General features: G+C 38.7%; 2 long non-coding RNA genes, 1 other non-coding gene and 1 pseudogene across 4 annotated transcripts; 2 read left to right on the top strand and 2 right to left on the bottom strand.

Moving 5' to 3' along the window:
* Positions 1–52583: 52583 nt before the first annotated feature.
* LOC124901810 (uncharacterized) lies at positions 52584–205469 on the bottom strand. 2 transcript variants are annotated; one of them, XR_007060637.1, is made up of 4 exons: positions 205102–205469; positions 63158–63360; positions 54014–54144; positions 52584–53903 (listed from the first exon to the last, which is right to left on the bottom strand). It is a non-coding gene; the product is annotated as an uncharacterized LOC124901810 (long non-coding RNA). The 2 variants fall into 2 exon arrangements; XR_007060636.1 differs by having other exon boundaries at positions 63274–63360.
* On the bottom strand, positions 120244–164112 carry LOC107986796 (uncharacterized). The gene is made up of 3 exons (XR_001745210.2): positions 163853–164112; positions 155297–155384; positions 120244–120866 (listed from the first exon to the last, which is right to left on the bottom strand). It is a non-coding gene; the product is annotated as an uncharacterized LOC107986796 (long non-coding RNA).
* On the top strand, positions 155404–155495 carry LOC124901845 (uncharacterized; annotated as a pseudogene).
* Positions 205470–209723: 4254 nt separating the features above from the next.
* LOC124900240 (small nucleolar RNA SNORA31) lies at positions 209724–209856 on the top strand. Its single transcript, XR_007060655.1, has one exon. It is a non-coding gene; the product is annotated as a small nucleolar RNA SNORA31 (small nucleolar RNA).
* Positions 209857–288358: the final 78502 nt, after the last annotated feature.

Raw genomic sequence — 288358 nt, 5'->3', positions numbered from 1 at the left:
TACTTTACTGACCATAAAACTCCAGAGCTGGTGATACCTTTTCTAACCACTTCTTTTCTTGCTCTTGGTTGCTTGGCAGCAGGTGATAGATTGTGTTAGTTGCTAGGGTCAAGCTGTTGTCTATAGGAAAAAATAAATCATAACATTTGCAGCAATTATCCCAAGTACAATATCACCATTTAAATTACTGTTTAAACCCTCGTAGCTCAGATTTGTATACATGAGTGGCACCTCTGGATATAGGACTTACAGTGAAAACAATGCCCAGAGCACCAGCAAATGAAGAAATAGAAAAACAGGACTGTGGTAAAAGGGATCAGGGGAAGATGCAAATTCTGTAATTAAAAGAAAACCCACTTTATAGATTTTAGATTTCCTACAATACAGCATATATTATTATGCCACGATATTTTTAATGAGTATTTTTTCCCATCAGCCATAGCGATATAGGAGTTAAAAAGAAATTTAGGCAGATAGTGAGGGTAAGGAAGTCCTGGGTAAGATTTTCCTTTTAATGAAAAACAGCCCCCAAATCATTTTCTTTTCTAATAAAGAGGAGCCTGTAAAATTGAGCTGCAGACACAGACAAGCAAGCTGGAAGCTTGCAAAGGTGAATGCTGGCAGTTGTGCCAATAGACAAAGGCCACCTAGGACTAGGCATGTTCAAAAGGACAGCTCCATCTTCCCTTCTCTTTAACAGCCACATGTACAGTAAGGAGCAGGCAATGTGGCACCAGCCAGGCAACAACCTCATTTGCATAATGATTAGGGTGGGGCAGCCAGCTTCCCCAAGCATTATGTAAACGTCACACCTGGTTCAACCAATCTTTGGGCCCTATATAAATCAGACACTGCCTTCTCAAACCTGTCTGTAAAATCCAGTGCACAACACAGGCCAAAAGTCCCATTTGGGCATCCCTCTCTCTCCCAGGAGTGAGAGCTATTCTCCTTTCTCTTTCTTTTGCCTATTAAAACGTCCACTCTTAAACTCAATCCTTGTGTGTGCCAGAGTCCTTAATTTTCTTGCCATGAGGCAATGAACCTCAGCTATCACCCCAGACAGCAATGTCGCTCAATAACAGATTTGTAGTTAGCTCTGATGATGGTGGTAAGTGGCAGAATAAAAGCAATGACAGAACTGGAGAGCGTTACCCGAATGTACACAGGTCCCCCGATCGTCACGTGTGTGACCTTGGACAAACATTTGCATCTCAGGACTCGCTTCCCCCCATCAACTTGAAATTGGGATGTTAGATTCATAATTGCTCTTGTTCTTTTTAGCTGTATTTGCATATGATTCTCTCACACTAATTTTTTTATGTAATGGATGTGAATAAGTAGATAGTAATGATCTACTGATAAACATTTAATCTCTCTGTGATGTTAGTTTTTAAACTTTTGCTCATATGAACAGTAAGAAGTACATTTTATGCTTAGTATAAACACACATAATCTAATCTGTCATCTATTATAAAACAAATATTTCACAAACCAGCTTTCATTCTTACTGTTTGTGACAAACCCTGATTGTTCTATTACAATTTATTTAATTTAAGAAAATCTTGATTGTAACCAGCTAAACTGATTTCGTTACACCCTAATTTGGGGCAAATTCATTTTGAAGCACATTCTCCTAATGATTAAGATTCAAGCCCATTTGCATGGATATGTGTTCTTTCCTGTAATGACCCTTCCTAACTTTTCATTCTTATCTGCAGAATCTCCTTCATAATATCTCAGGTCTCCAGCTGTGTTCAACAAACATACATGCATGTGCTAACACACACACACACATACATATATGCACATACACAATGCTATTTCTCTGATTTTGCATATAGATGGGATTTCTTCTGTAGCAAATTTTGATAAATGAACATTTCTTAAAGTTCTATTGTTCAGTACATAAAAGTAAAGAAGGCTGGGCGCAGTGGCTCATGCCTGTAATCCCAGCACTTTGGGAGGCTGAGGCAGGTGGAGCACGAGGTCAGGAGATCGAGACCATCCTGGCTAACATGGTGAAACCCTGTCTTTACTAAATATACAAAAAATATTTAGCTGGGCGTGGTGGCGGGTGCCTGTAATCCCAGCTACTCGGGAGGCTGAGGCAGGAGAATGGTGTGAACCCAGGAGGCAGAGCTTGCAGTGAGCCGAGATCGTGCCACTGCACTCCAGCCTGGGCGACAGAGCAAGATTCCGTCTCAGAAAAAAAAAAAAAAAAAAAAAAAAAAAGGTAAAGAAGTTGGGATTAAGCAAAGAAAGCTGAGTTACAAGCTGTTTAGGGAAATTTAAGATTTTTATCCTTTGGGGAAAAAATGGTATTAAGGCACTGCTAAGGTAGTGATTATGTCTGGCTCAAAATTATTAACCCCAACAATATATTGTCAATTGGACTTTTTCATAAGAGTGTTTCCATTCATTAAATTATCTAACTAGGTGAGGTAATGTCATTGAACCATCCTCCAAAACACACACACACACACACACACACACACACACACACACACACACACAACAAAAAACAAAACGACAACAACAAAAAACTTAGAGAAAAATAAGCCAGTGAATAATCTTCACCCCCACCCCCTGTGAGATACTACAGGCCTGAGGGAATGAGAATATGAAGATACAGTTCTGTTTTGGTGAACAGAAAATGAAGAGCACTTATGAATATCTAGGGTGTGGGAGATAGACAGACAGCTGCCATTAGCATTACAACTATCCCCACACAAGTATATCCTAACAGCCACCTCTATTCCATGCTCCTGTACAAGTGTCCATTGTAAACTCATAGGCATGTCAAGCATGGAAGAATGGCAGCTTTTAGGCATGGATAATTGTAAGATTAGGTGACCGTTGCCACTCATATCTGTTCTGTTTGTCCTTTGCTTAATGTAAATGCTATTAAAGAGTATTTAATTCAGTCAATGAAAGAAAAATTGAAATAGACTAAATGTTTAAAGTCAGCCAATAAAGTTAATTACGTAAGACTTTAAAGTGCCTAATTCAGATAACAACATCTCTAAAAAAAATTCTATCTTGAAATGTCCTATAGAGTTTCCCGTTTTAATGAGATTCCTACAGATAGAAGTATTCAGTGCTTTTCCTCAGCTATTTCTGATCCTTACACACATGCTTCCAATGCTGTGTTCATTATATTGAATTGTAATTTACAGAGTAATTTGTGTGTGGCAATCAGGATGACCAACTCCTATTAGACTCCCTTGCATTACACAAAATATAATGTAATAATAATAGTACTTAGTTCTGCATGCAGTTTTACAATTGAATGGCATATAAGAAGGAGTCTACCTATCACTTCCCATGTTTCCATCCTGTAAAGAACTAAGAACATGGAATTTGTGCATGTGGTCTTTCATTGGGAACTTTTAGAGGGAATGTTTTGTTTTGTTTTTGCCATAGAGATGACGAGTGGATCAGAGCTTCCATGAGGCTTAGGACTTTGTGCCTCAATAACAAAAGCTGAGCACATCCTCCATCCTTCATGTCTAATGCCCGGACATGTCTAATGCAGTGCACCGCTGGCATTATCACCTAAGTGCACAACAAGGCAAGACCACCTTTGACAAACTCTCCCTCTCTTCTGCCTGCCACTGAGAGTGTGGGAGAGGCCTGTCCTCACTCTGGTCTTTGTGTCTGCAATAAGAGTGGCTGATCTACTATCTTTCTTTCTCTTCTTATGTAGCTGTTTTATATTTTTGGTGCACTTAGTACTCTGCCTCTCCTTGTGAGCATACCTTTTTATGTGACCCAAGACCTCTGCTTTAGCCCCAGGCCTGGACAAATTTCCTATTTAAGTTGCTTACTGCAGTTATCATGTGCTTGCACAGACAACCCAAATTGTCATCTGTTTTCTATTAGGTTACCAAATACAGGGCCATGCTCATCAGTCAGATCTTTGAGGGGGAAGTGGAACAAGTGAAAAGCCAGACCCCTATCAATTGCCAGCATTTATTTATGTATCTCTGTTCCTTAGAGCAGTGAGCCCTGTTCTAGCCTATCACAGGCATTGCACATAGAATTCCATTAATATCTGTTGTACTGAGTTAAACAGAATGCACAGAGAAAATGTTACTTACCATCTCATCCATAATGCAAATGTTACACCAGCAGTGTTTTTCAATTGCTGCTTATCTCTAATGACTTTCTTAGCTCTGCTACACACTGAGAAGACACAAATCACAAGAAAGGAGGACAAAATCCTGCCATGTAGAGGTGGGTTATTCTCCATTATGTCTGTCCTTGAGAAAACTGTTAGGATCACCATAAAAAGTACATTGTAGAGACTCCAATACACTGTGAATAAAGGAGTTAGAGGAGGTGGATGAGCAGAATCATTGGTGGAGAAATAATTATTTGGCTGATGCAGTGAAATATCTGAGTCCCTCTTTGCTGACCAACAATTGACCTCAGAAAAGTATAGCGTCCCTTCACCTAAGTGTGTGTAGGATGGACTAGAGTGAGGTGGTCCTCGACTCAAATTTAGCTTACATGTTAATGGTTAGTGATGCCAAAATAAAAATTAAGTGGGAAAAGTGAAGCTCATGGGGTTATGCTTCGTGCACTTGTTGTAAAGAATGTTCCTATGGATAATTTTTGCTGAAGAAACAAATCACTCTCTGTAATTCATTGTCAACTAAGGATGTGACTGAGAACAACATAGTTTATCATAATTTTCAATAATAATTAAGGACTTTGATTATTGGAAGAATTTTAACTATCTACATTCATAAATCTTACTGATGAATTTCTTTTAAAAATATCCCTATGTTATTCCAGTAGGTCCAGATTAAACTGACACATGCCTTTTTAAGGTTCCGTGCCTGTTGTATTTGTATGTGTGAATGATGGCTGGTGCGCTGAAAATATGTTCCATGGATCAGTAGTGCCTCCAAATATATTACTGTGTATCTACTGTATTGAAAAAGGTGAAACAATTTCGTTTACATTAGGATGTCTTATTTCTCCAAATGTGAATCTCACTGAGGGCAATAGAGCATGGAGTGAATCCAAAATTCATTTGTCTGGAGAACATTTTACCACAGTACATCCAGTAGCATCTGGAATGGGATAAATGGTATCCCTACCCCCAAAACATATGCCTGTGTCCTAATCCTTGGAACCTGTGAATGTTACCTTATCTGGAATAAAGATTTTCATAGCTGTACTAAAGGTTCTGAAAAATGGGAGATCATCCTGGGTTAACCAATAGGTTCTAATCCAATGACAAATATCTTTGTAAGACAGATACATAGTGGAAACACACCCAGGAAAGGTCACAGAGCAGAGAGATGCACAAGTCAAAGAATGTGAATAGCTGCCAGCAGCTGGGAGAGGGAGAGGAGGGATTGGTCGCCAGAACAGCTGCAGGACATGCATCTCCACCATTAATTAGACTCTGTACTGCTGATGGCAACAATTGGGAGAGAATATACTTCTTTGTTTTAAGCCACACAGTTTGAGGTAATTTGTTACAACAGTCCTAGAAACTGTTATAGCATCTTTGGCAAACATTGCCATAGACATCTTTAAACATAGATACTGATTTTAAAATATGTTCAATATTTAATTTATCTTTAAATAGTTAAATATATTCCTTGATAAATAACATCTTGAAAATAATTCTGCCAGAAATTTTTTCCAGAATGTGTTCCATATTTCCTATGGAATGTGCTGATTCCTATGTTGATTTCTATATGTAATAAAGGTAATTACAGAACTACATATAATTTCTATCCATAACTCTTCTAATAACTGTTTATCTGCATAATATGCCATCCCATAATGGTTATTTATTCTATTTTCTAGAAAAATACAGCAGATACAAAAGACCTTAACGTTCTGGTAATCAGAATATATTTCAGAATGTAGTAGTAGATTAAGGAGAATTGTAATTATTTTTAGCAGAAGGACAACAGTTTAAAAATATCTGCAAATCTTTAAAAAGCTGTCTTTCATAAGTCAGGGGGATCGTTTTTACTCTTTTGCCTATTTGGAAGGGAGCTTCCTTGCTTAAAACACAAATGGAAGTTTTTCATCCTGTGAAAACAATTGCTATCACTTATTGAGTGTCTGTCATGTGACTGGTACTATGTTAGTATTTTACATGTATAAAACACAAAAACATCTGTAAAATGTTACCGTCTTCATTTTCTGATCAGAAGTCAGAACCTCCAAGAAATTAAATCATTTTCCTAAGTTTAAACATCTAGTATATACCCAAGCAGAGACCCAAGATTTTATACAGAATGTTTACAAGTCTGCATTTTTATTCCCTTTCTTATTTGGAAAAGACCTGTATTCTCACACTGAAATTACAGATAGGTTTTAGTGATGACTATTTGCACACAAAATAACAGAAGAAACCAACATATATGGTTTACTCACAGAAAAAAGGATGTTTATAAAATCAAATGTAGGCAGTTGGTAGGCAGTGTGTCACTTCCATGCCTGGGATGTTCTCTGGGTGGAGACAATCTTTATAGGTAGCTGCTCCCACACACTCTGACTATATTAGTTCATTGTTGCTTGGACTTGATATGGGCTTTCTCTATAATAGGGGTGTAATGCACAATAGATGCATTTGACAAAAAATGAAATGCTTCCATCTTTTCTTTAAAAACAAGCAACACATAGGTGACCAACTTTTTTCTGTTTAACATAATATTTAAATAGGAGTCAAAAAGAACTTATCTTTCTCATTTGCAAGCAACTTTTAGGAAATAAGCGATTTCCTGTGGACACATAAAGGGCAATGATCCACTTCTGCCGTCAGTATCCTCTGCTGATTCAAGGCTCCCTCCCATTTGGAATCATCCCATTTTAATAGCTATTGAAGATAAGTTCAAATTCCCCAGCACGCATTTTTCCAATAAAGTGAAAGAAGGAAATATTCTCATTTTCTTTCCATTTAGACAGAGTTTTCATGGCATTTGTGAGACTTTCACCAGGCTGTGCAATAAGTCAATGTTGGCTTCTTAGGTGTTGTTTCCAATGGGCAAAACAGAACAGATAATCCCCAGATCATATAACTTGTGAGGGGTAAGTAAATAAAACATGATGAATGTACTAATTCCACACTGATAGCTCACAGTGGTGCAATTACTCTTATAGTCTTTCCAGAATCCGCAGAATCTTGGGTACACCCTATATTCTGACAACACTACTTAGTTCATTCTGCAAGAATGACTGAATATTTTTTCTTTACTGGCTTTTTTTCACATTGACCTAGTCCATATTATCTGAAATATTCTTATGACTTGAACTCTGTGACACCACACTCCTATGTTTCATTTGCTTCTCTACTTATTACTTCTTATTCTGTTTTACAGATCTATCATCCTTCATCCAGCATTGTAATGGTGAAGTGCCCAAGCACACTCGCCTACATTCTCTCCCTAGGTTATTGTAGCCACATGCCAATGGCCGTCTGTTCAGTGTTGCCTATCATAAGGATGTAGCCTGACATCTTCATCAGAGAAGATAAAGCAATGGTTATTCTACGTGTACTGTTGCCATTTTCACAGTCACTTCAAACTTAACACTTGAATTGAGTTCATTACAGTCCACCACTGTATCATTCTTCCTCACTAACCAACGCCTTCTCCAATGTTCTATCTTAGTAAATAACACCAATACCTATCATACTTAAAGATGTTGGAAATTGGGTGCCAGTGATAACTCTTTCTCCAGCACCCTGTCTCATTTCTAACTGATTAAAAGTATGGTATCACTTCCATTCACCCTCAAAATATCTTGCTAATCTCTTCACGTCTCTCTATATTCATTGCTGTCACTCTAGGGCAACCCATCATACTTTCTTACAATCTTTCTGAACAAGCTTTTTTAAAGTCTGTGTGTCCCTTCATTCATCATTTTTTTCTCCACAGTGCATTAGGAGTGACCTTTAAAAAAATGTAAATTTGATTGAGCATTTTTAAATTTTATTTAAATTCTTCAGTATATACCCTGAAGTCTTTATTTTGCCTTGTAACCAGCATGGTTTGGCCCCTCTTGACATCCAGTCTACATACATTTCTCTTTCACTTACAATGTAGTCTTTGCTTGTTGTATTAAAATTGCCATTTCTTTCACGAATATAACGCTTCTCATCAATCACATCTGAACTCAGTCTCACCATATAAAAGAGGCCTTGTTAGAGTAGATCAGTTTCCCTGTCACTAATCTCATGGTAGCCTGTGCTTCAACTCTATGGCTCTTAAAATTGTTAGTCATTGTATTTGCATGCTTACTTCAGTATTGCTGTATCACACACTCTATCCAAGTTCCATGAATACAGGTAAAATACCTATTTTTGATCAGCATTGTTTTCCCACTGTCTGGGGCAATTTAAATACATACTCAATAACTGTTGAATGAATGAATGAATAAATGAATTCCATCAACAAAAATGGCACTCCTTCCAAGTGAGCTGTTACTCTGGGCACACCCTTCGTTGCTCAACTCCAACACCAGCCTTTTCAAATGCTGCAGGAATATTGTGACAGTGAATAAGTCTCATGAGATTTGATGGTTTTATAAAGGGGAGTTCCCCCTATACAAGCTCTCTTGCCTGCCACCATGTAAGACATGACTTTGTTCCTCCTTTGTCTTCCACTATGTGGAACTGTTAAATTTCTTTCCTTTATAAATCACCCAGGCTCAGATATGTCTTTATTAACTGTGAGAACAGACAGTCTCTCTCCTTTGTTCATTACTGGCAGAATTAATTGCTCTCTCTTACAAGTTCCTAGTAGGCTTTATTGATACCACTCAAGCTTTTTGTGGAACATAACAGGCTATTTATTGGTTTTGTCAAGAGGCTGGTGAAGAAAAGATAGACAGTCTTTACTTTCTGGAAGCCAAAATTAAGGAAATGCCTTTATTGCTGATGCCATGGTGTTTATATTAACCTCCTCCTCACTTTCTCTATCACTATCTCCCCTCATCTCTGTCTCTTTTACTCCATTTGTATCCCCCTGCCTCTCTCTCTCTCCCCGTCTGAACACTCCACATTTAGACAGACAAGTGTCAAGTGGAAGAGAGGGGACATTGAGGACAGATATCCTGAGGAGGCGGAGGTATAAGCCTCAACAAGTAAGAAAATCATTTATTTTACATGGAAGCAGAGCAAAGCAAATAGAAGGAAGTGGAAGGCGTTTTTCAACCCAATGCTTCACCATATTGTTCTTTATATCACTTGGGTATCAGCTTCCATACTCACTGATTCTGGGCTATTTCTCAGGTATATGATTCTTTTCTATATTTTGACATGTGTTATTGTCATTGGTGGAAAAAGATAAAGTCTTTGGAAAAACCTGAGCATCCCTGTAAATTTTAGTTGGCATGAATTTATTTGTGTGTTTGGTGCTACTGCTGATCTTCCATCATGATTTTCAGAGCCTCATAATTCCTCCCCTTGATTCAGAGATGGAAATCTTGGAGGATGAGATACTACCAACCAGTAATTTCCTTCTACCATCACTCCTGCCAGCCCTCCGCATCTAAGTGAGCAGAGCAAGACTTCTAGTATTACCAGTTTGTGTAGGATCTTTATTTCAAAAGAAGACAGGAATAAACAGACTGAATAGGCTGTTATATAAGACTGGATACACAGTATCAAAAACAACAAGGAAAAACAAGACAGAACAAAACTATCCCTATGACATGGACTATAATAGAATGTTTGATAAGTTGACTCCTGTAAGCAAACAAGACTGATTATGCTTTGATTTAAGAAGAAATCTGGGGAGACTTCATGAAATATTTATATCTGGAGTAAGAATATATTCTCTTAACCTTTTATAGTATTAGCATATTATCCCAAAACACGCATTTACCTTTCCCTTACAGGTGTCACTCCTAATCTAGTTGCATTCCTCACAAGATGTTATCTCCCAAACATCAACACGTATCTTGACAAGAAAGTTTCAACTTAATATGGAATAAATAATTCTGCAACTTATTTGTTATTCTTATTTTGGGCAAAGAAAAGAACAAATTCACATATTCATGCAAACGTAAGATTGAATTAGGAAAAATATACAGAGATACATTCTCTCAGACTTCTGCTTCTTTTCAGGATGAAGTACCAGAACAAGACTCTCCCTCCTGCAACAAACAAATATATAACTGGACAAAATATATGAAGCGAGTGTTTTCATGCATTAAATAATAAGCATTTCAAGACGACAGCCCTCAAAGAGAAAGGAACTCACATCATGAGTCCCATGACCACCAGCTTTCTGCTGAGGGAAAATTTACTGACTCTATGGCAAAAAGCAAATCACAGAGATCCTGTTAAACTGAAAATGCAGAGATCAGACTATATTGCAGCTGAAGCAGTTGGAATTTTTGTGGGGCAGCCTGGGGGAGGTATCAAAGAAAAGATCTTTGTAGAAAGCCCCAGAAGCCCATGTGTAGATCCCCTACAAGTTCATGTTAAGGAGGTATGCATATGTGCACACATGCCATGCAAGCCACCCAAGGTATTCCAGATAGCAGGTGCCACCGATTTGAGAAACAGTAAACTTAGGGTAAGGCTGGGCTCATTGTAGATCTCATTAACACCCATAGCAACCATGAGTGACTAAAAAGGTAGTATGGATCATGCCCTACAGCAAAATCTACTCTACACCCACTCTAACAAACCTAAAATAAAGTTTAAAGAGATCTCTTTAACATTTGGAGTTTAAGTCTCTTAAAGTTAGAAAGGCTTGTAAAACACTTGAAGTTTGTACAGATTTTCACAAACCAAGCATAAAAGTTCAAGGTGATTGAATAGTAATTGACTAACTGATCTGATTGCTAAAACAAGAATTTTTTGAGGATGGGTAGCAGGGTTCCAATTATCTACACTTGATTGTGTTACCCAAAATGTTTCACATATTTTTAATCACCAGAATTACAAAGAAAAAAGAAAATGTAACTCATGGTCAAGAAAAAATAATATAAAGCAAACTCTAAACTCTTCATAGATAAACACAAAGTGGTTGCTATAAACGTTTTAAAGAACTATAAGAAAATACAGTTTTAATACGTGAAGACAAAGTCTTATCAGATATACAGAAACTATAAAAAGAATGACACTGCAACTTTTAGAATAGAAAATTACCGTAACTGAAATGAAACAGTTTCTGGATGTTCCCAACAAGAGTTTTGGGATAGATTCAAAATTTCCCTAAGAAAGAAGTCAGTGCACAGTTTGGTTTCCCTGGGAAGAAGACTCTGCTGTGGAGATTAGCTAGCAGGGTCTTTTTATGGAGTGCTCTTAGGACTAATACCCTAAAGAAAGAAGAGAAGGAATCAAGACTGGCAAGAGGGAAAAGTTGAACTGCTATGTGGTGCTATGAAGTCCTCAGCCAATCACATAGGGATCTCTGGAGCTGGGGATGGAATTTCAGAATTCCTCAAGTTGAGGTGATAAGACAGGGCTTTCATATCCCTGTGATCATCAGTTGTTGACTCCTGGCTGTCTTTGGAAGAAGAAATGAGCTTGAGTGAGGCTGTTATCTTCAGCAGAGTCCATTTCTTTCTGTGGAGGGCTTACAGCTGAAGGCTGCCTTTTGCTAGCACTCCCTGAACCTGGATGAGGAAGTCCTGCAGAGGGATCTGTCTGATGGACCATAGTCCCCATCACAGTGGACAATGTGCACCTTCTTACTCACTTCTTTGTGTAAGACCTGGGAGCACACTCCCAAGAATTCTGCAAGCCTTTCTTTCTCTTGGTCATTTATCAGAGGAAGGTCACTGGAAAGAGCTCCAGGCCCTGCCTCTGTATTTGGTGTCAAGGCTGCACTGGATCCTCAGGGTCTTCCTCCTCTAATATCCAATCTAGACTACCTTCACCTTCCACCAGCATCTCTGTTTATCTTGGTGGTTCATCTGGTGATGTGATCTAGATTTTAACCCCTATTCCCCTAGGCATCCAAGCCCCTGGTCACCATGTATTCTTCAGTTAGATAAGGACTTGCCAAGAGAAGCCAAAGTAAACCACCTAGGTGTCGGGTGTACTCCTACCTGCCCTCCAGTAGCTGTCTCCTCCTGAGAGTCAAGATCAACTACACCCCATCATATTACTGACTCTTTTTGCCTACTGGTTCTCTGGCACGAAAAGTCTGAAATGCTTAGACCATGACTTTAGCTTTTAGGTCAAGGGGACTCTTAAGGTCTCCCTGGTAGAGGCAAACCCGCTTTGGTAACAAAAAGCTCTAAGTCTACGGAATACAGAGCTGCAAAGATAAAATGCATAAGTCCCCAAATAAATCACTTGAAGTGATGGTGAGTAGGGAGACTTTTATTTTGATCTCTTGTTTGTTGGATCCATGCATTCTACTTGTTCAGGGAGCAGTGCCATATAGCTGCCACTGATTTAAAGGACATGCTACATTCTCAAAGATAGTGCCCCATTCTGGTAAAACATTGTCTCCTTGCTGGAGCATGAACTGTGCCTTTAAACAGACCATTCAATCATGTTACCAGATGACAGCTGCTGTTATTTGATACAAACAGCTTGGTTTTGTTGTAAATTAACCCTCCTGGCTGCCAGGAGAAGAAGTAGGGACCTGTGATATGTTCATGGTGTCTTTCAAAACAAAGACTTCTCTATCAAGCAATGGAGAGTTCCTGGCCCCACTAGGAAGCACTCTTTTCCTAAGAAGGAGCATGCCACTTTTGCAAAGTCAGAGGATTAAGGAAAACCTGGGGATTCAAAATATTTAGAGCATCAACCCAGATAGGCTCATTCTACATGTCAGGGTCATTGTTTCCCAACAAGGCTCCTGCACTTGGCATGGCATAGCTGCCGTGGTGAGGATTTTTCTTCTTTGAAGCGCAGCTACTTTTCCCACTAAGCTCTAGGTCTGGTCCTCAGCTTTCTCTGCCTTCCAGTTTTAAGAGAGTAGAGTCTCTTTATATGCAATCAGTGAGGCCTTCTGGTCTCCACATTTAGTTTTTAATTATCAATCAATCAATCACTCTCAAGCTTAGCAATAGGCACTCAATCCCACTGCCCTATGGTTACTGTTTACTACATCTCTCTTCAACACCAGGTTGTACCAGCTAATGCAGTTTTTGCCAGTGGTATAACATTGATCCACAGCCAGTGAATGTTTTAGTAATTGTGCTGTTAGCTCCTGCCAGGGCCTCTCTGTGCTCCACCTGCCACCAGTGGAGTTTTTATCGCCAGCTGGTTGGCAGCTGGTCCAACTCCAGAATTCCATTTTAGCCTCTCCTTTATTTGGACCGTTCTTGGCACCAAGTGTCATGGGTTAGGTCCTTCAGGTAGCAAAATCTGAGATTAAAATTAGTGTGCAGTATGCTTATGAGGAAGCATGATTGGGATCACTGCCTTGTGAGAGACAGGAGGCTTTGGCATGGGGAGATAGTGCATTGTGGTGCAGTGGAAAATGACCCAGGACACACCCATGGGGAGTGCTGAGTGAGCCACAGGTGAGTGGTCTGGAGTAGGTGAAGCATCTGGTTCTTGATCTCACGTGTTGATCAGACACTGAATGTAGGCTGCTTGTGAAAGAAATTGTGAGCTTGGAATTGTGCATTCCCAAAAACAGACTGTACCTGAGGACAGTCATCTGGTAACACACCCAGAAGCTGAGGGGAGAACTGGGTGGCACATAACAGCTTTCATCATAAAGCCCTTAAATCCGCTTGAACAGTGTCTAAAATTAAATAGGCATCTCTTATGTGGTAGACATATTGACACTAGCTATGAACACCACATATTGTTTCAATTTTGCACATCCTGAAGTATCAGGCAAGCAAGTAACATGACTTCACTTTGGACTTGCCTTTTTTTTCTTATGAGAATTCCACTAATTTTAGAAGAGTTTATATAGCAAGATGGAGGCACAGACTGGAGGTTATCCAGTACCATCTGCATTTGCATGTTCCAAAATTCCTCTTCAACAGAGAAGAGTGCTAGCAATTTCATCTTTACAATTCATATGTCATGATGTGGGAAAAGTATATCTAGTATATGAAAATTGTTAAGCCACAGTTCATTGTGCTATTAATTGGGAAATACTACTGCTTTTTTAAGTTTACTCGGGTTAGGTTATCATCAGATACTCTTATTCAGTCTTAGACATCGTTAAAAATTATTGTAATAAAACCATCTCTCAATGTTGACTTAAAATTAACAAGCATAAGTTATTACTAACATGTTTGGTAAAACATTTATCTCCAAAATACTAACTTTTAAAGGGAATATATTAAATTTGAACTTTGTATTTAAGATGATTTATTGGATTTTTATGAGTCAGTTTTCTTACCTGTGAAATCTCCTGGGTTCAGTTTAACACTGTGACTGACTTACACAAGGCTTCATCGCAGACTTCCTCCAAAGATGGGGATGTACCAATCCAAGTGATGCTTATAGTCCTATCTTCTAGGAGGCTGAGGCAGGAGGATTGTTTGAGCTTAGGAATTCGAGGCCAGCCTGGGTACCAAAGGGAGATTCTGTCTCTAAAGGCAAACAAACCAACCAAACAATCAATACTAAAAATAACACATCTCCAGTGATAGCGTAAGTTAGTGGGAAAAGAGCCTTCTATTTACCTAATTGCATTTAGAAGGACTGAGTATGCACTTGTTTCAAATTTAACAATGAAGTAAAAAAAAACCCACTTCCTAGTTTCTAATAAAAGCATGACATTAAAATAAACTAAATGTCTGAATTGCTGCTTACAAAGGTTTTAAACCTTTGTAAAATGTTATTTCAAACCTGGTTTATTTTTCCAGCCTTCCCCCTGCCTCCTTTTTGAATAAAAGTAGATTGGCAAAGTTTAGGCACTACTGATGGACAATGGGTTTCTAGGAAATCGTGACTAGAAAACATTTAGGAATACCATTCTAAGTTAACTTTCAGACTTGCTTCAAATGTGAATTGAACCATCAGCAACTGAAGTTATAGAACACTTTGAACTGAAAATAAAGTCAATTAATTGTAAAAAAAAAAAAATGTAAAATTCGATCTTGCATTCCAGGTTGCACTGATTTTCTTTCTTGGTTTCAGATTCCCTGCATGCTAAGTGTGCACAATGAAAATGTTCAGCAAAATAGTCCAGATCGTTACCAACCAAGCCATCCCTTCAGCAGCGGTGAAAAGTGTAGTTAGTTCTCTGGTACGAAACAGTAATATTAACCCAATTACAAACATTTATCACAATGTCAAAACCTGCAAATACCATTTCCTGCTCTTAAGAACTGCAGTGACAAGTAGTACCTAATTTCTTTTGAAAATGACTTTCTGTGATTATAACCTTTGGAGAAGTAAGTGAATTTTGAGGTATCCTAAACATTGAAGAATGTCTTAAACATGAGAACTTCACTATTTGTCTTTGATTTCAAAAGTTCTATCCAAAGCCTGAAAGGTTTGGATAAACTTCCTTTTCCAAGCATTTGTTGAAGTTGGTCATTGTTACTTCAATATCCAAAGCCTTGTATTAAGCTTTTGTTAAAACCTCTTTCAAGTGAACTTTAGAGATTTTCAGTTCCAAGGAACATGGAAGGAAAGGGACACCTATGGGGACTCTCATTAACTGAAAACTCAAGTGTTCAGCACGCCTGGCTATCCTGCAGAAAAGACAACAGGCAAAGATTTCTGAGAAGGACCTCACAATCTCTGTATTCTACATGCATCAACTAACTTCCGTGACACCCAATTGTTCTTATCTATAAACTCCCAACTTTCCTCTTCCTGATGCCAAAGAGCATGTGTCATGTATTCATCACATGGGTATTATTGTGTTAACTCAGTAAGTAATCCAGCCTAAAGGTTAAGCATACAAAGATTTTAGAACCTGAAATTTGAGTTTCAAACATCAGCTCTGCCACTTTTCTTGCCATATATCAATTTTCCTCATCCGTCAAAGGGTAATATGAATGGCTCCTTCCTGAAAGGATGTTACATGATTAATATTTATAAAACACTAACAACAATGAAAATAATATCAACAATATTTATAAGACATTAACAACTACTATAATTGAGTGTAATTTCCAACATTTTACTTTTATAAAAATATTAAACTTTTATTTATTAATTTAAACAATCATGCATGTGATAATATAATTTTGAATATCTTGATGAATATGTGGACACATTAAGCACTTTAAGACTTGAATAATGTCCTCTGCTGTACAAAGTTGGATTCAGACCTATTATCTCACTTTTATAAGTGAAGAAACTACAGACCTGCTGAGTAACTTTAGCCACTAGCTAAAAATGAGGCAACTCTGTAAAGCAATTGGAAAATAGATGAAATAAGTGATTAATAATAGAAACTGACGAAGCCTGAGCAAACAGAGCTTGATGGATGGAAAATAGGCTTTGGAGTGCACCACAACCCTCTATACATCTGGTGAGATGCAGAATGCCCAATTCAAGCCACTTCCAACAGTGACAATGACTAATCAGAAACTGCCATGGTTAAGTACAGGAGAATACTGAGAGATGAAAACTGCATTTCATTTACCATCTCTCTGGAGAGCTGGAAAGAGTATTCGTATTCCACAGTACGTCTTTCAGTCACGCAGCCCTGAGTTACTACCCAGGTTAAAGTTGTAGGGAGGCATACATTGACTAAATATAGGATGCTCTTAAGGCTAGTCAACAATGGGATTTGCTGCCTCCTGAGTTATGGAGCACTCTGTCACTGCAGAAATACACTCAAAGGTTGCACAGCCATTTTTCAGGGGTGATTGAAAGAAATTTTCTGTATTGGGTTCAACTGGGTATTCCCATGGGTCCATGTGAGTGATGAGGTTCTGTGATTCTAAATCTTGTCAAGGTCATGCAGTGATTAAAGACAGGTTATACTTGTAAGAGATGTAACTAGAAAAAAGAGCTGTGCTAGAACAGAAACGTAACTTTTGAAGCTTCCTCAAAGGGGAGGTTTTTCACAGTGCACCTCCTGATATGAGACAGAAAGAAAAATGTCAGCAGAGATGAAGGAAGTCAAATGGGTCCAAGGCACTGGTGTGAGGCACTGAAGACAAACAGCACAGGAAGAAGGGGGCGCACCGAGGTATGCGCCCTGACTTGTAATTAGGACACCTCTTCACATCCTTAAGAGGAAACGCTGGCGGGGAAGAAGGGGATTTGAAACCAGGAGGGAATGCCTGGACAACGCAAGGCTCTCTCTAGATACTAAATATCAACAAACTAAACACAAATAATTATTTATATAGTTTATATATTATATGTATGTACACAAAGGAAACCGTTAAACACAAAATACTTAAGTGAAAAATGCTTAATTGTGCTATCTGAATTGTATATTCAGCAAAATAATTCATTTTAGCTAAAGAAGTCACTGTGATTTTAGCTCAAAACAGATGCACTGATTACAAGGTAAGGAGTTACAGTATTAATAATATTTCAATATACATTAATCACTTACTTTAGGTGGAGCCAATGCTAGGAAGGTGCTTTAAGGGCATTAATTAATCTTCCAATAACTCAATGAACTGGCTGCTATCATTACCCCCATCTGCAGGTGAGGTGCAGCGCTATAGCTAAGCGACGTTCACAAAGGTTTGAAATGGAGAAGTGAAAAGCGAAGCTCCATTGGTCTGATTTGAAATCCCATGCTCTGGGTCATGTTTCAGCACTGTTTCTCCGCTAAGAGTGGTCAGAGAAAAAATAAAATCAGACTCAAGGAGACTGATTCTTATTTAAGGTATTCTCCATGCTTCACGAATCCTGTTCTTCTCTTACCAGTGCCAGTGTCCTCTCGTGTGTCACGTGCCCCCATCTTCAGGCCTCAGCGAAGTTCCCATTTATTCCACGTATCTCCCATACATTCCCTCCAAAAATGGCCTTTCCTTCTTCCAAGTGAAATGGCAAACTATGCATGCAAGTTTGTCAGGAAATGGCAAACTTAGATTTTTGTCTATTATACATGACCTGTTTCTCTAAAGACAATTTAAGCAATTTGGGAGTAGAACGTTGTTTTTAAATATGGTCGGATTACACTGTCTCCAGAAAAAAAAAAATCAAAATTATATTTCAGAGTTTCTGGAACCATTTGAGGACCACTAGACTAAAGAAACCCACCTGAAAATCTGATTCCTAGTGGTTAAATTTGGATAAGGCTGCATGCTATATACCCTTTCTTGAAAATTCACAATAGCATCACATTATAGGTACAGAAATGTTCTACATAATGGAGCCAATTTCTTTTTTTTTTTGTGGGCGGGGGATGGAGTCGTGCTCTGTTGCCGGCCAGAGTGCAGTGACGCGATCTCGGCTCACTGCAACCTCTGCCTCCCGGGTTCAAGCAATTCTCCTGCCTCAGCCTCCCGAGTAGCTGGGACTACAGCCCTGCACCACCGTGCCCAGCTAATTTCTGTATTTTTAGTAGAGATGGGGTTTCACCATCTTGGCCAGGATGGTCTTGATCTCTTGACCTCATGATCTGCCCGCCTCGGCCTCCCAAAATGCTGGGATTACAGGTGTGAGCCACCCCCACCCCAGCCTGCTAATTTTAATATATTTAAATTGTACACACAGTTAAAATGTATTCTCAATGTAATATAATAATTTCCAGAAACATTTGACCTTGAAACCATTCAAAAACTTTTATCTGCTCTCAACATTTTCTAGAGTATGTTTGGATCTTCACTGATAGTAAATATACTCTTAAGTCTAAAAGCAAATGATCTCAGGTTGGTATCAAACCACTAACTGTCACTATCAAATTATAGGGGACTGTGAGATTTTCTCAGGGTATAAATGCTAATCCTCTTCCACTGAACCTTTGAATATCTTCACACAATTTTAAGAACTCATTGATTATAATTTTTCCTATTAATTTCAGAAAAGTAATTGGAATTTCTTCTAATCTTAAATAATCTTTCTGTTTCTAAATGTTGTTATCTCCTCTCATCTTTTTTCCTTGTTAAGATGAAATGTCACATAGAGTCTGCTTCTTTTTACTCTGGTCTCATTGTAATTTGAAAAATTATAGAATCGTAATGTCTATCTTTATTTTACCAGGCATTTCTAGTGTCGTGATATATATGTATTTTTAAATTTCCTATTATATCTTTGCAAGATATATGTGTGTTTCTAAAATAATAATGATTTATTCTCATCATTAGACAAGAATGTTAAAAAGTGATAGAAAAATGAAACATCTAGGTGTTACTCCTTCCACGTGCCATTGTGGGCTTTTCTGTCTCATACGCTAAAACCCTTGATATGGGCTGAATTGTGAAATTCCCTCCCTCAAAGCCCACCTCTGCCAAAATTCCTATGTCAAAATCCTCACTCTCAGTGTGGCTATATTTAGAGAACTGGACTTTTTGGGGGTAAGTGGCTTAAAGTCATAAGGAAGAGGCTCTAATCTGATAGAATCGATGTCCTTATAAGAAAAGGAAAAGGTGATTGCTCACTCTCCATGCACACACCAAGGCGAGGTCACGTGGGACACAGAGAGGAGGCAGCCTCTGTGAGCCCAGAAGAGGGCCCTCTTCAGACCCTGACCATGCTGGCATCCAAATCCCAGATGTCCAGCCCCCTGAACTGTGAGGAAATGAATACCTGTATTGAAACCAGCAATTTGTACTATTTTGTTATGGCAGCCCCTGCGGACAGAAAACCCCCTGTCAGAACCTCTGTGAATGAATCTGTTATCTAGCTTAGAGCTTTCCTGTTTCAGTACTTCCCAGCACTCTTCCACCCAACCCTCTTCCTTTTTCATTTTATCTCCTTGGAGTTCTCAGAATAAAAGACTCTTATATTTTAGGATATTTACTACTAATCAGTATAGGAAAGAGAAAAAATAAAATAAAACAAAATAGATGCACTGTGGAAGCCATCGTCTTCCAGAATCTTTGCAGTTAGTTCTCTTTTCAATTGTAAAGAAACTGTCTCAATCGAGGATGCAAAAAAAAAATAGTTCTTTCTATCCTCATCACCTTATTGAAAAAGATTACCACAATTTCTTCTAAGCATGTTATACTCACTATCCAAATTTAACCTTGTACTCAATGAAAATCAAACGTCTTCTCCCTCCTCATGTCTCAAGTATGAAAATGGAGTTGAAATTAAGGGGAAACAATAGTTTCTTTTCATGTTGTTTTGCTTAGAAGGAAAATTTGCATTTTTGTTCCATCCAAGCAGATTAAGAGCTAGTTAACTAGGCTTGCTCTGCCATGAATGATCCAGTTTAATGATGGTACTATTTTAAAGAAGGCCAAGACTTCTCTCAGAAATTATATTAACTGGTGATGTGCTTAGAGGAAACATTTAAGAAGCAGCAGCCATCTTAGGGAAGGCCCAAGTGTGTCCATTCCCATAGGTGCTGGGGATGGTCACAAGACTAGAACTTCTCAAGGCTCATGTTTGAAGAACCCCTTTTACTCTCTTATAATTCCCAATTTGTTTGCACAACTTGTACTAGTATTTCACAGGATACATTTCATCTGGGCAGTTAGTTAAACTCATAAGGCAAAAGTGTAGCTCATAAAGTTTCCTGGTAAGCAAGTTAGAGCAAAGCAAGTTAGAAGAGCTTAAATATATTGAGTTCATTATCAGTTTATTTGGGGGAGTACCACTCCATTTTCATTAATATACTGCATGTTTGCCTAATTACCAAAACAAAAACCATGAGATTAAGCTTAAAACCATAGAAATAATGACATATTGGAAGAGGAAATAGAAGAGTTTGGGTAGCAAGGACACAGTTGGATGTAAGACTTCACTATATTTGTATTTCTATATGTATGTAATCCCACGGGCTTAAAATAACACATTTATTGCCTTTTCACTGGGCTGCAGGTCAGGTATGTCTTGTATACAGTGGGCCCTGAGGCTGAAGAGACAGCCAGTAAGAAAGGTATGATGTTCCCCTGATAGAGGAAAGAGTAAAAAGGCAAGGCCTCTTCTCTCCCCAACAGTGGCTCATGACACGTCCACTGGCAGATCAATTCACAGAGCCACACCTAACCACAGAGTTGTAGAATTACTGTGTTTCCACAGGGAGAAACTGCAAGTCACACAACAACTGGAGGAGGTATGTGATTATCTCACAATAATGGGGAGTGGAGGAAGACAATCACTGGGAACCATAACAAGATCAGCTGCATAAATCAACCCAGCTATTTATGAAATTATTTGCAAAACCACTCTAAGAAAAGATTAATTCATGGAACTTTCTAACAAAGTATTTTCACCGTATATTCTTACTGTGATGCATTAAAGAATAAATAAAAGAATAAATTTTAAATTTTATTTATTTGGCTTTTTTGTAGAAGTATCACCTATTATAGGTATTATGTAAATGGAGTTAGTAGTCAATGTTGTAAGAAAAACTGTTAAAATTATAACATCATAGAAACAGAGACACTGTTATGTCTCACATTGAACTGAATTGTAAATATCACTATGACCTCAAGATTTGTAAATAAATATAGAAATAGATATAGAGATAGATATACATTAGAGATGTTTCTAGCTCTTCTCTTTGAAATAGCCTGAAGACAATGTCATGTCAGTAGTAATGAGCACACCAGCAATAAACGGTACCCAAATTGGAGCCTATAATACCTTTTCCCAATAAGTTTAATGTAAGCTCCTTTGAGAAATGATTGATTTCCAGTTGGGGGAATAGAATGAGACCCTGGTGTACCTTTTACCACAAAGTAAATGTGCTTTTAAGTAGTAATGGGATAATAGCAAAGAACCTAATATCCAGTTTGAAGGAGCTCTCAACAGAAAATTTATGAAAATTTGAGCATTTAAAAAATACAGTGGATCCAAACTCATTGAATCACTGAAAATCCATGAAAAATCCTGAAAAGAAAGATTAATAACTCTATAATTCAGAAATTCTATTCAATTAATAAGACTAGGGTTAGAGGAGACCTTGGCCAATATAAATTAAACCCACTCAGTTCCTCCTATGCATAATTGTCCAAAAATGCCCTATCTTTGCTCCTAAATAATGTACAAGGTTGTGTCAGAAAAAAATAGTGGAACAATAAAGATTTATTGTGCCACTTTTCCACTTCTCTGTTTTCTAGCCACTATGGGTTAATTAGAGCATACACAAAGTATATTTTGATTTTCCTCTTTGTACCAGAAGGATCTGCCATAGGTTTAATTGTGATTCAATGATAATTAAACACAGATATTTTCCACAGAACTATGAGAACAATGGTTAGTAATAGATATTACTCTGTTTTCATCATTTATTTCTGATAGCTTAAAGCTTCCACAACATTTAACTAAACTTACTACCAGAATATTGAAATCTTATGAGGATTGTCTACATACATATTTAATGAATTACCATAAATATCACCTATAGGACGTTTGGGTTACATTATTCCTAGAAACCGCCTCCTGATAGAGCTTCTCCGGCACCTACTAAATGTATTTTAAGACAAAGGAAACAAACAAAACTTACAACTCACTAAATTAAGATTGACAGCCAAGCTATTGCTAAAACTTACAATTTACCTTATTAATGAGATATTTGAAGATAGACAGAAAAACTAAAGAAAAAGATGTGTGTGCTGTCCCTGTTAGCCTACATAAAGGAACAGCTCCAGCTGAACCCAACGCAGTAAAGAGACAGATTTGACATCGTGTATTCTCTGAAATTGAATCAAAGATGCAGCAGAATACCACAGTAGAAAACTGTGTTTGGATTATGTCTTTTTTGATACAATTTCTTCTTCATTCTAAGGCTGCAAGCCAAACAAACATACGAACGGAGAATTGTTTGTATGGAGGGCAGGGAGAAGGCTGTCCTGGGAACACTGTGTGTTGGGAAATTGAGAGCTGACAGTCAGTGCACAGAAGATGCAGGTACTGAAAGTCAGAGTCTTTGAAACAGTAAAGTGTGGGGTGGAGAACAATGTGGAGTGGCTCATTCAGCTCAATTTTGGCCTTTGTTTGTTTGTTTTTGTTTGTTTTTTTGAAACAGAGTCTCGCTCTGTTGCCCAGGCTGGAGTGGAGTGGTGTGATCTTGGCTCACTGCAACCTCTGCCTCCCGGTTTCAAGCGGTCCTCCTGCCTCAGCCTCCCTAGTAGCTGGGACTACAGGCACCCGCCACCACACACAGCTAATTTTTTGTATTTTTAGTAGAGACAGGGTTTCACCATATTGGCCAGGATGGTCTCGATCTCCTGACTTCGTGATCCCTCGGCCTCCTAAAGTGCTGGGATTACAGGAGTGAAGTTTGGCCTTCTGTAGTGGAGTGTTCTTGTACAATGAAAGATGGAAAGATAAAATCTGCTTTTTCTATATAGACCTCTTTGCAGGTTAAGTTCAGGATGAAAACCCTATTTGTCAGCTAGAAGCACTGGCATGAGATACAGACGGCAGACAGGAGGTTTTCTTCCAGCTGCTCTTTCTGCCAGCAAGCATGACCATAGAGGTGCAACTGTCCAGTAGCAGCAAGGAGTCAGTCTGAGTAAGACAAGACGACTCTTGTAAGGCGAGCGTCAGCAGGGACGTGTGGCTGCGCCAGGGCAGCGGAAGTGGCAGGGCTCCATCCATGCCTCCCTGCCACTTGGTGTGATCCTGAGCACGGAGTGGCTGCCTGCCTCCCACTCTTCTATTCCTTCCAGATGTCTTGTATGGACCTAATTCTGTGAATTGAACCCACTTCCCTTAAAATATATGGAGTTAATTTTGCTTTCTACAGGAATAACTGGCACATTATATGTCAGCATTTTTTGTCTTGCATTGGTTTATGTGAAGATGACAAAAACATTGGTCCTGGAACTATCTTCAGCCTCTGGAAGTGTTTTGAGTTTCCTGTTAAATAAATAAATAAATAAATAACTTCAGACAGAACATGAGGTTTCCAGGGCTCCACCTTCTCAGAAACAACTTGCCCCTGGGTTACATCACCATGGCCGAGCCCGTTAGTCTCAGGAAGGGTTCTGGGGTGGATGGACACCTCCTCTAGCCCAGCCAGAGCTGGTCGGAAACGGTGGCCACCACTGAAAATAAAATATCAGACAGTAGAGATATAAGAGAGCCACAGACGTTTTCTGTTGGGGTAAAACAAAGAAGAGATACATTGTCCTCATTCAGGAATGCATGATAATGGAAAATAACAACTTGAAACTATTAAAATTCACTTTAGAATTAGGTAAAGGGAACAGCTTCTTCACAATCTAGTACGTAACTCCATGTGTGTGTTTGTGTGTGTGTGTGTTATGTTTACGTATGTGTAATTTTTTTTTGTTTTTTTTGAGATGGAGCCTCACTCTGTTGCCCAGGCTGGACTGCAGTGGCGCCATCTCGGCTCACTGCAAGCTCTGCCTCCCTCATTCATGCCGTTCTCCTGCCTCAGCCTCCCGAGAAGCTGGGACTACAGGCTCCCGTCACCACGCCCGGCTAATTTTTTGTAGTTTTAGTAGAGACAGGGTTTCACCACGTTAGCCAGGATGGTCTCGATCTCCTGACCTCATGATCCACCCGCCTCGGCCTCCCAAAGTGCTGCCACCACGCCCCGCCTTTTTTTTTTTTTTTTTTTTTTTTTTTTGAGACGGAGTCTTGCTCTGTCGCCCAGGCTGGAGTGCAGTGGCGCGATCTTGGCTCACTGCAAGCTCTGCCTCCGGGGTTCATGCCTTTCTCCTGCCTCAGCCTCCCGAGTAGCTGGGACTACAGGCGCCTGCCACAACGCCCAGCTAATTTTTTTTGTATTTTTAGTAGAGACAGAGTTTCACTGTGTTAGCCAGGATGGTCTCGATCTCCTGACCTCGTGATCCACCTGCCTCAGCCTCCCAAAGTGCTGGGATTACAGGCGTGAGCCACCGGGCCTGGCCATGTATGTGTAATTTTTTACATAGTGAGAGGTAAGGAAAATAAAACAAACAAAAATCAATAAGTCAATTTGAAATCTGAAGCACAGAAACCATTTTCCCAAACTGGGATTAATGGTTGACTAAATAACCAGGGGACAGAAATCTTGGAGGAAGGAGTGCACCTTTAGGAATCCTTCCTACTAGAGACGTTAATACAGGAGAACCCTGCCCCAAGTCTTAGAAGACATGAACCTCTTTTTTGTTCATTTCCTGGGTTCAATCTTTAACTGGTAAACAGATGAGGTACTTTCTGGTTTCGTAGGACAGGTAGTTTTCGTTCCCTGCCTTCCACAAGTCCTTTTTGTATGTATTTGGGTAAATTATTTGTTATTACCACTTTCTTTCAAGCATCTTCATAAATAGGCTTAAAATCTTCCCTTGCAAGGCCTGTTAGCCAATGGGATTGCTCTAACTCTTCTGTTCCTCGCTTAATGATTTCTGAGATGAGCATGAGTTGCTTTAGACACATGAAACAAGAGTCAGCATTTCTACCTAAATATGCAGTCAGAAACACCACTTGCTCATATTTAAATGCAGATATTAATGGTACCTTTATAATATATTTGTGAATAATTAGCAGATTGCTCGACATAAAATTTATGTTCTATGAATATTAGTTATTTGTATAATAATTGTTGCTGGTTTAATAAAAATCGTTATTTGGGGAGGACTCAAAATAATAATAATAATAATGATCTGCTGAAGAATAATCTGCTGAAGCAGACAGTAGCAGATTTGGGGGTGTACCAATATGAAGAAAGAACATTTGTTTTGTCTTTGAGAATGGTTCTTCCAAGACCTCATGTTTAACAACGAGCCATTGGATCTTGACTAAAGATAGAGATGTCATTTCAAGCCAGATAATATTTCTTCAAAGACTGTGGTATGGCTCAGAGAATTCCATTACTCTCTGTCAAATGGTAAACTTTTAGTATTTTGGTGTTAATGTGGATATTGGTGTATGGCACCAGATTAGCCACCTGATTGTAATCTTCTGCTTTCTCTTTAATATCATTTTCTTAAATTTACATTTTCTCATTAACCTATTTTCAGTTGAGGATGAAAAAGTAGCACACCAAATATTGAAACGAGAAAGTAGTTGGGAACCATAATTTTTGTATAGTCATTGGAGTAAGCCAGGACTCGGTAATGCAATAGCTGAGGAAGGGCATGGTTTTGGCAAGAAATAAAGATCGGAGGGAGTCTAACAGCATGTAGTTGGAAATGCCAGTGGCAAGATAGAACTAAAAGAAGTACATTTGGGGCCAGGTGACGGGAGCTCATGCCTGTAATCCCAGCACTTTGGGAGGCCGAGGAAGGTGGGTCACCTAAAGTCAGCAGTTCAAGACCAGCCTGCCAAAATGGTAAAACCTCGTCTCTACTAAAAATACAAAAAAAAATTAGCCAGGCACAGTGGTGTGCACCTGTAATCCCAGCTACTTGGGAGGTTGAGGCAGGAGAATCACTTGAACCCAGGAGACAGAGGTTGCAGTGAGCTGAGATCATGCAACTGCACTCCAGCCTGGGCAACAAAAGTGTGAGTCCATCTGAAAAAAAAAGAAAAAAGAAGTACATTTGGAAACCATGATACTTATTGGACTTCAAAAGAAGCAGCAGAGCAATTCTGGGCAAAGAATGCTTTAGTTGATAGAATATTTGAGTGTGAACACATGGTAACACAAATAATTTTATGAATTTATGTTTCTGTTAACTCACTAGGTGTTGCTGGATTCTGGAGAATTGATGGGGACAAAATGGCATCTTGCTGTCTCTGAGCCCAGAACAATATCATTATCTCTTCCTTCATTACTCAGAAGTGGGCTGAAATTTGAATCCATCATAATTTCAGTTCATCCCACTAAGTTTCTGACGTGGTTCTCTCCTCTGGCCCCAGCATTGTGAAACAGTGTGGACAATGAGCCTCAACAGCATTATCGATATCTTCATACTAATGAAGATGAATGCTCTGTTGACCCTCTGGGACTTTGGAGAAAGTGAAGAAGTAGGATACTTGTGGGGCAGAGACAGCGAATTTCGTACTACTCTTTTAATGGAAGTGTTGTTGCTAGGAAATGGTTGCCCACCCAGGGCCTACATGTCCTAGTCCGTGCTTCTTTGGTGTGGGGCTGTTTGACAAATTGTCAAAATGGAACATGAACGATGCAAAATGAGTTGCTTCTGGGATGTGCCTTCACCCACTCTTTCCTGTTCTGCTCTCTGGAAGCTCAGGAATTTATGGCACAAGAGGATGGTAGAACCTCAAATGCCTACTTGGAAAAGAAGTGTCTGTTGATCAAGAATATCATTGGCTCACAATAGTGACTTTATTAAGTCAGTAAAAATTTGGGTCTAACCTCACAAATATCCAGACTTTGAAAAATGGATGGCTAATTAAACTATGGAGGTTAAGATGGAACTATACAAATTCCTGCTCGAGAAAGCACGCTCTTTGGATGTTAAAAATTATAAAGTGTATAATTTTCATATGTCCTAAAGTTCCAGACTGCCCAAATGTTTTAATCAGAAAAACACTGTATCAAGAGAGGAAATGATTAGCACTAAAATAAACATGAACACTGAAGCTTCTCTGGATAACACCTAATTATTTTAGGTATTACAAGTTTATTTTTGGATTGCATATTATCAGAAACCAATATTTAATTAGGATACTTATCTTTTTTTTTTAACATGAACAGCTATCACTATACTTGTAAAGCCACCATGTAAATAAACAAAATAATTTGTTATAGAGAACACAACTTTTCTAGGCTTACTCAGCCAAAAGATATGAAGTGAACTAAGTTAGTTGTAATTACTCAAATTTAACTTTCACTCTACAAAACCTCATTGCTCTGAAAAACGCCAGGTGTCACCAAACTGTCTTTAAATATCACCCAAACTGACCTTGCAATTTCAGTCCACTTTATCTAATCCCACGAATTGATGTCACAGGTTGCAAAGCATACATGAAAATGATATTTTTGCCAATGTTTATGTGGACTACTGTCCTGAACGGGTTAAATCCAGAAGTTTTAAGGTGATCTTGCCTTCCTGCTATCTTCACCTAGGTGGTACCAGGGGGCGCATAAAGTAAGAAGAAAGCCTCCATTCCCAGCTCTGAACAGGCCTCAGGCAAGAAATCACTCATGGGCATTTCTGTCTGTCTTGGCTTTTGTCTGCTGTTTGTCTCTGTATATACACAAGTCCCCAGAAGAAGGCCAGCTAAGCAGCATTTGAGTCAGAGTCCATGCTGTACACTTCTAAGACCAAGATGTCCTCTTAGAGCTCCATAAAACCACCTTCACATTGCATTTCAATAAAACGAACACACAGAATCACACTAGCCTCATCTGGTAGATCACACTAGACCCATGAATAGATTTCACAAGACTTTTGGGTGAATTCCCACTTTTAGTTCAGCAACTTGTTTTTCCAGAAATAGTGCTGAGATGATATAGCACTGGATTTGTATCACAAACGTTTAAGTCCTCAGTCATTTTTAAATATGCTCAGTGTAGCGCAAACCATGATGTTGTGTTGGTAAGAATGGCTAGAAGAGCAGGGCAAGAAAAAGTGCCTATGCATTATACTACAGTTAACTCTTGAACAACAGGGTTGGTACTGCATGGATCCGCTTGTACATGGATTTTCTTTCTCTGCCACCTCTGAGATAGTGAGACCAACCTCTCCTCTTCCTCCTCCTCCTCAGCCTACACCATGTGAAGACAAGGAGAATTAAGACTTACTGTGGCCCACTTCCACTTATTGTCTAGTAAATATGTTTTCTGTTCCTTATAACTTTCTTAAGAACATTTTCTTTTCTCTAGATTACTGTATTTTACAAATACAGTATACGATGCATGTAACATTAAAATATTTGTTAATCAACTATTTATATTATCGATAAGGCTTCTTGTCCACAGTAAGCTATTAGTATTTAAGTTCTGGGGAGTCAAAATTATACATGGATTTTAAACAGCGGGGGAGACTGCCACCCCAACACCTCGTGTTGTTCAAAGGCCAACTGCAATTTTGAGAAAATGTCATGTGGACATTTTCTCAAGCAATTTGCTTGAGGATATAAGCAATTTGCTAAAATCTGAAAAACGGAAATTAGTGAAAGGGTGTTAAGGGACTGGGGAGAAGGAGGCATTTCAAGGAAAAGGGCATGGCATTTAAATCCAGCAAGGACTAGTTTTAATAAAATGCTTAAAGTGATAGAGTTACATAATACCAAAATTTTTGGAGATTCTGCCTTGGAAGAAAATAAAAGTACACCAAGTTTTTCTGAAAAATATAAGGTGGTTAAAGAGGACAGTTACTGGTAGAACCTGGTTTGTAACATGAATTATGTCTTGTTCGTTTTGGAAGCAGCTGCCTTCTGAAACTAAATTTCTCTGCGTGTGTAGGTGCACTTATATATGTAACGCCTTTATTACTTCCCACCAAACCTCCTATTTTATGATACGTTGTTCTTGCCAAACACAGACAGATTTTTTTTTCTCAACCATGCTAATTTCTAGGAGCATAGCCCCACATTTGGGGAGAGACTCCTGCAGCTCTGACTGCAGTAAGATTATACAATTGAATAGTGTGCAGCTTAAACAGTATATAAGAGGATATTTTCCATGATATTAAGTAATCTGTGAAGAAAATAAAAGACCTACCGATAGATTCCTGAAAATGGAGTAGACCAATTATTTAAAACAACGTTGACAAACATTAAGCATAATGGAAGTGTTGGATCCATAGAATGTTGCTTAGTTTTTAGTTTTGCATAGTTTGAGATCCAGAGACCTGTGAGATGGGAGTTCTGTGTGGTATTATCTTGCTGTTGATGTTTTTAGACCTCAATCTCAAAGCTACTCTGTAAGATTTAAGACACGTTAACAATAAGCACTTAAATAGTTCCCTAAAGAGTTTCCAGAAGAAAAACATTATTGCTTACTCTAGCATGTATGATGATGCCTGACTCAATGAGTGTAAAAAGTTTATAATTCAATGTTACAATCCAATATTAAGTAACTGATATTTTTTAAATGAAGAATGTACCCATATACTTTATCTCAGATAGTTCTCTTAGTGACCCTGTGAAAAGCCCAGCTAATTCTTAGTCAGCGTTTACAATGTTATCTTTAACATGAGGGAATTGCTACTTAACAACGTAACCACTCAGTGGGTTCCTCTTGCCCCTCCCCAGATGGAGCTGATTTACCAAGGCAGGGGAATTGCAATAAAGAGTTTTACACAGGTAGGGCTAACTAAATAAAAGACTGGAGTTTTATTATCACTTAAATCAGTCTCCCAAGAAATTTGGGGGCTAGAGTTTTTCAAAGGTAGTTTGGAGGAAGTGGTAGGGGTGGCTAGACAATGGGTGCTTGCTGTTGATTGGTTGAACGTGCAATCACAGGGGTGTGGGAAATGGTCCTCCTGTGAGCTAAGTCATTACTGGGTGAGGCCATAAGAGTGGCTGGCGGGTCCAGATAGAGCCATTGGTAGCTAGACATAAAAAAAACCTGAAAAAGTATCTCAAAAAGCCAATCTTAGGTTCTACAATAGCGATGTTATCTGTAGAAGCAACTGGGGAAGCTGCATATCTTGTGATCTCCAGAATAATGGCTGGCAATTACCTATGTCTACACCTTAGCAGAATTCAGCCTCCTCTATCATCCTAGTCTGGTGGTCTCTCATTAGCTTTACAAAGGCAGTTGAGTTTTGGGGAAGTGCTACTATCGTTTAAACTACAAATTGAATGTCTCCCTAAGTTAGCATGCATAAACCCAGGAGTAATTAAGGGCAGCTTGAAGGCTAAAGACAAGATGAGGATTGGCTAGATCAGATCTCCTCCACTGGCATAATTTTTTCACTGATGCAATTTTTGCAAAAGCAGTTTCAAAATCATACTTTATTTTATAAATGTAAATTACTTATACTTGGAGACAGTCTAATCACCTGGCTGACATCATGCTACTTCATCTACTTGGCAGCAGGCAACATAACTATATGCATATTGCCTACAAGGACATTATATGCTTCAACAGATACGCATCAAAAGTTTGTGAGAATACCATCAAATATCTAAAGACATCTAGTCCAGTGGTGCTACTTATAAGAATTATTAATGTCTCGTGAAAACTAGACATTCTTAGTATCAATGAAATAATTCAATGACTCTCCATTTTCATCTCTCATAAAATTATTTACTTAATAGTGAAGTTCCAAGATCAACAGATAAAACTAATTTTAAATTTTGGAATATTCAATTATTCAATATTTAATTATAATACGAAGACTGTTTTGTATTACAATTGCCACCAAATGTAGCAATATTTTGCCAAAGGCATTCAAACCAGAGTGAAAAAATGAGAATGAGACCTGTTGGGTTGCCTTCCTGGGACGTTAGACATTCTTAGTCACAGGATAAGACAGGAGATTGGTAGCACTGATGTCACAAGATACAGGTCATAAAGAGCCTACTGATAAAACAGGTTGTGGTAAAGAAGCTGGCCAAATCCTGCCAAATCCAAGTAGGCAACAAAAGTGACCTCTGGTCATACTCATTGCTCATTATATGCTAATTGCAATCCGTTAGCATGTTAAAAGACACTCCCACTATCACCATGACAGTTTACAAATGTCCAGAAGTTACCTTAGACAGTCTAAAAAGGGGAGGAACCCTCAGCTCCAGAAATTGCCTGCCTCTTGTGGAAAACTCATGAATACTCCACCCCTTGTTTAGCATATTATCAAGAAAAAAACATAAAAATAGCCAACCAGCAGTCCTCAGGAGTGCTCTGCCTATGGAGTAGCCACCCTTTTATTCCTTTACTTTTTTAATAATCTCACTTTCACTTTATTCTTTGGTCACACCTTGAATTCTTTCTTACACAACATCCAAGACCCTCTCTTGGAGTCTGAATCAGGACTTCTTTCTGGTAATAATTTTGTTTCCAAAATCTGAAGTTAATTTTTTGACATAAGTATGAGAATGAGTTACTTCCTTTTGGACACACTGTTAAAATAAACTTCAGTTACCAAATTCACGTTTTGAATATTCAAAGAAGCTTTAGCATGTATATGCATTTGACAAAAATAAGGAAATATGACTAACCTTGGTTTGTTCAAATTAAATTAAATTAATTGTCAGAATAACTTGATTTATAATTTTCTTTATATATTATTATTTATTGATTAATATTCATTAAGTGGAATTCAGGCATTGGCAGAATCACAAGATATTTCTGACCAATGTTTTTATTGAATAAGAAAAGCTATATTTCTGTATTAAAAATGAAGTGAAACAAGAAAACATTCTGAAGACAATAAAGAGTTTTCAAAATAATGTGAATTTGTAGGAATATAATCGATGAGATAAGGAAAGACAGGAGAAGAGAGTAGAGGATTCGATAATGCTTTTCTCCTTGAGGAAAAAGTAGCAGCTGACAGGTTAAAAATTCAGGAAAGGTTTCTAAGTCCCAGGGACCTGCTCAGGCCAAAAAAATAATAATAATAATTCAGGGCCTTCCCAGGCAAGGTGAATATCAAAGGCTTTGTTGGATACCTAAAGAATGGTATCTTTCAAATAAAAGTGACCTGGAAATAGACATGTCCTAACATGTACTGAAATGCATATATAGAATGTTGCAATCTTGAATAAATTAAGATCTGCCTTGCCCTGGCTGCCTACAAGAAGCATAAATAAATACTGCAAAAGTATCCAGGACCTCAGTATATCTCTACAATTTATAAATACTGCATCAATTTTTAAGAAAGCCATACAAGAAGGCAAAAACATCAGGAGGAAAACTGACAATTGAAAATGAATAACAAGGCATAAAAAAATAAAGTTGACAGAAATGGACTTCAGTATTGCAAGATGAATGATATCTGCAAGTATTTAAAACACAATAGGAAGGGTTAAACAAAATGGAAAAAATATATAATTAAAGCTTGTGCATATTAGTATTAAAAATAGTTTACTGTAACTTCCAATTTCTAATTCAACATGTAAAAAGTTTGGAAATCATGACCCCCATCCTCACAAAGAGAAAAATAAAACTAAAATCAACAAATCTTAGATCCATTGGATAATTGATAGCACGGGGCAAATTGCTGCTCCAAAAACTAGAGTGATAGAGGGATACCAAGAATCACAGTTTATTGGGAGCAGGAGCAGATTCCTGCTACTGAAACACAGCAGAGCTGATGAATTGTTGGAGGCTCAGTGTGGATTAGCATGAGAATTAATAACTCTACCAGGAGGGGCACTCTTGAGTGGGGGTCAGCCCAAATTTTGTAAGTTTTACCTGCAGGAGCTCAAAAGGTTCCCATTGTGAAAAATGAATAAAAATCTTCTCATGTTTCCAGCAGGGATAGGAAAAAAGTAACACTTAAAAAAAAAAAAAAAAAAAAAAAAAAAAAAAAAATCACAGTTGTGGCCAGGCGCAGTGGCTCACGCCTGTAATCCCAGCACTTTGAGAGGCCGAGGCGGGCGGATCATGGGGTCAGGAGATCCAGACCATCCTGGTTAACACGGTGAAACCCCGTCTCTACTAAAAATACAAAAAAATTAGCTGGGCGTGGTGGTGGGGGCCTGTAGTCCCAGCTACTCAGGAGGCTGAGGCAGGAGGATGGTGTGAACCCGGGAGGTGGAGCTTGCAGTGAGCCAAGATCGCGCCACTGCACTCCAGCCTGGGTGACAGAGCGAGACTTCGTCTCAAAAAAAAAAAAAAAAAGAAAAAGAAAAAAAAAAGCACAGTTTTTTTATTCTCCTTAGCAAGGTTTGTCCAAAAGAGTAAGAATTTTGCCAGAGCCTAAGAGACTTGGGTGTTACCTAAGCGTGAGTGAGGTAAGAAAATTACCCAGCACCAGGCCCTACCACTCCTTGAAATGAGGAAAGGAAAATAATCAAATCAAGCCTCTTCTACCTTTCCTGTCTTAAAGAGAAAGAGGGCAGAAAAATCTGAGAAGCCATTTGAAAGTCAAACTTAGGGACATACATTCAATAAAACCAATACTTAGTCACAGGTATTCAGAACACTTTCCCTTCCCCCAAAGATGACCACCACATCAACAGATCCTGTTAAATAATAGGGGATTACAGTTATAAGAACTACAAGCCTCAGACGCTATTATTTAGGAACAAATCTCTAGGAAAATCCAAAGACATTAGAGGAGACACCAGTGGAAATTTAACCTCCAACACTACAGCTACAGCAAAGAGTAAACACAGACTAACCCCAGCCAGATAAACAAAACAAACAAACACAAACCCTTATATTAAAGTCCTAACTAAGTCCATTTTATCATGTACATCATATCTAGATTTCAACCAAAAATTATAAGGCATAATAAAAGCAACAAGCATAGTTGTAAACGTCAAAGCAACCACCAGATCCAGATTTACATAAAACATAAATTTTGTAACTATAATACCAGGAATATAAAAATAAAATAACTATAATTAATAGGCTAAGAGCTTTAATGTAAAAAGTGAAAAACTTACAAAAAGAGATGGATAATGTAAGTAGAGAGATTGAAAATCTAAAAAATAAAATGCTAGAAATTAAAAAAAAACTTTAAGAGAAATGAAGAAAGCTTTTGATGGGCTCATTAGTAGAATCGACATGACCAAGGAAAGAATTAAATTTAAAGCCTCTTAAACTAAGAGACAAAGTGAAATAAGAATAATATAAAACTATACAAAATCATCAAGGACTAAGGACAATTACAAAAGGTATAACTTATGAGCTATAGTATGAAATACTAATAGAAAAAAAAGAATAATGAAAAGACCACAATAAATATTTGAAGTAATGATGGATAAGAATATTTAAAAAATGAATGACAGACACTAAACTGCAGATACAGTAAACTCTGAGAACACCAAGTAGAATAAATACCAAAAAATCAACACCTAAGCATATTATATTTAATCTGCAGAACACCAAAGACAAAGAGAAAATCTTGAAAGAAACCAGAAGTAAAAACACCTTACATTTGGAGGAGCAAAGATCAGAATCATATTGAACTTCTCATCAGAAATTATGCAAGCAAGAAGAAAACAGAACAAAATATTGACTGTTGAAAGTAAAACAAACAAAAAACCAACCAAACAAAAAACCTCCCACTATGAAATCCTGTACTGAGTAAAATTATCCCATAAAAATGAAGGAGAAATGAAGAATTTCTCTAACAAAAAAATGTGAGAAAATGCTGGTGGTAGAACAGCAAAAAATGTTAAAAGAAATTATTCTGAAAGAAGTAAAATAATATAGGTAAGAAAGTATAATGAAAGAAAGAGTATAAAGAAGGACTAGATGAAGGTATTAAACTTTTATTTTTCTCATTTTTAATTGCTCTATAGATAATTTATTCAAAATACTAATAGAAACAAAGTACAATTATAGTTTATGGATAAGTGAAATGAATGACTACAACATTTTAAGGGATGGGTGGGAGGAATTAGGAATACTCTGTTGTAAGGACTGCACTGACTATGAAGCAGTAGAGTATTATTTGAAAATGGACTTGGATAAATCACAAATATACATAGCAAACTGTAGGATAATCACTAAGAAAATTGTTTAAAGAATTATAATTGATATGCTCAGAAAGAATACAAAATTGTATTGCATAAAATGCTCAGTTAAAACCAGAGAAAGCAGAAAACATAAATAAAAATGAAAAGTATACAGATTGGGAAGAAATAAATTAAACAGTCTTCTTTTGCAGATCATGCAATTATCTATGTAGAATATCCCAAAGAATTGCTTACCTCCACCAACAAGAAAACATGGAACTAGTAAATTATTATATCAAGATTTCAAAATAAAATGTTAATATACATTAGTTAATTGATTTCCTGTATACCAATAATGAACATCTTGAATTTGCTATTAAAACACAATACCATTTAAATTACCACCCAAAAATAAATAATTATAAATCTAACAAAATATGTACAGAATCTATATGAGGAAAACTACACAATTCTGTTGAAAGAAATCAAAGAAGATTTAAACAAGTACAGAGATACCCCATGTACATGGATAGGAACACTCAATGTGGTCATGCTATCAGTTCTTCCTAACTGGATCTATGGATTCAAAGCAAAGCTAACCAAAATCACAGCAAGTTACTTTGCAGATGTCAACAAACTAATTATAAGCTTATATATAATATTCAGAGTAACCAACACAATAAGTAAAGACAATCTAATATAGAAAGCATAACCTTTTGAACACATGGTGATGGACCACCTAGATATTCATATGCAAAAAAAAAAAAATCTAGACACATTCTATTCCTTTCCCAAAAATTAACTCAAAATGGATCATTGGACTCAAAGTAAAATGCAAAACTATAAAACTTCTAGATGATTACATGATAAAAAATCAGGGTGACTTTGGGCTTGGTAATGACGTTTTAGATATAACAACAACAAAATAAACATAGTCCATGCAAGAAAAACTTGAAAATTCACTTCGTTAAAATGTATAACTTCTCCTCTTTATAAAACAGTGTTAAGAGAATAAAAAGACAAGCCAAAGACTATGGGAAATATTTATAAAATATATATCTGATAAAAGATTGGTATCCAAAATGCAAAACTACTAAAACTCAGCAATAACAAAACAAGCAACCCAATTAACAAGTAGACAAAGTATGTGAACAGAAGCCTCACCAAAGAAGAGATGCAAATGAGAAATAAGCACATAAAACGATTCTCAACATTGTGTGTCATTAGGGAATAGCAAATCAAAACAACCATGAGATGTTACTAAATAGCTATTAAAATAATTAAAATCCCAAATATTGATAGCATTAAATGCTGGTAAATATGTGAAGAAAAGCAACCTTTCATTCATTGCTGGTGGGAAGACAAAACTGTACAGCCAGTTTGGAAGACAGCTGGCATTTTATTACAAAACTAAATGTATTCCTATCACTGTGCACTTAGTTATTTACCCAATAAATATTATTGGTATATATTTATATTGACTTGAAAACTTATTTCCAGTTGAAGGAAGCCAGTCCGAAAATATTTTATACTCTATGATTCCAAATGTATGATGTTCTGGGTAAAGTATAACGTTAGAAACAGTGCTGCATGGGGATCAGTTGTTGCATGGGGATTGGCAGGAGGAAAAACCAAAAAATACGTGAAGCACAAGGGATTTTTAGGACAATGAAACAAATGTGCATAATACTGTAATGGTAGTACATGAGATTGTGCATTTGTCAAAACCCAGAGGACTGTTCAACACCAACAATAAACCCTAATGCAAACTATGGTCTTCAGTTAATAATAACTATATATATTTGTTCACCAATTATAACAACTGCACCATACCAACACAAGATGTCAATTATGGGAGAAACTGTACACAGATTTAGAGAGAATATATGGTAACTTTGTATACTCTACTCAATATTTCTGTAAACCTGAAATTTCTCTTAAAATACAAAAATAGATTACAGGGAGATAGAACAAAAAAATTACTAGATCGAAGCTTGGAGATATAAAAGGATGGACAATACATACGATACTTTAAAGAGTGAAAGAGATACACAGAATGTGAAAAAAAATATGATAATGTATTTGCAATTCAGAACAATTTAAATAATGAGACAGAAGTAATAGGTAATGTGACAACCATTTTAAAATATCCAAAATTTATAAAATTTCAGCAGCCACAAATTCATGACTTAAACATAATATAGAACAACTAACGAACCCTACCAAGACAAAATAAACAAAATAATCTTAAAAATTGTTAAAGATAAGCCATACTAGCTTCTAAGAAGCAACAAAATGGCTAACAGTTGGGTTATGAAGCAAAGCAATGAAACCAGAAGACAATAGAATTTTATATTAAAATAATAAAAGAAAAATAATTTCAAGAACTCGATATTCAGTAAAATACCTTTCAAAAACGAAGGGAAAGTACAAAATATTGAAAAAAAAAAACCAAAACTGATAGAATTCTTCACCAGCAGAATGACATCAAAATAATAATGGGCCGGGCGCGGCGGCTCACGCCTGTAATCCCAGCACTTTGGGAGACCGAGGTGGGCGGATCACGAGGTCAGGAGATCGAGACCATCCTGGCTAACACGGTGAAACCCCTTCTCTACTAACAATATAAAAAATTAGCCGGGCGTGGTGGCCAGCTCCTGTAGTCCCAGCTACTCGGGATGCTGAGGCAGGAGAATGGCGTGAACCTGGGAGGTGGAGCTTGCAGTGAGCCGAGATTGCCCCACTGCACTCCAGCCTGGGCGACAGAGCAAGACTCCGTCTCAAAAAACAAAAAACAAAACAAAAAAATAAAATAATAATAATGACAATGATAATACTAATAGTAATGAAACATTTTAAACAGAAGGAAAATTATACCAAATAGCAGGTTATAGATGCAGTCTGAAATGAAGAACAAATAAAACGTTAAATATGCTACAAATTGAGAGGATAAAACAGTAAACATAATATCTTGTGGAGTTACATAAGTATATAACTTTAACAGAACTAAGAAATAAATCCATAATCATAGAACATTTTGACATGTTTCTTCATAACTGATAGATGAAGCAGTTTAAAAATCATTAAATGTTTATTGTTCAAGATATTAACAAAATGAAAATAAAAATAAAGATTCTCTGTACCAAAAAATGTCCATTAATTTTTACTTTCTAAAAATATTTTCTCCAAATTGCCCTTCTGATGCTTCATAAAGCAAATTTCAAAAATTTCAGAAAATTAAAATTAAATAGCAACAAGTTAAATCCAAAGAAAATAGACGGAAGGAAATAATAAAGATAAGAACTGAAATAATAAAGGAGAAAATATGTGTCAATAGGTAAAACAAACAAAAGCCAAAAATCCATTCTTGTAAAGACTGTCATTGTGTTACATATCCTCAATATTAGGAATGAAAAATAGGATATCACTAAAGAGCCTCCAGATACAAAACATGAGAAAAATAATAAACAACTATATATAAATACATTTGAAAGTTTAGGGCCAGCTGCGGTGGCTCACGCCTGTAATCCTAGCACTTTGGGAGGCCAAAGCGGACAGATCACCTGAGTTCAAGACCAGCCTGGCCAACAATTTTGTTAGCCTGGCTAACAAAAATTAGCCAGGCTGTGGTGGCATGCACCTGTAATCCCAGCTACTCAGAAGGCTGAGGCAGGGAGAATTGCTTGAACCCAGGAGCCAGAGGTTGCAGTGAGCTGAGATCACGCCACTGCACTCCAGCCTGGGTGACAGAGTAATACTCCATCTCAAAAAAGAAAAAAAAAAATTAGATAACATGGAGAAATGTCTTGAAATATTACAAACTGATGTCACAAGAAGAAAATCTCAATAATCCTATATCTATTAAAGAAACACAAAGCTTCACATAATTTTCCTAATATATTTTACCAAGTATTTGGGAAAAAACAATCACCAAACCTAAGCAACGTCCTCCGGAAGTCACCATCACTCTTTGAAAAAGCATTACTAAAAGGTAAATTACTGATCTATCTCCAATGATAAAATTTAAAATAAAATATTTTCAAACTAAATCCATTGATCTGTACAAACATCACAAGCAATTATAATTTATTTTTGAATTGCAAACCTGGTTTCAAATTTAAAAGTTAAACAATTCTATTAATCATATGAGTAGAATGAAGGAGAAAATTCTTGTGCTCATCTCAATAGATTCATGAAAAGCAATTGATTAAATTTATATCAATTTATAATTTTAAAAAATAGCAAAATAGGGAAAAAGGATCTTCCTTATTCTGGTAAAAAGGAATCTAAACATAGCTACAGGAAACAAATGAGGAAATAAAACAAGGTTGCCCACTAACACCACTTTCATTCAATATTTTGCTTCAACAAATGTAAGCTAAATGTGAAAGGCAAATAAAGCACATACGAAATCAAACAGTGGCATGGGATGGGGCCTGACTGGTGTGTGATTCTGCAATTTAGATAGACAGCCGGAAAATGCCACTCAGTGGAAAATAATGAGCTGAGTTTCATTGATGTGGGGAAGTAGCCCATCAAGGCTGTTAAAGGGTTCTAGACACAGGGAACAACAAATGCAAATTCCTTGAAGTGAGAGTGTGCTCTGCAGATTTTCTGAAAACCGTCCATACTGGATGTTTGGAGGACCAGGCTAAAAGTCACAGGCAAATCTAACCATACCAGTAGTCACTTTTGATGGAAATTGTCTAAATAGAACAATTTAAAATAGAGATTTTCAGATTACTGTGAAAAATCAAGACACAACTATATGTTGTCAATAAAAACTCTACATTAAAGAGCCAGTTAAAAGTAAGTGAAAAGTAAGTTAAAAAGTAAAAATCAGTTAAAAGTAAAAGTAAGTTAAAGTTAAAAGTAAGGTGACAGAGAAAGAAATATCATTGACATTAATCAAAAGAAAGCTGGAGTAGCAATATTAATTTCAGACAAACCTATTTCAGAACAAGGAATATTATCAGAGTTAAAATGTAGCATTATACTATGATAAAGTATGCAGTTAATTCTTAAAGGAGATAAAACAATCCTAAACGTATATTCACCTAATGATAGAATGTCAAAATACATGAGGCAAAAACTGATAAAATTTAAAGGAGAAATAAAAAAATTATTATTATAGTTGGAGACCTCAACAACCTTCTGCCCATAACTAACAAATCAAGCAGGTGGAAAATTAGTAAGGATACAGGTTCCCTGAACTGCATTATCAATCAACTTGACGTAGATGACATGTACAGTATTCACCACCCAAAGACAATACACTTTTCTCAAGCTCACGTGGGACATTCAACAAAATAGATCACATTCTGTGTTATTAAAACCACCTTAATATATTTAAGAGAATAAAAATCTCACCAGGTATATTTTCAAGCCACAAAAGTATTAAGTTTTAAAAAATAAGAGAAGGATAGCCAGGTAATTCTGCAATATTTAGAAATTAAACAGGGTTTCCCATGGGTCAAAGAAGGAGTCTCTGAAGATAATTTTTTAAATAAACTAAACCAAAATACAATTTACCAAAATTATGGGTATGTGGACAAAAGCAGCACTTAGTGGAGAATTTATAGCGTTTACATCCCTGCATTAGAGGAAAAAGATGGGCAATAATATGAACAGATCATTCACGAAAGAGGGCATACGGGTGGCAAATAAGAACATGAAATGATGCTCAACATTACTGATCACTAGTCAAACATGAAATAAAACCATAAAGAGATACCACTACCCACCTATGAACTTGCAAAAATTGAGTAGAATGAATATCCCCAGTATTGGGGAGGTTGTAGAGGAACTGAAACTGTCATACAGTGCTCATGGGAATATAAAAGCCCAACCATTTTGGAAAACCATTTGACAGTGTCAAAACATTACATATACAACTATTGTGTGATTAATTCCATCCTTAAGTATTTATCTAATATTAAAAAAGAATATGGTCTATACAGAGAATTTTAGATAAACATTCATAGCAACTTTATTTGTAATATCCCAAAACCCCTAAAACAGCCCAAAATATTCATCACCAGCTAAACTGATAAATTATCATACATTAACACCGTGCAGTACTACTTGGCAACAAAAATGGAAATATGGAGACCCATGAACATAACTATGCTGAGTGAAAGAAGCTAGGTGGAAAAGAGTATATTTTACATGATTATTTTTACTTATAAGTATAAAATGCAAATATACAGTAAAAGAAAGTATATGAGTATGTGCCTGGGGAGGAGGGTATAAGTGAGGCAGAATTACAAAAGAGCATAAGAAATCTTTTGGAACGATGAGTGTGTTCATTTCCTTGAGTGTGGTGATTTTACAGGTGTTCCATATATCAAAACTTATCAAACTCTACACTTTAGAGATATGCATTTTATTGCATGTGAATTATACCCCTATGAAGCTGTTAAAAAGAAAAATAGTTACCTGCATACAGGGTTCCTTTTCTACAGAGGCACACCTCCAGCCTGTGGGTTCAGGCAGGTTGCATTTCCTCATCTCTGAGTCCCATCCTCAGAACTCCACTTCCATCTCAATGGTCTGAGTATCTTCTAACAGCAGTTACATTCTAGTTTTTATTGAGCAATTCTAATATCTCTAGAAGCAGCCTCTGGGTGAAGCAAGCTGCCTGCTTGTTTATGTTACTGCTCTGGTTACAAAGTTTCATGTTTTACCTTTAAATCAACTTAGGAATCTGTTCTTTTTAGTGTGCAATTTTTACAGACTCAATAGTGTTCTGAAATGTATAGAGCAGAAATCAAGCATTATTATTATCCCTGTTTTTACAGAAGGGATTAATTGGAGATTAAGTTAATTAATCAAATATATATATATATCTCCCTAGGGATTTATATATATTGCAAGTTATATATAATGGAATTTTATATATAATAGAACATAGAACCGAAGTTTGAACCAAGATGTTCCAATTTAGGGATCGCATTCAGCATCATCCCCCAACTCAGAAAATGCCTTGGACAGCATGTGTTTAATCTGGGAAACCTTTTTTATGTGGCCACTTCTTTCCTCCTTTATCACCTCAATGGCATGCCTCTCAAGTTCCACTGCATCTTTCATAAAGGGCACCAGAAATAGGACACATATTTGTAGAGGTTACTTTAGAGGTGTGTGATACACTTTTACTTTGGTTTTCAAAGTATTTCTACTGAAGTTAGCATTCTGAAAGGTTTTGACCACTGAAATATTTTGTGCGAAAATAGCCACAATAGTGATTTTCTTTTTTCTTATTTTTGTTCTTCGGCAATAGATTTAAAAAAAAATAGAATTGTACCTACTATCCCAGTATGCAAAACAGAGAATGCATTGGTTTTCTTTCAGCAGAATAGTGTCCAGAACCACCCCCTGGTTGCCTTTTGTTCAAACCACTGAAATGATGTGAAATGCTCCCAAGGCGTCACCTTGGAAACCCCAAGTTACTGGAAGCACTATTTTCAAGCCACTTTTCTCCAATGAGGCCTAGCCTCCTCTCCTGGGTCAGATGTGAAGACTCAGCTCCCCTCTGAGCCCACTGTGGATGACTTTTGCAAATGCCGGAGTTCAAATATTGAGTTTCCATATTGAAGTCCACCTGTGAGGCTTCTGTTTTCTCATAGCCTTTGGTGATATTTCCAAAGAAAACAACAATTTGAGATATTAATTATTTTAAAAGCTACAATCTCCATATTTTGATACAATGCTAGTGCATTTTTATTTCTCTTTTATTCTCTCCCTACCTTCATACTCACTTTATGCCTTTTTAAAAAAAAAACCTGATACATTAAAAAAGAATATCAAGTTTAGGCCAATTAATATAATTGTAGACTTCTAAAGAGTCTTTTCATTTTTTTAAGTTTATTATGTTTTTTGTTTTTTACTGCTGATTTTTATTTAGCACAAAATGACATTTTTATTTGGTGGGGAGGTCCTGCAGTACAGCCCACATAACGACTTGTTAATTTAAAAAAATACTTTTTAATGAAATAGTTGACAGTGGGTTATTAATATATTTAAGTATGTCAATACCACAGCCATAGCAAAAGATACTGAACTGTTTTGCAATTAACCTTTCAACTAGTAGTTCCTCTTACACACACACACACACACACACACACAAAACCCACAGAATTCACACAAATGTTACCCACTATATAGAACAGTAACATTAACGACCGTAATCTTAGGCAAACCAATCTGGAGGTTTTACTATTTACCATTTCCACTCATTTATTTTACTATTTACTTTTATATTTCTTTTACTATTTTCATTCAGTAATATTAAAAGTATACTGAAAAATACTTGTAATTAGATTATTAAAATTTTGCTTGGAATGGTTTCATTAATCCTCTGAAATTCACTTGAATAAGTTGTGTTTTTTATGTTACAGGAAAAAATTCCTGTATTTTTTACGTTTGTTAATTTTATGTATTTTATAATATTGAAGAAAAATATGAGCTCAGTATCTTTAATCAATATTCTGGATAAAAGTTTGGAACTCTAATTGAAAATATTATTATAAATTTTAGGCTTTTTATTGTAACATATACATATATATGCAATAAATATTTTTTCAAATTTTCAAATATATGTTAAAGCATAATAGTAGAAACTGAATAGTTTTGTTATAATATTTTTAACTGTTTCTCTTAATAAATTTCTATGTGTTATCTCACAAACTTAGGTACTTCATATTTTTTCACAAAACTAAGGTTCTCAATATTCCCATTATATTTGAAATAAATTCCCATTTCATTATATTTGAAATTCCCATTATATTTGCAATAAATGGTGATGTCTTTGCTCATTTAAACCTCCATGAATTTTCTCAGCATCAACTAATTTTGACATTTTTGTCCAGAAGCATCAACAACCATACAGCAAATATTATGAGCTATTTCATTAGATATTTATAAGCATTTACCTTTCAGTTAAGCAATAAAAGATTAATTCAATGCCCTGAGGATGTTTTATGTTTTATTGCAAAGATAAATAACTTGCTGAAATTTACACAGCTACTGGGTGTCAGAACTAATGATAAAACATAGGATTCTAAATCCACCTTATTATGTTTTGGGATACATCTGATTAGAAACCAGGACACATACACATTCAAAATAATTTTCTACCCAGTATCCAAAGTAATTGAGTTTAATGCCAATTACGTAGTCAGAAAGAGTGGCGCAGGATTGTTAATTCATTTCTTACCATCCCACACACATACACAAGGTCAAAGCAGCAGCAGCCCTTCTGACCTGACAGGGCCTCCCTCACAAACATTCAGGTACAAGCACTCTTCCTCCTCTCCCGTGGGAACTTAGCAAATACCTGTTCGTATTATGGTCACTGGCTCTTTAGACTTTATGTGGTTCTTTTATAATCAAGTCTGTGATGATATCTGTTAGGAAATACTACCCTACTCAACAACCCCATTTTTCTGTTCTCACTAATAACAATTTGAAAGAATTCCTTGCACTATTTTCCTGGAGTTCACTATACGCAAATTCACCTCAAAAACCCTGGGCAGAATGTCTGATAAGGACATGAATATGAAGACAAATCACATCACAGAATCTTCTTTACTAGCAATTAAAATGAAGACGAAAAAAATTAGTGAAACAGTAAGCAAAACAAGCAAACAAAGCCTGGAAAAATTGGCCAGGTAAGGTGGCTCAGCCTGTAATCCCAGCACTTTGGGACCGAGGTAGGTGGATCACCTGAGCTCAGGAGTTGGAGACCAGCCTGGCCAATATGGTGAAACTCCATCTCTTAAAAATATAAAAATTAGCCGAGCATGGTGGCACACGTCTGTAGTCCCAGGTACTCAGGAGGCTGAGGCAGGAGAATCGCTTGAACCCGGGAGGCGGAGGTTGTAGTGAGCCGAGATTGTGCCACTGCACCCCAGCCTGGGTGATAAAGCAAGACTCCGTCTCAAGGGAAAAAAAAAAAAAAAAGCCTAGAAAAATTAAAAATAAAAAACCTGGCAAAGAGAATGAATAAGTCAGTTATGCCATAGCCACACAATGGAATACTACACAACAATGAAACTTAAAAATCTACAACTATATCCAAAAATATGGGTGAACATCATAAACATATTGTTGAGCAAATGAAGCTAGGCCATCCAAAAATAAACTATGATTCCATTTACATAATGTACAAAAAAGCATTTATATAATGTGGAAACATTCATATGATGTACAACAGAATCTATACTGTATCTGTTGGAGCTGTGACTATCTTTCTGAGATGGTGAAAACTGTCAGAAAGTGAAGGGCACTCCAAAAATGTCCTCTGGGAAGTCAGTAGAGATCTTACTGGATGTTGTTTACATGGGTGAGTTCATAGTATAAAAATTCATTGAGCTGTACACTTGTTATATTACATTTTATACATGTAAGACTTCAACAAAATCCTTTTAAGGTGATTAAGTTAGTTGGGTGGGAGAACACATTATTTGTTTTTGCTTTAAGATTCTCTTGTTTAAATAATTTGTCTATGCAGTAAATTAAAATGTGAGGACAAAAATCTTTCTTGAGCATCCACTAATAAGAGAACAGATCAAATATCATGTACAAAGAAGACAAAGTAGAAAATGAGTGCTCCATTTTCTGCCCTCTCTCTTTCCTTAGATTCTACAAATGATATACCATGAATACTGGACTTTTAAAATATAGGAGAGGAATATCCCTAAAGACATCATCTTATGAAATGGAAAGACACATTCTTCCAAGGGACACCAGGGACATGGCAAGAACACACGCAACTTCATCACTATTTTATTTTGGCCTAGAGATACAACCACATCAATTGGACGACAGCAAACAATTAGAAAGGAGTAAGTCTACTCCTCTCTGCAGATCCTATAGCTGGAAAATCAGAAGAATCAGTGATACCATGAATAAAATATAATTAAAAAGCTTAACGTAATATAAAATTAAATTTTTTTATATACAAAGCTGCAAGAGAGAAAAATAATAACGATAGAAAGAACTCCACCCATAATAGCAATGAATAAATAAAGGAAAAAGAAGAATAGAAATTTAGGAAAAACTTTAAAAACCTATATTAAGGAAAAACTTTATGTATGTTTTTAGGAAAAACTTTAAAAGCCTAGGAGAATTCTAGGACAGTCCTGAAAACCATGAAAGTAGATTTGAAGTGTCTTTTTTCCTTGATAGAATAACACAACATCAGGTACATCTGATACAAATAAGAACCCAAAAATATTTTTGTGGAGTTATAAAGTCTGATTTCAAAGCACACTTCAAAGAATAAATAATAAATTTAGCATAATTTGAACACTAAAAGCAGAAGGAGTGTAATGTATTGAATTGAAACATTCAGTTAAAAAGAAACAAGCATGAGCACATGGTTGTAAGAAGACAGACTGTTACAGCAAATCACCAAGTCCCATTGCCCAACTTTGGTGATCACCAGCTCATGCCAAACTGCTTTTTTATTTTCTTTAATGACATCTAATTCCCTCCTTTCCATATCATGCGAAGCTACTTTCGTAGAAAATTCTCACCTCGGCCAGGTGCAGTGGCGCATGCCTGTTATCTCAGCACACTGGGAGGCTGAGGTGGACAGATCACAAGGTCAAGAAATCGAGATCATCCTGGCCAACATGGTGAAACCCCATCTCTACTAAAAATACAAAAAATTAGCTGGGCATGGTGGTGTGCGCCTATACTCCCAGCTACTCGGGAGGCGGAGACAGGAGAATCACTTGAACCCAAGAGGCATGGTTGCAGTGAGCCAAGATCATGCCACTGCACTCCAGCCTGGCCACAGAGTGAGACTCCATCTCAAAAAGAAAAAAAGAAAAGAAAAAAGAAAATTTTCACCTTATGGGAAGTATAGAGTTAGAAAGCTCCCTTCTTACATGCAATGTGATATGTTTCTAATCTGCAACATCATATAGTAATGGAGACAGGGAGGCTACAAGGTTCGTTGGGTGAAAATGTGCTGTCAGCCGGAGAGTCTCAGATTCTGAATGTATTATGCCACAGACCAGTGCTTAATTACAAGAAGAAACGTTACCTCAATATCACGGATCATGGAGCAAACTGATAACATGCACCTCTTATTGCAACACTGAGAGGTGACAGCGTGCTGGCAGCCCTTGCTCCCTCTCAGCGCCTCCTCAGCCTCAGCGCCCACTCTGGCCACTCTTGAGGAGCTCTTCAGCCTGCCGCTGCACTGTTGGAGCCCCTCTCTTGGCTGGCCGAGGCTGGAGCCAGATCCCTCTGCTTGTGGGAAGTGTGGAGGGAAAGGCGCAGACGGGAACAGAGGCTGCGTGTGACCCTCGTGGGCCAGCACGAGTTTCAGGTGGGCGTGGGCTTGGTGGCCCTGCTCTTGGAGCCCCAGGCTGATTCCGCAGGCCCTGGGCAGTGAGGGGCTTAGCACCTGGGCCAGCAGCTGTGGAGGATGCGCCCAGTCCCCCAGCACTGCCAGCCCGCCCGTGCTGTGCTTGAATTCTTGCTGGGCCTCAGCCCCCTCCACAGGGCAGGGCTCAGGACCTGCAGCCTGCCATGGGCAAGCCCAACCCCCAACCCCGTGGGCTCCTGCACGGCCGAAGGCTCCCTGACGGGCGCCACCCCCTGCTCCACGGCGCCTGGTCCCATCGACCGCCCAAGGGCTGAGGAGTGCGGGCGCATGGCGCGGGAATGACGGGCAGCTCCGCCTGCGGCCCCGGCGCGGGATCCACCAGGCGGAGCCAGCTGGGCTCTTGAGTTGGGTGCGGACTTGGAGAACTTTTATGTCTAGCTAGAGGATTGTATATGCACCAATCAGCACTCTGTGTCTAGCTCGGGGTTTGTGGATGCACCAATCAGCACTCTGTATCTACCTAATCTGGTGGGGACTTGGAGAACTTTTATGTCTAGCTAGAGGATTGTAAATGCACGAATGCACCAATCAGTGCTCTGTGTCTAGCTAATCTGGTGGGGACTTGGAGAACTTTTGTGTCCAGCTAAAGGATTGTAAATGCACCAATCAGCACTCTGTGTCTAGTTCAAGGTTTGTAAACACACCAATCAGTGCTCTGTGTCTAGCTAATCTAGTAGGGACTTGGAGAACTTTTGTGTCTAGCTCAAGGTTTGTTAATGCACCAATCAGCACCCTGTCAAAACGGACCAATCAGCTCTCTGTAAAATGGGCCAATCAGCTCTCTGTAAAATGGACCAATCAGCAGGATGTGGGTGGGGTCAGATAAGGAAATAAAAGCAGGCTGCCCGAGCTAGCAGCAGCAACCTGCTGGGTCCCCATGGATGCTGTGGAAGGTTTGTTCTTTTGCTTTTTTCAATAAATCTTGCTGCTGCTCCCTCTTTGGCTCCGTGCCACCTTTATGAGCTGTAACAATCACTGTGAAGGTCTGTAGCTTCACTCCTGAAGCCAGGAAGGCCACGAACTCACTGGAAGGAATAAATAACTCCAGACGCACCGCCTTTAAGAGCCGTAACACCCACTGCGAAGGTCTGTTGCTTCACTCCTGAAGTCAGCCTGAGACCACGAACCCACCAGGAGGAAGGAACTCTAGACACATCTGAATATCTGAAGGAACAAACTCCAGACACGCCTTCTTTAAGAACTGTAACACTCACCGCGAGGGTCCGCGGCTTCATTCTTGAAGTCAGCGAGACCAAGAACCCACCAATTCCAGACACAACACTATGGAAAAATCCACAAGTGATACTGTCATTTATTGTTAAAAATGATTAACATGAATTTAAACTTTGCAAAACACTGTAATCTGAACTGTGTGCTATTTCACACTAAAACTAGCCAGGATTCATTTAAAATATCAATGTCATGAAAGGCAAAAAAAAAGTGGTGGAGTATAAACTTCATGAAAGGAGACTAAATCGCCACACCATTCACACACAATGAATGAACACTAATCAGATTCCGGTGCCACATAGAAGATAGCTATGGAGGACGGACACTCTGGAACAACTTGGGACATTCAATCATAGACTACTATTTGTGGTATTATTGACTCTATAAATATCTTGGGTGTGACAATAATAGGTGTTTATACAGGAGGACCTTCTTTTACTTGAGAAATACTTGAGATTTAAGTAGTATGTTACCAGCAGTTTTCAACAAAGTATTTCAGCAAAAAAGTGTGTGTGTGTGTGTGTGTGTGTGTGTAAGGAGAGGGAAGAAGACTGAAAAGAGGAAGGGAAATGGAAGGAACAAGGAAAGAAGGAAAGGAAAAATGAAGGAAGAGAGAACTGGGGAAAACAAAGCAAATGGGTCTCTGCACAAAAAGGTAAGAAAGTTAAGAAAAACTTGATCTATTGAAACAAATAACTTCCCATATCAAACAAAAACAAAAGAATTAAAAGGCATGAAAAAGAGTAAAAGATACCTCAGAAGGAAAAAAAAACAGGATTCAACATGTAAGGGTGAGAGGCAGATGAAAAAATGCCATCTGAAGAAGAGAAATACAATTCTAACACAAGCATCAAGTAATAGAAATGCTTAGGATTAAACACATTTAAAAGAAAACAAATGTGGAAGATAAAAGAAACCTGACAAAACAATTGAATTAGATTAAAAAGGAAATTGGGGAAATAAGAATGACTGAGAAGCAAGTAGCATAATTTCAAAACTTCAGAATTAATTGGAAACAAAGAGTAGACCAAGCAAAACCCACAATCTCCTCAACGAAAAAATAATGCCATGGATATAATAGATGTTATTTCTTCTTATTTTTATTTTTTGAGATGGAGTCTGCACTCAGGCTGGAGTGCAATGCAGTGGCATGATCTCGGCTCACTGCAACTTCAGCCTCCCGGGTTCAAGTGATTGCCCTGCCTCAGCCTCCCGAGTAGCTGGGATTACAGGTGCCCACCACCACACCCAGCTAATTTTTGTATTTTTAGTAGAGACAGGGTTTCACCATGTTGGGCAGGCTGTTCTCGAACTCCTGACTTCAAGTGTTCAGGTGATCCACCCGCCTTGGCCTTCCAAAGTGCTGGGATTACAGGTGTGAACCACCGCGTCTGGCAATAGACGTTATTTCTGAAAAGCATATACCACAGATTTAAAATAAATAAATAAAAAGGCTGGGCATGTGGCTCACGCCTGTGATCCCAGCACTTTGGGAGGCCGAGGCGGGCAGATCACGAGGTCAGGAAATCGAGACCATCCTGACTAGCACATTGAAACCCCTTCTCTACCAAAAAAAAAAAAAAAAACAACGAAAAATTAGCCGGGCATGGTGGTGGGTGCCTGTAGTCCCAGCTGCTCTGGAGGCTGAGGCAGGAGAATGGCATGAACCCTGGGGGTGGAAGTTGCAGTGAGCCGAGATCATGCCACTGCACTCCCCTGGGCGACAGAGCGAGGACTCCGTCTCAAAAAACAAACAGAAAGCAGAAGGAGCACCTGGTAGTTCAGAAACAGTAAGTGGACAATCATGACAACTGGAAGCATGGTAAGGAGAAGGACAGGGGTAAGACAGGTGCCTGACTGTGTGTCCTGCAGGGACGGACTCCACTGTGGGCCTGGAAGGGAGGGCTGGGACACTGGGCTCCAGAGCGGAATCCTGAGTGAAGGTTTGGATGGAGAAGCTGCCATGATACCCAAGGGCCAGCCACTCTCAGGAGTTGCAGTGAGTTATTGTGGGGGCCAAAGACAGCCTTAATTTTGAAATTCTAGATTCCAGAACTGGGAGAGAATAACAACTGTTGTTTTAAGCCACCCAGTATGTGGCACTTTGCTATGTAGCCCTAGGAAACATACATGGCAAATATTAAAACATTCCATCATATCGTGTTTAGAAAATGTTTGTTTTGTTTTTTTGTAGAGACAGGGTCTCATTATGTTGCACAAGCTGGTCTCAAACTCCTGGCCTAAACATTCCTCCTTCCTTAGCCTCCCAAAGTGCTGAGATTATGGGCATGAGCCACAGCACCCAGCCTATATAATTGTTTGATACAAAGTTATCTTGTGGCAGTAATAAAATTTGTTAGTTGCACTTGGAATATAATTTTGGAAATCTATTGAAATTTAAAGTTTCCATAACACAGTAATCCCAGAGGTGTGTTTTTATCATAATCCCCGCCTATTTACATGCTTATTAAGTGTCATTATAGCAAAGACTGAAAAGTGCTAAATAATAAATAAACTGATATGTCAAAATATATCATACTATATAGCAGTTCAAAGGCCTGAGTTAGATGTACTTGTACTAAGGAAGTAGGACAGGCAAGCCCCCAAATTGAGGCTTAGCTTGGGAGGTTTCTTGGATTCACCCAGGGAAGAATTCAAGGGCAAACAGGAGGTGGTAGACAACAACCTTGTATTGAAGGTGCCACTCCTTGTGAAGCAGGGCTGACTTGCAAACATTGCAACCAGAGTTAACATATGTGCTCAGCCAGGCACGGCGGCTCATGCCTATAATCCCAGCACTTCAGGAGGCTGAGGAGGGCGGATCATGAGGTCAGGAGTTCCAGACCAGCCTGACCAACAAAAATTAGCTGGGCGTGGTGGCCAGCACCTGTAATCCCAGCTACTCAGGAGGCTGAGGCAGGAGAATCGCTTGAACCTGGGAGGCAGGGGTTGCAGTGAGCTGATATTGCACCAGTGTACTCTAGCCTGGGCGATAGAGCAAGACTCTAAAAAAAAAAAAAAAATGTGTTCTTGGCATCTGTATTTATACCCACTTTTATACCGACTTACAATTACATGCAAATTAAAGGGTGGGTTAATGCAAATTGAGGGGTTGGATTATTCAGAACTTTCTAGGAAATGGGCAGTAACTTCCAGATTATTGACAAGGAAAGGGGTGGTAACTTCCGGGTCATTGCCATGGCATTTCTAAAGTGTCATGGAGCTGGTGGGAGCAATGAGAGCAGCCAGGGCTCACCTTCCTCCCATCTGCTGGTTCCTACTGGTGTCTTCACTTCATCCTGTCTGGACTGGATCTTGTTTTGGTCAGGAGGGTTGGGACAGGAAAACAAGCCTTGCTGACCTCTTACCTCACCAACATGTGTAAAGAAGGTCTCATAAAGATGACAGGACTCTTCAAATGTAATAAAATAGAAATCAAAAAATACTATATATTTGCATGTATGCACTGAAAATAAATAAGAGGAAATGTGGAAGGATAAACATGGAACTGATAATAGTGTCTTCTATAGGGGTGGGAGGGAGAAGGTGAGAGGAAGAGACTTTGGTTGGTCTTCAACAGAACTTATTTTATTCATAATGTTTATATTTTCAAGAACTATATAACCGTGGTTTACCATTTTTAAAATATGCTATTACCATCCTGATGGAAAAATTAGTGAAGAGATAAACAGAAAGCACACGAAATGGGTCACAGAAACTTCAAGGTTAGGATCATTTTCCCGATATGAATACAGTTTTTAAAATAGTTTTTCTTTTTAGTTAATGTTTTAGTTTCCATTTTTATGAACACATAATTTTTGTATAAGGTACATACGATATTTTGTTACAAGTGTAGAATATGTAATGACCAATTCAGGGTCATTGGGCCATCACCTCAATATCTATTATTTGTTTATGTTGGGAACATTCCATATCCACTCCTGTAGCTATTTTGAAATATACAATAAAATTTAACTATAGTCATCCTACTGTGTGGAAAAAGTTTTGAATCCATAGGTGGAATAAGCACACATACTGATCAAGAAATTTTTTTTAATCTGAGTAATAGCCAAGTTATTTAATATTAAAATTACAGAAGTAGAAATAATTCTGTAGGTAACTAGAGCAAAAAGGAAGCCTACATGTAAGACAGAATCACCACTTAGAGTTCTCCTCAGTAATATCTCGTATCAGAAGAGCCAGCCAGATATCGAAGCTAAGTTTGGCACCCAGCTTTTATCCCTAGCCGAAGATATTACCAAACACAATAAAATTCAGGAAGTATAACACTGATGAATGCTCCTTTTAAAAAAAATCCAGTAAAGAAGTCCAATTCAATTAAATAGAATTTCAAATAAAGTTAGCCACTGTCTCAGCTTCCCTCACATTTGTCATTAATAGAATACAAACCAATTCACCATGGTGCCTTTCTTCACTCCTTCATTTTTTCTTTTTTCTGTGTCTATATCTCTCTTTACATGGATCTATATATCTACATATATATATGTATTTATGTCTCCATCTCTGTATACCTCTACCTATATCTAGATAATTGATAGGTAGATATGTTTCTTTTAGGTAGATATGTTTCTTTTATTCTTTACCTTTAAAGTTTTTTCTTCTTTTCTACAATTGGCTATCTTCTGTGTCTCCTTGAAACTTGAAATGTGAACTCCTCCAGTCTCTACTATATTCACATCTTCCTTTCTTCTTACGTAATACAGTCTCCGTATGCTCACTGGTGCCCCCCGCCTTTTTTGTTTGTTTGTTTTCAAATATTTTTGTCCAGATTAGATGACGTTTTAAACATTATCCCTGGGATGAGGAGACATTTGATGGAGTCATCCAAGTCCCTTCAATACGATTTCAATTCATCTTCTTCTGTTAAAATAAATTTAAATTAAATTTAACAGATGCATTACTCGGCTCAGGCTACCATAACATGATACCATAATTGGGGGGGTATAAACAACAAAAATGTATTTTCTCACAATTCTGGAGGCCATAAGTTCAAGGTCAAGGTGCCAGCATGGAAGGGTTTTGGTGAAGGCTCTCTTCTTGGTTTGCAGATGGACACCTCCTTTATGTGTGTCTACACATGGCCTTTCCTCAGTATGTGTGCCTAGACAGAGAGAGATCTATCAATTCTATAAAACCCCACCCTAATTTAATTACCTCCTAAAACCCCCATTCGCTAAATGCAGTTATATTGGTGATTAGGGATTTAACACATAAATTCAGTCCATAGCACTAGATTATATTTAAAATAAATATTTGGGACCAGGAGCAGTAGCTCACGCCTATAATCCCAGCACTTTGGGAGGCTGAGGAGGGTGGATCACCTGAGGTCAGGAGTTCGAGACCATCCTGGCCAACATGACAAAACCCTGTCTCTACTGAAAACACAAAAATTAGCTGGGCGTGGTGACAGGCACCTGTAATCCCAGCTACTCGGAAGTCTGAGACAGGAAAATCACTTGAACCCAGGAGGCAGAGGTTACAGTGAGCGGAGATTGTGCCACTGCACTCCAGCCTAAGGTGACAGAGCAAGACTCTGTCTCAAAAAAATAAATAAATAAATAAAATAAAATGGCTGGGTGCGGTGACTTACGCCTGTAGTCCCGGCACTTTGGGAGGCTGAGGCAGGCGGATCACAAGGTCAGGAGATTGAGACCATCCTGGCTAACACGGTGGAACCCCATCTCTACTAAAAATACAAATAATTAGCCAGGCGTGGTGGCGGGCACATGTGGTACCAGCTACTCGGAAGGCTGAGGCAGGAGAATGGCGTGAACCTGGGAGGCAGAGCTTGCAGTGAGCCGAGATCACGTCACTTCACTCCAGCCTGGACGACAGAGTGAGACTCCGTCTCAAAAAATAAATAAATAAATAAAAATAAAAATAAAATAAATATTTGGTGAGATTTCTTTATATATAACAATATATCTGTCAACCTGTTTCTCTGAAGAGTTTTCCGATTTCTCTGAACGTTTATCCAAATCATTGTAATAAAAGATTTATGGAAAGTTATTCACCAAAAGATAATGATATTCATTTCTGATGGTGAGATTATTTCTACATTGTGTTACTTTTTACTTTCTGCTCTGTATTGATTCAGTTATTTAAAATTAGTAGGTAACATTATGACAAATTTAAAATGTCAATAATATAAAATTATAGCTTGTCAAAATAACCGTATCAATGATACAGAGTTTGCTAATGCAATGTTTCATCAAGTAAAGATGTATTATGTCAATTATGAATTGACTATTTTTGTGTATTAGACTTTGGGAATAATTGATGAAGACCTTGATCCCAGAGAGCATCTAGAAGGTGAGACTGAAAAAGAAAAAAAAAAAAAAAGTAAATTAATACAAAAAAACCCCAGAAACTTTGCTAAGTATAAAGAAAGAAGAAAAAGTAATATTCCATTAGAAGAAAATGGTTTGATAGACTAGAGAGCCAATTGAAATAAAGAGGGTGCTATAAAATTATCCCTTGATGACTCTGTCCAGAAACAGAGGAGGAAAAGGAGGAATGAATGTGGAGTGGACCCCAGGCAAGGCATGGCCTCTGTTAAAATCTTGAGACCCAGAGGAAATCTGAAGGCAAGAGAAATAGCGGAGGTTTGAGATGTTATTAGCCCAAACTATGATAGGTGAGAAACACAAATTTGTATGAATTTTCTAATATCACTTCATGATTTTATAGAATCATTCAGGGAGGAAACTTACAAAATTTTCCTTTAATCATTTTTGACTGATGTAATGAGTCCTCAACCAAGTCAGGCATAGAATCCTGCCAACAATGTGCCTGCCTAAAAATATCCAAGCAGTTGGTGCCTCCTTGCATATATTAACAAAGGCATTGAGAAGTGCAGAAGCTCAGCCTTGCTTCATCCACTATCCTTGGAATGCAAAGGGTAAATGGATGTCTACTCACTTATGAAAACTCATTTATTTCATGATGCATTATAAAATAGAGTTCTTTCCCTTCCTGACAGTTTCTGATTATTAGAATGTAGTTTTATTTTCTTTTTGGAGTTCCAGTCTCCCTGCAAAATAAGAAAGCCCTTGGAGCAGGGTACTTGACCTTCAGAGTCTGTTCTTGGAAGATGTGAAGTTCTAGAAGTGATTAATTTAAAATAGAATTGTGTCTTCTCATACAGCCCTTTGTCTTTGAAATGTTTTCTGGCAATATCTATAAAGAGTAATAAAATTGTTATAGTTTTGCCTTAATGACCTCACTGCTAGACAAAACATCTAAATAGTAATCCAGTGCACAAGACTGACGTATAATGATATTTGTTGCAATGTTATCATATTGGCTCAACAATTATAAATAATGTAATTTACTGACAAGGAATCAATATTGTATATAAAGCATGATCTCAACTTTATAATATATTAATTCTATGTAAATAAATTCATAGAAAGAATAACATTAGGAAATGCATCAAAATGTTGATGTTAATTGTTAGAATTTTATATCATTTTTTCTTTTCAATAGTTGCTTATTGTCCACATTTCAGTAAATAGCATGTGCTATTTAACATTAAGAAATATAAGAGCTTACAAGCAGAATAATTTGCACTAAATATGTAGATACGTTAAAAATAGTATAGGGACTCAGAACCATAAGTGCATACGTTCGGAATAATCCCATTGTGATGGTTAATACTGAGTGTCAAGTTGATTGGATTGAAGGATGCAAAATAGTGTTCCTGCCTGTGTCTGTAAGGGTGTTGGCAAAGGAGATTAACATCTGAGTCAGTGGGTGGGGAAAGGCAGACCCACCCTCAATCTGGGTGGGCACCATCTAATCAGCTGCCAGTGCAGCCAGAATAAAAAGCAGACAGAAGAACTTGAAAAGACTAGACTGGCTTAGCCTCTCAGCCTACATCTCTCTCCAGTGCTGCATGCTTCCTGCCCTCAAACATTGGACAAGTTATTCAGCTTTGGGACTCAGACTGGCTTCCTTTCCCCTCAGCTTGCAGGCAGCCTATTGTGGGACCTTGTGATTGTGTGAGTTAATACTACTTAATAAGCTCCCCTTTATTATATGCATATATAATAATGCATTAGATATATGTAACATATATAGAATATATATAATGAACTATTATATATATCCTATTAGTTCTGTCCCTCTAGAGAACCCTGACTAATACACCTATAGTACAGATTAATTTTGGAACCTACCATTCCATCCAGAGGAAATGAGAAAAAAATAGAAGCCAGAGTTTGTCTATTGGGGAACACAATAAGAGTTTGTTAGCTCCTCATAAAGAAGCAGGTGTTTGACAACACCCAGGGTGTTGGAGCATACACATGTGTGTAATTAGATACAGAACTCCACTGTCAAATTTGAAAAGACAAACTCCTTTTCTGTATACCTTTCTCCATAATCTTGTCTCTATTTAGGTTTAGTGTCTACACCACTGTAACCTTACAGAAGTTGTATTTTCCAGCAGTAAAATTCATTGTTTGTTTGTTTTTTTCTTAAAGGATCCATTCTCATTCTCACCTTATGCTTGTGGTGTTTTCGCACAGATTTCCCTTTAAAATGTAGTCCATGTTATGTTTTGAACATCTTTTGGTGGCCATAACTCTGGGGGACAAATTTTAGCTTCAGCCAATGTGGCATAAAGGTAAAGATGTTCATTTGCTTAAATTTCTGAAGTGCCTGTTCTGCCTGGGGCTGGCTTCCTTCCACTCGCTCAGCCCCTATAAAGGGGGCTCAGGGATTCAGCACTTATAGAGATGCTATCACTTGTTTGGATAACTTTCTTTAGCTCCTAGGAATTTCCAGATGCTTGGTTTTTAAATGGATTGCATGTAAAATACTGCCTGTTTTACTAGGACTCTGCTTACCTGCAATATTTGTTATTGCTACCAATAACAACACACCTCTCTAAAGCATAAAGAGTCTTGTACTCTTTCTCTAGTGACTTTATAAAGATAATATGAGTCATTGGGAATAAGGGAATTAAACATAGCAGAAGCATGTAGTATGAAATTCATGTATGCATCATTCTAGAATAACTACAGATACACGTGAGAAATCGGCATTGTTGCATTTCTAGCTTCAGTAAGGTAGTCAAACAAACTTTTCCTTGGGAAAGAACCTTTAAGCTGTAATGAGCCTCTTCTGTGAACCACACAGTGTATTGGACCCAGACTCTGATATTGGGGAAGTTGATTATTTTTGCATGACAAAAAAAATATTTTCTTTCTGTCTGCAGTTTCCCGGGATCAGAGTGAAAATACAGAGTTCCCATCAATGCTCCGTCCTTGGGCTGGAGTGACTTAGTCTAAAAGGCAGCCAATTCCCATACAACGGGGGGGGGGTAAAAATTGCACTCAGAAATTTCTCCCTCCATTTTTACTGAATTTCTAAGAATATTGGTAGAGATCACAGAGCAAAAGGAGCTGTGAGACTGCCATGGAGGTCAATACCAAAAAGCACAAAATCTCATCTCCTGGTTCCTGTCAGAGACACTGAAGACTGGAGGTAATTTTAAACAGGAATTAATTCATGTGTGGTGAGTTTCCCAATCATGAGATCTAGAGCAGGAATGGAATGCTTCTTCCTCACTTCAAACCTAGAGAAAGTTTTCCAAAAGGAACCAGAACTAGATGAATGTCTTGTGGTACCTGAGAGACTCAGAGCCCGGTTGGGCTCCCCCTAACTACTGAAAAATCTAAAAAAGCAAGATGCTGTGGCTTAGGAGAAAGACTGCAATAGTGGGATGGCCTAATGGCCCTGCCTAAGGGCCTGGAACCTCTCCATCTCGTTGCCTTAACTATATACTTCGCATGCATCACTAGCTGACATGTTTAGATGTATTTATTCACTCATGTACTCTCTCCCTCCTACCAGAATGCAAGCTCCATGAGAACAGGCCTCACTGGCCTTGTTTACTGCTTCGCTCCTCATCTGGACTAGAAACTGACTTTCAGACCTTGTTCCAGAGCAACCCACTGAAGGGACATCTGCATGTTTACTAAAATGGGGACATATGGAGATATATTTTCAGAGCAGTTCCGGGGCTTCTTTGAAGTTTCTGTAGATCAATGTAGGACAAGAGTAACACAAATGTGACCTATTTTATTCTCACTAGAATTTGAAAATACAAGTAAGAAAACTGAGAGTATTAATAAATGTTGTTCTGAGAGAAAAGGCATGGGAATAATGTCTCCTCCATTTGATATGAGAAATTTAAATGATGACATTCTGTATAAAGAAATCTAACATATCCTATCATCATGCTGCCAAAATAATAGCTAAGGCTTATTGTCCTTCAAGCTTGTTGTTCATTAATTTCATTAGACTTCATAGCAAAACTAGAAGGAAGCTACTCTTTTTAAACCCATTTTTTAGAAGATAAACTAATGTAACAGAATTAAGATTAAGTGATTTTCTTAAGATCATAAAGCTAAGTCAAAACAACTTGGCTTATGCAGTCATAACAGCTATAATACCCAGAAAAGCAGAGTGAGGAAAAATTCTTGGTAAGAGAAAAATGTCTCTCTCAGGAGAAGTAATTTACAATCTTTAATTGAAAAAAAACCATTAAAACTTGTTGCAAGTATGTAACCACCTTATATTTTTTAGAATTGCAGTAACATTTTCCTTAAATCATATAACTTAAAAAATATGCCATCTAACTTTAAAAATGTGCTGATTTTATTTAAGTCAATTTGAAATAAGAAAACATTAAAAAGGCAGTTACTATAAAGATGAAATAAAGAAGTCAGAAGTAAAGGTATGTGAGAAAATTGGGTCTTGTCTGATGTATAATGTTCATTTACAAAGCTCAGATCTCAACCACCTTAGAGGGAAGGCAAAAGTAGAAGGATGATTTATGTTTAAAGATAAACGTAGACACATTAAAATTTTAAAGAGTTCATTTGAGCAGACAGCAATTCATGAATTAGGCAGCTCCAGACCACAAGTGGTTTGGGGCTCCTTGGAAAGGGCATGAAAGGAAAGTATATATAAGGTGAACATAGTATCAAGACAAAGAAAACATAACTGGTTACAGTGGAACAGTAGCCTTATTTGGATCATTCCCGTGAAAGGTTCCTAGCTAGAGGTTAGTTGGTGGCTTCAAATTGGTTAAGCTTATATTTCATTATCCCAGACTATGACCATTTACACTGAGCTGGGTTTTGATTTGCTTACGTGAAATCCAGGGCACAGGACACTCCTCAGTCTAATAGCTCCTGTGCCCTGGATTCTGAATTAATTGTTTTAACACGTTTTCATCTCCTCTTCTGATATAGAGTATCCCAAACTAGCTGCACAAAATGGGCTTCCTCTGACATAATGGAGGCATACATTTTTTTTCTTTCATTATTATGTAAAAGAAAATAAGTCAGTGTCTAATAAGGTCCAGATTTCAGCAAATTCAAGTGGCTTTTGGTGCATTCTGAAGACACATAAATCTCCCTAATTTTCAGTTTAGTTTAATATATACTTCCATAAAGGCATTATTCTGTAATGGCCATACAGAGACAACCTGACCCAGCGAAGGGAGGTAGCCCAGCATGCTGCATTAAAAGACCTTCTTAGCTAAATTTGTTCGTGCATCTTCTTAGCACCCAGAATACAGCACTTTTTCTTATTTTAATGGTAATTTAAATTTAAAATGAAATGATACATCCTCTCTCATTTTAAAAACATGTCCCTTTAAATTTTTCAATGGAAATGCCCTAATGAATAAAGAGACATAAGTTAAAAATATGAAAGATGTACATCAATTAACCAGTGAGTGAAATACAGAGGATAAGAGAGTTGCTGGCCAAAAGTCACTAGGGAGTATGTGCAGAGACCCTACCTCCAATGGGTAGCCTGAGGAACATGTTGGACTTCCTCCACCATACCCCAGATATTAACGAGAGGTGTGTGTGGCAAGGTTTTTCAATATCTACTAAGGCTACTGCTAAGCTCTTAAGATGTTTTCTCCTTATTACTAGACTAAATATTTACTCCATATTTATCTCAAATACTAACAACTTTCAATAACATTCTAGCTGAAAGGCTAAATTGTACTGAGAAATTTAACTTGTGTCAGACTTCCAAGGAAGTTACTTTTTTGGTCACAACAAAGCAAAACTGAAATTAAGGAAGCAACACAAAATGTCAGAAGATCACAGATCATGTCAGAAGCCTAAAAGGGAAGTTGTTTAAGGAGAACAATCAATTGCAAGTGGCTTCCTCTGCATCTGATGGCCCTTAGGTTTGCAGTGAGCGTCTACCTGGTCCTCAAACGCCTCGTTGATGAAATGTCAAGTGTCCTCATCAGCGGAGGAGAGCGGTCAGGATGAGTGCATCATCTGCATGGTCCTAGAGTATGTGCTGCAGGCTGAATTTATCTGAAATGCCACATTTTGCAAATGAAGTTTCAAGGATTTATAAAATGGGAGAATGTTCAGCAAATTTGAAAGACTTAAGGGCAATGATAATTCAAAAATGATTAATAATTTATATACTTGGGAATGCATTTTATTATTTTGTTGGTGACCACAAAACACTGTATTCCTGGTCTTCTGCACATGTCCTTAACTCATAAGCAGTAGTTATAACACGGCTATAATGCCACACATTCTTTCCAATTGAGAATATGTAACATATAAATTGCTATTAAATTTTATGGAACTATGCTGTCATTTTTATTAAATAAAAGTTTTCTTATGACTAGGTACATTTTTAAGTAATTGATATTTTGAGGTGTCTTCTAATAGTTCATTCATCAAATGTAATAATTTTATAAAAAGTTGAATGTAATTAAAACTATATGAATTTAAATTCTGATTACAATGATTCAGCTGAAAGACACAATTTATATCTTCTCTGCCAAAAGGAGATAATGATATGATGCTAATCCTTACAGTAACTCTGCCATAGATAAATGCAAATTTCATTTTTATAGTAAGAAGTTTATAATAGCTTTAAAAATCAGTGGTTCATTTGTATTATTTTCTATTTGCCTTCAGGCAACCTTCAGGTGCCAATGTCAATGTAATTTCTTTAACTGTGAAAATTCATTGAAGAAACCATTTATTTATTTATTTATTTATTTATTTATTTATTTATTGAGATGGAGTCTCGCTCTGTCACCCAGGCTGGAGTGCAGTGGTGCATCTCGGCTCACTGCAAGCTCTGCCTCCCAGGTTTTACGCCATTCTCCTGCCTCAGCCTCCCAAGTAGCTGGGACTACAGGCGCCCGCCACCACGCCCGGCTAATTTTTTGTATTTTTTTAGTAGAGGCGGGGTTTCACCATGTTAGCCAGGATGGTCTCGATCTCCTGACCTCGTGATCCATCCGCCTCGGCCTCCCAAAGTGCTGGGATTACAGGCGTGATCCATCGTGCCCAGCCGAAACCATTTATTATAGTTGATGATCGTGATGACAGTGATAATAGCTGCCACTTATTGAAAATGAACTATGTACTAGTTTTCCCATTAAGATTTCTCTACTAACTGCATAATAAATATCTGGAGAAAATTTAAAAACAGAAACAAAAAACATGAAATATATGCCTGGGTCTCCCCTGAGACCAACTGAAAATCGAAGTCGGGAGTGGGCCTTTGATTCTACATTTTAGGTTCTTGGGTGATTGTGCCGCACAGGTGGAGAACACTGAACGTCCTACCCTGAACGTTTTACATGAATTCTCTCACTCAATCTTCAAGTCATCGCGAGTTAGCTCCATTGAATGATTCGAGAAATTAGGCTGCGAAGAGTTTAAATAATGTGCTCAGCTTTTCACACAGTCATTCATATGTGAGGCCTGAATTTGATACAAGTTATTCTAACCAAAAGCTTTGAGAACTACTTCGGTGAGATAGGCAACTGAAGAGGCTTGATTTTTTCCTCCATATTTATATTTATTTTTGGTAATTCACATTCACACTAGATAGAAGATAGCTGAGAGTTACGTAAATGTATACATAAATATGCACATAAAAACTCACAGTACATTCATGAATTAGACAGATAGGTAGAAAATGTCTATAAATAGTATGGAAACTTATTTACTCTGTCTGTGAAAGTACTTATTTTCTCATTTGGAATATGCTTCACTAGAATTACTATAGCCATGGCACCATGTTAAGACTCAACTGACCTCTTTCTTCCTCTCTCTTTTCTTGGATCATTCCCATTAAAAGTTGTTCACCACCACCACCTCTTCCAAACACTTCTTCTCTATGGGTTCTGCTACTCTTCTCAGGGTTTTCTTACCACGTTTTTGGCATCTTCTGTTCAGTCTCCCTGAATGTTCTTTGCCTCTTTTATTTCAGAGTTTCTTGTGGTTTCGTCCTTGACAAACTTTTCAGGTAAAAAGAAAGGATTATTTAGAATTATGGTATTTGACATTAATTTTCAATTTATTAAAGTTAAAAATTTAAAAATATGGGCTCCTCTAGCCTTAAAGTTCAACTTTTGAAATTCATTATACATTGTTTTCATCTGAGGAATAAAGAAAAAAATAGCACCTTTGCTTGTGGTTGCAGTAAGGTTCAATTAACCTAGGTTGAACAGATTAAATTCCCTTTAAACCCTTGTAAAACCAAGTTAATTAAATTTCTTTTAATGTATTGAACTATATGAATTTTTATATTCTTTGTGTTTTCACATGTCTTACAGGGAGAATTTACATGCTTAACAAAAAGTGATCTTCAAAAGCATTTAAACAACTTTTGTAAATACAATATACTAAATTTAGAAATACAGTAAATGACATTATGTCAAACCACAGTACAATAATGCACTTAAGGAAATTGTCTTTTGCTTTGCTGCTTAAAATGAAAGCCTAACTTCTACATTTCCCTTAAACTTTAAGAAAATCTTGTTTTTTTAAAAAAAAAATTTAAGCATAATTACTTACATTAAAATGCACAGATCAAAAGGGCCTATTTCCGTAGAAAGTTTTTGACAAATGTAATATACAACCTACATAAAATATAGGACATTTTCATTACCTCCAGAAAGTTACCTTGTATTAAGATTCTTGAAAAAAAATGAACATTTACTAACCAAACAAACAATATACAGTGATATTAGTATCATGGCTTTGATATACATTGCAAAATCTATACCTAATTATTTAGCTTTCCAAGCTTAAAAAATCACCTACCCTTAGCAGTGTTTCTCAATTCAATGCAGTGTTACCCCACAGGGTTACAGCAGTGTAGGGAGACATTTCTGGTTGTCACAACTGGGAGATGCTACTTGCATCTAGTGAGCGCAGGCCAGGGATGCTGTTAAACATCTTATTATGCAAAGACTATTCCCATTCCCCAATGAAGCATTATCCAACCTAATATATCAGTAATGCTGATATGGAAAAGCGTTGTTCTAAAGGAGGCAGATTCATCATCCCAGACTGCTAAACTGTGTCCAAATCTATCCATGTTATGTTTGCTTATTTAAAAGAGATGTAACCCTATCATATGTCCAGGATATTTCTGCACTAACCAGAAAAACACATATTAAACTCTTTAGATAGTTGACATATCTACAAGGGACTCCTCCCTCTCACCATGAACATACTTATCTGAGATAATTCTGAAAACACATCACCTTTGATCAAGATATACCATAATCAATTGCTTGGTATTATATTTTAAAAATTGTATCACTTGACTCAAGCTTTACCCACAACTCAAAATATATTTTTATGTCTTCCCCTTTTATTGTGAGTAACTTTCAAATATATATTTTGGGTCACAATTCTAAAATCAGTATGATGGCAACTCTCCCAAGATAATTTAATTTATTCTTATTTTTGAGAACCATCTATAATTATATTATTTCTGCTATTACAACCTTTAACTCCTTTAGTATCTTTGTTTTAGTAAAACATACAAGCCAGAAGCATATGTTTCATCGCTGAATGTCAATGTAGCATACACAAAATATACCAATCTATTGATTCTTCCTATGCCTCAAATATCTTCCAAATCGATGCCTCTCTATGCATTTGTCCCCAGTCACCCCCATTTTATTCTAAACCTCAGACTGGTGACTTACTTTCTTATCTTTTCTTTTATTTTATTTTGCTTTTTCTTTCTTTTTCTTCCCCTCTTCCTGTCTCCTTCCTTCCTTCTTTTCTTTTGCTTTTTCTTCCTTTTTCTTCCCCCTTCCTCTCTCCTTCCTTCCTTCCTTCTTTCTCTCTTTCTTTCTCTTTCTTTCTCCTTCTCTTTCCCTCCCTCCCTCCCTTCCTCTCCTTGCTTCCTTCCTTTCTTCCTCCCTCCCTCCCTTTCTCTTTTTCTTTCTTTCTTTGTTTCCCTCCCTCCCTTTCCTTCCTTCCTTCCTCTCTCTTCCTTTCTTCCTTTCTTTCTTTCCTTCTTTCTTTCTTTCTTTTTTCTTCTGTTTTATTTGCATTATTGTATCAAAAATTATATTGTAAAAGTGAAAAATGTTTGTATCTGTCTGGATTCAAAGCCCTCAGTGTTTTCTATCACTGCATGCCGAAACTCTCAAACCTTCATTATCCTAGAGGGGGTAGAATTGTGTTTTTCATACATCTGTAGTATTTAGCTGATATAGGCAGGGCTTGGCTGGATGGCATATGCGGAAAAGGCTACTTTTGCTCATGTATAGTCCGATCAGCTGGTTCACTTTATGCATCAGTGGATGTCTTGTGATCTTCTCTAGGTGGAATTTGTCTAAGGTTGCTCAGCTGGGATGCTTAGCTAGAAAAAATCTATTCCCAGTGATTTTCATCACCTCCTGTCACCAGAAGGTTCATCTCTCTCACAGTTTTGACAGAGGTACAAGAGTATAAGAAGCTTGTAAGACGTGTTGAGGCCTATATTCAGAAACTGGTACTGTTTTTTTTTTTTTGTTTTCATTTCAGTCTATTGTCCAAAGCAAGTATATGCCTGAAAAGCGAAGGAAACTTTTTTATGGGAGCTTGTTATTACACAAAGAACAAAGAGCTTCTGTGTTGGACCCTGTCTGCTTATCTGTCTGCAGGAGTGGCCTGAGTTTTTTCCCAGGTTGTTTTATGTGCTATGGCTGGTCCCAGGGATAGAGAGAGTGGCCACTATGAAGTCATATGGCAAAGGGCATGGACACAGGAACGTAAAGAATCAGTGCCATGCATGCATCTACGCATCTTCCCATTGCTTTTACTGCACATGGCAAATTCCCTCACATGGCTGCTACCACCTGCCCCGAGCTTGCCTCACGTACTGTACCACACTTACTTACAATTATTCCTCCTTTCTCACCTTTCATCCCAGACAAACTTAACTTTCAGCTTTTCAAATTCACCATTCTCTCAACTGAGCCTTTGCACATCCTGGGGTTTAATTATAGTTTGCTTTTGTCTGCATATTCTTCAGTCTTCAGTTTCAGTATTACTTATTTAAGAACACTAGTGCAAATCCCTAGGTTGCTTAAAATTTTCCTTATTTGATTTTTATTGCTCCTTGAATTTTTCTCATGCACTCACTTGTAATTACTTTGCTAATACTTTTATCTCTAGTAGATCATAGGCCTTATGGTTGCAAAAGCTGTGTGTGATTATAACTTTATTACCCAATGGATTAATTTTGTTAAAACTGCCTCCAAACATTTATTATTTTTATAGCCTGTTATAACTCTGTTACTTAATGGGTTTTGCTTATTTGTCTATTTTATGATGAAAATTTGTATCAAGGAAAGGACAAGAAAAGAAAAAGAAATCAATATTTACTGAATGCCTATGGTGTACTGAGCTGTTTTACATTCTATCATATTTGATTGTGAGAGGTATTTAGACTACTGTTTAACTGATTTTGAACTGAAATTTTGAGAGGTTAAATCACCAATGCAAGTAACACAGAATTAACTTGCTGACCTGGAAAGCAACCCAGATGTAAAAGGCTCTTTCCTTTACTGTAATTTTAATTTTCAATGTTATCAGAAGAGCTCGTATTACTCTTCTCTCTTGCTTCCAATATAGAAAACGCAACTTTTCCTTCAATTCTTTCTTTGCATAATTCAATATTATTCTCACACAGTTTATTGATTAGTCAGGTTTTTGCTCTTTTAAAAAAATTATGTTCCTTGGTTACAATTAAATAAAGTTTTTAACCTAACCATAAGAAAAATAGCTTATAAAGTAAATGCAAACAACATTATTTCCGTAGATTAATAAAATTCTCTCAAAATCATTTAAAGGATAAAGAAGAGAATTTGGGTGCCCTCAAATAAAACTCAGGTGATCAATATTCATAAGTCAGCTTATAATCAACTTTTTAAATTAATTTTTTGCCTCAATGGTATTTGCTTAATTGAAAATGACATGTTTCACAATCTCAAAAGAAGAAATATTATATTAGTCAAGAGACACCAATTACTATTAAAAAATTACTGCATGGATTAAGCAGGGAACACGTTTCTTCCTCAGTTAAGATTAATGGGTGAAATTATAGCTATGCAGCTTCCAAGTGGCAAATTCAGGAACTAGAGCTCCTTCTATCCTGTGACCACCATTTTTTAGCCCTTGACCTCTAGCCTCATGAACAAGGAAGAGAGCCTGGGAAACCCCGCTTGGCACTTCAGCATCAAAGTCCATTGGCCAGAATTAGACACATGGACTCATCTCCTTGCAAGTGGACCAGGAAATAAGTGAAACACTAAAATGTGGAATAGTCCTCATAAGTCAGATGACTACATATTGAAACCCAGAAAATTTCTGGAAGCCAGAGTATGTTCCCAAAGTTTGAACTGGGGCATGGATTTTATCATGCTTCTTCAAAATTATCTGGACATGATTTTTCTAAGTTTCCCCAATTATCAGCTAAACTTGGTCTTCACTCGATCACTTACTGTAGTCAACTGACGTGCCCTGTTCCAGTGATCAGGTAAAGGTTTCACTTGGATGAAGCTTAGTGCAGCACTCTTGCACAAGATATCTGTAGACCAGGATGAGGTACAGGTTGTGATATGAGGTCCCCAGAAACTTCTGCTCTCCAATAGTGATGGAGAAGGAAAGGAAAAATCAGTTGGGGAAAACTTAGACTGCAGAAGTGGCCTGCCTGAAAAGTCACAGCAATAGGTAAAAATAAAACAACCTGGGAAAAAACTCAGGCTGCACCTACACACAGATAAGCAGACAGGGTCCAGTACAGAAGCCCTTTGTTCTTTGTATAATTACAGAGCTCCCAAGAAAAAGTTTCCTTCCATTTTCAGGCATATACACGGTGGGCTCCATGTAAACAGGCACAGGGAGGAGGGGTCTTAACTAAAACAAACCCACAGTTATACCTACAAGAGAAGTAGTGCTTTGTGCTTGCCTAGAGACATACCCACAGCTGTATAAGATAAGGGGAGTTGCACAGACAGCTTTACTAATAAAAAGTTACTCAAACAGTTACATGGAGGAGAACAGTTTCTTATAAAAGTTTCTTGCATTCAGCTGTAACCCGGCAATCCACTCGGACTCCCCTCTCTGCTGCAGAGAGCTTTCTTTTTTCACTTATTAAACTTTTGCTCCAACCTCACCCTTGTGTCTGTGTTCCTTAATTTTCTTGGACATAGGACAAGGAACCCCAGGTACTAGCTCAGACAATGAGAAACTGCTACACTAAGGTGCATTGACAAGACAACAATAGCATTGATAACGGAACCATTCCTCCCCAAACACAATCTTTCAGCTACTCATAACATCTCAGCAATAACTATGCAACCAAAGTAGTCCCACTTCTTCAAGGATATTATTGCACATGGCAGTCATTGTAAATTCCCTATCCATACCACCTACCCAAGCAAATTCCTGCTTCTAATTTCCTCATGTATAGGCTTATTATTTATTATAATCTTATATGCTCTAAAGTATTATTGCTATGGGTTTTGGTAAATGGGCATGACAGACTGGAGCAGAGGTATGATGGGTGAGACACGGACAAAGGAATGTCTACCGTAATCTTGCTGGTGACTACAAAGGTTGACTCCTCTAGATACAATGATGTCATATTGACTAAATTAAACACAGTGACAAAATTCTGGCCAGCAAAGGATGAGCTCACTGTCCCAGGCATTCTGACCATCCAGGAAACATCAATCACTCCAGCACACAGGTACAATGAGCTCAATGAGCTCACTGGGATTGAGATTCTCTCTCTCTCTGTCTGTCTCTCTCTCCCTCCCTCCATCCCTCTCTTTTTCAAGCACCCATGGCAGCTGGAACAGCCTCAAGATTTCGGATTTCTTACCGCCTTCAGTGGGCATCAAATGCCTTTCTGAACAATTCTTCACTTACTTGATCTTTAGAAGCAATATTAGAATTTCTACAATATTTAAGTTTGAGTGTCTGTTTTTAATCATTATAGTTGTTATAAGAATTGTATATACTTTTGTTATCTCATAGGATCAACATTCTACAGACTCTTTTTACACTTTCTAAATTGTGAATTAAATCAAAGGTTTGCTCTCTCTTTAACATGTGTCTCTCTTAATGTTATCTTTGGGTGACTTATATGATAAGCCTAAAAAAATCGTAGTTAGTTTTGTTTGCCATTGATTATAAAAATCAATAAGTAAATTATGTTCATCTTTTATGAGTTAGCAGAATTATATATGTCATATACAGTGTTTTTACTATAATATTAAATACATTTTGTTCACATCAACAAAAAAAACATGAGAACTCAAAATGGTTTTATCCGAAATGGCAAATGCTGAAATAACCATTGATATTTTTCATAGGGTTATTAGATTTTTTTAAAAAAAAGTTCTGCCTTTTTTGATTTCAGCAAACAAGTGGCAATGTTTTTTATGCCAAGAAGATCAAATTAGTCTTGGTGGCTGTACTATTAGACATTACCCTTTGTATGAACAACTATGCCAATTGGTTTACTCTTGCAACATGAAGGCCAGGTTCACACCACTATTTGAAGCCTAGAGTGTTTTATATGACTCTAGCAGAGACAAGATCCTGGGAATTTACAGTAGAAAGATTCTTTTTTGTCAGTTGGTCAACTGTTGCTTAATTATGTCATTTAACCAAGTCATTTTTTGGACTTTAGTTCTTTCGGCTGTATTTTCAGTATTGTATTACCGGATAGTTCTTGATATTTTGTGATTATTTATCCTACAACTTTAATAACCTAAAATTTATTAACCTGTAGCCTGTGAGCCCCCAGGTAAGGAGGCTGTGTCTACTTTAACAGTCATAATTGTCTGAAATGGCAGGTAAGCATTCTTATATTCATATAATCGTATTTCTGATGATTAGTGTTAATGCATACAAATGCCATCAGAAAAATAATGTTGGTAGAAATATGGATATTAAAGGCTATTCTGATGAGGTCTGACACTGAAATAATGAGCTGTTTATTTAGAAAATGGAGCAGAGGTGATTCTTCTTATAAAGTGGAAAAGAACTTGGTTGAATTTATTTTCAGTGTTTTGGGGAAAGTAATACAAACAAGGGATAAAATTGTATATTTAGATGAGGGGATTTCTACGCAAACTGTACAAAGAGCAACTGGGCTTCTCCATGCTGTTTCTAGTAAAATGTGAGATAAGAGATTAAAATGAAGAGATATTTAAGCTTAAAGAAAATGTATCTTAAAGATTTGAAAAAGATAAGCCTATTCATATTGCAAAAACCTGAGGAAGACTGTTCAAGAGAAAACCAAGGGTGTGGTTGGACAATCACTCCTAAAAGAGATTATCCATGATGTTAACCAGCCCTATAGGCAGAAGCCAGGAATATAGATGGAATTATTATGCAAGCAGAGATGCAGTCAGTTTGGACCAAAGGCACAGGACTGGACTATAGAGCTCTTCAGCACTGACTATGATTTATTCCTCAAGATAAGGGAAGAGTGACTCTGAAGGTAATTCAGAGATCACCAGGCCCACCAAAGGCCCTGGGAGCAAGGCTGCCTCCACTTTAGTTTCAAAAAGGTTGAGCCATCTCTGTGGTTTCAACAGGTCCGGCTGCTGCCCCAGCCCAGCAAAGCTTGTGGGACAAGACCATCACCCAGCAGGCCCAGAAGTGGGGGCACCAAGCCAGAGAGGGCTACCTTCATGTCTTTAGTTCCAACAGAAGTTGTTTTGCTAGGTCTTGGACTTGCCTGCAGCCTCTCACCCCTTTGTTCCTTTTGATGTATCCCTCTTAGAATGAAAAAGTTTCATTCTAAACTTTTATGCCTGCTCCTCCATCATATTTTGGAAGTGGATAAGTTGTCTAGTTTCACAGGTTCACAGCTGGAGAGAAACTTCCTCAAGATGAATTGTACCTACATTTTCAAACATCTGTGACCTAGATATTTAGATGATACTTTTGACTTTAGAGTTGATGCTAGAATGATTTAAGATATGGGGGACTGTTGGGATGGAATAAATGCAAGACATGAATTTTGGAAAGCCAGGGTGGAGGTATTGGATTGAATGTTTGTGCCCCTCGTAAAATTCATATGTTGAAACCCTAACTCCCTGTGTGGCTGTATTTGGAGATGGCGCCTCTACAGAAGTACTGTAGGTTAAATGAGGTCATGAGGTTGGGGCCCTCCTCTGGTAGGATTATAAGAAAAGACACCAAACATATCTGTTGTTCTCTCTCTCCCTAATGTACCCAGAGGAAAGGCCTTATGATGACAAAGCAGCTGTCTACAGACCAAGAAGAGAGCCCTCACTTTAAATGAAACACACCAGACCTTGATCTGGGATTTCCAGCCTGCAGAACTATGAGAAATAAATTTCTGTCATTTAAGCCACCCAGTCTATGGTATTCTGTTATGGCAGCCTGAGAAGACTACATAGTTATGAAAGAATGGCAAAACTAATTCTAAACACTGGTCATAAACATAGGCATTTCCATATTATGTGATTTAAATGATTTAGAGAGCATTCGTGTTCTAAAATTTCTTGTGCACTTTGGTGCCTAAATGACTTAAATTCCACAAGTAAGAATTATCTCCTTTTGGTTTATTTTCTTCCTTTCTCATAAGCAAATATTTAAGAGGCAAAGCCAAGATTCTAAATATTTTCTAGAGGTGAGGTGACTGGAAGGCTATTGTGAGGGAGAGAAAAGGAGCAGATAGCGTGGTAGAGACTTATTGAAGGTTCCTTACAGCCACTTCACTATCTGCCTTCCCCGACCTTCGAGAGTGGCATGCTGACAAATTAAAACCGCAAGTATCTCTTTATTTTCTGTTTGTCATTACAGTACATCTCACTCTATTGCCAACAGTTTGAATGTGACATAACTGCATTCTAAAATGATAACTCAAACTGGCCTTCAGAAATGCAATTACACAGCTGCTTGTCAACAAAGATTAATATACTACTACATTCCCAATGCAAACACATACCCCATCACCACTGCCACTGCCGCCGTAACACACCTTATGTATAAACCAAGAACGTTGGCTTTAAATATCTCCTAGTAAAATCTGTGTTTGTTAAATGAAGAACCCACATTCCCTATTCCCCAGTGAAAATAATAATTCAGCATTAGTCAAAATAAAATGTTTGATGTTTTATAACAATAAATATTTGCTTCCAGAATCTCTTATTATTTTATCTATTTGTTTTGGGACAAATGAAGACAAACTAATTTCAAACTGGATTAATAAAGTAGAGAAAGCTGTTCAAGTTTAGACTCCATAAGCAAGAGAAAATATTATGATTGCATTGAGGCAATTGTTACATAGAATCTAAAATAATATGCAGAAAGCATAATAAAATCTAGAGATGAAAAGTTTAAAATTCCATCAAAATACAAAGTTGGTTTTTGAGTTTAATAAAAAGGTAGGTAAATAATTTCTACAAATCTTTATACCCAAATTATAGGATATTAGAAATGAATAAAAACACACAACTAAATGTTGATATAAGGGAAAGTTGAAATATTTAGTATGGTTCAAAAAAGAGCTCCTTTTAGGTATGGAAAGTTTGAAGCCTGCTCTTAGATGTATCTCTGTCATTATAAAACCATCTGTTGTGGAAATGTCGTTTGGTTGTAAATAATCTCAGAGAAAACATAAATCTGGTAAGAGGCCTAGCACTGCAGATTCATCATTCTGATTCTATAAACACTTCTTGAATGCCCACTGTGCACAGTTCTGGGCATCTCTGGCAAACTCTGGACCCCTGGCACCAGGTAAAGGGCAGAGCCAAACCCTGCTCCTTTGCCTTCTAAGAAGGCCCATTTTAAAGTGCATAGAGGAAAACATATATTGTTTTAAAGACACTGAGGAAAGTGAAAGGAGTTGTAAAATCTCCCTCTGTAATGCGTTTCAATGTTAATACGGTAAAGTTTTTCTGAAATGAATAGATGAATTCAACCTTGACTGGCAGCTTTCACAGTGCTTTCATTTTGAAAACAATCTAATCCTATAGCCCCAGAGTTACTACCAAATGCAACTTAATACTGTATGTGGCACACAAAATCCATTTTTTATTCTTTTATCTCAGAAGACAAGACATGGAGAAACCTGGCCAAAACACTCTGTGAGAATGCTTCATGTACTCACAGATATTAGAGATAGTATTATGATTACAAAATCATAGCTGTGGATAAAAATTCTTCTGAATCCCAGGGTAGAGAAGAATGACTCATGAAAATAGATGCATTCAAGAGACTCAGTATTATAAACTACTTTGCATTGCTTTATTTTTTTAAGAATGTCTTCCATCACTTTTGGAACAGTAACATTTAATTTTTTGTGATCTTAAAAACTTTTGGTGTAAGAGACTTAATTCAATGGTTCTAAGGTACATGTCATATAATACTGTACTTTGACTCCCTTCTCTGATCCACAATTCCCTCCAGGGGTGACTGCTCTAAGTTGTATATACCGCTTTAAGCTATAAAATCATTATTTTGAGCTCTTTATGCAATAAAACTCAGAGCAGTGCATCCCAGATTATAAATATATTAAAATTCCTGGGCCGTACTTTTGGAGATTCTGATTTAACGGGACTAGAGGTTGGGGGAGGAATCTGAATGTTAAGTTCATCTTTACCCCTCAAGTGTTTCTGAAGCAAGTGGCTTACTGAGCACCTGCTCTAGAAGCACTAACCTATAGGAAACGACAAAAGAATGTTTTTGTTCTTGTTCTTATGAAATGTACACTGAAGTATCATGGAAATGGAGCACACCCCCTCCAAATTTCTCTCAAATGTTTCAGAGAGGGAGAGGGAGGGGTAAGACAAACAGGACAAGACCTAAATGATTGCTGAATCTTAGTAACCCACATATGAGAATTCATTGTATTGTTTTGCAACTTTACGCTAAGTTTTAAATTATATCCAAAATACAAGAAGTCCCTGTTGGGATGGAGTTTGTAATTGATATAGGAAAAAGAGAAGAGGGGAATAGGGGAACTCAGGGTATCTTAGGATTACAGTGTAGAAACTGGAGGGTGGTTACTACTATAGGAGAAACAAAAGCATAAATGTACATTAAATAGCTTTTGTGTGTGCATGTGTGTTCACAGTCATATGTATCTTAATGTGTGTTATATTCCTATATATAATACACACATACGCAAAATTCACGTAATAATGCAATCCTTAAACTCTATTAGATTTGTACTGTAATTACCTTTATCAGATGAGGAGATAAACTCACCATCTTAATTAGTTTTATGCATGTTTTTATGAATATTTATTTTTCATATTTATATATCTTAGTCTTTTCAGGCTGCTATAACAAACTACCCTGGACTACATGGCTTATAAACAGAAATTGATTTCTTTTATTTTTTTTTTTTGAGACAGAGTCTCGCTCTATCGCCCATGCTGGAGTGCAGTGGTGTGACTTCAGCTCACTGCAATCTCCACCTCTCGGGTTCAAGTGATTCTCCTGCCTCAGCCTTCCGAGTAGCTGGGACTACAGGCACGTGCCACCACGCCCAGCTAAATTTTTTGTATTTTTAGTAGAGACAGGGTTTCGCCATGTTGGCCAGGCAGCTCTCAAACTCCTGACCTCAGGTGATCCACCTGCCTGGGCCTCCCAAAGTGCTGGGATTACAGACGTGAGCCATTGTGCCCGGCCCCCAGAAATTGATTTCTTACGGTTCTGGGAGCTGGGAAGGCCAAGGTGAAGTCACCAGCAGATTCAGTATCTGGTGCCTGTCACCTAGTTCACAGAGGGCACCTTCTAGCTCTGCCCTCACATGATGGAAAAGGCAGTGTTTTTTGGCAGCCTCTCGCATAAGGGCAGTAATCTCATTGCTTAGTATCACTTTCAGCCATTTGTTCTTCAAATGTTTATTTCTGTCCCCATCCCTCTATTTTCCCCTTTAAAAATTCAACTATACATGTCTTAGGCTGCTTTAAGTTATTTCATAGCTCACTGATGTTCTCTTCATGTATTTTTCTAGGCTTGTTTTTCCTATGAGGTTCTTTTTGGATAGTTTTTACTGGTATGTCCTCAAGTTCACTAATCTTCTGCAATATCTAATCAGCCATTTATCTCCTCTACTGGATTTTTCATCTCAGACACTGTAGTTTTCATCTAGTATTTTGAAGATACAGTTTTCCCTATATCTTCCATGTCCATTCTTGATGTGTCCAGTCTTTCACTTTCCAAACACATTGAATATAGTCAGATTCACTGCATTAACTGTTTTAATGTCCTAGTCTGCTAATGCTATCATCTTGTCAGCTCTGGGATGGTTTTAATTGATTGGTTTTCTTCTCTTTATGTGTCATATTCCACCAATGATGAGTTATATTTTATGATAGTACCTGATGCAAGTTTTAACTTGCAGGGTGCTGGATATTTTTGTATTCCTACAAATCATCAGAAACTTTGCTCTGATGTACAATTAAGTTCCATGGAAACAATTTCATCTTTCCAAGAATTATTTGGTTGGACCAGAGGAATACGTAGCCTAGGGCTAATTTTGCCTAACTAATGAGACACTTCCTAGTAGCCTACTTTTCACCTTGTTAAGTTTTCCAGTTGGGGACTGGGGAAGAAAACTAATACAGGTCCTGTGAATGCTTTAGGTGTCATTCAATGCAATATTTTCAGATGAATCTTTCTCCAGTCTTGGGTCTTTTCCTAACATGAATATGCTGCCCTGTACTCAGTTTAGGACTCAAGGGTGGTCCTATTCAGGTCACATGTTTTTTCTTCGTACATCTCCCATTTTTGGAGCTTTGTCCTATGAACTCTAGACACCTTTGCCTCCTCAGACTTCCAAGAGTGTCTTCCGAACTTAGAGAGACCACTTGGCTCTCTCTCTGAGTCCCTTCTCCTGTATTGTGACCTGGAGAATATTCTCTGACAGAAAGCTAGGAAAATTTCAGTCCACTTTTTTCTCCCCCTCATTTTTGGGGGATGACTTTCCTTCTTTGCTTAATGTCCAAGTACTTGAAAAACATTGTATCATGTATTTGTCCAGACTTATTGTGTCATTTCAGGTGGGATGAAAATCCAGTGTTATTTCATCTTCGCCAAAAGCGGAACACTCCAGATTATTTTTGAATTTTGAGTTTTGATTTTTTTTGTCTCCCAATATTTTAGTTGGGGACAGAGAATTTTTCTGTACCTTTCAAATTCTATTAAATAGGAAACAAATATCAATCTTTTGAATCCCTTATGTAAATATACAACATTTGTGTCTTCTAAAACCAAGATAAGATATATTAGATTTTGTTTCATTATCACTATCCTTTATCAAAAAAATTGCTTTATATTCCTGTCTACTTTTTTTCCAGTTCCAGAATTACTTTGTTGATTAGAAATTCAGAGCACTCTGCCCTACTCAGAATGTTCCCAATTTGTGAATTTCTTTAAAAATCTGACTTAATTTACATGAGGCATTCTTTTTAATCACTATCTTCAAAATTATCACCATTTTATCACCTTAACCTGGTTTGAGATTTAACCTTCTGCTTATTACTCTTCAGAAATTCTTCAGTAAAATTCTTTTGGTGTACTGCAAATAATTAATACAATTTAAGTTAATAATAAATGTTTCAAAATATTTATTCTCTATATGAATCATACTACTTCCTCAAATTTCAACTTCATCAATGGTATTCTCATTGTCATTCTTTACTCTCGTAACAGCTAAACACATTAATTTGAAGATATTCGAAGGCTACATTTTACCTCCATATTATAATCATTTTGCTTAAAACACTTTCTGTTTAGTCTGTTTTCTCTTTTTCTTCTGTGAAATATTTATATCTCTGTTTGTAAGTATTCACTACAATTTTTTCCCTGTGTTTTATTAAGAACAACAGAAAATTTTCACAAGAGCGTAGGCATATACATTAGAATGACACGAAGGGCATCAATAAAGACAATGGGCTCCATCTTGTGCCAATAACAAAATTTTGTGCAATTTCAATAAGGCAGGACCCTGATGATTCCTGTCTATCAGGAAAAAACTATTTGTTTCAAAAATATGTTTGGGAGGCTGAGGCAGGTGGATCACCTGAGGTCAGGAGATCAAGACCAACTTGGCCAACATGGTGAAACTCTGTCTCTACTAAAAATACAAAAAATTAGCAGCCGGGTGTGGTGGTGGGCACCTGTAATCCCAGCTACCCAGGAGGCTGAGGCAGGAGAACTGCTTGAACCCAGGAGGCGGAGGTTGTAGTGAGCCGGATTGCATCACTGCACTCCAGCCTGGGAGACAGAGTGAGACTCCATCTCAAAAAAAAAAAATTATATATATATATAATATATATATATATATAAAGTATGTATGTTCAATCTACCTTGTAACCTCTATGTTATCACCTTGCCACCATCCATTTAACAAATAATTTAAGTACCTGCTATTAAGTTGGCACAATTCTAAAATACTGATTAAGATACCGATACTTAGCTGATTCCAAAATTCTAATACTTAGCATTAAGACACAAAATGGTCTACTTTAAAACATTTAATATATCTTGAAAGATATAGAGCATTAAAATGAAAAAGGAAAAACGAGCTCCAAAAAATTTTTCCTGCAGGCTTTATTCCAAATCTCCTAGAGATGACTTCTTTAAGGTAGGGTTGCTAGATAAAATATAAGACATTCACTTAAATTTGAATTTTAGATAAATAATACATTATTTTTTGTACCAATATTTCTCAAATATTGCATGGGACACAAACTAAAACAAGCAAGCAAGCATGCATTTGTTATTTAACTTTAAATTGAGCTCATCAATCTGTATTTTTATTTGATAAAGAGAGATAGGGTTATGTAACTTGCCCAAGGTTACAGAGCCAATAAGTGATGGAGCAGAATTCCAACTCAGAAGCCCAGCTTAGTGTCTACACATGCATCCAATGTAGTTTACTGTTTCTCCTTTAGCAGTCGATGGGTGTTATCCCAATGTTATACGATACTCTTTAAAACAACAATCAAATGTATATGTTCAAATCCCTTGTGAGTTCTAAAATTCAACTTCTATTGCTTTACATTATTTTTACAGAGAATTTATATTCATAAGTTTCTAATCATGCCTTTATTTTCTTATATTGGATTTCTACTATCATTACTAGTGTCTTAAAACACTTCTAAGGCTCTGACAGACAGAGCGGAGTACCGAGGCTTGCACTGTGAATTCTAGCTCTAAATCAATGGCAAGAACAAACTGGCAATCCAGAGAGGACCCACAGACCCTCTGAAGGAAGTGGATTGCTTCTGCAGGACCCAGGAGACTTCTCAAATACTTTGAGTGCCCCAACTGCAGAAGTGGAAAAGGGAGATCCTCTCCCAAAGATACCCCCACTGGAGGAACTGAAGGTCTGTTTTCGAGAGAAGTTTCCAATCTTACCTGGACCTAAGTCAATTTAGAAAACCAAGCGAAACATGGGAGTAGAGGAACCAGAAAGAAAGGCTCTAGGAGCTTGCTGGGACCCCAAGCAGCCCATTCCTGCCTAGCACCACAGGGATCCATTGGGAGGGCGGCCAGAGGAGCTGGGGGTAAAACTCCACAGGGAGGAGGAAATCTCCAGATGAACTTCTTAACAATTTGAACTGGGTGAGAAGCTTCCTGGCCAGAACTCAGGGGAAGGCATGAATCCGGTGTGCAGACTCCACAGGCCAGGGAAGAACCAAACCCTTTTCTTTCGCAGATCGGAAAACCAGCCTGGGGCAAGTTCTCAAGCCTGGCTTGCCCACCTGGAAACAGACGTAGGGTGCTGTTAGGGGGAAACAGTGGGCTTGAGACCGGCCCTTTGGTTTGCATGGGAGCTGGGTGAGGCCTGTGACTGCCAGCTTTCCTCCACTTCCCTGACAATCTGCATGACTCAGCAGAGGAAGACATAATCCTTCTAGGTACACAACTCATTGACCTGGGAACCTCACTGCCAACCCCCATAGCGGCTGCAGCAAGACCTGCCCAAGGAGAGTCTGAGTTCAGATATGCCTAGCCCCACCCCCACCTGATGATCCTTCCCTACCCACCCTGGTAGCTGATGACAAAGGGCATATAATTTTGGGAGTTCCATGGTCCCCCCAACCACTGGTTCCTCTCCATACTGTCAAAGCTGATGCTCTCTGGAAAGCACCATCTCCCAGCAGGAGGCCAACCAGCACAAAAGTAGAGCATTAAACCATGAAGGCTAAGAACCCTCACAGAGTCCATTTCAGCCCCCTGCCACCTCCAACGGAACCGGTGATAGTATCCACAGGTGAGAGACCCACAGAGGGTTCACATCACAGGACTCTGTGGAGACAATTCCCAGCATGAGCCCAGAGCCAGGTAGACTTGCTGGGTGACTAGACTCAGAAGAGAGACAACAATCACTGCAGTTCGGCTAACAAAAAGCCACATCCATAGGAAAAGGGGAAGAGTACTACATCAAGGGAACATTCCATGGGACAAAAGATTCTGAACAACAGTCTTCAGCCCTAGACTTTCATTCTGACAGAGGCTACCCAAAAGAATAGGAACCAGAAAACCAACTCTGGTAATATGACAATACAAGGCTATTTAACACCCCCCAACAAATCACACTAGTTCACCAGCAAAGGATCCAAACAAAGAAGAAATTCCCAATTTACCTGAAAAAGAATTCAGGAGGTTAGTTATTAAGCCAATCAGGGAGGCACCAGAGAAAGGTGAAGCCCAATGCAAGGAAATCCAAAAAATGATACTAGAAGTGAAGTGAGAAATACTCAAGGAAATAGATAGCATAACGAAAAAACAATCAAAAATTCAGGAAACATTGGACACACTTATAGAAATGCAAAATGCTTTGGAAAGTCTCAGCTATAGAATTCAACAAGTAGAAGAAAGAAATTCAGAGCTCAAAGACAAGGTGTTCAAATTAACCCAATCCAACAGAGTCAAAGAATAAGAAAATATGAACAAAGCCTCAAAGAAGTCTGGGATTATGTTAAATGACCAAACCTAAAAATAGTTGGTGTTTCTGATGAAAAGAGAAATCTAAAAGTCTGGAAAACATATTTGGGGAAATAATACAGGGAAATTGCCCCAGCCTTGCTACAGACCTAGACATCCAAATACAAAAACCACAAAGAACATCTGGGAAATTCCTTACAAAAAGATCATTGCCTAGGCATGTCGTCGACAGGTTATCTAAAGTTAAAATGAAGGGAAGAATTTTAAGAGCTATGAGACAGGAGCACCAGGTAACCTATAAAGAAAAACCTGCCAAATTAACAACAGATTTCCCAGCAGAAACTCTACAAGCTAGAAGAGATTGGGGCCCTATCCTAAGCCTCCTCAACCAAAACAATTATCAGCCAAGAATTTTGTATCCAGCAAAAATAAGCATCTTATATGAAGGAAAGACACAGTCTTTTTCAGACAAACAAATGCTGAGAGAATTTGACACTAACAAGCCACCGCTACCAGAATTGCTAAAAAGAGCTCTAAATCTTGAAACAAATCCTGAAAACACATCAAAACAAAACCTCTTTAAAGCATAAATCATGCAAGACCTATAAAACAAAACTACAAGTTAAAAAGCAAAAACAACCAAAAAAAAAACAAAAACAAAAAACAAAAAAGCACGGTACACAGGTAACAAATAGCATGATAAATGTAACAGTACCTCACATCTCAATACTTACATTAAACGTAAATGGCCTCAATGCTCCACTTAAAAGATACAGAACTGCAGAATGGATAAGAATTCATCAACCAACTATCTGCTGCCTTCAGGAAACTCACCTAACACATAAGGACTCACATAAACTTAAAATAAAGGGATGGAAAAAGGCATTTCTTGCAAATGGACACCAAAAGCAAACAGGGGAAGCTATTCTTATACCAGACAAAACAAAATTTAAAGCAACAGCAGTTAAAAGAGACAAAGAAGGGGATTATATAATGGTAAAAGGCCTTGTCCCACAGGAAAATATCACAATCCTAAACACATACGCATCTAACACTGAAGCTCCCAAATTTATAAAACAATTACTAATAGACCTAAGAAATGAGATAGACAGCAACATAGTAATAGTGGGGAACTTCAATACTCCAGTGACAGCAATAGACAGGTCATCAAAACCAAAAGTCAACAAAGAAACAATGGATTTAAACTATACCCTGGAACAAATGGACTTAACGGATATATACAGAACATTTCATCCAACAACTGCAGAATACACATTCTATTCAACAGTGCATGAAACTATCTCCAAGATAGACCATATGATAGGTCATAAAATGAGCATCAATACGTTTAAGAAAATTGAAATTATGTCAAGCACTCTGACAGACCACAGTGGAATAAAACTGAAAATAAACTCCGAAAGGAACCTTCAAAACCATGCAAATACATGGAAATTAAATAACCTGTTCCTGAGTGAGCATTGGGTCAAAAACGAAATCAAGATGGAAATTTAAAAATTCTTCAAACTGAACAATAATAATGACACTACCTACCAAAACCTCTGGGATACATCAAAGGTGGTGCTAAAAGGAAATTCTATAGCCCCAAATGCCTCCATCAAAAAGACTGAAAGAGCACGAACTGACATTCTAAGGTCACACTTTAAGGAACTAGAGAAACAAGAACAAACCAAACCCAAACCCAACAGAAGGAAGGAAATAACCAAGATCAGAGCAGAGCTAAATGACATTGAAACAAACAAACAAACCAACAAGATAAATAAAACAAAAAGCTGGTTCTTTTCTTTTTTTATTTTACTTTAAGTTTTAGGGTACATGTGCACAACAGGCAGGTGTTACATATGTATGCATGTGCCATGTTGGTGGTTCTTTGAAAAGATAAATAAAATTTATAGACCATTAGCAACATGAACCAAGGAAAGAAGAGAGAAAATCCAAATAACCTCATTAAGAAATGAAACAGGAGAGATATTACAACTGACACCACTGAAATACAAAAGATAATCCAAGGCTACTATGAACACCCTTACACACATAAACTAGAAAACCTAGAAAAGATGAATGAATTCCTGGAAAAATACAACCCTTCTAGCTTAAATCAGGAAGAATTAGATACCCTGAACAGACCAATAACAAGCAGTGACATTGAAATGGTAATTAAAAAATTACCAACAAAACAAAGTCCAGGACCAGTTGGATTCACAGCAGAATTCTACCAGACATTCAAAGAATTTGTACCAACTCCTTTGACACTATTGCACAAGACGGAGAAAGAAGGAACCCTCCCTAATTCATTCTATGAAGCCAGCATCACCCTGATACCAAAACCAGGAAAGGACATAACCAAAAGAGAAAACTATAGACCAATACCTTTGATGAACATAGATGCTAAAATCCTCAAAATACTAGCTAACTGAATATAACAACATATCAAAAAGATAACCCACCATGATCAAGTGGATTTCATACCAGGGATGCAGGGATGGTTTAACATATGCAAGTCAATAAATGTGATACACCACATAAACAGAATTGAAAACAAAAATCACATGATGATCTCAATAGATGCAGAAAAAGCATTCCACAAAATCCAGTATCGCTTTATGATTAAAACTCTAAACAAAATCGGCATACCTTAATATAATAAAAACCGTCTGTGACAAACCCACAGCCAACATAATACTGAATGCGGAAAAGTTGAAAGCATTCCCTCTGAGAACTGGAACAAGACATGGATGCCCAGACTCACCACTCCTCTTCAGCATAGAACTGGAAGTCCTAGCCAGAGCAATCAGAAAAGAGAAAGAAATAGTGAACATCCAAACTGGTAAAGTGGAAGTCAAACTGTCACTGTTTGCTGATGATATGATCATTTACCTTGAAAACCCCAGAGATTCCTTCAGAAAGCTCCTAAAACTGATAAAAGAATTCAGCAAAGTTTCCAGATACAACATTAATGTACACTAATCAGTAGCTCTTCTATACACCAACAGTGACCAAATGGAGAATCAAATCAAGAACTCAACCCCTTTAACAATAGCTGCAAAAAATAAAATAAAATACTTAGGAATATACATAACCAAAGAGGTGAAATGCCTCTAAAAGGAAAACTACAAAATACTGCTAAAAGAAATCATAGATGAGACAAATAAATGGAAATACATCCCATGCTCATGGATGGGTAGAATCAATATTGTGAAAATAACCACACTGCTGAAAGCAATCTACAAATTCAATGCAGTCTCCATCAAAATACCACCATCATCCTTCACAGAATTAGAAAAAAATAATTCTAAAATTAATATGGATAAAAAAGAGCCGGCATAGCCAAAGCAAGACTAAGCAAAGAGAACAAATCTGGAGGCTTCACACTACCTGATTTCAAACTACACAATAAGGCTATAGTCATCAAAACAGCATGGTACTGGTATAAAAACAGGCACATAGACCAATGGAACAGAATACAGAACCCAGAACTAAACCCAAATACTTAATAGCCAACTGATCTTTGACAAAGCAAACAAAAACATAGACAGAACCCTTTTCAATAAATGGTGCTGGGATAACAAAAACAAAAACATAACCTTTTTCAATAAATGGTGCTGGGATAATTGGCTAGCCACATGTAGCAGAATGAAACTGGATTTTCGTCTCTCACCTTATACAAAAATCAACTCAAGATGATTAAGGACTTAAATCTAAGACATGAAACTATAAAAATTCTAGAAGATAACACTGGAAAAACCCTTCCAGACTTTGGCTTAGGCAAGGATTTCAAGACCAAGAACCCAAAAGCAAATGGAATAAAAACGAAGATAAATAGTTGGAACTTAATTAAACGAAAGAGTTTTTCCATGGCAAAAGGAACAGTTGGCAGAGTAAACAGACAACCCACAGAGTGGGAGAAAATCTTCACAATCTATACGTCTGACAAAGGACTAATATCCAAAATGTATAACCAACTCAAATCAATAAGAAAAAATAAAACAATCCCATCAAAAAGTGGGCAAAGAACATAAATAGACAATTCTCAAAAGAAGATATACAAATGGCTAACAAACATATGAAAAAATGCTCAACATCACTAATGATCAGGGAAATGCAAATCAAAACCAGAATGCAGTATCACCTTACTCCTGCAAGAATGGCCATAATCAAAACATCAAACAACAGTAGATGTTGGCGTGGGAACACTTCTACACTGTGGGAGGGAATGTAAACTAGTACAACCACTATGGAAAACAGTGTGGAGATTCCTTAACCAACTGAAAGTAGAACTACCATTTGAACCAGCAATCCCACCACTGCGTATCTATCCAGAGGAAAAGAAGTCATTATATGAAAAATACTCACACATGCATGTTTTTAACAGTACAATTGGCAATGGCAAAATTGTGGAACCAACACAAATGTCCATCAGTCAACGAGTAGATAAAGTAATTGGTATATTTATACAATGGAATACTACTTAGTCATAAAAAGGAATGAATTAGTGGCATTTGCAATGAGCTGGATGAGATTGGAGACTATTATTCTAAGTGAAGTAACTCAGGAATGGAAAACCAAACACTGTATGCTCTCACTGACATGTGGGAGCTAAGCTATGAGGAAATAAAGGTATAAGAATGATATAATGGACTTTGGAGACTTAGGGGGAAAGAGGGAGGGGGCGAGGGATAAAAGACTACAAATCTGGTGCAGTGTATACTGCTCGGGGTTGATGGGTGCACCAGAATCTCACAAATCACCACTAAAGAACTTATTCATTTAACCAAATACCACCTGTACCCCCAATAACTTATGGAAAAATTAAAAAATAATTTTAAAAAGCACTTTTAAGCAATTGTAACATTCTGGTAACTCTTTTCCAATCAGTGGTGCCAAACTACACTATTATGCCCTCCAGAGAAAGGCCACCAGGAACACACCTACGGCGAGGCAGGTTAGGCTTGGCACTCATTGTAGGGAGACCACACTGGGGTATCTCTGTGAAAGGGAGGAAGAAAGAATCTATTACAAGTTTGAGGTTATGATCAGTTGACTAGAGGAGTCTAGGAAACAGGGAATTGCTTTAGATTGGATGTTGTCATAAAGCGAGGGCAATGGTTGCGTATTTCAATAAATCTTATTTCTCTATAGGGGAAACTGTAATGGGGATAAGGTTGTAACTTGTGAAGGAGTAGCATTCACTCATTTTGGCTAAGAGAGGGGATGTATGGTATTCTGTAGAAGGCATAGTTAACTTGTGTTTATCCTTGATGAGACAAAATTATGAAGTAGCCTTACTCTGTCTCATTTTGTCGTGATCTAAAAGTAACCTTGTCTGAGGTTAGTATTCTGTGAGATTGTTTAAGTGTAATAAAAGAAAAATGACCTCGCTGTGGATGCCAGGTCAGTTTCTGCATTTCAGGAATTGGGATCTTTAAAATATTGGTATTTTTTAAATATACCAATTAAAATACCAATTTTAACATATCAATTTAAAATGTTGATTTTAAAAAATATATCAATTAATATAACAATTTTTTAAATATACCACTATTTTAAAGTTATTGGATACATACCATTAAATTTTTCAGTAGTAAAAAATCATACTTCTATCAACAGATAAGTACTCAATTTAGTGCAGCTTTTTCATGAATGTATGATTTATCAACCTATAACCATGCTCTGGAACTAAACTGTCTATTTAACTAAACTAAACTGTCTATTTAACCTTTCACGTGGGTGTCTAACAAGAACACACCTGGCAAGCCTTAAGCTCAGCTCCTCATCTTCCCTCCCCTCCCCCAGCCCTTGTTACTCCTGCTGTTTTTATTACCAATTCAGGAAAGAGTAACCACATTTTTCACTTGCTTGAGACCAAAGCTTTGGACTTGACCTTTGACCCTGTTCTTTTACTCGTACCCTTCTAATCTCTGCATCCTGTTAGTGCCACTTTAAATTGTACTGGAAGAGGAGCACTGCTCCCTATTTCCACTGCAACCACCTTGTCCAAGACACCAGCCCCTCTCCCGGGGTTAAAGCAATTGCTTTTCCTGCTTTTGTCCTTGCCATCTCATATCCCAATATCTTTACAACAGGTAGGTTGAATCTTTAAGTTTGTAAGTCACATAGACCACTTTATCTCAGTCCCTGTAACCCAAATACAATTGACCCCAAGGACCTACCCAATCTAACCCTCACTTAGCTGTCTTCCTCATCTTCCAGAGTCCACCCCTTTTCCACCACACTTAGCCATGTTAGCTCCTTCCTATTCTTTTGACATTTAAGACTGGCATATTAAAATTATAAGACAATGTAATATAGTATAATATATGTCATGAAATAATGTTATAATAATTATGTTATGAATTATATAACACATTCTATACCATATATTTCCTAATATTTTACATATGCACAGTGATAATATATAATATACTACATACACAGTCATATAACCCATCATGGCATTTTGGTAAATGGACCACATGTAAGACAGTTGTCCCAGAAGATTGTTATAATAGATTTTTTTCCTGTATCTTTTCTATGTTTAGATATGTTTAGATACATACATACTTACTGTTGTGTTTTAGTTGCCTACAGTATTCAGTACAATAATATACTGAACAGGTTTGCAGCCTAGGAGCAATAGATATACCATATAGCCCAGGTGTGCAGTGGACTCTACCATCTAGTTTGTGTAAACACACTCTATGATGTTTTCACAATGACAAAATCACCAGACATGAAATTCATAGGACAAGCTGGAAGTCTGGAAATGCCCACAGGATTTCCATGTAACAATCTTGATGCATAATTCCAGGAAACCTCAGCTTTTGCTCTTTTAGACTTCTACCGATTGGATGAGACCTACTCTCATTATAAAGGACAATCTCCTTTACATAAGGTCAATGATTGCAGTTATTAATCACAACTGCAAAGTTGCTTCACAGCAATATCTAAAGTGGTGTTTGAGTAAAAACCTGGGCATCATAATCTTGCCAAGTTGACATATATGCTTAACCATCACAATTATTCCCTACTGCTCATTTTTAAAATCTACTGTTCCAGGAAAACATGGCAATATCCCTTTAGACAATCTGCAACATTTTTTTTCCTTTATGTTATGGCTCTGTCATTTATCTAGATTCCTAGGTTGGCAGCTCCTTTCCGAGTAAGGATTCTATTCCTGTTGCTGTGTTCCTACTGTTTCTTACTGATTGTGGCTGTTACTTGTGTACCTTACAGCATAAAGTCATCCAGGTGGTGCCATTGTAGCACGTACTGAAGTTCTAGCCCACTATCAAACTCCCTATGTGGAAGTGGGAAAGAATGTTGTATTAGTCAGGGTTCCTTACAGAGACAGAACTAATAGGATAGATGTATATATGAAAGGGAGTTTATTAAGGAGTATTGACTCACAGGATCACAAGGTGAAGTCCCACAATAAGCCATCTGCAAGCTGAGGAACAAGGAAGCCACTTTGAGTCCCAAAACCTCAAAAGTAGGGAAGCTGACAGTGCAGCCTTCAGTCTGTGGCAGAAGGCCTGAGATCCCCTGGCAAACCACTTGCGTAATCCCAAGAGTCCAAACACTGAAGAACTTGGAGTCTGATGTTCGAGGGCAGGAAGCATCCAGCATGGAAGAAAGATAAAGGCCAGAAGACTCAGCAAGTCAGCTTCTCCCACCTTCATCCACCTGCTTTATTCCAGCTGCACTGACAGTTGATTAGATGGTGCCCACCCACATTAAGAGTTGGTCTGCCTCTCCCAGTCCACTGACTCAAATGTTTACTTCCTTTAGCAACACCCTCATAGACACACCCAGGAACAATACTTTGTATCCTTCAATCCAGTTAAGTTGACACTTAATATTAACCATCACAAGTCCACCCCTTGTCAACTTGAGCCCGTACACATCTCCTGAAATCATACATAATTTCCAATTAAAGAAAATAATAGGCCAGGTGTGGTGGCTCACGCCTGTAATCCTAACACTTTGGGAGGCCAAGGTGGGTGGATCACCTGAGGTCAAGAGTTCAAGACCAGCCTGGCCAACATGGTGAAACCCCATTTCTACCAAAAATAAAAAAGTTAGCTGGGCATGATGGTGGGCGCCTGTAATCCCAGCTACTCAGGAGGCTGAGGCAGGAGAATCTCTTGAACTCAGGAGGCGGAGGTTGCAGTGAGCCGAGATCGCGCCACTGCACTTCAGCCTGGGTGACAAGAGTGAAACACCGACTCAATAATAATAAGAAGAATAATAAGATCATAATTAGGCCTAACATAATACAGCTATCCCTTGTGCAACTGGAAGCACACTAATCCTTAACCTAAATGCTATTACATAAAGTTAACAACACTTAAATGCTGATATGAAGTCAATAAATCTTATGTCACATGATAAAGGAAAAAGAAAGAAAATTAAATGAAGATATTTTCTTATTACAAGTATATTCATGCACGAACATATTCCTAACAAAATAAGGAAAAAATACTCATGATAATTATAGTACTCATTTCGGCAGCTGGTCATGTGGTCGTAGCTAGTACTGATGACTACCTTCTTCTACTACCCATTCTGTATTCCCTTTGCCTTCAGCAAGCATCTCAGCAGGTCATGGTTTTTCTCCTGGTGGAGTGACCCAAACCTTCATTCCTGAAGAGTCTGGGCCATTTCTAGTCCTGCCTGGATTGGGCTGTTGTAGTTTCCCATTGACCTTAATCACAAGGCATGGTAATACTAAGAGACACTCTAAGGGATTGCCTGTATTCCACTCATACTCTTCCTCACCTCCACTGTGGAGTAGTAGGCTGATTTTATCTTCATAGTTGAGGTCAGTCACCCCAGCAAACACTGTAACTCCCTTCTTAACCTGTTGACTTAGAGGTAGGAGGAGCCCAAAGTGTCCAGGTGGCAAACTTAACTTCCAGTTTAATTTTATTGTTGTTGTGTCTCCTGGTGGCAGCACTCCTCCTTCTGAAACTAAGACCTCTGGAGCAGCAGAATGTAATGTCACAGGAACAGGAAGCAAAAGTTTTGCCAATGGATCACTAGGGATGATGGTGAGTGGTGCCACTTCTACTTCCACCCCTTGATTCCTGGACCCCTGAATCCTGGTTATGGGAGAAACAGTACGATATATTAGATGCTCATTCAGAGCATACACAGCCTTTTAGAGAACTTTGCCCTAGCCCTGCAAAGTATTGTACCTAATTGGCATTGTAATTGTGACTTCAAAAGGCCATTCCACCATTCTATCAATCCACCTGCTTCCAGATGATGGGGAACATGGTAAGACCAGTGAATTCCATGAGCATGAGCCCACTGCCACACTTCTTAAGCTGTAAAGTGAGTGCTTTGGTCAGCGGCAATGCTGTGTGGAATACTGTGACGGTGGATAAGGTATTCCATGAGTCCATGGATGATAGTGTTGGCAGAAACATTGCCTGCAGGATAGGCAAACCCATTATCTATAGAAAGTGCCTATTCCAGTGAGGACAAACCTCTGCCCTTTCCATTATAGAAGAAGTCCAATATAATCCACCTGCCACCAAGCAGCTGGCTGATCACCCCAAGGAATGGTGCCATATCAAGGGCTTGGTTTTGGTCTGTGCTGCTGGTAAATTGGGCACTCAGCAATAGCCGTAGCCAGGTCAGCCTTGATGAATGTAAGTCCATGTTGCTGAGACCATGCATAACCTCCATCCCTCCCACCATGGCCAATTTGTTCATGCGCCCATTGGGTGATGACAGGGGCAGCTGGGGTAAGAGGCTGAGTGGTGTCCACAGAATGAGTCATCCTATCCACTTGACTATCAAAATCCTCCTCTGCTGAGGTCACCCTTTGGTGAACACTCACAAGGGATACAAATATCTTCACAGTTTTTGACCACTCAGAGAGGTCCATCCACATACCTCTTCCCCGGATTTCCTTGTCACCAATTTTCCAATCATGCTTCTTCCAAGTCCCTGACCATCCAACCAAACCACTGGCTACAGCCCAGAACCAATATATAATCACACATCTGGCCATTTCTCCTTACAAGTGAAGTGCACAACCAGGCACACTGCTCGAAGTTCTGCCCACTGGGAAGATCTTCCTTCACCACTGTCCTTCAAGGATGTCCTAGAAAGGGGCTGTAGTGCTGCAGCTGTCTACTTTTGGGTGGTGTTGACATATTGTGCAGAACCACCTATGAACCAGGCCGTAGTCTTCTCTTCCTCTGTCAATTGATTGTAGGGAACTCCCTATGAGGCCATTGGTGCAGGCTGGTGGAGAGAAGGCAGGGTGGCAGGAGTGGAGGCCATGGGCACTTGAGCCACTTCCTCATGTAACTTACTTGTGCCTTCAGGATCTGCTCAAATCCGATCACGTATATACCACTTCTATTTGATCATGGAAGGCTGCTGTTCATGACCCACTTTGTGGGTAGGTGGGTCAGAAAGCACCCAGTTCATGATAGACAGCTCAGGTCACATGGTGACTTCAGTTTCCACCAAAGCCCAGTAACAGGCCAAGAGCTGTCTCTCAAAAAGGAGAGAAGAGTAGTTATCTTCAGAAGATGGCAGAGCCTTGCTTCAAAATCCTGGGGGCCTCCAGTGTGATTCACACATGAGGGCCTGCCAAAGCCTCCAAGCAGCATCCCTATCTACCACTGACACCTCAAGCACCATTGGATCTGCTGGGTCATGTGGTCTCAGTGGCAGAGCAGCTTGCATGGCAGCCTGGGCCTGTTGCGGAGCCTTCTCCTATTCTGGACCCCACTCAAAACCGGCAGCCTTTTGAGTCACTTGATAAATGGGCCAGAGTAACACACCCAAATAAGGAATGTGTTGCCTCCAAAATCCAAATAGGCCCACTAGGCATTGTGGCTCTTTCTTGGTTGTAGGAGGGGCCAAATTCAGCAACTTACCCTTCAGCTTAGAAGGAATATCTTGACAGGCCCCACACCACTGGACCCCTAGAAATTTCACTGAGGTAAAAGTTCCCTGAATTTTAGTCAGATTTATTTCCCATCCCTTGATATGCAAATGTCTCACCATAAGTCCAGGGTGTTTGCTACTTATTGCTCACTGGATCCAATCAACATAATGTCGTCAATGTGATGGACCAGTGTAATATCTTGTGAAAGGCAAAAGTGATCAAGATCTCTGTGAACAAGATTGTGACACAAAGCCAGAGAGTTTACACACCCCTGAGGTAGGACAGTAAAGGTATATTACTGGCCTCGACAGCTGAAGGCAAATTGCTTCTGGTGGGCCTTATGGACAGGAATGGAAAAAAAGGCATTTGCCAGGTTAATGCCTGCATATCAGGTACCAGGAGATAGGTTATACTCTGGAATGAGGTCAAGTGAAAGTGACGGAGCTCTGTTTTCCTTTCAGGTTTTACTGTAGTGTTTCCAGCAAGTATTTTGTCCTCTGGTTGCCCTTTCTTTGATATAGTAGAAAGAGCATACTCTATATTTTTAATGGTAAACACCTGCCAGTATTTACTAAATTACTGACCTTAGGTGAGTAACTTAAAATTTCTGAGACACAATTTCCCCATGTGTCAGTTGGGAAGAATGATACCTAGCACTGCTGTTTGGATTAAATGGGTTATGATACAGGTTTAAATGGAGACAAACTCACTTCAGGAAGCTGCTAGTCATCATTGCATGTCCAAGTCTCCCAAGGAACCTCAAACCAGATCCTGGCAATCCAAGCAGTGAGTCTAGTAAGGGCAAATGAACTACCCGGGGTTCAAAATCATCTCTCTTCCACAGAGCATGGTTTCAGACAATGCTGAATATGTTTACTTTCTTTATAGTAACGTTTAAATTAACAGTATGGTAAACTGCAGTTGGCTCTTTTCCCATGCAATTGGTTTTTATTTAATCCTTTCCTAATCTTGGTTATGACTTTTGCTAAAAGATTTTCAGGAAATGTCTGGCACATTTGCCACTACTCCATCTCCCTTACAAATACTAGGGAGGGCTCAGTGATTATTGAACTCTTTGACTTAGATCCAAGAACAGGGGCACAGACTCAGAATCCTTCACTACATGACCATTCAGGCAGCCACACCCACACCATCAGCATCCTCATTTTAAATATGTCACATGGATCAATCTCAGAGTTGAATGTAAAATGTTCAGGCAGACTGTGCTATCTCCCTTATAGAGCAGTACTGAGTGTGCACACAATGTGGTGAATACTTATGCAGTACTTAGAATCATGGTGAAGTCCTCCAAAGATGATTCTTAACAACCAAATTGGAAATCTTATGAGTATGATGATAAAAGGCCCTAAACTATGAGAAAAAAAGATTCATTAAAATTTTTTGGAAACAACTTGTTTCAACATAGATATTATATAACACATGAAATTAAAGCATATATCTCATCAAGAATACAGAACAACTATAGGCTGCTTTGTAATCTCCAGTCCTGCTAAGTCAGTGTAGACTTGCTTCCTACAGAGCATAAGGCAGATGTCACTTAGGGGCAGGTCCATTTGCCTGCACATGAAGGTGAAAACTTATATAAATTAATTCCAGGAAACAATATAGTATTAAAGCATTGTTAAATCTTGATCATTTACATAGAAGTGCAGAGCAGGTGTGTGTGATTCAGAGAATTCAGGACACAATTCCTTTGGTTGTAGGGGTATTTTCCAGAGAATTCACTGATGAGCATAATTGGAGGCAATTCTGATTGCACGAACATCACAATAATTTATATGTTAAATATTGTGGATGGTCATTTTATAAGGTTTAAATGAACAAAGCAAATCACTTAGGGTTAAAAGACATCAAGTTCTGACATTTTCTATTAAAAACAAATATTATGGATCTCTTGAACTTATTCCTCCTACTTAACTGCAATTTTCTATCCTTTAACCAACATCTCCCCTCTCCACCCACCCCCATCCCCCTTCCCTCCCAGTCTTTGGTAACCACCATTCTATTGTATGGCATGGTGACTATTGTTAATGATGATACACTGTATTCTTAAATATGCTAACAGCCTGGATGTTAACAGTTATCACCAAAAAGTTGATAACTATGAGAGGTAATGCAAGTGTTAATTAGCTACGTGTAACCATTCCACAATGTGTATCTACTTCAAAACATCATGTTGTAAGTGATAAATACATACAATTTATCTGTCAATTTAAATAAATAAATAGATAAATTTGAAAAAAGCAAATAATATGGTTCTTTACATTTATTTTGTTTTAGATTTATAGTAACTTTTAATCTGTAACTTGTTATATTTCATCAGTCTAGGAAAATTGTTAATGGATATATCTTAAAATATTGTGTCTATCCCTTTTTTTGGTACAGTAGGCTTTTTTTAAGATAGGGTCTTGCACTGTTGCCAGGCTGGAGTATAGTGGCATGATCATGGTTCCCTGCAGCCTCAACCTCCCAGACTCAGGCAATCCTCCTACCTCAGTCTCCCAAGTAGCAGGGACCACAGGTGCACACCACCATGCCCAGATAATTTTTTTTTTTTTTTGTAAAGACAAGTTCTCACTATGTTGCCAGGCTGGTGTTGAACTACTGGGCTCAAGCGATCCTCCTTCCTCAGCCCCACAAAGTGCTGGGATTACAGACATAAGCCACTGCACCTGGTCTCTGTCCCACTTTCTATCTCTGTTAGAGTAGGTGGAGACATAGACGTGAGCAGGAAAGGCAGCCCTGGAAACGCTGCTACACTAGCAATCAGAGAAAAACAATAGTCACATCTTTAGCTGGGTGTGGTGGTGGGTGCATGTAATTCCAGCTACTCGGGAGGCTGAGGCAGGAGAATCAGTTGAACCCAGGAGGTGGAGGTTGCAGTGAGCTGAAATCATGCCACTGCACTCCAGCCTAAGCAACAGAGCAAGACTCTGTCTAAAAAAAAAAAAAAAAAAAAAAAAAAGAACAAAACAAACAAACAAAAAAATTGCTACATCTGGAATCACGATTAGGCTTCTCTGGCTCTAACTGGGACTTACCTGACCCTAACAGAAGAAAGCTTCAATAGGGACTTTCCCCACTAGTGAGCATGCACACTTTTGATTTGGCTTGCACTAAAGCTAACCTATTGCTTATTATATTTGATGCTAATGAGACATACAATGTATGTACTAGCATGTACAGTCACAAGGCATGCATACCCAGTGGACCATCCAAAACATGCTTGTAAGTAACACCTCTTCACACTCCTTTCATAAATAATCTTGTAAGACCTCCATAAAGGGGGTTCCTCAGTGTCAACCCAGTCTGTCTGTTTGTCAGAGCAGCCCACTGTGACTCAGTTTTCAGAGTGTACTGTCACTTTAACAAAACCCTGCTACTGTTTCACTGTGTCTGTGTGTCACTTGGCTGAATTCTTCCCTCTGAGAAGACAAGAACCAAGGACCCTACACTTCCCAGTATCATCTCCACTTATTTGGGGGCTTCAATTGACCCTACACTTCCCAGTATTATCTCCACTTATGTTGGGGCTTCAATTATATATAATATTCATTCATATGCTAAACCTTGGCTCCATGTCTCTTTTGTATTTTACACCTTTGTTTCGCTTTCACTCCACCTTTACTGCCAGTGCTTCAGTTGCCATAATTTTCTTACGACCTGCTCCCTAATTCTATCCAACTCTACCTAATCTGCCCATAATTCTATCTGTGGCATTTATCAAGTTAAGAATTATATCTATAAAGGTAAAAATTATATTTCAGCTTTAGAATTTTACTTCTATTTTTAAATGTATATTCTGCTAAATTTCTCAGTTTTATATTTATTTCCTCACACCTACTAATCACAGTTTTTGAAGTTTATGTCTAATAACTTTGATATCAAAAACCATGATTATATTAATAGTTTCTCCATCTTCTTGTTCTTCTTCTCCTTCTCCTTGTTCTTCTTCATTTTCACACATTTGGTCTTTTTTTGAAAATGTTCCTGATGATCCAACTGAAACAGATACTTTGTATTAAAAAAAGGTGGACAGATAATTGCGTCTGTAGTAATACTTTACTTTCCCAGAGAGGATTCACTTTAATCCAGTAAAGTATGGAACTGATTTAAGGCTACATTGTGGTCTTTATGAGGTAAATTTATGGCTCTAGATTATCATCCTTCAGAAACAACTGGAAATCTGATTTTTTTTTTTAAACCCAGGGCCCTGCCCCTTTGGAGGATGTAGCTGAATTAGTCTAATTACGCTTCTTGCAGGTTTTTGGTCTCTTGACCACTGCTTATGCTAGAAGCTGATACTCATAATACACACTTGGACTGAGTTTATTTAAGCCTGGGTTTCAAGCTTTCATTAACATAGTAAAAGCCAGCCTAACTTTCCTGGAAGTGAAAGCCAAAGTATGATACTCAAGAGATAATTTTTCAGTTGGCATATAAACGTATTAATAATTAATTGGCTTGGAATTTTTATAATTTGCTTAGGGTGCTTAAGGGGCCTGATTATGAGAAACTATAACCTCAAATTATTCACTGCATAATGGTAATACATATTGGGGATTGCATTTTAGAGAGAAAAAGGTTCATGTGATCCTCTCTAATGTGATTATTGAATGAATGTTCTAATAATCCTACACTGTACCTTCAACTGCAAGTGTGGAGGTTGGAGGATGGGGAGAGTAGGGGAGACAGGGTGCTAGAGAACAAGTAGATTGAACCTCCAATTAAACAAACTGAATCGAAACATGGCACACACATACAGCACAATTTGAAAATCTTTTCAAGGGATGTGCTTTATTGGTTTCTCTGCGTTCCCTTGACAAAGAAAGCAGATCATGTGAACTATTTGGGTATTTCCACTGCAATGTAAGGGAAGTGAAGACACCACAGTGAGAAAAGCAGGAGGCAGAGAACTCTCCTAGGCAGATGGGGAGGGTCCCCGGAGAACTTCTGACCACCCAGGTCATTGTGCACAGGGAGCTTGCCTAAACATGCTCACAGTGAAAAATTCCGTCCCTTAACACATGTGCAGTAAGGGAATTAAATCAGTGTAGAGTGGCTCAGACTCAAGAGCCCGCATATGCACTGGAAGGGCAGGATATGCAAGGGAGGAGCCTGGCCTCTTCAGCTCATGTGTGGAAATCCTGGTATGCCACTGTGAGGGAGAGAATCCTTCTCTTTGCTGAGTGCTTTCCTTTTGCTTAATAAATTCTGCCCTCCTCACCCTTCAATGTGTCTGCATGCCTAATTTTTCCTGGTCATGAGACAAGAACCCAGACTTGGACTTAGCTGAACTAAGAAGCAAAAATCCTACATCAACAGGGCAAGGAAGCAACAACATCTCCAGTAGGAATGCCACCAAAAATACTGCAATCAGCCTTGAAGAACCTTGGGGTTATTGGGGAAAAGGTTGTACGGCAGCAGAATCACGTTAGACACAGGAAGGGACAGTCAGCATTATCCTGGTGCAGGACCTATTTGTTTCATACACCTAAATACTCCCATATAAAACAGCCTTCATTACTCTCCTAAGCATTAAGAATTTGAAGAGTTAAGGGAGGGACAGGCTGAAGCCCCAGTAGTGACAATTCCATAGAGTAAAACTCCTTAATTGTATGGCTATGACTTCAAAAAGTGGGGGCATTTTATAAGCCTCATTCTCAGATAATACTTCTGAAATCTACTATATGAAAATCAAAGTTTACTTGTGTTAATATATAATAAGATTGTCTCAAGTACATTAACAACTTATTTTTTAAAAAAATCTTATTTTTCTCATATTTAAAAGCCATTTACTATGCAGCCTATTTTCCTTGTTTTGTGCACATGTGCAGGTGTGTTTTTGTTGATATTTGGTGTCATGGTTAATTTTATGTGTCAACTGGAGCTAGGCCACGGTGCCCAACTATGTAGTCAAGCATTATTCTAAATGCTTTTCTGATGGTGTGTTGGATTAGTTTAACACTTAAGTTGGTGGAAGTTGAATAAGTAGATTACACTCCATAATGTTAGTGGGTCTCACACAATCATTTGAAGACCTGAATAAAACAAAAGACTGACCTCCCTTGAGCAAGAAGGAATTCTCCAGCATTCTGCCTTCATACCTCAACTGCATCATCAGTGCTCCCTGGATCTCCATCCTGCCAACCCCCATCAGATTTTGGAGTCACAAATCCTCCACAATTTCATAAGCCAACTTCTTAAAATAAATCTCTGTCTCTTTCTCTGCCTGTATGTATGTCTCTCACAATGGATACAATATACATGCATACACACACACACACACACACACACACACACACACACACACAGACACCACATTAACCCTCTCCTCTTTAACTTCCTATCCACTATTAATCTACTGAAAACAATGACAAAATTACTGTTTCCTTTCATTCTTCCTCCCCACTCCCTCTACAATAATGTTACAGTGGTTAATAAAGTATTTATTGACATTTTCATTTCAATAGTTAAATATGAGTATATCTTATTTGCTAAATTAAACAATACAGTTTTTCTCCCAGCTTTCAAATGGAGCTATTAGGTTGGTATCTTTGTGGGAATATAAAGAATTTATACCACTACCCATTTTCTTTATGTCATTCTTTGCCAAATGTTATTAGTTACATCTTTTCTTTTTGCCAGGATTATATAATATTTACAATCTGTTTTTCACCCTAATCTTCACATTTATTTTCACCTTAATTCAATAGCTAATTCACCACCATTTTTTTGTGGATAAGTCATTTCCTTTTTGTCTTCATTAATTAATTTTTTAAACAGCTTTACTGAAGTATAACTGGCAAACAATAAACTCCATATATTTAAAATTGTAATTTGTTAAGCTATTTTTTGAAGGTGTCTAATTTATTTTTTTCATGTGCCTGATAGTTGTTGTTTAGTATAAAATCTTTGCCTAGCCTAAGATCACATATATTTTCTCCTATATTTTCTTCTAGGAGATTTATAATTTTAGGTATTCATCTAGGTATACAATGCTTTCTGAGTTAAATATTTTTGTTTGACAATATTTAATTTTAAAATATTTAATGTAAATATTTACATGAAATTAAGTATATATTTTCCTTTTTTATTTTTCAAAAATAGTACAGAATTTTATCCACTTGCCTTCCTCTAATGTTAATGTCTTACATAGTGTGTTGGTTAATTGTAGATGTCAGTTTGGCTAGCTGAAGGGTTATCTAGGTAGCTGGTGAAGCACTATCACTGGGTGTGTCTGTGAAGGTGTTTCTGGAAGAGAAATCAGTGGACTAAAGAAGATCCACCCTCACCAATGTGGGCAGGCACAATACAATCAGCTGAGGTCCCAGATTAAAAAAAAAAAGTCAGGAAAAAAAGGCAAATTCTCTTTGTCTTTTCTGGAGCTGCCCCCCTCTCCTGCCCTTGCACATCAGAACTCCACATTCTCTGGCCTGTGGACTCTGGAACTTGCACCAGTGGGCCCCCAGTTTCTCAGGCCTTCAGCCTCAGCTGAGAGTTACACCATTGTCTCCCCTGGCTCTGAGACTTTCAGACTTAGACTAAGCCACATTATCAGCTTCTCTGGATCTCCAGTTTGTAGATTGCCCATTGTGGGACTTCTCAGCCTCAATAATCATGTGAGCCAATTCCCCTAATAAATTCTTTCTTATATATCTATATCTATGTCTAAACCTATATCCATATCCATATCCATATCCATGTCTATCTCATTGGTTCTTTTTCTTTGAAGAATCTTGACTAATACACATAGCCATAGTATAATTTAAAAAGCTAAGAAATTAACTTGGGTGCAATGCTATTAGTTAAGCTACATATGTGGATTTCACCAATATTTTAAATCATGTAATTTTAAAATATTCTAATAAAATTAATTAAGTGTGGTAAAAACAACATAAAATTTACCAGCTTCACAATTTTTAACTTGACGGTTCAATGTTGTTAAGAATATTTCCATTGCTGTGCAACCAATTTCCAAAAACCTTTTCATCTTGTAAAACTAAATCTATACTCATTAAGGAACATCCCATTTCCCCTCTACCACATTCCCAGCGACAACCATTCTACTTTCTGTTTATATGATTGACTACTCTACATAACTCATATAATAGAATCATACAGTTTCTGTCCTTTTGTATGAGATTATTTCACTTAGCATAATGTCCTCAAGGTTCACCCATGTTGTAGCATATGTCAGGATTTCCATCCTTTTTATGGCTGAATAATATTTCATTGTGTATATACAACACGTTTTGTTTATTCATTCCTCCATAGATTGACATTCGGGTTGTTTTTACCTATTGGCTACTGTGAATAATACTGCAATTAACCTGGGTATGAAAATACCTCTTCAAGATTCTGCTTTCAATTATTTTGGATATATACCAAGAATTGGGATTGCTAGACAACACAGTAATTACAAAAAGACTTTTTTAAGGAACAAACCACATGTTTTCAATTGCAACCTACTTTACATTCTGATTAACAGTACACAAGGATTCCAATTCCTCTATATCCTCATCAACCATCTTTAAAATAGTAACAATGCTAGTAGGTATGAGGTAATATCTCATTGTGGTTTTGATTTGCATTTTATTTGTGATTTTGAGTATTTTTTCATATGCTTGTTAGTCATTAGAAAACATTTTTGGATAAATGTCTATTCAAGTCCTTTGTCCATTTTCTTAATTTACTTGATTGGTTGTTTTGTGTTGTTTATTTGTAAATTTTTGTCTATTTTGGATATTAATCATTATCATATTTGTGAAGTACAAATATTTACTCCCATTTTGAAGGCTGGCTTTTTGCTTTGTTGATTGTGTCCTTTGTTGTGCAGAAGTTTTAAGTTTGACTTAGTCCTATTTGTCTATTTTTGCTTTTGTTACCTGTATTTTTGGTGTCATAGTTAAGAAACTATCATCAAATCCAATGTCATGAAGCTTTGTCCCTGGTGTTTTCTTCTAGGTGTTTTATGATTTAATCTTTGATCCATTTGGAGTTTTTTTTTTTTTGTATATGATGTAAGGTAAGGGCCCAACCATTCTTTTGCCTGTTTTCCCATTATGATTATTCAGTTATCCCATTATAATTTCTTGAAGAGTCTGTCCTTTTGCCATTCGTTGTCCCGGAACCCTTGTCAAACATCATTTTCCCATATATAAGAGGGTTTATTTGGGGACTTCTATTCTATTCCACTGGCCTAGATGTCTGCTTTATATCAATATCATACTATTTTGATAACTTTAGCTTAGTGCTTTTTGATTTTTAAATACATTTTATTTTATTTTAGTAGGCAAATAATAATTATATATATATTTGTGGAGTACAATGTGATGTTTCCATACATTTATACATGGTGGAATGATCAAATCAGGCTAATTAACATATCCATCACCTCACATACTTATCATTTATTTGTGGTGAGAACATTTAAGTTCCACTCTTTTAGCAAATTTTAAATATATAATACATTGTTATTGACTATAGTAACCATGATGCTCAATAGATCATTAGAACTTACACCTCCTATCTAGCAAAAACTTTGTACCCCCGACCATCATTCTCCTTTCTCACCCACCATGCCCCACCACAGCCTCTGTTAACAACAATTCCACTCTCTATGAGTTTAATGTTTCTAGATTTCTTGTGTGAGTAAAGAAGATAAACCCGTGAGTTGAGAAAAATATAGTAGTATTAATGAGCAGTTTGTCATTGTTGACATTTGGGGCTGGTCCTACTGGTTACTCTCAGAAGAACCACAGAGAATGGAGGGATGGGTTAACTGACATGAGTACCCATCAATTCCAGCCTGTTATTGCTTGAAGGTTGCTCCTATGGGTGTTAATTACCCAGCAACTCTGGGCTTTCAAAGAAAAAATCTGTGCAAGATCCCAAGGCAACCTCCCAAGCCCTATGGAAGAGAAGCAGAAATACGCAGGTGATCAATTTATTCTGCTAGAAACTGAAGTGCTGAGAATAGGCTACTTTTTGCAGAAAACTCAGATGTGGGCCAGGTGTACATGTGGTTGTGTGTCAATTGTGTGTGCTACCATACACTTCTGTCCTACTCAGGATTACTCATGCCCACTGTGAATCTACTTTGTTACTACACCTCAAGTTGGTAGCCAACTGTCATCTCTGAAAGTAAGTGTTTAAAATATGAGAATCTGCAAGACATGCCATAGTTTTACCGCTGTGGCTGGTCCTCTGGCTACAGATTATTTCCATCATTTCTCTTCTACTAGTATAACAGGCACTGTCAAATCCTACTTTTTAGCCAGTTTTTCCACTCATTTAGTTTTTTTGTCCAGTTCAAACATACTATCTTGAGAAATATGAGTACCTCATTAACCTGACTTCATCAAGTTCCTGTTGCTCTAAATTCCATTTTACTATTCTCACCTATCATGGGACGAGTAAAAGTTACCCAACTGAATCCCTGGGTTCCACACAAACTCATCCAGTCCCCCATATGTAGCAGTAATCTTAAGTCCTCTGATTATTCCCACTAGGATATAATTTTTGTTTGTTTGTTTTTTTGTTTGTTTGTTTTTTGCTTAGTGGTTTACCAATAAGACCAGGTGTCCACTGTGGTTTTAGAGCTGGTGGAGCACTTACTGTATACTCTTGGAAAAACACCCTCCCTCAGCATAGGCACTTCTAATCATACTCAGCCTAAAAGTGTGGATGGGATAAGAGAAATTCCCCACATGGCTCACTTGGAGTGAAAGTGGAAGGAGTCAATTATCTTTCCACCCTCTTGGTTCCCAAACCAAGGAGACCCTTGAATACTCAAACCCATATAATGGACTTATGTTCAATATATATACTGCATCCTGAAAGAGCACTATACTTCACAAGAAGACATCTTTGGACGGGCATGATGGCTCATGCCTGTAATCCCAGCACTTTAGGAGGCCAAGGCGGGTGGCTCATGAGGTCAGGAGATCGAGACCATCCTGGCTAACACGGTGAAACCCCATCTCTACTAAAAACACAAAAAATCAGCTGGGCGTGGTGACACGCACCTGTAGTCCCAGCTATTCAGGAGGCTGAGGCAAGAGAATCTCTTGAATCAGGGAGGCGGAGGTTGCAGTGAGCTGAGATTGTGTCACTGCACTCCAGCCTGGGTGACAGAGCAAGACTCCATCTCAAAAAAATAAAACAATAAAATAAAGACATCCTCAAGAAGACACCCTCACTGAGACTTGACTACATTTCCACATTTAACCCTGACAGCTGTTTCTGGAGGATGGAAGGAGATTCTATCATCACACTTCCATTGTTCATACCTATGTCACCATAAAATGAGCCCCTCATTCAAAGATAATGTTGTTATTTAATGTCAGTAACGAAGAATGTCTGTAGCTCTTTTAACACTGGTAGAGGTACTACTGACAATAGATAGAATCCCTTATTCACATTAAGAATCAGTTGTATTAGGGGCAAAATATTGCCCTCCCCATGATTGAACAGGTCTGAGGAAACCAACACCTCAAGCATTGTTTTTGGTCTCTTTGAAGTAGGGCACTATATATATAGCTCAGCATTCATCTTGATGGTGTGTTGGATATTCAGCAGAGGCAGTAGCTATGTCAGCCATGTGGAGGAAAAGTCTATGCTGTTAAATTTGCATGTAGACAGAGACTGGCTCACATCCACTGGGAGTATTCTGTGTGATACTTGCTTGTGACTTCTTTGCACTAATGGTTTACGATGAGCATTGGTGTCAGATACAAAGACCCTTACACTTTGTGTGAATTCCAGAGGTCCATCCACACGCCTCTTACTCAGGCAACTTCTTCTCTGATAGTCTAATCTTTCTCCTTCCACGATTTTCACCAAGAAGCCAAGCCATTTACGACTACCATTGATTCTCTATCTGCACCTCAGACCACTTTGTCATCATATTGTATAAAGCTCTACGAGAGCTTGAGTGTATTACCCAAGCTCTGAACACTGAAAGAACGTATCCTTACTGCCTTTAAGGTCATCCATGAACCCAGCCCTAAATAATAAAGAGTCGTGGGATTCTTCCTCAAAGGTATCCAGTTTTCCCTTCATTTGATGGGCTCAGAATCTGAGAGCTGGTTCAGGATAACAAACAGGCCAAGGATCATATATTCCTTATTAGGGAGACTGAAAACGTCACTTTATCTATCAAGTACGGATCTCCTTTGTCATATAAGTCAAGCAATATCCTCATTGACTCACCCATAGGCACACTATCCTATATTAGCTAAATTCAATGATCCTTGCATTTTAATGTTCCCTGAATCATCTTCTGACCTTGATATCCACCAGTTCTTCACTGTTTTTAGGGATAGGTGCCATCTCTTAAAAAGTAGCTTTCTTTGATAGTTTGAGTAGTCTTATCTCCTCTGCTTCTCTGAACCAAACTTTCTCTAAGAGGGCTTCTGCTGCCAATCACCCAGAGACTCTCTCAAAATTGCTATGTATGATTTATATGGCTTCTTGTCAAGTGAGCTTTCACCTTAAAAAGTGTGTGTGTACAGAGACTTTCTGAGATCTTCCACCTCTGGGCTGAGAGGCACTATGTCTCTACTCCCTTTTTGTTTTAATGTTTTATTGTTGTTGTTTCAGTGTATTTCCTTCCTCATAGGTGCTGCTTCTTCTCTGTTTGCCCCATTCCTAAGACAGGACCTGGAACTTTGGAGGAAGCACCTCATCTCTATATTACCAGCACATTTGCTCATTCTTTCTCAGATGGACCATCTTAGCAGGCACCATCTTCTTTGGTACACCCCCTTCCTGGGAGATGTGCCCAATTGCAGCAGGCTTTGAAAGTAATTAAACATATTTTGGAGTGGCTAAATTGTACAGTTCTTTGACTTTTGCTGCAAATGGGATTTGTGGACCTTTCTCCCTCACTCATTCACCTTGTTGCTGTAGTGATGTCCTGGAGGACAGGAAAAATACTGTCTCATATCACATTGCTTGTATAAGAATGTGCAGATTAGGACAATTGAAAAGAGAGAACCAGAACTTCTTGCCTGACTACAAAACTTTAATATAGAGATTTCAAAAGTTGAAATTCTAGGAGTGTATAGGAAACTAGTTTATAATAATAAGCGATTCATATAGTAGACATGAAAACTCTCACTTTATGTGTGCTTGCATGATCTTATTTAAATGGTAATATGCATAGGTATTATAGTTTCACTATCTTGAATTTATTACAGGACACTGCAGCTCATGGAGAAAGGCAACTGACCAGCATTACTCAGTTATTAGTTTGTAGAGCTAGGTTTTGAGTCCCTAGACAACTAGTTCTAAATGTATTATTTTCAATTTTTTTTCTGTTCCCTTCTCCTGTCCTACTACACTATTATGAGAGTTACACACAGAAGTGATTGAAGTCTCACTGACAGAGTAAATGTAGAAGTTGTTTACTACATCCAGCAAGGAGTTTCTCATTGTCGGAAAAGCTGTACTTTAAGCCAAACCAACCAAATGATAAGTTATTATCACAGAGAGTCCAAATGATAAGTTATTATCATAATTTATTTTTTATATGAAAGTCCACAAAAATTCCACATATTTAGATGAAATGATAAAATATACTATTAAAAATTGTGTTAAAAATAAATTAATATTAAACCATAACCAAGCCACAGTTTGGATTTGTGTACCTATCCAAATCTCATGTCAAATTGTAATCCCCAATGTTGGAGGCGGGGCCTGGTGGGAGTTTATTGGATCATGGGGGCAGAGTCCCCCTTTGGTGCTGTTCTTGTGATAGTGAGTGAGTTTTCATAAGATCTGGTTTTTTAAAAGTGTGTGGCACCTCCCCACTCGCTCTCTCTTCCTCCTGCTCAGGCCAAGTAAGACATGCCTGCTTCCCCTTTGACTTCCACCATGACTGTAAGTTTCCTGAGGCCTCTCCAGCCATGCTTCCTGTGCAGCCTACAGAACCATGAGCCAATTAAACCTCTTTTCCATATAAATTACCCAGTCTCAGGTATTTACTTATAGCAGTGTGAGAACAGACTAATACACATCTGAAATATTTGTTAAAGAGGGCGTGGTTTGACATATGTCTGATATTTGTAATCATATCTGAACTGGAAAGAGCTGAATAGTCCAATTAGTGTTTTTAGAAACGTTATGCTTTGCTTTACTCTGGTTTGTATATTCTCACTCATCATATTAGCTTTCTTTGTCCCTTTGCCTCTGTGATGTTAAACCTCGAAGCTACTATCAATCATGTCTTCACCTTTTGCACTTTTCCATTCTTAAGCTTCCAAATGCTATTGGTGTTCATCAGAGCTGAGGTATGAATTGGGTTAAAGAACATTTTACTTCTTCAATATCCATGATCTATTAATTCCTGTCCTCTCTAATCTCTCCACCTCATTTAGAGGATTACAGAGAGTCAATTTGAGCATGACATTGCTTTTTAGTTACGGATTGGAAATCAGGCTTACATTAAAAAGGCTCTTCTTTCATTTGTGGAAAGGTTAAACTACAATTGATAATTCAAAATCAGGTACTTCTGACACCACTGGATTAGAAAATAAGTAGCTCGAAAGGAAATTGAAACAATATTCACTAGATTGCTTGGATAGGTAGATGTGTGTGGAAAATGGCAAGAAAGAGGAGTAATCTTTTTTAATGACTAAAAAGTGCCAAATACTGAACTAGGGAGAAAGAGACAAATAGAAAGACCTTGAATAAATGAGTGAGAGAAACAGACAGAGAAAAGAGAGTTGATGAGGCCGTTCATTTGGCACATGCCCTCAAAATCCATTACCCAAGCTTAAAAAGTATTTCCAAGAATGATTTTATCATTTCATTATTTTCTCTCCACTTTAGCCGAATCTTCATGAACTTTCTCTTAAACCTAGAAGTGCTTGTCCTCTACAACATCGGCCCATCCCCACTGGGGGCTTTTCCAAGTTGGAGCTGCAAAGCTAGCTTCAGCTTGTCTTCCTCCAAGAAGCACGGCTCCATCCTTCTCCAGGCCCCTTAAGGGGCGACCTCCGTGAGCCAGGGCAGGGCTCTATACAAGGGCTGGCACTGGGAGAAGGGCAAAACTTCAGAGGCAACAAATGTACACTAATCAGGCTGGTATCTTTACGTTGCTAGAGAAAGAAGCCTCCTGCAAAATCTAGGTCAATCTTTGTAAGACGGATTTCACTAATCTGAAGCAATGGGAAGTAAGGGGGGATGGAGAAAGGCACAGTGGACAATTGGAGCAGAGGTATGGGGCGTCCAAATGGGGAAGTTAGGCTGGATGTGGTGGCTCACTCCTGTCATCCTAACACTTTGGAAGGCCAAAGTAAGAAGAACACTTGAATCCAGGGGTTTGAGACCAGCCTGGGCAAGGTAGTATGACCTTATCTCTGTAAGCAAGCAAACAAACACAAAATAAAATAAGAAAGTTGCTTTCTATTGTGTAGCCCAAGAGGTAAAATCAGGACTAAATAAGTGAAGAAAATAGGAATCACCTAGACATTAGAAAAGGGAACTAGGGAATGGGTGCGGTTGCAGGGGTTGGGATAAGAACAAAGAATAAGAGAAGACACACAGAGGATGCAAAGGACCATGGTGACAGCAGACTTGGTCAAATCCAGCCACAAGATGGTGGCTAGGTCTTCTTAATGATGGAGGAAGGCTCTCAGCATCTCCATCTCCCCTCCACCTCAGCATCCCTGCTTGAAGTTAGAGGGCTTAGGATAAGACAATCCAGTTGGACATTTTCTCCTACTGCAATGCTTTGCAAATGCACAGTTTGTAAGCAAGGACAGGTTGTAAAATGAGGATCATTGCAAGGCCATTCTCCCCACAGAAATAAGAAAGCTCACAGGGACTGTCTCTAGTAAGGCCTAAGCTTCTTTTTAGGATAATAAGGCATTTGGTCTATAGTCATGACTCATATCCCATTTGGGATTCTCTTACTGCCTTGCCTCACAGGGGTAAGACTTTAAAAGAATTTGATAGCTTGAATGCCCAGGTCATCATGACTTATGTATAGCATCTTAAAAAGGCTGAAAGCAAATTTACAAAGTCTGAAAGGTGGTCAGCATTTCAAGCATGCAAAACCTCTATTGCCAGAGCTCTAAGGAAAGCATAATATTAACCTGTCTGTGCAATACAAGGAGTCATGAATATTTTACAAACTACCGTTACTGTATAAATAAATGTTCATTGAATCGAATGGGAACAGTGGTAATAAATGTTAAGGAAGAAGGTAATGTTTACAGAGTACTAAATTTGGTCCTATGAATTAAACAAAACTCCTCTTGCCTAGCAGGGCAAGGCATCAACATAACCAGGTAGAAATTGTTAAATAAATTAAACAGAATGCTGGACTCCTCCTGTATACTTTTTTCTCTTGCGGAATTAAGGCTACTCATGGGAGAGCATTTGTTTCCCATCTAGGCTTCCTACACCATCATTAAGAGTTTCGGGCAGGATGGCAGCCAGAGGTTGACATGCTCAGGCCACCTTCACATAGCTGCTCTCCTCATTCCATCAATATTTGCTGATGAAGTCTAGATAAAGGGCATTTAACAGCAAGTATTCATATCGAAGAAAGGAGCAGGCCATCAAGAATCTATTCATGGACAGTGAGAAGCAGATGGCTCTGGAAATGAGAGGGTGGCTTGTCTGATGCAGATAGTGATGAATTACATTTGATATTGCCCTGCAAACCCATGCATTCTGAGCATAAGACAGAACCGTAGCCTCTTCTCATGGTTGCTCTTGAGGATAATCCCTTGTATCTCATGGAAAGCGAGTGCAGTGAGAGGCCACATATCCTCTCAACACAAGAATGTAACAATGCCCAGGCTCACCCACGAGAGGCGAAGTCAGTGAACAGAACTGCTTCAGACACCTACACTGACACCAAAATCTCATCCCTGGATAGATGTCCTGGTCTCTGGCCTTCCCATATTCCTCAGTGAGTGGTGGGAAGAGATTTCTAGACTTTGATTCATTTCCAATATTATATTTTAGTTTCAGAGTGGGTCCAGCCCCCAGAAATGCTCAGTTGCTGTCTTCAGATGACTTAGGGAATGGATTGAAGAACATTCTGAACTTATACTGAGTGCATGCTAAAACAGAAGGATGACTGCTATGTCTTTACTGCTTTCGGGCTGGTAGGATGGAAGAAGCACAGCTCGGGCAACAAAGGGAATGTGGGTTTGGGTCCCAATTCAGTGCCCAGTTTTAGTTATGTGATTTGGGGCAAACTATTTTATCTCATGGCATCGGTTTACTCACCGGCAAGGTATATAATTATTCATATCATTATTAATATTGTTAGAATTTTAGAAAGAGAAGTAAAGCATCCAGTGAGTCTCTACCTCCTAGATAACAAGCAGTAAGCCTTCCACCCCATACCACTTTTCCCTTCACCCTTCCCTTTTCTCACCCTCCTTTCTTTGTGACCACTAATAGATCTAACACAAGACAGTGAGACCCCAGGTAAGAAAAAACATGCGGCCAGAGTGCAGATCATCACGTGCCCGAATACTGTTCTCTAAGAATAATCAGGACGTATTGTAATCTAATAAGATCTAACGTACTGAGAAATCCAAACTTTCTTCAACTTTCTGCTTTTTTCTCTCAACAAGACTTCTTTTCAATATATTCTTCAACACATTACTTATCAAACTTTTCCCATTCTCAGGAGACAAGTGTTTTTGAGTGAAGACTCTTTATTTTTAGTCAAATTACCACAACTACCAAAGGTATGATGTTTTTTCAAGTTCTATTGATTCTAAAGAAGTCACAAGAATAACTCGGATTATGTCATGTGTAGTCTAACAATCTCCTTGAAATGTCTACATCCTCATCCCCAGAACCTGGGACTATGTTGGGTTATGTGGCAAAGGCAAACTAAGGTTGCAGATGGAACTGAGATTTCTAATCACGTGACCTTAAGACAGGAAGATAATACTCGCCTCTCCAGGTGGGCTTAATGTACTCACAGGGGTCCTTAAAAGTGGAAGAGACATTCTGAAGAGAATCTCCAGGAGAGAAGGTCACCTCTGGAAGCTGCAAAAAGCCAAGAGGTAGATTCTCAGCTAGAGCCTTCAGAAAGAAATGTACGCTTTCCACACCTGGATCTTTACCCAGTCAGATCCATGGCAGAATCCTGATCTACAGAACTGTAAGAAAATGAATTTGTGTTGTTTCAAGCCACTATGTTTGTAGTAATTTGCAGTAGAAAACTTACACAGAATACAATGTATGAGCAGGAGGTACAGAAAACTTAGAACTACTGTAATGATTTCACGAAATGACATTATTGACTGAGAAATCTTAGTATTTGAGAAAACTATTGATTTTGTGTTGTGCATGCCAACTCAGGTGCTGAGTCTGTTACTGACAGAAGATCTCCATTGACATCACAGTTATTTCTTTCTTTGTCAATAGGCAGCCCGTGCACCCTTTTATGACACATTTCCAATATACAATGAGAAAAATCTTTGTATAGTTATGATTAGAATGAATTACTATTAGGACTAATAAGGCATACATAGAATTATAAAATAATTATAATTTATATTTATATTGAGATGTTTACATTTATATAAGTATATATTATATAATATACTAATAATGCATATTTATATATGACGTTATTCATATTTTAAAGTGGCATAAAATATATAACCATAATTATTTTATATCATAGCCAAAAATATTTGTGGAGAGTACATATTCAGTCGAGGAGGCAAATGAAACTACATCATAGGCAAGTAAACATCCATTATAAGGTAAAAATGAGGCCTACAGTAGGATAACAAATTTTTTTTTTGCTGGATATATTTCCAGAATATTTTAGGCTAAAAAAGAGCATCTTGGCCAGGCGCAGTGGCTCACACCTGTAATCCCAGCACTTTGGGAGGCCGAGGTGGGTGGATCACGAGGTCAGGAGATCAAGACCAGTCTGGTCAACATGGTGAAACCCTGTCCCTACTAAAAATACAAAAATTAGCTGGGTATGGTTGTGTGTGCCTGTAATCCCAGCTATTTGGGAGCCTGAGGCAGGAGAATTGCTTGAACCAGGTAGTCAGAGATTACAGTGAGCCAAGATCGTGCGGCTGCACTCCAGCCTGGCGACAGAGTGAGGCTCCATTGCAAACAAACAAACAAAAAGAACACATCTTCATACATTAAGATACTTTTAGAGAACATGATTAAAAAACTTTGGTTGAGCAATTCTTTGTGGCAGCACATTGCCACAAATTGAAGACTATTAGATAAATTGTTTTAACTTTTCATTTATGGACCACCACAAATCTCTATACACTTCACTTTTTAATCTAAGAGCCTGGATTAAGTAGATAAACCTATGAAAACAGAATACATAAAAAGCTTCAGTTTCATGGTGTGAGTCCAAAATAATAAACCTTCCTAATGTCATCTAAGTGTTCAATCCAAAGTAAAGAGAAGAATCCAGATTTATTTCTGGAAGTAATTCCACTAAGAGTAAAGCCAAGAGTCAATCCTAGAAGAGTGATAGCTGTGCATTTCATTATTGGGTCTTTTTCCATGGAATCCAGACAATCATTTTTAATTTCCCATTAGTATTCAAATACAAACAATATGTATTCATTACATTTAACTCATAAGTTTTCACAGTTGAACATATTAGGGTCAAGATATGTACTTTGAGATGAAAAAAAATTAAGTTTGTATGACTACGCCTTGTATATCAATTGGTAGAAAGTTACCTGGATCATTTGTTTTAATTTACTATTTATCACTATATGAATTGAATGTTTGATGTAGACAATGTCAAAACACAGGATAAACAGCAGAAAAAAGTAGAAAATACTATAATTCTGCAACTGAAATGTAATGAATTTCAATATTTGGATGCATATTGTATGTTTTTGATGTACATCATACTGAAACTTCTACATCTTAACCAATGCAATTAATCATCGGGGTTTTTGTTAGACATTTGGGTTGTTTTTTCTAAAAGAGAAAAGCTATTATAAATAACAGTGTATGTTGGTGGGAGTGTAAATTAGTTCAACCACTGTGGAAGACAGTGTGGTGATTCCTCAAGGATCTAGAACCAGAAATACCATTTGACCCAGCAATCCCTTACTGGGTATACACCCAAAGGATTATAAATCATTCTTTAAAGACACATGCACACATATGTTTATTGCAGCACTGTTTACAAAAGCAAAGACTTGGAACCAACCCAAATGCTCATCAGTGATAGACTAGATAAAGAAAACGTGGCACATACACACCATGGAATACTCTGCAGCCATGAAAAACCACGAGTTCATGTCCTTTGCAGGGACATGGATGAAGCTGGAAACTATCATTCTCAGCAAAATAACACAGGAACAGAAAACCAAACACAGCATGTTCTCACTCATAAGTAGGAGTTGAACAATGAGAACACATGGACACAGGGAGGGGAACATCACACACCGGGACCTGTAGGGGCATGGGGAGCAAGGGGAGGGAGAGCATTAGGACAAAGAGCTAACGCATGTGCGGCTTAAAACCTAGATGAGGCCGGGCGCGGTGGCGCACGCTTGTAATCCCAGCAGTTTGGGAAGCTGAGGTGGGTGGATCACGAGGTCAGGAGATCGAGACCGTGGTTAAACCCCATCTCTACTAAAAATACAAAAAAATTAGCGGGTTGTGGTGGTGGGTGCCTGTAGTCCCAGCTACTTGGGAGGCTGAGGCAGGAGAATGGCGTGAACCTGGGAGGTGCAGGTTGCAGTGAGCCAAGATCGTGCCACTGTACTCCAGCCTGGGCGACAGAGCAAGACTCTGTCTCAAAAAAAAAAAAACCTAGATGGAGTTGATGGGTGCAGCAAACCACCATGGCACATGTATACCTATGTAACTAACCTACATGTTCTGCACATGTATCCCAGAACTTAAAGTAAAATTAAAAATAAATAAATAAATAAACAGCAGTGTAAAAACCTCATTTAGATAAATCTTTGTCATTGGCAAAATGCTTCCATATGACTGGTTTCAAATTTCTAGTGAAACTGCTGAGCCAGAGAAAATATACAATTAAAAATTTTAGCAGGTAAATTCAAGCTATTTTTCACTAGAAATAAGAATGCATATCCAAATATCTGTAAATCAAAGAATAGTAAAATATTAATTTCCCTTTTATGTTGTTTTATTTTGTGAATTGCTTTCTCACATTCCCATGTCCATTTTTCTACTGGGATTTTTCATGCTTTTTGTTAGAAATTTTAATAATTATGTATGTTAATGGATATTGCAAGTGTTTTCTAAGGTATTAAACATATATGTGTTTTGGGTGATTTAAAATATATAATTTGACATCATTATATACAACTGTTAACTAAAATGATAATTCTGATCTTTGCCTTTTTTGTTATTTTTGTGTGTGTGTGTGTGTGTGTGTGTGTGTGTGTGTGTGTGTGTGTGTGTAGAGACAGAGAGAGACAGGGAGATAGAGACAGAGCCTTTAATCAGAGCCAAGCCTGATGAGTAAAACAGACCTACCATCTAGAAACTTATTAATACATTCTACTGGGCCTATTCTTTATTTCTGGACCCTGAAGTCCACTTTGTTTTTTAAGTAATTCAGATATTAGATTTATACAGTTATAAACTTGTCTTTTGAATCATGCATTATTCCTCATTGTCAATATTTTCACAACTCTGCTCAAATATTTACTCTTCAAAATGGATTTTGCAATCATTTTATCAAGAACAAAAAAAACATGCTATTGAAAGTTTGGCTGAAAAAGTAACAATACGGAAAATATAAATTTAAGGAGCATTGACATGTTTGAAATGGTGATGCTTTCTCATAGGAACATAACGTGTCTCTCTTTTAAATCAATCCTCCTTTCAGTCCTTTGCCAAGTTCTATAGTCTTCGTACACTATTGTTTTTGAATACTGTAAGCAGTCCTTCTCTGCATGAAGCAAAACAAATTCATTTAGCAGGAGGAACTTACTACCGAGTGCCCCACACATAGTTACCAAGACCTTCTGTCTTCAGCAGACACCTCCCAAGTATGTCACTGGTCCTGTTGCTGGGACAGGGTCCACTGTGCTCGCATCCTGAGGCTCTGCTGGTTGCCTTCCCCCTTCTGCCTGCAGGATTGGGTCTGCACAATTGCTTGTGTTGCTGCCAATCATCTCCAAATCCCTGAACTCCATTAGTGACCTGCCAGTGAGGGCCTGTCCCATACTCAACCTCCCCTAATCTCTTGGTTCGCCACCCTCTGCAGTCACCACAAGTCAGCAGAAACTTTCTCTCCACCTCTGGTAGTAGTCCTTTCAGAAGGGGGTCCCACAGCAAAGGTGATGCAATTTGTTTCCTTATAACATAAGGTTCCAACCACTGGTAGGGACATGGAGGAGTGGGTAAAAGTTGTTCAGGAATGCATGAAAACAGTTGCCCAGGCCCTGGTGGCCTTTCCCTCTGACAACAAGGCCTGTGGTGCAATCTGTCTCAAAGGGCAGGGTAATGGCCCTCACCCCTGCTGACTGCCTTCCTCCTTTGCTCATATTGTGGCTTGCAGGGAATCATAGTCCATCTTGGTGGTTCCATATTCAGGTTCTACCTCCTGCCCCAGCCAAAGTCCTCTCCCCAGTTTTCTGCCCCAGGGAGCAACCATTGTTAGTTAATGTTCTTCAAAAGATATTCATCACACACACAATCTTCTATGTGAATTTTCATACATAAAATGTTTCCAATCAGATTGTTCTTAGGTTTATATTAGCCTGCTACTCCCCATTTTGTGTTTTGCTATTTTGTGAAAATACAAGTCTCTCAGAGATGATAACTGCATTTAGGTCCATAGGATAAAAAGTGATATCATTTGTAAACTCCTGAATATTGTTTCATGGTATAAATATATTTATTCATCAATCCCATGTTGAGAAGATTTTATGTTCTTTCCGTACTTCACTGCTATAGACAAAGCAACACCTTTAGGGACATGTGCTTTTTTTCCACATTTAAATCCCCATCTATGGGATGCTGTGAAACTGGCCTCCAAAATGATCACTCTGCTCACCCTCCAATCAACAGGCAGTTACTTGTACACCAGGCACTTGAAGATGATTCTCATTAAACCTTTAACTTGGATTTTCCTTATTATGAGTGGTATTGCTGCTGTTTTCATATTTAGTAGGCCATTAAGAATTCCTTTTCTATAAGATGTCAGTTCATATCATTGGCCTATTTTTCTACTAGTATCTTTCTTCTTACTGTCTTACAGCTTATTATTTAGGAGAATTACAATTTTATCTGAGATCAAATATTTAAAAATTTCAGTTTGTTATTTTTGTTTCAACTTTAAAGAGTGATATTGACCAATTATCTCTGTCAGTTGTGTTTTAGTTTCACATTGTAAAATATATTGACATTGGAGTGGTTTGGAGATTTGTGTCATGGTAAGAAAAACATTTCATAATTTTAGTAATGCAAACAAAATCCCATGGTTCTAGTAATTTGTGTGTGCATTTCTTTTTTACTCCACATGATGCTACTTTGAAAGTTTGTATATTATACGTATACGAGATAGCTATTTTTGTTTGTCAAGGAACAAAGATAGTCAATTTTGTATGGTTGACCATAAAACACACACACACACGTTACAGGCCAAATTAGCATCATGTTAAATAGGGTAAAAATGAGACTAAATATGAATGTGCACATATCTATTATTATTTTTCATTGAGCACTTTTTTTTTTTTGAGACGGAGTCTCGCTCTGTCGCCCAGGCTGGAGTGCAGTGGTGCCATCTCGGCTCACTGCAAGCTCCGCCTCCCAGATTCACGCCATTCTACTGCCTCAGCCTCCCGAGTAGCTGGGACTACAGGTGCCCGCCACCACGCCCGGCTGGTTTTTTTGTATTTTTAGTAGAGACAGGGTTTCACCATGTTAGCCAGGATGGTCTCCATCTCCTGACCTCGTGATCAGCCTGCCTTGGCATCCCAAAGTGCTGGGATTACATGCGTGAGCCACCGCGCCTGGTCCGTTGAGCACTTTTAAATAAAAAGTAGGTATTGAATTGACTCAATGCTTTCTCAGCATTGAACATAATCAGATTTTTTTCTTGTTTGATTATGACTATAATGAATAATTTTCTGACATTTTTTATTTTTTTCGTGCTGGTTATAAGCTCCATCTGTTCTTGGCAAATTACTCCCCTGATATTGTGTCCGGAATTGGTGGGTTCTTGGTCTCACTGACTTCAAGAATGAAGCTGCAGACCCTCACGGTGAGAGTTACAGTTCTTAAAGGCGGCATGTCCAGAGTTTGTTCCTTCTGATATTCGGATGTGTTGGGAGTTTCTTCCTTCTGGTGGGGTTCATGGTCTCGCTGGCTCAGGAATGAAGCTGCGGACCTTCGCAGTGAGTGTTACAGCTCTTAAGGCAGAGAGCGTCTGGAGTTGTTCATTCCTCCCAGTGGGTTCGTGGTCTCGCTGGCTTCAGGAGTGAAGCTGCAGACCTTCGCAGTGAGTGTTACAGCTCATAAAGGCAGTGTGGACCCAAAGAGTGAGCAGCACCAAGATTTATTGCAAAGAGCGAAAGAACAAAGCTTCTACAGTGTGGACAGGGACCTGAGCGGGTTGCCACTGCTGGTTCGGGCAGCCTGCTTTTACTCTCTTATCTGGCCCCACCCACATCCTGCTGATTGGTAGAGCCAAGTGGTCTGTTTTGACAGGGAGCTGATTGGTGCGTTTACAATCCCTGAGCTAGACACAAAGGTTCTCCACCTCCCCACCAGATTAGCTAGATACAGAGTGTCCACACAAAGGTTCTCCAAGTCCCCACCAGAGTAGCTAGATACAAAGTGTCGATTGGTGCATTCACAGACCCTGAGCTAGACACAGGGTGCTGACTGGTGTGTTTACAAACCTTGAGCTAGATACAGAGTGCCGATTGGTGTATTTACAATCCCTGAGCTAGACATAAAGGTTCTCCAAGTCCCCACCAGACTCAGGAGCCCAGCTGGCTTCACCCAGTGGGTCCCGCACCTGGGCTGCAGGTGGAGCTGCCTGCCAGTCCTGCGCCGTGCACCCGCACTCCTCAGCCCTTGGGTGATCTCATGGGACTGGGCACTGTGGAGCAGGGGGCAGAGCTCCTTGGGGAGGCTCGGGCGCACAGGAGCCCACGGAGTGGAGGGGAGGCTCAGGCATGGCGGGCTGCAGGTCCCGAGCCCTGCCCCACGGGAAGGCAGCTAAGGCCCAGCAGGAAACTGAACACAGCAGCTGCTGGCCCAGGTGCTAAGCCCCTCACTGCCCTGGGCGGCGGGGCCGGCTGGCGGCTCGCAGCATGGGGTCCGGTAAGCCCAAGCCCACCCGGAACTAGAGCTGGCAGGCAAGCACCGCCGGCAGCCCTGGTTCCCACCTGCGCCTCTCCTTCCACACCTCCCCGCAAGCTGAGGGAGCCGGCTCCAGGCTTGGCCAGCCCAGAAAGGGGCTCCACAGTGCAGCGGCAGGCTGAACTGCTCCTCAGTATGCTGCTTGTTTATGTCTACCAACATTTTATTTGGAATTTTTAATCAATGGTCATAATTAAGATTTTACTACAGTTTTTATGAATTTGAACACTTACGTATTTTGCTTTTCATATCAAAATCATGCCTCTTTCATGAAAACAACTTGGAGCAAAAATGTGGAAGCTATCTCTGCACACTCTAGAGCAGTTTAGAAAGATTAAGGCCGGCCAGGAGCTGTGGCTCACACCTGTAATCCCAGCACTTTGGGAGGCCGAGGTGGGCGGATCTCCTGAGGTAAGGAGTTTGAGACCAGCCTGGCCAACATGGTGAAACTCCGTCTCTACTAAAAATACAAAAATTATCAGGGTGTGGTGGCAGGCACCTGTAATCCCAGCTACTCGGGAGGCTGAGGCAGGAGAATAGCTTGAACCCAGGAGGCGGAGGTTGCAGTGAGCCGAGATTGCACCATTGCACTCCAGCCTGGGGGAAAAGAGCAAGATTTCATCTCAGAAAAAAGAAAGATTACGGCCATGTGGCTCTAATTCATCTGTGAAATGTGGATCTTTTGCATATTTTTTCTTTGATTAAATTATTGCTTTTATTATTAATTTTGATACTTCAGCAGTAGCTTTTGACCATTTTCACTTTGCTAGAAAACTGACCTATTAAACCAGCTTTTGAATTATTTTTGAAAATATATTTCCATTTTCAAAGTGTCAATGTGTCTTATTTGGAGTATTTTGCTTATTTGTACTTAAAAAATATTTTTCTCACTAGTTTCCCTCAGAGTGTATTTTATTTTAATTTTCAAAGAACAAGCTCTCATATTAATATTTATCAGCTTTATTTTTCTAAAATGGCATCCTTATATTCTTCCAGAGGGTGGCACACAGGGTCTGAATTCACAGAACCCACCAATCTCAAGCCTGGTTCTAGAACATGAAATTTTCCCTCTCTTTCTCTGTCTTCTTCACCCCTTCTCTTACTGTCTTTTAAACTATTCCTCTTTAGTATAATTACTGAAATTAATTTAGACTTTTACAAGAGAGCCCAGGAGTTGTCAATTTGGCCTTCAGCCCTAGACGTATCTTTGAAACAAGGAAACAAAAAAGGTCTAACTACTTTACTAGATTGAAAGAACAGTACTCAAATGTATAGGTGAAAGAAAAATTAACATCTCACTAAGATAATCTTGCACATTAACTTCGTCACAACACATTAGAAAAATATCCACATTTATTTTATTCTCTAGGTCAATTTATATTCCTTGAAATTATCGGGTTCCTATAAATCAGAATTACTCTTTTTACAAATCTGTATTATCAATGTTTTTAAAGACAATTTGTGAACATTTGTGATTTGCATCTTCTGTACTTAATGATGTCTCATTTTTCATAGTTCTTGGCAAATATTTGGTAGTTTGTATTTTTCTAGAAGAGTCTTTCAATATGTTATAAGCTAAGGAAGTAGACATAGTACTTTTTAGTTCAATAAAAAATCACTTATTTATATTTACATCTTCTCTTTAAAAAGAGTAGTAATGCAATTCAAATGTTATAAATCCATGAGAACAACAAATATATTTGTATAGGTCTTGCTGTGGATAAAAGGCAGAAAGCAGAGGAAGGAATGGTAATTAGTGAAGCAGGACAGAGGAAGCTTAGGTGAGAATAGATGCATAACAGAGTGCCTGCTGCAGATGAGAAGGAGAGAAGGTGGCTTGCAGAGACGGAGGATTGAGGCTTAGAGAGGTTGTTATAAATGTGTATAAGAATGAGGCAGGACTATAAAAAGCGAGTTCATAGCAACTCAGTATTACACACTGGCATCAACCCTGGCCCTGGCTCCAGCCTACTCAAAGCAGAGTGGATTGCAAGCTTATGATTTACTGCATAGGCAACACATTGAAAGATGTTTCTCTAAAGGAAACAAATCAACTCTTTGGGGGCCAGTCCTAGGAAAGATATTGAGGCACTGGTACCCTAAATCAAAGATTGTCACTCTCAACGAGTTTTTTTTAAAAGCCAGACACTAGTTAAAGGTGATAAAAACAGATTTTATTTAGTGATAACTACTGCAATAGAGGTTAAAGCCCACTGTATGCCTGTAATCTCAGTGACTAGAGAGGCTGAGGTGGAAGCATCACTTGGGCCTGGCAGTTTGAGACCAGCCTAGAAACATAGTGAGACCTTTTCTAAGAAAAAAGCAAAAGAACAAAACAAAGACACAACCCCAAAAAAACCCACTGTAGCCTGAGGTGAATTCTGCCAAAACAAAAGGCAAGAGAGTTTTTAAATGCTATGATATACAAGACAAACAAACAAACAAAAAAACAAAAAAGGCAATGAAGGGCATTATGATGGACTTGATCCCTGAGACTAGCCAATCTGGGTTTGTGATATGGTTTGGCTCAGTGTCCCCACCCAAATCTCATCTGGAATTGTAATCCCCATATGTCAGGGGAGGGACTTGGTGGGAGGTGATTGGATCATGGGGGCAGATTTCCCCCATGCTGTTCTCATGATAGTGAGTGAGTTCTCATGAGAGCTGATGGTTTAAAAGTATGGCACCTCCCCTCTTGCTCTCTCTCTCCTGCTGCCTTCATTCCCTTTTGCCCTCCGTCATGATTTTAAGTTTCCTGAGACCTCCCCAGCCATGTGGAACTATGAGTCAATTAAACCTCTTTTCATCATAATTACTCAGTTTCACATAGTTCTTTGTAGCAGTATGAGAACGGACTAATATAGTTTGCTAATTGGTGCTTTATAGAGGAGAAACAAACATCTCATACCTTCATGACAGGAGGTAGTGATGCAAGTTGGAACAAGGTGACCTCTGAGATTAGGCCCTTCCCCTCCCTCAGGGACTGGGAGAGAGAGTGAGAGCTACTTTTTGAGTGTTTGCATTTCAAAGAGGTGGCTCCCAGGTCCTTGAGGAGACAGTTCTGGGCAGTAGAAGATTTATATCTCCAAGGGGTAGAGAAAGGATTTAGAACTGTAAGCTTTCTAAACTAACTGCTCTGAGAGGTGGTCCAGGGGTTTATCTGGCCATCACTGGGTTTTGGCTAAAACCAACAGTAAATTCTTCTGGCAATGTTGAGGTTTCTCAATTGGGCATTGAAAGGCAGATAGGGTCATCCTGAGGACGTGACCCGAAGCTGCTAGAAGTCATGCTATAGTTTGGTCAGGTCTCTTAGTGTGGCATTTGGGCACAGTCGTTATGTATTAAATGTGAATGGTGACCAACACATTCGAGGAGAGCTGGCAACTGGAAAGAGAAAGATGAGTTAAAAACAATGAGGAGAAAATAGGCTTAGAACAAAATAATGATGCAGATTCAGGGTACAGAGGAGAATTAAGCAACAACACAGTGAAACTAGGCCAAATCAATCTTACAAACCACTCATTGACAACCTTGTAGGCAGACATCTATATATTTATACGAGTACACAAACACATCAATGTGTGTATGTATATATATAAAACAAATCAATTTAATTCAATAGAATACCTTTAAAATAATGTTGAAGATTATTATCTCAAAAAAACAAAATAATGAGGTAAAGATTTAAATATTTAGAAACATTTACACATATAAGAGAATAGAGGAAGAGTCCAAAAGGGAATATCAGTGCTGCCAAGGTCAACAGGCAGCAGATTGCATGGGTACAGTGAATGCCCAGCACATTTAGTGAAACGAAGATCCACAACTAAATCCATCAGTATGAAACTTTAATACATCCTAAAAGCTTTTAGAATGTAAATAAAATATCCTAAGAAGGAATAAAGAGTATTTGAATAAACAGGCTTCTCTTTAGCACTCAGTTCACCAGAGGTTGATTGAAGAAGGCCTTTACATACTGGGGAAAAGTTTCAAACCTAAAAGACTAAAATCATCTCTGAAAATAGAAAATAAATGCAAAGACAGGATAAACAAATTTGCAACTCATCTATTAATTCTAATTAGAGCACACTTATAGAGGAGTCCAGAAAGACTCTTGGGAATGAGAGAAATAAAATGTTCCAACTAATTGAACTTTAATCAGCCCAGAGGTTATGAGGAATGGCAGAGTGCAGTACAGGAAGCCGTTCACATTTGCATCCAGAGTAGTCTCATCTGAAAGTCATGGGGGTCATGACTTTAGGCCTAGAGAAAGGAAAGCATAATCATAGTATGCAATTTGTGTATTAAACCATATTAAGTAGTGATAATTATGTACCAATTGTTTATTTTTAGAATCAATCTGCAAAATCAAATATCGTTATGCTTAGTAATATGAACAGTACAAAAGAAAAGATTCAGAGTTTGGGAGGTGGAGGTGATGGGAAGCATAAGATGATCTAATATGAAATAGAAATTTGGGCTGGGCGCAGTGGCTCATGCCTGTAATCCCAGCACTTTGGGAGGCCAAGGTGGGGGGATCACTTGAGGTCAGCAGTTTGAGACCAGCCTGGCCAACATGGTGAAACCCCATCTTTACTAAAAATACAAAATTAGCTGGGTGTGGTGGCGGGTGCCTGTAATCCCAGCTACTTGGGAGGCTGAGGCGTTAGAATTGCTTGAACCCTGGAGATGGAGGTTGCAGTGAGCAGAGATCGTGCCACTGCCCTCCAGCCTGGGCAACAGAATGAGACTCTGCCTCAAAAAAAAATGAAAATAGAAATTTGTTCTCTGACTTTTCTATTGGGATCTCCTGAAGAGCTAGAAGTATCCTAAATTGTGGAAAGAAAATGATGGTGGAGAGGAGGCTGGAGGAGGTGGTGAGAATGCACAACTCTCACATCAGTGTCTCAGAGATACAGAAATTGTTGTTCTGTGTATTGGCCTCAGCTTTATGAGGTGAAGCCCAGCCGTATTAGGGCATAAGTAGGGCAGCTTTTCATCCATTTTGTTCCATCTGCTGAAGAGTGAAGACGGGGCCAATATTCTGCCATTAGAATAACTGGCAAGTTTATTTTTTAGAGTTTTATTTTCCAAAATTTTCTCTTGATTGGCCTGTTTTATTTGGAAATTGGAAGAGGTTTTATAAAGGCTGTTTGCCAGCTGACATTTTGTACTAGAATTCTTTTGATGGATCTGAATCAGTTGAGAGTGCTGGCCTTTCCAGAGATCTTTTCCTGGCATGAAAGAATTACACTCAAATAACATATTTAACATATTTTTTGCTGCTGAGGTTCTAGATAAAGACACAGTTGCAGACCAGTAGAGAGGTATTATTCATGCATTTCTTCTTTCTACTCTTCTAGAATTTGTCTTATGCTATTAAGACTACTCATTTTCTGTGTTTTTCTTTAATCTTTGCAATTTTGAAAGTAAGCATAAAAATTTGCTACTCAGAAAAGCTACAATATGTTTTGTAAAGTTTTCACACACAGTGTCTATATTATTGTCCAAAAGCTTAGTAATTGGGCTTGAATTTCCTCTTTGATTCAAAACAATTTCAGGAATGTACATTCAAGTTTTCAGCAGTTGCATTTGTTCTTACATTTTTATTAGTAATATGTAGGTTAACCAATTGCTACCTCCACCCATGACTTCTCTAAACATCTCCACCTAGATGCCTGAGTGGCATTTCAGGTTTGATGTGGCTGGAGTAGAACTCTAAATTCCTCTGCCCCTCCACAATCTTTTCCTCTTCCAGTCTTGTCCAAACAGAACTGCAAATGGTACGACAAGCCATTTATCACTCCGAATGCTCATGCCAAAATCATAAACACTATCTTTAATTCTTACTGTGTGTACCTCCAATGTCAAATCCATCAGCCAGTTCCATCTTACCTGTCTGCACTCCTATTATGCCCACTTCTCTCCCTCTACCTCCTTGCTCCACCCATAGCCACCTCTTCCTTGTGCTACTGCATAGTATTGTCATTTGTATTCTCACTTCTATTATTTTGTTCTTATAATAAAATCACACAGCAGCCAGTGTGATCTTAAAATAGAAAACATAGCTTGTCATCCTTTCCATTGTATTTGACATAAAATCCACGCTCTTTGCAATGGAATAAAAGCCTGCACATGAACTGGTGCCTGTGTAATTTGGAGGTCTTGGCTCTTCCCACTGTCTCCCTCATTTACTAAGCTTCTTTCTGTGCATGCACTTCACAAGCTCATTTTGACTTCACGACTACTGGGAGTTCTCTGTGGCTGGAAACTCTGTCCCATTTCTTTGCACACCTGGCTCTCCACACAGAGACATCCCTTCATCACCCAGCATAAATCAGTCCTCCCCATCTCTGCTTAGTCACTTTCTGTCCTAACATCCTATTTTTTTCCTTCTTATATTGTTTCCTACCTTTTGCAACCAAATAAAGTTCATATTATTTAAGGTGTTAATCCCGTTTTAATTATAATATTGGTTACTTCAAATAATATTTAATTGTCTAATGGCAATCTAATATTTAAGTCTGGAATTATTAGCATTTAAAATGCCTAACACAACTCCATTAATAATTTTAGTAATTTATAAAAAGCATTAAATGAGTCTCTTTAAGAAAATACCGATAAAATTGTTCACATATTCTCAAAAACAAATCTTCAAAAAAAAGTAGATCAGGACTATTAAAGCAACTATAAAGACTTGAATGGAAATTTCACTCATCACAAAGATCTACATGGGTAACGCCAAAAACCTTAGACCAGTTTTGCATGGAAAAGTTTCTATTTTAATGGCAGTACTAACAGTATTCTAGGGCAGAAATGATACCCCAGTTACAACAGAGACATAAAGCTGGAGATGGAAAGCTGACAGGCATTGTTTGTTTCTTATTGTTGCCTGTTGCTCCTTGCTTTGAAAATACAAAGCAAAACAAGAAAACAAATATCTCATTCACTTTGGTCCAATTCATGAAATGAAGGCCACAAATTGATTATTCTGACACCATGGCCATCTTAAAAGTGAAGTGTAGAATAAACTGCAACCAAGTGCAACATCTGCATAAAATTAATGGGAAGGAGATGAGCTGTGTGATGGTCAGGAAGCAATCAGAATTTTAGTAGGCACAGAATATCAGGTATGCTTTATTAGGCAATTGGAATGCTGTGTGTGTACATACACACACATACACATACACCTACATAGGGTTTAACTTACACACACACACACACGAGAGAGAGAGAAAGAGAGAGAGAGAGAGAAAGTCTAACTTAAAAATGCAAAGATTAAATCAAATGCCTTATAGTTTGGGTGTTGGCAACTAAAGATCACTTCCCACCCTCATATTAGAGACCCATCCCCAGAAGAAATCCTCTGCCCCAGGATCCAGCTGGCATGAAGAAGTGAGCTGTATGGCAGAGGCGCTCTCCAGGGTGCTGCAGTTGACCCACACATTTTCCTTCTCCACCAATGATTTCATCATCTATCTTTAGCGCACCTCTAGGGGATTTCAAACATCTTTCTACAGTTTCTCATGCCACCAATATAGCAGCGGATGTCAGTATTTTAAGCATTTGTCATTTTAGACAATCTTAGTCTTGACATTTTCTCTTGGTAAGCATGTATTTATCAATAGGCACAGGTATTTTCTCTTAATCTTTGATAAGTAATTTATCAAGGTAATGTAATATGAGAAATGTAGGCATTTGTATTGTATTTTCTCCATAAATTATGTCTGTTGTTGCCCATGGAATCACCACTATCATTTCTGTTCAGTTTCTCACTGGGACTTACTTGGGATATTTTGAAATAAACACAATCAATCAGGCTTTTATTATGCAAGTGCCATAAATGAATACACATATCATGTTTTTAAAAAATTGACTTGGAGGCTGGGTGCAGTGGCTTAGGCCTGTAATCCCAGCAATTTGGGAGGCCCAGGCAGGTGGGTCACCTGAGATCAGGAGTTCAAGACCAGCCTAGCCAACATGGTGAAACTCCATCTATACTAAAAATAGAAAAATTAGCCAGGCGTGGTGGCAGGTGCATGTAATCCCAGCTACTTGGGAGACTGAGGCAGGAGAATGGCTTGAACTCAGAAGGCAGAACTTGGAGTGAGCTGAGATTGTGCCATTGCACTCCAGCCTGGGCAACAAGAATGAAACCCAGTCTCAAAAAACAAAAAACAAAAAACAAAAAACAAAAAGAAAAAGAAAAGAAAAGAAAAAAGAAAACATTGACTTAGAGCAGAACATATATCTTTATGTATTTAATGAAGTACAAATTAAGGCAACAGGCATGTCTGGATGAAGCAAAATCTTTTTTTTTTCTAGCCTGCTGTTAGAAGGGGAAATAAAGCAAAATCTGGACTCACATAGGAACTCTGGTAAAAAAGGTGCTGCAGTAACAGACCACGCTTTAGCAAGGGGATGAACATTACCACTGCAGAGGAGAAAGTTGCCCACATTACACTGTGTGACCAGTGTCAACCTGACCATGGAACTGATATTTTTACCTCCAGAGACAGGTCTCTAAACATTTTGTCACTCTGAACCAGTGTCTTTCAATCTTGTCTACACAGTAGATTTATCTTGGGGTGGTGTGTGTGTGTGTGTGTGTGTGTGTGTTTAATGCCAGTGTCCTATCTTTAAAATTTAATTGTGTCAAAGCCCCATATTGTGAATAGCTTCCCTGTGATTCCAATGTGAAGTCAAGTTTAAGAAGTTGAGAATTATGCTGATTTTTGTGATGGTGAATCAAAAAGAGCCATCCATGCCCACAGACAATGCTTAAGACCTACAGATACTATTCTCAAATTTTGATCCAGTCTTTGGAATCCTGGAGTTGTACTGGTTGCTCCAACAGTCAAAACTTGTACTTCCTGGCTGGGTGCGGTGGTTCACGCCTGTAATCCCAGCACTTTGGGAGGCTGAGGCGGGTGGATCACCTGAGGTCAGGAGTTCTAGACCAGCCTGGCAAACATGGTGAAACCCTGTCTCTACTAAAAATACAAAAATTAGCCAGATGTGGTGGCAAGCACCTGTAGTCCCAGCTACTCAGGAGGCTAAAGCAGGAGAATCACTTGAACCCGGGAGGCAGAGGTTGCAGTGAGCTGAGATTGCACCATCGCACTCCAGCCTGGGGGATGAGAACGAGACTTCATCTCAAAAAAAAACAAAAACAAAAACAAAAACAAAACAAAACAAACAAAAAAAAAACTTGTACTTCCTGAAAAGACACAGACTGGGCTGTCTTAAGCCAGATAACCAGCTTTTAGTCTTTCTCTGCTTGATATAGAAATATTTACCCACATTTATTCTGATGCCACATAATCCAACCCATCACTACTAACTTGACAAGCAAGAGCAGATACACATGGAATCTAGAAGGAACAGGATCAGATATACGTAGCCAGGGGATTTACATGTCAGGAGATAGAAGAGACTGGGCATGGCAGTTGTTCAGGAGGCTCAAAGACCATCTTACGCAGTAATTGGAGCACAGCATTGTTATTTATCATCGTGCACATGTAGTCCAGCGTAGACAGGGAAATCAGAGGCAAAGCTCTGTCTGGAACTGGTTGTACAGGTGAATTCCCCTGGCTCTGGCTTTGGCAAATGGTTTATTTTTTTCAAATGGTTTTTTTTTAGCTTGGGTATGTGAGTGTGCTAGTACAAGACCACTACTCAAAATGATTACCTGATAATTGTGCATGTGTCAATTTAGTTTTGGGCTGTAGTTGTTCTGTTGGATTATGGGAGAAAAAAAATATCAGTTTAGTGAATGGTTGGACTTTAGGCAGAGTGAATCACCCAGGACTGGCTGCAGCCATGGCAGTATGGACCTCTGCTGTCTGGGTAACTAGGGATTGAGATTGTTGTCTAAGGGGATAAAGCACTCTTCTTTATCTTGGAGGCATGTCTTCATTAGTGCTAGGTGCTATGTTTCTGGTAACAGAAGCTGAGTTCCTAGGTCACAGGCCAGAATGAATAGGATTCCTCATTCATCCCCAAGTGCAGCTGGTGACTTTTGTCTGTTTATCTGTTGAAACCTGTTTTGTGGACTTTAGCACTCGTGTGCTAAATTCTTGATTTTCTGGTGCTAGCCACGGCCTTTTTCCATCTTCAAATAAGTCCGTCTCCCTCCCCAGCAGAAAAATAAATTCTGGTTATGACAAAATAATCAACCATAAGGCCTCTTTCTATCCAGGAAATACATGTGTGAGCTAAGAGCATCCTGCCTGGCAATGATAAATGACCCAGGAATTGCATTCATCATAATAGCAATTATGCCAGACTTGCACTGATATTGTATCCAATTTTTAACCCTCATTTAGGATCTATGTCTGACTGAACTTAATACTTTACAGGAGTAACGCTAATTTTTCATTTGACTATAGATGATATTTATTAACAGGTACACTGGTGTTTATTTCAGTGTAAGATCTTGACTCCTGATTTCCTACAATGCAATTTGCTCTCTTGTGCCTCTGGCAAATAGTACCATCCACAACTCCTGGAATCAGATAATAAAATGACCTGTGGGTCAGTGCAGTAAAGACATTTTGACATTGACTGATGTTTTAATAGCTTGTGATGACTTCTTGTGAACAGGATCCCTTGGAAATGGTCTTTCTTCTAGCACTTTCCACTCTTCTTTTTCAGTTTAAGGTAGTGAATTAATGGTGCTTTCACTATTGTTTAACTTTGAGCTTTCCTTTCAGTTAAGTGGTGTTTTATGATGTTTTGCCATAAAGGATATTGTATGAACTATCCCTACAACATTCACAGGGCTTGGAAAGAAAATTTCTCGTTTGGGATTTATTAAAATAAAATCTTCCGAAATGACAAACTATATTAAACCTATTAATTGCCTCCCCTACCATGAACAAAGTTTACTCCTCCCTTAACACAAATTTTATATGCTACACTCCACATGAGATGTTCCACAGGGGGTTCTGGTCTACCTAGAAGAGCTACCCTCTCCCACATGCTTTTATAGCACTCTTGGGGTCTCTCTTGTCTGGGAATTAGGGAATTCGGCATGGACTGGATATTACCTTCCTATTTCTTCCCATCTAGCTCAGTAGCTAGCACTCAGTGAGTGCTCCTGAGCTCCAGCCACCTATAGTTTTCTTTTTCACTTGGATTAAAGCATGTCTAATGTTGAATTACTTACATCATATAAATTTTAAATCAGTAAGATGACTTATATTTTGACTTCAGTATTTATGAAGGTGCATTATTAAACTTTTTAATAACTCAATAAATGACAAAAATACATCAGTATAGGCTGAATTCATTGTATATATAATCTACATGTATAATGAGTATATATTTACTTCAGCATGCTTTCCCTCTAAATATGGAAATATTTATATTATTTTAATTAATTCTTCAATATAACTAGAATTTCAGTAATAGACCATGTTCACTTTTGAGGCTGAATTTTCACATATTTTGATTTTCTCAGATATTAGTCCTGTTGGGCCAGCTTTTCAAAGGGGGCCAGCTGGCTAAGATAATCCTTGTGTCCTTTAAAAAAAAACAGAGTTTAAATTTGTAATTCCAATGATGGCATCAAATTATTTTACCCAATCTATTTGCAACACATAAGTTTACTGACTCTAACACCATTACTTCTCACTTTTAAACTTTTTAAACTCTAATTTTGTCTTCTAGAATGTGTCATTTTTCCAAATATAATTATGTCATTCTGAGTCCCCTCTACTGGAAACCATACTTGGCTGTTTTTCTTTGTAGGACTCTCCCTGGATGTCTTCTTTCTCTATGATCAAATTTCTTGAAAGATGCCATAATCCTGAACCTTTAGCTCCCATAGCTTCCAAGGCTACCTGTCTCCCCAGTGCGTCTCTCATCTGTGCAGAGTCATTCATTTGTGCACACCTGCATGTTTTCATTCTCTAAGTCAGGAATTATGTTAGAACATCTCAATTTTCTTCTTTCTTTCCTTCCTTCCCTTCCTTCCTTCTTTCTTTTTCTTTCTTTCTTTCTTTCTTTCTTTCTTTCTTTCTTTCTTTCTTTCTTTCTTTCTTTCTTTCTTTCTTTCCTTCCTTCTTTCTTTCTTTCTTTCTTTTCTTTCTTTTCCTTCCTTCCTTCCTTCATTTCTTCTTTTCCTTTCTTTTCTTTTTTCTTGCTCCCACCAGGCTGAAGTACAGTGGTGCAATCTCAGCTCACTGCAACCTCCACCTCCCAGATTCAAGCAATTCTCCTGCCTCAGCCTCCTGAGTAGCTGGGACTACAGGTGCATGCCACCACACCCACCTGACTTTTGTATTTTTAATAGAGATGGGGTTTCGCCATGTTGGCCAGGCTGGTCTCGAACTCCTGACTTCAGATGATCCACCTACCTCAGCTTCCCAAAGTGCTGGGATAACAGGTGTGAGCCACTGCACCTGGCAAGAACATCTCAATTTTCAATGATATTTCAGTATTTATTATTAGCCATGTATAAAAAATATTACTCTCTCTGCTTAAGTTCTGTATGTTGGAAATGTTCTAAATTAACTTTTTAATTGTTGATTTCATGATTCTTTTCAAGATAATAAAGGATCTGGCAACTTCCCACTGGTTTACATGGAAGAATAATTTACTTTTCTCTTTCTCATTTAAAGAAAGAATTTTTTTGTTAAGTTTCCAAGGGTTTGGAAGAAAAAGCCTGGGCTCTGACAATAAATTTTCAGGTGCTATTTTCTCCTGAAATATTTGTAGGGATACTTATCATAGTAAAAAAGTGAATGCAATTCCCCTTTGGGAAATACAGCCCAATTCCCTGGGGTCCTGTACATTACAGGTATTAATATGCTCAAGCAATATAAAATGATCTTGAAAACCCAGTGAAATTAAAATGGCTGTATTTTATTTTTATGTGTGTGCAGGGAATGCTTTCTGGCCTACAGAGTTGACACCAATCTCTGTGTGTGTGCTGGTGTGATTTTTCTGTGTGTGTGTGTGTGTATGCATCTTTGTGCAAAAAACAAATATAAACACATTTTCATTTATAACTGTCTGTTCTTGGTGCCCCAGAGGCAGGTGCTCTGGCCTAGAGAAGCCCACTCAGCAGCCATCTCATCTCTCCTGAGTTCTCTCTTTCCTGGCAGTAGCACCAGACCTACTGGCCACCTCAGTTCTTTGCTCCAGTTAAATATGTTGCTGTCCTTTTCCATGACCTTCTCAAAAAATTTGACCTTCAATAAATCATGATTATTACCTACTCAGCCTATCTTCATGGTTGTGTCTATCAAATCTTTTATTCTGCCTTTGCCAACTCATAACAACCACTGGGAAATAAAATTTTTTTATAATTGTCTTTAGCAAGAATTAAAAAATGAGATTCTATTACAATATTAGGACCTCCTTGCCATTACCTTTGCATGGTACTCCCAACGGGGAGCCTGAAAGACACAGGATGAGGTTTTCTGTATTCAGAGTTTATATAAATAACCATGCATTTCAAAAATATCTCCAAATATACTCTTCCAATTAAGTCATATCTTTTGACAAGCTCATCTTTTGAAATTATCACCTTCCTATGAATAATTTAATCAAGTAATCAGATTGTCTAAAACCTAATTTAATTCTACCATGTTCAGTAGGAGCCAGAGGCAGTTCTGGTGCATTGGAAAATTCCTAGAACAGACTCCCCGCACATTCGCAGTAGACTTTCCCAAAGAGGCTCCAAGGTTGAGTCATAGATGAGCTGCCCTTCCTTCTCTAAACTGAGTCACACCAGATTGGATGGGAAGGGACTACAGAGGACACACAGTGAAACAGGTCCCCACCATTCAATTTCTAGAGATGGAGGAGCACAGCCCCTGGGTTTTGCATTTTGCCTCTTGTCTCTTCTTTCTTGTGACACCCAGGCACTCAGGACTTCAGAAATTGAATTGATGTAATCACTCATTCATTCATATTTCCAACCATCCAACAAGCATTAATTGTCACTCTATAGCAGGCTCCCATTTTGTTGCTTAGTGGCCAGGATGCTCTAACTTCAGCATCTGTCTTAGAATTGGCTCATAATTGTTTGAGGAAAAGGATCACCACCTTGCCCTGTTTTCCTGTGTTATTTTCATTTAGATATTTGTCTTGCCAAGAGATACTTTGAGATTTCATTTTTAACTCCTGTTCTTTATTTTAGGGGCATTTTATATTACCTTGATTAATAAGATTTTATATAATATTAACAGTAATACTGTTGCAGTTTTATTTTACCATCCTCATCTCTAAGTTTCAATCTTTTGTATTGGAAATGTGTTGATAATCCAACTAACGAGTGATTAATAGAGACACTGAGGAAATGGAAAAGCGTTGGTTGTGAGAGAGAGAAAGCAGGTCTCCTTGACTTTCTGGTTTCTGATCCAGGTATCTAAGAGGATGGTGATCATGATGAATTTGCTGTGGATATGCTGCATTTAAGGAACCATCCATCAAAAGATGTTAGGCAATTTGTGACAAACTGGGACTCTGGCAAGACCCCTGGACTATAGATGTGGGTTTCTACCTTGCCAAGATTCTTCCTCTCCCCATCTTCTAAAATATCCCTCCCAAACTGCTGCCACAGATGGTTTTTTCATAGATTTTAGGGGGAAGATATAGCCCTGGTTATAATACATCTTAAACATTACATAGTAAACAAAATAATAAGATAAAATTTAAAAATAATAATAGTATTGCATTATAGCACAAATAATAAAATAAATGCCACAAGTCTATATGGGTATAAGTACATGATTAAATACATAAACAAAGAGAGAAAAAAGGACAAATCCTTTTTATAGAAGAATTTCAAATATTAAATGTAAAAGGAAGGAGTGAAAAAGAAAATCACTGTTAGAATGCCACCATAATAATTGCAGCAGATCCACAGATGAATACAAAAATTAGTAGGTAAAGCCTTAAGGAGAAACAAGAAAATAGCATAGCCTCAGAGTGCTTCCCCCCAAATATTTAGTGGCTTTAAGATATGTCTCCAAGTTCTAAGGTCAGGCATAGTTGCTCATGCCTTTAATCCCAGCACTTTGGGAGGCCAAGGCGGGTGGATCACGAAGTCAGGAGATCGAGATCATCCTGGCTAACATGGTGAAACCCTGTCTCTACTAAAAGTACAAAAAATTAGCCAGGCTTGGTGGTACATGCCTATAGTCCCAGCTACTCGGGAGGCTGAGGCAGGAGATTCGCTTGAACTTGGGAGGCAGAGGTTGCAGTGAGCCAAGATCATGCCACTGCACTCCAGCCTGGGCGACAGAGCGAGACTCCATCTCAAAAAAAAAAAAAAAAAAAGAAGATATGTCGCCCAAGTTCTTTAATATTCTTCCTTCTGGGAGGTAGAACTTCATTCCACCCCCGTTGAGTGTGGACTGGACTTAGTGACTCACTTCGAAAACAGAAGACACAGAAAAAGATGAAAATGGTAACTTTGCATGGAGAAACCTGGAAAACATCACCAAATAACCAAGGTTAACCTTACAAGGAATAACTCGTGCTGATATGATGTATCCCATTATATGATTCAATGAGAAGAGCAATTTGATTTTATCTGATATTTGCTCATGATTAGACTGGGATTATATATTTTTTGGAAGAATATCAGATAAAACCAAATTGAATGACATGCTACAAAATATCTGATCCATACTCTGCAAGACTGTCAAGGGCAAGCAGACGTACAGAGTGGACTGAGAAGACATGACAGTGAAATGCAAATCGGTGTCCTGGATTGAATCCTGGAACAGAAAAGGCTTCTTAGTACAAAGACTTATGAATACTTTCTGTAGTTTTGTTAATGGTATTCTACCAATGTTAATTCTTTAATTTTGATAAATCTACCATGGTTATACAAATTATTAACATTAGGGGAAGGGGAGTGAAGAGTAAACAAGGCCTCTCTCTATTATCTTTGCAACTCTTCTGTAAATCTAAAATTATTTCAAATAAAAAGTTTTTAAAATGTTATAGAGTAAGCATTACTCCTGTTGATTATTGTAAGTTCAACAGACATGCAATTTAAGATCCCATAGCACCCATCAAATTAACATATGAAATGAGAGTTAAAGCCTTGCTGTCCCTACAAAAATTAAACCTTACGAAAGTCATTCAAAATCATTTACTCTTTGCTGCTTTTGGAGGAACTGTGATAAACAAACAGACAAGGGGAGGTGAAGTAGGTAATGTAGCAGAAATGGTTGCTTTTGGCACCGCAGACTTCGTTAGGATGAAACAGTTAAAGACACCAGCCACCAGGACCTTAGAATAGCCCTGCTGACACTTATGAGGGTTAATTGGTAGCTGAAACTCTGGTAAGAAGAGAGATGTCTTGTTGACTCTCTTGAGCACTGAGCTGACCCCACCATGCACAGCACTGTGGCTACTTAATCTCATCAGCCTAGAGGAGGCAGCACGGCCTGCTGCATGGGGCAGAGTATGGAGAGAAGGTCAGAGCGTGAAGATCACAGCTTTCGAACTAAACTGCAGGACAACTATAGGCAAGAGATGAGTGTAACAATGGGACTGTGAACAACGATCCAAAACAGAGAAGGCCACATTGGACTTTTGACATCAGAAACACCCAAATCAACTTCTCTCTCAGAAACACAGATACAAAAAGATCAATCCTCACATCTATAGGTAGAAGAAATTCAATGCATGGGAAACATACATAATGTGTTTGTCATGGTTTATGTTATTCTGAAATTCTATGACTATGTACCCTTTGTTTTATTCTTGTCGTGGGTCCATTTTGTCTTTAATGAAAGAATTTCCATTCAGTACTCTATCTCAGTGTCCTCTGTTCAGAGACACTTTAGGTTAATAATAAATTTTCTATGAAAGAAGTTTCATCAACATCTCAGAAGAATGCTTATTATATATATCTCAAATATCTGTCAGATCACCCACAAAAGATGTTCTGAATTAAATTCTTATTCCTAACTCTTGGTGGTCCTGTAGCTAACATAAAATATTTTCCTATTCAGAGGAGCAGAGTGGCTATTTCCTTTCCTTTCCCTTTCTTCTTTCCCCCCTTCTGTTCTTATCTTTTATTTTATTTCCTTCCTTCCTTCCTTCATTTTTCATCTATGAGAAGCTTTATTGTTGTTATTGTGATTATTATATACTGGGAAAAAACAAGTGTTGCAAATGGAAATGAATTCTGGTTTAAAAATTGCTGATTGATACTCAATGAGTTATTCAGCCTTTGGTGTGTGGACTACGTAGGACTTTGAGTAATACACTCTTGATTGTTTAGCTAGAAGTTGAAGATGCAATCATGAAATTGAATCAGTTTGAGCTCTCCTTCTTGTTGGTCTATTTTTATCTTAACATTTTATATGAGAAATAGTTGGAGTGCATCAAAATGAATACGCAGGAGAACATCACAAGTTAAAAACTAGAAGACATTCAAAGCAATTACCCCAGTATGACAATCATGATTGTCTTATAAATAAAAGTTTCTATGATGTCTAATGCCCTTTTCTGACAGAAGGTGAAGTTCATTTATATCCCTGCTTCTTTGCTTCAATATATTCTCAGTAATTCCTATTAACTGACACTAAAGGAGCTTATAAGTTGTTTCATTAGTCACCATTTCCCAGGGTAGAAAAGTGATTAAGACATATGAAATACAGTCATTGATTATGAGGAGGAAAGCTGGATTTGAAATAAAGCCTGGAATTGAAGGACCAGATAAACTGCCTAAGTAGGAGAAAACAGTTCAGACAGAGCTGAACAGGTAAGCCCTAGGAATGTAGACAACTAAAGGCAGAGAGTTTCAACCAAAGAGCAGCACTAGCCTCACTCCACGTAGTTTACAGACACTGGCAGCCCTTTCCGACCCTAGCCTCCTGCATCAGGGCTGCTGCTGCCGTTCTCATTCTTTGTCAGTTACCTACTGCTCTGTTCCTCTCTCTGGCAGTAGGCATTCAATGTGGACACCTGGAGAGATCCCAAGAGAGTCAGGAGAACAAGTATTGTTGTCTCTTTCATTTTGAATGCCACAGAATTACTGGTGGAATACAAAGCAACTCTCAGGAGCACTGCACTTTTCTGTTACATGATTGCTGCCTCTACGCATCCTCTGAGGTGCTCGAGTTAGCCCCCAATTCTCTGGCGTAGACAGATGAAAAGTTGATGAGAACCGACAGGTGAAAATTTACCTGCAGAGCAGGTCATTTCTCTGTCCTGTCACCCTCCTCTTTAAAACTTGGTTGCAATGTTCCATCAGTAGGTAGAAGCCTAGGTTTGTCAGCCGAGTCCCAGAGCCATCATACTCTGTCCCTATGCATACATTCTGTTGTTTTCCTACCTAACATTCACCGCAGTTTCCAGTCTCCACGTCTTTGCTTGTCCTGTGTTTTCTGCCTTCTCCATCACTCTCAGAATTCTAATCATCTGAAATGTTGGAAGTCAACTGTTAGCCTCTTAATCAAAGGCTCCCCTGCACTACTCTCCACAACATAAATAAATGAATGCATTCCTGCTGTCCATTCTCTTTGTCATGATGCCCTGCTGTACATAATTACAGGCACATCATCCATTCTGACCTCTAATATTATAAATTCTTTATTCATTACATCTTAAGCTCTTTAAAAAAAAAGCCACATGTGACTCATCTGTGTAACCTTTTTAGTATTTATCACACTTCTTGACACATAAGCATCTCCTAACATTCATCATGAAAGTCATCACAATGACACTGATAATATTTTACCTTCAAAATGTGTTTTCTCCTATCTGGAATCAAGGAACATATTTTTTCTTTTCCATTGTGTGGAGGAAACAAGAACTGCAAATATGTGCCAGACATAGCAGGATTCTCTGGATGAAGAAGGGGCCAGGCATAATGCCTGCCCTTAAAATGTTCATAGTCTAAGAGCTGGGGCAGACATGCGGCGTGGCCAACACAGTGCCCAGGTGTCAAGGGAGAGATTTGTTCTCAGTGTTTTGGAAACACAAAGAGGAGTTGATTGGTTTTACTGGAGGAAAAGAGGCAACAGGACAAAATATTTTAGGGAAGAAATTATGGGTGCAGATCTGGCCCAACTGAGAAATAAGAAAAGGGAAATCCAGGCAAGAGAAGAGTCCACGCATGGCATGGAGTTGAACTGCAAAGATGATCATAGACCGAGATGACAAAGAGAAATTCCAGTAACAATACAAAGTGGATTGATAACACTGATGTCTCCATACACTGACAGCCACACACATTGACCAACAAAATGACTTGGCATAAGACATTAAAGGAAGGATATCTCACCTTAGATTTGGGTGGACAGAGGTATTTTGGTGGAGGGGGTGGACTTTGAGCAGAGCAGAGTCTCCAGTGACTAATATAAACCAGGTAAGGAAACAGAGGAGAGCCTTATAGAATGGGACTTTGGTTTGACCAAAAACATGGATATAACAGTATATTTAAACACTGCAGAAATAAATTTGGCTAGAACAGAAGATATGGCAAGTGACATTAGGAGATAAGCTTGATAAGACATTGAGAGTTTGAAAATTATCCCAAGATCTTGGATTGTATTCTGTTTAAAAAAATTGAAGGTTTCTGAGGAAGGAAATTATGTGTTAGAAGAGATGTTAGATGAATAGATACACAAAATATGGTAGAAACATAGGATAGAATTATCGTTCAGCATTCAAAAGAAAGGAAGTTCTGACATACATTACAGCATGGATTAACCTTGAGAACATCAGGCCAAGTGAAACAAGCCAGTCACCAAAGGGCAAATACTGTATGATTCCACTTACATAAGGTACCTGGAGTAGTCACCCTCATAGAAATACAAAGTGGAATGCGGTTGCCAGTGGCTGGGGAGGGGGTAATGAGGAACGGCTGCTTCAGGAGCACAGAGTTTTGGTTTTACAAGATGAAAGGAGTTAGGAAGATGGGGGTGGTGATGGTTGCACAGTATTATGGACATAATATCACTGAATTGTGCACTTAATATGGTTGATAAATTGTATATGGATTTTACCACAGTATAAGATAATAATAATAAAGTAACTTATTTTCAGTGAGAACTTGCAGTGGGTAAGTCCTCAGCATCATGTTATTAGCAAGGGTGATGTGATGCCCTGAGGATGGAGGACTGTGGCAGGATCCCATCTTCAGCTCTCTGGGCATCAGTTTTCTTATGACCTGCCCCACAGTGTTGAGAGTTTAATTTTTCAAAAACAAACTTAGGCCGGGCACGGTGGCTCACACCTGTAATCCCAAAACTTTGGGAGGCCAAGGTGGGTGGATCACCTGAGGGCAGGAGTTCGAGACCAGCCTGGCCAACATGGCGAAATACCATCTTTACTAAAAATACAAAAATTTGGCAGGTGTGGTGGTGGGCACTTGTAGTCCCAGCTACTTGGGAGGCTGAGGTAGGAGAATGCTTCGAACCTAGGGGAAGGAGGTTGCAGTGAGCTATGATTGCACAACTGCACTGTAGCCTGGGCAACAGAGTGAGACATGGTCAAACAAAAACACAAACAAACAAGCAAACAAAAAACAAAGAGAAGAAGACATGCTAAATAAGATTAATCCTGAAGCAGTAGGCTTCATTCCATGTTAAATTATAAAAACATTTTAGGGCTGGGCATGGTGGCTCATGCCTGTGATCCCAGCACTTTGAGAGGCTGAGGCGGGTAGATCGCACGGTCAGGAGTTCGAGCCCAGCCTGGCCAACATGGTGAAACCCCATCTCTACTAAAAATACAAAAATTATCTGGGCGTGGAGGTGCACACCTGCTACTCGGGAGGCTGAGGCAGAGGCAGGAGAATCACTTGAACCTAGGAGGCGGAGGTTGCAGTGAGGAAAGATTCACACCATCGCACTCCATCCTGGGTGACAGGGTGAGACTCCGTCTCAAAACAAAACAAAAAAACATTTTGGGTAATGGGTCCTATGGGACAAGTCCTATGCTTGTGTGCCGGAGAGAGTGCACTGAGGAGTAGCGGGGCCTGGCAGGACCAGCAGCATGAGGTGAGGAACGTGTCTGGGCAGATGTGTAAATATTGTGGACGTGCATGTGCCACAGTTCCCCATGCTGTGCCTGCCTGGGCAATAGCAGGGAAACTCTGATGGCGTGGACAACATGTCCCTTGATTGTTTTGTGGGACGACCACAACCCTAAGTAAGCCATTCCTGTCCCACACACTATTGTCAGGAAACTGTAGCATGTGCCAGCATGTGAGGTGAACACACAACGTAAAGGGCATCTCTTTTTTGGCCAGCCTGGCTGTTTCTTGCCCATGTCCCCCTGAAGAGCACTGTCCCCCACAATGCAGCTGCCTCACCAAAGTGCCTGCTGAAGCTCTTACTGTGTACACTGCCATGGGGTACTGGTACGTTGCTGTTCTCAAAATTGACTATAGTGTGCCAAGCTACTAATGTCCACAGGACATCGATGCAGCAAAACTATTGAGGATTTGCTGGAGAAGTGGAGGAGAGTCCATTCTCTGACTTTAATGTCAATTGTTTTCCACTGGCCTTCACACAATGCCTTCTTGTAATATAACATCTCACAATGATTTTTGTGAAAAGTGACCTGAAATTTCTCTCAAAGCCTCTTTCCCTCAAACCCAGGTAAATGTTCACAAGGGTCTTGGCAGGAGGTCCATCTGCTGAGACAGTGCTGGCCTGAGAGCAGCCTTTCCCTTTGATTTTATAGGTCAAATGCACTTGCCTGACTTTTAGTTCCCTTCAGAAGGGTCTTTAAAAATAAGTCTTTGTGCATGCAGACAGACCCTTGCGAGCTTGCACCTCCTCCAGAAGTGCTCAGACATTTGTTCATCCCAGGATGACCCTGGTTGAAATTCAAATTTGGACAATCTCTACCTCTGGTTGAGAGAATAAACACGTATGGCAAAACCTAGAGCTGGAGGTCCCATGAGGAATGACCCATATTTGCTAATGTAAGAAAGCACCCAGTATGTAACCACTGCTATCCACACTTCCACTGACACCATAAGCACAATTGACCTCAACTGCAATATTGTACTTTTAAATATTTATTTAATTTTAATATCTAAGAAACAAGTTAAAATCAAAAGAAAATGGTATGCAATATTGCAGTTGTAACTAAATAATCAACAAGACCCTCTCATTAGACCATTCATCTTGAATAAGCATAAGTGGGCAGCTAGCTAATGTTGCTTAGCCCTGCATATCTGAGGGTAGAAGGATTGAGTGATCTTTTGGTCACCAAAGTGCAAACTGATCTCCAGAAATAATTTAATAAAGGCAATGTTAATAACCTTCAAGTTGGTCTCACTGCAGATTCGTATTTTTAACTGTCTCAGGTGCTGTTACATACTTAACCAGCGATCGTCCCAACAGACTGTCATCCATAATGTAAGGACCACTCTGCAGGACAGTGGCTCTGGTGCTGCCCTGCTCACAGCCCTGAGGCACTGTGGAGCGCTTCCAGGGCTGCCTGGGGAAAGGGGAGGCTGAGCTCACAAGGCAGGATGATTTCACCTGCACTGCGAGTCACTCTCCTATTTTTTCTTATATTTCATTTCTGCAGAAGATTTTTTTAATACAAAAAATGCTGTTTGAACAAAAGTAATGCAATGTTTGTATCTAATAAACGAAGAAAAAACTAGTAAGTTGACATTTGGACACTGTGTCATAGAATAAAAGGCCTTTTGTCAAAAAAGGAAGGAAGGAAGGAAGGAAGGAAGGAAAGAAAGGAAGGAGGGAGGGAAGGAAAGAAGGGAGAGAAAGGAAGAAAAGAAAAGAAAGAAAAGAGAAAAGGAAAGGAAAGAAAAGAAAAAAGAAAAGAAAAGAAAAGAAAAGAAACCAGCAGCCCAAGAGCTCTCTGCTGCAGAGTTAACCTGGAGGACTGCAATCCATGTGCTAGCCCACATGGCCATTCATCGACTCCAGCACTAGGAATAAAAACTTTGTTTTTTCTGATTAATCCATGGGCCATAGGTTTTATGTCATGAGACACCCGTTTAGTTCATTATTAATGACTGTACTTCATTATTTAAAAAAACTTTTTTTATTAGAATTCATTTTTTTTCTTCATCAACTACACTCCCTTATATGTTATAGGGACAAAAACATCCTCCTACAGAACCAAAAGCATCTGTTTTACATCATTTACATCATCCTGTCTAGTATTTTTTTCTTTTTTTAGTGGAAAATAAATTAATTCTTATATGTTTTTGATTTACTGGGGTTTATATTAACAGAAAAAGTCATGCTAGCTATAAAATGTTGCTGTATATGACATTTATAGACCAGTTTATGGCAGAGTTCTTTGTTCCTCTTGTTATTTAATTGGACACATTAGATTCACCATTTTCACACAAGACATTATATAATCAAGGGCCCGGGTGCCATGGCTCACACCTGTAATCCCACCATTTTGGGAGGCCGAGGTGGGCTGATCACCTGAGGTCAGGAGTTCAAGACCAGCTTGGCCAACATGGTGAAACCCCGTCTCTACTAAAAATACAAAAATTAGCTGGGTGTGGTGGTGTGTGCCTGTAATCCCAGCTACTCAGGAGGCTGAGACAGGAGAATCACTTGAAGCCAGGAGGGTGGAGGTTTTAGTCAGCCAAGACTGCACCACTGCACTCCAGCCTGGGCAACAGAGCAAGACACCATCTCAAAAATAATAATTATTATCATCATTGTCAGGCCTCTGAGCCCAAGCCTGCACGTATACATCCAGATGGCCTGAAGCAACTGAAGAATCACAAAAGAAGTGAAAATGGCCAGTTCCTGCATTAACTGATCACATTTTCTTGTGAAATTCCTTCTCCTGGACAATGAATCTCAGAAGCTCCCCACCAAGCACCTTGTGACCCCCACCCCTGCCTGCCAGAGAACCACCCCTTTGACTGTATTTTCCACTACATACACAAATCCTGTAAAACTGCCCCACCCTTATCTGCCTTCACTGACTCTTTTGGGACTCAGCCCACCTGCACCCAGGTGATTAAAAAGCTTTATTGCTCACACAAAGCCTGTTGGTGGTCTCTTCACACAGACATACATGATATTTGGTGCTGTGACTCGGATGGGGGAACCTCCCTTGTGAGATTAATCCGCTGTCCTCCTCCTCTTTGCTCCATGAGAAAGATTCACCTACAACCTTGGGTCCTCACACCAATCAGCCCAAGGAACATTTCACCAATTTTAAATTAGTTAAGTGGCCTCTTTTTACTCTCTTCTCAACCTCTCTCACTATCCCTCAACCTCTTTATCCTTTCAATTTTGCTGCCACCCTTCAATTTCTCTCTTCTCTTAATTTCAGTTCCTTTCCTTTGCTGGTAGAGACAGAGGAGATATGTTTTATCCATGAACCCAAAACTCTGATACTGGTCACGGACTTGGGAAGACAGTCTTCCCTTGGTGTTTAATCACTGTGGGGACACCTGCCTGATTATTCACTCACATTTCAGAGGTGTCTGATCACTGCGGGGACAACTGCCTTGACTCTTCACCTTGATGGCAAGCACCAACCCCCTGGGGGGCAAGTACCACCCCCCCATTCTGTGTCTCTACCCTCTCTTTTCTTTGGGCTTGCCTCCTTCACTATGGGCAAACTTCCACCCTCCATTCCTCCTTCTTCTCCCTTAGCCTGTGTTCTCAAGAGCTTAAAACCTCTTCAAGTCACACCTGATCTAAAACCTAAATGCCTTACTTTCTTCTGCAACACTGCTTCACCCCAATACAAACTCAACAATGGTTCCAAATAGCCAGAAAATGGCACTTTTGATTTCTCCATCCTACAAGACCTAGATAATGCTTGCCATAAAATGGGCAAATGGTCTGAGGTGCCTGATATCCAGGCATTGTTTTACACATCAGTCCCTCTCTAGTCTCTGCTCCCAGTGTGACTCATCCCAAATCTTTCTTATTTCTCTCCTGTCTATTCCTTCAGTATCTACCCCAAGCTCTCAGTCCTTTGAATCCTCCTTTTCTACAGACCCATCTGACCTCTCCCCTCCTCCCCAGGCTGCTCCTCACCAGGCCGAGCCAGGTCCCAATTCTTCCTCAGCCTCCACTCCCCCACCCTATAATCCTTTTATCACCTCCCCTCCTCACACCCGGTCCGGCTTACAGTTTCGTTCAGTGACTAGCCCTCCCTCACCTGCCCAACAATTTCCTTTTAAAGAGGTGGCTGGAGCTGAAGGCACAGTCAAAGTTAATGCTCCTTTTTCTTAATCCGACCTCTCCCAAATCAGTTAGTGTTTAGGCTCTTTTTCATCAAATATAAAAACCCTGCCCAGTTCATAGCCTGTTTGGCAACAACCCTTAGACGCTTTACTGCCCTAGACCCAGAGGGTCCAGAAGGCAGTCTTATTCTCAATATACATTTTATTACCCAGTCTGCTCTGGACATTACAGAAAGCTCCAAAAATTAGACTCCAGCCCTCAAACCCCATAACAGGACTTAATTAACCTCACCTTCAAGGTGTACAGTGATAGAGGAGAGTTGCAATTACTTGCCTCCACTGTGAGACAAACCCCAGCCACATCTCCAGCACACAAGAACTTCAAAACACCTGAACTGCAGTGGCCAGGCATTCCTTCAGGACCTCCTCCCCCAGGATCTTGCTTCAAGTGCTGGAAATCTGGCCACTGGGCCAAGGAATGCCCACAGCCTGGGATTCCTCCTAAGCCATGTCCCATCTGTGTGGGACCCCACTGGAAATCGGACCATCCAACTCACCCAGCAGTCACTCCCAGAGCCCCTGGAACTCTGGCCCAAGGCTCTCTGACTGACTCCTTCCTTCCCAGATCTTTTTGGCTTAGCGGCTGAAGACTGACACTGCCCGATTGCCTCAAAAGCCTCCTGGACCATCATAGATGCTTTGAGTAACTCTTACAGTGGAGGGTAAGTCCATCCCCTTCTTAATTGATACAGGGGCTATCCACTCCATATTACCTTCTTTTCAAGGACCTGTTTCCCTTGCCTCCATAACTGTTGTGGGTATTGACGGCCAGGCTTCTAAACCTCTTAAAACTCCCCAACTCTGGTGCCAACTTGGAAAATATTATTTTATGCACTCCTTTTTAGTTATCCCCACCTGCCCAGCTCCCTTATTAGGTTGAGACATTTTAACTAAATTATCTACTTCCCTGACTATTCCTGGGCTACAGCCACACCTCATTGCTGCCCTTTTCCCCAGTTCAAAGCCTCCTTTGCGTCCTCCCCTTGTGTCTCCCCACCTTAATCCACAAGCATAAGACACCTCTACTCCTACCTTGGCAACTGATCATGCACCCCTTATCATCCCATTAAAACCTAATCACCCTTACCCCACTTAATGCCAATATTCCATCCCACAGCAGGCTTTAAAAAGGTTAAAGCCCATTATCACTCACCTGCTACAACATGGGCTTCTAAAGCCTATAAACTCTCCTTACAATTCCCCTATTTTACCTGTCTAAAAACCAGACAAGTCTTACAGGTTATTTCAGGATCTGCACCTTATCAATAAAGTTGTTTTGCCTATCCACCCCATGGTGCCAAACCCATATACTTTCCTATCCTCAATACCTCCCTCCACAACCCATTATTCTGTTCTAGATCTCAAAGATGCTTTCTTTACTATCCTTTGCACCCTTCATCCCAGCCTCTCTTCACTTTCACTTGGACTGACTCTGACACCCATCAGTCTCAGCAACTTACCTAGGCTGCATTGCTGCAAGGCTTCACGGACAGCCCCCATTACTTCAGTCAAGCCCTTTCTCATGATTTACTTTCTTTCCATCCATCTGCTTCTCACCCTATTGAATATTTTGATGACCTTCTACTATATACCCCTCCTACAAATCTTCCCAACAAGATATCTCCTGCTCCTTCAACATTTATTCTCCAAAGGATATCAGGTACCCACCTCCAAAGCTCAAATTTCTTCCCCATCCATTACCTACCTCGGCATAATTCTTCATGAAAACACACGTGTTCTCCCTGCCGATCGTGTCTGGCTGATCTCTCAAACCCCAACCCCTTCTACAAAGCAACAACTCCTTTCCTTCCTGGGCATGGTTGGATACTTTTGCCTTTAGATACCTGGTTTTACCATCCTGACTAAACCATTATATAAACTCACAAAAGGAAACCTAGCTGACCCCATAGATCCTAAATCCTTTCCCCACTCCTCTTTCCATTCCTTAAAAACAGCTCTAAAAGCTGCTCCCACACTAGCTCTCCCTAACTCATCCCAACCCTTTTTCATTACACACAGCCAAAGTGCAGGGCTGTGCAGTTGGAATTTTTACACAAGAGCTGGGACCATGCCCTGTAGCCTTTCTGTCCAAACAACTTGACCTTACTGTTTTAGGCTGGCCCCCACATTATTTCTGATACCACACCTGACCTCCATAACTGTATCTCTCTGATCCACCACACATTCACTCCATTTCCCCATATTTCCTTTTTCCTGTTCCTCACCCTGATCATACTTGGTTTATTCATGGCAGTTCCACCAGGCCTAATCGCCACTCACTAGCAAAGGCACGCTATGCTATAGTATCTTCCACATCTATCAATCATTGAGGTTACTGCTCTGCCCCACTCCACTACCTCTCATCAAGCCAAACTCACTGCCTTAACTCGAGCCCTTACTCTTGCAAAAGGACTGTGTGTCAATATTTATACTGACTCTAAATATGCCTTCCACATCCCACACCACCATGCTGTTATATAGGCTGAAATAGGTTTCCTCACTATGCAAAGGTCCTCCATCATTAATGCCTCTTTAATAGAAACTCTTCTCAAGTCCGCTTTACTTCCAAAAAAAAAAAGCTGGAGTCATTCACTGCAAAGGCCATCAAAGGGCCCCAGGCCCCATTGCTCAAGGCAACAATTATGCTGATAAGACATCTAAAAAAGCAGCCAGTATTCCTACTTCTGTCCCTCATGGCCAGTTTTTCTCCTTCTCATCAGTCACTTCTATTTACTCTTCCACTGAAGTTTCCATCTATCAGTTCCTCCCCACTCAAGGCAGATGGTTCTTACACCCAAAAAAAAAATCTCCTTCCAGCCTCACAGGCCCATTCTATTCTGTTGAATTTTCATAACCTTGTTCATGTAGGTTACAAGCTGCTAGCCCACCTCTTAAAACCTCTAATTTCCTTTCCATCATGAAAATCTATCCTCAAAAAATCACTTCTCAGTGTTCCATCTGCTATTCTTCTACTCCTCAGGGATTTCTCAGGCCCCCTCCTTTCCCTACACATGAAGCTTGGGGATTTGCCCCTGCCCAGGACTGGCAAATTGACTTTGCTCACATGCCCCAAGTCAGGAAATTAATATACCTCTTGGTCCCAGTAGACACTTTCACTGGATGGGTAGAGGCCTTTCCCATAGGGTCTGAGAAGGCCACTGCAGTCATTTTTTCCCTTCTGTCAGACATAATTCCTAAGTTTGGCCTTCTCACCTCTATACAGACCAATAATGGACCAGCCATTATTAGTCAAATCACCCAAGCAGTTTCTCAGGCTCTTGGTATTCAGTAGAACCTTCATACCCCTTACTGTCCTCAATCTTCAGGAAAGGTAGAACAGACGAATGGTCTTTTAAAGACACACCTCACCAAGCTCAGCCTCCAACTTAAAAAGGACAGGACAGTACTTTTACCTATTGCCCTTCTCAGAATTACAGCCTGCCCTCAAGATGCTACAGGTTACAGTCTATTTCAACTTTTATATAGACGCACTTTCTTGCTCAGCCCCAACCTTGTTCCAGACACCTGCCCTCTGGGCGACTATCTTCCAGTCCTCCAGCAGGCTAGACAGGAAATTTACCAGGCTGCCAATCTTCTCTTGCCTACTCCAGATTCCCAGCCATATGAAGACACCCTAGCTGGATCCCTAGGAGTCTGGGTGCAGGACACATCTTTTAGTACTCTTTCTCATCTTTTCACTTTTCATTTCCAGTTTTGCCTTGCACAAGGTCTCTTCTTCCTCTGTGGCTCCTCTACTTACTTGTGTCTACCTGCTAATTGGACAGGCACATGCACACTAGTTTTCCTTACTCCCAAAATTCAATTTGCAAATGGGACCAGTTTCCTGTTCCCCTCATGACACCAACACTTCACTACTATTTTGTTTTGTTTTTCTTATTATTAATATAAAAAGACAGGAATAGGCCTCAAATTACTCACTGCTGAAAAAGGAGGACTTTGCATATTTCTAAATGAAGAATGTTGTTTTTACCTAAATCAATCTGGCCTGGTATATGACAACATAAAAAAACTCAAGGATAGAGCCCAAAAACTCACCAACCAAGCAAATAATTACACTGAACCCGCTTGGACACTCTAATTGGATGGCCTAGGTCCTCTCAATTCTTAGTCCTTTAATACCTGTTTTTCTTTTTCTCTTATTCAGACCTTGTGTCTATCGTTTATTTTCTCAATTCATACAAAACTGCATCCAGGCCATCACCAGTCATTCTATATGACAAATGCTCCTTCTAACAACCCCACAATGTCACCCCCTACCCCGAAACTTTTCTTCAGTTTAATCTCTCCAACTCTAGGTTCCCACGCCACCCCTCATCCTGCTTGAAGCAGCCCTGAGAAACATCACCCATGATCTCTCCATACCACGCCCAAACATTTTCACTGCCCCAACACTTCACCACTATTTTGTTTTATTTTTCTTATTAATATAAGAACACAGGAATGTCAGGCCTGTGAGCCCAAGCCTGCATGTGTTCATCCAGATGGCCTGAAGCAACTGAAGAATCACAAAAGAAGTGAAAATGGTCAATTCCTGCCTGAACTGATGGCATTTATTTATTTATTTATTTATTTATTTATTTATTTATTTTACTTTAAGTTCTAGGATACATGTGCACGATGTGCAGGTTTGTTACATATGTATACATGTGCCATGTTGGTGTGCTGCACCCATTAACTCATCATTTACATTAGGTATTTCTCCTAATGCTATCCCTCCCCCCTCCCCCCACCCCATGACAGGCCCCGGTGTGTGGTGTTCCCCACCCTGTGTCCAAGTGTTCTCATTGTTCAATTCCCACCTAAGAGTGAGAACATGCAGTGTTTGGTTTTCTGTCCTTGCGATAGTTTGCTCAAAATGATGGTTTCCAGTTTCATCCATGTCCCTACAAAGGACATGAACTCATCCTTTTTCATGGCTGCATGGTATTCCATCGTGTATATGTGCCACATTTTCTTAATCCAGTCTATCATTGTTGGACATTTTGGTTGGTTCCAAGTCTTTGCTATTGTGAATAGTGCCACAATAAACATACTTGTGCATGTGTCTTTACAGTAGCATGATTTATACTCCTTTGGGTATATACCACAGTAATGGGATGTCTGGGTCAAATGGTATTTCTAGTTCTAGATCCTTGAGGAATTGCCACATTGTCTTCCACAATGGTTGAACTAGTTTACACTCCCATCAACAGCATAAAAGTTTTCCTATTTCTCCACATCCTCTCCAGCATCTGTTGTTTCCTTTTTAATGATCACCATTCTAATTGGTGTGAGAAGGTATTTCATTGTGGTTTTGATTTGCGTTTCTCTGATGGCCAGTGATGATGAGCATTTTTTCATGTGTCTGTTGGCTGCATAAATGTCTTCTTTTGAGAAGTGGCTGTTCATATCCTTTGCCCACTTTTTGATGGGATTGTTTGATTTTTTTTCTTGTAAAGTTGTTTAAGTTCTTTGTAGATTCTGGATATTAGCCCTTGGTCAGATGGGTAGATTGCAAAAATTTTCTCCCATTCTGTAGGTTGCCTGTTCACTCTGATGGTAGTTTCTTCTGCGGTGCAGAAGATCTTTAGTTTAATTAGATCCCATTTGTCAATTTTGGCTTTTGTTGCCATTGCTTTTGGTGTTTTAGTCATGAAGTCCTTGCCCATGCCTATGTCCTGAATGGTAATGCCTAGGTTTTCTTCTAGGGTTTTCATGGTTTTAGGTCTAACATTTAAGTCTTTAATCCATCTTGAATTAATTTTTGTATAAAGGGTAAGGAAGGGATCCAGTTTCAGCTTTCTACATATGGCTAGCCAGTTTTCCCAGCACCATTTATTAAATAGGGAATCCTTTCCCCATTTCTTGTTTTTGTCAGGTTTGTCAAAGATCAGACAGTTGTAGATGTGTGGTATTATTTCTTAGGGCTCTGTTCTGTTAAATTGGTCTATATCTCTGTTTTGGTACCAGTACCGTGCTTTTTGGTTACTGTAGCCCTGTAGTATAGTTTGAAGTCAGGTAGCGTGATGCCTCCAGCTTTGTTCTTTTGGCTTAGGATTGACTTGGCAATGCGGGCTCTTTTTTGGTTCCATATGAACTTTAAAGTAGTTTTTTCCAATTCTTTGAAGAAAGTCATTGGTAGCTTGATGAGGATGGCATTGAATCTATAAATTACCTTGGGCAGTATGGCCATTTTCACGATATTGATTCTTCCTACCCATGAGCATGGAATGTTCTTCCATTGTTTGTATCCTCTTTTATGCCATTGAGCAGTGGTTTGTAGTTCTCCTTGAAGAGGTCCTTCATGTCCCTTGTAAGTTGAATTCCCAGGTATTTTATTCTCTTTCAAGCAATTGTGAATAGGAGTTCACTCATGATTTGGCTCTCTGTTTGTCTGTTTTTGGTGTATAGGAATGCTTGTTATTTTTGCACATTGATTTTGTATACTGAGACTTTGCTGAAGTTGCTTATCAGTTTAAGGAGATTTTGGGCTGAGACGTTGGGGTTTTCTAAACATACAATCATGTCATCTGCAAACAGGGACAATTTGACTTCATCTTTTCCTAATAGAATACCCTTTATTTCTTTCTCCTGCCTGATTGCCCTGGCCAGAACTTCCAACACTATGTTGAATAGTAGTAGTGAGAGAGGGCATCCCTGTCTTGTGCCAGTTTTCAAAGGGAATGCTTCCAGTTTTTGCCCATTCAGTATGATATTGGCTGTGGGTTTGTCACAAATAGCTCTTATTATTTTGAGATATGTCCCATCAATACCTAGCTTACTGAGAGTTTTTAGCATGAAGGGCTGTTGAATTTTGTCAAAGGCCTTTTCTGCATCTATTGAGATAATCCTGTGGTTTTTGTTTTTGGTTCTGTTTATATGCTGGATTACATTTATTGATTTGTGTATGTTGAACCAGCCTTGCATCCCAGGGATGAAGCCAACTTGATCATGGTGGATAAGCTTTTTGAGGTGCTGCTGGATTCAGTTTGCCAGTATTTTACTGAGGATTTTTGCACTGATGTTCATCATGGTTATTGGTCTAAAATTCTCTTTGTTTGTTGTGTCTCTGCCAGGCTTTGGTATCAGGATGATGCTGGCCTTATAAAATGAGTTAGGGAGAAATCCCTCTTTTTCTATTGATTGGAATAGCTTCAGAAGGAATGGTACCAGCTCCTCTTTGTACCTCTGGTAGAATTCAGCTGTGAGTCCATCTGGTCCTGGACTCTTTGGTTGGTAAGCTATTAATTATTGCCTCAATTTCAGAGCCTGTTATATGCCTATTCAGGGGATTCAACTTCTTCCTGGCTTAGTCTTGGGAGTGTGTATGTGTCCAGGAATTTATCTATTTCTTTTAGATTTTCTAGTTTATTTGCATAGAGGCATTTTTAGTATTCTCTGATGGTAGTTTGTATTTCTGTGGGATTGGTGGTGATATCCCCTTTATCATTTTTTATTGTGTCTATTTGATTCTTCTTTTATTCTTTATTAGTCTTGCTAGCAGTCTATCTATTTTATTGATCTTTTCAAAAAAACCAGCTCCTGGATTCATTGATTTTTTGAAGGGTTTTTTCTGTCTCTAACTCCTTCAGTTCTGCTCTGATCTTAGTTATTTCTTGTCTTCTGCTAGCTTATGAACGTGTTTGCTCTTGCTTCTCTAGTTCTTTCAAATGTGATGTTAGGGTGTCAATTTTAGATCTTTCCTGCTTTCTCTTGCAGAGAAATGTCTGTGGGCATTTAGTGCTATAAATTTCCCTCTACACACTGCTTTAAATGTGTCCCAGAGATTCTGGTATGTTGTGTCTTTGTTCTCATTGGTTTCAAAGAACATCTTTATTTATGCCTTCATTTCATTATTTACCCAGTAGTCATTCAGGAGCAGGTTGTTCAGTTTCCATGTAGTTGTGTGGTTTTTTTCTTTTTCTTTTTTTTTTGAGACGGAGTCTCTCTCTGACATCCAGGCTGGAGTGCAGTGGCGCAATCTCGGCTCACTGCAGGCTCCGCCTCCTGGGCTCATGACATTCTGCCTCAGCCTCTGGAGTAGCTGGGACTACAGGCGCCCAACACTACGCCCAGCTAATTCTTTTTTTTTTTTTTTTTGTATTTTTAGTAGAGACAGGGTTTCACCACGTTAGCCAGGATGGTCTCCGTCTCCTGACCTCTTGATCTGTCCTCCTCGGCCTCCCAAAGTGCTGGAATGACAGGCGTGAGCCACTGCGCCCTGCCAGTTGTACAGTTTTGAGTGAGTTCCTTCATCCTGAGTTCTAATTTGATTGCACTGTGCTCGGAGAGACAGTTGGTTAAGATTTCTGTTCTTTTACATTCGCTGAGGAGTGCTTTACTTCCAACTATGTGGTCAATTTTGGAATAAGTGCGATGTGGTGCTGAGAAGAATGTGTATTCTGTTGATTTGTGGTGGAGAGTTCTGTAGATGTCTATTAGATCTGCTTGGTGCGGAGCTGAGTTCAAGTCCTGGATATCCTTGTTAACTTTCTGTCTCATTGATCTGTATAATGTTGACAGCGAGGTGTTAAAGTCTCCTGTTATTATTGTGTGGGAGTCTAAGTCTCTTCGTAGGTCTCTAAGGACTTGCTTTATGAATCTGCATCCTCCTGTATTGTCTGCATTTCCAACTGAGGTACCAGGTTCATCTCATTGTGACTGGTTAGACAGTGGGTGCAGCCCAAAGAGTGTGAGCCAAAGCAGGGTGGGGCTTCACCTCACCCAGGAAGCACAAGGGGTGGGGGAATTCCCTTTCCTAGCCAAGGGAAGCCATGACAGAGGGTACCTGGAAAATCGGGACCCTACTGCCCTAATATTGCACTTTTCCAATGGTCTTAGTAAACGGCACACCAGGAGATTATATCCTACACGTGGCTCGGCAGGTCCTACGCCCACAGAGCCTTGCTCACTGCTAGCACAGCAGTCCAAGATCAAACTGCAAGGAGGCAGTGAGGCTGGGGGAGGGGCGCCTACCATTGCTGAGGCTTGGCTAGGTAAACAAAGCAGCCAGGAAGCTTGAACTGGGTGGAGCCCACCGCTGCTCAAGGAGGCCTGCCTGCCTCTGTAGACTCCACCTCTGGGGGCAGGGAATAGCTAAACAAAAGGCAGCAGAAACTTCTGCAGACTTAAACCTCCCTGTCTGACAGCTTTGAAGGGAGCAGTGGTTCTCCCAGCACAGAGTTTGAGATCTGAGAATGGAAAGACTGCCTCCTCAAGTGGGTCCCTCACCCCTGAGTCACCTAACTGGGAGAAACCTCCCAGTAGGGGCCGACTGACACCTCATACAGCTGGATACACCTCATACAGTGGATCTCTCAGCAGAAACTCTACAAACCAGAAGAGAGTGGGGCCAATATTCAACATTCTTAAAGAAAAAATTTTCAACCTGGAATTTCATATCCAGCCAAACTAAGCTTCATAAGTGAAGGAGAAATAAAATCCTTTAGACAAGCAAATGCTGAGAGATTTCATCATCATCAGGCCTGCCTTACAAGAGCTCCTGAAGGAAGCACTAAACATGGAAAGGAACAACCAGTACCAGCCTCTGCAAAAACATGCCAAATTGTAAAGGCCATCGATGCAGGAAGAAACTGCACCAACTAACAAGCAAAATAACCAGCTAACATCATAATGACAGGATCAAATTCACACATAACAGTATTAACCTTAAATGTAAATGGGCTAAATGCCCCAATTAAAAGACACAGACTGCCAAATTGGATTGAGTCAAGACCCATAGTGTGCTGCATTCAGGAGACCCATCTCATGTGCAGAGACACACATAGGCTCAAAATAAAGGGATGGAGGAAGATCTACCAAGCAAATGGAAAACAAAAAAAAAAAGCAGGGGTTGCAATCCTAGTCTCTGATAAAACAGACTTTAAACCAACAAAGATCAAAAGAGACAAAGAAAGCCATTACATAATGCTAAAGGGATCAATTCAACAAGAAGAGCTAACTAAACTGATGACATTATCTCATGAAATTCGTTCTCCTGGACAATGAGTCTCAGAAGCTCCCCACCAAGCACCTTGTGACCCCGTCCTGCCCGCCAGAGAACAACCCCTTGACTATAATTTTCCACTACCTACACAAATCCTATAAAACTGCCCCACCCCTATCTCCCTTTGCTGACTCTCTTTTCAGACTCAGCCAGTCAGCAGCATCATCGTCAAGGGCCCAGGGTTCAGAGGATTAATCATCAGGTGGACTAATTGAAGAAAAGACATGTCCTCCCCTCATGTGATTGTTGGTTCAGTTTTTCTCAGCATCAAACCCACCCTGGTGTATTCTGTGAGGCTGGGTTTGGGTGCCGCAAGCTCCACTTCCCACACCCCCTGCCAACTGACTTCTTGCTGCCTATGGGAGACCTGAGAGGGAGACTCAGAGCTGGGAGAAGGGAAGAAGGCACTTCTTTCCTGTGTCTTAGTTCCTGGCAAGGATACCTCAGTGGCAGATTCCTATGCCTGTTTTTTGACCTTCTGAGTACTTGATGCAAAATGGGTCTCCTTAAAGGTCCAAGCCTCAGCTGTGCAGTCCCCTTGTTGAGTGTTCAGCCTTTCAAAACCTGCGTCTCTATGCCCTGCACTCAACATCTCCTGTGAATAATCTATAATGCCAGTTCTGCTGTCCTGACTAGATCTGGACACACACGGCCTTCAATCTTGGAAAAACAAACTCATAGAAGTTAAATTGTCTAGAGTCTCACAGATAGCAAACAGATTATAGAATTCTAAGGTTGGAATGATCCTCACAGATTATGGAATCATCAATTTATAGATGAGTTTTGCATTGTTTTAAAAGTTAGGCAATTTATACAATATGATTCAGCTACTAAATGGCAGAATTAAAACTAGAGTTGATTTTTTTTGTATATACTTCCATTTGAATTTAATTTTTATGTTCAGAATGCATTGTGGAAGATCCGAAATAACATGCTTTAAATAAAGCTATTGTCAATGAGAGGTAAGTTGAGAGTTTTCAATGGAGAAAAAGGAACCAGTTTCTTTTAATGCCTGTCATTTTGTACATAGAAATTAATTAACTCTCCTAGTCAATTTTCCTTTCAACATGGCCACAACAGACTTTTTTTAGTGCAGAGATACATAGACACATTCTCCAGAATCCCCCAGATGGAAGAGAAGAACTGAAGAGATCAAACTGCATTAAAAATGAATCCATCTCTGTATTGAACTTCTGACAAAATGTTTCCATGTCTCGTCAATTAGACCTCTTGACTGGTGCACTTTTAATGCTTAACATAAGCTCCCTGAAATTCATTGCTCATTAAGCATGTCTAATCACCCCAAAGTCTTGAACAGACAATTCACATGAACAGATTGCCTGTAAGTTTTTGATGTTAAGCACCACTAAACATATGCTTAATGTCTCAACATTTCAAACTAATTCATAATAAGCAACTTTCCATGGTAAAGTTTATATTTTTGACAGGTAAGTTAAATCTTCCTTCTTTGCAGTTCTGCTAATATTTTTGACCTTGAATACTAATAGCAAAATTGACTTAAATCACTATATTATTATTTTTAACAAAAAATGTTTTGTATTGAAAATAAGCTTTTTTTCAGCTTTTTAAAATAAATTCATTTGAGTGTCTTTATTACCTAGTTGAAAGAAAAAAAATAATGCTTTGATTTTCTCAAGAAAAGAAGTACCTCTCATTTTTAATGGATATTTCAGCAGTTTTAGCTCACTTTTAATTTATTTATGTCCAGAAAGCCAAGACATGATTTTTATTTGATGCCATAATTTTCACTTAAAAGGAATACAACTATTGCAAACCAAATTCATGCCAAAATCATAATGAAATTGAGATCATAGTTTTGCTTTCTAATTTTGTTTTGTTTTTATATATGAGAGACTATGTCAGCTTAAAAAACATAATTCAAATATTTGAAATTTCAGATGAAGTAAATTCATTGAAAGATTTCCAGGAGAGAAAAACTGTCATTAGTTTCTGTCTTAGTAATAAAAGCATGCTTATCATGCAAGAAGAAGAAAGTATCAAAATGACTTGAGCCTGAAAGCCCCTGTCAGTGAACAGCCACAAAGGCTTGACTAGAAACTCAATGCAAAATAAAGTAACTCACTGGGTAACTGGTGGTGTTTTCCTTCCCTAAAACGTACAGGATAAGAATATCAGCAACCCCCTTAACAAATCATCACTCTCTCATTCTACCTCTTACATTTTGTCCTCTGAGAAAACAAGTCTTTCATTGGATGACAATTGTACTCTAATTTTAAACACATTCGTGAAGGTCTATGTGGAAGGGCCATAGGATTTTGAGTTCAGGAGCTCTGACTCGGAAGCCACACCACCTGCCTCCTGTGCCTCAGTTTCCACCTTCATGAAAGCAAGATAATAGCGCCTCACTAACGGAAGTGTTGTGAATAGTGAGTTAATATACATAAAACTTAGGATAGTGTCTAACACTACCCCCCAGTCTCTTAAAAAGACTAAATTCTTTCTGAATATTAGCAATTCTATTATTTCATTATTATTCTTATTTTTCTATTTTGTGCAAGATTTCTAAAAGATTGATTTATTCAGTATGAATTTTGTAATCTGGAAAATAAAAACACCTAAGTTTATTTTTCATGAGAATTTTGGGGTGTATTGGGGCATAAAATCTTGGTTAAAGATTATATCTTTTTAGAAAAAAATAGTTACACTTTCTATCCTAAATATGATTTATTCAACATATAATTAGTCACATTGCTGTCTTCCTATCCCAAAGTGTTTAATCTCAGGTCTGGAGTTACTTACTACATGGTCATAATGTTAAGTTATTTCAATGAATATCAATTCTTATTCTGCAAAACAATATTATGGTTCTAATTGTTTTATACAATGTCATGAGTTTCTTTTAAATGTGGGGTGGTGTTCTAAAAATATGTCCAAAACACTGTGGAAATAAGTTATTCAAAATCTAAGCTGTAGCCGGGCGCAGTGGCTTATGCCTATAATTCCAGCACTGTGGGAGGCTGAGGCAATTGGATCACCAGAGGTCAGGAGTTCGAGACCAGCCTGGCCAACATGGCAAAATCCCATCTCTACTAAAAATACAAAAACTCTCTGGGCGTGGTGTCATGCCCCTGTAGTCCCAGCTACTCAGGAGGCTGAGGCAGGAGAGAGAGCTCCTTGAACATGGGAGGCAGAGGTTGCAGTGAGTTGAGACTGCACCACTGCACTCTAACCTGGGGATCAGAGTGAGACTCCATCTCAAAAAAAAGAAAAAAAATCTAAGCTATTAGAACTCATTATTTTCAGCCTTAAAGGAATATAAGTATGGGTTCTGTGTGAGGTGGCAGGCAGCTATACCTTAGGCAGCTGTAACCTTTTTTCTCTGATTATAAGTTAGTCTTCTTCCTTATCTGCATTGTTATCTAACTGTTGTAAAGGACTCAAGGATGCCAGGGAAGACCCCTTTTCATGTCACTGCTGATCGTCATTATAGATGAACTTCTCTCTTACCTTTCTTACATAGACTTCATGGCTACCATATTGTCTTAAGATGGAATATTGATACACCTTTTTAAGTTGAAAAGAAAATAGAAATCACCTGCAAAGAAAAGAAAATGACCCTTTTGTAGTTCATAAGCAGGATGACTGAGTTTTCATGCACTTGTGTGAGATGCGCCTCCCTCAATGTTGGCACATTACCTATCTGATGTGAAAAAAAAAAAGAAGAGGAAAGGAAAATAAAAGAAAGAAAAGGAAAAGGAAAAGGAAAGTAAAAGAGAAATGGAAAGGAAAAAGGAAGAGAAGGGAAGGGAAGCGAAGGAGGAAGGGAAGGGGGAAGGGAAGGGAAAGGGAAAGGGAAAGGGAAAGGGGAAGGGAAGGGAAAGGGGAAGGGAAGGGAAGGGAGAAGGGAAGGGAAGGGGGGAGGAAAGGGAAGGGGGAAAGGAAGGGAGAAGGAAAGGGAGAAGGGAAGTGGGAAGGGAAGGGGAAAAGGAAGGAAAGGGGGAAGGGAAGGGAAGTGGGAAGGGAAGGGGAAAAAGAAGGGAAGCAGGAAGGGAACAGAATGGGGAAGGGAAGGGGGAAGGGAAGGGAGAAGGGAAAGGGGAAGGGAAGGGGAAGGAAAGGGAAGGGAGAAGGGAAAGGGGAAGGGAAGGGGAAAGGAAAAGGGAAGGGGAAAAGAAAGGGAAGGGGAAAGGGAAGGGAAAGGGAAGGGGAAGCAAAGGGAAAATGGAAAGGAAAGGAAAAGGAAAAGGGAAGGAAAAATGAAAGAAGAAGGCCTGGCATGCTGGCTCATGCCTGTAATCCCAGAACTTTGGGAGGCCGAAGTAGGTGGATCACTTGAGGTCAGGAGTTTGAGACCAGCCTGGCCAAAATGGTGAAACCCCATCTCTACTAAAAATAAAAATACAAAAATTACCTGGGCGTGATGACTGGTGCCTGTAATCCCAGCTGCTCAGGAGGCTGAGGCAGGAGAATCATTTGAACCCAGGAGGCAGAGGTTACAGTGAGCCAAGATAATGCCACTACATTGCAGCCTGGGCAATAGAGCAAGATTCCATCTCAAAAAAAAAAAGAAAAGGGAAAAGGAAAAGGAAAGGGAAGCAAAGGAGAGGAGAGGAGAGGAGAGAAAGCCATGGGGAAAAGGAAACAAACTGTAGCTCATTAATTTGCTGTTAACTCTCAAACCATCCTTGCATAGAAAATATTGAAATCCTGTAACATTTGTTTTTTCTGCCTACAAGCAAGAATGTAACTTTTAACTTCAGAGCACGGAACCCCTTTCTCTGTAGTCCATGTGTCCCAAATGGACATTCTCAGCTTTTTGCTTGAATAAACTCTTTAAAAGTAGATTCTGATTTTTAAAAAAACATTTCTGGTTTACAGTGCTATGCTTAATATATTATGTTAAAAAATAAAACTGTATACTAGACAGAAAAGGGAAGAAAGATTAGAAAATTAGGAAGTCTCTTTTAGTATTTCCTAATTACTCACAGAGGTTGGCATTAGGGTGGTAGTAACTGTATAATACCTGCCTTTTAATGGACACTAAAGTCTTTTTCAGTGTGTGTATGACAGGAACACTTAACATGAAGCCTATCCTCTTAACATATTTTTAAGTGTACAGTACGTTATTGTTTACTATAGGTGCAATGTTGTATAGTAGATTTCTAGAGCTTACTCATCTTTCTTAGGGTTCAGAAAAAAATATTCCAAAATATGGCACCTGGGCATACTGAGTATTCTAAGCTGAGGAAATTGAGAAAACCATAGAACCAGAAGGTAATTCTCTGACTTTCTCTCAGCTTTCTCCTTTAAGGCCATGAAAAGAATTCTCTGACCTAGCTTATCTGGAAGTAGATCTTAAGACACTCATTCCCCAGCGATCTCACTGTATACTCAAAAGTCAAGAAGAATCTGGACAAAGAGGCCTTGCTAAGTTCCCTCCAGCTTATTAGTACTAGGTCACATGCCCTTTTTGCAAGAGGGTTGCAAAAATAGTTTATCAATCAGATGTACCCAAACATATTATTTCCAACTCTGTGTGCTGTTACTAACTCAGGTGAAAATCTTGCTAGATTTGCATGTAAATGCTGATTAGTAAGCATTACTCGTGTATTGATTGATCATTTCTGCGTGTGCAAAATATTATTTCTAAAAGAAAAACTGACTGTTGCACCTTTCCTTTTCTAAGATTTTGGGGATACTGGTGGTAGCATAGTTCTATACATCTTGAAACTCTCAGCAGAACAGGGTTTTCTTCCACTTACAGAGACTTCAAAATGAGGAAACAGTATGAAAGTTTTATATTTCAAAGCTACTGACATTCCTTCTTTGCTGCTCAAAAGTGAGGCCCAGAACCCATAGCCTTTGTTTTAGCAGAAACTTTAGAGTCTTTTGATATATAAAGGCAGACACAATACAAGTACAAAGAGAAGAGCTAAATTTCTCTGTATAATAAAGTAAAGAGAATTGACAGCCAACTGAAATAAAGCAAGAGCGAGATTAAGAGGAATGGAGGAGAGTCAGAAATGACCACGAAACATAGAAAGCACAAAGGAACTGGGTAATAGAACCAATTTGATTTAAATTGCAAAGAACAGGGTGACCTTAGGTAATACCTAGGTTATATTAATACAATTGAACGATCTTATCATGATATGTACAGGCTAAGCAAAACTTCCTCTCCATAGACTAAAAAACTGGGAATTGAGACAATTTGTCTTGATGTGGTGAAAGTCATAGGCTCTTGGTCCCCTAAAGTTTCACTACAAATCACTGACATGAAACAGATTGATTACCAGAAGAAAAGGCATACAAATTTATTTAATGTGTATACACAGGAGCCTTCAGAATTAAGACCCAACTTCCCAGTGAGTTACATAATCTTACAAACCATTTTGAGGTCACAAAAAAAGGGGCTTAGATTCTGGTAAAACAGGTCATGGGAGAAGGGAGAAGAGGCTTGGCTAGCAAAGGTGGCCTTGTAATGTAGATGAAGCCTTCCTTAGAGGGAATAGAGGATAAATGTTTCATTTTGGACTTTTAAAGGTGTCAGACTGAATCTCTCCTAGATCCAGGAAAATTATAAAAAGGGAGAGAACTGGCTGCATTAATGCAGATTCCCTACAGATGCAAATTTTCCCCTCAAAAGACAGCTTTGCAGGGCCATTTCTGCCTGCTGCCCAAGTGGCAGCTATGTCAAAATATGTCAAAGAAATGTATTTTGAGGTGAAATATTTTAATTTCTCTCAGTGTTTAGTAGGAATAGGTTCACTAGAAAGTGGCTGGGAGTTAATGCATTTCTTTTCCATTACTTATTCATATATGTGTAATGGCCCAGTGGGTACGTCTTGCCTGTTTCACAGATAAAACTGGTTCACTGAAATAGCGGTATTGCAGTAGAGAAAGGGTTTAATTAGCACAGGGCTAGCCAAGCAGTAGATGGAAGGATATTACTCAAATCAGCCTCAGAGTGCTCAGAGGCTAGAGTTTTTCAAGGATTTTTTGGTAGGCAAGAGGCTAGGGAGTGGAAAATGCTGATTGGTTGAGTTGGGGATGAAACCTCAGGAGCTCAAAGCTGGCCTCTTGCACTGAGTCATTTCCTGGGTAAGAGGTCACAAGACCAGTTGAGCCTATTTCTCGACATGAGTGACCAGTCCAGGTGGCAAAAGCTGGTCTGTCAGAGTGCAAGGTCTGAAAAATACCTCAAGCACCAGTCCTAGGTTTTACAATAGTGATGTTTTCATATTACGGCCTGTGGACATGAGGAAGCAAGCTGTGAGACATCCCAGCCCCACCCCAGGGAAAATTGCTCATGTCTATCCTAATCATTTTCTGCTGTCAGTTTGTAGGTGTGTGTCCTTGGGGAAGAGGTGGACATTGTTCCCAATATTTCTGTTTCTGTAATTGGCTGAGAGCCTGAGGTGTGCATAAAGTTCCTCCCTAGTTGGTGTCCTTTCGACTAACTTTGATTGGGTCAGTTACCAACACCTTATGAAGGCACTGTGTGTTGTCTGTGAGCTCCCAGTCCCGAGTCCTACCACCTCGCTGAGTTTCCATCTACTGAAAATCAGTGTGTTGCTTCTGTGATTGGTGGAAGCAGATGATAGATGGGGGTCTGAAACCAAGATACACCAACAATGTTTTCCTCAAACTGTTAACAACATTATTACAGGTTTTCTTAGTCTAAACCTAAACCCATAACTCCTTTGGGCTGAATCCCTGTCTCTTACATGAATTTATACCATAATTTGAATTTAGGTTACTATCTTTTCAAATAACTTTGATACACCAAGAATTTTCTCTTTTTTTTCTCTCTTTTTTTTTTTTTTTTTTTTTGAGACAGGGTCTCATTCTGCTGGCCAGGCTGGAGTGAAGTGACACAGTCATGGCTCATTGCAACCTCCACCTCCTAGGCTCAAGTGATCCTCCCATTTTAGCCTCCTGAGTAGCTGGGACTACAGGAGTGCACCACCATGCACAGCTAACTTTTCTATTTTTTTGTAGAGACATATGTTGCCCAGGTTGGTCTCAAACTCCTGAACTCAGGTGATCTGTCCACCTCAGCCTCCCAAAGTGCTGAGTTTATAGACATGAGCCATAGTGCCTGGCCAAGAAAATTTTAAATATCACAGTGCTACTCAGGAAAACTTTTGATAAAAATAAAATTGTTCAGAGGAGAGGTCTTTTAGGACAGAATGGGAATAAAATTACATTCATTAATCTGCATTATTTTTATTGAAATGAGGAAACTCCCAAATGAAATTCAGATACCAAAATCACTTTCTTATAAAATTATTTAAGTAAAATAAAGATGTAAAATATTTTAAATTTTTTTTTGGATTAGGCCAAATGACAAGTTGAAATTAGTGGTCTTTAGCCTACTATCCATCCTCCTCAGTCTTATCTGTATCACTTTTCCTCTGTCTCTACCTTTTTTCCAATCCATTTCCTCCTTTCAACACAGCTGGGAATCCCTAAAGTTTAATTGGTCCTTATATTTAAATCCCTTTATAACAGGCCAAGTCCCTCAGGGAGTTTTTCAGCCCTGGTCTCACCCTGGGCTGACATATATAATCACATATAATCTCTGGCTACCAGAGATGATTTTAGATATCACTAGGCAAGAAAGAGAGAGAGAGAGAAATAAGGAAGGAAGGAAGGAAGGAAGGAAGGAAGGAAGGAAGGAAGGAAGGAAGGAAGGAGGGAGAAAGAAAAAGAAAGAGAGAAAAAGAGAAAAGGATGGAAAATCTGAGTGAGAAAATGCTGAGAAATTGCAAAGAAGGTCAGAGAGATTTGGAAAAACTGTAGGTAGTGGCCAATATTTTGGAGGCTACTTTCAAAGTCTTCTTGTACAAATTGACTGGGCACTAATCCAAATGCTTTAGAGGCTTTAAGGATAGGGCCTTTCACAACTTTATAGCAACATCTAATAATAGATCCTGAAGCAAATGTGACCCCGGCTCTTTCTTACTTTTATTGAAAGACCTTAAGTCAGAAATTGGGTATTTAATATGTAAACATATACAGAAATATAAAACAGCCCTGTTGCCAATCTCTTCACAGAACTCTTTCATAGGATTTTACAACAAAGGCCATAAAACAATCAAATAACAACAAAAAACTTCTCAATATACTAATGGCCTTACAAAGACAGCAACTAGATGCTCCAACCCAAGCCATTCAGTACCTGAGGAGAGAAATGCTTGATTCTGTGAATACTGTAACTAAATAAAAAAGAACATTAGCAAAACAATTGTCCTATACTGCTAAAAAACAAAAAGAGAAAAAAAAATGAAGCAGGTAATGATTAATGAAGGTTTATTATCCTCTGAGCAGGAAACAAAGTTCAATTTCATATTTTACCCTTAATTCTTATTACTAAGAGTGCTACACCAGTCTTGCACCATGTTACATTCAGAGCCCTTGACTGTCACCACTGAACTGTCTCTGGGAACCTTTGCTCCTGTGGTCCCATGGCTGCTCTCTTCATAGCTCGGGGTTTACTATGTAGATGGAGTCTCCAAAAGAAATGCTCCACCAATGGCATTTTTGCCATTTAAATGACAATTTAAGATCTCCATGAAATTTGAGATGTTCTGTAGGGGAAAAAATTTATGATTTCAACTTCAGTGCTACCGAAGGCTGAATATTTTATTGTTATAGATCTTTTGACTGCTTTCTTCAGTTGCTCTAGATCAAGAGAATCAGGACTTGACTTTTTCTACAAAATTCAACACTTTACCTGAACAGTGATGCCTCAGAGGCTCACTGAGGCAAAGATTACTAACCAGGACTACCAGGACCTTAAATTCAAATTTATCTGTGACTCTACCTTTAAGTTATACATGGGTGAAATATCATATTCCAAAAATAAAGTGACCACTGAGATTGACTCTTCCTATTTACTCATGTTTTAATACTGTTTCAAAGGAAAATTTACATTTTTTGGGGAAAAATATATTAGATGGGCCATGATTAATTCCAAAGAATTAAATACCTCCATCCTGAGAGATTATAAGCCACTCAAAATTTTTCTTGAATGCTGATCAAGAGACAATTTAGAGATTTTCTAGATTTTGCTGCCTACTGTAGCCAGCAGGTACCCAATTTATTTATAATCACCACATATGAATGGCATTGCAAATTTCTGGGAATTTAACCTCCCCCTAGAGCCTAAATATGGAGAGTATTTGGTGACTTAAAATCAAGTCTTCATGCCGGGTGTGGTGGCTCACACCTGCAATCCCAGCACTTTGGGAGGCTGAGGCAGGCAGATCACAAGATCAGGAGTTCAAGACCAGCCTGAACAGCATGGTGAAACCCCATCCCTACTAAAAATACAAAATTTATCTGGGCATGGTGGCACATGCCTGCAATCCCAGCTACTCAGGAAGCTGAGGCAGGAGAATTGCTTGAACCCGGGAGGCGGAAGTTGCAGTGAGACAAGATTGCGCCACTGCACTCCAGCCTGAGTGACAGAGCGAGACTCCATCTCAAAAATTAAATAAATAAATAAATAAATAAATAAATAAATAAATAAATAAAATCTTCAGTGTCTCCCCACTCTGGACATTTCTAATTATCATAAATCTTTACACTTGTTTGTACATGAGCGATCCGGGCCAAATTTTGGTGTTCTGACTTTTTTCAAAGGAATATTGATAGACTAGATTCTTACTTCAGCCTTTCTTTAGGTCTAGAGGGAATCCTGCTCACCAGGTCTATGCAGCCAGACCCAAGTAAGTGAAGACCTCTACTGACTTAAAGTGTCTTTGACGCTGGTACCTTAGGCTGTGCGATCCTTGTTCACGTTTTTCTGTATTCAGGCTTAGCTCTTAAGGAATTGAATTACTTTATTCTGAGTACATTTCTATCAATTGTGACAACACTTCAAATTGTGATACTCTTCTTCTTTTACCCTAAGAAAGGAAATCTATGACTCTTTTCTCTAACTGAGAATTGACTATCTCAAAAAACTATTAAAAATTCCAGATTTAATCATGCTTGTTGACAGGTCATATCTTAAGACTAAAATGGAAAATTCTTGGGCAGATAAACCTTAACAGATTTCAATTCATTTCTAAATTATAGCCCCAACCTGAGTAAAAGTTGCCCATATGGCAAAACCTATTTCACTCACAACAGAGGACAGCCAAATGAGAAGAGATAAAAGAGTTATAGTAAACACAGATAACAAGTATGACTTTGAAGCAGTCCAAGGTTTTGAAATGCTATGGAAACAAGAGTTTTCAGCCTCAGCAAGAAACAAATTAAAAATGGTCAACATATTAATGAACTGTGGAATGTTCTAATGCTTTTTAAGATGGTAACTATCATAAAAGCCTAGACAAAAAAGGATAGCATTTAGGTAAAAGAAAATGCCCTAGTTTATCTTCTACAAGTAGGAAACTCCTGACCCAACTCCCCAGGATCCCATGATATATTAAGAAGTCAGATATTTGAAGTTCAAGAAGTTATTAGAAAGTACCAGTTATTGACTCTGGAATCTGAAGAGTTATTGGAACTTTTGGTTGAAAGCTATTTGACAATAATTTCTGAAACTTTCCTGAAAGCTACTAGCTTGTGTCAGAGAATCCCAAATCAAACTTGCCAAAGATTCCCCATGAAATATGCCAATCAAGTAATGACAAATTGTCTACTATTGTTGATATTAATGGAAACATTTTACAAAGATTGCTGAAAATGTCTCTGCCTCAAAGCTCATCTATCATTAGCACTTGATAAAACTAAGAAAGTGGGAAGTAAATAAGAGCCTCAGTTGCCTCTACGAACACTTCCACATTTCTTCTTTCTATGGATCTTCATTCTTTTTTTTTTTTTAATTATACTTTAAGTTCTAGGATACATGTGCAGAATGTGCAGGTTTGTTACATAGGTATACACATGCCATGGTGGTTTGCTGCACCCATCAACCCATCATTTATATTAGGTATTTCTCCTAATGCTATCCCTCTCCTAGCCCCCCACCCACCGACAGGCCCCGGTGTGTGATGTTCCCCTCCTTGTGTACATGTGTTCTCATTGTTTAACTTGTTTAACTCTCACAGGTGAGAACATGTGGTGTTTGGTTTTCCGTTCCTGTGTTAGTTTGCTGAGAATGATGGTTTCCAGCTTCATCCATGTCCAAAGGACATGAACTCATTCTTTTTTATGGCTGCATAGTATTCCATGGTGTATATGTGCCACGTTTTCTTTAACAGTTTATCTTGTTGACTTATTCTCAAGGTGGATAGAAGCTTTTCCTTGCTGAAGAGGTACAGCTGTGACACCAGGGAAAAAACAAACATAACAAAAAATTATATTTTATTTCTAACATGGGGATTCCAACCTCTATCTAGTGATATAGCCACTCTTTTGGCTGACACTAGTATTACAGAACTTTTCAAAGCCTTGCCACTTACTCAGAAACTGTTTTCTGCTATGACCCCATCACCCTCAATCCTCAGGGGGAGTACAGACAGCCAAGTCATTTTAAAACTCAAGTGATCAGAATGAGAAGATGATCTAGAACTCTCTGGCTTTGTCAACTAAGAGTGTAATTTCTCGCTCTCAGGACCCTGGAAACAACACTCCAGCCTGCATGAATTTGTTTCAGGTTATCCTGTAAGGTTAGATATTTCTCTCCTGATCTTCAACTCCACCTCATTTCAGTCAGATATGGCAAAGCACTGCAACCAACTGATAGAACATATCAGTATTATTACCAATAAGCACAAGATGTCTTTCCTTTACATCCTCTCAAGAAGTCTTCTGCCCTGAAATCATGTGGAAAAAGACCTTGTTTATTTTTATCCTTAGTACAGTAATTAAATGTGAAGGTGTACCTTCCTGGATTCATGTCTCTAAGGTAAAAAGATATGATGTTATAACCTTCAACACTGGGAGTACCATTTTGTTGTTGTTGTTGTTGTTAGGGAAGGATATATAACTAAAAAGTCTAAGAATACTTCAGAAGCATACAATCTTCAAACAAAGACAGCTTCCAACATATCTTCAGGTCAAGAGGTTCCATGACACAAACAGCTTCCCCCTAAAATCTATAGAACAAGATCTAGACAACTAACTAGAGCCAAAGATTGTCATCTGTGTTTTTCTTGTTTGTTTCTGTTTTTTGTTTTTCATGCTTTTGTTCTTGATTTTCTTAGCTATTTTCTTTAATCTTTACTGAATTAAGGTTTTGGATTGCAAATAAACTTTATGTTTCAACTGTAATCCTTACAAGATCTTTATCCTTCATATTGTTTTTTCCCTTCTTAGTTATTACTTAGTATGAGTTCAAAATTTAACTGCAATTTCCTTGCAGTTTGGTTAAAATAACTAATTAAGATGTGCTTGGCATGATGGCTCATTCCTGTAATCTCAGCACTTTGGGAGGCTGAGGTGGGCAGATCACTTGAGTCCAGGAGATTGAGACCAGCCTGGGTGATATGGGGAAACTCTGTCTCTATGAAAAATACAAAAAAAAAAAAAATCCCCAAACATTAGCCAGGCATGGCGGCATGCACCTGTGGTCCCAGCTACTCAGGAGGCTGAGGTGGGAGGATTACTTGAGCCCGGGAGGTGGAAGTTGCAGTGAGCTGAGATCATGCCATTGTAGACCAAAAAGAAAGAAAGAGAGAGAGAGAGAGAGAGAGAGAGAGAGAGAGAGAGAAAGGAAGGAAGGAAGGAAGGAAGGAAGGAAGGAAGGAAGGAAAGAAAGAAAGAAAGAAAGAAAGAAAGAAAGAAAGAAAGAAAGAAAGAAAGAAAGAAAGAAAGAAAAAGAAAGAAAGAAAGAAAGAAGAAAAGAAAAGAAAAGAAGGAGAAGGAAGGAAGGAAGGAAGGAAATTAGTAATTAAGATGAGTCATGTGGACACATTTTCCTCTAATGCCCAAAAAATTTTTATATTATCAGTGCTTTATAATTAAATATTTGACTTTATCAGTGTATTAGTTGGTTTGAGTTGCCATAACAAAACACCATGGACTATGCAGCTTAAAGAGTTGTATTTCTCATAGTTCTGGGTGTTGGAAAGTCTAAGATCAAGGTTGTGGTCAGCAGTTTCTGATGAGGGCTCTCTTCTTGGCTTGTGAATAGCCACCTTCTCACTGTGTACTCACTTGGCTTTTCCACAGCAGGTGTGAGGAGAGAAAGAAAGAAGATGCTCTCTGGTGTCTCCTCTTATAAGAACATTAGTCTTCTCAGATAAGGGCCCCACACTTATGACCTCATTTAACATTAATTGCCTCATAAAGGCCCTGTCTCCAAATACAGGCATATTTGAGTTAGAGCTTCAACATGTAAACTGATGGAGTAAAGGGAAACAATTCAAATAATCACTGAATAAGCTCATGAATAAAGTAACCATGATGACAGATATGGAAGGTATTTATCAACTCAGAAATTCAGACTTTAACTCACCTAGGCCAACCTGCATATGGTCAATGCTGAGTGCCCAATCTGCCAGCAGCAGAGACCAACACTGAGTCCCATATATAGCACCATGCCCCAGGGTGAGCAGCCCACTATTTGGTGGCAGGTTGACTACACTGGACTATTTCCATCATGAAAGGGACAGTGTTTTCTTCTTATTGAAATAGACACTCTGCATACAGATTTTCCTTCCCTGCATGCAATGCTTTTGCCATGGGCTTATGGAATGCTTTATCCATTGTCATGGTATCCCTATATCATTGCTTATTGATCAAGGAACTCATTTCACAGCAAAAGATGTATGGCAACAGGCACATGCTTACATATTTCAATGATCTTACTATGTTCCCCACCATTCTGAAGCAGCTGGTTTGCTAGAAGGGTGGAACAGTCTTTTGGCTAGTTTGCCCTACTTAGGTGGCAATAACTTGCATGGCTGGAGCAAGCTCCAGAAGGTCGTATATGATCTCAATCAGCTTCCAATATCTGGTGTTGTTTCTCCAGGATTCTCAGGTCCAGTAATGAAGGGGTAGAAATGGGAGTGGTACCACTCACAATTTTCCTGAGTGTCCCACTAGCAAAATTTTGCTTCCTGTTTCTATCTGAGGACAGACCTTATGCTCTGCTATTGGTTTCAAGATCTTAGTTTCAAAGGGAGGAATGTTTCCATCAGGAAAGGCAACAGTGATTCCATTGAGCTGGAAGTTAACACCTTCCCCAGCCACTTTGGGTTCCTTGTGCCTCTGAGCCAAGTAGCAAAGAAGAGAGCTATAGTGCTGGATGGGGTAAATGATGCTGACAAAGGAAAATTCCACAATGGACTCCTATTCCACAATAGAAGTAAGGAACAGAATGTCTGGAATGCAGGACATCCCTAAGAGTATCTCTTAGTATGAGCATGCCTTGTGATTAAGGTCAATAAAATACTACAGCAACCCAATCTAGGCATTTGCACTATTGGCCCACATCCTTCAGATGTGGCTTGTGTCACATCCCCAGATAAAAGAACCATGACTAAATCAAGTGCTTGCTGAAGGCAAAGGTCATATAGAATGGGTCATGGAATGAAAGGTTGCTATAAATACCATGTGACCAGTTCCAGCAATTAGGGCAATAATTATCAGTAGTATTTCCTCTTTACTTTGTTATAAACATGTAGGTGTGTGTATATAATGTTTTTGTTTTCTTTCCAATCATATTTCTTTATCATATGACATAGGATGTATTGAATTCATATCATAGTATTTAAGTACTGTTAACTTTATGCAGTAGTATGTAAGTTATACGATAGCAAGATAAAGAGTAAACATCATGCAAGTGTTTTGCCTTTTCTTCTGGGAGAAGGGTTAGTGAGTTTGGGGATGTGTGCAGAAAGGTTTTGTGCTGTGAAGTAGAATTACAACCTTGTGTTTTCTTCAGTTGGATATTAAGTATGGTTTTAAAAATGCATATGCATGTCACGTTGATGGGTAGCGAACTTGTGATGGTTAATTTTTTGTGTCAAATTGACTAGGCCACAGGTTGACTAAATATTTCATCAAACATTATTCTGGATATTTCTGTGAAGATATTTTGATGAATTTAATATTTAAATCAATAGGCCGAGTAAAGCAGATGGCCCTCCCTAATGGAGGTGAGCCTCATCCGATGAACTGAAGGCCGAAAGGAACGAAAAATTTGACTCTGCCTTGAAAAAAAAGAGGCAGTTCTTTCTACCTGACTGCCTTTGGGCAGGGAAGTGGTTTTATCTCTGAACTCTTAGCTGAAACATCCACTCTTCCTCGCTCTGGTTCACAAGCCTGCCAGCCTTTGGACTGGAACTACACCTTCAGGTCTCCTGGGCCTCCAGCTTGCCGACTGCCAATCCGGGGACTTGATAGCTTACATAATGCTGTAGGCCAATACCTTCTCCTCTGTGTGTGTCCATGTGTTTGTGTGTGTGTGTGTCCACATGTATCCCACTTATTCTGTTTCTCTGGAGAACCCTGAATAACGCAATCAGTAATTGGGCTTAATTTAATTACTAATTCACTTTTTATATGGCAGATAATACCATAGGCCAGATACCCAGAGATCTAAAGCTACCTGTAACATCATATCTAAGGAAAAGTGGTTTCTGGATCCTCCAAAGCAATGCTTAGAAACCATTTCTAGAAATGAGACTCTGCAAAGAGACTTTGAAAGAGCAAGGGTCAGAAGGGGACAGAAAATAAATACCATATATTTAATACTTGACTATGTGTATAGAACTTACAAGGAATGCTCACTATGTAGGTGAATCTTCTGCTTCACTATAAAATCTAAACTTTCATCTATGTTCATCTATTTCATTTTTCTACTTTATGTTCTCTCATCTGACACTTGGGTAACTTTGAGTAACACCATAATTATTAACATTAGAATTTTAAAACTTCATGGTGGATATGGAGGTATTTTTGCCAAGAGAGGTCATTGAAGAGCCCCAATGACTTTACTGAATTTGTGGTGCAAAAGTTACATCTGAATTTGTGGTGCAAAAGTACAAATAAGATCTTTGTACTTCTAACTTGATATGTATCTTTGGGATGGTTTCTGATATCACTCAGGGTACATTTTAGCTTACACTTTCCTCCTTATGGGAAAATAAAGTCACTGGAAAAATTGATGCAAGAAAGGAAAAAAACTGGACCTAATTTTGATCCACACACTTAACCTTTCAAGGAGATTTTCAGATGATGCTCCACTTTTTAAAAAATCACTTGACACTGTAAGAGTCATAGAAAATCAAGACAATCCTAGCTAGCAGAGAAGTTAGACCACAATGTGAGTAGGGCCATAGAAATACCATCTGAGAAGTTAATGAGATTTTATAGGTATTTGTTCAAAATAGAGGATTGCTAGACACCTATCAAGAATCACTCTTCATTTTTAATGGGAAAATGTGTATTTACAATGTTAGTAATTTTTTCAAGATATTTAATATTCCTAGAAAGTTCAAAAAATAAATTCAAAAATTATAAAATTAGTATATTACTCCTATATTTGTTTCTTTGAGCTTTTTGAATTGGGGATGGAATCTTCTTTTGTTTTTTTTTGCCCATTTGTTTAATTTGGAAACTCCAGGCCTATAAATAGGAAGTGGAAGAAAGCTCTGATTATTGCTTCCTTTTTGTATTTGTTGATGTTACTATATCTATGTGTGATATCCAGATTCTTAAATACTGTTGTACAACCATAGATTGGTGAAGTAAGTGAAAAAATGATTACTCAACAAAAACAACAGGAAAATCTAGTGTTTATATCAGCTGAAATTGCCACCACTAGAAACCAGACATACCATAATGGTTTTCCAAACAAAAGTGCTGTCTGTTAGGGCTGCCATAACAAAATACTATGGATTTGGTGTCTCAAACAACAGAAAATTATTTTCTTACTATTATGGAGCCTGACTTAAGCAAGGTGCCATGATGGTTGGTTACAGGGGAGGCCTCTCTTCTGGTTTGTCGATGGCTGACCTCTTATCCTCAGGGCCTCCTCTCTGTGCATGTGTGGAAAGGGAGACAGAGATCCCAGGTGGTTCTCCCTTTTCTATTGGACCTATTGGATTAGAGTCCCATCCTTATGACTTCCCTTAGCCTTTATTACCTCCTGAAAGGTCCTGTCTCCCATTATAGGCATACTGGGAGTTGAAGCTTCAACATAGGAATGTGGAGGGCACAATTCTATTCATAACAAGTATGGATATGAATTGATCAGGTCTCCAGGGACAACAATTCATAAATCAACATAAGCTGAAAAATGACTGAAAGGGAGCATTAAGAACTGAGACCATCTGTGTCAACAGGGCTGAGTTCTAGGAATAATAAGACTTATGTCAACATTTTTTTCCAGAAAGCATGTGTTTATGAAAGAAAAGGATAAACAAATAAGTAACTTTATTATTTGCTTCAGAAATTTTCTGTAGATAAATTTATTGGACAAAACAATTTACCCACCTGAGTAAACCACTCACAAATCAAACAACAGTCTATTTCATAAACTCGTTTCAAGTCTCCCTCAATTCATTACCAAAACACCAGGGGTTTGGTCTCTGTCCTACTGCTCGCCCCACAGAAAACCAGTAACTGAGACAAGTACTGCCAAGGAAGTGGCTTTAATTTGGTGCTACAGCCAAGGAGATGGGCGCTCAGCCTCAAATCCATCTCCCTGATTGACTAAAACTAGGGGTTTGTATAGTAGGGAAGAAATGTAACAAAGTATGAGAAAATAGGAACTAGGGAAGGGCAAGGAAGTAGTCATGATAAATGAGGGCCCCCCACCCCCCACCGCATCTGGTGCAGTGATCTGGTGATTTTTAGTTCTTTGATACTTTTTTGTGAGTCCTGAAGGTTGTTTCCTGATGAAGGAACTCAGATAAAACAAATATAAGTTTCAAGCCTTAAGAAGTGTCCGTTTCTATGTTTATTAAAAAAAACTATCTATAGGACTATCAAATTCAGTGTGCCCAACAATCCTAAACTACTATATCATGAAATTGTTCGAGTTCTAGTTATTAATTCTCTGGACCAAAATACGTGTCTTAAACCACTTTAGCCCAGATGCCCAAAGCCTTACAAATTCTCTATGGTTGACTTTCCACTCCTAAGACCCAGGTTAACTCTCTGTTTAGGTGGTGTCACCCCTTATTGTTTTACTAATGGATTGCCTGGAACTATTTGGGTTGGGGGGAATTCTAATCCTTTAAGAGTATTTTGACATTTTTCCATTATATAGTTTAGTATCTAGTTCAATTAAAATTTCCAAATCATGAGCTTTTCTTCACAGCATATGACAAGAGCATATTGTCATGACAACAACATATCTATCACTATCCATTAGTAGCTTTCAACTCTCTTTTTATGGCCCACAATCCAGAGGATTATGGATACTGTCTGAGATTACTGCACACCAGACAATAAAAAGTTTTTCACTTCGACTTCTCCTCATCCCTCAGTTCAAAATACTTGTAATTCAATCTTGAAATGCTGAACTTGGGAAGTGCATATTGCCATACTATACTTATTTACAGCCAATTGAAAAATCCATAACTTACTTTGAAGTTCAAAGTAATTTATAATGACCTAAATTACAGTTTATTTATAGTTTAAAAAGTAATTAACTTACCAATAGGAGCTGGGCCTCCAACTTCATGCAAAATTAATGAGGAGAAAGTGGGTGGTGGGAGGCTGGATTAGTCAAAATTCCAATTTTACCCTCACCTGCCCTCATGGGGCCTTATCTAATAACACCTCCACTCAGAGGCAAAGAGGTGGTGAGAGTTGGAGTCCCACATTTACCATGAAGGTATCAGTGCAAACAAGCAGGGGAGCTAAACCTCCATCCCACTCATCCACTGAAAGCTGCCATTAATTAAAGCCCCATTTTTGCCTGGGTGGCATCACTGGAGCCCAGTAAAAGATGAGCATAAAGCACCACCCTCAAAGTCTTGGGCAACACCTCAGTAGAGGACTATTTGTCAAAAAATTTTAAGAAAAATGTTTAAAAGATTCAACAGACTATAAAGTTTTATAACATATACAAAAAGTTCAGGATAAAATTGAATAAAATTTATCATTGTATCAAGAATCAGGAAACCACAACTTTAGTGAGAAAAGATAGCCAACGGATGTCAAGAATAAGATGACATATTGGAACCATGTCAAAAGTATTTCAAAGAAGCCATCATGCCAATGGTTAAGTAATCAATTACAAATCTTCTTGAAACAAATAAAAAAAGATGAAATGTCAGCAAAGAAATAGAAGTTATAAAAATTAAATAAATAAAATGGAACTTATATACTAGCCAAAATTTAATTTAAATAATGAAAAAACCTCACAGATGGGGCTAATTGTAGAGTGGAAATGACAAAAAAAGAGAGTCATTAAACTTGAGGACAGATCAATACAATTTACTCAAATTGAACAACACAAAGAAAATAGAGGGGAAAGCCAGGTGCGTTGGCACACGCCTGTAATCCCAGCACTTTGGGAGGCCGAGATGGGCAGATCATGAGGTCAAGAGATGGAGACCATCCTGGCTAACATGGTGAAACCCCGTCTCTACTAAAAATACAAAAAAAATTAGCTGGGCGTGGTGGTGGGCACCTGTAGTCCCAGCTACTCGGGTGGCTGAGGCCAGAGAATGGTGTGAACTCAGGAGGCGGAGCTTGTAGTGAGCCCAGATTGTGCCACTGCACTCCAGCCTGGGCGACAGAGCAAGACTCTGTCTCAAAAAAAAAAAAAAAAAAAAAAGAATACAGAGGGGGAAAATAGTCTCAGGAACCTGTAAAGAATTAATATTCATATCATAAGAATTCAACGAGGAGAAAGAAAATGAGACTATTTTAAAAGTATATAAAGAAATTTTGCAAACATCCCCAATTTGGCAGATGACAAAAATCTGTAGGTTCAAGAGGTTGACTATACCCTGAATAGGATTAACCTAAATAAGTCCATACTAAAAAATCACAATTGATATGCATAAAGTAGACAAATGAAACTCATGAAAGTATTCAGAGAGAAATGAGGCATTACTTATAGGGGAATATTAATTTGTATGACTACTGATTTTTCATCTAAACTATTGAAGCCAAAAGGAAGTAGCACAGTATTTTTCAAATGCTGAAACAAAATTGTAAAGCACAAAGTCAATATTCAGTTGCAGTACCTATCAGGCATTAAGAAGAAATAAATACATTCTCAGACAAAGGAAACTTAGGGGAATTTATAGTTAGCAAACCTACCCTAAATGAAAGGCTAAAGCAAGTTAAACAAACAGAATGCAATGGTAACAGTAGAATTCTTAGATCTTCAGAAATGAAAGAAGAATATGAGAATGTATAAAAATTGGTGCAAAAATATAATAAATGTATCTTTCTCATGATTTATTAAATTATATTTGATGGGTAAATCAAAAACTATACTACTATCTGATGTGGGTCTCTATATATGTAAAGAAAAGATGCAAGAGAGTTATGTTTTACAAATACAGATGATAAAGAGAACTAAATGGAAGTAAATTTTCTACACTTCATATGAAATTGTAAACATAGGTACAATAGGCTATGCTAAATTACACAGATACAATAAAATACCTATCTAAATTGCAGTTCATTTATAGAGTTTAAAGCAACCACTAAGAAAATTATACAAAGCAATAGACTTAAAAAAACATTCTTCATAAGTCAACAAGCGGCTAAAATGTATTTATGCAACTATTGGAAAGTAAAAGAACTTTTTAAAATGTGAAACAGATAATAAAAGAAAACCAACATAATAAGCAATAAAGTGACACACCAAAGCCATATTTTAAGAATTACCTTAAATTTAAATGGTCTAAGTATGCCAGTTAAAAAATATATATGAGCAGAGTAGGTTAAAAAAAGTAGACTGACTTTATGTTGTTTACAAGAAATTCACTTAAAGCACAATGACAGCCCGGGCGCGGCAGTTCACGCCTCTTATCCCAGCACTTTGGGAGGCCGAGACAGGTGGATCACAAGGTCAGGAGACCGAGACCATCCTGGCTAACATGGTGAAACCCCATCTCTACTAAAAATAATTTTTAAAAAATTAGCCAGGTGTGGTGACAGGCACCTGTAGTCCCAGCTACTTGGGAGGCTGAGGCAGGAGAACGGCGTGAACCCGGGAGGCAGAGCTTGCAGTGAGCCGAGATCACGCCTCTGCACTGCAGCCTGGGTGACAGAGCAAGATTCTGTCTCAAAAAAAAAAAAAAATGCACAATGACATAGATAAGTTTAAAGTAAAAAGACAAAGTATACTGTGCAAAAATTAGTTAAAAAATACACAGAAGTGGCTATGTATTTTTTTAAAATTCACAAGAGTGGCCATATTAATATCAAGTACCATAGACTCTGAAACAAAGAAAAGGAGTATAGAAAAAAATTACATGTAATTATAAAAAGATGAAACCAGCAAGAAGGCATAATGAAATCATTCTATTATAAATGTCTTTGCGATGAACTACAGAGCTTCAAAACACTTAAGACAAAACTTGATAGAGATGAAAATAGAAATAGATAAATCCTTAGTTATTGTTGAGGATGTCAACATCTCACTGTCAGCATTTAAAAGCACCAGTATTCAGAAAATCAGCAAGGATATAGAAGCAAACAGCACAATCAACCAATAGGTTTAAACACACTTATAAACCCTCCACACAACCACACCAGAATGCACATTTTTCTCAAAATACATAACATTCACCAAGTTGGACCATATCCTGAACTGTAAAATGAACCTCAATAAATTATGGAAAACTAAAATTGTACTAAGAATGTTCTTTGACCATTATGGAATGAAACTGGAAATCAAACATAAACAAAAAATAAACACTAGAACATTAACAAAAATATAGATCAAAAAGGCAGTCTCAAATACATTTTAAAATATACAAAACTGAATGAAAATAAATATATAGCATATTAAAATATGTATGATACAGATAAAGCATTGTTGAGAAGAAAAGTTACACACCAAATGCTTACATTGCAAAAGAGGACAGTTCTCAAGTTAATAATCTAATTTCCTGCCTCAATAACTTTGAAAAGTAGAAAAAATATGCGCTAAGCAAAGAAAAAAATGGAAATAATAAAGAACAGAAATCAGTGAAATTAAGAAAAGGAAAATAATAAAGAAAACAAATGTACCCAAAAGATCATTTTTAAAAATCAGTAAAATAGATAAAGCTTTAGTAACATTGGCAAAGATTAAAAGAAGACAGAAATAGCTATTTTCGGGAATGAAATGGAGGCTATCACTACATCCTGCAGCTACTGAAAGAATAGTAAGGAAATACTATAAATAACCATATGCTTATAAATTTGACATCTTCAAAAATTTGACATCTTCAAAAATTTGACCAATTTGTCAAAACTCATGAAGTACCAAAACTCAATGAAGATGAAAGAGGCAATCAGCTAAGTAATTGGTCAAGCAATAAAACCACATCTAGTAGAGCCACTGCAATTGGAGTCACCACCTGGTTAAACTCATGATAATACACTGTCATTCTCCAAGACCAATCTGTCTTCTGCACAAGCCAGACAGAAACACTCAGTGGGAATGTAGAGGGAATCACCACCCCTGTGTCTTTCAAGTCCTTGATATGGCACTAATTTCTATCATCCCTCTGAGAATGCACAATTGCTCCTGATTTACTATGTATATTCCTAGGTAGAGGCAGTTCTAGGGGTTTCCACTTGGCCTCTCCCACCATAGTACCCTTCACTTTAGAGGCCAAGAGACCCATGCAAGGGTTCTGCCAGCTGCTAAATATGTCTGCTCCAGTTGTGCATCTAGAACTCGAGAAATGACCACAGGATGAGAATGGCGACCCACTGGACTGGACCCACTGTGAGGTGCACTGGAGCTAAAATTGTACTGATTACCTGCCCCCCTTTCTTTTCCAAAGAGTCACCTCACATTAACAGTAGATAGACATCCTGCGAGGCTGGGAATTTAACTTGCAAGTCTGGGAATTTAATTCATCCAATCACAAGCTGTAGTACTCTATTTGATTTTTCATTAATTTTAATCCTGTAGCTACAGAAGATAATGAGAGGTGACAGCATGCTGGCAGCCCTCGCAGCCCTCGCTTGCTCTCAGCGCCTCCTCGGCCTTGGCGCCCACTCTGGCCGTGCTTGAGGAGCCCTTCAGCCCACCGCTGCACTGTGGGAACCCCGTTCTGGGCTGGCCAAGGCCAGAGCCGGCTCCCTCAGCTTGTGGGAAGGTGTGGAGGGAGAGGTGCGGGCGTGAACCGGGGCTGCAGGCAGCGCTTGCTTGTGGGCCAGCGCGAGTTCTGGGTGGGCGTGGGCTCCGTGGGCCCTGCACTTGGAGCGGCTGACGGCCCGCAAGCCCAGGGAAGTGATGGGCTTAGCACCTGGGCCAGCAGCTGCTGTGCTGGATTTCTCGGTGGGCCTTAGCTGCCTCCCCGCAGGGCAGGGCTTTGGACCTGCAGCCCACCGTGCATGAGCCTCCCACCACCACCACCACCACCACCACCTCCCTGCCCCCACCACCACCCTTCCCACTGCACCCCCCTCCCCGCCACCGTGGGCTCCTGTGTGGCCTGAGCCTCCCCGACGACCACTGCCCCCTGCTCCATGGCGCCCAGTCCCATTAACCGCTCAAGGGCTGAGGAGTGCAGGCGCAGGGCATGGGACTGGCAGGCAGCTCCACCTGTGGCCCTTGTGCGGGATCCACTGGGTGAAGCCAGCTGGGCTCCTGAGTCTGGTGGGGACTTGGAGAATCTTTATGTCTAGCTAAGGGATTGTAAACACACCAATCAGCACCCTGTGTCTAGCTCAGGGTTTGTGAATGCACCAATCGACACTCTGTATCTAGCTACTCTGGTGGGGACTTGGAGAACCTTTATGTCTAGCTCAGGGATTGTAAATACACCAATTGGCAGTCTGTAAATAGCTCAAGGTTTGTAAACACACGAATCAGCACCCTGTGTCTAGCTCAGAGTTTGTGAATGCACCAATCGACACTCTGTATCTAGCTATTCTGATGGGGACTTGGAGAACCTTTGTGTGGACACTCTGTATCTAGCTAATCTGGTGGGAATGTGGAGAACTTTTGTGCCTAGCTCAGGGATTGTAAACACACCAGTCAGCACCCTGTCAAAACAGACTACTCAGCTCTACCAAACAGCAGGATGTGGGTGGGGCCAAATAAGAGAATAAAAGCAGGCTGCTGGAGCCAGCAGTGGCAACCAGCTGGGGTCCCCTTCCACACTGTGGATGCTTTGTTCTTTCGCTCTTTGCAATAAATCTTGCTACTGCTCACTCTTTGGGTCTACGCTGCCTTTATGAGCTGTAACTCTCACCGCAAAGGTCTGCAGCTTCACTCCTGAAGCCAGCGAGACCACGAACTCACCAGGAGGAACGAACAACTCCAGACGCGCTGCCTTAAGAGCTGTAACACTCACCGCGAAGGTCTGCAGCTTCGCTCCTGAGCCAGCGAGACCACGAAGCCCACCAGAAGGAAGAAACTCCGAACACATCCGAACATCAGAAGGAACAAACTCCAGACACGCGGCCTTTAAGAACTGTAACACTCACCACGAGGGTCCGCGGCTTCATTCTGGAAGTCAGTGAGACCAAGAACCCACCAATTCCGGACACAGTAACACTCACCACAAAGGTCTGCAGCTTCACTCCTGAGCCAGCGAGACCACGAACCCACCAGAAGGAAGAAACTCTGAACACATCCGAACATCAGAAGTAACAAACTCTGGACACACCGCCTTTAAGAACTGTAACACTCACCGCGAGGGTCCGCGGCTTCATTCTTGAAGTCAGTGAGACCAAGAACCCACCAATTCCGGACACAATAAGACTCTCAATCAAAACACACCTAGAAGATCTTAGGTTATTTATGTGGCACTTGAGCTGAGAATCTGATTCCTTGAGCTTATCCTTTTCTTTCACCACCTTGTCCAGTAACACTAGGAGCAACCAAGCAATGTCATCATCATTGTATTTCTTAGTTTTGAAAAAAAAATTCGAAAGTATTATAGGCAGAGTCACTTAGCTCTTTGATTCTTTTAATAGTTGATTATTAGAGTGTTCAATGTGGATATTTTAATATCTCTATAAACATTTTATATCATGGACTATTAGTGTTCTCTTCACTATGAGAAATAGAGTTATTGATGCATTTAAATCTAATTAGATTGGAGAGTCAATTCCAGAAACCCCAGAGCCAACTAAGATGCATTTTTACAATTCTGTTTCTTTATAACCACTCTTGGTACCAATATCTGTATTAGTAAGGTTTCTTCACAGAAACATAAATCACACTAGATATATATGTATGTTTTTTTTTTAACTTATAATGGGAATTGGTTCATATGGTGATGCAGGCTGAGAAGTCCCACGATCTGCACGTGTAACGTAGAGAGCCAGGGGAGTCAGTGGTGTAATTTGATGTAAAGTCCAGAGTCTAAGTCTGAAGGACTGGGATTCATGAAAGCTGGTGGTGTAATTCAGTCTGAATCTGAAGGCCAGAGAACCGGAAGTGCCAGTGTCTGAGGCTAGGAGAAGACAGACATTTCAGCTCAAACACAGAGAGTGAATTCACCTTTCCTCCCTGCCTATTACCTCTATTTGAGTCCTCAGCACATCGGATGATGCCTGTCCTCGTTGGTGAGGGCAATCTTCTTTACTTGGTCTATTGCTGGTCAAATGCTAATCTCTTCCGAAAACGCCCTCACAAATACACCCAGAAATAATGTTATACCAACTATCTGGGCATTCCTTAACCCAGTCAGGTTGACACACAGAAATCACCATCACAACAGATTTAAGACATGAAGGGACAATTCACTGAACAGTTTTTACAGATGACAACATTGTTAGTCATCAAAGAAATGCAAATCAAAACAACAATAAAATACCACTGCACATCTATCAGAATGGTAAAATATAAAATAAGGATTAACACCACATGCCAGTTGTAGAGAAACTGGGTCACTTACACATTGCTGTTGGGAATACAACCAGTGTAAAAAAAAATTAGGGTAGTTTTTTGTTTTGTTTTGTTTTTTTGAGACAGAGTCTTCCTCTGTTGCCCAGGCTGGAGTGCAGTGAAGCGAACTCAGCTCACTGCAAGCTCTGCCTCCCAGGTTCACACCATTCTCCTGCCTCAGCCTCCCAAGTAGCTGGGACTACAGGCACCCACCACCACGCCTGGCTAATTTTTTGTTTATTTTTGTATTTTTAGTAGAGATGGGGTTTCACCGTGTTAACCAGGATGGTCTCAATCTCCTGACCTCATGATCCGCCCATCTTGGCCTCCCAAAGTTCTGGAGTGACAGGTGTAAGCCACTGCACCTGGCCAAATTAGGGTAGTTTTTAAGCAAAACTAACCATATGCTTACTATATGTCCCATAAATTTTCGCATCATCTCAGATAAGTGAAAGTTTGTTTTTAAAAATATGTTTATCAATATATATAGCACCTTTTTAAAAAATGGCCAAAACCTGGAAATGAAATGTTTCTCAATGGGTGAATGGTTAAACAAACTGTGGTCCATTAATTCCAAGAAATACTACTCAGAAATAAAATAAACTTCACTTTATATACATAACAACTTGGATGCATCTCAAAGGAATTATTCTGAGTGAAAAGACTGAATATCAAAATGTGACTCATTGTATGATCGCAGTTATATTGAGTTCTCAAAACGACAAAATTATAGAGTAGGAGAACAATTTAGCAGTGAACACAGGCTGGGGAGGAAGGTAGGAAGGGAGACGGATGGGAGAAGACAAGGAGGCAGAAGGGAGCTGTGACTAAAATGGTGGCATTAGAAATCTGTGTGATGGAACTCTGGTGTGTCTTGACTATGTTTGTGGTTACATGAATCTACACACATACAAATGAGTACATGTAAAGGTGGCAAAATTTAAAGGTAAATGGATTTTATTAACATCAATTTCCTGGTTATGATGTACTACATTTTTGCAAGATGTTGTCATTTGGGGAAGTTGAGTGAAAGGCACATAGGATCTTTCTGTATTATTTCCTACAAATACATGTGAATCTACAATTCTTTAAAAAAAAAAAACCTCGGCATTAAATATCAAATCAAAGATTTGACTGGCATCCAGTGTTAAATTCTCAGAATGAGTAAGGCTGTTGAAGAAAGAAGAATTAATTAGATTGTGGCTTTTTTTTTTTTTTTTTTTTTGAGACGAAGTCTCACTCTATTGCTCAGGCTGGAGTTCAGTGATGCAATTTTGACTCACTGCAATGTCTGCCTCCTGGGTTCAAGTGATTCTCCTGACTCAGCCTCTGGAATGAGACTCAGTAGCTGGAATTACAGGTGCCCACCACCATGCCCGGCTAATTTTTGTATTTTTAGTAGAGACGGGGTTTCACCATGTTGGCTAGGCTGGTCTCGAACTCCTGACCTCAGGTGATCTGCCCGCCTTGGCCTCCCAAAGTGCTGGGATTACAGGCACGAGTCACTGCATCTGGCCAGATTGTGGCATCCTTTAGACTTCTATTTCATTAGTCATCAGTTGGTATCCACAGTTATCCCTAACTCCTGGGGAATCTAGGGGGTAGATATTTACCTAGCCATAGTGATACTCTCAACAATAACAACAAAAACTGAGGAGAAAAATCAATTCCATAATTCTCATTAGAAACACTACATTTGACCAATAAACCCTATAGGTTATTCATAAATAAAGCCTATCAAAGCAGCATTAATAATAATAATAAACTAGAGCTCATTAAAGAAAGCAATAGCATTCTAACTACAGTTTTCAGTGATTGTGTGCTACTAATTAGCATGAATTGTGGTAACATAAAACAGTACCTCCCAATGCACCTGATACATTTATTTTATGTATATATATAGTATATATATCATATATATAGACATTTATATATATATATGTGTATATACACAGACATTTGCTTGCAATCATTCAAAGTTTACAGAAAAAAAGCCTACCAGATGGTGGAGTTTAATTTTTAAAAATGTATTTTTATCTTGATAAATTAGATATTTAAAATCCATTTCACAAACTCCCATATAAATTTTAGAAATTATATAAAGTAGGTAAAATACTAGTAAATACTCTCGCAACAGTAAGCAAGCAAACATACAAACAATAAAATTAGAAAATGTTCAGAAAACCTGATGAGACATTTCACCAAAGAGGATATACATAAGTAAACATGAAAATATGTTCACAATCATTTGCTATTTTGAAAAATCAAAATTAAAACAATTTGATGAATTTAAAACATTAAAATTGTATTAGATATCACAACATACCTAATCAGAATGCTAACATATAAAGTATTTTGATCAAAATACCATAATTCTGTCAAGGATGCTGAGAAACTGGATAACCCATATGTTTACAGCCACTCTGAAAGAGTGTATGGTACTTTCTGACAAAGTAAATGAGCAACCCAGAAATTTCCCACTTGGACATTTATCTCAGTGAAATGAAAAATTATATTTATACAAAAACCTGTGCATAATGTTCACAATACCTTTACGTTTAATAACTAAAAGTGGCAACAACTCACATATCCTACAAGATATGATTACTTGTTGAACAGTGGTACATTCATACCACGAAAACCCACTTGGCAATAAAAGCAAGTAACAATTGATAGACAAAAAAACTTAGATGTATCTCAAGGGAATTATGCCAAGTTAAAAATAAGTGCAAATTTCTAAAAGGTTACATACTATGTGATTCTATCTACATAACATTCTAGAAATGACAAAATTATAGACATAGAGAAAAGATTATGGGTTGCCAGGGTTGACGGAAGCATGGGAGACTGTTGATGATGGAAATATTCTGTTTCTTAACTGTGGTAATCAAAGGAATCTACACATTTGATAAAATTGCACAGAACACAGGTACACCAAAACACAAACTACATACACAGAAGTATTTGAAAGATTGGTACAATCTAAAAAAGGCAAGAAAAGTGTTTCAATATCAATTTCCTGTGAGCACTATTGTATTATGGTTTGTGAAATATTACATTAGGAGAAACTGGGTAAAGACTACATGTGATCCCTCAATGTTATTTCTTGTGACCACCTGAATCTACAATTATCTCAAAGTGAAAACCGAGAAGTGAAAAACAATCTTAAAAACTATTTTTAAAAAATCCTCAGCCAGGTGCGGTGGCTCATGCATGTAATCCCAGCACTTTGGGAGGCTGGACGGTGGATCACCTGAGGTCAGGAGTTCGAGACAAGCCTGGCCAACATAGCAACTAAGATACCAAGTATCTCCAAACTCTCAGGCTGCAGCTAAAGCCACATTCTTTTCACTAAAGGCCAGGATTTGATCTAACAATAGCATGACATCTCTCCAAGTGAGATCGAAGGTTTGTCCTAGACCCTGTAGGACATCTATGTACCTATCAGGATCATCTGAAAACTTCCCCAGGTCTTCCCTGATCTGCTTTAAATCAGAGAGGGAGAAGGGGACATGTACCCAGGTTGGGCCAAATTCCTCTCCCCTTACAGCTTGAAGGGGACATAACTGATAGCCCAGGGGGTTTTGTGGTCCTTTGGAGATTTCTTTGCTTATTTCCATCTGGGTGGGGGAGATTAGAGGATTATCATTAATAAGAAGGGGAGCCATAGGGAGGCTAGGATATGGGGGTAAGCTGAGAGGTCCTCCTGTGGGATGTAAATTGCAAGCTTTGCATAGTTGTGTATTCTCCTTCAGTGAAAAGAAAGCTTGTACATAAGGTATTTCATTCCATTTGCCTTCCCTCTTACAGAAAACATCAAGCTGCAGGATAGTATTATAATTTGTACTTCCCTCAGGTGGCCCTTTTTCCCCATCAGAGAGAGAATATTGGGGCCAGGCCATAGTGCAGAAAAAAATGAGCTGCCTGTTTTTCAGGGCTTGCAGGTCAAATTTCTCCCAGTGGCTTAGGATGCATTTCAAGGGTGAGCCTGTTGATGCCTGAGTATATCCCATCTGAAAGACAAAACCGCCCATGATTTTGGTCTGTTTTGCTTCTCCCCCTGCCCAAGAACCCGCAACGCTCCCTGAACCCTGCTGATCAGAAAAGTTGCGCTCACCAACGCAGCAGCAGCAGAAATACCAGTTTTCCTCCCAGACCGCAGGGAGGACTGAGGAAGGTCAGATTTAGTGGCCCTTACTGACGCATTCTCAAAACCCTGCACCCTTGCCTGTCCTCCTAGACCACAAAGAGGACTGAGAAAAATTGGATTTAGTGGCCTTTACCAATGCATTCTTGAAAGCCTGTTAGAATCCTAAGCATTCTCCTGTTAGTACTGGGACCTTATCCATGTCCTACAAAGATGTTATGCCCCAAAAATGAAGTGGAGGGCCATAACCTGAGGGAGGGGAGGGATCTCCAGAGTTGGAAGAGTGACACCTTTTGTCCTCAGTTATATGAATAGGAAGGATATGATATCTGAGGCTCCCCATATCCTAGCTTCAGGAATAGCTTTTGTTAGGCCTGCTTGTCTGAGGAGGGACCCTAAAATTCCAAATAGTCCCCCCTACAATGGGGCTTTGGGCAAAAATTATGTCTTTCTGATTGGTGAGCCCAGGTGCCTAAAGAAGGTAACAGAATCCTGAAGTTTATACTAGAAATCATTCTTATAAGAGAAACTAGAAAAGCACCAGAGACAGGGAGCGGTTTCTAGAAGTGGGGCTAGTCTTGGAGGAGAGAGGCAAGAGGAAGTTTGTCTGGCAGGCATTAGGACCCAGGAGGCAAGGGTCTGGATAGATAGGATAGATGGGAAGTCTCACTTGGGTGACATGCCTTTGAGAGTTCCACTCATGGCCACAGGGTCAACCAACTTATTGTTGGGACCCCGGAGCTGAATGGCTTTCCTCTCTGTCGACTCTCGGCTCAGCCCAAAAGTACAGGAAAAGCAGAAGCTGGTTCCAGGCAAACCAACGCTCCCAACTCTGAAGAGTCGGGGGTTGTTAGAGAGCCCTTTGCCAGAAAGCCTGATACCCATGTCTTTAGTCTGGCAGCCATGCTAGTTGCTTTTAACTGGCAGACAGGTGCCCAGTATTCAGCCCCCAAATTCTAAGGAAAAATAGGACAGAATAGTAAGCAAAAAGGGTCCAGTGATACTCACCACTTGGCGATAGGTGATGGTCCCATTTGGGTCACCAAAATGTGTCCGGAATTGGTGGGTTCTTGGTCTCACTGACTTCAAGAAGGTAGCCACGGACCCTCGCGGTCAGTGTTACAACTCTTAAAGGCAGCATGGACCCAAAGAGTGAGCAGCGGCAAGATTTACCGCAAAGAGCGAAAGAACAAAGCTCCCACAGCATGGAAGAGGACCCAAGCACATTGCTGCTGCTGGCTCAGGTGGCCTGCTTTTATTCCCTTATTTGGCCCCACCCACATCCTGCTGATTGGTCCATTTTGCAGAATGCTGATTGGTCCATTTGATAGAGTGCTGATTGGTCCGTTTGACAGAGTGCTGATTGGTCCATTTTGACAGAGTGCTGATTGGTCCATTTTACAGAGTGCTGATAGGTCTGTTTTGACAGAGTGTGGATTGGTCCATTTACAAACCTTTAGCTAGACACAGAGCACTGACTGGTGCATTTACAATCCTTTAGCTAGACAGAAAAGTTCTCCAAGTCCCCACCCCACTCAGAAGCCCAGCAGGCTTCACCTCTCAACATCCTGCAGAAACATTCCTATGGATTCTCCACACACATGATTACTTGGATTTTTTTTTTTTTTTTGAGATGGAGTTTCGCTCTGTCGCCCAGGCTGGAGTGCAGTGGTGTGATCTCAGCTCACTGCAAGCTCCACCTCCCAGGTTCACACCATTTTTCTGCCTCAGCCTCCCAAGTAGCTGGGACTACAGGCGCCCGCCACCAGGCCTAGCTAATTTTTTGTATTTTTAGTAAAGATGGGGTCTCACCATGTTAGCCAGGATGGTCTCGATCTCCTGACCTTGTGATCCACCCACCTTGGCATCCCAAAGTGCTGGGATTACAGGCATGAGCCAGCACACCTGGCCAATTCCTTGGATTTTATGGTTTGACTTCCCAGATTTGACTGCATTCATACACTCTCCTGCAAAATATGAAGGGCCAGTACTAATCTAAGTTACAAGTTTTTTTAACTACATAGAAGGATTCTGACCAACATTAAGAGTTACTTGTTAACTACATAATATGTCAGTATATTGTCTGACTTCCAATAACTCAAAAACTACAAATTAAAATTTCTGTACTAAAAAGGGTCGTGTCTCCTTGGATTGGAAACAAATAAAATAAAAGTTTGCAAATACTAAATGATACCTGCGTTTGGGAAAGACAAGGTGATTTTATTCTAATATCTGCTTATTTATTTTTAATACCAAAATGTAATAACTGCACATTAGCAAGGATAATTATTTGTTGATTTACTTGAAAAATATGCTACATCCATAAGCAGATATTGGAAAGAATGATGAAGAGCAGTAATTCTCAAAGTTTAGTGCATATTGAAAACCCTTATTTCCCTCTCAAAAATCCTCAGGCCTTTTCACATCCCAGACTAATTACATTTGATTTTCTTGGGGTGAGATCCAGCCATCAGTATTTTTCAAACCGCAATGTGACTGTAAAGTTCAGCAATGTTTTAGAACTACTGAAATAGAGCATGCTGTTTTAAGAAGTGATTTTAATTTCAGAGTAACCAGAAATCAGCTTCTTATTCAAATTAATGAGAAAAGAAAAACAGGTGCCAATTTCTCCTCATTTAAAAAACAAAGGAATGATATCATACTAGAAATGCAAGAGAAGAGTCTTGGCCAGGAATGACCAGTAATTGAAAAACTCAATAAAGCATTAAATGTAATTAATTTCAAAGTTGAGGAGATTGAGACTCTGGATTGGAAAGTGTTATATATGCCAGAGGCTGATATAATTCAATGTTAGTGCCTTTGGGCTTCTGAACTTGTAAGAAGCAGGCTTGCCCAGGCTACTTCTGTAGAAATACAGAGCTCTTTTAATTACTGAAAACCACTCTCTTCTTTGTCTTCTTATTACTGCAATAATATGCCACGAAAGGTTCTGCAAATTTAGATCTTCCTTACCTGAAAGACTCATGGAATAAGTGGAAAAAAATTGTTCTACCGAAAGAAAGGACCAATGCATGTTTTCAGATGCTGATAACAAAAGACAAAGAAACAAAACCAATTCTACAAAATTTATTTTCAAACCAACTTTAAATGTGATTATATGCTTTTGTTCACTTGTCACTAAATTTTTCCTTCGATGTGTTTTTGTTGAAAAAAAAAATCTTGTTTACAATCGTAGGTATCCATACACAAAGAGAAAAACACACAGCCATCTAGTTTGAGATACAGATTAGGAGCCATGTCTTAATTGACTCCTGTATGAGATTCTGCTATTGCTACTTCATGTCCCCAGCAATCGTTTTCTGAAATCAGTGGTAATCATTTTATTTTATTGAGAGTGTTTTTGTAGCTGTAACTGTATTGCTCAGTTTTGCCTGCCCTAGAACTTTAAAAATGAAACTGTAACATATATATTATTCTGTGACTGGTTTCTTCTGTTCAGGGCTGTATTTATGGTGTTTATCCATTGATTCTTTTTGAAATAGTTCATCAATTTGCACTTTTGTGCAGTATTTCATTGTACAAACAGCAAAATTTATTTCCAAATTTTACCATTAATAAATGTACTGCCATTGTTTTTGTCATTATGAAAAATCCTACTTTATACCACACACACACACACACAATTAGACATGGATCATAGACTTAACGGTGAAAGGTCAAAATATTATTTTGAGAGACTACAGAGGATGATATCCTCATGACCTAGAGTTAGAAAAATGTTTATTAAACAGGACATAAAAGTCATAAACTATAAGATATATTAAATATAAATTAAACATAAACATTTCACCATTAAAAAATTAAAGAAAAAATTGATAAATTAGACTACATTTAAACTAATAAGTTTCAAATATTTTTTTCTTTTTCATTACAAGCCACAAGGCTAATAAACTAATAAATTTTGCTCATCAATGGACACCATAAAGACTTTAGCTTTTGGCCAAGAGGGAGCAACTGATGACCCTCTTTCCTGACAAAGAACTACAAAACTGGGAAAAATATTCTATACCTTGATCTGGGTGGAGATAGGTAGGTAGATCATAGATGGATAAGTGGGTAGGTAGGTGGGTGAAGAGAGAGATATGTAGATAGATAGATAGGTAGATAGATAGATAGATATAGGGCCGGGTGTGGTGGCTCACGCCTGTAATCCCAGCACTTTGGGGGGCCGAGGCAGGTGGATCACAAGGTTAAGAGATTGAGACCATCCTGGCTAACACAGTGAAACCCTGTCTCTACTAAAAATACAAAAAATTAGCTGGGCGTGGCAGCGGGTGCCTGTAGTCCCAGCTACTTGGGAGACTGAGGCAGGAGAATAGCGTGAACCTGGGAGGCAGAGCTTGCAGTGAGCCGAGATCATGCCACTGCACTCCAGCCTGGGCGACAGAGAGAGACTCCATCTCAAAAAAAAAAAATAGATAGATAGATAGATAGAAAGATAGAGACACTCCCACCCAACAATGCTAAGTTATTCATTTCACTCTGTGTAAATAATAACTAAATAAAATCTTTTTAACAACAACAAAAAAAATGCTTTTCACTTTTTACCATGAAATGTCATTTTGTTAGAGTATTCTTTATGGAGAGAGATATTCTTTATCAAATTTTAAAAGGTGTCTTCCCTTACTATTTAGCTGCTTTTTTATCATTAAGATATGTTGCACCTCATTAAATGTTTCTTCTGCCTTTGTTCATACCATCATTCCTGCTAATAAGGCAAATTATATACATTTACTTTCAAGTGTTAAGCCAACCTTGCAATCTTGAGGTAAATCTAATTTGGTCTTTATGTTTGATCTTTCTTAACACACTATGGAACTTGGTGTGATACTATTTTATTCAAGATTTTCTTCTCCATGTTCATAAGGGTGATCAGATTGTTATTTTCTTCCTTATGCCTTTGCGAGTTACCATATCAAGAGTATGCCAGTCTCATAAAATGAGTGAGAAAATGTTACCCCATTTTTCTCAAATATAAAATAATTTTGGGAATTTTAATTTACTTGTGTCTTGAATGTTTCATAGAATTGCCCAGAAAATTATTTCAGTTTGAAATAAATTTTTGTGGGAAAATTTTAACAAATTTCTTATTTTTTGAACAAACTACTTTTCAAATTTCTCTTCTTTTTGAGATAATTTTAGTGAGTTTTGAACTTTATTTATTTATTTTTTTGAGATGGAGTCTCGCTCTGTCACCCAGGCTGGAGTGCAGTGGCACCTTGGCTCACTGCAACCTCCACCTCTCTGGTTGAAGCAATTCCCCTGCCTCAGCCTCCTGAGTAGCTGGGATTACATGTGCACGCCAACATGTCTGGCTAATTTTTTAATATTTTTAGTAGAGAGGGAGTTTCACCATGTTGGCCAGACTGGTCTCAAACTCCTACAAACTTAGTATAGCTAAGTTGGTAGCTGTTTCTGTGGAATCTTGAGAAGATGGAAACAACATAGTAGTAAGAAATTTATTAAACACCTGCTAAGCAAGACACACCACAGTTGCACATAAACAGAGATGGCAGAAGCCCATTGAAACATGGACCTTGGAGCCAAATGGACAAGTGTGTGCATTAGGGTTCTTCTACTCACTGTTAGAAGGTAGCCATGGAGAAGTTAATTACAGGCTCTGGTCCCAGTTTCCTCATATATTAAATGAGAATACTACTACTAATACTTACTGTTAAGTCTAGCCTATGTCTGCCCAAGTCTTATCGGTATTAGTGTGCAAAAATTCTTAACATTAGCAATAGTTCCCTAAATTCCATAAATTGTTACCACCTGATTTCAAACTATAGTGCTTCTAAAGGCCCTCAACTTTTACTCTGCCCTTTCTTGGAATGTGCAGGGTTGTATGATATGAGCCAGGAAACAGACTTCTCAAATTCTCTTCTTGCCCTGTCTTTGGTATTTTTTGCCTTTCAGACAGATAAGTTTAGTGCCCAACAACTGCTGCTTAGTGACTGACGTGTCAATTTTAAAATTTGCAACAAGTGCTTATTTTTCAGAGCTGCTGAGGAGGTAAAAAACCTTCAGGGTACAAACAGGGAACTGTGTCCCTGGAGATTCTCATTGTGCTGAAACCGTATGAATTTTCATAGAGAAATGGGAAGAATGTGTCTTTTTTACTTAAATCAATGCAGCCATAACACACCTCTGGGTTTCCCAGAGGCTTTAGATAAACAGATTGTTCAATTATTCTCAGAAGCACCCTCTTTATAGGGCTAGCTTTAGTATCAGGCCCCTGAAAGAGCACACGCTGCCTCCCCTCTCCTTTCCTATATCTCTTAAGATACTAATTAACAGAAAGCCAAACACGACAAAAACAAACATTCTATAGTCAAAAAACCCTAAACAAAATGAATTTCCAACTGGGACTCATACGTGCACTAAAATAAGCCTAAATCACACTTCAGGTTCCAACTTGTACTCTACTGCATAATAGGAACCTTGCAAAAGGAGCACATCAAGTGGCTGACCTAATAAGGGACCCCAATCAATGTTTATTATTAAGGACTTTGGCACGAAATTCAAAACATGAAAGTCAAGTAAAGCCTTTTTTTTCATTTAAGAATTATAGTTGAGGTAGTTTGGAAGAAGACAAGATAGATGGAAATTTGTCAAACTACGCCACCCCAAATGATGTTTGCAATTTCTATTCAATCATTCCCATCCTTCAGGGCATCAATTAAAACCATTTTAATCTATTTTAATTTCAGGTCTGCTTTAATCTACTGTTTATTTACAGAAGTTCAAATGTCACAGGCTCATTGGAAAGCAATCATTTTGTCAAAAATTCATTCAGATTGAGAACATGGAATGATGCTAAATCATTAGTGATAATGTCGTTGGACATTGTTGGAATGTAACTACTGGGACCAGTATAGTGAGTTTTCTCTCCAAAATAACTCATTAGCTTCACACAGAGAGAGCTCTAGTCCTCAGGTTGCAGACTGGACTGTTGACCTCAGCCAGCCGCCTGACAAACATCTGCCATGAGGCATGAAGGCACAGACTGGGAGAGGTCAGCTCCATCCAAACAACTATATGAAAAGTAATTTGCTGCATTTGATTTACAGGTGGCATTGAAGCTTGTTATTTATTATTTTTTGTATTAAAAACATAGAATTTCAGGTCTCTAGTTTATTTAATTCATAGAGGGAAAACACTATAAATGTGGTAGTATGTCTTTCTAAGTAACAAGTTTTGCTGATTTTGATGAAGATTAAAAGTTAAATTTTGGAATAAAATTTTTGCCTCTAATGATAAATCCGCAGACTGTTCTAGACAATATAGGGTATTGGAACAGATTAGAGATCTAACCCTAAAATAAGAAAAAGGAATTTGATATTAGGTAAACAGAGAATACAAATAGCCTCAATGAAGCAGTTGAGCACATGCAGTGGCTGACATTTAATTCATAGTCCACCCCTTATGCTCCACGGACAGGTACACTGCTCTGTGTACTTCTCCACCATCTGCAATGCCCTAGGGGTCCCTGGCTTCAACTCTTAGCTGTGAGGACTGTCTGAAATTTGAAAGGGCTAGCCAGGGTTCCCGTGGAGAGCACATGTATGGTGTGAAGGGCAGTTGTCCAAACGTGTGAATATTTAAATAGAATTAAAGGCATTCAGTCAACGTTGAGCCTGTGTTCTGCCCATATTAATTGTGACAAATAAAGTTGCTTTCTGTTAATTTTGTAAAATAAAATACACTGGAGAAAAATGAGATACATCATCGACTTTGTGACTTATTGCAAATACTCAATAATACCTAATATATAATGCCCACCAAGTACAGCAATGGAATAGCAATTTTCATATATTTTTAAGAATACAAATTGGTAGATGGCTGGCTGCAGTGGCTCCCGCCTGTAATCCCAGCACTTTGGGAGGCCAAGGGGGGAAGATCACAAGGTCAGGAGGTCGAGACCATCCTGGCCAACACAGTGAAACCCCGTCTCTACTAAAAATACAAAAAAAATTAGCTGGGTATGATGGCGGGCACCTGTAGTCCCAGCTACTCGGGAGGGTGAGACAGGAGAATGGAATGAACCCGGGAGGTGGAGCTGGCAGTGAGCCAAGATCCTGCCACTGCACTACAGCCTGGGTGACAGAGCGAGACTACGTCCCCCACCCCACCCCAAAAAAAAAAGTTGTATTCCTATGGCATAAAACAAGAAGAAAAAGTAAGTAGAACACAGAAAATTTCAACATTCTTAAGTAGGTATAATTACTAAATACTTCAAAATGCTTAGGTAGAATATATATGTAATTCTTTGAAATGAAAATGGAATATTTATGAAAGCTGGACACCTAACAAACCAAAAAAAATTTAATAGTTATATCATTAGAAATGCATTCTACAAATCTCAAAAAATAACTATTATTAACCACTCGTAATTATTAATCAATTTTATGTTGTAAGGTTAGCATTTAAATTAAATTGCATTTAATCATAATATTAAATAAATAGCATTAACAATTAGTTAATTAATTAATCTTCAATTAATAATTAATGACAAGAAGGTTTTATTAACTCCTGTGAACCACAATGTTCAGTGGTCATTGGTGAAGCCAAGAACCAAGAATGTAATCATAATCACAATAATAACACATTAGACAATAACAGTAATCACTACCACTATTAGTAATCACTTTAGAATAAGCATCACTACTTATTCTAAAGACCAAAACCTAAACAATTTTGAGAAAAAGTCAAAGACTTAAATATTTTTCCTTAAGAAGGAAGAAAACATGGCCAGGCGAGGTGGTTCACACCTGTAATCCCAGCACTTTGGGAGGCCGAGGCGGATGGACCACTTAAACTGCTATATAATATGGTGGTTTAAGGGTTAGGTTCAGTAATCATGGAGTTTTTTTTTGCTGGTTTGTTTTTAATCCTAGCTCCTTTATTAATTTTGGCAAAAATCTTAATCTTTCTGGGCCTTAAATTTCTATAACTACATAATGGTGACAATAATATATACCTTACTGTGTTATTGCTTTAATTAAATTATATGTTACATAGTGTTCATAACCCAATACTAATAAATAGACGAAATAGGCCAAGTGTAGTCGCTCATGCCTGTAATCCCAGCACTTTAGCAGGCCAAGGAAGGCAGATCACTTGAGGTCAGGAGTTCAAGACCAGCCAAGCCAACATGGTGAAACCCCATCTCTACTAAAAATACAAAAATTAGCCAGGCGGGATGGTGGGCGCCTATAATCCCAGCTACTTGGGAGGCTGAGGCAGGGGAATCGCTTGAGCCTGGGAGGCAGAGGTTGCAGTGAGCCATGATGACACAACTACAAGCCAGCCTGGGTGATAGAGTGAGACTCCCCTCTCACACTAAAGAAAAAAAAGAACGTAAAAGTGAATAGCTTAGTACTTCTTCTTTTTTTTCTTTTTTTTTGAGAGGGAGTCTCGCACTGTCTCCCAGGCTGGAGTGCAGTGGCACTATCTCTGCTCACTGCAAGCTCCGCGTCCCGGGTTCACACCATTCTCCTGCCTCAGCCTCCCCAGTAGCTGGGACTACAGGCGCCCGCCACCACGCCCAGCTAATTTTTTGTATTTTTAGTAGATATGGGGTTTCACCGTGTTAGCCGGGATGGTCTCGATCTCCTGACCTCATGATCCGCCCCCCTCAGCCTCCCAAAGAGCTGGGATTACAGGTGTGAGCCACCGCACCCGGCTATGAATAGATTAATACTTCTAAGCACAGGAAGAACATATTTTAAAAGAAGATTAAGATTGAAGAAATTAGAAAATAAGAAATAAATTAGAAAAATGGGCACAGTGGAATTTATAAAGAAAAGTAAGAAATAGATCCCTTAAAATTTTATCAAATAGATAAGACATAATGAACTTGATAAAAAATAATAACCATAAAGAAACAGATATAAGAAATGTGAAACTGTTCCTTGAGAAGTTAAAATATGAAATAAATTGAAGATTAATTATGAGAAGTGCTATTTATATGGTAAGATATTAAAAAGCCTAAATCTAAAATACATTTTAAAATTGTGGTAGTGTTTTCAAATAATTATGAAGATGTAGTTTTACCTTGGTAAGTAAGCTATTTCAAACTTCAAATTAAGAAACAAAGACCTTGAACATACACAAAGCAAAGCTTCCTATGACATTCTACAAATTAAATATAGCAGTGATTCTAAAATATGATAAACGTGCCACAGAAAGAAAACTACTTGCCAGCAAAATAGCAAAGGAAAATATCAACAACCAATAGAAAGCACTTAATTGAATAAATAATTCATTGTGACCAAAAAGGTCCAAGTTCAGAGATGCAATGATAGTGTTCAAAGGCATTCAGGGGCCACCCTGCACAGGTTGAGTAGGATGGGATAGTGGGACAGTGAACAAAATGGGCCGGTACAATCCCATGACATGGGTAGACAAGGTAGAGAGAAAGAAAGGTGTATTGCAGTTGATACACTTCACACACCAGTACAGGAAATGGGGTTAAGAGACAAAGACCAGTTTTGTGTGAACACTGGGCACTGTTCTGCAGTGTCAGCACGTGATTTTAGGCAAACATGGGTCAATACTTTCCTCAGAATGGTGTGAGACTAGGCACAGAATTTAAAATGTATTCCAGACTCTAACTTGCCATGAATTAGAGCATTTAAATTTAGCTATGCTGAGATGTTCAAAACTTCCTGTGCTTGCTATTTATTTTAAAACCCCAAGTTTTTACAAGCTTTCATAAAGTCTTAAGCTTTTATTTTTACTCAAATATCTTCTCTGCCACCTCTCCACAAGCTGTCCCTTCTGTGGACTCCCACTGTGTTTTGTCATCTGAAAAAAACATTTCACTGAAAACAAAGGAACAGCAACAAGAACACACTCTGTTGTTATAAAGCATGATCTAGGTATGTAGCTTACTGGAAGATTAGGGCATGCATTTTGAATGTTCTCACCACAAATAAATGATACATGTTTGAAGTGGTAACATACTAATTACTCTGATTTGATCATTTCACAATGTGTATGTATATCAAAACATCACATTATATCCCATAAATATGTACAACTATTATGTGTGAATTAAAAATGAAATAAAACTTTAAAGGACTCAGGCATTAAGTAGAAAATTGTTTATTGTCTCTTGTAAGCAGAAAAATCCATGATTATCTAATTGTAACTTGAAAGAATACAAGAAGATATGACAACTCTTCCCAAGTTAAGTTATAGATTTAACACATTTCCAATTAATAGCCTAATGAGATACTGTATGAAAGCTGACAAAATGATTCTAAGACTCATTAAAAAATAAATGAGTAAGACTGCTTAATAGATTCTGGAATAAAACGAATAGTAACAAAGGGATGAAGATCTTACCAGATATTAGAACCCATCATATATCAAAAATATTAAACTTGTAGTGAAGGAACATAAAACTCATAGAAAAAAATCACTGAAACAATGTAAAATATAAACCTAGGATGATATGTGCAGGAAATAGTTTGAATAATTCTTAAACTGAGCAAACAGTTCAAAAAGGAGACAATTAACAGTGTTTGTTCTTCATACAACTGGGTAGCAATACACTTCTAAACTACAGTACAGTACAGAATGTAAAACTTCATCTTCCCTTTATGAAGCTACAGAGTTTGATGTAGTTCATTATTTTACAAGGATGAGCTACATATTGTGGTCCTGGGAAGACAGTCAGAAAAATGTGAATTGTGACCAGTACTGAGCTATCTATCTATTATCTGAAAAAGTAATCGTGATCTACAAAGACCAATAACCAGTATTTGTATTAATTTCCTACTTAATGGAAATAAGGAAATGCAATCAGTTTTCTTGGAGTATTTTAATACCATTTCAGTGACATTAGTCTTTTTGTATATACATTATATCCAGAAATCAATGGATGTGTGCAAAAAGTAATATATGCAGATTTAATCATAGCTTCAAGGCCAACAGTACTCTTTGTTATAAATATGCTTTCACTGGACTTTACATATACTGCATCATTCTTAATATTTACTTTTTTTCCCTCAGGCAATAGCCAAATGGGAAAATATATGCAAATACATACATAATCATCATGCTGTAATTCCTGGCATTAAAATTTTTCTATGTGCAACCAAAGTGAAAAAATGGTGGTGAAAGTTTGTGAATATGAACCCAAAAAATAAAACAGTCAAATTACTGAGGCTGGGCGTGGTGGCTCATGCCTGTAATCCTAGCACTTTGGGAGGCTGAGGCGGGCAGATCACAAGGTTGGGAGTTCGAGACCAGCCTGGCCAAAATGGTGAAACCCTGTCTCTACTAAATATACAAAAATTAGCTGGGCATGGTGGAGGGCGCCTGTAGTCCTAGCTACTCAGAAGGCTGAGGCAGGAAAATCGCTTGAACCTGGGAGGTAGAGGTTGCAGTGAGACAAGATTATGCCACTGCACTCTAGCCTGGGTGACAAAGCGAGACTGTCTTAAAAAAAAAAAATTACTGAGTGCTACAAAATAGTGAGACAATGGGATGAGAGGCCAACAGATGCATGTCTGCTGCCATAAACACATAGCACAGAGACCTCCTAGTTCCACTTCCCACACGTTCACTCACAGGTCATGTAGGCCCTGGTCCTACCTCTCCTCCCACTCTTTGCAGCCTTGCTAATCAGAGAGGATCTATGGAGCACCCGGTCCTATCTCTCTTCCCACTCATTGGAGCCTCTCTAATCAGTCAGAGAGGATCTACACCCCTAAATAAACTTGAGGCAGGAGCCTCTCAGGTCTGTTTTATGCTCGAAGTCAAACCACAATATGCTCTAAGTCAAACCACAACTGAGTCCTTCCAGGGAGACCAAGGTCGTCACATGTTTAAGAACACTGAATAACTGTAATTGCTGAATGTAACATGCATGCCTCTAGGCTCATGGCATTATACTAATCTTGTGCATTTGCCTTATATCATCTCTGTGACATTTCGGTGTCATTTATATCAACCCTCACATAAATTGCATGTGAATCATGAAGGAATGAACTCAAGAAATACAGAAGTGCTGGGCCAGTTGAATACATGTAAGAAGAAAATGGTTTGTAAGAAAGAATGAAAATAGTCAAGGAGTGTTAAGGCAGACAAGATCGCTGCATTTTATCACACAAGAATTTGTTTTGGCAACTCAGTGAAAAGTATCTGGGGTATTAGTGCACATGTGAAAAGAGAATGTAGAAGGTTCTGCCAGCTACCAATTAGATGACACAGGTAGAAATGTTAAACAAAACCACAGGGAGGAAATCAACAACATCTAGACTGTAAGAAATTCTACAGCAATGCTACCTACTGTGGGAAGGACCAGTTTGTTTGGGTACTTAGTTGTAATTTCCAATTCATTTTACATTTCCAGTAATTTAAAATATAAACACACACACACACATAATCACATACTTAAATTGTAAAACAGCTAAAAAAAGGTTTTTAAATCCTAATTCTTTTTTACTGTTATTTTTGAAATTTTACACATAGCAAATTCTAAATATTGCATGGGGATAATGGAACAACAAACTTATATAAAGTTTGAATTGTGCTGTACCATCTAAGAAACAAAAAACAAACACATATGCTAAAAAGTATCAAAAATGCCTTGTATAAAACATATACTATTAACATTGTTTCCCAAAGAAATAATACTAACTTATTATTTCTAATATATATTAATTATATTGATATAATAATATTTTAAAGTATAGATATATATATATTCAATTAGTATTTTTCCAAGGAAAATGTACTGTTTTTTACAGCATTCCTACCTTTTCACTGAAATAGATGTATAAACATTAATCAGAAGTCAAACTATCCCTAGTTGCAGACAATATGATTCTATACCTAGAAAACCTCATAGTCTCAGATCTGATAAACAACTTCAGCGAAGTTTCAGGATACAAAATAAATGTACAAAAATCAGTAGCATTCCTATACACCAACAATAGACAAGCTGAGAGCCAAATCAAGAACACAGTCCCATTCACAATAGCCACAAAAAGAATAAAACACCTAGGAGTACAGCTAACCAGGGAGGTCAAAGATCCTACAATGAGAATTACAAAATACTGCTCAAAAAATCAGAGAAGACAGAAACAAATGGAAAAACATTCCATGCTCATAGGTAGGAAGAATCAATATTAGCAGAATAGCCATGCTTCCCAAAGCAATTTACAGATTCAATGCTATTCCTATTAAACTACCAATGATATTCTGCACAGAATTAGAGAAAATTATTTTAAAATTCACATGCAACCTAAAAAGAGCTCAAATAGCCAAGACGATCCTAAGTAAAAGAACAAAGATAGAGGCATCATGCTACCTGACTTCAAACTATGTGACAAGACTGCAGTAACCAAAACAGCATGGTACTGGTACAAAAACAGACATATGGATCAATGGTACAGAATAGAGAGCCCCGAAATAATGTGGCACCCCTACAACTATCTGATCTTTGACAAACCTGATAGAAAGAACCAATGGGGTGAAAAGGACTCCCTACATAATAAGCAGTGCTGGGATAACTGGCTAGCCATATGCAGAAAGTTGACACTGGACCCCTTCCTTCACCATATACAACAAATCAACTCAAGACAGATTAAATCTTAAATTTAAAACCTACAACTATAAAAACCCTGGAAGATAACCTAGGGTATACCATTCAGGGCATAGAAACAGGCAAAGATTTCACAATGAAGATGCCAAAAGCAGTTGCAAAAAAGCCCCACAAAAATTGACAAGTGTGACCTAATTAAACTTAGGAGCTTCTGCACAGCAAAAGAAACTATCAACAGAGTAAACAGAGTAAACAGACAACCTACAACAGAGTAAACAGAATGCAAGAAAATATTTGCAAACTATGTATCCAACAATGGTCTAATACCCAGCATCTATAAGGAACCTAAACAAATGTACAAGCAAAAAACAAACAACCCCATTAAAAAGTGGGCAAATGACATGAACAAACACTTTTCAAAGGAAGACATACACGGCCAACAGCATATGAAAAAAATGCATGACATCACTGATCATTAAAGAAATGCAAATCAAAACCACAGTGAGATACCCATCTCTGGCTTTAATAATAAGCCAGAATGGTTTTTATTGAACTGTCAAAAAATAACAGATACTGACAAGATTGTGAAGGAAAGAGAATGCTTACACACTGCTAGAGGGAATGTAAATTAGTTCACCCACTGTGGAAAGCATTTTGGCAATTCCTCAAAGAACTTAAAACAGAAATGTCATTTGATATGGCAATCCTTTTATTGGGTATCCATCCAAAGGAATATAAATTATTTTACCATAAAGACACACACACATATATGTTAACTGCAGCACTATTCACAATACCAATGACATGGAAACAACCTGAATGCCCATCAATAGAGCACTGGATAAAGAAAATGTGGTACATATACACTGAGGAATACTATGCAACCATAAAAATGAATGAGATCATGTCCTTTGCAGCAACATGGATGGAGCTGGAGGCCATTATCTTAAGCAAACTAACACAGCAACAGAAAACCAAATATACATGTTCCCACTTATAAGTGGGAGCTAAATGATGAAAACCCATGGACACAAAGAAGGGAACCAAAGACACTGAGTCTTACTTGAGGGTTGAGGGTGGGAGGAGGGAGAAGATAAAAAATCTTCCTATTGGGTATTGGCTTATTACCCAGATGATGACATAATCTATACACCAAAACCCTGTGACACACACTTTACCTACATAACAAACTTGCACATGTACCTGTGAACCTAAAATAAAAGCTAAATGAGATTTTTTTAAATTAAAAATAAACATCAAAAAGATGACTCTAAATTTATGCAGCTGTGTCTATGATATTGTAATTTTGTCTCTTTATTTTTAATCTGTTGAATAAATATCTTGAGATAAATTCCTTTGAGTAAGATTACTAAAAAAATGAAGCAAATTTTTTACTGGAATTTGAGAAATGTTATTTCTATTCTGTTCTCTGAAAGAATGGGAAAATTTTATAATGACAGTAAAGATTTGTCCATTTACCTAGAGTTTGACTAAAAGTGGATTTTATAACACTTTTGAAAACTTAACTAATTAAAGATTTAATAAACATTTATTTTGAAATGTTATGTACAAATTAGTAAGTTAGGTGTTGAGGAAGTGCTGTATCTCCACATAGGTGCATCATCACCATGCCTGTTGATCTCTACTAAATCATTAAATTTGGAAATTCTTAAGGATCGATCTTCGTCTCTCTTCTTTGATCAATGTATAATCTCCTCCAATGCAAACTTACCTGTACACATGGATTCTCTGGCATATATACATACATGGTTGATTCTCTCTCTCTCTTTTCTTTTTTGCAGTAGCTATGTTCTACAGACTTGCTGTAAACACTGAATTAGTGAATGCACTGAATTAGTGATGCGTGGCTTTGAAGGGAAACATGGGGTTAAGTACTTGTGAGCCTCTGATCATAGCATTTCCATCAACCAATCAATACAAAACCTTGTTTTACGTATCTGTTTATGGACAACGTATTTATTATATGCTGTTGATTAATTAGCATGGAACCTGCAGCCAACAGCACTGTAACTCATGCCTTCACTAAGTTTCTCTAACACTTGTATTTTCTTCATAAGGCATATCACAGTCATACTCTGCAGGTATTCTAAATAGCAAAATCACCAACAAAAGCAGAAAATGCAAAAATATGCCACTAAATAGACTGTGACAAGGCCCCTTGCTACCATTATGAGAGCTTAGACAAGAAGGCAGAGCATGGCTTGGTTGCCCTCAGCAGGTAATATCTGTACCAGGAGACACAAGAGCTTTTGCTGCTCTGGGCATGTCCATGAACGACCACAAAAGCACCACGGGTATTGACTTGAGGGGTTACAAGCAAATTTTAGCAAATAGGTAAATTGAAAAATGTGAAATCTGATAATAATGAAGATTGATTATGTTGAAAAAAATAAAAATTCTCTCTACTTCAGATTATCATCTACTGGGTATTTTGTAAGTGTGGAATACTCTGTTGTCTAAAATTAGAATCATGGCTTTCCATCATACACATTTCCATTGTAAGTGACAGGTAACATCCTCCACCCCTCATGGCAAGCAGGAACCTGGCAGTCACCCTTGGTAACTCCTGTGACTGACCCCCACACCTTCGATCACTCCCCAAGGCCAGTTGCTTATACCTCCTAACTACTGCTAGAGATTGTCTGCTCTCCATCACCACTGATGAAACTGATATTCACGCCAAGATGATCTCACCTGGTTACTTGCAATGGCCATATTGACTTTTTCAATTTGTTATCTACCCTGGTAACAGAGTAACATTTTAAAGCCCAAATCAGACATATCACCTACTTTAAACTATTCAGTTTTCCATTGCTTTTCACTGTAAAAAAAAATCATGTCAATAGCATGGATTTTGAAATCATGTACATTTTAAAAAGCATGCAAGTACTTTAGATACAATTGGAGTAGATACAAATCCGATCAGATGCTTGGAGCTGCTATAATCATTATGCAAAAAATGAAAGAAAAACCGAAAAGCACAGCCAAAAATCTGAGGATGACAAAGCAAAAAAATGGATAATTTGGTGTGAATGTGTGTATGTATGTTACTGTGTGTGCTGTAGAGATTTACTGAATTATTCACATGCTACAAAAAGGCACCTAGATTTTCCCTTCCAAGGGCAATAACTGCTTCCTGTTTCTTGATTTCTTTCCAGGAGTATTCTGGGTGGCTATATAAACACATCTTCCTTTTCAGTTGCTGATATGAACATTGTAATACATCTTGCTTTGTTCACTTCATATTCAACTTTTGGAGTTACTCCACCTCAGGATAGTTAGGTCTATTTAATTTTTTTTTAATTGGACACATAGCATTACACAGAATGGCTGACACCATTTATTTTACTAGTTCTTTTTTGTTGTTGCTGTTGTTGTTTTTGAGACAGAGTCTCACCCTGTCTCCAGGCTGGAGTGCAGTGGCGCGATCTCAGCTCACTGCAACCTCCGCCTCCCAGGTTCAAGCGATTCTCCTGCCTCAGCCTTCTGAGTAGCTGGGAATACAGGCACCGGCCACCACACCCAGCAATTTTTGTATTTTTAGTAGAGTTTCACCATGTTGGTCAGGATGGTCTTGACCTCATGATCCACCTGCCTTGGCCTCCCAAAGGGCTGGGATTACAGGAGTGACCCACTGTGCCCTGCGACTAGTCCTTTACTGAAAGACATTTGTATAGTTTACATAATTTTGTCATTACAGACAGCAATGCAGGGAGCATCCTTGTACATATGCTCTCATTTAGCACAGCAAATATACCTGTGGCAATGCTGGATCAATATAGGCATGTGGTTGTTGATTTTGTCAGGTGAACTAAGAATCCTTCTGGAAAAGTCCTGCCAGTGAGCAGCACGGGCTTGTGGTACTGAGTAAGAGTGCCTCAATGCCACGCATTACCTGGCCCACCCCCTACCAAGACTGGCCAACCATAGAAAAAGCATGGCAGCCACGCTGGAAGAGTCAACACAGGCATTAGCTGGAGTCACAACCTCACACCCTGTGAAATTTACAACCTGTCAGCCACTCATGGATCAACTCGGCAATGTCCCGATGGGTCCATGTTTCTAACCTCTCCAGTTTCTTGGACTTGTCCCTCCTGAGGACCCATCCTGGCTTCCAGGGGGCAAATGGACAGGGTCACTTCCAGGATGAAGACTCCACCTAGCTGGCGTCCACTGGGTAGAGTCTGGCTGATGCCCCATCTCTTCCAGGACTTGGTTCTGTAGTCAGGCCACCCTGTGTCTATGTTTCTACATTTCTCTTAGATACTTGATCTTTGGCTTTTTATTTTCCTTGTCCTTGCTTTCTGTCCTTTTCTAGGAAATCTTCATCCACAGATCCTCTTCCTCCAGCTTCGAGTTTGCTGAGCTAGCTGGATCTAAAACTGTTTTGTCTGTATCTCCTTGCTCTATGAAAGAATAACCACTTCATTATTCAAGTCAATGTTAATAGGGGTTTCTGATATTTGCAGTGGCAGCCATCCTGAAACCTAATATCAAGAGTTGGAAAGAGGGTTTTGAAGTAAGTTATCAGCAGACTGAGGTCATGACACCAGGATGATGTTAACCTAAATTAAGCCCTGGGGGAAAGTGGATCCTGATTGAGCCAGTAAGGGTGAGGGATCACATTAAATTCCCTTCCATGTAACAAGGGCCTGCTTCTAGAGCAGTGTGCAAGACACAGGGCTGTGCCCAGTGCTGTGCATTCAAACTTCTGCGAAAAACCAGATTTGAAGAGCAGTTTTCAAAACAACAGCAACAAAGTTAGCTCCAGCGGGGCTGAAAGATTTCCTTCTGTGGAAGGAGTCATGAGATAAAAATGCTTCACAGCTTTGTGGCTGCAAAAAAAGCGCTCACTGATGGCAGAGATGTTAGGACTGAGCAGAGTGGAGACCAGAAGTAAGAAAGGCAGGATTGTTCCGGGGAATCTGGCCCCTGACGCCCTGACCACCCTCATGAGTGGCGACGCTCCCTGACTCTCTGAAAGCAGGGAAGATCTAATAGAATGAATATCTCAAGGAAAGGAAAATTTACAGTTTCCACAGGTCTGGAGATGCAACGTTTCTTGGGTAATGTTCAGGCATTCTCATGGTGTTGAGTTGGAGAATAGTTCTTATAAGAGTCTAGAAGAAAAGGCTTCAATTATTTGTATTATGATTACTAAATGTTATTCATTTATTTTCTGAGGAATAGATGCTTTTAAAAATCCACAGCAGGCACAGCACGGTGGCTCACGCCTGTAATCCCAGCACTTTGGGAGGCCGAGGTGGGCGGATCACGAGGTCAAGAAATCGAGACCATCCTGGCCAACATGGTGAAAGCCTGTCTCTACTAAAAATACAAAAATTAGCTGGGCGTGGTGGCATGTGCCTGTAATCCCAGCTACTTGGGAGGCTGAGATAGGAGAATCACTTGAACCCCAGAGGCGGAGGTTGCTGTGAGCCAAGATCATGCCACTGCTCCCCAGCCTGGTGACAGGGTGAGAATCCATCTCAAAAAAAAAAAAAAGAAAAAGAAAGAAAAAAGGAAAAAAAAATCCACAGCAACACTTATTCTGAAGTATAACTTTAAAAAATGTATGATAATAACCTAAGGCTTTATATTGAAGGAAATTGTCATTTGACCGTAAATTATGGATCATAATTTTATATTTATTATGGGAAGAAAATATAATAACAAGAATATTTACAAAATTTTCTCTAAGTTCTCCACCTTTATACACAGTTTCTTTCTTTTCCTGTTAATATCAATTCACCACTAATATGCAATTTACAGACCTGTAGTCACATTATATGATAAAGGTCGTTAGTACTTTTTTTTCAACTAGCCTTGCAATAAATTACATATTGACAACTGTCCATGATTTCCAAACTTACATCAGGTAACAGGTATAAGATATTAAATCATTTCTTATTCCTCACTCTTCCAAAAATGTGCTTTTAAAACTTCTCTTTCTATAGTGTTTGCCTCTGAGGAATGAATTCTTCATGGAAATTCCAAGATGGAAGTCATTAACTTATCTAATGTGATATAATCTTTCCCAATTAAGTATTCTAACCCTGGCATGACAAATGTGGTCAATTGTTTCAAAACTTTTCCAGCAACAGATGTTACATTTTGAAATATTGGCTAATTAAATTTATGTGAAGGTTTAAACTAATAGGATATGGAAGAAATGATACCTCACTGTCGTTTCAATGTGTAGCTCTTTATGAATGAGGCTGAGTATTTTACATTTGCACTCCATATTTGTATTTCTGTGTCTGTGAAATGTTTGGTCATATCATTTGTATATATTTTTGGTACTGAGTGATAGTGACTTTTACAATTAATTTATAAGACTTCTTAGTATATTAAAAGATTTAAACTTTTGGCTGTGTTATGAACTGCTGATAATTTTTTCATTTTTGCATTTATCTTTTGAATCTGTGTATACATCTATAAATTAGGCTTAGTCAAATTTATCAACCTTTATTCTTCTAATTAGGGCTTGAAGTTTTATTAATATATTTGGAAAGATAAATGTTTTATTGATTTTTTATGTAATGTGTTTCATTTTACAGTAACAAGTCAAAAAAAAAAAAAACCATAAGCAAAGTTAAAAGATAAACTGGGAAAAAATATTTATATCTCATATTACAAACAAAGTACCAATTCCCCCAAACATAGAGATTGCTGTAAAGATTAACATCCCAGGAGAAAAATGAAGCAAGTTCCCAGAACAGGAAACACAAGTGGTCCTTCAACAAATGAAGAGGGGCTCGGCCTATCCTGGTGAGATAAGAACCTGGAAGGTCTAGCCTAGAGTTCCCTTAAAAATCTACGCTAGGGCCGAGTGCGGTGGCTCACACCTTGGGAGGCTGAGGTGGGAGGATCACTTGAGGTCAAGAGTTGGAAACTGGCCTGGGAAACATGGGGTAACCCCTCTCTACTAAAAATACAAAAATTACCCGGGCGTGGTGGCACATTCCTGTAGAAGTCCCAGCTACTCAGGAGGCTGAGACAGGAGAATCACTTGAACCTGGTAGGCGGAGGCTGCAGTGAGCCGAGATCGTGCCACTGCACTCCAGCCTGGGTGACAGAGTTAGACTGCGTCACAAAAAAAAAAAAAAAAATTGTAGACCAGATTGTTTTCACTTCCCGGTTTAGCCCTTGCCAAGGGCCGCCCATGGACTTGGGCCTTTGTGTTTTTGTTGACTATAATCTTGGTGTCCTAACCTGTCAGACGAACATGGTTTTCCCCTGGCGCAAAGTGGGGCTGCGCACTCCTCCCCGTCCTTCCTTCCCGTGGCCCGCAAGACCCGCCGTCCGCATGCAGCCCTGTGGTGCCAGAGGAGGCGCTGCAGCTAAGCACGAACGCGCCCCACGGGAGCGTGCTGTGGGGCCGCGGCCTAAGTAGGGGTTTCAAAGCGGTGGCTGTCAACACTCCTCAGTCCACCTCCGCGAACTTCGCACCTAACCACTGGGGACACTCCAGCACAGGGATGCGGAGGGGGCCTTGGCTGGGGTGGGGCAGGGCCAGGGTTGTGTGTGAAGGAGAAGGCAGGGATGAAGCAGCCGCATCCCAGACCTGCTGTGTCCCACCCCGCCTCTGCACGCCTGCTGGCAGCTCGGGCGCCACGTACCTCAGTTTCTCCCGGAGCCCAGGAGCTGGCTTGGACCGCAGCTCCTGCAGTTCTGGAGGCTGGAGAAGCCTGCGGGCGCTGCAAGCCATCCCAGGAGCCGGCTGGGGGCTGCCGTAGACCATCGGGGGCCAGGATTCCCCGCCAGGTCAGGGAATGCCGGGGCCTCGCAGGGATCTGGCTCTGGGGTCCTTGTGGAGTCCTTGCGTCTAGCGGGGCGCCAGCTCCGCCGAGTACTGGGCGCCTGCGCTCAGCACACTGAGGCTCTGGAGTCCGTCCTGGCCTCGCCGGCATGGAGCTGACCTTCGCGCTAGTGCAGGACCCCAGCATCAGCCGCGGCCTGGCGGGCTAGCGCCTCCTTCCCAGAGTGACAGAGCGCTGCGCCAGGTCCCCGAGCCCGCTCCGCCTGCAGGGCCCAAGCGCTATGTGCATTCCTGTCTCAGGAGGCCTCAGCTGCCTGCTTGCCTTATGAGTTCTTACTACATCAAGGGCTCTTTATGGAACTCCATGTAAACAAAAACTTTCCTGCCAAATTTCATAAAAAAGTGTATTTTCTAACAAGAATAATTTGTGGTTAACTGTGATTTATGACACTATAAAATAGTAACAATAAAAATTAATAAAATTAGTTTTAATTTATTATTTTGTTTGTTTATTTTTGAGACACAGCCTCATTCCGTCACCCAGGCTGGAGTACAGTTGTTCCCAGACCAAACTGAGGGTTGGGCTGCTGTTTCTCGCGGCCCAATAAGGAGAAGCAGATGAGCTGGGAAGAGAGTTTTTATTTCTGCAACTGGTTACAGGGAGAAGGCCTGGAAATTATCGCCAGACCAACTCAAAATCACAAAATTTTCCAGAGCTTATATACCTTCTAAGCTATATGTCTATCTGTAAGTGTGCATTCATCTGAAGACATAAGTGATTAACTTCTGCTGATCTATAATTAAGGTCTGAGTCCTGAGGACCTTCCCCTGGAGCCTCAGTAAATTTACTTAATCTATATGGATCCAGGTGCTGGGGTGATTACCCTTGTCTCCTACTAAATCAGGGAGGTTTGGGGAGTTTCTTCAGACCCCAGACCCCCAATAAACTTGTCTATGGAGGCCTGGGGAATTTCTTCAGACCCACAATACACCTCATTTAATCCTAAATGGGTCCTGTTATGAATTCCTTCGTTATTTTGTCATGGTTTAAGGCCCAGAAAAGGCCTAGGCAAAACACTTGGTGGGCTTTTGTTATATCCCAAGACTTTGTATAAGGGGACTGGCTTTTAATATTTAACTTAACCACTCAGTCAGTACTGAAACAGTTGTTATGGAGGCCTGTGTCAGTGAGACCTGGCCTACCACACTGCAACACTATCTCGGATTACTGCAACCTCTGACTCCCAGGTTCAAGCGACTCTCCTGCCTCAGCCTCCAGAGTGGCTGGGATTACAGGCACCCGCCACCACGCCCGGTTAATTTTTGTAGTATTAGTAGAGACAAGGTTTTGCCATGTTGGCCAGGCTGGTCTCGAACTCCTGATCTCAAGTAATCTGCCTTCCTCAGCCTCCCAAAGCGCTGGAATTACAGGCGTGAGCCACCGCACCTGGCCTGTTTCATTTATTTATTAATATTGGGCTATGAACATTATGTAACATGTAATTTAACTAAAGCAATAACACAGTAAGGTATATATTAGTGTCACCATTACACAGTTATAGAAATTTAAGGCCCAGAAAAACTAAGATTTTTGCCAAATTAATAAAGGAACTAGGATTAAAAACAAACAAGCAAACAAAAAACTACTGGACTGCTGAACCTAACCCTTAAACTGACATTATATAGCACAGCTCTTATTGTGTAATTAAATTTTGTGATATGTTTATGTTTATTGTAGATGTCTAAGGGGAGATACACATTGCAAGTTGGTTCAAACTTATCTGGTAAACACTTTGTTAACAGTATTGAGGAATTTCCATAGAACACACACAGCTGAGTGCCATTGTCATCAGGCACAAAGTGTAGCCAAACATTAATTCACTTAGTAAATATTTACTGAAAGCCAAGAACTGGGATATGGTGATGGCAAAAAGAAATATATTTTTAAATAAAATAGCTTAAGGGATTAAAAAATAAGTGCCATGTTGGCTCAGGAAACAGTTCTTCCATTTGTAGGAGATGTTGAATAATGTATGAGCTGGAGAAATAAAGCCTTGTGAGTTAAGGGGAAATTCATCTGTGACTCTGAAGCAGGGTCTCCATCTAGTCATTACTGGGATTCCCGCTGTCTACCTCTTGTTTCCACCCAGCGCACTGAATACTGAACACCTGCTCTTGTGGCTGGGTAGGGCGGTGTGACCAGTTCTGGTCAGAGGATTGTGAACACAGAGGAACATATTTTCACCAAGCTAAAGCATGTAATTGCTGCTCTGAGACTTTGCATAATTCTGGTCCCACTGCCTAGCCTATGTCCCTAAGTGATTAGGGGCAGAGACTCCTGCTGACCTAGGATGAACCTGTATAAGGATTGTACAGTAACTTTCTGTTATATTAATCAGCCGAAATGTGGGAGTTGTTTGTTTATCTTTACTGTATCTTTACTATTCTGACTGATAAAACCTGCCAGCCTCTAAGAACTTGGGGTTATTGTCAGTTTCATCACTATGCCCTTGCCCTTTTGTAACTCATCCCACTGGTCATCACTGGCCTTTGTCACACGTTTTGGAATACCATGAAAGCAGGGATCATAGAGGAGTATTGTGTTGCTGTGTCCCCAGCATATATATTACATGAAGATTAGCACAATGTAAGTGTAAAATATACATTTATAGATGAATTAATGAATATATAATCCAAAGTGTTACGTACTTTCTTTACTGAATGAAATCACACATCATATAAGGAAATAACTCCTTAGACATTACCAGGACTTAAATTTTGACATAAAATATATAAATAATGGTGTTATATAATCTTACAGTTCTAAATTACACATGCCTTTTGTTTTACCAGACTTTCTGAGAATAAAGCATGAGGCAGGCTCTTCTTAGGATATGACACGGGAGCGGTAAATGCCTTGTGTTGAGGATGTGTTTGAGCGCACTGGTCTGGTAGCTCTGTTCCTGTTGAAATACCATCAGGAACATCAAAATTATCATCTAAATGCCCATGTTCACAACCATAACATTAAACGGTATTTTTCATTATGTATCCCTCCATTTCCATCACACCTTCTTCTCTACTAAAATCAATTTCCCAAACTAAATGTAAACTGCCTCATCCCTGATCCAGATTGAAGGCTGAGGCTGCAGAGCTGTCTACAGCATGTCAGGAGACCTCTGGAATACTAATTGCAGCAGCTCCATCGGAGGAGCACAGGGCTCTGGGCTCTGCGGACGCTCCTTCCCCTAATGTTCCGGGAGAGAGGTCGTGCATGCACCTCACCACAGGTGGGGAAGCAAGGGCATAATGACACCAATTGAAGCTTTCCCAGCTGACACAACACTGCGACAATTTCAGAGTTATGTTATCTCTGTATTAAAAGTCTATCCTCCTCCTATTATTTGGGACAAGCAGGGCAACTTGCCAGTAACTTTGGGCCTGTGGCATGGGCTTTGTGAGGAAAAGGAAAAGCAAGATTGATTGCCTAATGGAAACTCGGGTGGATGCCACAATCCTGCCCACCAGTTGGTCACTTACTTTCCATGGTGAGCACTTCTTTTGGATAAGTAACCCTGCACCTTGTAGATAGGAAAAAAGAAAGACCATACGCTCTTAAACTAGACTCATATCCGAGTTACTCATAGCATATGTTAGCATCATGATTTTGGCTAATCTGTACTGTTTCCTGTGAAGCAAAATAAATAGCTCTAGTCCTAGCTTAGAAAAGGTTACCATTTCCTGTGAAGGGCTTTGAAAATATATTTGTTTTAATATCTATAATTCAATATATCTTGTGAGATTTTCTCTTTTAAACATACAAAAAGATTATTTAAGAAATAACTTTTGCAGGTTAAAATTGTTCTCATTTTGACCAAAGAAAAGTCTGGTTATTTTGAGCCTAAACTAGGAAACACTGTAGATATGTATTTCATTAAGTAATAATTGGCCAATTATGGTTTTAGAAAGGTTACCTCAGTCACTTACTCTTCAGTCAGAGGAGTGTATGCACGTTCCACCATAAGATACATCTGTTAACGTTGTATTTTACTAGAATAGTAAATAAAGAGAAAACTAGCAGTCTTGTAATTTATCCCCCAATGTCCAGATATTTGTGGTGATTCAAAATTCCTCTAAAGACTGAATAAATAATGACACATTACAGGAAGCTAAAGGAGTAATAGGTCATACTGAGTGATCTGATGTCTTCTAGAAAATATATAAAGCAAGCTGCTGTGAAAGTAATATTTTGATTGGGAAAAAAACTTTCTCATTAATTTATTTATTTAGCAAATATTTGTGCATCTTCTGTGTTCATATTTTGCTGGGCCTAGAAGGGAAACACACAGTAGACCCCTTGCTTACTATAAGCTTATGATATCCACAGACACATTATATTCTCTTCATACCACAGGATTTGGTGACAAAAGATAAGTAGCATTAAAAAAAAAAAAACCAGGATGCAGTAAGTTGGAGAGTAAATCCATCTGTTTGGCAGACCTGGAGCAGTTAGTGTCTGCTGCTAAGGTTTCCATTACAGATGTGAGAAAAAAAAGTGTTCTTCTGCTTTCTGTCTGTCTCAGTGGCAACCAAGATTGAATGGGGGATATGAGAGAAGAACATGGTAATACAGGAAAAAACATGGACAGAGAATTTTCACAACTCAGAAATAATCTTGTAACCAGAAAAAGCCCAACTACCGTAACTTACTGTTGAAAAAAAGTTATCATATGTCTTTAGTAATGGTTGTATTTTGAAAAGACATTTAGCTCTGCAATCTCATTCCTTGAGAAAAACATTTATCATATATATATACATATGTATATATTATATATATATAATTTTGTTGCAGGTATGATAAAAAATGCTACAAGGAAGCTTTCAGAATCTTACAATCTAATTAGTATTTGGATGCAACAGTTAAGATTTTAAAAATGGGAAAATATAACTTTCAGAAGCTTTTTTAGTAAGGGTCTCTGTGTGGTCTTGTTTCTAAAGTATATAGATTTTTATTATTTAGATTATAAAGACAAAGTAAAACTTAGCTTATTTGCCCAGATTTGTTTCTTTTCTTGGGGAGAATTTATGATGCTTGAAAGGATCAATAGTTCTTGCAACAAAAATCCCATATTTATCCAGCGAACAGTAACAGAATGTCACAATAAATAAGAAGTGCTACTATAAGGCTCGACCTCCTTCTGCTGCAGAGAGCTGCGGCCAGTGCTTGCCTATGGCAGGATTGAGGAGTAGCTGCATTCTGTGCCTGGTGTCCCTGCTTCTCCAGCTGAGGCTTTTGCTCTCCTAGCTTGCCTTCCTAGGGCACTGCCTGCCCTTACCCTACCGACACACAGAGACACATAGAACGGACTCTCAGAGAGGCTGTACAATGCAGTACGTGATACTCCAGATAGTCCTCCCTTTAGTCTACACTGTGAGCCATGCCCAGCTCCCTATATGACAATACCTTGGAAAACCTCTGACAAGGGCCTACTTACCTGCTCTTCTCAGGGGAGTTCGCATTTGGCAGAAAAATCCTCAAACTTTAAGTTTGTCAGTACTTTATAAAGTACTGAGAAATGGATATCAGTGGGTGATTTTCAGTGAACTGAATAAAGGAAGTACTCAAAAGAATTGCTGTGAGCCAAACTGGACCTCCCTCTGAATGCTGAGGGAGATAAGGTGGGTGGACACCTCCGTGCCTCCTTGCAGGAAAAAGCACATCCTTCTCTTTTTGTCCTCTGAGATATTCCTTTATTCAATGTGACATTTCTGGTGATATGCTATACTTCCTTTTATCTCATAACTCCATAGATATGCACAGAGATTTTAAAATTTGCTCCCTCATCAGTGCTCAAGTAAGTTTTGGAAACTAAATTAGATAAACCGGTTTCTTCACTGCAGGAATGTTCAGAAGACTCAAAAGAATAAAGCACTATGCAAAGGAATTATATTGCTCACGCCTGTAATCCCAGCACTTTGGGAGGCCAAGGCAGGAGGATGACTTGAGGTCAGGAGTTTGAGACCAGCATGGCCAACATGGCGAAACCCTGTCTCCACTAAAAATACAAAAATTGGCCGGGCGTGTTGGCACGTGCCTGTAATCCCAGCTACTCAGGGGGGCTGAGGCAGGAGAATAGCTTGAACTTGAGAGGCGGAGGTTGCAGTGAGCAAATATCGTGTCACTGCACTCCAGTCTGGGCAGCAGAATGAGATTCCATCTCAAAATATATATATGTATATATATATTTTGTATATAATATTTTTTGTATTATACAAAATATATTTTGTATATAAATATATATAAATATATAAATATATATAAATATATAAATATATATAAATATATAAATATATAAATATATATAAATATATAAATATATATAAATATATAAATATATAAATATATATAAATATATAACTATATAAATATATAAATATATATAACTATATAAATATATATAACTATATAAATATATATATAAATATATATAACTATATAAATATATATATTTTTTTCCATCTTCATATTTACTTTTTATGATCTGTGCTGTCTTTGTATTTGCTCACTCACTGATGATGAAAGTGGCAGAAAACACATGGCTCTAAGCAATATCTCTGCCAGCAGGACCTCAGGAGAGCCCTGATCCAAATGCAGATTTTCAAGGGAGGATTCCATGGAATTAAGAAGTGCAGAAAACTGAGAGCTTCCAAGAAAATCACATAGGAGTCCTGAGAACAAACCTCCCTGAATCGTAGGTGACATTCATATTGTAGAGGTGTGTCTGCTGCCTTTCTTGATGATGGTGTCTCTGTTTATTGCAGACTATGGGTTGTTATGGTGATGTACTCTGGAGTAGGCCAGGGAGAATAGAGTAATATGGATAGGGATTTGGGGCTGTGAATACTCACATTTTTGGGTTGGGCTTACGGCAGCACAGTTCACAACCAATTCGCTGATGTAGGAACTATAAACAAAAGAACTTCCGGCTGGGCATGGTGGCTCATGCCTGTAATACCAGCACTTTGGAAGGCCAAGGCCGGCAGATCACCTGAGGTCAGGAGTTTGAGACCAGCCTGCCCAGCATGACGAAACCCGGTCTCTACTAAAAATACAAAAAATTAGCCAGGCATGGTGGTGGGTGCCTGTAATCCCAGCTACTCAGGAGGCTGAGACAGGAGAATCACTTGAACCCGGGAGGCAGAGGTTGCAGTGAGCTGAGATGGCACCATTTCACTCTAGACTGGGTGACAAGAGTGAGACTCCCCGTCTCCAAAAAAAAAAAAAGGAACTTCCTAGAATGATATACACTAGACCACTAGACTGGCTTCTGTCTTCAATTTATCACTTTGTATCCCCAGGGAGGTCCTGATTAGAAAGTCAAACATCCCTCTACTAAGAGTAGAACACTGAACTTCAGGAAATGCAAAACAGGGCCAGAGATTTGGTTTGGCAGATGGGACAGTTTTGCATTTTTCAAATCACAGCACATGAACAACATCACCAGCATAACTCTACTTCCATTCTTTTTTACCTTGACTTGTGTTATGCTGTGTGGTGATTATGTAAATTAAGGACAAGCTAAATTAACATTTGTTGGTGCGAAGGCATTCCACAGGAATAGGCTGAAAGGGCTAATGAATTTCTTGAAATGTTAGAGATGATGATATCTTTGAATTTCAAAAAATTCAATTAAGTTTGACTTTGTTATATTTGGCCATGGACACGAAAAACCTTTAGATACAGTAATCAGAAATAACATCTACTTAACATTTAAATATATACTAGTTTTGATTAGAGGCAATTGAATGTCCTCTAAAAAAAGACCATGAGTATTCATAGGTTCTATAGAGGTTAAACCCACCTAGATAAAGAACATGGCAAATGTAATGTGAATAATTTGTGGCCTGTCCATCAAGAAAAAATAAAATCAAAGCACGATATCACAATTTCATCATCTATATATGCAGAATAAGCACATCTAAATAGAAAGTATTGAAATTTGTTTCATTCTCGATACTAACAAAACTTTTACTAAGCGAAGAATATGAGCAGAACGTAAACTTAACCTATAACTTTGAAAACATCTGTCTAGCTGACTAGCAAGCATGAATTTTATATCATGCAACTGTTCCATGCATGTTAAATGGAAAACAATGTAAATTAACAAGATATGATTTCTTTTTACAAGAAATTCAGTCTGTGAAGTGAATAATACATATTCAATTAATTACAGTACTGGAAGACCTATATGTAGCATGCTTTGTTGGAAAAAAAGAAAATGGGCTCTACCACTTGCTAGTTGAATAGCTTCTCTTATGTTTCCTTTGTTCATCAGCACAATGAGAACATTTTATTTGTTTTAGTCTCAGTAGCTGGGACTAGAGGCACACGCCACCACACACAGCTAATTTTTATGTGTGTGTGTTTTTTTTTAAATATAGAGATGGAGTTTTGCTCTGTTGCCCAGGCCGATCTTAAACTCTTGAACTCAAGCGATCTACCAGCCTTGGCCTCCCAAAGTGCTGGGATTACGTGCATGAGCCACCATGCCTGGCCAAGAATATATTTTAAAGTGTTGATATATAAGTGTAGTTCCAAATACCAATTGCCACTACTTTTACTCGAATAAATGTCGATATGCAAGGATGCTATAGGAGTGCCAATAATAGAATTCCTTATTAGGCAAAGAATTTTGAGGAGCTATATCAAAGAAAGCTTCACAGAGGAGAGGATGTTTAAGCTAAATCAACAAAGATAAAACTAGAAGGAGTTTGCCACATAAGTAAGGATTTGGAGCAGAAAATCTCTTGTATACAAATGAAGAATCACAATTCCTCGGTATTTTCCTATTTTGCTAATTCAAGTTAAGCAAATACATGTGGAAAACCTTCACTAAGCTCTCTAAAGAGGAATGCAGTGAAGAGATGCCTGGCAGCAGTCCGCTTGGCCATGGCTACAGCTGAGCCTAGTAATACCCTGGGAAAAGGAGATGAGCAGGGAGCTGCTCCATATGACCCTTGAGATGCAGCCATGAGGCCAATCTCAGACAAGAAGCAGGAGCCCAGCGGAGGGGTGACTGGAGTAAGGAAAGCCTGTGTGCTGAGCAAATCTTGACCCTAGCTCAGAACTCCAGTTGCCCTTGAACTATAAAGCTATATGGGGGACTTGCTCTCCAGTGGGGGACCACATGCTTATGATCGACTTGGTTGAATGTGATGTGTTATAAAGGCAAAAGATAGCTCTAGCTGTATGTCTGCCTATACAAGAGCTGCTAGTGGTGGGAAGGGGGTTGGGAGAACATGTGTAGATGTCACAAACTCCTTTTCTGAATTCATTTACTTCTTAATTCTGTTTCTTGAAGATGTTTACTTCTTTTAAGATGTATCTTGGATCAAACAAATGTGACCAATGGCAGTGAAACTGCCTGGAAGATCTGTTACTGTGGCTTCCCCACCTTTTCTGGATAACCCTAGTGTGTATCACTATCTTTGAAAAAGTTAGATACAATGAAAATAGTTAAATTTTTTATTTTTTATTTTTTTAAGACTGAGTCTCACTCTGTCGCCCAGGCTGGAGTTCAATGGCACAATCTCACCTCACTGCAATCTCCACCTCCTGGGTTGAACTAATTCTCATGCCTCAGCCTCCCAAGTAGCTGGGACTACAGGCATGCACCACCACACCTGGCTAATTTTTGTATTTGTAGTAGAGATGCGGTTTCACCACATTGACCAAGCTGGTCTCCAAATTTTTTTTTTTTTTTTTGAGACGGAATCTCATTCTGTCCCCAGACTGGAGTGCAGTGGCACGATCTCGGCTCACTGCAAGCTCCACCTCCCGGGTTCACGCCATTTTCCTGCCTCAGCCGCCTAAGTAGCTGGGACTACAGGTGCCCACCACCACACCCAGCTAATTTTTTGTATTTTTAGTAGAGATGGGGTTTCACCATGTTAGCCAGGATGGTCTCTATCTCCTGACTTCGTGATCCGCCCGCCTCAGCCTCCCAAATGCTGGGATTACAGGCGTGAGCCTCCGCGCCCAGCCACTGGTCTCGAACTCTTGACCTCAGGTGATCCACCACCATCAGCCTCCCAAAATGCTGGGATTACAGGCGTCAGCCACTGTGCCCTGCCTACTTGAATGTTTTGATCAACCAATTTTCCAACTTCAGCTTTAGAACAGTTTGCACTACTGGATGTTCACATTTATTCTGCAAGCTCTGCAAACCTCTCATCTCCAGGTTGTAAGTAAGTTACAATATTTAGCTAGTAAGAACCATGTCAAATAACTACTTTCTTCTGGAATGTTCCAAGTTATGAGCCTATCAATTTTTTAGGAATTACTTCCAACAAAGGGAAGGATCCTTCAATAGTAATTCCAGCCTCCATAGCTATTACCCTTGTGTTGCATTTTCTAATCAAGTTATATAAGACACCATCACACACTTCCTATAGAGAAATTGCTTGTAACAGTTCCTTTACGTTTTTAAGAAATTCATTGTCTCCTAACCATCCTCCATTTACTACCTGGCCCCAACTACAATGCCACATGTTTTTTTAAAACTGCATGGTAGCATCCAATTCTAGGGTCAGATTTCTGTTTCAGTTATCTATTGCCTAAAGAAAACCTCCAAAACTACTGACTTAAAACAACAGTGACTTACAATTTCTCAGTTCGTTGGGTTGACTTGTGGTACATCACCTGAGCTTGAAGATTCTACATGGAGATGCTGACTCAGTTCTTCTTGGGCAGGCCTCTTATCCTAGAAATCCAGTAGCCTAGACCTGCCACCGTGCAGGACTCCAGGGTTCCCTGGCTTGCAAATGGACCAAGGAGAAAATTCTACGGCAGCGGGTAACTGTGTAATGGGTCACAACAGGAAACCTATGGGACAGATTCTTAAAATGCTGTGGCAGAAAGTCACCTCACACAGAGCCTATACAGATACAAGAGTGATTTCCAGTAACTGAGGCAAGGCTAAGTACCTGAAATGTAGCAGTCGGACCAGGAAGAGAGAAAAACAAACAAACAAAACAAAAACAACCACTTCCCCAGCTTTTGTCTCTCTGTAGGTAGAGAAGCACTCTACAGTGATCAAAAGGCTGGAGAAATGCTCCATGAACCAAAGTTATTTAACCAAATAATTTTCCTCAACATTTATTCTAAGACCAAGTTTCACCACAGTATGACAGTGCTGGGGAAGGAGGGGGACAATAATGGAATCTGCAGCAGAATGGGGCTGTGACTGAGAATGTGGCTGAGAACAGGAGCCCCAGGTGCTCACACCTCACATTTCTGGGCTTATGTTTCTCCTTCCTAGATAGAAGAGTGTGAGAAAGGAGTGATAGCTGAGGTCAGGAGTTTGAGGCCAACCTGACCAACATGGCAAAACCCCGTCTCTAGTAAAAATACAAAAATTAGCCGGGTGTGGTGGCAGGAGCCTGTAATCCCAGCTACTTGGGAGGCTGAGACAGGAGAATCGCTTGAACCTGGAAGGCGGAGGTTGCAGTGAGCCGAGATTGTGCCATTGCACTCCAGCCTGGGGACAGAGCGAGACTCTGTCTCAAAAAAAAAAAAAGAAGAAGAAAAAGAAAAGAAAGTAATGGTGGCAAACAAGTGCCAAAAGGAAGTCAGTGGAAAAACCACAATCTTGCAAATTACTTTATTTATTAATAATTAAATAAAATAATAATGAAGCAATTTTTCGTTTTGCTTTGTTTTGTTTTGAGATGGAGTCTCGCTCTGTTGCCCAGGCTGGAGTGTGGTGCAATGTCTGCTGACTGCAAGCTCCACCTCCAGGGTTCACACCATTCTACTGCCTCAGCCTCCTGAGTAGCTGGGACTGCAGGTGCCCACCACCACGCCTGGCTAATTTTTTTGTACTTTTAGTAGAGATGGGGTTTCATCGTGTTAGCCAGGATGGTCTCCATCTCCTGACCTCATGATCCACCCGCCTCGGCCTCCCAAAGTGCTGGGATTACAAACGTGAGCCACCGCGCCCGGCCTGAAGTAAGTTTTTAAAGAAACAATTTAGAAAAACTCAAAAACAATAAAGGATACCTGGAGAGATAAAAGAAAAGAGAAAATTTTCTTTTAGAAAATAGTTAACATAAAACTTTAAATTTAACAAATGCTAATCTTTAAAAATAAGATAAAGTAGGTCAACCTCAACTAAATCTAATCAGAAATATGGAAAACATACTAAACATTGAATAAGAAAGAAAATCTAAGTAAATATAAAGAGGGCATTAAAATTTAAGAGATTGTTATGCAGAAGTATTTGCCAATAAATTTAAAAACGGACCATTTTCTGAGCAATTAATTTAGTTAAATTAGCAACAAAATGAATAAGCTTGATTAGACCAATAACCATGGAAATGCATAAGACATGTTAACAACTTAACTCTAAAAATGCTACATGTACATTCCATAGTTAATGTCCATCAAGCAGAGACATCAAGAATAAAAGTGCTGACCAATTCTTTCCATTAATATAGAAGTAAGAAGACTAAATACAATCCTGGCATGTGATTTCCAGTATACATTAGGGATTAATGCAGCAGAGCTGGCCGAGTGGGCAAAGTAGCTCCAGAGTGGACAGCTGCATGGTTCAAAGATGTCAGTCGAGAGGCCGGTAGTTGGCGTTTTCCCCTCTCCTGTGAAAATCAAACTTGGCGTAAATCTGAGCCCTTTTGCTGATGGAAAGTGGATGCCAGGAGGAAGTAGGGGGATGCGTTTCCTTTTTGATGTCCAGAAAGAAGAGGAGGGCTGGCTCTATAACTGTCAACTGTGATTAAAGAATGTATTTAGTTTTCAGCAAACCTTTCCTCACTTCCGTTTGGCCAGAATTGGGTCACATGTCCACTTCTGACCTAAGAATTCATGGAATGTGTGGAACTCTCCTTAGCCCAGCTAGAGTCACACCTACATGAGATTATTGTGTTTGGGATGTGAATTAAATAATAAAATACAGTTTCCTTACAAAGAAAAGAAGCAAGTTTGATGCTCATTGGGCAAGTTACCAACATTGGGCTTGTTTATCTTTTTATTTTTTATTTTTTATTATTATCATTATTTTGAGACGGAGTCTCGCTTTGTCGCCCAGGCTGGAGTGCAGTGGCGCGATCTCGGCTCACTGCAAGCTCCGCCTCCCGGGTTCACGCCATTCTCCTGCCTCAGCCTCCCAAGTAGCTGGGACTACAGGCGCCCACCACCATACCCGGCTAAATTTTTTGTATTTTTAGTAGAGATGGGGTTTCACTGTGTTAGCCAGGATGGTCTCAATCTCCTGACCTCATGATCCGCCTACCTCGGCCTCCCAAAGTGCTGGGATTACAGGCGTGAGCCACAGCGCCGGGCCTATTTTTATTTTTTTTAACCGCCTGCATCGTAGTCCCAGCTGTTCTCTCTCTGAGCTTTGATCAACCATTACCTGGAAAAGAGCTCTCAAAAGTACAACAGAAGTTATCAAATAAGGCCACTTTTATAGATTATGTTATGTAGTGGAGAGAAATTGGAGTGAAGCACAGTTCAAACCCAGTGGAACTGTATACTCGAGATGGACTTCCTGAAATGTCTTTGAAAAATCCCTGACAATGGAGATTTCTCATCTAAGACATTTCATGGCACCACATTCCTCTGTTATTTTGATATCTCTCTTTTTTACTCTCAAATCTATTCTAGAAAATTCAGCTACCTCAAATCCCCTTTGTGACTCCCTCTTCTTTCAGGACATGCACTGGAGGCGTCTAAGGAAGTGTTGTTAAACATCTACTCGTGAAGGCAGATGGCGCTCTTCCCCTAAGAGGCTTAGCAGAGATGACTAAGAATTTGTGCTGCTGTTTTGTTTGTTAACACATAAATACCTCAGAAAAGAAAACTGCGAAGAAGGGCATGGACACTTCAGCAGTGGTTCATTTGTGGTGGTGGAACTGACAGTCATATTTATTTTCTTCTTTGAGTGCTTCCACACATAGTAGGTATGAAACTCTGTTGACAACTTGGATGTGGAAAACACGATTTTAATTTTCTAAGATTAAACTTAATTTACATTTTTCTGAGACAGAGTCTCACTCTGTCACCCAGTCTGGAGTGCAGTGGCACAATCTCTGCTCATGGCAACCTCTACCTCCTGAGCTCAAGTGATCCTCCTGCCTCAGCCTCCCAAGTGGCTGGGATTACAGGCACACGCCACTAATCCCAGATAATTATTATATTTTTAGTAGAGATAGAGTTTCACCGTGTTTGGCCAAGCTGGTCTCAAACTCCTGACCTCAAGTGATCCATCCACCTCGGTCTCCCAAAGTGCTGGGATTACAGGCGTGAGCCACTGCACCCAGACTTAATTTACATTTTAAATTCCCACTTCTCCAGAGTAGTTACAAACCTGTTCTTTAGTAAAGAGTCCCTCCAACCTCTCCCCATTATACAAGATTTTATCTAATTTTTAGAATATTATGGATGGAGGCCAAAACTCTTTCTCAAATGTATACGTCAACACAAGCATCTGACATTTGGTCACGTGCCCACGGTCCTGTCTGTTCTTTGACTCTTATTCTGGTCTACCAGACCCTTCCAGGTACAGCTTGTGCTCACCTGCTCCTGTGCTTATCTGAAGAACTAGAAAGAGAATTATGCTGAGAATTCTGGGAGATCTCTGCATAGACTCACTAAGCAGCACTTTTCCCATAACTGGGGTCTCTTACCCTGGATACAATTTTGCCTGAGAAACGAAGGGTAGGCCCTTTAGCTGTGACACCCGACAGACCCATTCCATTTGCTTGGTTATCTCTTCTCCCTCTTCTGGGCCTGAAGTATTCATTTATTAATTTTTTTTCTCACTAGTAAGTGAAGCATATTCTCAAATACTCAGTTTGTGCTATTTAATCTGTAAGGATGTACACATTATGGAAAATAAAAGCTGGGCCGAGATCTCAAGATGATGTGCCTCCCACCTGCTGTATGTCACACCTCCCTTGACAAAGTGAGGAAATGGGAACTTGTCCCCAAGAAGCTACAAGTTATTTAGAGAAGTAGTTATATTTGTAATGCAGTTTTGTAGAAAGTTAGATGTAAATAGAGTGTGAAAAATGTGACCCAATGAGGAATTGTGGGAGTCTGTAAGGCATATCAGCTTTCCCTCAGAACTAAGCTTCCTGGGTCCTGGGATGGGGAGAAGATATATTTTGCATATTTCTTTGAAATAAATAGGTTATGCAAATTATCTGCTTTTTCTGTCTGTATACATTAGGTCAATTCCTATGGGCCAGTTACTGTCCCTTACTTTTCTAGTCATTAGTACTTCTTTGTTTTTAATTAATTGTATTCTCTTAAGAAATATACTGAGTCCCTTCACTATGCAACTTCAACTTAATTTAGTCTGTCCCTGAAATCCATTGTTCATTTTCTGCCAGATTAATGACCCTGAAACAGTTAACCATTTTTAATATCACTGACAGTTTCCATGACCCTAAGAAAGAGTTCTATTAAATAGATGATTAAACTTAAATATTATCACCCTGATTTTAATGTCTTCTACACAACCCTGTCTTATGTCAAAATACCTCTTGCTTCAAGGCACTCAAATTTGTTTGAGTGACGTTAGGAAGATTTGCTAGAAGGAAAAAAAAAAAAGAAAGCGTTCACCCTTGGGTAGATTAGAAAAGGTGTTCACCCTTGGCTAGATTAGAAAAGATGCACAAAGAAGGAGAAGGAATTTTAGTTACAACTTGAAAGTGGGTCCATGACTTATCGAGGTGAAGGAGATCACAGGCTGTGAACTACCTTAGCAAAGGCATGGAGTGGGAAAGGAATTGGATAGGAGCGAGGATCTGCTTGGCATTGGCTGCTGGGAAGGCTCTAGCAGAGAAAGGTTTAGTGGACAGCTTCAATCCTGATTCTGGCAAGTGCCCAATCCTGGCACATTTTCTGAAATTCCATTCTCAAGAGCAGCAGGGACTGATAAAGCCCTAATTGACTTGCTTTTGGAGAGGCAGTTTACTATAGTGGCTAAGATCCAGGGTTCAGGAGTTAGAACTCTGAGGCACTTATCCCACTCTGTCAACTGCTAGCCATTACCTTGGATAAGGTTCCTAACAACTTACCTCGGCTTCCACATCTGGAGAAGAGGATACTAATAGTGCCTGCTTCCTAAGATTGTTATGATGAGTAAAGAAGTTCCTATACCAAAGCACTCAAAACAGTGCCCAGCCTGTTATTCAGTAAGTGTATTAGTATGTTCTTTCACTGCTTTAAAGAAATACCTGAGACTGGATAATTTATAAAGAAAAGAGGTTTAATAGGCTTGCAGTTCCACAGGCTGTACAGGAAGCATGGCTGGAGGCCTCAGGAAATTTATAATCATGGCAGAAGGCAAAGAAGAAGAAGGCATGTCTTCACATGGCCGGAGCAGGAGGAAGAGAGTGAAGGAAGAGGTGCCACACACTTTTAGACAACCAGATGTCATGAGAACTTACTACTCAGAGAACAGCCAGGGGGACGTCTGCCCCTGTGATTCCATCACCTACCACCACGCCCCTTCTCCAACACTGGGGATTATAATTTGACATGAGATTTGGGTAGGGACATAAACCCAAATCATATCAATAGGTGTTAGCTATGATGATGGAACTTTCATCTCCCCAACAGGCTATAATGACCCTCAGGATACAGCCTATGTGTATATGTTTTCTTCAACCTAATGCATTACATAAGTGGGGCATAGAATACATGTACCAGAAATGCGTGCTTGTCTTATTTATAACATGGTGATGCAAGTCAAAGCAAAATGCATCATAGAGGAGAATATGGCATTTGTCCAAGTTGGCTCAGATTATTTTTTAATATCCAGATAAAAAACAGAATTAAGACTCATGAGAAAAGAAAAGAAAGAGTTGGGGAAAGAAATAGCGCCTAGATGATCTCACAACTTGATGAGATAGGCACTTCAATTGTATTTGGCTCCTGCTGAACTACTTTCCCTTAAGAAGATACTTAAGAAGCTAAATTTAAGCGCAAGTTAAATCAGAAACTGGAGAGCCACCTACTGAAGTATTTTCATACCACTTGACTTCCCTAAAGATATTCAGAAATTTTATGGCTATGGATACCCAGACTGGGAATTCAAAGCTGAATTCTAACTTGAGGTCAATAAAGGTAAGGAGGTCATTCTCCCTGTTTAGGGAATGATGGGGATTCCAATCTCAGGGTCGATATTACTAACTTTGATTTTCTCCTGATGTAGATGCCTTAGAGATAACTGTGATGTTAGGAGGTAACATAAATGGCACATTCAAGAAAGAAATGTTATCTGTTAGTACTGTGAGGCTAAGAAATATTTATGTTCTATAAATGGAATGAGCAAAGGCTACAATATGGTCTGTAAATCAAAATCAGCAAAGCAGTCTGAAGGGACCAGACAGGCTCTCATTCTCTTTGTCTCTATGTTCATGAGTGAGTGTGTGTGTGTGTGTGTGTGTGTAGACTCCATGGGCTTGGGCTGGGGGGAATTGTATGCCTACCCTTCAGGGCAAGGGTGTGGGGAAGGCAGAGTTCTTAAGAATGCCCTAGGAGGGGTGAAGAACCTAGCTCACCTTTCTCACTAACTCCAGTGGGAAACAGACACATATCAAAATCAAAAAAGATCACTTACAATTGGAGAAACCTTTGAATTTCAATGCTGCTGTTAATTCCTTTCTGGTGTTTCAGGCAGCCTGCTGAGTAAGTGAGGTCCTTAGCAAAGCAGCAAGCTGGATTTTCTTCAGTCCAAAAAAAGCCATTCACGGCCGGGCGCGGTGGCTCACGCCTGTAATCCCAGCACTTTGGGAGGCCGAGACGGGCGGATCACGAGGTCAGGAGATCGAGACCATCCTGGCTAACACGGTGAAACCCCGTCTCTACTAAAAATACAAAAATTAGCCGGGCATGGTGGCGCGCGCCTGTAGTCCCAGCTACACGGGAGGCTGAGGCAGGAGAATGGCGTGAACCCGGGAGGCGGAGCTTGCAGTGAGTCGAGATCGCGCCACTGCACTCCAGCCTGGGCGACAGAGCGAAACTCCGTCTCACAAAAAAAAAAAAAAAAAAAAAAGAAAAAAGCCATTCACCTGCTGCAGAGAACCTAAAGTTCTTTTCCTTTCACTATACAGTAACTCAAAACTGAGTAAAATTCCTGACATGCTCTAGGATTTCAGCCCATCAGCTTCAAAACAAATGATGCAACTTTAGCCTAAAGCTCTGGACATTTTCTAGAAAGAATTGAATTTTTCACACTTAATCCTCAAACCCTGTTGTTGCTTGTTCTGGTGACAATTTCAATCAGTTATTCCCACAGTTTTTTACAGGAAGAATGAAGGACCTTTCGAGGATAAAGAGTATTTACAGATTCAGTTAGTGGATATACTCATGAAAGCATTTCTGGTCATGATACTGCCAGAGAGTCCCATGGAGAGCCTCTGGGGGCAAAAGTATAAATACATTAGCTCTCTACCACTGTGTAACAAACTACCTGCAAAATACTCAATCAGTTTCTGTGGATCAGAAATTTGGGAGCAGATTGGCTGGGTGGCTCTGACTTAACTATCTCTCATGCGGTTGCAATGAAGATATTCTCTGGAGCCAGCAGTCATTGAAGGTTTGACTGGGGCTGGAGGATCCACTCCTAAGGTAGTTTTTTCATAGGCCTGGCAAGTTAATGTCAGTGCTTTGCAGGAAGCCTTAGTTCCTGCTAATGAGCATCTCCAAACGGCCACTTTGGGGTTCCCAGAGGAAAAACTGGAAGCTGAGATATCTTTTATTATGTAACCCTGTATGGCTGTCAGCTTTTCGAATGGCTCCTAATCATCATCACCTGCTGGTATTTACCTCTGATGTGATCCCTTCTCGTGTGTGGACTGGACCTTGTGACTTGCTTTAGTGGATAGACTAGAATGATGGGATGCCACTTCTTAGGTTAGATTACAAAATAGTCTTGTGTCCTGCTTACATATTACATACATTCTCTCTCTCGCTCACTTCCTTCTCCTTTTTCTCCTCTTTCTCTTTTGCTCTGTTTCTCCCTCTTTCTTCTCCTTTTTCTTTCTACCCCTCCATCTCCTTCTCACTTGCTTGTTTTGATAAAACACACTGCCATGTTGTTAGCTGCCCTGTAGAGAGGACAACAGGACACAGAACTGCCAGACGCCTTAGACATTTGGCCCCAGCCAAACAGCTTGTGAGATAATGAATACTAACAGCAAAGCCTGGGTGAGCTTAGAAATGAACCCTCCCAGCTCAGTCAAGTCTTAACTCGACTTCAGCTTTTTGAGGGACTCAGCCATAAGAACCAGTTAAGACACTCTTGATCCCTGACCTACAAAAATAGGGAGATAATCTGTATTTGTTATGCAAAAATGGACAACAATAAAACTTGAACAGTCGTTTTTGCTATATTCTATAACTTACACAGCTCAGCTCTATTCACTGTGGGAGAGGAACACAGAGGCCTAAATGACAGGCAGTGAGATTCTGGGAGCAGGGTAGGGCCTGCCTACCACAGTACACATCATGTCTTTTCACTCATCTGCTCTGAGGGAAAACCATGAGAAGAAAAGGTGACTGTGGTTTACTTCTGTCCAAAGACGACATGGCAAGGCACTACAGGGCCTAGCTCCCTCTTCAATTAGCTAGAGAGAAAAACACACCATAATTCTAAGCTGGATTGTAACCCACTTGCATGGGAAGGAAGAAAGGAACAACTTCAGTGAGGCTCTGGGGCTCTCTCTGTGGGGGTCAACAAACAGCAAGACTATGGCAGATGTTTCCAGAGCTCTCAGAGAACACATTTCCCGTACTCCAGTGAAATGATGGTGGACAAACATTAGCAGTTTCTTGAGAGCTAAGTGCACCCCATGAGCTCCTGTCGCTAAGTGACAGTCAGAACTGGCCTTTGGAGAGATTGTAAAGGCAAAGGACCGTGCATACTGACGCCAGGAGCAACTTGGAGTTATGCAGGCTTTCCTAAATAAGGTTCCTGTTAAGTAATTCCTTTGTCATGAAATACAAAGCTTTAATAATTGTTCACCTTTCGTATGAGCTTCACAATATTTATTATTTGTAGATTTGGGGTTTTGTTTTGCTGTGTTTTGTTTGGTTTGTTGGTGTTTAGTATTATCAATTAGATGTGTCAATGTTCTCCAAACCAAAAGTGCTCTTGGCGAGATCCCCAGTGGCCTCGACATGTGAACCTTGGTGGACAGAAACTGGTCCTCATCTCCCTTGATTGTCAGCACTGTTGCTCTTTACACCAACCTTCCAGAAACACCTTTGCTACCTTTCTTCCAAGACAACATACTCTGCTGGTTTTAATTTTAGCTTGCTGAATGTTCTTTTTCATTTTTTTCTTTTCTTTTCTTTTTTTTTTTTTTTTTTGAGACAGAATCTCGTTCTGTCACCAGGCGGCAGTGCAGTGGCGCGATCTCAGCTCACTGCAACCTCCGCCTCCCAGGTTCAAGCAATTCTCCTGCCTCAGCCTCCTGAGTAGCTGGGACTACAGGCACGCGCCACCATGCACAGCTAATTTTTTTGTGTGTTTTTAGTAGAAATGGGGTTTCACCATGTTCGCCAGGATGGTCTCGATCTCCTGACCTCGTGATCTGCCCACTCAGCCTCCCAAAGTGCTGGGATTACAGGTGTGAGCCACCGCGCCTGGCCAGAATGTTCCTTTTCAATTTTCTTCTCTGCATCTGCACATCTCCCAGCCTCTAAAACTTGGAATACCCAGCAGCTCAATCCTTGGACTACACTCTGGCTTCATATACATCCTCTGGTTTCATATACATTCATCTATATACTGATGAATCCATATGCATATCTAAAGCATAGACGTTACCCTAAACTCTGGTCTTGTTTACCCACCCTGCTTCCTTAATATATTCATTTAGATAGTTACAAGTGTCATGAACTCCACAATGCTAAATTCATTTGCTGATCTCCCTCTCCTAGCTTACCCCTGAATCCCTTTTCCTTCCATTGTTCCTATCTCACTGCAATGCCATATCCCCATTGCTCAGTTTCTGCCCTTGGCAGTGATCTATAGTTCTCTGTCTGTCATCCATTCCATTAATAAAACACCTTCCATTTTACCTTCAGAGTAGATTCAGATGCTGACCAGGTATCACCACCTCTTATCCCACTGCCCTGCCATAGCCACGTTCCGCATTCCCCTGGACTATTGTGATCAACCTCTGAACTGGTTTCTCTAAGTCTACCCCAATGACCCTACAGTGTATCCTCAAAAGTGCAGTGAGTAATCCTTGTAAAATATTCTGTATCATATCAGTTTGCAGACCACACCTCCTCTGTGGCTCCCATCATACTCAGGGTAATCCTGAAAGCACTTCAATGACTGTAATACCTCACAGTCCAGCCCTCCAACACTTCTCCAAGTTCAATCAGTTAGATTTCCCTCCCTGCTTTTCCTCCAGAACGCTAATTATGCTCTCATCTCAGGGCCTTGATCTCACACCTGTATCTCCTCTGGCAGACATACTTGCATCACCTTCTTCTGGCCATTACATAAATGTTTCTGTGAAATTTTACCTCCTGATCCCTCATTCTCTTTACCAGTTTTATCTATACCATGTAATTTACATTTTTTTTTCTTATTTGCTTCTTTTCTTTTCCACTCACTACAATGTAAACTACATTAAAAACAGTTTTGTCTATTTTGCTTGATTGATGTTTATATTATTTGAATAGAATAGACTCGATTTCACGTATTGCATTCAGATGTTTCAAGGTAAGCATCACCTTAGCAGTGTTGATGAGACAACCAATTTATACATACATATAAGTATATGTATACATTTATACATACATATTTGTATATGTATATGTATAAAATTTATACATGTAAACATATATATGTATAAATGTATACATATATGTATAAATTGGTTAAATCTCATCAACACTGATAAATATATGTGTATATGTGTATATGTGTGTCTATACATATATATATATCCACAAAATGTTCACAAGTGTCTACTGATCACCAATATTTCGTTGGGCAAATAACCATGAGTCCCCTCACAGGCCAGCAGCAAAGACTCCAGCTAAGAATAGTTTATTCTTTTACGTCACTCTCTTTGGGCCAAGAGTTATCACACCTGTGGGGTCTGGTCCATAAAAAGTCACTCATCTGGAATTATAGGTGGCAGGAGAAAGGTAAAGGAGGCCTTTTTTCTTCCACTTCTGCTAGTATTGCCAGTGCTTTTGTTTTAAAAGCCTAGACATCAAGTTTGGTTAATTTAGGTGGCCTCTTGCAGTTTGGGAAATAGAAGAAATCTCAGTGTGCCAGGGGAGAATCAGAGGAGAAGCTTCCAGCATCAGGTGATCACCAAAGAACCCAGAACATTTGCCACTGAGATTCTACTACAAGAGACGGGCTGTTAGCCCATACCCATGTTCAGGCTTCCTATGCCTTTGGGCACATGTGGGGACAGGGACAGCTAATGAAAATGGCATCAAGCCAGTTGGTGGGCCAGCAAGTTGGCTGGCAGGGTGGAGGCCATCCAAGCAGCTCCCAGCCACGCCCAGTTGGGGTTTACCAGAATTGAGTCAGCCAGGACAGCAGGGAGAACGAGGGCTTGGGCAGCACCTATTTAGTGATTGCAATAACCAGAGCTAGTATGGGTGTATTTCAACAGCTGGTTCAGATGATTACTAGCCCAGGTCATAGGGATCATAGTAGATAACAGTATGGACAGTATGCATCCTGAGCCTTCTCCCCTCCAACAGCCTACAAAGAGTGACAAGAGGACTGCATTGGTAGGCTTGAGAGCTAGTGCACATCCAGCCTGGCCTCCTGGATCTCAAGGCCCAAGACATGCTAGCACTCATGAAAATCCATGTGGCTGAAAGGAATGAAACAGAGAATGAGTGAGATTTGTGTGGGGCTTGGACTTTCTTTCCGATGAGATTCCTGGTATAAAAGTCTAATGAGCCACACTCCTGCATTACTCTCTTCTATCTTCGTTGGTCCAAGCGGCACAGCCTGCATCAATATAAGTCCCCTGGAGGGCTCATGCTGGGTAGGAAACTGACTTTAGAGAAGAAACAGGTCCTGTGCAGACTGAATGAAGGGTGGACTCACACCATTTCCAGCTGGTTTAGGAATTAATGAGCTAAAATGGAGTTCTGAAGGCTCATCCTATATTTTTCTTCTGAATCACAGCATGCTCTCTTTGATGCTTATGAGAAATTCCCAGATAAGATATTTATGACGGGGTCTGAATATTGGCGATTTTTAAAAATCACTGAAGAATAGAAGATAGTAAAAAAAAAAAAAAAATCACGGCTTGGATAGTTCTCCTTGTCATTGACTCCGTTCAGGAACAAGCCATACTTTTACAGCTTTTTGGAAAATACGCGGTCTCAGAGGATTTTGCTCCATTTTCAAAGGAGGCTGCACTATCTTTCCTATCCTTAAAAAATAAATGAATACAAACAACAGAGCTTGACTTTCCAAAGCACTACCTTAACTGATAAATGCCCAGTTTTCTAACAGTGTTGACTTTACCACTCACAAATCTAAACCTATCCCTATAGCTTACTATCTTTCGCCTACAATCTTAAAAATGGCAAAGTAAAATAAATTTTAAAAGTATTTATCATTGATCAGCTCTGTGTCTAGAGGAAAATAATATATGCATTTATCTTCCTGAACATGAGTTTTTCAGGTGGGAAAATAACTTACCTATTATCTTTCAAGGTCATTTTAAGAGTTAAATAAAATATTAAGTGTTAAATTACTTGTGACCCCCAAAATATTGAGCAAGAAAACATATTGGACTTTTATTGAGCAAGAAAACATATAGGAAATGCACATAGTTACAAGTAAAGGAGGGAAAACTAGGAACTTCAGTATGGAGGTAAAGCTAATAGATAGGCAGCAATTGTAGGAGTCTGGGCAAGAAATGGTAAACTGTGAGCTGGGCACCAGCGATACGAATGCAATGTACTTGTCTGAGATGATAGCTGCCCTTGACTGTCAGCAAGTCTCAATTACCCAAATCCCCAGCCGTTCTCTTCAGGGTGATGTTTCTGTTTAGGGTGATGTTCTCTGGCATGCAAGGGGAGAGAGGCACAGCAGTGTGACATGTGACATTTCACTCTCATCAGATGTTCCTCGTAAATGGATCACAACAGCTGCAATGCCCCGTAATGACATTAAAATGACTGCAAATCCTAAATTGTTTCCTTCCACATTTAGGAGTCTTCTCCTAGACATTTTCTGGCGATCCCACTGGGTTTTCTAATATTGCATTTGCTTCTCTCCACTGTCAGACACTGGTTGAGAAGAGCCAGAGGGCTTTTCACACTAAATATAGTCTTTTAAAAAATTCATGACACTTGACAAATTGGTTAAAATTAAAGTCCTTTCTATATTTTAGGGGAGAATATTTAGCCAATTATATACTGTAGCCTAAACAAATGCTTCAAGACCTTGAGTTGGGCGTATGGAAAGAAATCATTCTCGTCTCTTCTACATTTAATAACAGGATAGAGAGCTGGCAAGTAAATGATGGCAAATCTGAGAGAAACCACATAATGAGAATGAACTAACCCATGGGACATAATGAATTGTGCAGAGCTTCCTCCAGGAAGGACACATGGCAAAGTAGTGGCAGTCATTGCTATGAACAACTTGGTTTGTGACTTTGCTTCCCCAGACAAAAGGAGAGGCTGTTAGCAAGGCTGCCGCCGATGCCATTTATAATCTCAGTACTCAGGCCTGCTGCAATTTCCTCACTTTTCCCATAATCCCAGCATCTTCCATTTGTCATTCTTCACAATTATTATTTGATGTCATGAATTTTGACACATTACAGAGAAACCCTCTCTTCCTGCTCTGCGTTGTCTTATGAGTGAAGGTTGCAGCTCTCTTACTTTTTGGTGTCAGATTTAGTTGATTAAACATAGCATTATTTTAACAACCTGTGACAGGTTACATAGAGAGGATTTATAGAATATATCCTGGGATTGCATCCTCCATCCTTAAAAATGGTGCCTGGTGTGAGGCTATTAGTCAACAACATGGTAGAAGTACTAGCAACAGCACTTACAATGTAGTAAGTTAATTTACAATAGTCTTAATGCAGCAAAATTGTTTTAGAAGATAGATTACGTTATCATGTTATTTTTATCAATATTGCTAATGTTCTGACGTGTGTTGTTCATCTTTGGATGCCAGTATTCTAGAAAATAGCTGCAAGCAAGTGAGTCCAGAAAAAGAGATAACTATCTTGGGTTATAAAGATCTCAACTTCCCAATCCTAAGAGTAACCAGTGACATGTCCTCCAGAAGATGGTACAAAGCTTTAAAGTGTGACCCCTGCTCTTTTGCAAATGTTCTAATTAAAATGAAGGGAGATTTATGACCTTAAGGTATTTAAAATGACTCAAGTGGCATTTTTCATAAGGTAAAGCAATAATGACAAGAAAATCAAACAATGGACATTGAAATACACAGTGAGCCCTGTGCTTGGAGGAAAGGCTGGGCCATGCCTGGTACATTCTTGTCAGTTACACGTCCACCTCTGCAACCACATGCATAAACCCTGGGATTATAAGATTAACCTTTCTTTTCATCCGAGTTACCAGCAGTTAGGTTGACAAGAAAATTAAGAAACCCATCCTTTTGAAAGGCCTTTGCATTTTGCTTCTATTCTCTCCTCAAGTTTCTTCATTTATGAAGAAGGCAGTCATTCCTGTCAATCCTTAAAATTGGGGGTGGTGAACATAATGCATTAATCAAAATTGTTTCCATTGCAACTTTAAAGACTCCTTTTAAGGGAGTTTGCTTGATATGTTCAACAGCAGATTGATAATCAATTTTCATCTCTTGCTATTCTGTGATTTATGATTTGTTTTTCTAATGCATTTTGAATTCTAGGTCTCATCAGCTAAATTATATTTTTGGATCCTAACAAAGCATTAAATTACATCTTAAGAATAAAACTGCTCTCTCCTTTAATCATATTATGACTCATGGTCACTTTTATTTTGTTTTGTTTTTGAGGGGTGGGTGGTGAAAACAAAATGAAAAGAGCCAAAATGTTCACCTTCCTGAGAATCCCTTACACTAGAGACACACCATTTTCTTTGTATCTGAAACAGAGCAGGTATCAGGGCTCCATGTGCACACCAGTTGGAGAGGTTTGTAATTGACAGGAGAGGGGCTCAGACACTGTTCTCCTACCCTGTCACGGTCTCATAGCAAGCTCTCAGAGGAAGCCTATGTATTTGGCTGGCTCTGCCTTCTTACATGGAGTCTATGAGAGCAAATTTACAGGCAGAGGTATTCTTTTGCAAGCCTTCAACATCCACAGAGATCTACTCTAAAGCAGGAGTCTGAGTTAATTAAGAATAAAAGGCATCCGTGACTCTACAGAATGGAACTTGCCCTGTTTCTGACAGGTTCGTTCCAGTAGATTTGTTTGGTAATTTTGCCTTGCATGGCTCTGACGGCTCATTGTGGCCCCTTTAGTGCATTTTTTCTTTTATTCACATATGTTTTAAATCTGTTTGAAATTAATTTTCTAAAATTTGGAATAAATTTTCTGAGGAAAGGTAAAAACAGATCCTTACAATCAGCTCCTGGTTTGTTACTCAGATGCATCTGCCTGAGCAACATTAGGATGAGAAGCTGCAGTCCATGATCAGAGTTTTCCATTTTGCCTTTTCTCCATGTATTGCTCTCTGGTTTGTCCTCAGCAGTTAAATATCTCAGCCATTGGAACTGTCACCTCGACCTCCACCTGACCTGCTTCCCATGCCACCAGCGTGATAATTAAACTGCAGCCATCACATAGCATCATTTACCCATTTTCCATCCTCCCTCAAGATGATTCCCCATATAGGACCATATAATATGTTCTTTGATTATATGTGATTACATATGATCTCAGAATTTCATTTTGAGCATTCATATTGTGGGATACTCTCTCATAGCAATTATTATATTAGTGAAAGGCTCAAGACAAAGCATGCGGTATATGAAAAATATAATACTTTGAGGAGTGTTTGCATATGAAGAGACTCCCTACAAATCCTGGAGTACAGAGTACACAATGATAGTGCAACAACCTGGAACTCATAGTGGCCTAGCTGTAGTCACACCTGAGACCAGAGAGATGATGGAATGGAGCAGCTGCTGGAACCCAGCAGAGAGCCACTGCTATGATTAATTTTATGTGTCAACTGGGCTGGGCCATGGTACCCAGTTTTTTATCAGACACCAGTCCAAATGTCACTATGAAGGTGTTGTTCAGATGAAATTAACATTTAAAGCAGTAGCTTTGGGTAAAGCAGATGACCCTTCATAATGTGGGTGCTCCTCCAATCAGCTGAAGGCCTTAAAAGTAAAGACTGAGGCTCCCCAAGGCAGAAGAAATTCTGCCTCCACATAGCCTTCAGATGTGAGACTGCAAGATCAAGTCTCCCTAGGCCACCAGCCTGCCAGCCTGCCCTGCAGATTTCAGACCCGAATGCCCCCACATTCACATAAACCAATTCCTTACAATGAATTAGTCTCTCTCTTCCTCCTCTCTCTCTGTTTATATAATATACACTATAATATCTATATCATTATATAGTGTGTTATATATTAATATATTATATATAAGACAACATAATATATTAATAAGATTAAATTATATATAAACACAATGATATATAAAATATTAATATATTATATATTATCAATTATATAATATATGCAATTTTATATAATATAGCACATACTTTTATATTTTATTACATTTTACATTTTATATATAACAACAATATATACATTGTACATACCATATTATATATGGTAAATATATATGTACATACTTGTGTGTATGTGTGTGTACCTATTTCTTCTGTCTTTCTGGAGACCCTGACTAATACAGTGCTGATAATGAATCTCTTCCTAAAGAAGAGCAGTGACTTTCTGTCTCAGATAGCCCAGGTGAAGGGACTCAGGTAACCTCCTCAGGAGGAAGCCAGGCTTATGAATACTCTGGCATCTCTCTACTCCCTCCTTAAATTCCTGGTAGAGCTTGCCATTGGCTAAACTCAATGAGGAAGAGAGACAGCCTTCAGTTCATTCACCTCAGCTTCCCAGGCTGACCAGGGGAGAAATGGGTAAAAAGAATCTAGGGGGAAGTCTATGATCGGGGAAACACTATCACTTGTTCTCTACCCTTCACTTGTGCAACTGTGAAACTCACTGGTAGACTTTAGAAGAAAAACCTGGATACACTGGGTCTCCCTTTATTCCCTAGGGGAAAGCAGCATTTTTTGGGAGCAAGTGCCCTCTGCTCCTCATGCCAGAATCTGCCATATGCACTGAACTGGCACATCCTTAATAATATTAACACAACCCTAACAATACCAGTGGGGGTATGTTCATTTCCCTTACCACTCACTTGACTTATTTCTCTATTTATTTACAACTTGTATAGGAAAAAGTAGTCCTGTTAGTAATGATAATAATAATGACAATAATGAGATATTGGTCATTTTGGTCTGCTAATTATTATTCAAATGTTGTTTATGTAATTATTCTACAGCTATATGTGGTCACTTTATTTCCATTTGACTAATGGCAACTTGAAACTTGCAGTGTGATGGTGATTTCCCTTGAATATTAATTAGAACCCATCATTTTCTAATTCCAAAGTCAAGCTTTTCCCAATAATATAGCACTCCTTCAACTTATAACACAAAAGCAAAACCAAGGAAATAAAATAAGTTATATTTAGAAATTGTAGCATTGACTGGGATTCCTAAATTGAATCAAGTACATTCTACTATTGATATAGTTTGGCTCTGTGTCCCCACCCAAATCTTATCTTATAGCTCCCATAATTCCCACATGTTGTTGGAGTGACCTGCTGGGAGATAATTGAATCATGGGGAAGGGTCTTTCCCATGCTATTCTCTTGGTAGTGAGTAAGTCTTATGAGATCTGATAGTTTTAAAAATGGGAGTTTCCCTGCATGCACTCTTTTCTCTTGTTTGCCCCCATTTGAGATGTGCCTTTCACCTTCCGCCATGATTATGGGGCCTCCCCTGCCATGTGGAACTCTAAGTCCAATAAACCTATTTCTTTTGTAAATTGCCCATCTCAGGTATGATTTGTCAGCAGCGTGAAAACAAACTAATACAAATATGTTCCTTTACATACAAATTATACAAAAAAAAGTAACCTATATTTTCCATGGAGACTACAGTGAAGCATCTGATGAACTGAATATTGAAGATAGAACTAGGTCTATACTGTCTTCACATTATATCTAAATTCCAGTGGAATAATCATGACTTGTTTATTATCTTCACATGCAGTTTTTCAGAAGGAAAATAGTGACATCTCAGAAACATGTGAAAACTGAGGGTACATGCTGAACTCAGTGCAAACTGACCACACAAAACTGATTTTACCTGGGGCCTGTCTATACATTCCTCTCCAACTCCTACTTTCTTCACCTGGGGTAAAGCATGACTCACAATCATGGCGGAAGGTGAAAGGCACATCTCACATGGTGGCAAACAAGAGAAGAGAGAGCTTGTGCAGGGAAACTCTTGTTTTGAAAACTATCAGATCTCGTGAGACTTATTCACTACCACAAGAACAGCCCAGGAAAGACCCACCCCTATGATTCAATTATCTCTGTGGTAAGGTAATAGTAGAGGACTGTGCCACACCGTGGATGAATTTCTGATGATGTCTTTAAACTTATTCCCATGAATGTTTTGACCAAATCCCCAAAAGGATGGGTGGCACTGTTCAGATGGAAATGCTGTGAGATAAGGGACACAGGAAGGACATCTTTGGAAGAAGCCCAGCCCTCTGCAGAATTGCCAGATTTAGGAGGAATAGGCACAAGATGTCCAGAAAAATCTGAATTTTAGGTAAACAACAAATAGCATTTTGATATCAGTATGTTTAATGCAATATGTAACTGAAAAACATTTGTTATTCATCTAAAGTCCAAATGTAACAAGCATCTTGTATTTTCTCTGGCGTCTCCAGTTCTGCGGCAATGACAAAGTAATGATGATCTCTCTTTAAATGAAAATAATCATCAGCCTGTTAGAGGGCGGCTTCACATGAGCTTATGGCTTTCAGAGATCTGCAATGCAAAAATGGCTCACTAGTCAGAATAAGGCCTTGGCCCCAATCTGTCTAACTATGTGTCCCAGTTGGAGCATGGGTTCATACTGTGGTTGTTTTCTCAGTCCCAGGTTGCAGAATTCCCATATCAGCTCTCTGGCCCTGGGGATGAAGGTTGTTGTGATAAGGAAAACTAAATGGAAGCCCTCTGCCATATCACAATAAGAAAGCAAAAGCAAAATTACATCCCTGGAGAATGTCCAGAAATTAGTGTTGCCTTAAAGACTCATTCCCGCCACATCCTCATTTACTGGATTAACCACTATAAACCCGAGGTGTGTGGTGAAGTATGGCTGTGGATGGTCATAAACTGAACCAGGGACTGATGATCATGAAGGCGGTCTTATTGGATATGTTTACTGGAGAAACCAACAATCCGCCCCCATCATGCACACACACACTTGGCAGGGCTATTGGCCTAGAAAGTCTTGTCAGGAAGGGAATTCAAAAGCAAGTTTCAATTACATAGCAGGGACAAAAATGTAGCTTCATTGTTTTGCTTCAAGACTGTAACCACTATCCTGCTAGTTCCTAAAATATAGTTCAGAGGGACTTTGGTTAGCTTCACATCCCATATCATTTATTTCTGGCTTACTATATTGTAGACATTATTCTACCTTGATCCAGTGAATAGCAAGTAATAAGCACCAGATACTGTAATAAGCCTGCCAGAGGTGTGAGATTAACTCTACAAAATTTTAGGGTTTGTCATACTGTGACATTTCTAGAGGGATAGTGTATTAGGATATCTATTCTAACCAAATGGGAGGTGGGTGACTTTACCTTGTATCCTCCACAAAATATAAAGATGCAGCAAACTTGGGGAGAGTTTGGGGTGTGTTTCTTCCACTCACTTGCCCTGGGAAGCAGTAGCCTGGTGGTTTTGAATGAGAAAAGGAACAGCACCAAAGAACTTCTAGGCAGCTGTGCAACGTGCCCTGGGACTTAGGCCTTGGGACCTGGCAGGACTGTTAGTCTTAGCAGTGTCTGGAGCAGACACAAAATGCTATTTGGTGTCTGAAAAATGGCAACAGGAGAAAGGGCAAAGCACAAGGATTATGGAGTCAGGCTCTGGCGTTCTATGTTGCCAGAAGTTCTCTAATTGAAAACCAGCTCCTTACTTGTAACTGGGCCTTGGTAGAGACTGACCGTAGACCCCAAAACACTGCAGGACCCCAACTGTCTGCCATACAATGGGTGTGGCTGAAGTGACAAACTGCACAAGTGGATGTTCAGAGCAGCACGCCCTATGACATCATATTTAAAAGGCATGTATCTGAGAGCAGTCCCAGGCAGGCCCTAAAGAAGGAATAATCTGCATGAGGAGGCAGGAGGCACCCCAGCGTCCTGCTTCTCTGCTTTGCTACCCCATGGAGCACCCACTCTGTGTCCTCAACGGTGTTCCCTACAGCAGGCATTAGCGGGGGGAAAGGCACGGAGCTGTTTCCCCATGCTGGAAGGCAGCCAGGCCAGCAGCCACGCTTTCAACCCCACCCCAAGGTAGAAAGAAGTCTGCTCAGTGGGCAGGATTTGGGGCTGCAAATTCAGTGGTTCACTTTTTGTGGAAGGATACGTTAATCGATATTAATTACCAGAGGAAGATTGAATTGCTGTTAAGCTAAGTTTTAAATCTAGTGGAACACCTTCTAGTACTTCCTTACCTGATCATAATTTTGATAGAAAACTACAGCCATCTAAGAATTAATGCAGCAGGGACTCAGGAAGTGGTTGACTTTGGACCCAGAACTTACCTTTGTCTGAGAGGAAATTTCCACTACATGCTATCTCCTTTCTACAGGAAAAGCACTGGACTCTTTGCCGCTTTCTTTTGACATTGATAAGTATGCAAAGTGGCAGCAGATTTTGTTGGAATGGCCTCTTTCCCTGATATATTCAAGACCAGTTAGTTTCTGTCTCTTCAAGGCATGTATTTCTGGCAACCAAGTTCTCAGCTATTAACAAAGCATGATGACTTCCTTGGGGGACAGAGTGCTATGTCACAGGACTCTTGCTATAGATCTGTCTAGGGAATCTAGGGAATTGCCATGGAACAGTCTAGGGCAAAGACATCTACATACTAACGAATGCTTCTCAAAACTACATGATTAAGCAACTCAGAAATAAGTAGAAACCCTCCCCTGTCATGTGGACAGGCCATGGGAATCCCGAGTTAGTATTTCCTTCCTTGCTGTAACCACATGATGGAGTTTGAGTTGACTGTACAGTCAACACCAGCTTATTTAGCCTGGGCAGAAGAGAACTTTAGTTGGTACTCTGAAGTTTAAAAAGAGTAAATATTCTCTTCTGGATATATATCGAAAGGAAATGACATCAGTTTGTGGAAGTGACATTTGCACCTCCATGTTTCTTGTGGCATTATTCACAAAAGCTAAGATATGGAATCAACCTAAGTGTCCATCAATGGACCAAAAACATCTGTTCCAATAGAATATGATTCCGCCTTATAAAAGAAGGAAATCCTGTCATTTGAAACAACATGGATGGACATGGAGGACATTAGGTTAAGTGAAATAAACCAGGAATAGAAAGACACATCCTGCATGATCTCACTAATATGTGGAATCTAAACAGTTGAACTCATAGGATCAGAAAGTAGAATGGTGGTTGTGAGGAACAGGGGTAGGGGTTAGGGAAATGTTAGCCAAGATACAGAGTTTCAGTTAGATAGGAAGAAGAAGCTCTGGAGATCTATTGTACAGCATGGTAACTACAGTTAACAATAGTGTACCCTTTACTGGAAAATTGCTAAGATAGTAGGTCGTAAATGTTTGCACCACACCAAAATGATAAGTATGTGAGATGATGTATATGTTTATTAGTTAGATTTAGTCATTTCCCATGTACCTATATGAAGATATCATGTTGTATAGCATAAATATATACAATTTTAATTTGTGAATTAGACCTTAATAAAGCTGAGGAAAAACAGTAAATATTCTGTTCCTTGATATGTATGAGGCTAGTATAAGACAGTATCTTCAGTCTATAAACTGAGACATCACTTCTGATGTTCCTGCTTAGGTAAGCCTCCATCTGCACAGGAAGTCTTAGTTCTGAGGCTGCCTGCATCTGCAGAACCCAACTCAGAAGCCACAGCACAAAGAGGTCCAAGAGCTTTCAGGGCCAGGATGGCTATAAAGCCAGAATGTTGGAGGCACTCACACAGCCTGCATTAAATAAGAAAAACTCTCCTGATCTGTACCTTTGCAGAAGCCCCTAAAACTAGGCTTGTTTGCTGAGGTCTGAAGCTTATCTCTTATACACATTTGATTCAACAGGATTTGCAACCACATCACTAAAGAACAACCACTTGTCTTTGGGCAAAGCTGTAGTCTGGTATCAAGGTCATTTGACTATGTCTTTGGGCTTGAGATCTTGTACCAAAGCTAAAATAGAGAAACTCAGTCCAATATTAGCCTGCCTAATCCCCCAGTGTGAAAATATCCTGTCCATACACTAAGTCAAATACACAATCACCTGAGATCAGCAGAAATCTCAGTAATTCCATGTATTATTTTGACTCCTCTACACTCTATTGTATTCCTTGATTCTCCTGCTGCATATACCAGGTATGCACCAAGGGTCTTTGAGGGGCTAGATAAGTAACACATCTCATTTGCATCTGCATTATGAAAAAATTCAGTAATAAAACCATTGACTGCCTGATGGACAAAATAAAACTGTACTTGTATTCTTTGCCTCTTTTTCCTTTCCCTAGTTATTTTCTGAAATTATATACTCTACCAGTGAAATGGATCTCAATTCCTCTTAATATTTGATGATCCAAAACTTGCATCCTCTGTCTTCTGCACTTATCCATTGTCTTAGTCTGCTTTGTGTTGCTGTAACAGAATACCTGAGACTGGGTAATTTATAAAGAAAAAGGTGGCCGGGTGCAGTGGTTCATGCCTATAATCCCAGCACTTTGGGAGGCTGACGCAGGCAGATCACTTGAGGTCAGGAGTTCCAGACCAGCCTGGCCAACATGGTGAAAACCCCGTCTATACTAAAAATACAAAAATTAGCCAGGCATCGTGGCGGGCACCCATAATCCCAGCTACTCTGGACCCTGAGGCAGGAGAATTGCTTGAACCTGGGAGGCAGAGGTTGCAGTGAGTGAAGACTGTGCCAGTGCATTTCAGCCTGGGCAACAGAGCAAGACTCTGCCAAAAAAAAAAAAAAGAAAGAAAAAAAGAAAAGGGTATTTAGCTAGGGATTTTGCAGGTTGGCCATCAGCATCGGCTCAGCCTCTTGTGAGGACCTCAGACTCCTTTCACTCACTGCCAAAAGCGGAAAAAGAGCAGACACCTGAAAAACAAAGATATCACATGGCAAGAGGGAAAGCGAGAGAGAAAAACTGAGGAAGCCAGATTCTTTTTTTTAACAGCCCACTCTTGCTGGAATTAATCCATTCCAGCAAGAGTGTGAATTCATGCACCCCCAAGGGAAGGCAATCTATTCATGAAGAATCCATCCCCATGAACGAAACATCTCCTACTGGGCCACACCTCTCAACACTGCCACACTGGGGATCCAATTTCAACATGAGTTTTGATGGGGTCAAACCAGGTATAAACCATAGCATTCATTCATTGAAAATATTTATGACGGACCTATATACACTAACAGCTAAGTGTTAGGTATACAGAGTAAGCATGTTTAGGAGAAAGCACTGCCCTCATGGGATTTGCATTTTAGTGGGGAAGATACAGATAAAAAGGAAATAGGTAATTGCATTAAATATTAACAAGACATTTTGTCTGGAGAGGTATACAGTAGAGATTTGGACCGATGAATGCCGAGGAATATTTATCTATAAATAGAATGTCAGTGTAGCCCCACTCAGAGTGTGACATTTCATCAGAAATGTGTTGAACCATATGTGGTTATTGGGGTTTTTCAATCCCAATATATTGGCTATGAGAATGCTCCAGGGAGAGTGATAGTCCTACCTGGTGTGTTTGAGGCAGGGCGAGAACACAGGTGTGCCTGGGGAAGGGTGGGGAGGACAGAGGGCAGATAAGACAGGGACAACAAGGGCAGGTCGCATCAGGCCTCCTTGGCTTTTACTCTGAGTGACATGTGTAGCTATTGGATCCTGCTGCAGAGAAGATCGACAAGCTGACACATTTTCGAAAGAAGATTCTGGCTCCTAGGTGAAGAAGAGACTGCACTGTCAGGTTGGAAGCCAGGGTCCAATTAAGTGGCTCTTGAAATAATCGAGAAAAGAAATGATCATGGCTAGTGGCAGTAGAAATGATGAGATATCATTGGATGGAATTTGTACTCAGAAGCGTAGAGAATATTCTAGTGTTTCCTATGCTCACCTGCAGTCATTGACACATAGACATTGGTGTGTGCAGCCATGGCATGCTCTTGTTCAGGCTCTCAGTTGCATAATGCTGGGCCATGATACTACATACACATGCTCCACCAGAGAACCACAGCCCAGCACAGTCTCCAGCTCCCTCTATGCTCTATATAATTTATGGACACTAAATAACAGTCAGCACTTTGCTAGTCCAAAATTCTTCCAGATTTAAATAACAAATTTATATGTAAATATAGATAAAAACATTAACTTACATATCTATTACGGTAGGACCCTCCATATAGTGTGAGTTAATTCAGTTTTGTCATTTGAAAAATTTAATTGCATGCATTTTCCTTTTAGTTTGATATGTAAACATATTTCGCAAATAATTGCATCAATTTTTCAAATCCCAATATACTGGATTAGATTCTTTTCCTAATTTTGCCTATCATAAAAGCAACTATTTATTTATAGAATCTGCCTAGTTAAATTCCCCATTCCATGAAGTCAGTTTGTATTTTTCATCTTTCCTAATGTCATCATCCCTCATTACCTATCAACAGAAAGCTGCATTTACTTGAAGCTTATCCCTCCATCATATAATTAATTAAGAAGTTAATTAATAGCAGTCATATTGTTGGCCTTTGTGACACTTCATTAAATGCTTCCTTCCTAAAGACACTGTCACTTATTTCAGTTGTTATTAATGGTCTTCCAACTTCAGTTCTTTTTAATGTCAAAACTCATATTTAACCCATATTGAATTAATTTTGCAGGTGAAACTTCATTGAACGGTTATTCTATTAATTCTTGACCTAAAGCATTGTATTACCTTCTAATACGTGGGCTGAGCTTGTTTTTGACTACCTTCAAATTCCAGACACGTGAATGACAGTTCCAAATTTGCCAGGCACTTTCTTTCTTAGCTATTATTATATATTTTATAATTTTTTATTTAATGCAATGAGCACAGCAAACTCCCCTTCAGTTATGACAGGTTTAGCGGAAATTCCCACTACCTCCTTGACTTTACAGAAACTTGATTTCTAGGTATACCACTTCTATATACTTCTCTTTATACTTTATACATATATAATATTTGATATACAATTAAATATTGTTTATCTTTCATTGGCTTCCTATCTCTTGAAATTTGGGGCAAAATTTTCCTTGTTCCCTATTGCTTCTTCTAGCAAATACATGTTTCTCCTTCATCTCTAATTCATTACCACACTAAGACTTACACTTGCCTACCATTCCAATTCCCCTGCTGTAGATCAATGGCCCTAAATGAATCACCTCCTGTATTAGTCTGTTCACACACTGCTATAAAGAACTCCTTGTGACTAGATAATTTATAAATAAAAGAGGTTTAATTGGCTCATGGTTCCATAGGCTGTACAGGAAGCATAGCTGGGGAGGCCTCAGGAAACATTCAATCATGGTGGAAAGCAAAAAGAGGCAGACATATTTTCATGTGGTTGATGAGGAGAGAGAGAGAGAAGGGGAAAGTGCTGCACACTTTTAAAAAACAAGATATCATAAGAATTCACTCACTATCATGAGAACAGCAAAGAGGAAATGTGCTCCCATGATCCAATCATTTCCCACCAAGCCCCACCTTTAACACTGGGCACTATAATTCAACATGAGATTTGAGTGGGAACACAAATCCAAACCATATTATTCTGCCTCTGGCCCTTCCCAAATCTCATGTTCTTCTTATATTGCAAAATATAATCCTCCCTTTTCAACAGTCCCCCAAGTCTTATTTCAACATTAACTCAAATGTCCAGAGTCCAAACTCTCATCTGACACAAGACAAGTCACTTCTGCCTATAAGCCCGTAAAATCAAAAGCAAGTTAGTTACTGCCTAGATACAATGGGAGTACAGGTACTGAATCAACACATCCATTCCAAGAGGGAGAAATCAGTCAAAACAAAGGGGCTACAGACTCCATGCAAGTCCAAAATCCATCAGGGCAGTCATTAAATTTTAAAGCTCCAAAAGAATCTTTTTTGACTTCATGTCTCAGATCCAGGTCACACTGATGCAAGAAGTGGGTTCCAAAGGCTTGGCCATTTCCACCCCTGTGGCTTGGCAGAATACAGCTCCCTCAGCTGTTTTCATGTGCTGATGTTGAGTGCTTGTGGCTTTTCCAGGTACTTGTGGCTTTTAAGCTGTTGATGATCGACCATTCTGGGGTCTGGAGGGCAGTGGCCCTCTTTGCACTTTTCTCAGAACTCCACTAGGTAGTGCCCCAGTGCGGACACTGTGTTGGGGCTCTGACCCCACATTTCCCTTTTGCACTACCCTAGCAGAGGTTCTCCATGAAGGCTCCAGTCCTGCAGCAAACTTCTGCCTGGACATCTAGGTGTTTCCATACATCCTCTGAAATGTAGGCAGATCTATCATTCTGGGGTCTGAAGGATAGCAGCCCTCTTCACAGCTCCACTTGGCAGTGCCCCAGTGGAGACTCTGTGTGGGAGCTCCAACCCCACATTTTCCTTCTGCACTCCCCTAGTAGAGGTTGTCCATGAGGGCTCTGCCCCTGCAGCAGATTTCTGCCTGGATATCCATGTATTTCCATACAACCTCCAAAATATAGGTGGAGGCCCATAAGCCTCAACTCTTGCCCGCTGCACACATGGAGGCTAACACCACATGGAAGCCACCAATGCTTACATCTTGCATCCTGTGGAGCAGCAGTCTGAGATGTTTCTGGAGCCCTTTTAGTCATGGCTGGAGCTGGAGCAGCTGGGACACAGGGAACAGTGTCCTGAGGTTGTGCAGGGTAGCAGGGTCCTTGGTCCAGCCCACAAAACCATTCTTGCCTCCTCTGCCTCTGGGACTGTGATGGGAAGGGCTGCCATGAAGGTCTCTGAAACTCCTTTTGTTGTGGCTGTTAACATTTGGCTCCATTCTCACACTCCTATAAAGAACTGCCCAAGACTGGGTAATTTATAGAGGAAAGAGGTTTAATTGATTCACAGCTCTACATGGCTGGGGAGGCCTCAGGAAATGTACAATAATGGCAGAAGATGAAGCAAACATGTCCTTCTTCATATGGTGACTGGAGACAGAAGTGCAGGGCAAAAGGGTGAAAAGCCCCTTATAAAACCATCAGATCTCATGAGAACTCACTCACTATCATGAGAACAGTATAGGGGGAGCACACCCATGATCTAATTACCTCCCACGAGGTTCCTGCACCAACACAAGGAAATATTTGGATTGCAATTTGAGATAAGATTTGGGTGGTGATACAGAGCCAGACTGTATCAGGCTCCTCTTTACTTATGCGAATTTCTTCAGCCAGCTCGAATTCCTTATAAGAAAATGAGTTTTTCTTTTCTACCACACAGTAAGGCTGCAAATTTTCTAAACTTTTATGTTCTGCTTTCCTTTTAAATATAAGTCCCAGTTTCAGATCATCTCTTTGCTTACACATATGATGATATGCTGTTAGAAGCAGTCGGGCCATATCTTGAATGTTGTGCTGCCCTAGGAATTTCTTCTGCAAGATACCCTAAATCATCATTCTCAAGTTCAAAGATCCACAGATCTCTAGGGCAGAAGGACGATGCCTCCAGCCTCTTTGTTAACAAATAACAAAAGTGACCTTTGCTGCAGTTCCCGATAGGTTCCTCATCTCCATCTGAGACCACTTCAGCCTGGACCTCATTGTCGATATCACTATGACCATTTGGTCACAACAATTTAACAAGTTGCTGTGAAGTTCCAAACTTCCCTCATTTTCCTGTCTTCTTCTGAGCCCTCCAAACTGGTCCAACCTCTGCCTGTTACACAGTTCCAAAGCTCCAAAGCTGCTTCTACATTTTCAGGTATCTTTACAGGAATGCCCCACTCCCAATACCAATTTTCTGTTCTCCCATTGCTATAAAGAACTACCTGAGACTGGGTAATTTATAAAGGAAAGAGGTTTAATTGACTTATGGTTCTCTAGGCTGTACAGGAAGCACTGCTAGAGTGGCTTCTGAAAACTTCCATGCTTGGTGGAAGGTGAAGGGGAAACAGGTACATCTTCACATGGCAGAGCAGGAAAGAGAGAGAGAGAAGCGGGAGGTGCTGCACACTTTAAACTGGATCTCATGATAACTCACTATCAGTAGAACAGCAAGGGGGATATCCAACCCCATAAGCACCTGCTCATAGGGGCTTGTTCTGTCTCCTGCTGCTCTTAGAATCAGGTTGCCATATGAAAAAGCCAGCACTAGCCTGCTGGAGGTATGTGGCCCCCAGCACAGCTGTAACAGCTCATTACATAGTCAATCATGTAAGTAAGGCTACTACCACATTCACTCCAATTAATTGACCTTCCAGACAGTTGTATCTGCACATTGACTCCAGATAAGACTAACAGAAGAACAGCCTAGAGGAGCCCAGCCCAATTTGCTTACTCACAGAAATATGAACTAATAAAATAGTTAGTTGTTATGAGACACCAAGTTTTCCCACTTATCTGCTAACGGCCAGGTTTCATATTTTAATGGAAAACAGAGGCAACAAATAAAAACTACCTTTTTTTCCCTCCATCAAAATGAGTGAGGTCCCTGGTGTCTGTAGCACCCTTTTCTGTGTGTCAAAATGGAGATAAGCCTAATTGCTCATCTAAAAATTTGCTTCTCTGTGAATTCTATGCATCCCTTCCTCTATTGCCTTCTCTCAATCTTCACATTTTTAGTGAAACTAAACCTTTCTTCTATATCATCATGGTCTCTTATTCTACTTAATACATTCTGGAATCTTATACATGCATAGTTAGTACCCACTTCCTTAAATAACATTCCTGCCGTTACCCTTCTTGCCCTTGTACCTGCTACCCATTTTTTGTTAATCTTTAGAGTAACCTCCTTTAAAGAGCTGCCTTAAATAATCTTGGAACTTTCTGATTCACTGATTTCTTAAAGCACCACAACTGGCTTCTTTTCCACCACATAACCAAAACTGCTTCTTTTTATATCACCAACAACTGTGCTGGCAGGTCTACAGCACAGTCCATTGTGTTCATCTACCAAAACTGCAGCTTCAGCGTAGTGGACACGTGCTCTTTTCCACAACAGCAACTCTACTGGTTTCTCCTGGATTCCTTCCAAGCTCCCTGGATCTTGATCAATCTCTTCTTCTGGCTACTGGGTCCCACTGCTAAATGTTGCACATTCCAAAGCCTAACCCAGTGCCTCCATCCTCTTTCTCTTTTTATTCTTTCCATAGGTTTTTTTGGCCATTTTCTTGGCTTAATTAGCAGCTTGTTTTGGTGTCCTGATTTCTCTCTCTTATGTATGTTCAACTTCTACTTAACACATCCTCTTTGATGTCCATGGGCATATAAAAATAGCATATCCAGAAGATAATTCCTCCATCCTACCCTTGATCCTAACCCATTCTTATCCGTGCCTTCTCTAATTCAGTTCTCAGGAAATCAAAGTCTGATCTGCTAAGCTAGTTAAGCACAAAACACAGACATAATCCTTCATGTCTTTTTTCTCTTACTTCACAGTCAATTCTTCAAGTCCATTCATTTCATAAGATTAAGAATATCTCATTTTGTAAGTTATGTAAATCCATCTACTATCAAATTTTCCAAATACACCACCATCTCTCAGTGAATTGCCACAATAACCTTACTGGACTCAGTTTCCTCTGTGTCTTTCTCAAATCTACTCTCCACATAGACAACAGAGCAAGTGCAATTGTTTTAATTAATAAATTGAACAGTGATGTTTCTACTTAAGTTCTTCAAGGGATATCATTATATTAATAAAACCCAAAGTGATTATTGAGACTTACAGATATTTCTTTGTTATCTGACTCTTGATGAAACCCACAACTTCATCTCATATCACTTCTCATCTGGTGGTCTTCTCCTATGTGGCCTGGTTTCAGATGCATCTCCCCTCTCATTTCTTCATCCATTTCTTTATCTTTGTCTGGAAGATCCCTTCTCATCCTTTAGACTTCAGCTTGCAGGCCATGTTATCAGAGAGCTCTTTAGCCACTTTAGACCCTTTCGTTATCCCTTATAGACACTCTTTTTGGAGGGAATATATATTCCAAAGGTTGTCATGAAAATATTTGTGCTTTTCTTGGTACGCTTTTTACTGTGTATCACTCTCACAGAGTGCAAACTTCATAAGAACATTGGCTGTGTTTCTACAATCTACCACTGCATTTTCAGTGCAGAGTGCGGTGCCTGGCACATCACAGGTAGTCATAAAACAACTGTTCAATGAGTGAAGAAAAGTATTGTAATTATAACTTTAGAGATGTTAAAATTTAGAGAAGGTTAAAATTTAGAAAAACATAAGAAATGCCATGTTCTAGCAACATTCTTTGCATTTATCTCATTTAATTTTCATAATAATTTTGGGGAGTTGTGTGGTTAATCCCTTCTGAAGACGTAGGCCTATTACTCAATGCTTACCTTGGGGAGAGCAGGCATAGTCCCCACCACTTTACGTATGTTCGCTCAGTTTTTTTATGACCTGGGCTTGGCTATTCCCATTTTACAGAAGTAGCCTTGAGGAGGTCATGTTAATTATTAAAGTATATCCTCAGTGACAAAATGGTACAGTCAAACTTGAAATATACTCAAGCTTTCATCCATGACCTACCCAGCCTCCCATTCATAGAAAACTTCTGGGACCCTACATCTGTTTCCTAGAATTGTTGTAACAAATTACCATAAACTGAGTGGCTTAAAACAACAGAAATGTATTCTTTTACAGTTCTGGAGTCTAGAGGTCCAAAATCAAGGTGCTGGCAGGGTCATCCTCCCTCTGCAGGCTTCTCGGAAGAATCCTTCCTTGCTTCTTCCAGCTTCTGGTGGCTCCATGAGTTCCCTGGTTTGTGGCAGTGTCACTTCTTTCTCTGCCTCCATCCTCCCATGGCTGTCTTCTGCCTGTGTTCTCCAAACATCTCTCTCTTTACAAGGACACCAGTCATTGGATTTAAAGTCTAATCTAAAATGACCTCATATTAACTTGATTGCATCTGCAAATAACCTATTTCTAAATGAAGTCATAATCACAGATGCCAGAGGTTAGGAATTCAACGTATCTTTTTAGAGAGACACAATTAAACTTAGAACAAAACCCTCAAAAACAGAAAGGATCCAGAAATGCAGACAGTGCTCTAACAGGAAAACTTCTTTCAGCAGGAGTTTCCTTGACCTGTGTAGATCCATGTCAGAACAGGCAGGACTCAGGATTCACAGAAAAGTCCCAAATGCCATTAATTCCTAACATTCTCAACCTCCAGACCAAAGGCAGCCCTGGTACAAATGTGGAACATTTTTAGTTAAAGACAGAAACACAAGATTCAAGCAGGATCATCCCCACTTCTCCAGTTGCTATTCTTGGGATAATACTTGAGATGTCAATACTTATGAATTCTCATTGATACACCCTAATACAGGAGTCCCCAACCCTGGGGCCACACAGCAGGAGGTGAGGAACAAGGAAGTGAGATATACTGCCTGAGCTCCGCCTCCTGTCAGATCAACAGAGGCATTAGTTGCTCATAGGAGTGTGAACTGTATTGTAAACTGAGCATGCAAAGGATCTAGGTTGCACACTCCTTATGAGAATCTAATGCCTGATGATCTGAGGTGGAACAGTTTCATCTGGAAACCATCTTTCCATCCCCACCAGTCTGTGGAAAAATTGGCTTCCTTGAAACTGGTCTCTGGTGCCAAAATTGTTGGGGACCGTTGCTCTAATAGGAAGGTAAGCAGATTGAGATAAAGGCATGTAGATCAGGAAAAATTTAACATAGAATTTTTCAAAATAAGAGCACAGAAAAACTCTGGAAGCACTCAGGGTCTCAGAAGGGGAAAAATGGCCAAGCTCCACTCCTATTATGTGAGTGAAAGGATCAAAAGCCCATGTCACCCTTTCACAGGAAAAGGATACCCCATAAGGAGATGGAGTCACCTGAGGCAAGACACTTCTCTAAATTGCCAAAAGGTGGTTCAAACACTATTTTTCTTTTCTTTTCTTTTCCTTTTGGAGACAGAGTCCCGCTCTTGTCGCCCAGGCTGGAGTGCAGTGGCCTCATCTCGGCTCACTGCAACCTCTGCCTCCCGGCTTCAAGTGATTCTCCTGCCTCAGCTTCCTGAGTAGCTGGAACTATAGGCACCTGCCACCATACCTGGCTAATTTTTGTACTTTTTAGCAGAGGCGGGGTTTCACCATGTTGGCCAGGTTGGTCTCAAACTTCTGACTTCAGGTGATCAGCCCACCTCGGCCTCCCAAAGTGCTGCGATTACAGGCGTAAGCCACTGTGCTGGGCCTCAAACACAATTTTTCTAACAAATGATGAAGGCAGGGGAGCGCTCACCCATCTGCCCATTTGTGACAAATATTAGGACATGAAGATGGTGCCTAGCTGTCATACTGCAGTTGGGAGAAGAACAGGCCTCAGCAAAATGAGAAGAGAGCAAATTAAAGTACGTAAAATGTCTAAAAGGAGCTGCGAACATGAAGCATGAACAAGATGTAAAGAAACAGCTTTGTAATTATGCACATATATTACAACCAAAAGGAAAGCAGCTTAGCAGGCACACAACAATTAAACAATCCATTCTGTACTCCCTCTATATATACTCTGAGTGAAAGAAAAAGATGCGTAATAAGTCCTTTTTAATTTAGGAGTCCTGAAGAAGACATGACTTCAATAAGAATAAGATAAAAAGGTGAAATAGTCTAAGAATATTAAAAGGGAGACCAAAAGGGATTTCATAAGAAAATAATTTGAGGACCAAGGCAAATCATGAGTTAGAAAAAACTCAGAAACATTAAAAAACAGACTAGACAAAGCTTAAAATTGAAACGCTCTCGTAGCTTGAATTAATTCCATTAAATAAAATACATGAAGCAAAAAAAGAAAATATAGGGAGAGGGTATTTTAAGTGGAGGGATATTCAACATAAGTTTAATGATGTTATATGGCTTCAATTCAATATAAGTTTAAGCCCTGAAGCGAAGAAACCAATGAATGAAAGGTAAAATATTTTTAAAAGTATAAAAAGATATTTTTTTCCTAAAACAAAGAAATAATGAAATCTAAAAATCAAACCAGTCTCATCTATTCCCAGAACGAAAACAATTCAATATTCAATATTATGAATTGGTGACCAAACTTCAAGAACAAGCATAGAGTTCTTCGGGTTTACAGAAATAACTTCCACAGGAAGAACATACTCAGACCGAGCTGAGACTTTTCAAGGCAGTTTTGGATCCATCGAAAATATACCTCCCTTCCTAAAGCTTGGTGTGTGAGTGCTAGCAGAGGAGATCACAGTGTGGACTGTTGCCATTATCAATCTTTCATCGGCAACCTCAGCTGAGCCTGGCTCCTCTTTCTTTATCTCTTTCTCTGCTCTCATCTCTTCCCTCTCCTTTCCAACATTCCCCTTCCCTTGTCTCCTCTTTCCTTCTCTCTCTCTGTCTTTTTCTGAAGAGGTATGATCATGTCACCTCCTTCACAGAGAAAAACTAAGGCCAGTAGGATTTAAGAGATCTCAACTTCCTATCCCTAAACATGCAGATGTTCCAATAGCTGCATTTATCCTTAAGATATCCACTTCCCTGTTCAAGGCTACTGTGCCTTCACGTATCCCTGAACCCACAATTTCTTTGGTTCCTAAATGCTATAGAGCAATGCTTTCCCCATGCTCTTTAGTCTGGAATGAAAAAACTCCATCATCTCATTCCCACCTTTCTCTCCCTGCCATTCACCAACTTCACCCTCTCCCCTTCCCACACCCACAGAATCCCATCCTCCAGCAAATCAATCCACCTAAAGATGCCTTAACAAGCAATTTCTTTGCTAACCCTGCTTTCTCTCCTTGGAAGTCCACCTCATATTTATTTTCATAATTTAATTCGAGGGTCATAACTCTATGAAAACTCTTTTCATCCTTCTGGTTGGTATCACTTTTATTCATTGTATCCTACTGAACTGATACATAAGTGTATCATACAGCACTAGTTTTTACTACGAACAGCACATTTTTGTCTGAAAATCTAACCTGTCCTACTGACATCTGCAGCCATAAGGGTAGGGGCTATTTGGTGTTCTTTGATTCCCCGAGGTCTGTCATTATGGAGGCAACCTGCAGGACGTCATTAGGTGTTCGTTGAATTGAGTGAATTGACTGAGATAAAGGTAAGCTAAGTAGCAGGATCACAAATCTAATGTGTGAAAATTCCCACGTTCCAAGTTAGGCTTCTCAGCCTGTAAAGTAAGGGTTCCTTACACTGTGCTGTGATCTCACGGAAAGAAATGTATTTCTTAATACTTGTGGTTTCTTGTCTAAGTACAATTCAAATACAAGTGTTAGGGAAAAATTGAAACCAAAAGGCATGAGGAGGCGTGAATCTTACTCAATGCAGAGTGGTTCAAGACCTTCCTTGGGCATCAGCGTCTGTGCCAGGCACAATCCACTCTCCAAACAAAGGTGATTTTTGTTTTCCTTTCTGAAGGTGATAGATTCAGGGGGGCAGAAAGGTATATGTTCACACACTTTCCAATGTCTTTTTGTTTAGGGAGTTCACAGATGTTTTATTGCTCATAACTGGCAAAAAAAAAAAAAAATTTCAAGGAAAGCTTATATCAATATCCACTGAGTTATAAGCCATGAGATTTAAATCTCTGTTTGATGAAAACAAAAATAAGCTCTGAGTGATAGATACTAGAATATTCAGAATATTTGTTCAACAAAGATTTACTGGTTGAGGAGGTAAAATATGAACCCAAAATAAAAAGATAATTGTTTCTGATTTATCAAAATTAGGTGATAATTCATCTTTGCTTTTTCTAGTGTTTTATTTAAAAAATATTTGGTGAATATCTTACATATTTCATTTGTTTCCTTATTTTTTTCTCCTCCCACAAAATCTTTCTATTATCAAATATTCTGGTTAGCTACACAATAAGCAAATTGATCTTTGCTCTGTTGCATAGAGTAGAAAAGCCTGATGCTACTATTGAAACAATTGTTTTTAAACAATTCTTGTTTATTATCCAATTTACCCTGATACTGGATGCAAAATGGGATTGTGAGGCATAGAGATTTATCCAAAACTGTATTTTTTTCACTCCAGACATTGATATTCTCAAGCCTCAGGTAGTGGTTTAAAGAGGGTTTCAGCAAACCTAGGTTCAAAGCTTGATTTCACCAGATGCTTTTTCTGTGATATCACAAGTGTTTCTAAACACTTGAGCTCTGATTTCTACAGAGTTTTTAAAGCGTTATCTCCCACACAGTGTTGTCATGCAGATTAAGTGAGATGCAGACAGGTGGGTGAATAGCAAAAACAAGACACACACTGGACTTCTAGGGTAAGTTTGTGTGCAAGTGTATAAGGTAAACGTGTGGGTAATTAGAGGCAGCAAGCTGTTAATTTGTTTTTCACCCAGCCCCTTACGGACTGTGTCTCAATAAATTTATATATCTATTCAATATGTTACAGGTTCATTCATCTTTAAAACACAGCTATCATTAGTACTCTCATAGGACCAAATCGGAAGCACACAATTTTGAATACAATAGATGTTCCCCAATCACTGGTTGTATCTCTATTCATTCAAAATCTTTAATTCCCTTACAGTTAATACGTGAGCAATGCATTATTTAGGCCTTTCAGAAAAATTTAATTTTTATTGTATCTGATTAATGATATATACTGTTCATAAAAGCCCTATGCGTATTTATAAAATAAAGACTTCTTTATATCAAAATTCAAGATAGGTATTTTTTGAAGACAAAAATAATGACTTTGAAGAAACAAATGAGATTTTTGAGGCTGAATTTACTAATAATGGTGGAATATCTCTCACAAAATAGGTGCTCCATAAATAGTTGCTGAATAAATGAATACTAAATTAATATATGCATTCAAATTTTACATTTAAATTTTTGAGGGGAAAAGGTCAGAAAAGTGGTGAAATATCATTTTATTCCTGAATTATTAGTAAGTCATCTAAGCTGAACCTAAGCTTCCAGCTGCCAATATCAGAAGGTAGATTCACATAAAGAGAAGGCGAACAAGGTCATTCTGATGAGACAAATTTCTACGCTCACCGTTAACCGAGCTAACAGAATATGGTCTTACAAGCACTTGACCGTCAGCCCCATTGCTTGTTTCTGAATTCCTCAAGAACAGGAAATATGATGATGTCCATGACCTGTGAGATGTCCAGAACATACTCAAGAGATGCTGTTGTAGAAATTGCTGAAATAATGTGACATAAGGAAATGCATGAACTGTTAATTAAATACTTAATATGATCTTGTGCATGTTGGTCTTAGCTGCTCAAGCAAGGGCAAGAAGTGTTTCCGTATGCCTTGAATACACTCTTGTGCCTAGAGAGCGGCTTTTTTATGACCACTCTCGTTGTAAAGACATGTATAACTTATATTCTACATTTACTTTTAAGTAAAAAGAAGGTAACATTTTATGCTTGACCATTCAGAAGAGGTAAAGGAACAAATCATTGTGATTGTATCATTGTTTTCCTAGAGGATAGATATTTTACTTAATTCCAGGTAGTAATATTTCAGTTAATTACAAACTTCTGAAGTTTATTGAAGTGAGATCTTTACAAAGTAGATTTTAAGCATCCAACTTAAATTTAAAAAATTGTCTTTTAAATTCCACCATAGATGGCCCTTTCTCCATACTTTCATTTCGCTGATTGAAATTTAAAGTCTAGGTATTTTATACATGCTGATTATGAATATATCAAAGAACTTGAGGACTATGTTTTTATATGAGCAAAATCCGGGCTTGATTGGTATCGCACAATCATTAAAAATTAAATTTAGTTAGAGTGCTACTGCTTTCTTTAATGAGCTCTATTTTTTTATTAATTTTGCTTTGATATACTTTATTCATGAAATAACCTATAGGGTTGGTTGACCAAATTAAGTGTTTCTAATGAGAACTGTGGTATAAATTTCTACCTTATTCCTTTAAAACATTTTTTTTGGAGACCAGTAATATGCCCAGATAAAAATATCCTCTTAACCGACCTTCTCTAGTAGTTAAGAACAGCTCTGGATACTGCTGCTGACTAATAAGGTAAAATAGAAGCCTAGGGCATGCCACAACTTAAGTTTTGGTCTTGAAATGGCTTTACTGATTTAGAGGATTTTATAGCGGATATCAGTGAAACCCTCAAATTAATTCCTAATGCAAATTTTAAAGAGTTTTTGTGATGATTGTAGCGTCAAATGCAGTAGTGAGAAGTAATAAACAGAGACTGTGTATACTCTGAGACAGCTTATCCCAGTAGTAACATCTTGCATCCCTATAGTAAAATATTACAGTCAGGAAATTAACAGTGATACAGTCCATCTACCTTCTTCTGGTTTCACCAGTTTTACATGTATTTATTTGTATATCTTTGTGTGTATGTGTGTGTATTTCATTCTATGCAAATTTATCACGTGTGTAGTTGTGTGACCAACCAACACAGTCAAGATACAGAATAATTACATTTCGGATGTTTCTCATGCTGTGCTTGTATAGTCTCAACCACTTCCCTCCCTTTCCACCTGCCTAGCCACTGGCCGTCATTAAACTGTCTTCCAACTCTATAATTTTGTCACTTTAAGAATGCAATGTAAATGGAATGATATAGTGTATAAACTTCTGATTTCTGGTATTGTCTTTTTTTTTTTTTTTTTTTTTTTTGAGATGTAGTCTCGCTCTGTTGCCAGGCTGGAGTATAGTGGTGCAATCTCTGCTCACTGCAACCTCCGCCTCCCCCGGGTTCAAATGATTCTCCTGCCTTAGCCTCCTGAGAAGCTGGGACTAAAGGCACGCGCCACCACGCCCCGCTAATTTTTGTGTTTTTAGTAAAGACGGGGTTTCACCATGTTGGCCAGGATGGTCTCGATCTCTTGACCTCAAGATCGGCCTGCCTTGGCCTCACAAAGTGTGGGATTACAGGAGTGAGTGATCGTGCCCAGCCGATATTGTCTCTTTTTGTTCAGAGTAATGCCTTTGAGTTGTTGTGTATATCAATAGTCCATCCGTATCATTGCTGAGCAGCATTCCATGGTATAGGTGTACCACAGTTTAAGTGTTCACTACTTGAAGAGGATTTTGTTTGTTTCCAGTATGGCTATTAAAAATAAATCTGCCATAAGCATTTGCATATTTGTTCCCTGTGGGAAGATAAGTTTTCATTTCTCTGGTATAAATGTTGAACTGTGCAAAAACTAGGTCAGAGGTAAGTGCATGTTTAGGTTTGTAAAAAAAAAAAAACAAAACAAACAAACAAAAAAAAGGCAAAATCTTTTCCAGAGGAGCTGTACTATGTTATATCCCAACAAGCAATGTATGAGTGACCCAGTCTCTCCACATCCTGAACAGCATGTGGTGTTAGACTATTAGCTATTCTGATAGGTGTATAATGGTATCTCAATGTGGTTTGAATTTGCATTTCTCTAATAGCTATTGATAACAAACATATTTTCCTGAGCTTATTTGCCATCTGCATATCCTTTTGGTGAAATGTTACCATGCTCCTTGCCCATTTCCTAACTGAATTGTTTTTGATGTTGAATGATGAGTGTTCTTAATGTATTCTAGATACTATTTCTTTGTTATTTATGTGGTTTTCAAATACTTTCTCCCAGTCTGTATTGTGTCTTTTTATCCTTATATGCTTTCTCAGAACAAGCATTTTTTAATGAAGCCAAATTGACCATTTTTTCCACTTATGGATAATGCTTTGTTGTCAAGTCTAAAAACTTTCTCTATTATCTTCTAAAAGTTTTATAGTTTTATTTTTTTCATTGAAGTCCATAATCTATTTTGAGTTAAGTTTTTTTTTTATGTTGTTGGGTTTCAGTCATGGTTCATTGTTTTGTCTGTGGATATCCAAACACTCCAGCATCATTTGTAGAAAGGGCAATCCTGCATCTTTGTCAAAAATCAATTTGACACATTAATGGGAGCCTATCTGAGTTCACTGCTTTGTTGCATTGATTTATATGATTTTTTCTACACAAATAACACATTTTCTTGATTACTGTAATGTAACTTTATGTTAACCCTTAACATACAGTAGAATGATTTGTCCTATTGTCCCATTTAATCCTTTTTCTTTCTTTCTTTCTTTCTTTTTTTTTTTTTTTTTTTTTTTTGTAAGACAAGGTCTCACTCTTATCAGTCAGGCTGGAATGCAGTGGCACAGTCTCAGCTCACTGCAACCTCCACCTCCTGGGCTCAAGCAATACTACCACATCAGCCACCCAAGTAACTGGGACTACCAGCATGCTCCACCATGCCCAGCTAATTTTTGTATTTTTTGTAGAGATGGGGTTTTATCATGTTGCCTAGTCTGGTCTTGAACCTGTAGGCTCAAGTAATCCACCCACTTCAGCCTCCCAAAGTGTTGGGACTACAGGTGTAAGCTACCATCCCTGGCCTCACTTCATTCTTCTTTGTCAACATTTTTTATAGCTATATAGAACATGTGTATCTCCAAGTAAATTTTAGAATAAGTGTGTCTATAAAATTCTTACTAGGATTTTGATACTAATTGTATTATACTTAAAGAGCAATTTGGAGAGAATTGGCACTTTTACTATGCTGAGTTATCCACTCCATGAAAATGATATCCATCATCATTTATTTATGTTTTCTCTAATTTGTGTCATTGGTGTTTTATAGTTTGTAGTATGTAGATAGTGCAAATGGCATCATAGATTTAAACCTATTTATTTTGTTTTCTTAGAAGCTATTGTAAAATGGTATTGTCTTCTGATTTCAGTCACCATGTTTGCTATTTATATATAATATTGTGATTACTTTGCATGTGTTGAGTTTGTAGCCAGTAATGACCAATTCTTTTATTAGTTCTAGAATTTTTGGCTAGAGCTTTTGAAGTTTTTTATGTAGCAATCATGTTATCTAAAAATGACAACAATTTTATTTCTTCCTTTCCAATCTACATGACTTTTATTTAATTTTTTTTCTTACTTTAACATGCTGGCAAGAATTTCAGTACTATATTGAAAGATTGATAAGAGCATATATCCTTTTCTTATTCCTAATCTTAGGGGAAAACATTCAGTCTTTCATTATTAACTCATATTGTTATAGTTTGTTTAGATGTTCTTTATTATGTTAATGAAATCTATTTTTTCTAGTGTATTTAAAGTTTTTATTTTATTTTATTTCATTATAGTTGGGTTTGGATTTTGCAAAAAGTTTTGACATTAATAGATTTGTTTATGTAATCTTTCTTTTTTAGCCTATTGACCAAAATATTCAGATTGTCATTTTTATCTTGGGCAATTTTTGATAGCTTGCAGTTTTAAGGAATTGGTCTATTTTTAATAAGCTGATGAATTTATGATAATAAGGTATTTATAGTAACCTCATTTTTTATGAAAGCAGGATCTGTAGAGATGTCTCATATTCCTGATAATGGTGCTTTGTGCGTTTACCTTTATATTTGCTAGGCTTGCTAGAGTTGTATCAATTTTATTGCAAAAATAGTTTTTATAGTACTTTCTCAATTGTTTTCCTGTATTTTAAAGAATTTTGTTGATTCTCTAACCTTTAGGTTTTTTTCCTTTGTGCTTTACAATGGTTTATTTTGCTTTTCTTTTTCTATTTCCTCACCATAAAAACTTAGATGATTGCTTTGAGACCTTTCCTTTTTTGAATATAAGGACTTAGAGCTATAAAAAATCCCTCTCAGCACTGCTTCGGCTGCTTCCCTTATATTTGATATAATTTATTTTCATTTTCATTAAGTCCTATATTTCTTTAAAATCCCTTTAAGTTTTTTTTTTTAAACCCATGGATTATTTGGATGTGCGTCAGTTAATTCCAAGTGTTTGGGTTTTATTGTTTATTTTCTTCTATTATTGATTCCTACATTGTTGATTCCATTTTGGTCAGATAGTATATTCTGTGTGATTTCTAATCTTTTGAATTTTGTTTTGTGGAGAAAGGTATGGTCTTGCTTGGTAAATGTTGCATGGGCTTTTGAAAAAAACGTGTACCTGCTGTGACGGTCTGTTCTATATGTGTGCTAATATCGTGTTGGCTGACTGTATTGCTCAAGGGTTCTATATCCTTGCTGATTTTCTGTTCATTAGTTCCTCTAAATGCTGTGAAGCCCCTAACTCTTACTGTAGATGTGTTTACTTCTCCTTTTATCTTTTAGTTTATGTCCATCTTTCTATTGGGCACTCCAGATACTACTATGTGAGAGCGTTGTGTGCCCACTATTCTATGGGACCAGGGCCTGGGGTGAAAAATCCCCTTTCCATATGGTCACAAAAAACTTTGGCAGAGGCAGTTTTTATTCCATTGGTACTTGTTTTGAGTTAATCAAATATTGCAAAAAAAAAAAAATCTGTATTTTTGTCTACTATTCCCGTCCTTTTGCTAGAGGAACAGGATTTTGTGGAACAATCTTTGTATATGCCTTCTGGCTGTTCCAGTTTGGAGGCTTTTGTTGTACCTGCCTGGGATATAGGAGAAGCAATGAGGAAACCCAGGAACTCAATGTGAGGACATTTCTCAAGTCCCAAGACCTTCAGGTGGCTTACTTTCTTCTTCCTGCTTTTCTGTCTTCCTATGGCGGCTTACTGCATTGTGCTCAGGGCTTTTTATTTGTAAGAGGGAAGACTGGGGAGGAATAGAGCTACTCCATCTTGGCCTGAAAAACTATGCTTTTAATCTACCTTGCTTAATTTTGTTTTTTATAGGTTAGGGGTTACGATGTAACTAGCATATGAAGTTCTGTAATTCTGCACCTGTTTGACTTGCTCTGTCCCAAGCTTGTCCAACCCATGCCTGCAGGTCGCATGCAGCCCAAGATGGCTTTGAATGCAGCCCAACACAAATTCGTCAACTTTCTTAAAACATGAGATTTTTCTGTGATTTATTATTATTATTATTATTTTACCTCATCAGCTATTGTTAGTGTTAGTGTATTTTATGTGTGGCCCAAAACAATTCTTCTTCTAATGTGACCCAGGGAAGCCAAAAGATTGATCTACCCCTGCTCTATCCCTTCTCAGTCCTTCTTATAAACCAGCCACCCCTTCTTTGAGCTTGTATATTACAGTTTCTTTTCAATTGCAATTTGTTGTAATCAACTCTTTCCATGTATGTTCTATGTGTTCAACCTCTTACTTAAAATTACAGATTAATTGAATACATTATCAGCCTTCCAAGGTATCCCAGGAAAGAGTTTTAGCAAATGTTTCCCACTGCAGAAAAAGGTCATCATCAGGCCAGCCTCCAATATACCTTTCTTTATTATCTGCCACTGAGCATGAAGCCAGTGTCTCACATTTTAGGCCTCTATTACAGGCACACAAGTCATCCAAAGCCAACTTCTAAATTAATCAGGTAACAATTCCCAAAAGTCTGTGTCTGAGAACAACACAAACTATATCTTTTTGTTTTCACATAGCCAGCACCACCATCAGGGAACTCTGCTTCATGCCGCCTTCCTTTTAGACCCAGGCTGATGCACTAACCACCCTCTTGAAAGTCCCCTTTCTTATAAATGAAAACAGGCAGAGTTTGGTTTTCTGTTCCTGATTTATTTTGCTGAGAATGTTGGCTTCCAGCTTCATCCGTGTACCTGCAAAGGACATGAACTCATTCTTTTTTATGGCTGCATAGTGTTCCATGGAGTATATGTGCCACATTGAAGAATGAGAACACATGGACACAGGGAGGGGAACATCACAAACCAGTGCCTGTCGAGGGGTGGGAGGCAAGGGGAGGGAGAGCATTAGGACAAATACCTAATGCATGTGGGGCTTAAAACCCAGGCAACAGGCTGATGGGTGCAGCAAACCACCATGGCACGTGTATACCTGTGTAACAAACCAGCATGTTCTGCACATGTATCCCAGAACTTGAAGTTAAAAAAAAAGTCCCCTTCCTTGTTGTGACAGAGGGAAAAGGAGTACATGGTGAAACATGTACTGGCTTTTAAGGCTTTAATCCAGAAGTAACACGTTACATGTCCTCACATGTCCTTGGTCACACAAAGCTTGGGTGGAGAAGTTCAATCCTACCACGTTTGTCAGAGGAAAAAAAAATTACTATGAAAAGGCTTAGTGATTTGACTTCCACAGTAATGTTTCAGAAAAGGCTTCCATGATCCAGACATGTATTTTAAGCTATATGCAGTATGCAAATGAGATTAGAGGGCGTTATCTTTGGGGCCAGAATGACTTTGTACTGTGTATGAGAAGAACGCTGGTGGTGGGCATTGGCTGATCCAAGGGTTGAGGTAGGCTAAACACTGTTACTTGTTTGAAAATAAGTATTCTTCTCTGGTTTCTTATTACACAAAATTTCAATTTGGGTTAGAAAACTAATGTCCTAGTTAATAAGAATGGGGAGATTATGTGTGCTGATATTAGATGGTGCTGTTTTCAGAATCATCATTGCTATCTTGATGAAAAGGGTCTAATAAGCCTATCAAGCAACCACTGATTTTCCCATATGCTTCTTTTTGCCTGACAATGGAACAATCATATGTGATCATGAATATAAAAATATTAATCTGCAACATATAGTAGATCAGAAACATAGAAGAGCCTAGGTACATAATAGTACTGCAGAGGCATACATTTAATCCTGGACTGCCAAAATTGAGACTTTTATTGACATATGAAAAAAATAAAAATCTAAATGATTAAGCCATCTTCTCTCAATTTCAGTAACATGCACCTAATATAATGTAAGTTTAACTGATACAACAATTCAGAGGCATCTGTATCTAATATTTAGTCAATCCAATAATATACATGAATAGAATCTATCTATCTATCTATCTACCTACCTACCTATCTATTGAAAGACACAAAGAGACAGAGACAGAGATTATGCAATTTGTCAAAAATCAACATCTAGGAAATGGCAGACCTGAGAAACATATTTCAGTTCAAGTCTATAAAGCTGTAAGTTATGTTCTTTCTGTTAACAATTAATTGCTTTCTGTGATTTTATTTTCAAATATCTGCTTTCTATTTTCCTATGAAAAATTTTCCTAAAGTATTTGAAATGTTATAGAAATACATAAAGTACAGACAAGCTCTTTGTTATCTATAACCCCTCAATGTTCCCTTTTAGTTTCAAACAGCTAAATATTAAATTGTAAAGAGTATGTGAATGCAACATCTAAAATGGGAACTATTCCCCAAATAAATGCCATTAAACATTAGAAACAATGAGAATGTTTAAGCCTCTCCTCTATGCCTACTACTGTGCTACATGGAGGATAAATTGTCATGAAATAATACAGACTTAATAACTCATTTTAAACAGCAACAATTTATCTAATCATAAATTTTCTACATAAACAGTCATATCATTGGCAAATAATGGCAGTTTTTTTTAATCATTTTTATCTCTCATTTCTTTTCTTTGCCTCACTGAATAAAAGAGATGGGAAAGACAGCTTTTTTATATGGTTGACCATTTAAAAGAGCATTTTAAATGTTTTTCCATTAAATATCTTGATTATTACAGGTATTTTATGAATACTGTTTATTCACTAAAGAAGTGTCTAGCTATTTCTATGTTGCTAAATATGTGCTTTTTTCTTTATCAAATTTATTTTATAGTAGTTTTAGGTTCACAGAAAAATTGAATGAAAAGTACATGTTCAGATATATGTTCATAGCTTCCTTTATTATTATTTTAATTATTTCTTCTGCCTACTTTGGATTTAACTTACTCTTCTTTTACTAGTTTTAGATCTTTCTTCTTTATGCATGCATTTGATGTTATAAAATTTCCTCTAAGCACTGCTTTTGCTACATTCTACAAAGTTTGTCAAGTTCTATTTTCATTTTTACTTATTTCAAAATATTTCTTCTTTAACCCATGTGTTACTTAGATGTGTATTGTTTAATAATCAAGTATTTGGGGATTTTCCCACTATCTTTCTGTCAGAACTTCCAGCTTAATTTCACCGTGGTCTGAGAGCAGACACTTTATGTTGAGCCATCTTCTGTGGCCAGGAACATGGCAGTCTCTGTTAGTGAGTGTTCTGTGTGAGCTTAAAGAAGAGATGTGTAATCTACTGTTGTTGAATGAAATCATTTATAGATGTCGATCATAACCAGTTGATTGACGGCGATGTTGAATTTAAATATTTCTTTATTGATTTTCTGCCTTTGGATCTGTCCATTTCTGAGAGAGGGATGTTGAAGTCTCCAACTATGACAGTTGATTCATCCATTTCTCTTTGCAGTTCTATCACCCTTTGTCTCTTGTATTTGGACGCTGTTGTTAGGCATGTACACATTAAAAATTGTATGTCTTCTTGGAGCATTTACTCCTTTATTATATTATAATGTCCCTGTTTATACCTAATAGATAATATTCCTTCCTGTGAAATCTTCTCTGTTAGAAATTAATATAGCTACTTTCACTTTCTTTTGATAAGTATAAGCATGGTATATTTTTTCTTCATTCACTTTTGATTCATATGTTTCTTTATATTTAAAGTAGGTTCCCTGTAGACAACATATAATTGAATCTTGTTTTTCAATCCACTCTGACAATCTGTCTTATAATTAGCATATTTGGACTACTGGTGTTTGAAATGATTATTGATATAGTTAGAATTTTATTTATCATAATTGCTAGTGTTTTTATTTGTTGCCCTTTTTGGTGGTTGCCCTAGTGTGTGCAAGATACTTTTACAACTGATCCAAGTCCACTTTCAAATAATACTAGACCACAACACATGGAGTGCAAGTACCTTATTATAAAACAAAATATTCCTAATTTCTCCCTCTGGCCCCTTGTGTCATTGTTGTCATTCATTTTATTTATATGTAAAATATGTATGTTCATTTTATTTTATCATATAAATATATATAAAGTTTATGTATGCAATCAAATAAATTGTGGTTATTACTATTTTGAATGCACAGTTATCTGTTAGATAAATTACAAATAAGAGGAATAAAAGTTATTTTGCATTCTTTTGTTCATTTCCTGATGCTCTTCTTTTCCTTATGTAGATCTGTTTCTGACCTGTATCATTTTCCTCCAGTCTGAAGGACTTTTTAAATATTTCTTGCAAGACAGGTCTGATCTCCACAAATTTCCTCAATTTTTGATTATCTTAGAAAGCATTTCTCCTTCACTATTGAAGAAAAATTTTGCAAGGCAAAGAATTCTAGGTTAGTGGAATTTTTTTACTCTCAATGATTAAAATATCCACTCTCTTCTTGCTTACATTATTCCTAGGGAGAAGTCAGATTGCTCCTCAAGATAAAGTGTTCATTTTCCTCTGGTTTCTTTTAAGATTTTTTTCTTTATCTTTGTTTTCTGAAATTTGGATATAATACTTGTATGTGTAGATTTTTTTGACATTTATTCTGCTTGGTGTTCTCTGAGCTCCCTGGATCTGCAGTCTGGTGTCAGAAATTAAACTGGGGAAGTTAGTAGTCACTGTTTCTTCTACTGTTACTTCTATTTTTTTCTCTCTTTTTCTGATATTCCAATTGTGTGTATGTTACACGTTTGGTAGTTGTCTCACAGCTTTTGGATATTTTGTTGTTTTTTATTTCACTTTTTTTCTCTTTGCTTTTTAGTTTTAAAATATCCTTAAGATTATTGGGATAACCTCAAGCTCAAGGATTCATGCTTCAGCGGTGTCCAGTCTACTAGTGCACCTACTACAGGCAGTCTTCATTTCTGTACAGTGATTTGATCTCAAGCAGTTTTCAAATTCCTTTAAAGAATTTTCACCTCTCTGCTTCCATTGTCCATCTGTTTTTAGATGGTGTCTAATTTTTGCATTAAAGCCCTTAGCATATTGATTACAGTCTTTAAAAATCTGTGGTCTCATAAAGCCAACATTCTTGCCATATTTGACTTTGGTTCTGATGCTTGATCAGTCTGTTAAACTGGCTAGTTTGTCCAGTTGGTTGGTTATTTTTACCTTATGGTTTACCTTATGCCTTATGGTTTTTCCTTGATAGCAAGGCATGATGAAATGGGTGAAAGAAACTGTATAAATAGGGCTCTAGTGCTGTGGTAATGAGGCATGGAGCAGGAGAAGCATTCTACAGTCCTACGAGCAGGTCTCATCCTGTGGCGAGCCTGTGCCCCTGTGTTGTAAACTTCAAGCATGTGTCTAATGTTTGCTTCCCATTAAGGTGGGACAGAAGGGCTAGAGGAGGCTGGTTTGGGGGGTGTTTTCCTTCCCCCAGCAGGTTATGCTCTGAGTTTCACCTGAGGTAGGCCTTGTTAAGAACAGAATGTTCCGGGGGATTTAAAAATTATTGACTGGGTGTGGTGGTTCACACATGTAATCCCAGCACTTTGGAAGGCCAAGGCAGTTGGATCATTTGAGATCAGAAATTTGAGACCAGCCTGGCCAACATGATGAAACCTTGTCTCTACTAAAAATACAAAAATTAGCCAGATCTGGTGGCAGGATCCTGTAATCCCAGCTACTCGGGAGGCTGAGGCAGGAGAATTGCTTGAGCCTAGGAGGTGGAGGTTGCAGTGAGCTGAGATTGTGCCACTGCACTCCAGCCTGGGCTACAGAATAAGACCATGTCTCAAAAAAAAAAAAAAGTTATTTTTTTTTCTCTTTATCAGAAGCAAAGAAAGAATTTTTTCTTAGGTATTTACTATGTGGTCCTGGTAGGCCTCCTATGGGTAAAATTCACAAAAGCAGGGATACTCTTATGGCTGGGCCCCTTAGAATTTTAAATCTGAGACTTGCCCAACATATGTCTGCAGCAATTCATCAAATGCGAGTCAGGATTTTCTGCCCCAGCACTGATCCCCATGGAGGTTTGTGCTCAGGGGTTCCTGCTCCAATAAGCTAATTCCCTGTATCTGCCTGCGTCTCCAGTCTTTGGGACAGGGTTTTATGTTGTGTTCTTACTTATTTGATGGCTCAACAGTTGTTGATTTTTTTGACTTGTTCAATCTGTGTCCTTTAATGTTAAATGCATCTTTTTTATCATTTTGTTGATACTTCATTGATAATATGTACATATTAATATATTTTATAATATACTCTCTTGACCTTACATTAGAAAAGATTCAATATTAAGTATCATAATCTTTCTGTTAAGCACAATGCTTAGATACTTGAACTTGAAAAGCCACTTATCTATTGTCTTTTATTGTTCTCCATTCTTTTCTGTACATCTGTATTAGTCACAGCTCTCCAGAACCAGTAAGGGATGGCATGGATAGATAGATAGATAGATAGATAGATAGATAGATAGATAGATAAGAAATTGGCTATGTCATTTTAGAAGCTGAGAAGTACCAAGATCTGCAGTCAGCTAGTGGAGACCCAGGAGAGCAGATGATATAGTTCTAGTCCAAAAGCCTGCAGGCTTGAGGCCTAAGAAAGGTCAGTGTTTCTGTTGGAATTCACAACCAAATAGAGACTTATATCCCAGCTCAAGATCATCAGACAGGGGGAATTTCCTTTTACTTGTGGAAGTGTCAGTCTTTTTGTTCTATTCAGGCCTTCAACTGATTAGATAAGGGCCACTTGCATTAGGGAAGGCAATCTTCTTTACTCAGTCCACCAATTCAAATGTTTATCTCATCTATGAAAAGCCTCGCAGACACACAATAATGTTTGACCAAATAGCTGGGCAGTCCATGGCTCAGTCAAGGTAACACATAAAATTAACCATCACAATATCCATGATTCTCTCTGAGATATTTCTTGCTTCAAAATTACCTTTTAGTCATTCTTGTAGTGTAAGTTTTGCAAGTCATAAATTTTTTTAAGCACTTGAAAATATCATTTTATTGCCTTCTTGCTTTCATTCTTTATATTAAATAGTCAGTTCCCAGCGTAATTTGGAAAAATTCTGTGATTTTCTTCAAAATTTACTTCTTCCTCTATTTAGAGGCTACTCAATCTTATAATTACTACCTCTGCATTATATAGTGTTTCCATCTCTACATTTTAAAGTAATTTTTAAATTATTGTATTTTTATTTGCTTTAAAAGAATTCATAATTGTTTGTTAAAGCATTTTAATCATGGCTGTTTTAAAATCTTTGAATATTCTAACATCTGATTCATCTCAGTGTTGACGTCTTATTTTTAATAATTGCAACTTTTATTTTAGATTCAGGGAGTACATGTGCAGGTTTGTTACGTGGGTATGTCATGTGATGCTGAGGTGTGGGGTACAATTGATCCTGTCACCCGGGTAATGAGCATGGTATGCAATAGGTAGTTTTTCAACCATTGCTCCCTTCCTCCCTTTTCTCTCTAGACGTGCCCAGTGTCTGTTGTTGCCATCTTTATGCCCATGAGTACCCAAAGCTTACGCCCATGAGTACCAAAGCTTAGCTACCACTTATAAGTGAGAACATACAATATTGGTTTTCTCTTCCTGTGTTAATTCACTTTGTATAATGGCCTCCAGCTGCATTAATGGCTGCACAGGACATGATTTTACTCTTTTTTATGGCCGCATAATATTCCATGGTGTATAGGTACCACATTTGTTTCATCCATTCCACCACTGATGGGAACCTAGGTTCACTCCACGTCTTTGCTATTGTGAATAGTGCTGCGATAAACATGTGAGTGCATGTGTCTTTTTGGTAGAATGATTTATTTCCTTGTGGCTATATAGCCAGCAATGGGATTGCTGGGTCAAATAGTTCCATTTTTAGTTCTTTGAGAAATCTCAAAATTGTTTTCAACAGTGGCCAAACTAATTTACATTCTCACCAGCAGTGTATAAACAGTCTCTTTTCTTCACAGCCTCACCAGTATCTGTTGTTTTTAGACTTTTTAGTAATAGCCATTCTGACTACTGTGAAATGGTACCTCATTGTGGTCTTGGTTTGCATTTCTCCAATGATTAGTGATGTTAAGCATTTTTTTCAGATATCTGTTGCCCACTTGTATGTTTTCTTTTGAGAAGTATCAGTTCATATGTTGGCATCTTTTGATTATTATTTTTTTCTGTTTAGAATTTTGATTCATCTTTTTAGTATAGCAAGAAAACTCTTTTAGTACAATAAGAGGTGTGTTTTTTTTTTATTTTTATCCCAGATATTTTGGATCTTATAAAAAACCCTGATATTATTTAATCTTTATTCTTGGCAGACAGTCTTCCTGTTAAGTTCTAGCAAGAAAGTCAGGTGGTTGTATGTGTGTAGGTTTCTGCTGGCCCTGCCAAAACTACCTAAACAAAAGTGGGGCACTGAGTCCCACTGCCTCATTGCTGATGAGAACGGTGGACCTTGATCTTCCTCCTGTGCCCCATTAGTGCCAAGGAGGGGGGACGCTGAGGGCTGACTCACACTTTCTTGTTGCTACAGGGTGAGGAGATAAGCCCAGCTCCCCACTGATTCTATAAAAAAGGAGAGGTGGAAGTGGTTCACATACCAGCCCCAAATCCCATGACCTTTGTTGTTTTTTTTAACTCATTGATTGCTGAGTGAGGCTGGAGGCTCAGCTTCTCAGTGAGCCCTGCTGACATCAGGTAGTTGAGGGGAAATAGTCTTGCTGAACCCAGCCGCCCACTGCCCCATTCAGTCTTATTGCTGCCTACGAGTGTGGAAGCTCAGCTCCCACTGGCCCCATAGCACTGGGGAGTTGGTGTGCTCTGAGTGGCGACTGTCGTTCCTTGCGCTGCTTTGTTACTGTTGTTGCCATCAGGTGGGTGTAGAAGCTGAGATTCTAACAAGATTCTGTTGACCCTATCCTGGTAGGAGAATCAGAGAACCACGTGCCTCTGCCAAGCATGGGTGGAACATTACCTTCCTACTTGGCCCCACTGACACTACTTCAGCAGCTGAATTAAACCGTTGTCTGCTTCCACTGGGCGGAGGAGGAAGATCAGCTCTCTGGTCTGCCCTTCTGATATTACTCTCCCAGAAAGGTTGGAGGACTGCTCATGCCCGCTGAGTGAGGATAAAAGAATACGACGTGCCGATTCCTGGTGAGGGCACTGGAGGGAGAACTCTGAGGGCTGCTTCCCACTCCCATGGCGCAAGGATTGGATTAAAAAAAAAAAATTGCTTCTCCTCTCAGGCCTGTTGGAACCACAGTGGTGGTAGAGGGTAGTTTTCCATTAGTGCTTGTATACAATGGAGTGGATACTAATAAAAAGCCTTTGCGTTCTGTGATAGACACTACCCTTTTCCGAGTTCTTTGGCTAGAAAAGGGAGACTTTTCTTGGACCTTTTTTGTCCGCGCTTGTTTGTGGTTCCAATTTGAAGGCTTCTGGTGTATTCGAGAGGCACAAAGAAAGCCAAGTGAACATGCTTTCATGTTGTTCCTCAAGTCCTGAGCCCCCTAAACAGCTATCTTCTCCTTGTCACCTTTCAGAGTCTTTCTATGTTTGTTGTTATGTCCAGGGACTTTTACTTGTAAGAGCGAGACCTGGGAGAAATAAGACAATTTCACATTGGCTGGAACCGGAAGTCCTCATTTTTTCTTAAAAGAGAGAGAAAGAGAGACAGAGAGAGAGAGTGAGAGAGAGAGAGAGAGAGAGAGAGAGATCTGTCTCCTCTGTAATTGTAGTTTTTATTGCATCCATCTTTGGCATGGAGACATTTTGGGTTTTGGAACCTCTGCAACATTCACTTTTGCATGTTCTATATGGCTTCCACATTATGAAAATTTAGCAAATAAGTTTTGAATGAATTTACAATGTCATCCTAATGCTATCTGAATTTGATGAAATTTACAAAGCTTCTTTTAAATGGTAACTTTACTATGATATTTTTAACGTGCACACACACACACATTTGGGTAACAAGCATAAAGCTATAGATGCTTATTGATAATTAGATTCTCATACAGAATCAAACAAATAATTCACTTGTAAGATGAAGATTTGCAGTTAGTAACATTCATAACTCAAAATTAAACTGGAAATATTAAAAATATTCCACATTCTTGGAAGGAGGACAGCAGGGAGCCAGGGGCAGGGTGTGCAGAGAGGTGGAGATACCTGTAGAACTAGAAAGCAAGGTGCACATGGGCCAATGCCGGAAATATGGACTTCAGAATCAGGAGGGTCTGGGTTTGAATCCATCTTTACTGCACTTAGTTAAGTGCAGTAAAGGCATTTAGGCACTGCGTATAGGCATTTTATTAGACCCTTCACTTCGTTTTCTTTATTTGTAGAATGAGAATAATAATTTGAAACACTTTGCATATAGCAATGTTTTCTTTCCCAAATCCATACTCTCCTCATGAATTCACTGTTGCATTATGGAGAAAGATGGGTTACCTCTGATTTAAGGTCCTGCTCTCATTCCATCTACTCTTCCACCTCCACTCAATCCTACTATTGGACAAAAGATACTGGCAGCAGCATTACTTGGAAATCAGCACTCGCAAAGAAGGGAGAACATAAATATGTAAAGCATCTTCCTGCAATATGCAAATTGCACCTAACATAAATTCCTCCCTTTCCAAGATTCTCCCTTCAACCAGTTTGGGAATGAAAAACATCTTGTGTTTTATAACTACATTTGTTATTACAAAAACATGCGACTCTATAAAAAATGAGTGCCACACAGCCCTTTCTTTAACAGTTCTTTCCTGCAGTCCGGGAGGCTTTATCACAGCACTGATAATAAAGGCAGAGCTAGGCTCATTTCCAGTAACTTAATGAGTTTTCCCAGCTGCTATGACTAGCAAAATACCCTTAAATGGAAGATAGAGTTACTTTAAAAGTCTATGCTGATTTTTATCTTCTGACTACTCTTCTGCAGTGCACACTAACACATTTTCTCAGATGGCTCCTTTATAGCATGTAAATTATGACCATTGAAAATAAATGCTCACTTATAGTGCTATTGGCTTTCCTATGTTTAAACTAGCCCTCTTGCATCTAATACTGTGATGGTTTTGAATAACCACCTACATGTCATCTTACAAAGTTACACTTGCTACATTATTACCAGTTGCAGGGGTCATTTTTCAAATGCTTTTCTGGTTTAACATTCTTTCCTCTTCCCTTAAAAATGCCCAAACATAAAAAGGAACAATAAGTACTCCAGGCTATAATAAAAACTTAATTTGCTCATTCTAAATGTAAATGTACATAGATTACTGAGATAAAATTGACATTTTAATTATAGATTGCAAAGGAAAAAGGCCATATTTCATTGAATATTTTCAAGTTATTGCTTTTAAATGGCATTGCACATAGGGTAGCCCAATCAGTCATTGCTGGAGGCTTGATGATCTTGGATAAATGTGGAAATTTGCACTTCTAAATAACTAGTTTAAGTATCATTAAGCCTTTTAAAACTCATTTCTGCTTATTATAGTTTACATATTTAAATGTATTTACTGAGGTTTTGGATTATCTCACGTGTGAGAGGCGATAGACTAAAATATATTAAACTACCATTCTCTCAACTGATGCAAGCTTCCAACTGTCCGCCTGTGTGATTGTGCTGCCTTTCCTCTGGCCCCTGCGGCCACTCTTCCATTGTACTACGGTATAAAGATAGCAGTTAGCATATAAGATATATAATACAGAGTCTATATAATTTCTGGGCATGTGGTCATGTTCCTGTTCAACACTTGAGACATGACGAAACAAACTCTGTGAAGAGATTCCGTAGGTCCGTATGTGTTCAAGAGTGCTGACTGTAGGCCAGGCGCAGTCACTCACGCCTGTAATCCCAGCACTTTGGGCAGCTGAGGTGGTAGGATCACAAGGTCAGGAGTTCGAGACCAGCCTGGCCAATATGGTGAAACCCCGTCTCTGCTAAAAATACAAAAAAAATTAGCCAGGCATGGTGGTGCACACCTGTAATCCCAGCTACTCAGGAGGCTGATGCAGGAGAATGGCTTGAACCTGGGAGGTGGAGGTTGCAGTGAGCCAAGATTGAGCCATTGCACACCAACCTGGGAGACAGAGCAAGACTCTAACTCAAAAAAAAAAAAAGAATGCTGTAGTTGAGTCTCCTCCACTGGCTGAGGTTTATTTGCATATCATCATGTATGTTCGCATTTGCTGAGTACTGAACCAATACTGTTCCCCAAAATTTAATCACTTCTAACTCAAAATAGTATCTGGTTAAAAATGTCAATTCCAGTTCTCTACATTTTCACTAAAATAGCCAGGAAAATAATCAAAAATGTAAAAACTCACTTGAAAATATGGACTGGCACTATCTGGCATGAATAAACATTCATAAGACAGATGAAAATAATAAAACTTCAGATTTTAAATCATAAAAATTATACTTCTATGATACTATGAAATGATATTATAAAATGATTTGTATATTTCTATCATCAATGCTGTAATTATGAAATTTGAAACCAGTATCAGCAGTACTCAACATGTTACACTCAGATACTTTAGGGACCCAAGACCATCTCAAGCGAGTTCACAGGTCAAAATTATTCCTTTTTTTAAATTATTTTATTTTATTTTATTTTTTGAGACGGAGTTGCGCTCTGTCGCCCAAGCTGGAGTGCAGTGGTGTGATCTAGGCTCACTGCAAGCTGCGCCTCCCGGGTTCACGCCATTCTCCTGCCTGAGCCTCCCCAGCAGCTGGAACTACAGGCACCCGCCACCACGCCTGGCTAATTTTTTTGTATTTTCAGTAGAGACGGGTTTCACCATGTTAGCCAGGACGGTCTCCATCTCCTGATCTCGTGATCCGCCCACCTCGGCCTCCCAAAGTGCTGGGATTACAGGCTGAGCCACCGTGCCCGGCGGGTTAAAATTATTTCTATATCAATACTAAGTGTTTGCCATTTTCCTGTGTTGACATTTTCTCTGATGTTACCAAAGCAATAGTGCGTGATTTGTACATCTTAGCATAAATCATGGCAGTGGCAACAAGCTCTACAAATAGTCACTATTTTCTTAACTGCTATCTACTTGGAATTTAAAAAATAAAAAAAAAAGATGCCAATTTCATTTAGGAATATTTTCAATCTTGATGAAGCAGTGAAAGTTATTATTTTTAAGAAACATCCCCAAGTATATGTCTTTTTTTTTTTTTTTTTTTTTTTTTTTGAGACGGAGTCTCGCTCTGTCACCCAGGCCGGACTGCGGACTGCAGTGGCGCAATCTCGGCTCACTGCAAGCTCCGCTTCCCGGGTTCACGCCATTCTCCTGCCTCAGCCTCCCGAGTAGCTGGGACTACAGGCGCCCGCCACCGCGCCCGGCTAATTTTTTGTATTTTTAGTAGAGACGGGGTTTCACCTTGTTAGCCAGGATGGTCTCGATCTCCTGACCTCATGATCCACCCGCCTCGGCCTCCCAAAGTGCTGGGATTACAGGCTTGAGCCACCGCGCCCGGCCGTATATGTCTTTTTATATATTTGGTTTGACAAAATGGGACTACAGATAAAACACTTCTGCTGCTCAATGTTTATTTCCATGAAAACACATGTAGACTGAGTTGTAAACTAGACTGGTTGCTTTTTTCATGGAATACTATTTTTAATTGAAAGAAAAAAATGGCAGACAAAATAAGGCCATTCAGACTTGGATATTTAGAAAGATTTTTTTTTTGAGAATAAAAAAAGAGGTTGTCACTTCCAGGAAAACAACTGACAGTATTTTATTATTATTATTTTTTGCAAATGATAAAATTATTAACTATCAAGGTAAAATTGTAGAAGTTTTCAAAATTTGAATTGGCTGCCTTGAAGTAGGCAGCTTTCTAAAACTTACACCTTTCTGATGATATTGGTAATGATATTAATAACCATAATATTTTATACACATATTTTTATGTGTCAAGATTTCAGAGATGAATAAATCAGTAAATCCATATTTTCCAAATCATTAATGAATGAAATTACCTAGTTGTACATGAGTAAAATAATCCATTCAAAATGCAAAATATACACTGAATTTCAATGTAACAGAGTGTGAAAAAGTTATTAATACGGATTTAGATTCTACAATACACCTTTTAAAAAACTACCACCTGCTGTGTTTTAGTAAAATCTCAAAGAAGAGCTGAAATATTAGAGAAAGCCAATAAAATATTCTTCCCCCTTTCAACTACACATCTGTGTGAAGCCAGTATTTCTTCCTATACATCAGTGAAAACAATACATAGTAACAATCTGAATGCAGGAACAGTTATCAGAATCCAGCTCTACTATTTAGCCAGACATTAAAGAGACTTGCAAAAATGTAAAAAAAAAAAAAAAAAAAAAAACAGTAAAAATTATATTACTTTTCTTCAGGATAATATTGAAAATATGGACTGGAGCTATCTGGCATGAATAAACATCCATAAGACACTTATGATAAGACAGATGAAAATAATATAATCAAACTCGAGATTTTAAATAAAAACAATTACACTTCTATGATACTATAAAATGATTTGTATATCATCAGTTTATTATTTATTTTCATTTAAAACATGCTAACATTAACATGTAATCAGTTTATTATAATTTTTAGTGAATTAATACATATTTTAAAATTTCTATCATAATTTTATATACAGTCAATATCAGCACTATAATTCATGTAAACAAAATCTCTATAGGTCCTTAATAATTTTAGGAATGTAAAGTTTGAGGACTACTAGCTTATAACAGGGCTGGCCATAAAAACGAGTAAGAGAATTTACTTAACATTCAATTGAGATGAGAAGAATTATGTTTGCCATATTAGTGTACATGCTACCATTTGGTCATATTCTTACATATTGGTAGAGACTCTGCACAATAAAACTGTCACAAAATGATCAAATCAGAATAAAGTTATTTTTAGAAATAGGCTTCAAACTTTTGTTTATATTTCACAAGGCTAGCAGAAATGATGTTCGGCCAAAATAAGACAGTGTGCAAGTCTGAAGAAAATATTGTCCTGTTGGGAGGAGTTCTAGAAAGCACCAGAAGAAATTTTATCAAGTGGAAGGAAATGACAGAATGTCTGATATATTTGAATACATCTGTAGAGAACACTAGTAATTGGGAGGGGATTCGATAATTAACTAATAAGTTATTTAAAAAGTGAAACAAATTCTCAAAAATGATTACTAACACTAGAGAAAATTAAAAGAGCAGGAATGAAAATCGTTAAACCCTAAAATATGCCTCTTTTACTATTAGTATTTCATAGTCCTGATGAAATAGAGAGAACATGAAATTCCTCTTGGTTTCTCTGTCTCTCTCTTTTTCTCTCTCTCTCTCTCCTCCAACCATCTCTTTCTCTCTCCCTCTCTCTCTCTGTCACTCTTCTATATGGGTGGTCAATGGAAAACACCAAAAACAAAAACAAAAAAATTAAAATTTGCACCAGTTTCAGCATGTCATTTAGAAATGTAGTAATAAATGTATATTTTTAAATTTACAGCATCTAAAAGAATTGAGCAGATTTGCTCTGTGGAATATAGAATACAGGATGGTATTGAGAGATTTCTGTTTTTTATTGTTTTGTTTTTTTTTTTTATTCTTGTGAAAACTCTTTAATTCTAAATTGTAGGTAGGTATGGCTTAAATTAAAAATTTTAATTAAAGTTGAGTAAGTGAAGATAAAACAGAAACTCCTTTATTTCATGGAAAGAACTCACTCGATCATATAACGAGAGAAAGAAAATAGCTGTCAAAAAATGATTTTGGAAAAAAATACATTTAGCCATCAGTATCTATAAAAAATACTCTATACCTTCTCCAACTCTGGGGAAAAAAATGAAGGCAAATAAAACAATCAGCAATGCCTTAAAAATGGGAAATTTAAAAATGCTGATTATTGAATTGTCTGTTGCAAAAATAAATTTTAAATAAATTATATTAAGAAACTAAAGAATCTTTTGATTTTTTAAAAGATAACAAAATTCAAGCACATGATATTTGTAAGACTTTCTTCTAAAGTTATATAAAATATTTTCTTAAATATGCAAAATTAAAACTCTATCTTAGGCTTACACCTCTAATTCCAGCACTTTGGGAGGCCGAGGCGAGTGGACAGCTTGAGCTCAGGAGATAGAGACCAGCCTGGCAAACATGGTGAAATCCAGTCTCTACTAAAAATGCAAAATTAGCCAGGCGTTGGGGCGGGTGCCTGTAATCCCAGCTACTCAAGGGAAGATGGCTAGAGCCCAGGAAGCAGAGGTTGCAGTGAGCAAAGATTGCACACTGCACTTCGGCCTGGGCAACAGAGCCAGACTCTGCCTTAAACAAAAAAGAAAACAAACCAACAAACAAACAACAAAAAACCAACTCTATCTTCCATATTGTAAGGAAAATATGGTATTATGATTATAATACCCTTCAAACAAAATAAAACTTTAGAAATAACCAAAAATTGTTGTTTTATGTTGGTGGAGAAGTCTTGAAGTGAAATCAAAGGAACTAATAGAAAGTATCATGGCATTGCATGTATATTTCAAAATTGTTAAAAGAGGAAGATGGGGGCACGGTGGGCTCATGCCTATAATCTCAGTAATTCGAGAAGCCAAGACAGGCAGATCGCCTAAGGTCAGGAGTTCAAGACCAGCCTGGCCAACATGGTGAAACCCCATCTCTACTAAAAATACAAAAATTGGCCCAATGTGATGGCGGGCACCTGTAATCCCAGCTACTAGGGAGGCTGAGGAGGGAGAATTGTCTGAGTCCCGGAGGTTGCAGTGAGCAGAGATCGTGCCACTGCACTCCAGCCTGGGCGACAAAGTGACACTCTGTCTCAAAAAAAGAAAAAAAAAAGAGGAAGATGTAATGCAAGACTGTAATATGTATCACTTAAGCATTAAACTGGTAGATAGAAGATCTGAGTAATATAGAAAATAATCATGTAAATCTACTACATTTATATGTTTTATTATGCATAATATAAGCAAATAATACATTTCTTTTACAAAACCCACAGCACATTTACAAATTGATAATATGTTGGCTTCATAGTTGCACAAAGTAGACAACCATTACTTATCTTAAGAATATTTGGCATTTGATATAACTAAATAAATGTTATACGTTGGAATTGGCCACAGGATCTGGCCAGAGAAATATCTTTATTTCTAATGTCAAAGTCTACGTAAGGAAGGTAAAATGGTCAAGACAAAAATGACTAACTACCCACTTTTCTTCCAGAACCTTAGAAAGAAAAGGGCTAAAGAAACATGTTTCATTTTCGAATAGATGAGTTTGAGGGCTATGAACCAGTCAGCTAGGGAGCTGTTTCTAGTAGACAGTGGCATGCATGTGTGTCAGGGGCAGGTGCCTGATGGTGGAAGAAAAGAGAACACTGTCAAGAAGTGGGTCTGTAGTAATCACACTTTTTGGTTTCCACAACAATATAGATTCTTTCCCCATTCTAAAAGAATCTAGGAACCAAGAGTGCAGAGGCCAGCATGGTCAGGTGGTACTAGAGACATCACCCACACTATGTCCACATGGAAACAAAATGCTCAGATCAGTGCAAGGCCTCTAATGTGAAACGAGTTTGCAAGGAAGAAAAGCAGATGAACAACTGTTACAATTTCTCCTTTCTTTTCCTTTATTTTTCTCCTACAAAATAAAGATAACTATCGTTATTTTTCTATTTCTCTTTTGCCTGTAAAAGTTGATGCCTTGTATTAGCGTGGTACATTTATAGCAATTGATGAGACAATTGAATACATTATTATTAATTGAAATCCATAGTTTACATAAATGTTCACTCTCGGTGTACAATCTGTGAGATATGACAAATGTATAATGACTTGTATCCAACATTACAGTGTTGGGCAGAATAGTTCCACTGCCTTAAAAATGCCCTATTTACCTCTTCCTTCAACTCCTGGAACTCCTGGAAAGTACTGATGATTTTATTGTCTCCATAGATTTTTTTCTATTCCACAGAGTCAAATAGTTGAAATCATACAGTATGTAGTCTTTTTTTAAACTGAGGATTTCACTAAGCCATATGCATTTAAAATTCCTGCATGGTTTTTTTGTGCCCCTTTATTTTTTAATCACCAAATAGTATTATATATTATGAATATACTAGTTATTTTATCCATTCACCTGTTGAGGAACATCTTTGTTGCTTTAAAGTTTTGGCAATTATGAATAAAACTGCTATAAATGTCCATGTTCAGCTTTTTGTGAGGACACAACTTTTCAACTCATCTGGGTAAATACCAGAGTATGACTACTGCATCACATGGTAAGAGTATGTTAGTTATGAAAGAAACTGCAAACTATGTCACAAAGCAGCTGTGCCATTTTGCATTCACACCAGAAGTAAATGGAAAGTTCCTGGTGAACTGTATCCTCACCAGCCTTTCACAGTGTTCGTGTTTTGTTTTAAGCCATGCTAAGAGGTATGTAGTGTGATATCTCTATCATAATTTGCAATTCCCAAATTGTATTTGATGTTGAACACTTTTTCATATGCTTATTTGCCATCTGTATATCTTCTTTGGTGCAGTGTATATTCAAATTTTTGCCCATTTTTAAAGTTGGATTTTTGTTTGCTTATTGTTTAATTTTAAAGGCTTCTGTATATTTTTGATAGTCCTTTGTCAGATATGTTTTTTGCAACAATCTTTTTTTTCTCTTAAGGAATGCTTTTGCAAAGCAGAAGTTTTTAATTTTAATAAAGTTCAACTTATGTATTTTTCCTTTCATGAACTGTGTTTTTGATATTGTATCCAAAATGTCATCACCAAAACCAAGTCCACTTAGATTTCCTTCTGTTTTCATCTAGTAGGCTTTATGGTTTTGCATTTCACTTTTAGGCTGACAATCCATTTCGAGTTAGTTTTTGTGAAAGGTATAAGGTCTGTGTCCAGATTTTTTTTCAGTTTTGGTATGTGTATGCCCAGTTTATTCAGAAACATCACCATTTATTAAAAGTATTGGCTGAATGCAGTGGCTCACACCACATTTTGGTAGGCCAAGGTGGGAGGATCACTTGAGCCAGGCAGTTTGAGACTAGCCTGGGCAACATAAGTCTATCCCATTCTCTACAAAAAATAAAAAATTTAAAGATTAGCTGGTCTTGGTGGTGAATGCTGGTAGTCTCAGATACTCAAGTTGGCTGAGGTGGGTGGATTGGGCGAGCCTGGGAGATCAAGGCTGCAGTGAGTTGTGATCATGCCACAGCACTCCAACCTCGGCAACAGAGCAAGAAACTGTCTCAAAAAAAAAAAAAAAATACCCATCTTTATTGAATTCTCATTGCCCCTTTGTCAAGGATTGACTGAGAGTAATTGCATAGGTCAACTTCTGGGTTCTCTATTCTGTTCCATTGATCTATTTGTCTTTTTAAAAAACTAATACTGGCTGGGCGCGTTGGCTCACGTATGTAATTCCAGCACTTTGGAAGGCTGAGGCAGGCGGATCACGAGGTCAGGAGATCAAGACCATCCTGGCTAACACAGTGAAACCTCGTCTGTACTGAAAAATACGAAAAATTAGCCGGGCGTGGTGGCGGGCGCCGGTAGTCCCAGCTACTGGGGATGCTGAGGTAGGAGAATGGTGTGAACCCGGGAGGTGGAGCTTGCAGTGAGCCGAGATCACTGCCACTGCACTCCCGCCCCGGGGACAGAGCGAGACTCCGTCTCAAACAAACAAACGAACAAACAAACAAAAACTAATACTATACTGTCTTGATGTCAGATAGTGTCAGCCTACTGACTTTGTTTTTCCTCCTTCAATGTTGTTGACTATTCTTAGTCTTTTACCTTTTACTTAAATAAACTTCAGAATAAATTCACCAATATCCATCCACAAAATAACTTGCTGGAACTTTTATTGGGATTACATTGACTTTATAGATGAATTTGGAAAAAAATAGATTACTGGCAATATAAAGTCTTCCTTTGCATGTACATGGAATGTTTTTCCATTTATTAAATCTTTTAAATTCATTTCATTAGATTCTTGTAGCTTTTTTCATATAAATGTTGTGCACATTTTCTTAGGTTGCCAATATATTTTTATGTAAGAATGAAAAGATAAAGCACATTTAAACTGCAGTAGTTATAACTGCTAACTGCTAATATGAAGACAGTACAATGCTATGTGCCAGCAAGCCTAGATACATATTTAAATTACTTATAAGAATTTACAATAAATTGATAAACATATAAGTTTAAATATATAAAGAAAAGTTGCTTTTATTAAATACGATTTTTTTAGTTTGTTTTTTGACTTTTCATTTTTTTTTTTTTCTTGCCAACTTTCATTTTAGGTCCAGGTGGTTCACGTGCAAGTTTGTTACATGGGGAAATTGTCCTGGAGTTTTGTGTACAGATTATTTTGTCTCCTAGGTAATAAGCATAGTAGGGATAGTTTTCTTTTTTCTTTTTTTCTTTTTTTTTTTTGAGACAGTCTCGCTCTGCAGCCCAGGCTGGAGTTCAGTGGCGCGATCTTGGCTCACTGCAAGCTCCGCCTCCCGGGTTCAAGCCATTCTCCTGTCTCAGCCTCCCGTAGTATGGATAGTTTCTAAATCCTCACCCTACCCCTACCCTCCACCCTCAAGTAGGCCCCGGTGTCTATTGCTCCCTTCTCTGTGTCCATTTGTACTGAATGTTTAGCTCCCACTTACAAGTGAGAACATGCAGGAAAAAAATGGTATTGTTAAAGGTGGAAAATTGTGTAGAAAGATTTTATCCCAAACTCTGTAACACAAAATATGTGAATTAATTTTTTTTAATTAAATGTTTTAAATAAAAACAAGATATGGACAACAACAAAATACAGTCTTCCCAAATGCACTTGAAACATTCTCCAGGATAGACAATATATAATGACAAATAAAATCTCAATCAATTTTTAAAAGATATATATGATTAAATTATCTTCTCCAACCACAATAAGATAAAGTTATAAATTAATAACAGAAAGAAAACTGGAAAATTCAAAAATTTTTGAAAATTAAACAACAGACGCTTTTTTTTTTTTGAGACAGAGTCTTGCTCTGTCGCCCAGACTAGAGTGCAGTGGTGTGATCTCAGCTTACTACAACCTCCGCCTCCCAGGTTTAAGCAATTCTCCAGCCTCAGCCTCCTGAGCAGCTGGGATTACAGACACGCACCATCACTCCTGGCTAATTTTTGGATTTTTTAGTAGAGACGGTGTTTCACCATGTTGGCCAGGCTGGTCTCGAACCGCTGACCTCGTGGTCTGCCTGCCACCAAACCCGGCCAACAACAGACACTTAAACAATCAATGCATCAAAGGGGAAATCACAACGAAAAATAGAAAATACTTAGAGATGAATGAAAATGAAAGCACAACATATTAAAACTTATGGCACACGGTAAAAGCAGTGCTAAATAGTAATTTATAATAGTACATGCTTAAACTAAAAACAAAAAAAGAAAGATCTCAAATCAACAACATACTTATGTTTACAACTAAAGAAAAAAGAAAAAAAAAAACTAAACCCAAATCTAGCAGAAGGAAATAACAAAGGTAAGAGCAGCAGTAAATAAAAGAGATGATAGACAAATAATAAAAAAATTTATTAAAACCAAAGTTTGTTCTTTGAAAGATCAAAAAAATTGACGAACATTTAGTTATATTGACTACAACAAAATAAACAGTAAAGACTTATTTTTGATTACTAAATCCAAAATGAAACTGAGGATTATCACTGAGTCTATAGATATTTTAAAAAAGATTCTGAGACGGTACTAAGAAGAATTATACACCAAGAAAAAAAATAACCTAGATAAAATGGACAAATCCCTAGAAATGCAAAACCTATTAAGACTGAATAATAAGTAGATACAAATTCTTAATAGGCCTATAACTAGTTAGGAGACTAAATCAGTTATCAACATTATCCTGACAATAAAAGGCCCTGGACCTGATAGCTGCACTGCTGAATGCTATCAAACATTTAAAGAACTAATACCATTCTTCTCAAATTTTTTTTTTTAAATTGAAGGGAAGGGAATACTTCCTAACTCAATCTATGGAACCAGCATTATGCTAATACCAATGCCAAACAAGGACATTGTAAGAGTAGAAAACTACAGACCAATTTTCATTATGAACATCAATGTAAAAGTCTTCAGCAAAATATTAGTAAACAGAATTCAATGGCATCTTAAAATGATCCTACAGCATGGCCAATTGAGACTTATTCCTGAAATGCAAGCGTGGTACAACATATGGAAATTGATTGGTATAATACATCACATTTAACCGAATGAAAGGAAAAAAACCCACAATCATCTCAATTAATACAGAAAGAGCATTTGATAATATTGAACACGCTTTTGTGACAAAAACACTCAACAAGTTGAGAGTAGAAGGAAGTTGCCTCAACATAATAAAAGCCATATATGAAAAACCCACCATGAACATCATACTCAATGGTAAAAGACATGAAACATTTCCTCTCAGATCAGGAACAAGGTAAAGATACTTATTTTCACCACTTCTATTCAACACAGTACTGGAATTCCTAGCTGGAACAATTAAGCATGAAAAAGAAATAAAAAGCATATAGATGGAAAAGGAATAATTAAAACCACCTACATTCACAGATGACATAATCTTATATGTAGAAAACTCTAAAGATCACACACACACACACAAGGGGGGTGAAGAGAAACTGTTAGAACTGATGACTGAATTTAGCAAAGTAGCAGGAAACAAAGTCACATGCAAAAATCAGATGCATTTCTACACACTAGCAATGAACAATCTAAAAAAGAAATAAAGAAAACAACTCCATTTTCATAACATCAAAAAGAATAAAATCCTGTGAAAGTAACCTTGGAAATAAAAGTGTTGTACAATGAAAACTAAATATTGCCAACAGAAATTAAAGAAGAGATAAATAAATGGAAACACATCTTATTTTCATGGTTGGGAATACTTAATATTGTTAAAATGCCAATATTGCCTAAAGAATTATACAGATTCAATGTAATCCCTATCAAAATCCCAATGATGATTGTCAAAGGTTTAGAAAAATCTATCATAATATTTGTACAGAGTATCAAGGGACCCTGAATAGCCAAACAAATATTGAAGAAGTAAGGAAAACTTGAACTTGGAAGACTTACATTTCCTGATTCCAAAACTTGTTACAAATCTCGAGTAATGTAAACAGTGAAGCACAAGTACAAAGACAGACACATAGACTAACAGAGCAGAACAGAGAGCCAAGAAATATGTGATTAAATAATTTTCAACAAGAATGCCAAGACCATTCAGCAAAGAAAGGTCAGTATTTTCCACAAATTGTGCAGGAAAACTGGATATGCACTTACTAGAAAATGAAGTTGAACATTTACCTAACAAACCACACACAAAAATTAAGTCAAAATGAATCAAAGACCTAAACATATGAGCTAAACTATGAAAGTCTTAGAACAGGGGTGTCCAATCTTTTGGCTTCCCTGGGCCACATTGGAAGAAAAAGTATTGTCTTGGGCCACGAATAAAATACACTAACACTAACAATAGCTGATGAGAAAAAAAAAACTGCAAAAAAAAATCTCATAATGTTTTAAGAAAGTTTACAAATTTGCTTTGGGTCACATTCAAAGCCATCCTGGGCTGCATGTGGCCACAGGATGGAGAATCTTGTCTTGGAAGAAAACATAGGGAGAAAGCTTCACTACATTGGATTTGGCAATGATTTGTTAGATATGGCACTAAAGGCACAAGCAGCAAAAGAAAAAATATTTGATTTCATGAAAATAAAAAACCTCTGTGCATTATAGGACATTATCAGCAGAATAAAAATGCAACCTTTGAAACAGCAAAATGTATTTTCAAATCGTATATCTGACGAGGGATTAATGTTTAGGATATAGAAAGGACTCCTCAAATTCAACAGCAGCAACAACCACAAAAATCCTGATTCAAAAACTGGCAAATTACTGAATAGACATTTCTTCAAAAAAGGTATATAAGTAGCCAATAAGCACATGAAAAGATGTTCAACATCACTAATCATTAGGAAACTGCAAATCAAAACCACAATGAGATATCTATCATTCCATACCTATTAGTATGACTACTATCAAAAAAAACAGAAAATGACAAATATTGGTGAAGATGTGAAGAAATTGGAAACCCTGTGCACTGTCGATGAGAATGTAAATTGTTATAGCCGCTGTGGAAAACGGTATGGCCATTTCTAAAAAAACTGAAAATTTAATTGCTATATGATCCAGCAATTTCACTTCTGGGTATGTACTCTGTGTTAGTCTGTTTTCATATTTCTATGAAGAACCGCCCAAGACTGAGTAATTTGTAAAGGAAAGAGGATTAATTGACTCATAGTTCCACATTGCTGGGGAGGCCTCAGGAAACTTACAATCGTGGCAGAAGGCAAAGGAGATGCAGGCACCTTCTTCACAGTGTGGCAGGCCAAAGTGAGTGCCAGCAGGGGAAATGCCAGATGCTTATAAAACCATCAGATCCCTTGAGACTCACTCACTATCACAATAACAAGATGGGGAAAACCATGCCCATGATCTGATTACCTGCATCTGGTCCCACCCTTGACACGTGGGGATTATGGAGATTACAATTCGAGATGAGATTTGGGGTGGGGGAAACAGCCAAACAAATATTATACTCCAAAGAGCCTTAAGCAAGGTCTCCAGAAGATATTTGCATACCAGGGTATGTTAAATCCATTCATTTTAATAGATGAATAATGTTCCATTGTATGCATACAACACATTTTGCTTACTCTTCATCTGTCTTGGACACTTGCGTTGCTCCCACGCTTTAGCCATTGTGAATAATGCTGCTTTGCATTAGGATATAGAAAGGACCCAAGATGAGATTTAGGGTGGGGACACAGCCAAACCATATCATACTCCAAAGAGTGGAGTTTCCTCACATCTTCACCAATATTTGTCATTTTCTGTTTTTTGATAGTAGCCATGCTAATAGGTATGAGATGATATCTCATTGTGGTTTTGATTTGCATTTCCCTAATGATTAGTGATACTGAACATCTTTTCATGTGCTAATTGGCCATGTATATACCTTTTTTGAAGAAATGTCTATTCAGTAATTTGCCAGTTTTTGAATCAGGTTTTTTGTGGTTGTTGTTGTTATTGAATTTGAGGAGTCCTTTCTATATCCTAATGCATAGCAGAATTATTCACAATAGCTAAAGCATGGGAGAAACGCAAGTGTCCATGACAGATGAAGAATAAGCAAAATGTGTTGTATGCATACAATGAAATGTCATTCATCCTTTAAAATGAATGTATTTAACATACCCTACAAAAAGCTTGTCCAACCCGTGGCTCAAAATAGCTTTGAATGTGGCCCACCAAAAATTCATAAACATTCTTAAAGCATTATGAGATTTTTTTGTGCGTAATTTTTTTTCTTTTTATCTCATCAGCTATCGTTAGTGTTAGTTCTTGCAATGTGGCCCAGGGAAGCCAAAAGATTGGACTCCCCTGCCCTACATGGATGAACTTTGAGGACATTACATTAAGTGAAATAAGTCAGTTACAAAAAACAAATATTGAATGCTTCTATTTTATATGAGATATTTAGAGTAGCCAAAGTCATAGAGAGAGAAAGTAGAATGGTGATTGTCAGGAACTCGGGGAGGGTGAAGGAGGGGTTATTGCTTAATGTCTGCAGAGTTTCATTTGTGCAAAATGAAAAGAGTTCTGGAGATGGATGTGTGTTGGTTGTATAACAATGTGAATGAACTCAATATCACCAAACTGTATACTTTAAAATGGTTAAGGTTGCAAATGTTATACTGTGTTTATTTTATCACAATAAAAAGTAGAAAAATACCAAAGCTATGGTATTCATATAAAATTGCACATAAACATCTGTTTGATTCTGGGGATGGAATAAATGTTACTGATAATAAAATAAAGTAAAATGAGAAAAAATATTGATACATTAACTATGAAAAATATTTTATTCTGCATATCAAAGTGTATTATTTTTTGTATAAAAACAGATTTTATAAATAAGTAAGAAACAATACATACTTCTATAAAAATAAGTAGCAAAGAAAACTGGTAAATTCATAGAAAATAAAAAGATTATCAATTGAACAAGCAGAATATTCTAGATATATAAATTCTCTGGGCAATAACAGAAATACAAATTATAATCAAGCATTGCTATTTTAGCTGAAAACAGTAAATTGGAAACCAATGAAATATACAAGGTTATTAAAGTCTTAGACAATCTGGGAGTAATTGTGAATATAGATTCACAAAACCTTTATCAGTGCAGTAGCATTTTATGTCAAAAGTCTTTAAATTTTACTTCCCCTTGACCATTCAATTATACTACAAAGATTATAAGCCAAATAAATATTTAAAGATTTGTCTGCCACTTACATGCAAAAATGTGTAGTTCAACCCTTTTACAACAGCAAATACTTGAAAAATCCTGAATGTTGATTGATCAGGATTGAAAAATAAATTATGCTAATGCTTTGTAATATATCATCTATGCTTTACAAATAATGTTTCCAATAATAGTGTTTATATGGCGTGAAATTCAGAACTAAGCAAAAAATGCCATTTTGAAGCAATATTTGAGTAGATCCCATTTTAAAAGTGGTATATAGAAGCACACCGAGTATGAAGACATTTGTTGACATTAGTATTCTCCAAATATTGAGATCGTGTTATTCATCTTTCTTGCTTTTGCTCATCTTTAGCTTGATATTACATTTATCATTACAAAATTGTCATTTCATAATAAGAAAATAACAAAATTTTTTATAATGGAAAATAAATTAAACTAAGGTAGATACAATTTGCCTTCCCAAAATGTCATATGAAAATTTAACTGTATTATGGTTGCTTTATATTGCTGCTGGTATTACTCTTAGAAGCAGTGCTGTTTCACAGTGTATATTCTAATGGTTGCATTTATGTTAATAGTCTTTGAAGATACAATTATTTTCAATATATTGTTTTTCTAAATGGTTTTTTTGGAAATAATTCTCGAGTTCGTAAGAAGGTTGAAATTTCCTTATCAAGATGCATTTTAAGTTGTAGAGAATTTAATGCAAGTGTCTGTATTCTGACCAGACTTATCATATTTGTCTCTCACTATTCTAATTGAGATACTTTTTTGGTAGCTGACTCATAATTCGTTAGATTGCTTCAGGTGAAGATAAAGGAAAGCCCTAAAATTTAATATTGACTCTTAGCTCTTACTAACGTGTTTCAAACTAGTGTGAAATAAAAGGATCTGGATATCCTACAAATGCTATTTTTATATTCAATGTTATAAATGTAATTGGAAATATAAGGTTATATAGTGTAATATAAACAGTGAAATAGAGTCAAAATATTTTCAAGAGTTTAATGTTTCCTAAACTTTCTTCTATGGAACACTAATTGTGAGGAAGGCTAATAGGTTATATTGGAGATGGAAGAGATGCATGTTTTGGCTATGTATTCTCTGAAAACAAACTACCCAAAATCTTAGTGGCTGAAAACAGCAACCATTTTATGGTGCTTCTTGATTTCATGGGTCAGGCATTTGGGCAGGGTTCCGCAGGATCATTTCTTGGTTCCAAGTTGTGTCAACTGAAGTCACTCAGTGGTATCAATGACAGAACAATGCCAGGATTGCTTCAGTCACACACTCAGCACCTTAGCTTGAAGAACCTGAAGTTTGGGTTCAACAGGGACCATCCCTCAGAACACCTACAAGTGGCTTCTCTAGCATGGAGCCTCAGACTTCTGTATCTCAGGGATCCCAGGAAGATGATTCTATGAGTGAAAGTTGTAAGCCCTTCCTATGAGATAGTTTCAGATTCTGTTCTTTTGTGACATTGCATTAATCAACAAGTCATCAAGTTCAACTCAAACTCAAAGGGAGAGGAATTCTATTCCACCTCTTAGTGAGACAAGTACCAAGGAATTTGTGGCCATCTTTAATCTATTACATAGATTTCTAAGTCAAAATGTTTTGACCAAAGGTAACTGTGATTTTCATGTTTGTGGGTTTTTTAGATATATTAATTCATGTGTAAGACATTGTAGATAAGTGGCCATTGGGGTATGCAACTTACACAGACTTCTTTGAGAAAAATGTATTTTCCTGAAAATCTTTTCTGGAATGTTTCCTTTCTTTTTTTGTCTTTTTTTTTTTTTTTTGAAACGGAGTCTCGCTCTGTTGCCCAGGCTGGAGTGCAGTGGTGCGATCTCAGCTCACTGCAAGCTCCACCTCCTAGGTTCATGCCATTCTCCTGCCTCAGCCTCCCAAGTAGCTGGCTGGGACTACAGGCGCCCACCACCACGCCCAGTTATTTTTTTGTATTTTTAGTAGAGACAGGGTTTCACTGTGTTAGCCAGGATGGTCTTGATCTCCTGACCTTGTGATCTGCCCTCCTCAGCCTCCCAAAGTGCTGGGATTACAGGCGTGAACCACCACGCCCAGCCTGGAATGTTTTCTGCTTTCTTAAGCGTACATTTGTAAGTATTACTTTTAATACTATTTGTCAGTGACACTCTTTCTTAACCAGATGGCCATTTAGTCTCTATTACCAGGTTATTTGTTCATTAATTTATACTCATTTACAAATGTAGTAAATTAGTAAATTTGCTTTGTGCATTGCTTTTTAAAAGCAGATTTAAATATAATTTACATATTGTAAATTCAACCATTTAAAATGTCATTCACCCATTTAAACCAATTCCATGGATTTTAATATATTCACAAATATTTACAACCATGACCAAAATTTTAGAATAGTTTGTCTTCTCAAAAAGAAACACTATACTCTTTAGCCATCACACTCTTGTCACCCCTCCCACCCAGCCCTAAGAAACCAGCAATCTATGTTCTGTCTCTATGAATTTCCCTGTTCTGTATATTTCCTGTGACTTGATTCATATATCATATGGCTTCTCTTGTTTAGCATAATGTTTTCAAGGTTTGTCCATGTGGTTGCATATATCAGTATTTCATTCATTTTAATGAGCAAATAACAATGCATTGTATAAATATAGCACATTTTTCATTCATTTTTTTATTGATGGAAAATTGCATTGTTTCCAGTTTTCAGTCATTATAAATAATGCTGCTATAAACAGTCACATACTCCAGGGGTGTCCAATCTTTTGGTTTCCCTGGGCCACATTGGAAGAAGAAGAATTGTCTTAGGCTACACATAACATACACTAACACTAACAATAGCTGATGAGCTAAAAACTAAAATTGCACAAAAATATCAAAATGTTTTAAGAAAGTTTACAAATTTCTGTTGGGCTGCATTCAAAGCCATCCTGGGCCACGTGTAGCCCATGGGCTGTGGGTTTGGCTAGCTTGACATAGATGTTTTGAGTGGATATATGTTGTCATTTATCTTGGGTATGTACCTCAGAGTGAATTTGCTGGTTCATATGGTGGCCATATATTTAATTGTTTAAGAGACTGCCAGACTGTTTTTCAAAGTGGTTGGACCATCTTACATAGCCATCAGCAGTATATGAGTATCCTGATTTCTCTAAATTCTCACCAACACTTGTTGCTATCTGACCTTTTGTTTCTAGCCATTCTAATGGGTATAAACTGGTATTTTATTATTGTTTAGATTTGCATTTTTATAACTCATGATATCAAACATTGTTTCAAGTGTATATCTTCATTT

The sequence above is a fragment of the Homo sapiens genome, chromosome 7 (genome assembly GCF_000001405.40).
Source record: "Homo sapiens chromosome 7, GRCh38.p14 Primary Assembly".
Lineage (NCBI taxonomy): Eukaryota > Metazoa > Chordata > Mammalia > Primates > Hominidae > Homo > Homo sapiens.
Note: the sequence above shows the minus strand (reverse complement) of the source record. Positions and strands in the feature narration are given on the sequence as shown.